This window comes from Polypterus senegalus, chromosome 6 (assembly GCF_016835505.1).
Source record: "Polypterus senegalus isolate Bchr_013 chromosome 6, ASM1683550v1, whole genome shotgun sequence".
NCBI lineage: Eukaryota > Metazoa > Chordata > Cladistia > Polypteriformes > Polypteridae > Polypterus > Polypterus senegalus.
This window is the reverse complement of record NC_053159.1, coordinates 1,977,743-2,266,100: the sequence shown is the minus strand read 5'-3', so window position 1 is coordinate 2,266,100 and position 288,358 is coordinate 1,977,743. Positions and strand designations below refer to the sequence as shown.

General features: G+C 44.5%; 5 protein-coding genes and 1 long non-coding RNA gene across 36 annotated transcripts in view; 3 read left to right on the top strand and 3 right to left on the bottom strand.

The window, feature by feature from the left end:
- Positions 1-77,947, bottom strand: part of clasp1a (cytoplasmic linker associated protein 1a) — a 317,477-nt gene extending 239,530 nt beyond the window's left edge. For 28 of the 29 annotated variants that reach the window (XM_039755243.1, XM_039755255.1, XM_039755246.1 and 25 more), the window contains exons 1-2: positions 77,871-77,947; positions 53,681-54,249 (exon numbers count right to left, since the gene is read on the bottom strand). In XM_039755243.1, the coding sequence (XP_039611177.1) occupies positions 53,681-53,875 (195 nt within the window). In that variant the 5' untranslated portion in view covers positions 53,876-54,249; positions 77,871-77,947. Of the gene's footprint in view, positions 1-53,680; positions 54,250-66,114; positions 66,228-77,870 lie in introns of those variants that run through there. The other variant, XM_039755244.1, reaches the window with a different exon arrangement.
- On the top strand, positions 66,321-69,511 carry LOC120530734. Of its 2 annotated transcripts, none has more exons than XR_005634008.1 (3): positions 66,321-66,492; positions 69,121-69,253; positions 69,353-69,511. It is a non-coding gene; the product is annotated as an uncharacterized LOC120530734 (long non-coding RNA). The 2 variants fall into 2 exon arrangements; XR_005634009.1 differs by having other exon boundaries at positions 69,325-69,511.
- Positions 77,948-86,229: 8,282 nt separating the features above from the next.
- On the bottom strand, positions 86,230-98,851 carry nifk (nucleolar protein interacting with the FHA domain of MKI67). Its single transcript, XM_039755241.1, has 6 exons — positions 98,671-98,851; positions 94,201-94,329; positions 93,334-93,442; positions 91,635-91,846; positions 89,980-90,042; positions 86,230-86,906 (listed from the first exon to the last, which is right to left on the bottom strand). Exons 1-6 carry the CDS (start codon positions 98,785-98,787, stop codon positions 86,760-86,762), a joined length of 777 nt encoding a protein of 258 aa, XP_039611175.1. The 5' UTR covers positions 98,788-98,851; the 3' UTR covers positions 86,230-86,759.
- A 4,316-nt stretch (positions 98,852-103,167) lies between these two features.
- LOC120530497 (high affinity cGMP-specific 3',5'-cyclic phosphodiesterase 9A) lies at positions 103,168-179,524 on the top strand. The gene is made up of 14 exons (XM_039754926.1): positions 103,168-103,343; positions 124,217-124,375; positions 132,021-132,072; positions 135,264-135,366; positions 137,030-137,172; positions 138,074-138,133; positions 146,702-146,879; positions 150,261-150,383; positions 156,671-156,763; positions 157,869-157,936; positions 159,034-159,136; positions 163,752-163,856; positions 169,279-169,425; positions 177,581-179,524. Exons 1-14 carry the CDS (start codon positions 103,256-103,258, stop codon positions 177,830-177,832), a joined length of 1,674 nt encoding a protein of 557 aa, XP_039610860.1. The 5' UTR covers positions 103,168-103,255; the 3' UTR covers positions 177,833-179,524.
- Positions 179,525-191,283: 11,759 nt separating this feature from the next.
- Positions 191,284-205,718, top strand: tsn (translin). The gene is made up of 6 exons (XM_039755240.1): positions 191,284-191,505; positions 194,767-194,860; positions 198,895-198,991; positions 200,820-200,935; positions 201,065-201,144; positions 203,124-205,718. The coding sequence occupies exons 1-6, from the start codon at positions 191,440-191,442 to the stop codon at positions 203,358-203,360; spliced, it is 690 nt and encodes a 229-aa protein (XP_039611174.1). The 5' UTR covers positions 191,284-191,439; the 3' UTR covers positions 203,361-205,718.
- A 5,926-nt stretch (positions 205,719-211,644) lies between these two features.
- si:dkey-91i10.2 (uncharacterized protein LOC555224 homolog) lies at positions 211,645-284,427 on the bottom strand. Of its 2 annotated transcripts, XM_039755238.1 has the most exons (9): positions 284,148-284,427; positions 249,785-249,851; positions 244,135-244,232; positions 234,697-236,396; positions 228,656-228,827; positions 227,840-228,041; positions 219,162-219,787; positions 217,460-217,605; positions 211,645-214,485 (listed from the first exon to the last, which is right to left on the bottom strand). In XM_039755238.1, exons 4-9 carry the CDS (start codon positions 236,337-236,339, stop codon positions 213,672-213,674), a joined length of 3,603 nt encoding a protein of 1,200 aa, XP_039611172.1. In that variant the 5' UTR covers positions 236,340-236,396; positions 244,135-244,232; positions 249,785-249,851; positions 284,148-284,427; the 3' UTR covers positions 211,645-213,671. The 2 variants fall into 2 exon arrangements, with proteins under 2 accessions (XP_039611172.1, XP_039611173.1); XM_039755239.1 differs by lacking the exon at positions 249,785-249,851.
- Positions 284,428-288,358: the final 3,931 nt, after the last annotated feature.

Below are 288,358 nucleotides of genomic sequence, written 5' to 3'. Positions count from 1 at the left end.
TTTCAGACAAGAGTCAAAACCAAAAGGAAACTTAAAAAGCGTCAAAACGACTTTTGGAATACACAAAGTCAAAACCAAAAAGAAATAAAAGAATCGCAAGTCTTTTCAATACCCACACAATTTGGACAGTCAACTGTACCAACTGAGAGCTCTTCACGCCGTCACGCGGCTTCTGGAGAACATGCCCCCTGGCAACCGCCGGGCTGTGCATAGCAACTGGGCCACAAAATGGCATCACAGTAAAATGTAAACAGTGCCATTTAAAAAACGCACACTTTTAACAGAGGCTTCCGACAGCTGGTTAAAGTTTACCAAATGATCCTCAATTTTAGAAAACCCCTAATTAGAGGTTTAAAATACGAGGGAAAAATGCGTTCTCTCAGAATACAATTAAAAATGAATCATGACACTGATAGCAAATGACAACTGACACTGAAATTTAACAAAGGGAAGTTTAAATCAGAAAAAAGAAAACATAAATAAAATAAGCTCCTTTCTGTCTGTCAGCAGTTATACTCTCGGACATATTTAGTGTTAACCTTTAGAAAAACAGGGTCCATATTATACTGAGCAATAATCCAATTAGGGCCTCATGTTCCTGCTGCATGGTAATACTGCATCCTAATGAGAGCCTCGCTGCTAAGTTAATGACCGCTTTACTGTGCTTTATGAAACACTGAGAGAGGACAGCGGGTCACTGTGGTCCTTAGAAAGATAGTCACCTCATTAATAATACTGAACCCCATGACATGATTCTTTAACACAGAAGAGCAGCACAAAAATGTCAAATAAGAACGCCAGAAAAAGAGAAAAAAATGTTAAAAGTTCTATATACTAGATGAATGGATAGATAGGAAAAGGCACTATATAATAAAAGGAATGATACAGTGTCTGACTGACAGATCAATACGAAAGGCAACACATGACAGACAGACAGACAGACAGACAGACAGACAGACAGACAGACAGACAGATAGATAGATAGATAGATAGATAGATAGATAGATAGATAGATAGATAGATAGATAGATAGATAGATAGATAGATAGATAGATAGAAAGGCACTATATAATAGATAGATAGATAGATAGATAGATAGATAGATGTGTGAGCGGGGCTGACTTTTGGGTATTTATGATGTAATTCAGCGTTAACAGCTTTGCACAAATGGCCGTTATTGAATGTGCTGCCATTCCGCCCCCGGGCACTCAGTATGAGCTCATGATTTACAAAGTTGGCATTGACTGTGTGGCACCCGGGGCTCCACCTATGGCCTAGTCCACGGGTGTCACGCTCCAGGCCTGGTGGGACTCAGTGGCTGCAGCTTTTCATTCTCACCCTTTTCCTAATCATGAATTCCTTTCCCCTTCATTTCAATAGCCCGCTGTTCTTAAGGATTCAGGCCTCTGAATTGATTCACTTCTTCATTAAATGGCAGCCAAACAGAAATGAGACGTGAAACGAGCCGACAAGCAGTTAAATTGGGGCTTCAAACTCCAACCAGTTCCTTAATGAGAAGCCGATTCTTGCTGTTAATTAACCTCGTTATTTAATTCCACGGATTGTTGGCGCTCTCATTCTGCCACAGCACACATTTCCAAAACTGTTGATTTTTCTGTTTTTTCTAAGAACGCCATCAAAACGTTTTGGTGACCTGAGAGATCAGCCTTAGCGAGACCGTCACCTTTCTTTATTTTCAGATATTGTGTGATGGACACAGGCGAGCTGCTCGTGTGGCGACTTGTTGGTCTCCTTATTGTTCAGCTGCTAATTAAGGAAACAGAGACAACTATGGGGCTCTGAGTCACGTTAATTAAAATTAAGGAAAAAGAAGTCAATTGGCAGCGAAAACTGGTCACTAATGAAGAAGATGGTTAGAATAAAAACCTGCAGCAGCCACTGTGGCCCTAGTCGGTATCATCTATGTTAGGTGTCTGTTGTTGATAGCCTTGTGGAGATGGCACTGCATTATGGGGGATACCTCCAGACTTATCATAAAGTCATTTTTCTTTATAGTTCAGCCGTCAATGTTCTTAGTTTTGCAGGGTGTAGGCGCAGGCACAAAGAGTACAGAAATCCATTAAGAGTTTTATTCGCATTGAATTGTTCAGCGAGGGCTCCTTGGAACATCTGTGCCTCTGCAGTACAGATGTCAGCATTCACGCTGCGCACATCAGCCCTCCGGGACGATCCGTGGGCGTCCAATTCACTAGACCACAAGAAAAAAAAAAAAAACTTCCTTGAAAGATGGAGACAAACAGCCGTCTCCAGCCTGCTCATGTGTTGAGCTCTGCTATGGCTGACTGGGCACGCCACTGACTCTTCATGCCTTTTGAGGGTACAGCTGTTAAAGTGGGAGTGACAGCAGAAAAGAGACGTCACACACGTGCCCCTTGGGGACAGCTTCAAGACCCTGGTGGTGGTAATTCTTCACCAGTCCACACGGTGGCGCTGTATTCTAACACCTCTTCGGACCAGATGATTGACAACCTCACCACTTCTGACATCACTTCCAGTGGCCATCCACCTGGACCCGCCTCATTTAACTGGAAGTGTCGCCATCTTGGATTGTCTGATCTGACACTCGCATCCTTACTGATGGTTTTTTTTTTATTATTTGTGCCTTATAGTATACTTGCCGTCCCCCGTGGCATTGCCCGCGTAGTAGTTAAACAGGACAGCAAGGAGGGCCCTGCCCGACTCCCCACTCCTGATGTCACGCTTCCCTCTCCCCTCGGCCTGCAACCTCTGCCTCAGATTAGCGCAAACATATCACTCCTGCAAGCGAGCTCTGATACTTAGTGTGATGAGAGAAGACAACCGAAATGTTCAAACAAATTCTAGAAAAAAAAAAAAACAATCAAAATCCATTAAGTCGTTCTCTCATGAAAAGCAGGCAGACTGACAGACAGACCGAAGTTGGATTTTATAGAGATATATACTAGCCGTCCCCCGTGGCTTTGCCCGCATAGAAGTGAAACAGGACAGCGAGGAGGGCCCTGCCCGGCTCCCCACTCCTGATGCCACACATGCCCTCCCGTCGGCCCGCAGCCTCTCTCTCGGATTAGCGCGAATAGATCACTCCTGCAAGCAAACTAGGACTCTTAGTGCGATGAGAAGTGTAGCAAAATCAACCGGAATGTTCAAGCAAATTCTAGGAAAAAAAAACAGATCTTAATCCGTCAAGTCGTTCTCTCATGACAGACAGACGTTGGATTTTATATAGTGTTTATATAGAGATGGGGGTCGCGGTGTCACCCCCAACTCTTTATCTTTGTCATCTTTTACAGGAGGAAATATTGTAGAAAGGGGCAGTATGGTGGCGCAGTGGGTAGCGCTGCTGCCTCGCAGTTAGGAGACCCAGGAAGCATGTGTGTGTGTGACATCGGGTTAGCCCGTCAATGCCCAACGATTTTTGCCCCCAGGCTCTACAGTCGTTTAAGGTAAAACTCACCCATCATATTCTCCGACACTCCCACACTGGATCACTCGGTGTATTGACTCGAATGGGTTGAGGTGGGGCGGCACGGTGGCGCAGTGGGTAGCGCTGCTGCCTCGCAGTTAGGAGACCCGGGTTTGGTTGCTGGGTACTCCCTGCGGTGGAGTTTGCATGTTCTCCCCGTGTCTGCGTGGGTTTCCTCCCACAGTCCAAAGACATGCAGGTCGGGTGCATTGGTGATTCTAGATTGTGCTTGGTATGTGTGTGTGCCCTGCGGTGGGCTGGCGCCCTGCCCAGGGTTTGTTTCCTGCCTTGCACTCTGTGTTGGCTGGCATTGGCTCCAGCAGACCCCCGTGACCCTGTAGTTAGGATATAGCGGGTTGGATGGATGGATGGATGTATATTTTAGAAAACATTAGCATCACTTTATGTTTAATTGTGAAGTGATAAAGTGATAGAGAAACAAACCATTTGATAACAACTGCTTGCAATGAACTAACGTGAATAAAACCATTGACACAGACGCCAGTAAAAGAACGACAACTGGATCTGGCCAACAACGCAAGAAAAATATCCCTGAAACACCAGCTGGCAGTTACGAGGCAATTTGAAAATGACGCCATAATGGCAGCGGATAGAAGCTGACGCAATACAACTCGCTCGTGATGCCTTATGGGTAATCTGAACACACACAGTGCACAGCTCCTCAGTTAAGCAGGTTAAGGGTTTACATTTTAGAAATCCTGCGATGGGCTGGCACCCTGCCCAGGGTTTGTTTCTTGCCTTGCGCCCTGTGTTGGCTGGGATTGGCTCCAGCAGACCCCATGACCCTGTAGTTAGGATATAGCGGGTTGGATGAATGGATGGATTTTAGAAATCGGGTTTCTGTGAGACACATGTAAATAAACGTGCCCGTTGACCCGACTTGCTGATTTATTTGACTTTGTCTTTAGCACGCATGTTGCCAAAGATGCAGATTAAGCCAAAAGAAAGAGCGCTCTGCAGCACAGATAAAGGGACAGTTCACACTAAAGGCGCTTTTCCACTGCATAGTACGGCACAGCACGGTTCAGTACCGCTCACCTTGGTTCGGCTCAGTTCGGCTCGGTTTGCATTTCAACTGCAGTTTAGTACCGCTTTAGAGTGGGCGGGATTATTCACGTGTCGTTACAGTTGCGCCGCCTCTACTGCCGTGACATCATCGTAAACGCACCACAAACAAACACACAACAATGGAGCATATCGACGGAATGGTGTTCTTCATTCTCGGCATGTGGATGTTTTTAACAGCAAGACTTCCACGAGCGCCTGTTTGAACCACTCCGGCTGTTGTGGTCCTTTATACTCCTGTAGTCGCTCTTCATTTTTTTTAACTTGTCCCTACACTGTTTGTAAGTCCGATGGTAGCCGTGTGCGCCCAAGAGCTTAGCGACCTCCTGAAAACGTTTTCATTCCGCGTCGCCCCATCCAGCTCTCGCTGGATCCGCCTCGGCTACCAACGAGAGGAACGTCTGTACTTCCTCAATAGACCACGAAACAGCCATTTTTGGTTAATGGTGCGTCCGAACCTTCGCTGGCTGTGCTAAAAAATCTAGCGGGTCTGTTGTGTCTCGTGTCGCAAGTTCAGTGACGCAGTAATGACGATTTTCTCCAGCCAATCAGTGACCAGCAGAGTTTACACGTCACGTTTTGGTAACGGTTCGGCGCGCTTGGAACCTCGGCTGAGGTGGTACTAAAAAAAAAGGACCAGGTACCAGGTACTGTCCCCAGCGGAAGACCCCCCAAAAGTGAGCTGAACTGAACCGTGTCGTGCCGTACTATGCAGTGGAAAAGCGCCATAAAGTCGTTCTTCAGTCTGCGCAGGATAAACAGCCTTTTCTGGAGTTTTCTAGCAGTTTCACTGGATCATTGTTGGTTATCCACCCCTAAGTAATTTTCAGATGTGACTCCTTTCACTGATCTGTCCTTCATCTCCATACGTGCTACCTCTTGTCTTTATTTTCCTAAAATCAATGATCTTCTCTTTAGTTCTCTTTGCATTTATTACAAGGACATTTTTAGCGCACCTCTTGCTAAATAAAGCCTTCTACGCCATTGCCAAAGCACTGACTGGATGGAGTGTCGGCCATGAAGATCCCCACCAGTGGGGCAGGTGCTGGCAGGTGACGGAGCCCCGCACTCGTTTGTATACGGGGGACGTTCAAAAAGTTTCTGCACTTTTATATTTTCATTGAAAACGGTGACGGTGGGAGGGAGGAGGAGTAGTTGGTCGTGTCTGGGAAAAATGCATCATAGAGGAAAGTGACAACGTAGAAAAGCGATGGCATTTGGTTTTGAAACTCTTAATAAATAGAGGTTAAAAAAAAAAGTGCTGAAACTTTTTGAACGTCCCTTGTTTAAAGTGTACAGTATGGGAGGACAACACACAGCCCGGAGGCACTCTGGTATTAACGACTCATACAGAGGAGAAGGTGCTGTTACATCTAAGAAGATTAAAAAGCCAGATAGCAACTTTACGGCGAGTCCTAATAATTGGCCTCCTAACAGACGTAGCCTCTTTTTAGAGATGTCCCGACCGCTGGCATTTAAACCAAGACTGAAGACTACTACTAGGGATGTGCACAGTCCGGTCAGCATGTCACACGTCACAGTACCTGGACAAATTCAACACGTGCACTGGGAGGACACTTGATGTGTCAAGCAGCCCATTCCTGCTCTGACGCATGTGGGACTTTAGTCACAGTAAAACAGTGAAGCCTGCCCAAGTAAAGTGTCGGGTGCATCTTAATTGCACTGTTAAAATCAATTCCGGTCAGCCCTTGCGATTTGCGTGTTTATTAATAATTCGCGGATCTACCTGGTCGTGGGTTTCTCATGAATAATTAGATGGAAAAGATTTTGTGAGTTTTACAGACTATTACGGAAAACTGCAGACGACGCTGTAGCCGTGAACTTAAATGGACTACAAATACCAGCAACCCCAGGAGTAGCGTGTCATTGGGTGGTTGCCACATGGGCTGCTGGGTGAAAGATGAGGGTGTGAAGTTTAAATGTGAGCCATAAAAAGCCCGAAGGATTACAACGGGTGGCGCCTTTTTTTTCCCCCCAATGCTTTTTACATTTACAATGACACCCGTCAGATTAGGATTTATGTTCTTGTCCTGTGCCCGCCTGTTCGTGTGAATTTGTCTGGAATGGAAAACGTCTCCGTCTGAAGAGCGCTCACGACTTCTACAAATCTTCACATACAGTATGTCGGCATTACAGGACCACAGAACGTTACGTGACTTTCAGCAGGCTGACCACGGAGGGGGGAATTCATCACCTCAATCTGCCAAACTGGACTGCGCTGTGACCGTTTATCGCTTTGTGCTTAGTATTTTGTTGGATTTCGTTTGTATCTGCAATATTAATCATTTTTGTCTTTTACTACCATAATTATACGTATAAATAAATTAGAATTTAAATTATATAAAAAAAAAAAATTACACTTCACTAAGAAACTACGCACTTTGCTTGGGAGAACAGCATGCGTCGTCGTCACATGATTTGCTTGCACGGTGATCATTTTATCTCACGTTTCTCGCAACCGTTGCCTCCTTTTTAGCGCAACAAACTTGTAACCATAGGCCCAAAACATATTCGCGCATTTTTGCATTCGGGGATGTCCTGCGCCCCTAAATCCCCACACACTGCAAGGGATTACCGTCAATACCATCTTAGCAAAGCTTTTTCTTTGGTGCTCATGGTCTCTTTCTTTATGTATCTCATTTATTCTCGTCAATAAAAATTTGTTCACAAAAAAAAAAAAACCTGGTGACGCAGTGCCAATGCTGTGCCAATGTCTTTCTGTGTATTTTAATGTGTGTCACAAAGGACATGTTCTCATAAACACTGAGCTGCTATTTAAGACCCCTGAAGTGAAGTGCGAGATGTGCCTCAACGTTGAAGTGGCTGACTGGGATTGACACATCCCAATGAGATGAAAAAAGGAAAAAATAAAAATAAAAAGCCTTAGGAGCAAATAATAAAGAAATGGCCATAGTGAAGACACTCCAGCACGGTCACCAATGATGACAATAAAACATTAGATGACAGTTCTTCAACGCACAGCACCTCAGCCCGTTTCATGGTTGCCAGTGGGCATAATCACGGGGACGTCAGTGCGCCTCTATGGCCATTCTGTTCTGTTCTTTTTAACGTATTAACTATTGATTTTTTTTTTTAAGCGGCACACACAGTGCTGTAATAAGACTTCATGTCCAAGGATTATTGCGAGAGGGAGAAAAATAAGCAGGAAGTATTTACGTGAGCTTAGAAACATTTAAAGAAAGAAAAAAAATAAGAAAGGAAAAGGGGCTAAAAAATCAAGCAAACAAAACACGAGGCAGAAAAGGGTTTAAAAAAAAAAACAAAATGACACCCGACTCTCTGGGACATTTGTGTGAAAGATGACTAACACTAGGATTGTTGAAATTGAATTTGATCTGACTGAGAGAAACCACCGGCATCCTATGACGGAACTGCCGAGACCAACGTAGTCAAATGACGGCCTGCTCCGAACACAGTGAATTAATGAGACATGAGATAGGAAATGTGCTCAGACTCTGCAGAGCACTCAGAAGGCCGCATCGGGAGTCCTGTGTGCAGTTCTGGTCACCACGGTACACGAACGGTACACGAACGGTACACGAACGGTACACGAATGACATAGCAGCACCTGAAGCTGTGCTGAGGAGAGCAACCAAGTGCATCATGGGACTGAAGGACACTGTCGTACTGTGACAGACTCAGAGAATAAAACCTGTTTAGTATGAGCAGAGGGGACGGCGTGGGGACCTCATCCAGGTATTTAAAATCGTCAAAAGCATCGATAAAGGAGATCCTGACAAATTCTATCAGCTGAATGGCGTACTCGGGGACGTCGGTGGAAATTAAGGGGAAGTGCATTTAGAACTGAAGCCAGGAAGCACTTCTTTATGCAAAGAGTTGTGGGACTTTGAGACAAACTACCAAGACAAGGAGTTGACAACCTTTAAGAAAAATCTGAAAGAGACATGGGGACAGCTTAGCTATTAGCTAAACAAACGGGGGACAGATGGACTGGATGGTCTCCTCTTGTTTGTCAAATGTCCTTCCATCCATCCATCCATTATCCAACCAATCCCAGCCAACACAGGGCACAAGGCAGGAACCAATCCCGGGCAGGGTGCCAACCCACCGCAGGGCACACACACACTAGGGACAATTTAGGATCGCCAATGCACCTAACCTGCATTTCTTTGGACTGTGGGATGACACCGGAGCACCCGGAGGAAACCCACACAGACACAGGGAGAACATGCAGACTCCGCGCAGCAAATCCAGGTCTCCTTACTGAGAGGCAGCAGTCCTACCACCGCGTCACCTTGTCAAATGCCTTCTGTTCCAAAATCAAACTTTCTCACAGCTGTAATTCACGACTCAGAAGGACCCAATTACAGACATCACGTGACCCAAAATGGGTTGCTATCCACGGTTTAAGAAAATCCACTGCAGGCAACTAGACAATAATAACTGAACAAAGTCCCCCGGTCGCTTCTACTCTTTCACTACACGGAAGCTTATTTTGATTTATTTCTTAAAGATGGTATCTCCTTCCACCGTATTGATAACACAGAGTGTGCCGTACCGACAATGAGGTCCGAAAGCTGGTTTCGATACTGAAATTTAAGGTTTTAGCACCCACCCAACACTGATGTGGAGTAAGATTGTCATTGTACTGCATGACTGTTTACTGCGCCTATGACAATAAATACTCCAATTCTTAATTCCCAAAGATTTCACTTCAAGGCATCACACACAGTAATGGGGTATTTTGCCCCCTTGATAGTCACTACTGGCATCCGGAGGTTTTCACCCTAACCAAATCTGGGGTTTCTCTGTCAGACTCCTTTTGGAACCTTTCTGTGCCCACTTGATGCCCAGGTGTTACCCAAGTGCCCCAGAAACCCTGGTAAGAGTCAAAGTTGTTCTCAATGAAGGACAGTACTGTAGTGTGAGGAAGTATTTCAATCAAGAGGCAGAAAACCACCATAAGATTGTAAAAAGATCTGTGATTTGTTTTTTTAAACATGTAAACAACACTATAAATCTGGAAACCGGAGAAACAAGAAAAACTGCTAATACAATCTCGGCCGTGTGACCGCGCTCGCTTCAAAAAGCACAGAGTACACCTTCATTTGGATGAGTCACTTTCGGTTATCATTTGGATTTCTTCTTAGCTGCTGCCTTGTGCCAAATTGCTGCCAAATATGCATCATATAACCACAAGGGGCACCACAGAGCACCAAGCCTCAGACACTATTCCACACAACGCAGTCCCGGGTTCAAATAAGGGAACTTCATTGATCACCAACACCTTTCCAAAGTAAACAGAGCAAAATACACACAATTAATGTCCTGATGCCCCTTCTCTGCGGTGAGCTTTGCCCGCTGCCTCCCAGCACCATGTGGTGAGGTGGAGAGGCTCCTTCACCTCAGATCCAGGAGTACTTCCAGTGGTAGGACATGGTCCATTGGAAACTTCAGGGTGACCGGGAAGTCCCACAAACCCTTGCGGCACCTCCTTGGTGGCACCCACAGAACCCAACAGGGTTGTACTCTGGGGCTCCAGTTCCCAGCATGCCCTGTGGGTATATGGGGGACAAAATATATTTACCAGTCGTCATCATCCCCAAACTTTCCATTGCTCTGGCCTCCTGGCTGAGTAAGGGTCCATGTTCAGTCCTGGCTGGGATGCAAGCCCACGTGTGCCATCCATTAGACTAGAAGATGGCTGGACCAGTGTGGGCTCTCGTAATGTGTGCTCTGCGGCTTCTAGCAAACAGCGTTGTGAAGAGAGGATTTGACCTGCCAGATTTTATGTGTTCTTGTACATCTTCATGGTGAATGTTCTCCAATGTTCAATATGAGGGATGCATGACCAAACAACAATGAAATGTAACAATGACTCTAGTTTTATTAATAGACGTTTGTTAGCAGACTCGTACATCAGTTATGTGGCTGTCACCTGTAAGGTCCCCACTCCAATACAAGTCAAGTGTACTTTAAAAAAGGTTTCATTTAAATGCAAAACCCGACATCTGAATGTAAAGGAATGGCTGTTTGTTTACCTCGCACTCATCTTGGCCTCACGTTACTCAGGACGCGCTAAATAGCGGATTAAGAACCTCTTCAGACCCCCTCACCTTCTGCACACCTTACTGTTTTATAGATTTAATTTCAAATGGATACCTTGGCCATTTTTGCTCATAGAGCTACTCTCAATATCCGGTGATGACAAAGTGAACCCATGTCTTCAGAAAAGTTTGTAAATTTATTAAACCTCAAAAATGGAAATCTGTCATTCCTACAAATGTTCAGACCCTTTCCTATGGCACAGGTGCCCCGTTTGCTTGAATTCTCCTTGTGATGTTTCTAGAACTTGACTGGAGTCCACCTGTGGCCAAATGAACTGATTGGGCGTCCTTTAGAAAGGCACACATGGACCTGCGTATAGAAAGTCCCACAATTCACATCACATGTCAGCACAAAAACCAAGTCATGAAGTCCAAGGAACTCTCCATAGACCTCCACGATCAAATTAAGTTGAGGCAGAGATCAGGACAAGGGGATCAAACCATTTGTAAAACTTTGTGTGTTCCCAGGAGCACAGTGGCCTCAAGAATTGTCAAATGACAGAAGTTTGGGACCACCAGGACTCTTGCTAGAGTTGGCCTGCCAGAGTAACCTGGAGAGAAGGTCCTTGGGTCAGGAAGGTGACAAAGAACCCAATGGCCACTCTAACAGAAGTTGAAGATTCCACAGTTAAGATCTCAGCAGCACTCCATCAATCAAGTGTTTATGGTAGAGCGGTTTCAGTAGGTGGACCAACCCTTGAGTAAAAAGACACACATGACAGTTAAGAGCTGAGGAGAAAGATTCTCTGGTCTGATGAGACAAAAACTGAACTCTTTGGCCAGAACTCCAAGCACTATGTCTGACAAAGTCCAGGCAGTGCTCATCACCTGCCTAATACCATCCCTACGGTGAACCATGGTGGTGGCAGCATTATCACATGGGGCTACAGGAACAGGGAGACTGGTCAGAATTGAGGGCATGATGAATGCAGCCAAACACGGAGAGGTGCTTGAAGAAAGCCTGCTCCAGAGTGCCACCTCAGACTGTGGTGACAGTTCAGTGACTCGAAGCACACAGCCAAGACAATGCTGAAGTGACTTCTGGAGAAGCCTCTAGCTGTTCCTGAGTGGCAAAGTCAAAGCCCAAACTTAAACCCCACGGAGCGTGTGTAGAGAGACTTAAAGATGGCAGTTTGCAGATGATTCACATCCAAGTTAATGGGGCGTAAGAAGATCTGCTAGAAGAACTGGATAAGCAGGGTTTGCCATCACTAATATGAAGTTGTCTCGTTCTTCAAAGATAAACAGCACGCCTGCCAGGTCAACTGGCATCTTAAAAACTGCCCAGATCTTTCTGTTTGGTGTGTCATGGAATGAGCTGGCAGCTCTTCCAGGCCAGGTCCCTGTCTTGTATTCATTGCTGATGGGTGACCCTCCAGTTTTCTGTGGCATCACTTAGAAAAGCACATGTCTACCTTTGTATAGGAGGTCCTACAGTTCACACTGCATGTCAGGACAAAAACAAGTCATGAAGTCCAAGGAATTCTTCATAGACCTCCACGATCAAATTAAGGTGGGGTGTAAATCAGGGCAAGGGGATCATCAAACCATTCTAAAGCATTCAGTGTTTCCAGGGCCTCAATAAATATTACATGGAAGAAGTTTGGAATCACTAGGACTGTCGTGCGGCCAAACTGAGTAACCAGCAAGAACCAAGAAGAAGGTGATCAAGAACCCAATGGTCACTCTAACAGCACTTCAGAAGTCCTCTGCTGGAATGGGAGAACCTGTTGGAAGGGCTGAGCTAGCAGGTGACTGTTGTCACACACGTGGCACGACTAAAGCGCCTGAGTAATAATAACTCTATGCCAGACCAGGGGGTGGCAGGGTACACTGACTGTCTTTCTCAGTTCTTTGCAGACCATTCTCGGGAAATCCCGCCCAGTTCCGGCGCTTTAGATGACGTCACTTGTGCTCTAAGGTGTCTATGGTGATGTCACTTCCAGTTCCGGCACCAATGACATCATTTCCTATACTGGCTAATAAAGACGCCATCTTTGATACCGTGCTCTCAGTTCTGTGAGCATCTCTGTTCAATGTAATCCAATTTTGCAGCCTTTGAACAATATATGGGTGGTTGACCCAAACCTTCATGATGTCTTTGACTCATTCTTGTGACAATATCTTGTATCCAACTGATGACCGGCTGGCCTTCAGTTCTCTGTGACCATGACTTGGAGAAGTCTGTCAAAAACAAGGACGGCTGATTACTTTAAAAACACTTAATTTCATATCAAACATATAAATCTGGCTTCAGATTGTGAACCAGTGGAGGGAATGGAGATGTTAAAACTCCTAACGTGGCAGTAGCCTAAAGGCATAAACGAGGGCTTTTAAGATTACACCTGACATGTAAAAGGCACGGCTTTTGTGACTTTAGTCATGCATGGACGCAGAGCTTAGTTGGTCTTATTAATCAGCTGTCATTCTCGGCTTGCAGCCAAACATTACGGGAATTGCACGGCAAATGATGAATCAGAGGGACACAGCAGAACGTTCTCACAGATGAGATATCCATCCCTCCTGACGTTACACTACGATATTGTAAAGCAGCTGTCCATTCAGTTCAGACAGTATGAAGCCCACCAGACTGATGTAATTCATCCTTTTCCACTCGACTAACAGCACTGTGAATTTCAACATCTTACATTTATGAAACTGCAACAAGCAGGCCAAGTGCAGGCAGGCGAACTGAAGGCCACATTCTTCCTCAGCCTGTGACACGTTCTCTTTCTTAATGTTTACATTCCAACTGATTGTAGCGCGGTGATGGCCTTACTGGCACCGATCCTTCAATTCTTGGGTCGAATTTCCTAAAACTCTAAATCTGGCATTAGATAAGAGTGTTTATGCATCTGAAAAGGAAGCTTGTTCACTCTAACTGAGGTCACAGATCACGTTTTTTTACTGCTAAAATACTGCCCTTCCTAGAGACGATGACGGCAACACAACACACACGTTATTAAACGATCCGATTACTACCAGGGTAGCAAGCCACGCTTCACTTTGACCACTGGATCTCAACCACTGAAAATTCAGAGATCAGGTATAGACATGGATGGCAGGATATTCTCCACCTCACACACATAGAAGGGAGCAGCCTACACGTCATGAGGTGAATCAGACTGGCAGATCTCATTTGAAAACAACGGCGACTAGAATTGAGAATAAAAAAAAAATAAATCAGTCAAACTCTACACTGTCAACTTGAATCAGATTATGGTATAAATGAGCCAAATCAAAATGTTCTTTCTGAATGAACAGCTGTATGAAGACGAGTCAAGCCGATGTCACATTTACACTGTAAAGGCCAGCCCTGACACAGACAGGCGTAGGACACACAAAGAACGATAGACACTTGGAATAAGCTACCAAGTGGTGTGGTGGACAGTAAGACGTTAGGGACTTTCAAAACTCGACTTGATGTTTTCTTGGAGGAAATAAGTGGACAGGACTGGCGAGCTTTGTTGGGCTGAATGGCCTGTTCTCGTCTCGAGTGTTCTAAAGTTCTAAACAAGTTCCAAAGCACTCGTGATTTTATTTATACAGTTCCAACAAGCACCAACATGCTTAACTTCTCTTCTTCTTTCTTTCTCTCTCTCTCTCTTTCTTTCCTTCTTCTCCACTCTCTCTCCATCAAGCTTCGTCCTCCTCCTCCTCCCGACTCTGGCTCCCAGAGTAGTGTCTACTGGCCCCTTATAAACGGCACCCAGAAGCGCTCCAGGTGTCTGATGATGCGTTTCCGGCGGCACTTCTAGGTATGGCGGAAGAGCTGCTCTCCAGGGCTCAGTAGTAATTTTAGCACCCCCTGGCAGCGCCCGTGGATCCCAACAGGGTTGTACCAAACTCTAACTCCCATGAAGTCCTGCAGGAGTCTGAGGCACCACTGCAACCCAGGGGGCTGCCATCTATTGTTCTGGAAGAGGTAATGGCCTGGCCACACTTGCTCCCCCGGTGCTCCAGGCATGAACATCCACCACAACATGGCTTTTAGGAGGAATGGACCTCAGACCTGATGAGTGCAGCTGCTGATCCTGTGGCCTGACTAAGTCAGAATACATGACTAAGAAATTGATAGGCATGTCGTATTAGACAACTCTGTGTCGACTTTCCAGCAGTTGTCAGGTTGCTATAATAATATCATTATGTTAAAAAGATACTTTAGAAACCAATTGTATTCATTATAGGTTAGAAATAGTAGAGATACACATCGCAGGAACTGAGTGGCCAGCTAGCCTGGGGGAATACAGGTGGCTAGGACATTACCAGGCTGGCAGATGGACTCTGGAACTTCTTGATCCGACTTCACAAGGTTGGAGCTCCACATATCAAACAACAGAGACACTTTATGATCTATGAGCCTTCCCTCCAGGTAGAAAGCCTGAACTAGAAGCAGGTTTGAGAAGGCACTTTAGCTGGTCTTTCTCTCTCTCTCTACCATCTTCTATCCTGAGGAGAGGCCATCTCTCTGTTTCATCCATGCAGGCGGCGTACTGGATCAAAAGGCCATAGCAGACCACATCGGACCAAAGACCAATCAACGTAGTAAGACAAGAGAGCCACCTGGCAGCCTATTATCAGGTTGTCTTATTTTACCAACACTCATTGTACAGTTCTCTGCTTTCAATCTATAATGCAAGAATAAATGTCTAACTTTCTCTCTTGTCTGTTCTGTTATTCTATCAAATTGTCTGAGGCTAAAGATGTACAAGAAAGGTGCTACAACTACAATAAGAGTTAATCCTGACAGTTTTGGGAAATGTTTGGGATTTGAGGGCAATCTGTTATAGTCGACATAATGAAGAGCATAATGGGAAAACGGGGCCATCTTAGGAGCCTACCATGGCAAAACACTGGCATGGCTTCACATTTCTAAAGTATCGTGCGCTCGCTCCCTTTTCTGACCACCAATAACAAGCTGCCTGGCAAAGCAAAGGGTTTACAGGTACGACAAGTCATCTCAGGGCCATCTCAGCCCTTTTTGTCTTTTTTACTTTCTTGTATATGAAGCATAGAGAAAGTATTGGAATCGTCCAAAAACACGATTTCAAAGATTTTGATAAATCTCGATGTTTTAGACCTCCCTGAGTCAGTCAGTCATTGTCCAACCCGATATATCCTAACACAGGGTCATGGGTGTCTGCTGGAGCCAATCCCAGCCAGCACAGGGTGCAAGGCAGGAACAAATCCCCGGGCAGGGCACCAGCCCACCGCAGCCTCCCTGAGTCAGAAAATTCAAATTTTTTGGAATTATGTCTTCGTGTCTGTGTGTGTGTGTGTAAACACAATAACTTGAGTACCCTTTCACTTAAGTCAGCCAAATTTTGCATTCAAGTTATTAGGTAGAAATCGTACAAGTGATACTTTACCTGAACACATAGTCGTTTATTCATGCACCTACAGAGTCTGATTTATTCAACTTTACTTTTATAATAATTGTTCAATATAGTGTTAATTTGATTTATTTTCTTGTTGATAGTTCTTTAATGTACATAATATAATAATATAATCATTTGTCTTGCAGTTTCCTCCTCAAATTTCCATCCCCATATCTGAGTATACGAGAAAGTCCAGCGGAGACCACTCCCGACTTTTCCACAAAACATGAGACGTCAGACCAACGAGCCTCTCTTCTCTTTTCAAGATCCGAAACACCCACAATTCTTCATTCCCTGTCTCGGCATTCTATGCATGGTGCTTCCAGTTAAGCTCTCACTGGTTGTAAACTCACTCACACACACACAGCGCACCACTACGATCTAAGAGACAATCACACTTGCTTGATTTTGTCAGGGTGAGCCTCAAATTAGTTGGAAGGGGTTGCTGGGTATGTCAGAATGCATGAGGGGCGGTCAGGGGAGCGTGTCATGACTGCCTCTGACTCCCTAAGATTAAGTAAATGACGACAACCGAAAAACGCTGGAAAAATCATAAAAGTAGGCCAAAATACCCCCAGGTCTGTGAGCAGCACTGATCAGGTGGTACAGGAAACATATAGCAGAAGACACAGGACCTGCTAAAGGAGCTTTAAACATTTAGTAGGGCGATGAAATTTTACAAAGGTAGAGAGGGAGGATCCAGGAGTGGCTGAAAGGAAGGACTGGAAGCGAATTAAAGCCTCACCCTGTTAGACAACGAAGGACTGGAAATGAAGGCAGCAAAACTGGACCAACGAAATGACTTCAACATGACGTCGAGACACAAAATAGGCTTTGCTAGAAGTTAATCCGATTACAACATTAGAAAATAATTGATGAGAACAGGCCACTCAGCTCAACAACGCTCACCAATCCTCGACTCCACTTTAGACCAATTTCTAACCTGCCTTTCTTTTAAGTAAAATTCTAGAAAATGCAGCCATTATTAAGCAGCCACACGATTACTTGATCTGACATTCTATTCTTGACAAGTTTCAGTCAGGTTTTAGTACAAATCCCGGTACAGAAACTGTGCTGGGTAGGCAATGATGTGTGGGTCAAAGCGGACAGAGGCCGTATATCTGTTCTTGTCCTCTTAAAACTTGAGTGCAGCCTCTGACACCATAGACCACCGTATTCTGATAAATCACCTTAGATTACGGGTGGCAGCGTCTTAAATTGGTTTGAGTCGTACCTAACAGGTAGAAAACTCTGTTCGTTTTTTTTTTGTTCTTTATTTTGCCTTATACGATTTCTTGTATTAGGAATTTGTTAGTTTTCGCATACCCCTTGGGGTCAGAGCGCAGGGTCAGCCATTGTACAGCGCCCCTGGAGCAATTATAGGTTAAGGGTCTTGCTCAAGGGCTCAGCAGAGTAAGATCTCTTTTGGCAGTGACAGGGATTCGAAATGGCAACCTTCTGGATACCAGCACAGATCCTTAGCCTCAGAGCCACCACTCTGGTCACTCTGGTGATTATCCCACATAGACCCACTATACTGTATATGGTGGACCAGTTCTGGGTCTGCTGCTCTTTTCAGTCTCCATGCCTCCATTAGGTCAGACAGTGAGCTACCACAGCTATGCAGATGACACACGGCTTTATTTATCTATTGTGCCTGATGACCCTGACGCTCTTGGCTCTCTCATCCAATGTCTTAGCAGTATTTCTGAATGGATGAGCAGTAACTTTCTCAAACTAAATAAGGAGAAAACAGAAATCTTAGTGATTGGCAACCATGGATATAGTGAGGGGATTATAAATAAACCTGATCCCTTAATGCACAGGTTCTCAACGTCGGTCCTGGGGATCCCCTGCGGCTGCAGGTTTTTGTTCCAACCAGATTCCTAATCAGTGACAACACCTGATAGCACTGATCTCATTTAATTAGCTGGGATTTTTTTTTTCTTTTATTCGACATTCAGAAAAGCAGAGCAGCGTGATTTTTACATTTATAAGAAATTTATAAATATTTCTGCTTTTGCTCTAGATTTAAATGCTTAACTCTCTTTTGTTGATTTCATTCTATTTTGCCCTTTCTCTGTGCAGTTTTTCCTCCTTCATTGTATCTTAATAATGACAATTTAAAACGAAAAAAATTTAAAACACTGAATAATCAAAGGCTGCAGCCCACTAATTAGTAAATAATGGATTCATTAAACAATTAGAACACCTAGAAAAGTAGAATGAAAATCAAGATGAAAATACTGTTAAAAAGAAAAAAAAATACATTATTCCTATATACGAGGTGTGGCAGAAAAGTAACGAGACTGATTTTTTATTTAGCAAAGTTTTTCTTTTTTTCAAACATCAATGTTATCCCCTTCAAAGTAGTTCCCTTGGGCAGCGACACACCGATGGAGACGTTGTTCCCACTGTTGGTAGCAGCGCTGGAAGTCTTCAACTGGTATGGTCTTCAGCATGTCCGTTACACTCTTTTGGATGTTTTCTAAAGTCCCGAAATGACGTCCTTTGAGGATATTTTTCAGTTTAGGAAAAAGGAAAAAGTCACACGGACTGAGGTCAGGTGAATAAGGGGGCTGAGGAACCACAGGAATGCGTTTTGAGGTCAAAAAGTCTGTTATGGAGAGGGCAGTGTGACATGGGGCGTTGTCATGATGGAGCATCCATTTGTCTGCAATGTCTGGTCTCACGCGAATGACCCTTTTTCTGAGCCTTTCAAGGACATCTTTATAAAAAACTTGGTTGACGGTTTGTCCTGGAGGAACAAATTCTTTGTCAAAAAAACAAATCAGCATTGATTTGACCTTCGATTTGCTCATTCGAGCTTTCTTTGGTCGAGGAGAGTTTGCAGTGTGCCACTCCTGACTTTGCCTCTTGGTCTCAGGATCGTACGATTCAAAAATCCATGATTCATCACCTGTGATCACACGACTAAAGAAATCTTGCTCATTAGCAATTCTGTCAAGAAGATCAAGACACTTGTATTTTTTCGATTGTCCTTCTGCTCAATTGTGAGGTTTTTCGGCACCATTTCGGCACAGACCTTTCGCATGTGCAAATGTTCAGTCAAAATTTGATGAACGGTAAATTTGTTCAAATTTAATTGTTCACTCAATATTCTTAATGTTAAACGACGGTCTGATCTCACAAGAGTGTTCACACGTTCGATGTTTTCATTGGTTTTCGAACGTGTTGAAGGCCTCCCTGAACGGTGTTCATCTTCAACGTGTTTTCTGCCTTCCAAAAATGATTTGTGCCAGCGAAAAACTTGAGCTCGGGATCAAGAATGTTCCCCATAGGCCTGTTTTAACTTTTCAAACGTCACACTTGCCGTTTAATCGCACAACGTTGCTCCAAATTCCGCTGTTCCATTTTGCGTGACGCACAACCAAAAACACGACTTCGCTAATAGCAGTCACAAAAATCACGTAGTTAACGGAAGGAGTTGAAACTCGCACTGAGCTATGGGAGGGGACTGATACACGGGCTCTATCAAGGACAACAGCGCAGCGTTGCCAGGTCGCTTGCAGTGTTGCCAGTCTCATTACTTTTCTGCCACACCTCGTAACTGCTTGGTACATTTTAATATTTTTTTTAGCAAACTTAGTTTTGTAATTAATATATTGCTCATTAAACACAGAACTTGGGAAATATCAGTTCACTTAATTAGCCCAGGAGTTCAATTAAAAACAGAAGCTGGTTGGCACAAAAACCCGCAGCGACAGGGGGTCCCCAGGACCGACGTTGAGAACCCCTGTCTTAGAAAGGTTCAAGCTTATATTAGTGTTTGCTTAATTTGAATAGAATGTCATGGACGACAGTATAGCCTTTACCCCTGTAAGTTAGTAAGAGATGAGACTTTCTTGCTATAACTAAGATACAGCTCGTTAATCGAGTCACTTGTTGTTTAGAACACGTTGCAGTGCTAGCAGGGGCCGAGAGACCCTTACAGCATAGAAATGGGACAGCACACAGTTAGTGACCATTTAGAAGCGGTTCAACTTAAACAGAACTTTTCTTATTTTTGCCATTTCAATTTCTCTTTTTGTGTAAAGTTTTACTTTGAATTTTTACCAAAGTTTTTCAAACAAAGTTATGTCCGTGGAATCATTTCAACGCATCAAGCCTTTGCTGAAACTCACTTGCAAACTAGTGCTGCTGAACATTGGTAATTCTGGGTAAACGCAGTTACAGTTTTTCGTCAGACAACTGTATGCTATCCTATTTCTATGCTGTAAATGGGTCTTTCAGTTTAAAAGTCAAGGCGGAGGTAAAGAATTTAGGAGTAACCATTGACTCTGGAGTCAGGACTCCATCCTGGGTATGATGTTAATCTGCATTTAGTTCTGCATGCAGGTCGAAAAACCTGGGGTTGGTGGCAGACCTGACACTCCAACCACCATAAAAAAAACCTCACACTGATCCAGTCCATTTGAACTGGTGTGGTGCTGAGGTGTCACCCGTTGCATAGCTGAACTTGGGTCCTAATCTGGGATGCTGAGGAGGTTTGTCATGTGGTGGGTGCGGCAATGTGCTGTATCAGTGCCCGCTCCTAACCTCTCATTGACTCTGATCTAAACTTTAAATCGCATATTAACCAGAAGACTACGAGAATATAGCAAAAGTTAAGACATCTTAGAACTTTACAAAATAATTCACAATTGTGATTACTGTAATGCACTCCTAACAGGACTACCTAAGACAGACATCCATCGGTTACAGTTAGTGCAGAATGCAGCTGCCAGAATCTTAACTAAAAAGAGAAAATCGGAGCACATCACACCACTCTTAGCGTCGTTACACTGGTTACCTGAGTCATTCAGAACTGAAATTAAAATACTGTACTACTAATGGTGTATGGAGCCTTCATTAATCTTTGCTCCATCCTATATTTTCTAGTGTCTGTCCCCCTACACTCCAAGTCGTAACCTTAGATGTTCGAATGGAGGTCTGCTTATAATTTCAGGAGCCAAGCTTAAAAGTAGTGCTGAGGCGGCGTTTTGCTGTTATGCACGTAAAATCTGAAATACTTTACCGATACAAATTTATTAGGCTAATCATGTGGAACATTTAAAAAAAAAAACAAACTGCTAAAAATCCATCCTTTTAATTTGCCTAATAGTCTGTATAGACACAGAATTATCATATTTTTCCACAGTCTTTACTAATCCCCACTATTCTCTGCTGCTTTTTCCTGTTCTTCTGTGGTGGTGATTTGTGCCACCGTCATCTGGTCAAGGCACCATGCAGCCCCCTGAGAGGATGTAATGAAGACGAGGGAGACCAACTTCATCAAATTCATGTATTCTATCATGTGAAGCGTGAAAGCTACGAGAGTTGATTTAGGAACACTTATTTTAGGTAGAATGCCCAGTGGAGGGCTGGGTGGTCTTTCTGGCCCACCTTTGAACCCCTGCAGATTTTGTTTTCTTATTTTCTTTAGCCTAACTGGAGTTTTATATTTTGGCCCCCCCTTTGAACCCCTGCAGATTTTGTTTTTTTTTTCTTTAGCCTAACTGGAGTTTTATATTTTTTTTTCAGTCCTCCTGGCCATCTGACCGTACCTTGTTTTGTTGTATTGTTACTTAATTCTTCTTGCCTAATCGTATTTGTGTTGCTTTTCTTGTAACTTCCTCTTGTCATCTTGTAAAGCACTTTGAGCTCCGTTGCTGTATGTTAATGTGCTCTAGAAATGCACGTTGCTGTTGCTGTCCTATCCACCCAAGTTCTCCAAAGTATCATGAACTTGAGATCTGAAAGTCCCTGACGTCCTGCTCTCCATTACTTGGTCACTTATTCCATGCCTTTGTGCTTTTCTCTGTGCACGGATGTCTGTTTTTATCTAATATCCAGATTTCAATGGACGCCATTGTATGCAGGCAGGAATGCAGATAATTCTAAAGTGGGTCACAGTAATTCTCTCGCTCTTCTTATGAAGCTGCAGCTGAATTTGGAAGGTTTGATGATTCATTTAGCACGTTTACACAAAGCTGTAACAGAACAGGTAGCACACGAACAGTGATTTCATTACTAAAAAAAATGAGAAGCTATTCTCAAATCTAAAACGCATCTGTCACCAACAAAACAGCAACCCTGAAAAGCCATCAATCTGAGCTTTTTAAAGATTTTTCATACAGTATGTGCAACTGGCCTCTGGCCTTGCTTTACATGTAGTCTCCACCTGTTGTGTTTCTGCCGGCCATTCCCACCCTGGCCAGGATTCAAATTCACGTGTTTTTTATTCATTTTTACTTCTATTATTTATGCTAATGTTCCTGTCCTTGGTTATTTGCCTTACTCTCTGATTCTGGCTGTGTCTTTGTATGTGAACTGCCTGGGTTATGTGACATGTGCTTTGTGGGTGGGGCCACCTGCCAATCACCGTCGGGGACTGCCCTATTCCCACAATTCCTGGCGGTTCATTTCCTATGCACAACTGAGTTGTGGTGAGTTCTGTGCTTCTGCTGTGCCTTGTGTTTATGGTGATTTCTTGGATATTTTTTTTTTATTTCGCACTTGGATTTGGTTTTTGGTTTTAGTTTGTTTGGACTGCCTTGTGATTTTAGGCAACTCCATTTTTCTATTGTGCTCCTCCGGGCTTCAGCATATTTTTTTTTGAAGAATACATTTTTTTTTTATTTGTATGAAGTTTTGGTGTTTGCCTGTTTATCTAACTGGGGTTTAGCGGTATAAAGTGGGCATTACTGGATGTGCTTTTGCAACGTTTTGGGATTTGCGTGCTTTGGAACTCCTAGTCACAACACCATCTACCTTTTTCTTGTATGTGTGGTGCACAGATGTACTGTAGATGTCTCTATCTCTCAATCACAGTCACTTAGCTGGTAACTGTTCATGGTTAAATGTCAGCCTCACTGTGTGTATATATATATATATATATATATATATATATATATATATATATATATATATATATATATATATATATATATATATAAAGAGGTCGCACAGCTGCTAATTTCATTTCCATTTCCATCACTAAAATGGAGAAGAAAACCCCAGAAAAAATATGTAATATTCAATCATTTTCCTCAATAAATAAATGACCAAGTATAATATTTTTGTCTCATTTGTTTAGCTGGTTTCTCTTTATCTACTTTTAGGACTTGAGTGAAAATCTGATGATGTTTTAGGTCATATTTATGCAGAAATCTAGAAAATTCTAAAGGGTTCACAAACTTTCAAGCACAACTGTATATTTCAAGTTTACTTTCCGACGATTTCAATAGTTTCTAGGACCCCGGGCTTTTTGCAGCATGGGCTTACACACATATATATGTACTAGCCGACCCATAGCGTAGCATACGCCGTATAATTATTCATTGATGGGTGAACACTTCCTGAAAGACACAGTTGTCCAAATGGGGTGAGTTTGAGGATACGACTGTGAGTGAATGAAAAGATGAAACTCTGGAGAGAGCAACATGCAATTGTCCGTGACTGAAAACTGGTTTTGGCAGATACAGGCATGTCTTTTTGAAAGTTTGGCCCTGTGCCTTATTGATTGTCATTGCAAATGCCAATCTAACAGGAAATTGTCTGCGTGTAAAAGTAAAAGGCAAATTTGAATCTGATGGGGTCAGGGAAATCCGGGGACTAAGGACAGTTTGTGAGGTAGGAGCTGCGATAGTTTTACACTCCAGTACATTGCGGTGAATGCTGGTAACAGTCAGTCTAGTGCCATTACAGAGACCTCTTGTTGGCATGAGCTTTCTGAGAAGCATGACGACTGAACCAATTTTAATTTTGAGTTTATGCGGAGGCATGCCAGTGGGAGTAAGACTGTTAAGAAATTCTTTGGGGAATGAAAGTTGATCTGCGGGATCGTCTGTGACGATGGAGTCAATGCTGGTGAGAGTTACCTCATTGGTAGGGATAAATTTCAGTACTTGTTCATTAAGGTGTAGCAAGTCTTCATTGGTGACGCTTAATATAGCTTGCGTACCGAGTTGTTCCGGAGAGACAGTTGAGAAGTCCATGTCGCCATATAGTTGTTGAATGGGATCAGAATTAAAAGGAAAACAATGTGAAGGTAATGTGACAGCTGTTCCGTTTTTCCCATCTCCAACATTGAGGAGCCATTTTGCGAAATGTTGTTTGTGAAGAAGAGCTCTCATATTTGTCGTCAGTGTAAGTACATGCATGTGATGCCACAAAGGCTGCTTGTTAATGCAACTGGCGATAGTAAGTGCTCGGGAGCCACACATAATGACGAGGAGTATTTGTCGGAAATCTCCACCCAGTAGTACTGTTTTCCCTCCAAATGGCTGCGTGTCACCTGTGAGGTCACATAATAACCTGTCAACTGCCTGGAATGCGTATGCATGTGTCGTTGGCGCCTCGTCCCATATTATCAATTTGGATTGCAGAAGATGCTGAGCGTGTGGCGAGGTAGGTTTGATGTTGCATGTGGAAGTAGTAGTCAGGTTCAACGTTATTTTAAAAACGGAATGTCCAGTACCCGGTAACAATGTTGCAGCTATTCCTGTAGATGCTACGGTTGTAGGAATGTCTCCCCTAGCTCTGATGGTATGAATCAGGGTTTTGTAGACAAAGGTTTTCCCTGTTCCTGCAGGACCATCTAAGAAGAAGCCTGTTTGCTGCAGATGGGAATCGCTGTATGCAGCGTTTAAATATGTGTTTGGTGAGGTGTTGGGGGCGGGCACATGAGCAGGCAGTGCGCATGCCTCGAGAGCGAGGGTGGGTGCGAGAGGAGGGTTAGAGTTGGAGGACGGGGCTCCGTCGTGCGTACCCCATGGTTGGGCGATTTGGTCGATTATACATATAGGTGTATGTGTGTGTGTGTTTTATAGATAGACAGATAGACAGATAGACAGATAGATAGACAGATAGACAGATAGATAGATAGATAGATAGATAGTGCCAAGAGGGCACTTTCAGGCAGGTGGCGCAAGTGCATTGAGGAGGCTGGAGACTCCATTGAGGAATCACATTATCAGTTTTGTGACGGTTTGTTTGTTCCACGCTTGAATCCCCCTCATATATTTGTTGCATATCCATTTTATGGTTGTGTCTCTTTTTTGTTGGCTCTTGTGTTTTTGTCCACTCTTCTGAGGGAGACATGTGAGTGTGAATTTCACATACTGACTGAGCGCACCTGACCATAAACTTAGATTTGAATTTGGTCTTCTTCTTGTTGAGCAAAATCAGTCTTCACACAAGTAATGGAGTATGGGATATTACGATTGACTTTTCATAGCACACTTTTATTTGGGGTTCACGTCCCGGGTCCTCCCTGCACGAAGTCTGCACCTTGTCCTCATGTCTGTGTGGGTTTCCTCCCACAGTCCAAAGACATGTAGGTTAGGTTAACCCAATGATGGACTGGCACCCTGTCCAGGTTTGTTCCTGCCTGGTGCCCCATGCTAGCTGGGATAGGCTCCAGCACCTCCTGCGACCCAGCCCTGGTCTGGATTAAGCGGGTCAGGCAGCAATGTGAATTTTAACCTATCCGGTACCCCGACAATTACTGCTGTTGAGGTGTTAGGGGTGATTTTTAAAACCAAGACTATCCAAGAGATATACAAACATTCTTTGCCAGAAATGATTCATATTATTTATTCTTTCAAAAGTAAATGTCTGCTTTGGAGAAGTGTCCTGCTCAAATGCTATCTGTCACACAATATGGCTCCACTCCTAATTCGGAAAAGGCAGGAAACTCCACCTACCGGTAACAGTGATCTTGTTTTTCTAAGATAAAAAAAATGTCAAGGTCACAAAGTCAAGAGATTGAAAAATATTTCAATAAACACAACAACATGTTCAAGTGACCCACGGAGAGCCGCTCACCCAGACACGCTACAGCTTTAGGAAGGTCACTGAGCACAGCTGGGAACATCTGCTCCCGGGGCTATTACTTCCAAAAATCGGGTGGTAAAAAACGAAGCAGCAGCTCAGCCATTCCAGGGGTACCCGGCACGTTTCAGATGTGAGGTGGGCTTCTCTCTAAACCAAATACATTTTCTTTGCCCAAATATACATGCACTGCTCAGATAAATCTTATAATTATTACTGCACGGTCGCATTTATGATTTAATTCATTGTGGCTGGGTGCAGTAACAACAGCTCCACAAAAGGGAACGCCAGCTGGGCCATCCCATTTAATGTTAACAAGTCCAACAAGAATAAATGCCCTCAGTTGTAAATAAATGTAAATAATAAATAAAATATAAATAAATAAATACATCTATATATCTCTCTATTATAATAAAAAATCCTGGGAAGAGAGACAAGATGTGATTTTCTCAGAGAGACACTTTCACGTCCCGCCAGACAAGACTTTGTGCCAAGAGATATAACCAGGCCCGGGGCCAGAAATAAAAGACAAAGAGTAGATGACAAAGTAGAACATCGTAAAGAATTCAAAAACATTTGTGCGGTACACATGCAGAGCATGTTAGAGATAATGAAAGTATGAAAATTCGAAAGTCTCAAAAAAATAATAGTAAAGATCACATTAGCGCAAACAAATGGAAATTATTACTCGGTGAAATAACGGAACAGCGAAAAGAGATCGAATATACTGTTCAGATTTAAACTTTAAGTTAGAGACTTGTAGATCGTCTAATTCATGTTGCCATCAGGGAAAAGTACTGCTGCTTCCCAATGAAGAGGCGCATCCACAAGAATTAAAAATGTAGCTTGGTGAAAGTGAAATCTTCATATGCGAGTGGCAGAGACGCGAAGTTGCTGGCGTGTAGCCCAGGCAGGGAGGCTGGCGAGCGAAGCCCCTAGTATATATATATATATATATATATATATATATATATATATATATATATACTGTATATATAAAAGTCAATGTATGTATGTTCCGGCATCACTTCCGAATGGCTGGATGTTTCTCATTGGTCGACTAAAAATACTGTAGGGTGAAATCACTCCTAACCCACCCCCAGAATTCTGGGTAGGTTAAGGGTGATCTTGTATGCATGTTATCATCCAGTTGACACTTGGAACGACCACCAGAGGGCAAAGTGGAGGTGACTGCCAGCATTTGTTATGTCTGAGTGCCACCACTGTGCCCACCTGGTGCTTTTGAAATGAAATCGTGTTTCGAGCGTCAACTGGATGATAACATACATACAAGACCGCAAGACAAGCACATTAGTGAGTCTTCGTTGTTAGTTAATTTATTTTTATTGTTGTTTTTTTTAATTAAATTTTTCTCAAACAATTAAAAAAAAAATGTTGGGTAGTTCAGCTAGTAAATAAATAAATGCCTCCAGATATCAGGTCAAAAATAAGCTAAATATTTTGTTTGGTTATCACTGACACTCGGTCCGGTTATCAGGAGCTCCATCTGGCAGGTACGTCTTGCCAAAAAAATGACACCTCCTTCAGGGAGGGCCGAGCTTTTATGGCGAGTGAACAGGAAGGGGCGGAGTCAGCTGCCCTCACTGGGCGGGTTCTCAGCACTGTGAAGAGAGAGAGATGACTTTGCTAGTGATGGTGCCCCCTCTTGTCCCGGAGTGTTATCATATACCTCCATAGAGCCTGTAAGGACATCCTCTGAGGCGCCTATGTGACATCACGCTAACACTGAAGTCAACCTGCATACGCAGACGTAAAAAAACACAACCCTACTTGTATCTTCAGTACAGGCCATGCACACCTTGGAGAACATCCACTCGTCCGTTTAGAAGGGGCTGCTCATGGATTCCTCAAAGTCCTGCATGAAGGCAACATGGCCCTCCTTAGAAATCCTGGCTTTGGTTTCTCTCCCGTTTTTACAGTTTCTGCATTTTCAGATGGCTTGTTCTGCTCGGCGCAGATAAAAACTTCAGTCTACAGTGCGATGTTTGACAGTTCTGCTATAAAATTGTCATGTGCTTTCTTGCTGCCATCAGAGACACAGGCACTTAGGAGAACTGCGGTGACCTTTTCTACAAATGACATTATGTAGCTTCAGATCAGCAGTGATTACGCACCCATAATAAGCCTAGGGCTCTGCTGGGGGGTCATTTGTCTTTTCTGAAAAGCTAACGACAGAAAAGCAGGGCTGGTAAACACCGCTGGTTGGTCGCTGGATGATTGTTTGTGCTATACAGGTTACAGTACTCGGTTTAAACTGCACATTGCTTTACTATTAACAGTAGCCAATAGAATATGCTGAAGGTATGTCTTTACATTTTAAGAAAGGGTGATTTTTGTTGTTATTTAAACAAATGATACACTGAATATAGTAGGCTACATATAAAAAGTAAATAAAAATGTCTAATCACCTTCTCAACAAGACAATAAATAATAATATATAAATGTAAAGAATTACCAGGCGTTTTTCTCACTACTCAAGGAGCTTTTACATAGTCAGTGGTGACACTTCAGCTACCAGTAATGTGTGGCACCCACCTGGATGATGTGACGGCAGCCATTTTTTTCATCAGTACACTCGCCTCACATGAGCTGTTAGCTGGTGAAGTGGTGGCAGGGATAGTTAGCCAATTAGAGACAGGGGATGATTAGGGGGCCGGAATGTCTAGGCCTTGGTGGGCAATTGTCGAGAGAGGGATCTTCTATGACCGCAGCGAGTCAAGTCCTCCGTTTTACGTCTCAAGACGGTGCCACTTTTACTGCACTGGGGCATTGGGATCCACATTCAGACCACAGGGTAAGCACCCCCTGCTGGCCTCACCAACACGTCTCCCAGCAGCAAGCCAGGTTTTTCCAAAATGGTGTCCCATCCAAGTACTGGATAAGTGGATGACGACGCTCCAGTTAAGACTGTTGTGACCATCACAGTGGAGCGGTGCTACACTATTAACGTCATCTTAAATGTATTGTGCCAAGTCCCGTCTCTCATAGCGTTGTCCTGTTTAGATGGTCTTTGTGTGTCTGTGTAAATATTGTCCCCTGGAAACAAAGGGGGACAGATAACGACATGGAAACGTGGCTCCTCGTGATAGTTCATCCTGTCAATCTCATCATTTGCATCCGGGTCAGTACTATTTAAAACGTAAGGAGGGAAGGAGAGAGGAGACCGGTTTTTGTTTTCACACCGACAACGATTCAAATCGCCGACACATTCTCCTGCTTGCTGCATTCAACTCCAGACTGGACAATTTCACCAATGCAATGGAAAAAAACCCCGGGATTTCCGGATCACTTCAACGATCATGAATGGTGAGACTATTCATTTTGTCCATTGGGAGAGGAGCAAGCCATCATTGTTGTCCGTATTTAATCGCCGTAGGACACTTTTAGAACTGAACCGGGTTCACTACCGTTACACATCCTCCGTATAAGCTTTGGACTTCGTGGGCATTTTGTGTTCCCTGTGTATCATTTTGTTTTGTGTCCAGTGTGGGGACAAGGGAGGGCCTGTGTTGTGTATATATATATATATATATATATATATATATATATATATATATATATATATATATATATATATATATATATATATACATATATATATATACAGTCAAAGTAAAAAGTATGTGAACGCCTAGGAATTCTCTCTATTTGTGTCTAATTCCCATATAAAACCTGGTCGTATCGTCATGTCAGCCCCAATAATGAACACACACCGTCGCCTAGAACTAAAGATACACAGATTTTCAGAGAATTTGTGACCATATTGAATAAATCATTCAAACTGTGAAACTGAAGGTTGGATAAAGTAAGTGGACCCTGAGCTAATGACCTTTTAAAAAGCTCATTGAAGTTCAAATTTAGCGCACATGGAGTCCATTTAATGAAACGAGTTCAGAGGTGCGGCCCAGAATGACTTGCATTGATAAAAAACATGATAAAGTTTGAGTCTGAGCTTTTGACAAGATGGGAATCACGCCTCGCACAAAAGAGCTGTCTGAAAAGCTACGATGGGGAATTGTTCATCTACATGAGGCTGGCAAGGGTTACAAAGTCATCTCAGAGATTTGAGATCTTCATCAGTCTACTGTTAGGCAAGTTGTCTATAAATGGAGACAATCTGGCATTGTGACTACTCTGCCTAGAAGTGGGCGCCCTGCCCAGATGACCCCAACGCAAAGTCAGCAATGAGGTAAAGAAGAACCCTACAGTGACAGCCACGGACTTGAAGAAGTCATCAGAACTGGCTGACATCTCTGTTTACGAGTCAACTATACGCAAAACATTGAACAAGAAAGTGGAATCTCAGTTTGCAAGCATAATTCGTTCCAGAAACATGCTCGCAGTCCAAAGCACTCGTATATCAAAGTGAATTTCCCCATTAGAAATAATAGAAACTCAGATGATTCGTTCCACAACCCAAAACTATTCATATAAAAATGATTAATACAAAATATAAAGTAAAAATACATAAACAAATTAACCTGCACTTTACCTTTGAAAAGAATCATGGCTGGTGTGAGTGAGTTTCTAAACTCTTGTGGGATTCCACCCAACGGGACGACATGCAGAAGAGCGTCCCAAAGCAATCGCAGTCTCCCAGCGCTGTAGCAGTTCGCCGTAAAAGCGAATCCGAAAAGATCGCTGACATGCTATACGCGCCTGCCGTCGATGGGTGATACAAGGAACATTATAAATGCTCAGGGCACAGTACTGCTTGCCCACGACCCTGCCTGACTGCTGTGTCTGTGTATAGAAGAATGGCAGATCTCGCTACAATAAATAACCGCGCTGTTGCTGTTTCAAGCTGAATAAAGCTGATGTTGTTAAAGTACTGAGACTCAGCTTTGTGTTTTGGGGCGCAAGACAGGGACTGACACGTCACAGCACACGCGCGCACACGTACACACACACACACAGTCACAACGCTGTAGTAAACAGTATACGCTCGTATGGAGGTTGACTATATGAGTGAGGCACGCCAACTAAGACAGAGAATAGGAGACGATTGCCCACAAGAGAGACAGACACACACACACACGAGCGCACGAGAGAGAGAGATAGAGAGAGAGACACACACACGAGTGCGAGAGAGAGAGACACAGACACACACACACACACGTGCACGAGGAACCATCAGCTCAGTTGTGATCACATGACGCTCAGCAGACAAAGCGTATCCATATTACTTGTATTGCAAGACCTCGCTCGTTTATCAAGTCAAAATTTATTACAAATTTTAGTTCGTCTTGCAAAACACTCGTAAACCAAGTTACTCGCAAACTGTGGTTCCAATGTGTATATATATATATATATATATATATATATATATATATATATATATATATATATATATATATATATATATATATATATATATATATATATACACACAGTACAGTGGAACCTTGAGATACAAGTTTAATTCGTTCCAGCACTGAGCTTGTATAGCAAATTTCTCGTGGAATAATTATTTTCACGTTAAATGCAAAAAAAACAATGAAATCACAAGCGCACAAACGCGTAGATCCTCACGCTACGGGAGAATAAGGAACACTGAGTGACCTGACGGGCGGGCAGCGTCAGCTTGGGTGAATCCCCGAGTCGAGGCAGATTGGAAAACGCGTCACGTATACCCACAGCCTGGCTCGTGGCTCGTTGCACGAGCCAATGCTCGTATATAGATTCAAATTTTTCGCTCATACTTTCCTCGTATCTTGAATTTCTCGTATACAGAGCTGTTCGTATCTTGAGCTTCCACTGTGTGTGTATATATATATATATATATATATATATATATATATATATATATATATATATATATACACACATACATACATTATTATATACATATATTATACATATATTATTATATTATTCTGCCGGGCACTTTTGGGATATAATGATATAATGAGGGAGCTTTAAAGGGAATGAATTATGGATTGTTTTGCTGTCTTGTTTCCTGTCACTATTAATATATACAGCCACTATGATTATTTTACCAACTGTTTACCTATTTAACCATCGACTGAGCACGTTTATTTGGAAAAAGTACGGCTTGTCGGGTCTGACGGTCCTCATCTTACCAGGCCACAGGTCTTGGTGGTGTAGCGGCCATTGTGGATGATTGGGTCCAAGTAGTGGCTCAGCCTTTTATGATCGACTGCTAACAGCTCTGATTCACTCCTACCCTCACCGGGCTCGTGTTCATCATTTAGCCCCGCTTATCCCCAGTACACTAAAGTATTCATCTTGCAGTACTTGCTGTTTAAGTATTAAATGGTCAGCTCTTGGGTTGAATTTGCAGGGCTGGCCAATCTTAAACAGATTTTGCCCCACTGCCTTCTCCTCTCTGCTGGCAAAAACATTTTTAAAAATATGAGATTTTTCTTCCAGGAACCCTAACTACCAGTTCCCCCAACTCACAGACGTTACCTTGGTCTCTGTAAATGTTTTCTCGTGGGTGGGAGTGGAGGCAGAGCTGGAAGTGGCGGAGTTGAAGACGCTACGATTTTCTCACTCGGAGGAATGAAGGTAGACAGGATTAGGAATGAGGATGTTAGAGAGGAAATACGGGTACAACAGTGTGGTGACCAAGTGACAGAGGCCAGATTGAGATGGCTTGGTCACATGCAGAGGAGAGACATCGGGAAAAGAATATGGAGTATAGACCAGCCAGGCGAGAGGAAAATGGGAAGGCCAAATAGGAGGGTTATGGGCTGGGAGGCCATGAAGGCAAAAATGGAGACGGATGATCTGCTATGGCGACCCCTAAATGGGAGCAGCTGAAAGAAGAAGGAGAATTTAGTTTTTGCTATCTAAGTAACATAGAGACAGATTAACTGGACTGACCCAAGGCTCACAAAGTCGTGATTACTGGCTCTCGTCAATCAGCTCAGCGTTTGTTTTTATCTGAACACACAAAGGAAAACAAAAAAAAAAAAAAAGAGTGCCTACGGGCATCACTGAACCGTCGACCTCGTGCTTGGCATTCTGGCACCTAGAGGAGTACACGTCTCACAAGCAGGTCTGTCTAGGATGACAGAAGGAGCACTGGTCTCATCTTTTACTCTGTTTTGAATCAAAGTCCTTGAAAACATAAGCGAGAGTGTCTATCATGCTTTTCCCACAATCCTGTTTTTTGTAATTAAAAGGCAGAAAGTTTAATGTACACATTTTTTCCCAACTGTTCCAGGAGCCCAAAAGCTCATGCCCTCGTGTGTCCCCTTACAAACAGATGGTGTGTGTGGGACCCACAGTTTGAGTCTGAGAACAAAAGACCTGCAAGTCATAAAGGGCAAGGCCTGCTGAGACCTGCCGAGCTCCTTAACGAAAGGTAAAGATGGTGTTCTAATCCCGAGGTCCTCCATGAAGAGAACAAGTCATGCTTCATAAATGATCACATCAGAGTTGAAAGACTTGAGCATCTCTGTTTGCTGTGTGAATCCAAAGACACACATCCATAAAAATATAATTTCATACACATTGTCAGAATCCTCTCTTCAGGATTAAAAAAACGTCAATGGTTTATGTTGACCATCAAGGGGTGCTTTTGTTTTTTATTGATACTCTCGTGTGAAAAAGTAAGTGCATCCCATGGAAATGGTTGACTTTCTCAACATATCTGAACAGGTAAACATGAGATCTTCATGAAAAGAGGCCTTGAGATAAAGACGACGGGCACATCATCTCATTGTCATCATCTAAATGGACCAAAATGCAGATTTGTCACATAGAAAAACAAGTCCACCCCTCCACTTATCCCCACTTCAGATTCATCAAATTAGAAATGAGGTGTTCCATGTGAGGTGCCAATGATCAGAACCTCCTTAAGGGAGTCTGCAGGTGGACCTGACCATCTTATTTAAAGAGCGGGTATCGAGGGTCTGCTGTTGTCTTTGCTATCGACCTGTCTGGTGTCATCATGCCAAGATCTAAAGAGCTCTCTAAGGCCATCAGATAAAAGATTGAGTCTGGCAAGTGATATCATAAGATCTCCAAATTAGCTGAAGTGAATCATTCCACTGTACAGAAAAGCAACTACAAGTGGCGCTGATTACAAACAACTGCCAGTTTGTCCAGCCCATAAAATTCAGCCCAAGAGCCGACCCACTTAATACTAAACAACATCTCCAAAAACCCCAAAATTTCATTGTGGGATCTGCAGGTAACTCTTGGAACAGCTGGCGTCAAAGTGCAAGCATCTACAGTATAATCAGAAGGAGACCACCATGTGAGGTGTGACTGGAAAAAGCCTTTGGTGTCCAAAAAGAACATCAGGGTAAGACAACAGTTTGCCATTGAATATCAAGGCAAAGGCCGGGCCTTCTGGAACAATATGCTCTGGACAGATGGATCAAAGATAAGAGTTATTTGGCCACAGTAACAATAGACATGTTTGCCAGCATTTCAGGGAATGAATCTCACGCCAACTGTCAAGCGTGTGTTCTGGTTGGGGCTGCTTTGCTGCCTCAGAGTCTGGGCAGATTGTAGTCACGGAGTCAACTAGGAATTCTGCATCATCTCAAATTGTGCTTGAGGAGAATGTGACGCCATCTGCCCAGAAGCTTGAACATCACATCTCTTCACAGAAATGACTGAAGCAGTCTAGCGAATCCATCAAGGAAAAGCTCAAAAAAGGAAGAAATGGAGGATTATGGTCTGGCCTAGTCAAAGCCTTGATTTGAATCCCACTGAAATGTTTGAAACGGGCAGGACATGCAAGAAAACCCACAGACACCTCACAACTGGAGGAATTTTGCATGGAGCCGTGGTCAAAAGTGTCACAAAGTCAACGTTACAGACTTCAAAACACCTATAAGAAGTCATCTCTACTAATGGGGGCAATACCAGCATCCGAGGCCAAAGAAGGACTTACATTTTCTCTCAGTAGACCCTTATATTTATTAATAACTAGCCGTAGTAGTGAAACAGGATAGCGAGGAGGGCCCTGCCCGGCTCCCCACTCCACTCGGCCCGCAGCCTCTGTCTCAGATTAGCGTGATTATCTCGCTCCTGCAAACGAACTAGGATTCTTAGCACAATGAGAGAGAAGTCGCAACATTAACCGGAATGTTCAAGCAAATTCTAGAAAACAATCCAATCTCAATTCGTGAAGTAGTTCTTTCATTCGCTAGCTGAGCGGACAGACAGACAGACGTTGGATTTGATTAACAGAGAGACATTAGGTTGAATAAATGATTGAGAACCTTGTGGTTTACTTCAAGAAGACCACCTTTATCTGTAGGCCCCGTTTGCAGGAAGTTCTACTGTTTGCCTGTTTAAAGAAGTTGAAATGGTCAACAGCTTCTACGGGGTGTATTTACTTTTTCACAGCAGGAAGGTATGGTGCTTATTAAATTTGTCCTTATCGTGTGTTAAGTGTCATGCCTGGCACTTGCTTACGCATTCCTGTTATTTTCCTTCTGGTTTTTAAGGTCACTGACACCCGTCTGACACAGTTGTGACTTTAAATGACATTTTTTGTTAAACGAGCATCAGCTGGCCAGTTAATAAGCAGTCATCCATCAACAGCATTTCACAATTCACACAGATACCACAATGTTTTCATTTTCTTGATTTTACTTTTTAGCATTTATTTATTTATCGTTTTCAAGCCTGCAATAGCCCAGCACATCATGCAGAGTTATTTCCTGCTAACAATGTTGCTCCCCGTGACCCTGAATTTATGCTTTTAAACATTTTAGCATCACAAAAAGCCGAGGTCCTTGCAGCAACATCTTATATTTTTTACTTGATCTGACGCCATCCATCGTTAGGGTACATGTGCCACATGCCCGCGTTCATGCGTATGGCGGCACCCACCCTGGGCCGAGACAGCCACATGATCAGAGACAGTCTGCACCTCGTCTTCCTGACAAGACAAAATGAGCTGCTCTTGCAATTTCTTTTCAAGGGCTATTTATTTATTTTTAAACTTTGGTTTCTGTCCAACGTTTATCCTGTCTTCAGGCCGATCAACTTCTTTTCATTCGGTTCCTGATGTTTTACTCCCCAGTGTTCCGACCTCACCTCTGTCCAGACAGCTCTTCCTGTTTTTGCTCTAAAATACTTCCGTCTCACTCCACACTGGCTTTAGGGAAAGAAGGAAACGGCACACTGCAACTCCGGGCATGCTGACGTTAGGATAACCGAGCATTTGTTCTAAAACTGTTCATTTGTGACACGCCATCTGTTGGAATGACAGATGCAATGTGTTTTATTACTAAAATGTTTGTGAGGCAGGTGGAGCAGTGGCTCACATCCCGGGTCCTTCCTGCGTGGAGTTGGAATGGTCACCCCGTGTCCCCACAGTCAAAGGCACGCAGGTTAGGTGAACTGGTGCCAACACACAACTGTATTTATCACTAGCGCCTGATGACCCTGACTTTCTTGATTCACTGACCCAATGCCTTACTTGTGTTTCTGAATGGATGAGTAGCAGTTTTCTCAAACTAAATAAAGAGAAATCGGAAATCTTAGTGATTGGCAAAAATAGATATAATGAGAGTATTAGAAATAAAATTGATCCACTAGGGCTGAAAATTAAGACGGAGGTAAAGGATTTAGGGATAATTATTGAGCAGAGGGAGAGAGAGGCGGTTATGAACACGTACTGATACAGCGCACTGCCCCACCCACCACATGGCAAACCAACTCAGGATCCCAGATTAGGACCCGAGTGCAGCCAAGCGACGGGTGACACCTCAGCACCACACTAGTTTAGAGGGAATGGAACCAGTTGGAGGTTTTTTTTTATGGTGGCTGGAGTGCCAATTCTGCCACCAACCACCAGGCCTTTCGGCCTACATGCAGTGCGGGATGCAAATTAACGTCATATCCAGCACGGAGCAATTGCAGGTTAAGGGCCTGGCTCCCTTAAAGATAGGGTGAGAAGCTCAGTCATCCGGGAGGGGCTCAGAGTAGAGCCGCTGCTCCTCCGCATCGAGAGGAGTCAGATGAGGTGGCTCGGCATCTGATCAGGATGCCCCCTGGACGACTCCCTGGTGAGGTGTTCGGGCACGCCCAACCGGGAGGAGGCCCGGGAAGACCCAGGACACGCTGGAGGGACTATGTCCCCGGCTGGCCTGGGAACGCCTTGGGATTCTCCCGGAAGAGCTGGAAGAAGTGGCCGGGGAGAGGGAAGTCTGGGCCTCTTTGCTTAAGCTGCTGCCCCCGCGACCCGACCTTGGATAAGCGGAAGAGGATGGATGGATGGATGGATGGGCCTGGCTCAAGGGCCCAACGAAGTACACTCACTTTTGGCGTTTACAGAATTCGAACCGGTAACCTTCGGATTGCCACTGCAGATCCCTAGCCTCACAGCCACCACTCCGTCCTCCGTAATTACTGACTCTGACCTAAATGTTAAATTACTGTTGTGTTGATGTGAGAGTTTGCATATAACTTGATAAATATGTGGTATGTCTTTATTTGTAATTTAGGCAAAGCAATGTAATTTAGTGTTACTTTGGTGAGAGGCATTCGTGTTTGCCCCCCCTTTACGACAAAGTCTCTTTGTAATTTTACGACAGGATCTGGGGGATGTGTCTTAAACCAGTTTGATGAGTATTTCTCTGCTAAAGTCTTTCAACACCCACAAGGAAGCCAGGATGTTTAACATATGGTTTGGGGGCTGCAGGTGTTAAGATGTTCCATTTCCCCCATTGGTCTGAGGTATGGCAGTTTGGAATTGGCTTGTCTCAGAGGCCTTTAAGTACCATGATGTCCTATTGGCTGTAGGGGTTGGACAGAAAACCCATAAATTTGCTTGCTTTATCTCACTCTCTCTCTCCCTTACTAACCAACATATGATGAAGAAGCATCTCTGTTACTAACCTGTGATGATGAAGACAACACAATGAAGAGCACAGCTCAGCAGACATATTGAATAGACATGTAGCTGAAAGCTGGGCACCAATGACGCCTTAACTAGAGACATTTTAAGTAACTACAAGTCTGTGTGCCACCTGAGCTACACATCACCATTTGATCAGGTTGTATGGTTGCCAATATTCAAATGTACATTGCATATTGTTATTATTTATATATCAATAATACATTACTTTATGTGTAACTTAACTCCTGCTTGTCTTTTTACTACATCTAATTTCCTGAGGTTATAGATATAGAAGGGAAGGTGGGGATACGTTATATACAATAATACCTTACAAAAAAAGTCTGCAAGATTAGGCATTCTAAGGCTACTTATTAATAATACAATAGGGGAAAGTATAGCAAAATATATATTACTCTACCAAGATAAAACAATCACATATCAATCAGATTACTAGGACAGCATTTTTTCACTTTAAGAAATATAGCAAAAGTTAGACCCCTTATAGCTTCGCAAGATGCTGAAAAAGTAGTTCACGCTTTTGTTTTTAGTCGATTCAATTACTGTAACGCACTCCTCTCAGGACCACCCAAAAAAGACATCAATCGACTGCAACGGGTGCAGAATGCAGCGGCCAGAATCTTAACTAGGAAAAGAAAATCTGAACACATCACATCAGTCTGAGCGTCACTACACTGGTTACCTGTGCCATTTAGAATTGACTTTAAAATACTGCTGATGGTGTACAAAGCCTTCATTAATCTGCTCCATCTTATATTTCAGAATGCGTCTCACCTTACACTCCAAATCGTAACCTTAGATCTTGAAATGAGTGTCTGCTTATTATTCCAAGAGGTAAACTTAAAAGAAGTGGTGAGGCGGCCTTCTGCTGTTATGCACCTCAAATCTGGAATAGGAGTTTACCGATAGAAATTCACCAGGCTAGTACAGTGGGGCCAGAAACCTGTTACTTTAACATGGCTTTCTCAGAGCTTCATCTAAGTTTAATCCTAATGCTCTGTATATTCAATTAATTATCATTATTATTCATGGTGGCTAGAAAATCTGTACTAACCCCTACTTTCTCTTCTGTTCTTTTTCTGGTCTTCTGTGGTGGCCATCTGCGCCCCCACCACCTGATCAGGGCACCGTGCAGTTCCTACATTGATGGATTGAAGACCAGAGGTCCACCATGACCATCATCATCATCGTCGTCGTTGTCTAATTCTTCCACGTGAAGCCTGAAAACCATGAGGACTGACTGAGAACATTGATGTTAGGTAGAATGCCTAGAGGGGGCCTGGCAGTCTCATGGCCTTGGAACCCCTGCAGATTTTGTTTTTTTCTCCAGCCATAGGACCTTGCTTTATTCTATGTTAATTAGCATTGCCAAATGTTTATATTTTTTCTTTCTTTAGCTTGTAAAGCACTTTCAGCTCCATCATTTGTATGAAAATGTGCTCTAGAAATAAATGTTGTTGTTGTTGACACAAAACTGGCCCCGATGTATGTTTGGTGTGTGTTTGCCATGTCCAGGGCTTGATCCTGCTTTGTGCCCTATGCCACCTGGGATTGGCTCCAGCCAGCATAACCCCGTTCAGGATGAAGCAGGTTGTAAAATGACTGAGGCGCCATCTGACACTTGCCCTTCCCTTGAGGTGGTTGCTCAGTACGTCTTCTTTTTTTACCCTCCGCCTCTGGAAAATCGTAAAACTACATTCTGCCTCTGCCACCCAGGTCTTCACTGGCATGTCTTTCATTTACTTTCAGTGCTGTCTTTTCCCTGACACATGTCCCTGGCAGCCAACACAGCACCATTTGCATTCTGGAAAACCTTGTAATTAATAAATAATCCTTATCATTTTGCTAAATTGCTTGCCCTACTACCGCGCTATCAAATGAACACGTCTTCTTTCGACACTCCTGAATATGCTGACAAAAAAGGGGCATCTCATTAAACTACAGACCATGAATTAAAAATGCAAATTGATCTTCAGCATTGTGCGCTGTTGAAACATACAGCTGCGCCTTCCTTTGACAATTGCCTTTCTTTTTTCCCTTTCTGGCTTCAGTCTCAACATCTTATTAAAGTGAAGGTTTTGCCACTTGACGCAGTTAATAAATTGATTTTTTTTTGTTTTATTTTATTTTGCTTTGCTAAATTGTTTGAATTTCTCTGTAAAATGATCCACATAACTCAAAGAAGTGATGTGCTGCAATGCAACAGAAACTTAAGCCAGGACATGTTAATGAACAAATACGAAACCCTGCAGTGGAAAACGGGGAAACGGCCAAGGCGCTGCTATTAGCCTGGAAGAACAAAAATAATACATGAAGACAAAAAATCATTTATGGGACAAGGTACAGCATACAAGTGCGACACGTTGGCGCTACACTGATGACGAGTGTCGAGTGTTCTTCCTCTACATTTTACATTTGATTTTTTTCATCCAATTTGGTGCTTACATACAGCAGTGTTTCCCAGGGGCCTTTCGCTTTATTCGTATTTGCCGTTCTGCTACACGCCTCAGTCGAGTAAAGGAGTCGGATCGGCACGCTTTCATAGCCATATTCCGATAAGGTGCTTGCTGTAACGTTTGATCATTAACACAGCGTGTCAGCAGATGCACAAAATCCTTCTATGTGCCATGCGTCAGTCAGGGTGTGTTCCTTGGCTTCAATTTATTTTCTTTTTCCGAGTCGACTTCTTTATATTAAAGTTCTAGCCGTCCCCCGCCGCTCCGCCAGCATAGTAGTGAAACAGGACAGTGAGGAAGACTCCGCCCGGCTCCCCACTCAGTCATCTCTGCTGAGGTGGGCAATACCAGCATCTGAGGCCAAAGAAGGACTTACATTTTCCCTCAGCAGACTCTTATATTTATTAATAACTAGTCGTAGCAGTGAAACAGGACAGTGAGGAAGACTCCGCCCGGCTCCCCACTCCTGACGTCCTGCTTCCTCCTCCCCTCGGCCTGCAGCCTCTGTCTCTCGGATTACCGCAAATAAATCGCTCCTGCAAGTGAACTATGATTCTTGGTGCAATGAGAGAAGTCGCAAAATGAACCGGAATGTTCAAGCAAAGCAAATCTAAATCCGTTAAGTAGTTCACTCGTTCACTAGCTAAGCGCCTTGAGCATGGGAAAGGCACTATATAAATAAAATGTATTATTATTATTTCACATAAAACATTAGTAAAAAGTAGTATTTTCTTTTAGTTCTACTTTTTAACTTGTAAACTTAGCGTACGGCAACTTTTTAGTGAAATTACTGTGAAGCGGCGGGTATCAGCGAGTGTCTACACAAGTCAAGAGAGACGCACAAACAGATTACGATTTTACTCATATAGTGTAACCACAGGGGGCGGGTGCCACCACTGAGCCCCAAACCACAGACACAATGTCACCCAATACAGTCCCAGGTTCAAATAAAGGATCTGCATGGCACCAAATACCTCTCCAAGGACCACAAGTACACAAGTCAATGCTCTTTCTCTCCTTCAGTTCTCCGATTTAGTGTCACCGGCCGCCTCCCGACTCCGACTCCACCAAGGAGATACAGCGGTGTTCTTTTAAACCAGACCTGGGAATGCTTCTGGTGTCACACCAGTGGTCATCTGGAGCACTGCTGGGTCACACAGAAACCAGGGCAGCACCCTCTTGTGGCATTCAAGGCCTCCAACAGGGCCGCTCTTCAGCACTTCGAATCCCCTTCTACCTTGTGGGGGTCCCAACTGGGACCAGCCTGGAGGAACACTGACACCTGTCGTGTGGAGGAATTCACTGCCTATGGCAGACATGTTTGCCAAGTTCATTCCATTATCTTTTTACCCTGGCTGGCATAAGGAACGCTAACTATCCCGGCCAGGTTGCAGCTCCTTCCACAGTGTCTTTCCATTATGGCCTCCCAGCCTGGTAAGGAATCGCTCTCTGTCCCAGTCAGCATGCCAGTCCATTCACCCGGACACCTACAATAGACTAAAATAAGCAACCACCTCCAATGAACTGACTGGCAGTTGTTTTCTCCCTTTTAAAGTTTTGTTTTGTCGTGACCTTAAAGCGTTTACTGCGTGAGACAATCTTCATGTGTCAGCATTGTCAGGTCTGGGCTCAAACAGCGCCATTCCCTTCAGAGACAGCTGCACCTTCGACATCACAGAATGTCAGTGGCGGGTGAATTTTGTGTTCAAATTTTATCTTTAATTTATGATTTAAGTTCACACGATTACATCTCCTTTCTATTTCCAATGCCAAGTAAATCAAAGGGTCAATCAATCAATCAATGACTCAGCATATACCAGATGACAGTTACGTCAGTTTAAGGGGCCGTCAGAGATGGCAAGTGTAACTCATTTGAGGCTGCCCAAAATGTTGTACTGCGCCTTGCCCCGAGATAACAGGGTTATAAAATGCACTGCTGATCCCCAGAGTGGCAAATTCTTGTTCTTCTTTCAGCTGCTCCTGTTACGGGTCACCACAGTGGATCATCTTCTTCCATATCTTTCTGTCCTCTACATCTTGTTCTGTCACACCATCACCTGCATGTTCTCTCTCACCACATCCATAAATCTTCTGTTAATCCTTCCTGCTCTTCCCTGGCAGCTCTATCCTTAGCACCCTTCTCCCAATATACCCCTCATCTCTCCTCTGCACATGTCCAAACCAAAGCAATGTCACCTCTCTGACTTTGTCTCCCTACCATCCCACCTGAGCAGACCCTCTAATGTCCTCATTTCTGATCCTGTCCATCCTCGTCACACCCAATGCACATCTTTAATTCTGCCACCTCCAGCTCTGTCTCCTGTGCCACCGTCTCCAGCTCATATAACATAGCTGGTCTCACTACCGTCCTGTAGACCTTCCCTGTCACTCTTGCTGATACCCGTCTGTCACCAATCACTCCTGACACTCTTCTCCACCCTGCCTGCACTCTCTTCTTCACTTCTCTTCCACAATCCCAATTACTCTGTACTGCTGATTCCAAGTATTTCAGCTCATCCACCTTCGCCAGCTCTACTCCCCTCATCCTCACCATTCCCTCTGATTCACACACGTTTTCTGTCTTGGTGGTCCTACTGACCTTCATTCCTCTCCTCTCCTCTCATATCTCCACTTCTCCAGGGTCTCCTCACTCTGCTCCCTACTCTTGCTACAGATCACAATGTCCCCAGAGTGACAACTGAAGGGAAAGTAACAAAATAATCCACAGCGCCACTTCCTAATAACCCCACAACAAGTACAGAGTACAAGGTGAAACTGGAATACAATTATTGTTGTAATTTTCATTTCTTATACAAACCCCAGGCTGCAGCACACCCGACACTGACGGATCACAAAATGAGACACTCCCCTGAAAAAACAGAAATATACAAACGGCGACAGATATAGTAACTGAAAGGAAAAGCTCACTGAAAGCCTGATGTTCGATATCGTAAAGGTTACGCAGAGCCACACCTCGAAAGAGGGAGCTTCCTGGTACAGGCTTCTCAGGCCCTCTCCTAAGTAAAACATGACGTGCAAAAAAAAATCCATTAGGCCTGTTCATCGTCGTCCATGAATGGATGGAGAGTGACGCCTTTCCTGACCGAGAGGCCATAACAGATGGACTACATAAGTGGAGCTGCAGTCTGGTCGGGATGGCTCCAGACTCCTATCCCAGTTGAGACAATCATATAATGGACGGACTGGGGAAGACTAGTTATCGAGGACAGTTTATACCCCAGGGCAAAAGGCACCAGTGCTACTCTGGCAAGGTCCCAGTTCAGACTCCTGCAGGGTTCCATGATACCCGAAGTTCAGAACGACAAACCCTATCAGGGTCACTGGCTGGTCTCCCAAGTTCGCCATGCAATGTCGTGATACTGGACGTACTTGCGAGTCCAACATAAGAGGAGACATCTCATGTCAGTAAATGTAAAGTATTACATATAGGAAGTAAAAATGTGAAGTTTGAATACACAATCGCCGGTCAGAAAATCAAGAGTCCAGCTTATGAGAAGGATTTAGGAGTTACAGTGGACTCTAAGTTATCGACTTCCAGACAGTGTTCAGAAGCCATTAAGAAGGCTAACAGAATGTCAGGTTATATAGCGCCTTGACGTGTGCAGTACAAGTCACAGGAGGTTCTGCTCAGGCTTTATAACACACTGGTGAGGCCTCATCTGGAGTACTGAGTGCAGTTTTGGTCTCCATAAAGACACAGCAGCACTGGAGGAGGTCCAGAGAAGAGCGACTAGGCTGACTCCAGGGCTACAGGAGAGGAGTTATGAGGGAAGATTAAAAGAGCTGAGCCTTTACAGTTTAAACAAAAGAAGATTAAGAGGAGACCTGACAGAAGTGTTTAACAGTATGAAGGGAATTAGTCCAGTGGATCAAGACGGTGACTTTAAAATGAGTTCATGAAGAACACGGAGACACAGCTGGAAACTTGGGAAGAGTAAATTTCGCACAAACATTAGCAAGTTTTTCTTTACACAAAGAACGATAGACACTTGGAATAAGCGACCAAGTAGTGTGGTGGACAGGAGGACGTTAGGGACTTTCAAAACTCGACTTGATGTTATTTTAGAAGAAATAAGTGGATAGGACAGGCGATCTCTGTTTGGGCTGAATGGCCTGTTCTCGTCTCGAGTGTCCTAATGCAAAGCCCACCTGGAGGAGTTTAAGGAGAGGAATGTGTAGAACTGTGCTTGTGTTACCTGGCCATTGTCCACCTGTCGAGGTTCTATTATTACATAAATGTCATTTACCTGAACCTGGGACTGCGTTTGGAAGAGCTGGGCCTGGTGTTTGGGGCTCTGGGACACCCCCATGTGGTTACAACAGCTTGTTAGTGAAAATGCAAGCTGACATAAATAAATTAAATTATTTTGGTAACTATATTAGTAATACCAAAAAAACAACAAGATTTGATAAACTATGTTGTAAACACTGCATGAGTACAAAATAGACATTCCAGAGGTTATTGCATTTATTGACTTCATTACCCACTGTGATGGAAAGCAGGGAGGATGGATGGGCTGGGGTGGGTGGTGTTCCCTTTCTTGGGTCAGGTGGGTATCATAGCAGAAGAACAGAGGGAGACTAGTGGGGCTGTGTGGTCCCCCAGTACCCTTGGTGGCAGCATCTCTTGTAGTGGGTCTACCATTTGTGGACCTGTAGGACAGCATGGGATCTTGGGAACTTGGGTCCTCCTGCCAGAAAGTGGCTCCCTTATCCTATGGAAGTTCTACCTGACTCAGAAGTAATATGTTGGTTGGCCGGGCAGTTGCACCAGAATTGCTCTCGGATCCTGGCTGAAAAGGAACTGCTTCACCTCACCCAGGCAAGTTGGGGTCGGGGAAAAGAGGAAGACAACACTCGTGTGGGAGGACTGGAGGGACAGGAAAGAAAGACTGGAAAAGAAAGGAAAGAGATATACTGTGGAAGAAGAAGAAGACTTGTGTGGGTGAAGTTGTGTCTGGAGTCCAGGGCTCTGTTACTCCCTCTAGAGGTCACACCACGCTACTTCTAATTTGCTCGTGACTTGATATGTGTAAACAAAACTAAAACGGTGAGTTACAAAACTAAAGTTACATACCGCAATGTGCAAAACACTAAAGTCTGCTGCCATAAAACAGGACGCCTCAGATCCTCGACATGAAATACAACTGTAAAGTGGCCCTTTTCTTGAAGACCGCGGCACTTGCAGCAACACACGGTGGCAGTCCTCACAGATGAAGTATCTGTGTGTGTTTTTACATTTCAGGGTGGTCAATGATTCAGCAGATTTTCTGAACCCGTAGGTATTTTTCATCCATCAATTTCCCAAAGCTCTTCTACATTGCAGGCTGCAGGAAGCCGAGATCTGTCACAGCTCTAATGGTGCGACGCTGGAAGTGAGACACTGCAGAGCAGACTGCGTCACACACTCACCCAGCACACGCCAGTAGTGCCTATCACTCTGTCTGGACTGGAAAAGGAAACCGAAGAACATGCTGTCGTGTGAAAAAGGAAGTACACCCCATGAAATGCTTTTTTGTCGTATGCAGGCATTCATTTAATGCGAACGGGATCTATGGATAAAGGCGACATCACAAACATCAGGATACACTGACGAGGGACGTTCAAAAAGTTTCCGCACTTTTATATTTTCGTTGGAAACGGTGAAGACAGGAGGAGTAGTAATTGGGTATTAAAAAGTTGGTATGACGCTGGGAAAATTGCATCGCAAACGAAGGTGACTGCCATATATACTCGCATGTATAAGAAGATGTAAAAAAAAATAAATAAATAACTAAGTGTTGTATTTTTGAACGGGCATATAAGTCGGGGTCTTGAAACTCGAAAAAATCAGTCATAAAATCAGACCCCGACTTATACGCCCGTTCAAAAATACAACACTTAGTTATTTATTTATTTTTTTTACATCTTCTTGCCTCCACCAATCACTCACCAGTTTCTCAGACGCATCGAATTTTGTTGCCAATTTCTTTCGCCACTTCAACGACGTTTAACTTAAAACCAGCTTCATATTTTCTTCTGATCGTAGATAAGGGATGCTCTTATGATAAAGGTGTATGAGGGTGTGAGATACAAAAAACACAAATCAGTGTGAACGTCGCTTCGGAATAGTTCAGGCATTAAATACCGTGTGGTCACATAGGCACAACACATAGAAAACAAGGCCGTGTGCCCCGTGGTTACTCGCTCAGGTCGGTGTTAGCATATCGTAATCTCTTGGACCAATAGTGTGAGTTTTCCACATTCGACTTATACGACCGACGTCATAAAATACCAGAAGTTCTACGATTAAATCCAGGTAGATAAAGTCGGTAGATAAATCCTTTGACTTGGACTCCTTAGTTTCCCGTACCTCTGATTCCGACTCCTCTGTATTTAATATGCTGATGTATTTTCCGTGTTGATTAAAGGAAAGCAACATCCACGTCATCATTTAACCACAGAACTACCGGCTAGGACGCTGACTCTCTACCGTACTGGCCAGTTTAAACCCCTGAACACACATCAGGCCGCAGCACACACCTCCGCCTCCACCATTACACTCGAATCAACTTGTTAGACACATTAGATCTGAAATAATAAAATGAAAACCCTTTTTGTATTGTACCATAATCCAGATTACAATAAGTGAATGTGTCAGATGAACTTCACACTAGTCGTAACACAACTGTGCACTCGGCTTTATTCTTACATCAGACAAGTACTTCATTAGCACTGTTGCTTGTGAAAAGGGACATTTGAACTTGCTGTATTTTATTTTCATTACGATTTACATTTATTAGGAGTCGGAGTTGGTACATTTTTGCCGATTCCAACTGCAGGTACCCAAAATTGTCTCCGACTCTGACTACTCGACTCTGGTAAAATCAAGCCCCAACTTAAACGCAAGTGTATATGATATGTAGAAAAGTGATGTCATTTGTTTTTGAAATTCTTAATAAATAAAGAGTTAAAAAAAAAAAAGTGCGGAAACTTTTTGAACGTCCCTCGTACATGTTGTAGTCCATTGTATCATTTTAATGAACATAAATGCAAAAACGTGTGTGCACCCCTCCTTTTATCACAACCTCAAATGACGTACAATCAGGTAGACATGAACAGAACATCACGAGAGATGACCTCGTCTGAACCTCTCCTCTCATTTCAACCTCAGACACTGACTTGAGTTTGCCCTTCACTGTTGAAGCATGTGTTATCATCTCTGAGAGATCTCCGAGACCTTCAGAAAGAAGGAGTCTGGGAAAGGATTTCAAAAGAACTGGAAATCAACCACCCCACTGCCGAGAAGATCATCCAGCAGCAGAGAAGACTTCAAACCACTGCCAAGTAACCAGTCCAGACCAGGCCACCTCAACACGTTCAGCCTTAGAGCACAGCACCCTAAAAAGCTCATCACGGGACCTCCAGGAAGCTCTTGCCACCGTTGATGCCAAAGTGCATGAGTCTAACGTTAGAAATGAGATGGTGTGCCAGGTAGAAACCAGAAATGACATCAGGGCAAGACTGAAGTTTGCCCGCCAACACCTAGGCAAAGACCAAGACTTCTGGACCAATGTGATCTTGAAAGACAAGACAAAGATTGAGATATCTGTGGACAGCATTAAACCAGAAGAGCCCAATTAAAACTGTAAAGCATGGCGGTGGGAATGTTCTGGTCTGGGGCTGCTTTGTGGCATCAGGGCCTGGGCAGCTCACTACAGCACAATCCACTAAGAAATCTTCATTGTACCAATGTGAGACCATCTGTCACAAGACCGTGAAGCTCAAATGAAGGTGGACCTAGTAGCATGGCAATGACCCTAAACATTTGGTGAAGCCAAATGGAGGGTCCTGGAATGGCCAAGTCAAACCCGCATCTGAATCCCTTCAAGATGCCGTGTGTGGAGGGTGGGGATTTGAAACGGGCCAAGAATGCAGGACACCCCTCAAACATTGGACAGGAACAATGGCTGTCCTTTAATTTCCTGCTTGAATGGCCGACCGGGTCCCAAGTGGATTTATGAGGAACGTGTAAGGTTTCATATCCTTTTATGAAAAATGAAAATGTCAACCCTCTGCATGAAGTTGAGGCCATTCGGCCACCTATTTGTGCGCCGACAGCTCTCACATTGACATCACCACATGGATAATGAACGGCTCTGGCAAGGTGCATTCACTTTGTCCTGGCATACCTTGGGTCAGGTTCTTTAATTATATTTTTAAATGCCCGGCTTTTGACAAAAGACGTTTTTTGTTTGGCTCTGTGCTTCACTCCGGTCATGTGCTCATGTTATAGAATACACAATACAAGGGCATATTTTGTAATGGCAGTGTTTTGTATTGTGACATTCGATACACTGAAATCTCGTCTCAGGCCTGATATCTGCATGGGAGCCACTGCTAAAAACAACACCAGCATACAACAAAACCCCCAAATGTTGACATCAAGGAAAAAACAATCCTTCATTCACAATGACGTCACAGGAGGCCTGTGGCCATAGCGATGGTGGCTAAAGCATCAGTCACTGTACTGAAGTGGACTAATATCTATTCATGGATAAATCAAATAAGGGTCAAAAATCTGGAGCTACCTCTTCAACGACGTTCCTTTTATCCAATAATAATGTTTGGAGGAAGATGCGGAGTGGAGGGAGTACAACTGCTGCCCCCCTAATCTAGCATGCTGGCTTCAGAGCTGAGGCTGGCGTGTGGAGTTTGTATGTCCTCCCCATGTTTGTCTGTGTTTTACTTTGTGTACTCCATTGTTCCTCTCACATCCCCAAAGCCGAGCAGGCTCCATTAACTGCTGACGCTATATTCTGCATATTCGTTCATAGAAAACACACTGCTGTTTTTATCTGCCATAAGCATACACTTTTAAAGTTTTTCTTTGTTTTATACAGGCGAGGTTACCTCTCATTGCGATACGCCTGCCTTATGTACTGCTGTCACGTATGCACTGGCTCGATCAAGGCATGTGATAACCGGCCAGGGCGAGAGGAGGCGCTGCCGTTAACGTTCTCATCTCCTTCTCTCCCCACAGCTCAAGAGAAACTGCCCAGTGATGGCACTTAGCTCCGCCCCTTTCCCGTGTACACGCTACAAAGAAGCCCAGCTGCCCAGAAGGAGTCGTCATTCTCTCCTGAGAGCGAACCGAAGAGAATGACCCTTGCATTACACTCAAAGCCGAGAGCTTATTTTGTGTTTTGTGCTCCAGTGCCTTAAGACGGATTTTGAGTTGGACTTGCAGTAATTAAATGGGATGTCCCGGTTGGTTTCATTCCTGCAAATGACCCACACTGTGAAATGAGTCCGTGTGGCACGTTCCAGACACAAAGATGAAATGACTGCATACTGGCAAACGAATTCTGAAGAACAATTGACATCAGCTTTGCCCTGCCCACCGAATACCTCGCTGAGAACCTTGCTGATCCGCACCACTAGCCCTGGACCTACTGGCTTTGAGAGCTTCATGCAATGTGCACAGTATAACAGTTGTAACATGAAATGAAATGCTTACGCCCTATCTGCTGCCATCAACCAATAATACAACAAAAATAATAATAAAAAAACACAATTATACCCGCATAGTTACGGGAAGTGGCAATGGACAAAAACCACACACAAGCCATATGGTCTGTACACAGTCTCTCATCCTGGATTTATACTCCTGTAATGTCTGCCCAATGGCAGAAGTAATGTCGTTTACGATATTGCCGGCCCTCCTAGTAAGACCCGCCGTAACAGATGATATCCGGAGCTGTTCCACAGACAGTTCTCACCACCCGCCATAAATCCAACACCGAGCAGAGGCCAAATCAGACTGTAATAGCACTGCAGTGTTACTAAAATTCTGACTTTGCTATCAATACCAGCTTTCAGATCTCCATACGCAGTACCAAAATTAGTTCAAAAGCAAATAACGGATTAACTCCAGAACCTCCATGGTCTCACTGCAGCCTCCCTGTTGCGCAGCGCCATTGCACCACACTACACACGGCTTCCTTTTTAAAGCAGTGAAGTCCCGATCACAACAAAGCAATGGCGGATGATACCCTGAGAAGTCCTGATCACGTCAAAACAGTATTCCCCATTGAAGTCGTAATTGTGTCAAAGCAACGGGAGTCTCCCGACAAGTCTCAGTCACATTGATGTGTGTACTTTTGTTTCATGAAAACTACAAAATTGATTTTTTTCTACAACTAGAGTTAGGGTACCACAAACCCAGAAATGCTGGTACCATACTGTTTTTCAGTACTTTACCATTACCAGTATACCGCACGACGGTATAGCACCGGCCCAAATGCTATCAATTGTGAGAACTGCTAAGGTTCCTAGCTAACATACTGAATTTCCTTAACCTTTTCAGGATATGTTAACCATCTGGGAGGGGTTAGGAGACCATGTAAGGTCCTCACAGATGCAAATGCCAAGAAACTTAAAGATGTTAACCCACTCTACATTTGTCTTCCTCATCCACAGGTCTACGATCATCTCCTTTGTCTAACTGACATGATGACCATCCTGCCAAACCCACCACCTCCTTCCTGTAGGCAGACTTATACCTCCCACAAATGACTATGGTACCATCAGCAAAGTTGACACTACTGGTGTTTTTCTGACAACCATAAGTAAAAGAGGATGGAGCAGAGGACTCGGTACACAGCCCTGCGGAATCCCAGCACCAGTCATTCAGATAATAGAGGTGGGACTTCCAACTCTAACTGAGGGATACACTAGTTCATGACTAAAATAATAAGACAGTAAAACCGCCAGGGGCCGGGACTGAGGCTGTGATGGATAATAGAAAAGATGAATAACAGAACAGCGACTTTAAAGATGATATACAGTAAATTAGTTTAGCGAATAGTCATATTTATTTACAAAAACAAAAAAAAAACATATTAACAAAATATAACATAGTATTAACAAAATGAATTAATTTATATAATACTAGCTGTGTAAGCCCACATTGTAAAAAGCCCAGGGTCCTAGAAACTATTGAAATTGTCAGAAAAGAAATTGAAATGTAGAGGTGAGAGGTAATTGAAAGGAACTCCTCTGGGTGTCTCTCTCCTAGGAGGATTCATTTTGCCTGCATCACTTCTGTATTAACGGCTAAGCGAGTTTGTCTTTCTTTGGAGGATTCGTTCTGCCGACGCGCTCACCTCGCTTGTGTATTAACGGCTAAGAGAGTTTGTCTTTCATCGGAGGATTTGTTTTGCCGACGCACTCACTTCGCTTGTGTATTAGCGGCTAAGCGAGTTTGTCTTTCTTCGGAGGATTCGTTTTGCCGATGCGCTCACCTCGTTAGTGTATTAACGGCTAAGCGAGTTTGTCTTTCATCTGAGGATTCGTTCTGCCGACGCGCTGACCTCGTTTGTGTATTAGCGGCTAAGAGAGTTTGTCTTTCTTCAGAGGTTTCGTTTTGCCGACGCACTCACCTCACCTGTGTATTAGCAGCTACACAAGTTGTCTTTCTTCAGAGGATTCGTTCTGCTGACCTGCTGGCCTCGCTTGCGTATCCTTGGAGACGGGGCCCTTAACCAGACTCCACCTCTCAGACACACACTTCCAAAGTAGATGTTTACATATAAGATTGTAACGACCAGTGTAATAAGAAAATACAACTCAGAGGTACTGGAAGGTACTGCAATTTTTCTATGTTTTACTTGGAGTCTTTGTTCCGTTACAAACAGTGCCTTGTCTTATACTCCGTTATCTGGGTTACAGAGCACAACTTCAAAACAATAAAAGAAACCTCTCTCTACCAATAATCATCTCGTGTCACTCACATTCTGTCTTTTTCTATACCACAAACACTCCTGCTTATTGTCTCCTGACTCCCTACTCTGGTCACTGATGTCTGCCCCTTACAGAACAGAAGCCCTTCACCCAGTCCCATAAGTTACACAACATTCCGCCATTTCTGCTCCTGCACAGCGCATCACAAGCTGCTTACACATCACAATATATTAACAAAACATAATATAACAGAATTTAAAAAGAAAATGACAATGCAGAAGAACATTAACATTAATACAGAATAACATTAACGTCGGTGGTTTCCATTTTCGACACGTTTCTCAATTTTACCAGCATTATGTTTTATATCATTCACTGTTGTTCTTCCTACTCCTTAAATTGAAGCAAAACCTGAAGTGCTTTTGACGTTTCGTAATTGTTTAACAATTTGCATTTGCTTACCGGCCATAACAATGTATCGTAGATTAATTATAACAAAAGGGAAAAGCTACGAAATACCATTAAAGCTGAAGGTACGTAACTGACACTGTGATTTGAAAATGGGGCATGTCACGTGGTGCTGGGGAAAAACACTCCGTGCTGGCAGAAGGAAGAGCTGTTCCAACGTGCCGAGCTCACAGCGTACCACACGGCAGAACCAATTGGGAGAAGCTGGCATGCGCAGCGTTTGTTTTTTTTGTTGCCCTGATAGTTAATGGAGACTGCCGGTTAATTGAGGTTTTACTATAATAATATTACATTTATATAGCGCTTTTCTCACTAGTGAGTGGGGAGCCACTTCAACCACCATTAATGTGTGGCACCCACCTAGGTGATGTGATGGCAGCCATTTTTGTTCACCACACATTTGCTGTCAGGTGATGAAGTCATGAGAGAGAGAGCCAGTAAGAGACAGAGGGTGATTAGGGGGCCAGAATGGCTAGGCCATGGTGGTCAATTTAGCCAGGACATCAGGATCCACCCTACTCTTTATGAAGGACAACCAGGGATTGTTTATGACCCCAGAGAAGTCAGGACCTCGGTTTTATGTCTCATCCAAAGGACAGCACAGTGACCCCCATCACTGCACTGGGGCATTATGGGTAAGCGCCCCCTGCTGGCCTCAACAACACCTCTTCCTAGATTGTGTACTAGTCAGGCGGATGACCTCTTCTGAAGTGCGTGTGCTACGGCTGCTGGCATTTGCTCAATGTGGGCTGCGTAGGAATGGGACTCTACAACACAGAGTGCCACTGAATGCAAGAGGTTATGATACTCTGATGTGAAGCACACAAACTGAAGAGACTCAAATTGCTGATTTATTTATATTTGTTTTATATTTGCATAGGAATTTTAAATGAAATCAGTGGCACAGTGTCAGACTTGCAAATGAACAACTGGGTTCCATTCACATTTTCAGTGCTGAGGAACTCCAGGGCTCTTCTCAAATGCATTTTCTTAAACAACAAGACAACTGTGCTCTCTCTGTGCAGAACATCCAGTAATTACACGTTAAGGATTAAAGTATGTCGGGAATTCTGTATTAACCAATTATTAGTGCACTTTTATAAAAAGATGGTTTAAAAAGGAGTGTAGTATTCTTTACTGACATTTCTAACTCTCTCGATTAATGAGAACTCAACATAAGGAAACAACACATTTTTTTCCCCAAATCAGGAATATGCTCGGATGGACTTTTCAATAGCAAATCTGAATAATTTTGTCCTCACCTTAAAGTTGCTGGAGTTAACCCAAGAGGTGGCAAGGCCATCGACCAACCTATCCAACATAGTCTGATCATGTTCCAAATCTGACGACTTCTGTCGGTCTGAGAAGTAGTCTATCAACTCCTGGCCCACTTGCAGCCTCCGCCCCACATCTTTCTGCATCACTTGTGCCAAGCAGTACTCCATATTGGGTTCCATAATGCAAAGTACTGTATACTAGGACCAAAAGTCAAAGCAGCAGCAGCAGCGACAACAAAAAAAGTTTCAGTTAGTTGTTCAGCATAAAAGAGACAGCTCTTTATTTTTATCCCAGAGGTTGACCCTGCATTCGCTGAAGGTTACTGAAAGGGTGAAATATGGGGATACAAGCTTGAGAATGACAACAATGCACCATGTGTGTGCGGGCAGAGCAGCTGCTGGGCTCTTTTTTTTTTTTTGAAGTGGTTCAAATCAGACTGTAAGCAGCAGTTCTTGTAATGGATATGGCGATAGTCCTAGCAGTAAGGAGAGAAGGAGGAGGGGCTGAAACCGGAGTCCTTCATAATTTAGTAGCCCATAATTCCGATGCCATCCTGTGAAGAACAAGCAAAAGAGAAAATGTTAACAAATGGAGAGTCGGCCTTCAGAAAAGTACTTGACATGGCATGCATACTGTAATTGTTGTTTGCCTTTGCTCTCTCAGTAACGGGTTAAAAAATGTTGACTATTTGGACAGAAGATAATACAAAAAATAATAACAACTAATGAAAATGAGTAAGTATTAAAAAGAGAAATATAAAAGAAGCTATGCACCACAAAATGTATCATTCACAGAAAGACAGCTAGATATGCGAAAGGCACTATATGATAGATAGATAGATAGATAGATAGATAGATAGATAGATAGATAGATAGATAGATAGATAGATAGATAGATAGATAGATAGATAAGATAGAAAAAAGGCACTATATAATAGACTAGCCATCCCCCACAGGTCCACCCGCGTAGTAGTGAAACAGGACAAACTTTAAAAATCAATAACCAAACAGGTATCGCTAGCTAATCGCAGGCAAGGTCCACTCTAAAACTTGATCAGAGGTAGAGCAATACAAACTGTGGATGGAGCACGAGTGAGGAGGGCCCGGCCCAGCTCCCCACTCCTTACATTACGCTGCATAACCCCCTTGGCCCGCAGCCTCTCTCTCAGATTAGCGCAAATAAATCGTTCCTGCAAGCAAACTATGAATTTCCCCTTGGGATTAATAAAGTATCCATCTATCTATCTATCTATCTCTATCTATCTCTGATACTTAAGGAGATGACAGAAGTCACAAAAATCAACTGGAATGTTCAAGAAAATTATTGAAAAAAACACAATCTAAATTTGTTAAGTAGTTCTCTTGTGAAAAGTGGACGGACAGACAGACAGACAGACAGACAGACACTGGATTTTTTAGATAGTATTAAAAAGAGAAACATAAAAGAAGCTATTCACCACAAAATGTATCATTCACAGAAAGACAGCTAGATATGTGAAAGATACTATATGATAGCTAGAAACAAAAGGCACTATAACACAGATAGATAGATAGATAAATAGATAGATAGATAGATACAAAAGGCACTATATAATGATAGATAGATAGATAGATAGATAGATAGATAGATAGATAGATAGATAGATAGATAGATATGAAAGGCACTAGATAGATAGATAGATAGATTCACTGGCCAGATTATTAGGCCCACCCGTACACCTGCTTATCCATACAATTTTCTAATCAGCCAATCACGTGGCAGCGGTGTAATGCATTAAGTCCTGCAGATGGCCGTCAGGGGCTTCAGTTCATGTGCACATCAAACACAGAATGTGATCTCAGGGATCTTGACTGTTGGTGCCAGACAGGCTGGTTTGAGTATTCCTGTAACTGCTGATTTCCTAGGATTTTCACTCACCACAGTCTCTACTGTTTACTCAGCCTGGTGTAAAAAAACAGAAAACACCCAGTGAGCATCAGTTCTGTTGATGAGAGGGGTCAGAGGGGAATGGCCAGAGTGGAGCGAGCTGACAGAAAGGCTACAGTAACTCAGATAACCACTCTGTACAACTGTGGTGAGCAGAAAACTATTTTGGATATGCCCAACACGTCATGGGCTACAGCAGTGGAAGTGCATGTTGGGCTCATCTCTTATCCGCCAAGACCTGAAAGCTGAGGCTACAGTTGAGAGCTGAAGACTGGAAAAGCGTCGCCTGGTCTGATGAATCTCGATTTCTGCTGAGGCACACAAATGGTTTGCACCAACAGTGTGAATCCACGCGCACTGCCTACCATGTATCAACAGCCCAGACTGGTGGTGGTGTTTGGAGTGTTTAGTTGTTACTCTCTGGGGCCTGTTAATACCAATCAGTCATGAATTGTGAGCCTTTGTGAGCACTGTTACTCACCATAACTTCATGGCCACAATTTGCACATCTTCTAATGGACACTTCCACCATGATAATGCACCATGTCACAAAGCAAAAGTCACCTCAATCTGGTTTCATGAACATAATAAAGATTTCAGTGTTGTTCAGTGGCCAGCCGAGTCACCAGATTTGAATCCAACAGAACACCTCTGGGATGTGGTAGGACAAGGGATTCGCAACATGAACAGGCAACGGAAAAATTGTGTATATCAACGTGGACCAGAATCTCAAAGGAATGTGTCCAACATATTGTGGAATCAATGCCATGAGAGCAAAAGAAGGCCCTGCCAGCGTTAGTGCAGTCGTCCAAAGAATGGGCTCAGTAAGTGTAAATACGGCCTACACCAGGGGTCCTGGAGGGCCGCAGTGGCTGCAGGTTGTTGTTCCAGCCACTTTGTTAATTGCCAGCCAATTACTACTGATACTGAAACACACTTTATTACCCTCATTTAATTTTGCTTGCTTTTTAAGAGATCCTTAATTTGGCAGTCAAACAATAATGAAATACCAAGTGAGCCAACACAACAAGATAACCTGATCTGATTTGCGCCTCTGTGTCCATCCCGTGAAAGTCTGAGAAATGTCAATCTGTTTTGATCCACGAGGCGCTCACGAGAAAACAGAAATCAACAGTTTTGAAAATGTCTGCTGTGGCAGAATACGACCAACAATCAGCCACTGAAGTAAATTAAGGTTTTACTAATAACAAGAATGAACAAGTCGGTTGGATTTTGTGACCCCCCTGTCATAGCTGGTCATACAGTGGCTTACTTTGCATTTCACTTTTCTTTAGCTGCTTGTTAATGGAAAAAAAAAAAGAAATAATCAAGGAGGTCCAAGTGTTAAGAAGTCAATTAAAATGAAGCACAACAAGTCTGATGAGCGGTAGTCACTGGTGACTAATGGAGAAAATAGCCACTGCGCCCCTTCAGGATCTGAGTGTGACACCCCTGGCATGGACAATTACTGGCACTCCTCATTAAGCCAATGAAAAGCTAGAATCCCAAAAAGCTGAATGATCCAAATGGGCACAACAATCAGAGTTGGCATGAACACACATTCACCATCTTTATCTTCCCATTTATCTACAGTGGGGGAAATGAATATTTGATCTCCTGCTGAATTTGTACGTTTGCTCACCAATATATAAAAATGAACAGTCTCTAATTTTTATGGTAGTTTCATTTTAATGGATGGAGACAGAATATCAACCAAAAACCCAGAAAAGACATTACATAAAAGTTACAAATTGATTTGAATGTCATTGAGTGCCCTGCAGTGGGCTGGTGCCCTGCCCAGGGTTTGTTTCCTGCCTTGTGCCCTGTGTTGGCTGCCGTGACCCTGTAGTTAGGATATAGCGGGTTGGATAATGGATGGATGTCATTGAGTGAAACAAGGATTTGATCCCCTACAGAATTCTGGCTCCCACAGATTGACGGTGCGCCCACGTGGGACACAGATTACAATCAATCGATCGATCAATTCCAGGTGCTCCTGATCTCAATTTGTGATGTGTATTGAGTTCACCTGTCCACAGAATCCATTTCTTCCAATTCCATCCTCTCCACCACCACGGGCAACGCCAAAGATCTGTAAATGGACGTCAAGGACAGGACTGAAATGGGCTACAAAACCATCAGCATAAAGCTTGGGGAGAAAGTGACGATTATTCGGAAATGGGAGAAATAGAAAATGCCCATCATTCGCCCTCGGTCTGGAGCTCCATGCAAGATCCTTTATGTAATGTGTTTCTTTCTGGATTTTTGGTTGACATTCTGTATCTCTCCATTAAAATGAAACTACCATAAAAAGTAGAGACTGTTTATATCTTTGTAAATTAACAAATTTACAAATTCAGCAGGGGATCAAATAATTATTTCCCCCACTGTATATAGATGGGAAGATAAAGATGGTGAATGTGTGTCTATGCCATCTATGATTATTGTGCTCATATTGTGAGTGAGTGTGGGTATTATTATTATTATTACGATTATTATTATTGGCTGATGCTTTTATCGGGATATGTTAACACTGGTGGCAGCCAGTCTGTGCTACAGGCCATGTGCCCTGTGACGGACTGGCATCTCATCCAGATTTGGTTCCTGCCTTGTACCCAGTGCTGCAGGGATTAGCTGCAGTTCCACGTGACCCAACAGTTAGTTCAGGCAGGACACATTTGTTCTCTTCTAAAGCTGCTGATATGCACTGCAACTAACATCATGTCCAAAAGGAGGCAGCCTCTGAAAAAGATTTAGGGGTTTATGTGGACACATTTCATCATCTGAGCAACGCGCAGAAGATATTTAAAAGGGCATTAGAATCTTCTTCTTCTTTCGGCTGCTCCTGTTAGGGGTTGCCACAGCGGATCATCTTCTTCCATATCTTTCTGTCCTCGTCATCTTGTTCTGTTACACTCATCACCTACCTGCACGTCCTCTCTCACCACATCCATGTTGAAGACAATTTAATGCACTGGGGAGACCACGTCTGGAGTACGGTGTGCAGTTCTGGTCAGCACACTACAAGAAAGACATAGCAGCACTTGACGCCGTACAGAGGAGAACAACTAAGGGTCCTTTATACGTCATGCTCGGAATGCGTACGCGCACGCATCATGACTGTCACGCGTTCCCAGCGTTCATTTGACGCGTCCTCTGAGCAAGTCCTCAGAAATGAACGCGACGCGTGCGCGACTTGCAGTACCAGCAAAAAGTGGGGCGCACTGTGATAAAAGTCGGAACGTGACGTCAGAGTCTCTGTTAACTATCTACATGTGACAGAAAGACGCTTTGAGGATCCTATGGGATCGATGTGAGCGCTTCGATGTCTGATGAATGGTTCGATGGTGTGAAGCAAAATGCCGACATACAGATGCGTTCGTGGTGCTTTTATATTCAAGCGTCGCAGATTCCCAATCGTAATGACACGATTCATTTTAAAAGTCTCACATACCATCTTTTGTGCCGTCTTTTTTTTTTCTGGAGCTTCCTCCTGACCTGACAGCAGCAATCGCCACACACAGAACATGTAACATGTCTGATATTCCAACTCTCTGCATATTTCCTTAGGAGGTTGGCGTCTTTCGACATCTGCAATAAGATGCTGCAGATGTTCTATCAGACGGTTGTGGCGAGCGCCCTCTTCTACACGGTGGTGTTCTGGGAAGGCAGCATAAAGAAGAGGGATGCTTCACGTCTGGACAAACTGGTGAGGAAGGCAGGCTCTATTGTAGGCACAGAGCTGGACAGTCTGACATCTGTGGCAGAGCGACGGGCGCTAAGCAGACTCCTGTCAATCATGGAGAATCCACTGAACAGGATCATCTCCAGACAGAGGAGCAGCTTCAGCGACAGACTGCTGTCACCATCCTGCTCCGCTGACAGACTGAGGAGACCCCACACTATGCGACTTGGGGGGTAAACGTTAACATTATACAAAGTTATTGTCTGTTACACCTGCATTGTTATCACTCTTTAATTTAATATTGTTCTTTATCAGTCTGCTGCTGCTGGAGTGTGTGAATTTCCCCTTGTGATTAATAAAGTATCTATCTATCAATTTAGAATCCTTAGATTTATACTTGATATCACTTTCATGATGAAATGCATTAAAGTATGGATGTTACATTTGACAGATAAATTGTTAACTTTGTTTAAATAATGAACACTGTTCATAATTACACACATGGGGGAGCCACGGTGGCAGAGCGTTTAGGGAGTCACGTCGCTGGTATTCCCTGCCTGGAGTTTATGTTTTCCTGGTGAGTTTCCACACTGCGCTCCGGTTTCCTTCCAAAGATATGCAGATTTGGTGACACTAAAATGACGCCAGTGTATGCGAGTGCTTGTATTCACCTTGCGATGAGCTGATGCCCCGTGCAGGGGTTGTTTCTCCCTCGTGCCCAATGCTAGCTGGAATGGACACATCCCTGGATTGATGGATTTAATCATTAAACATCCTTTTCAGAGATATTGCGGTAAGGTGTCATCGGAATTTAATGACTGTTCCAGACAATTCACAACACAGAGAAGCCGAACCTGTTCTCACCGTCATGACATCTCGCACTGCCACCTGCTGGATTCCTCCAGATTTACGTAAAGTATGCACGCGAGTATAAACAGTAAAACAGGAGGAGCGTCGCGTCGGGTGAAGTATAAACCCGGCCTAAGTGCATCATGGTACTGGAGGACATGTCCTACTGTGACAGACTCCAAGAATAAAACCTGCTTGGTCTGGAGCAGTGGAAACAGCATTGGGGACCTAATCCAGGTCCACAGACTTCTCAAGGGCATTGATAAAGGAGAGAACCACATACTCGAGGACATCAGTGAAAATTAAAGGCCAAGAGCATGTAGGACTGAAGCCAGGAAGAACTTCTTCTTACGTAAAGAGTTGTGGGAATTGGGAACAAACTACCGAGACTAGGAGTTGCAGAAGAAACCTTGCCAACCTTTAGAAGGTATCTTGAGGAGCAACTGGGGCGGCTGGGCTATTAGACCTGATGGACTGTGAGGTCTCCACTCGTCTGTCAGATTTGTTTCGTTTGTAAATGAGGTGAAGTGGTGAGCCTAAATGCAAGATATCTTTATTGTCAATGAACAATACAAAGAAATGTCGCCTGGAACAAGCTTATAAATGGCTTAGATAAAAGTACATAAGAGTAGACAATAAGCTAAGGAAACATTAAACATGGTTACTATGAACAGTTTCTGAAATACACAGAGAAACAGTAAAGGTAAACATGTAAGCATAAACAAGGTAATAATAAATGAAGATTACAGTCAATGTAACGGCATGGGTCGTGTCCAAGTGTGTGGCCATGTGTGATTGATGCAGAAGTTCAGTTCAATCAGTGGTGGTCTCTGTTTTAGGAAGGGGCAGTGATTGCGGTGCATTTAATAGGCCGAGTGCTTTGGGGTAAAAGCTGCTCTTCAGTCTGGTAGGGTGGGCATGTAGGGCTCTGAAGTGCCTGCCAGAGGGCAGAGGAGTAAAAATAGTATGGCCAGGGTGGGTGGGCTTCCTACAAATGTGCTTTGCTTTTCTGCTTTTCAGTGTGTGGCTGGGGTGTGAGTGTGTGTGTTCGCACTGTAATGGACTGGCACCCTGTCCAGGCCGTAGAAGTCGCATTCCAGCCGTCATGGGGGTTCAAATGGCAGAGGTTGTCATTGTCACCTCCCGGCTCCAGGATTCCCAGGTTCAGACATCTGCCTGGATGGACTCTCTCATTGTGGATCCCCAAGGAAGGGAAGAGAAGCAGGCCCAGTGTGACCGTGCGTTATGATTGAGGGATGGACTGGCACCCTGTCCAGGGTCTGTTCCTGCCTTACACCCTATGCTAGCTGGGATGGGCTTCAGCAGACCCCCACAGCCTTGTTCAGGACAAAACGGGTTAGAAAATGACTGACTGACTGACTATGATGTTTAAGGGAAAACGAAACTGTGGCCTTTACTTTATCAAAACCTTTAACCAAAAGGACGTTTTGAAAATTGGATGATTGAATTGTATTACTCGGTTACTGCAGGTGTCCATCTTTTCGTTCACATTCCACTATGGAATGCACTTGGTCAGCAGGAGCCAAAGCCTAGTCCTGCAGCAGGCCTCTCTATCCTAACGCACGGTCACGCTGGGCCTGCTTCACTTCCACAATGAGACAGACGTCTGAACCTGGGACACCTGGAGCCGGGAGGTGACAACGACAACTACCGCCATTCACACCGCCATTAAGGCGACTTCTACGCTGCACATTTAAACGTAAACTTAGTCGGAAGAGAAAAAAAATGAACAATAAATGATTTACATGCTTGCTAAATACGCCAGGCGATCAAGAGAGCGTGACAGATTACATTTTGTGATTAGCAAATTCCTAAGATTAGCCGCTCTGAAAACAAGTGGATAAAACTCTTTACACGACGAACGCGACATTTTACCCGGGAGGTCCACTGCCTTTTCTCTTCATCGCGGACATTAAAGTCACAAGTGAAACTGTGCACTACTTTAAATTGACGATAGAGGCGGACGGCTCCTGCTTCTGTAACGGCAGAGGAACGCCACAGTCTCAGAATATCTGCCGAATTTTGCAATGAAAAATAAAACATACTGTAAATTGAAAGCCCCCCAGTTTATTATTTTCTACTTTCCGAAGGGGTCTTCACCCCTGGCCCTCCAGGGAGGCCAACGCTACTACAGGCTTTCATTCCACTCCGCTTCTCAAGTTACTCGACTAGTCTAATTATTTGAACAAAGGGAGTAGCACGCCACACACGAGACCACTTTACAACAGATGCACTTTCAAAAGGATCACTTACTAAAAAAGGAAAGTAGATTTTAAATACGAGAACAAAATGCAGAACGTCATTTTATTTTAGGACCCTCGACAGCTGAGTGACGTGCTGCACACTAAAAAAAAAGTTGCCTACCGCTCAGCAGCTTCAGCCAACATTACGGTCGTCTTATCAGTGGGCAATCAGAGAGTCCGAGTGTATGAATATGATGACGGACCCCCTCCTCCAGGAGGCAGCCTGGCGACACAGTGGTTACCTCTGCTGTCTCACGGCTCCAGAGACATGGGATCGATGCCCTTTCCAAATCTGAAATGCCCATTTGACATTTTGCATATGTCTGCAAAGCCTTTCTCTGGGTACTGTCATCTCCTCCAACAATAAAGTCTCTAAACTGGCCTGTTGAGTGTGGGCACGTGCCCCACCATGCCCTCTTATAAAGAGAGACCAGTCACAGGAAGGGTCGCTTCTTACTTTGTACCCAATGCTGCCAGTTTTGTTTTTGATTGTTAATATCTCAATCATCTCTTCAGGGTGGCACCTATCAGTAAAACAAAATTCTAACCGAGGTGCGTGTATTGTCATATAAGGCAGACTAGTGTTCAAAAGCTCAAAATTGGCACGAAACGTTCATGATTTGGACAGAAACTGATACGTCTTTAATCAAGATACCATTAAACTGAAGTCAAAATGCAGCCAAGACATTAATACTGAATGACAAGGCGACTCCGTCAAACGCTTCTCCACTCATCTTCCATCCAAACTCGGCATTCTCTTGCCAGTTTCAGATATGGGTCTCGGGTGGCACAGTCAATGCGCAGCTGCCTCACAGGACCAGGGTTTGCGTCCCTGGGTTCTCCACGCGTGGAGTCTGCGTGTTCTCCCCGTGTCCAAAGACATGCAGGTTAGGGTGAAATGGTGATGCGACACTGGTGTGTGTTCATCCTGCGATGGGCTGGCGCCCCCCCGGGATCCCGTACAGCACCCTGCACTAGCTGTGACTGGCTCATACCCAAAGCTCACGCCCCTGGTCTGAGTTAAACAAGTTAGAAAAGGTCTACAAAACTATAAAAGCAAGCATCCTGGAGTCACATTTTCACTGTTGCAGGTGGTGTGTTTAAAGAAGGACCCGACGGAGGACCTCCAAGCGTTAAGCCGTTTGTTTCTCACACTCCACACTCTGATGCTCTCCTTCTCCTCATATGCAGTTGTCCATCTGGACCTTCCCTTTCCTTTTTCTAGCCTGCTCTGATCCACTTTGCTCTCTTCTCTGAAGACAATAACAGACACCTCTGGAGGACATCTTTACTTTCTTGGCAGTCTGTCACATGGAGTCACCTTCATTGTGCCCAAAACACAACACAACACAACACAACACAACACAACACAACGGACTGACATGTTTTGTGAGAAAGCTGTTTCATTTTGTCCGTTTTTGAACTTCAGGAATGCCGGCACCTTGCAACCCAAGGAGAGACAATTGACTTGCTCTGTTGGAGATAATAGCGGGTGTCCATGGTGCTAATGCAATTAAAAAAAAGGTTTCTCTAATAACCAATTAGCACTTAAACAGGACTGATTCACTGGAAAACTGAAGGAAAGGCTGCTGAAAATGGGCCTTTGCATTCATCCGTGAATAATAAATTAAACAATCGGACCTTTCAAGCAGTAACAGTCATTAGAAACCTTAGTAGAGTCTTGGCTGTTTTTTGCAAATCAATATAATGGTATCTTCATTAAAAAAGGAATCAATTTCTATCTAAAATAGGAACATTTCGGGATGATTCCAAACCTGTGAATGCTGCTGTAAGTCATTATGACTAAGCATATGCACCATGTGACATAACAAGACTTGTATAACAATTAAGCTCTGATTTATTGACAAACTTAACTATAAAATAATTGATATTGTAGGCTAGTAATAGATACACACTATGCTGTTTAGAAACAAAGCTGCTCTACGCCTCAGTGCCAGCTAGGCTTAGCATGACACACAAATCATACATTGGTGTGACCCGGAGGAGATAACTGGGACACATTTGTTAAAGACATGTGCATTCACACCTGTGGGCTGTCCTGCCCATGTACCACACAGGGCACCTCGGGCCTCAGCAACCCACATTTATGTAATGTAAAAAAAAAAAAAAAAAAAGAGAGAGATAAATGAAACTACTCGTAAAATCTGCTACAAATCACAGGACCCTCAACACCCCAACCAGTGCATTCAGAGACCGTGTCTATCTATACAGATCAGAAGATGACTGTATGCCTTGGTGTGTGTCTCTGTATCTACATGTATATACTGTAGTCATGTGCATGTGTTTTGGAGACACCTTGAAGGTTCCTAGAAATACCACCCTGATTAGCGATGGGGCGCCGCTCCTGACCACTTCTCCTTTCTCACCCGCCATTCCAAAGCTCACTCACCAGAGGACTACTGACCAACTTCTGCCATCACCCTGTAGCCCTTCCAGGACAATGACATTTAACCAATGACATTTAGTTTGGACCCAGCGATCAAGGCGTCGAGACCTCTCTGACACACCCTATGGCTCTTTTCTTGTATTGCACCCTCTTCTGCTGTTTATTTTATTTATTATTCTTTATGATACCAGCCCTATAATTAAATGGAGTTATCAGCTGGTACTGCAACCCTCATTTTGCATAACATTTCTTCTGTTCTATATTTACTAGATAGATAGATAGATAGATAGATAGATAGATAGATATGTGAAAGGCACTATATTATAATAATAGATAGACAGATATGAAAGGCATTATATTATAATGATAGATAGATAGATAGATAGATAGATAGATAGATAGATAGATAGATAGATAGATAAGAGATGTGAAAGGCACTATATAATAACAATACATGGATAGATGTGAAAGGCATTATATTATAATGATAGATAGATAGATAGATAGATAGATAGATAGATAGATAGATAGATAGATAGATAGATAGATAGATAGATACGTTGCATTTAGTTTATGATGTTGTATTAATTCCTTTGTTTGCTGCTAGCCAGTATATCTCACTTTTACTGGTGTTTGGAAGACATCGAGTAAACATTTCACTGCAGTTCTGTACACCTGACAATAAACTTGAACTGAACTGGAATGATTGAAGTCTTTCTGATTAAATCCCCATTTGCCATGCAGTACTTCGTAGCCACTTGGCATGAGACAGTCAATCAACCTGTGGTTTTATACAGCACCTTTCGTCACCGGAGCTGTTTACAGCCATTTATATGACTGTCAGCCAAAGGTAGCTCATAATTCACACCTCATCAATTACGTGAAGCACGTAACCCGAAAAAGTCCGTCTTTAATAACATTTGGCGACTTTCATAGGCATTACAATCACATGAGCTTCATACAGTATCCCGCATTACAGTCGGATCGATGAAGCCCCCTGTCCATGTCACAGGCGAATCATCCCAACCATTCGGCTTTACGCATTTCGGCAGCCGTGCCAAATAAAGGGCAGAGCTCGTATTTAACAATGACATGCAGCAGCCCACCCGGTAATCGCATCACACACGGCCGCAGACGAGCGCACACCCATTGCACACCCCAAAAACAAATGGCCATTAATGTAAAATACTGTTACATCTCGTCTTGGCCGAATTCCTATTGATTGCCTTTTCCAAAACAAGAAATCGAAGCCAAGCTGACTTTTATACAAAACACCGACTGGCCCACCTAATCAAGTGATCGGCCTCCGCGATCCGCATTAACTTCATGATGTCCGACTTGTGATTTCTTGAAGGCTCCGACGGTGCAGAGCGTATTCATTTGCCAGGTAATTCCGTCTTTCTCGCAGCACTCCGTACACATTAAAGCAGCTCTCCGCCCCAAAGCTTTACGGCTACTGGACAAGAATAGGCTGGCAGCGCGCGTGCGCGAGCGGACCGCTGCGCTCAGACACTGACGCACGCTTCCTGCCGGCGACGGAACACTGAGAAGCGCAGCTTTAGGGATGGCCAGCCTCCTGCTTAGCCCACGGCGTGGACAAATTACAGGAGGCAAGGACACCTAAGCATCTGAGCCAGCAGCAAATGGAGGTGGCAAACGTAACAGGTAAAAGTAACCCCTCTACAAACGCTTAAGGATGAAACCGAGGAAACTAGTTTGGCACACAGTGAAAAGTGCATTCTGCGTGTAAGTCAGTCGGCTTCCCTTCTTTGTGATTTTTATGACTTCAGCTCTAGACTGTGGCTGTGCTCTTTTCTAATAAACTCTGCTGCATTGTGTCTTTGCTTTGATCTGCACAGACTACACTCTCCATAGACTTTGTACTGGAAAAACAAGTTTAAAAAATGCATGGCTGGCAGGTTGGTTTACTAAAATTACTTGAGGGCTTCTCAATGCCCAGTTGTATAGCTTGACTAGGAATGAAACCCAAACAAGGGGCTGGCCATTGGTCTTTACGGAATATTAGGGTCTTACAATTTTTTTTGCTAGTAGGCAGGACTGTGGGTTCTCACCAACTCCAAACTCTTAAATCAGTGTTTCATCCATGTCTGCAATTTATCTTCTTGTTTAATGGGCTTTCTGCAGTCTATTTTGCTGGCTAAGAGCATCCATTATTAACACCTTGTATGTTTTAACGTCACAGAACTGTGCTCAGTCTTGCATTTGGAAGTGGCTTGTGTTATGTGTGATGATATTATTATTATGATGTTATTTGTGAAATAAATGATCTCAAGGGTGTGAATAGCAGGGGGTACTCTCCCTATTTTCACTTGCTATACACCAAGGGTCCTCAGTTACATTCCTGGAGGGCCACAGCGGCTGCAAGTTTTCGTTTCATGCAATTTCATAATTGGAAGCTATGCCTAGCAGATCATGAAGTGTGGTATTCAAGTCTATGGCTTGCTGGTGCTTTCATTCTATCAAGACCAATTTTTATCACATTGTAGATTTTTCATTTTCTGAGAACCACATCCATATGTTTGGTGGCCTGAAACTGATTTGGACCTCTTGGTCCTTCCTTTCTCTCTCTCTCTCTCTCTCTTTATTTTCAAAACACTTCATTAACACTGACACTTCATGATGTATGTACACAGGTTTACACAAAAGCATGTGAGCGGCCAGTTCCTTAGTCATTTGAACCTCATTATGAACTGATGTCTGGTTAAGAAAATGGGCAAAAATGAAAACCCAAGGTACCTGTCTAAAGCTAAAATGGGCAATTAAGGGTTCACTAAAACCAACTTACTTTAGTAGTAAAGAAATAGGACCTAATTAGGAAATTGGTTAAAGCAGGGGGTCCCCGGGCGTCCACTGTGGCTGCAGGTTTTTGTTCCAGCCAGATTCACAATCGGTGATCCCACCTGATAACGCTGATCTCATTTAATTAGCTGCCATTTTTTTTCCTCTTCTCTTATTCTACATTCAGAAAAGCACAGCAGCATGAGATTTACACTTAGAAATATTTCTGCTTTTGCTACAGATTTAAATGCTCAACTCTCTTATGTTGATTTCATTCTATGTTGCCCTTTCTCTGTGCAGTTTGCTCCCGTCCCTTCATTGTACCTTATTAATGACAAATAAAAACGAGCCGAGCAGACAACACTGAATCGTGAAAGGCTGCCACTACTTTAGCGTCCCACCCTCTAATTAGTAAATAATGGATTAATTAAACAATCAGAACACCTGGAAAAGCAGAATGACAATCAAGATGAAAAAAAAAGTTATTCCTATATAACCACTTAGTACATTTTTAATAATTTGTGTTTTTTTTTTTTTTTACCAAACTTAATTTTCAAATTTGTTCCCAAAAAGCAGAATCTTAATTAGCCCAGGAGTCCAATTAAAAACAGAAGCTGGTTGGAACAAAAATCTTCAACCACAGAGGGTCTGCAGGACCAAGATTGGGATCCCCTTGGTTAAAGCGAAAATGGCAGCCATTGCAGCCCCCCAGGATGTAACTCGGGGGCCATGCAGTACACGTGTAAAGTAACTTCATCTTAAATGGCTCCAAATAAGACTCAACACAAAACACAGCAACAGTGGATTCGTAAAGCATGCAGACCCCTCCATTCTCTGTAAACTTTGTCTTGTAGGTTTAATTTGAACAGATACACTTGCCCAGGGCTGGCACCACCATTAAGGTGAGTTAGGCACTGGCCTAGGGGGCATATCATAAGGGGGAACCCAGCCACATGAGTCAACTGCCGAACAGTCGGCTGTTACACTAATAAGCTTGGCATCAGGCGCAAAATAACTGAGCACCGGCACTGAGTCTGCCATTTTTGCCCATCAGTCTGCACTCAGTAACCCAAAATGACAAAGTGAAGACATCTATTAAGAGCAAGAATTGACTTCTAAGTAACAAATTGGATGAAAATTCTGCAATGTCCGACACGCGAGCGTAGGGCCTGGGCAAAAATACAGGGAAGAGTTTGAATGTAACACCTGCTCTGCCCTAGAGGGGAGGAGGAGGACGACGTATCTGAGGGACCCTGACGTCTCTTCTGTTCATCACCCCGCCTCCTCCGCCATTAAAAACCACCTGACCTGAGAGGAAGTTGTCATTTCTAACCCGGAGTTCATGAGGGACAGACGTCTGCAAAGAGATGAGCTGCCATAGTTTGTGTCAATTTGATGTTACTAATCCAGAGCTGCCTCTTTTTTTTTTTTTTCCCCCCCAGACGGTAAACGGGGTCACTTTGGTGGCTCAGCTTTTTTTTTCCTCTGTTTCAGTGTCACCTGCTTTACTCAAATGTTGAAGTCTTCAAATGAACATCTGGACAGGTCTGACCATCTCACTCCCACCTATAGCCAGCCTTCCTATTGATTGCAGCAGTTCTCCAGTATCCAAGCTAGATGTTCTCAGGTGTGTTTAAGGGGTTGTCGTTTGTTTTATTATTTTTATATTTCTCTCTCGAGCTTCTAATTTCCTTCTAGAGACAAAGTGTCTTCTCTATGTTTACAGCGCAATAAAACTGAAATCTGACACCCTGACATTTAACTGCCCTGCATTGTGTTCCTGATCTCGATTTGGTCTGTTCACACTCTTCCAGATGTTGTAAGCCACTTTAGTGGTACATCATTAAATGTGTCTACTTAAAGGAAAGCGTCATTTTGTGTGAATGTTACTTACCCTCCATGTGCTTTATAGTGATGACTAATAAAAATGTGTTTTCATGCAGTTTATCATATAATGGAGCTTAACAATTGCCACAATCAATTTTTACAATGATTAGATCAGAGAGAAATGTAGATGTATGATACTGTATTTCTCTGCTCACGTTTAGAAGATGAATGGAGATTTCTCTGTTTATATCTAAAGGTCTGATTCGGGGCCTAATGTTGCACGTCTTTTAGCCTCGTCCGGCGATGGAGGATTACTCCTGCCTTGCACCCTGTGGATGTTGGGACGGGCTCCAGCTGCTCAGCATAAGCGGGTTTGGAAAGTGGATGGAGGTCTTTTAGCCATCCTATGTTAGTAAGGTCTGTGTAGTGCACTGGGCTTTTATATGGAAGTGCGCTTAACTGAAAAACTGCTGCATTCTTATTAAATCTTGCTAAAGTCATCATAAGCATCTTCTGTAAATGCGAGTACCAAATTTGATCATTTTTCTCTTCACCACGTACTGCAGTCATCTCGGTGGAGGTGGGCCACCCTGTACTACTAATGAAAGGTCATATTAACTGAGAAATGTTTGACTGCCTGCAGTGGGTTGGCACCCTGCCCGGGGTTTGTTTCCTGCCTTGCGCCCTGTGTTGGCTGGGATTGGCTCCAGCAGACCCCCGTGACCCTGTAGTTAGGATATAGCGGGTTGGATAATGGATGGATGTTTGACTGTGGGTAGCGCTGCTGCCTCGCAGTTAGGAGACCCGGGTTTGCTTCCCAGGTCCTCCCTGCGTGGAGGTTGCATGTTCTCCCCGTGTCTGCGTGGGTTTCCTCCCACAGTCCAAAGACATGCAGGTGAGGTGCCTTGGCGATTCTAAATTGTCCCTAGTGTGTACTTGGTGTGTGTGCGCATGCACACGCCCGCCCTTTGGCAGGCTGGCGCCCTGCCCGGGGTTTGTTCCTGCCTTGTGCCCTGTGCAGCAGACCCCCGTGAGGATGTAGTGGGTTGGATGATGGATGGATGTTTGACTGCAGCATTTCCCAACCTGTGTCATGTCACAGCCCAGCATTTTACATGCCGTTGTGTTTACGGCCCATGCCGGTCTCCCTCCATGACTTTTCTGCCACATATGCCCCGATTACTGTCCAACCTTTTTTTATTCTTTTTCAGTTATGTTGCTTTTTTTTCTGTTAATAAGAAAGCCACAGATGTTTGCTCCAATCCATTACACTTTCTCTGAATCGCTGACACATTAAACCTGATTCTCAGAACAAAAGTGTCAAAGGCCAACACTCTGTTATCGAATGAAGACACTCTTTTGGCAAAACCTTAAGTAACGTTCACCGAGTTAGACACCATCTGCCGAGCTCCTTCACCCCTTTTTGCAAACCTCCTCGTTGACAAAACGCATTTCTCCTTCGTGTCTGCAGTCCTTTTGCCCTGCGATGCCAAATTGAAAACGTGGGTCACAAAAGGTACCCACAGCCAGCGCACAGTTGTCATCATTTAGACACACGGTGACTCAAAGTTGTTCACACGTTTCTAATCGCGTAGTGGACAGACACCTGAGGGCTTCAACGATTGGCAGCATTTTATTTATCTTTTCCTTCCACCGTACTTCCCGTTTCCTAAATCCCATATTTTTTTCAGCCTGGCAGAAATCCCGATGCCCAGAAAAATCTTTTTTTTTTTTTATTTATTAACTCTTTCATGGCGGACATCAACTTTTGTCAAAATTCAGAGGTAGAGGACGGTAATAAGCTGTAAACGGCGACAAACTTCACTGTTAGATTTCAGTTTGACTCTCTTTGCTAGAAGGAAAGTTCACTTTGTTGACTTGACCTCGACTTCCTGCGCGTGCATGAGCAGCGGAGAGCAAACGACCTCTAAAATGGCACTGACATCTGGTGAGACACCAAATACTCTGTGGACGTCGTTTTTGTGTATTATCGCTGAATCCAAACTCTGATTTTGATGCAAGTGATCTGGAGATGGAGATCGAAAACGAAAGTGAGGTTACCAGTATCAGCTGATCGTGGTGCTGAACACATTCATGTAGCTGAAGCGCCTATGGCAGCGTTCACCCAGGAGGCCCACCACTTATAATGACAGGAGGTACAAACCGGATTGTGCCACGCTTCGACTGCCACCCACATACCTTGTGAAGACAGCCAGGCAGCCGGCCCACCACACATTCCTGTTGGCCGTTGAGCCAACCCCTCGCAGAGCCGCCAGAGATGGCAAACAGGCGCCGACAGCAGCCACAGCACACAGCAACAGTTGTTTTATGTTGACGTATGCGTGAAACCATTGCTTTGTGTGCTTTTCAGAAAGCCGAGTTTTTTGGAAAAACGAATCACTTCTCAAAGAGTTAATATAAATCAAGGGGCGTTATGCTCAGACAATATATAATGCAGTAGTGAGACCACATCTGGGGTACGGTGTGCAGTTCTGGTTACCGTGCTGCAAGAAAAGACATAGCAGCACTTGAAGTGGTGCAGAGGAGAGCAACCAGGTGCATGATGGGAGACATCCAAGAGTGGCAGACTCGGAGGATTAAATCTGTGTAATCTCGAGCAGAGGAGACTGTGTGGGGTCCAAATCAGAGTTTTCAGTATTCTCAAAAGCTACTAAAGGCTTCTTTCCTTCTAGCAAGGAGAGTCGAACTAAAATGTAACAGGGAGGTTTGTCGCTGTTTACAGCTGATTACCGTCCTCTACCTCTGAATTTCGACAAAGGTCAACGTCCGCCCTGAAAGAGTTAAAAATAAATAAATTAATTAAAAAAACGAGATTTTTCTGGAAAAAAAATAAAAATAAAGGAGAATCGGCAGAATTCTTTCCGCTAAACAGTCAATCACGTACTTGAGGACACCAGTGGAAATCGAGGGAATGTGCATTTAGGATTAACACCAGGAAGCATTTTGTTATGCAAAAGAGTTGTAGGAATCGGGAAGAAACTACCAAGACATGGAGCTGAAGCAGAAACCTTGACAAAGTTTGAGAAGGCTCTAAAGGAGACATTGGGACAGCTCAGCTATTAGCTAAATAAATGAATGCACACAACGCTCTCCTCTCATTGGTCACATTTGTTACGTTTCTATGTGTGAAGTCATGTCAAGGTTGGATTTGGACTTGCAAAGGAAAACATAACCAGTGATGAAGATGCCAGGCATCATGCCATGTGGCAGCCTTTACAAAAGCTGTCTTCATTGTTACTCTTTTAATGAAATGTATTAATTAGTAATGTTAAGATTTGTCCTCTGCCTTGTTACCGTACATTATTTGAATACTGATGTCATTGCAGACCTGTGCACAGGACCACGTCAACTGCCTCTCGCACAGGCTGCCAAGCTGAGAAATGTCACACAATGTGCATAAAAAAATCTGGTAGCTGTCTACGTAACATCTGAGCATATAAGAGACTCTGAGGAATGTAAAGAGAGATCCGTTAAACAGTCCCATATTCAACTGCCCAGCCTAAAGAGCACCGTTACTGCATATCAGACGAGCTACTCGTCCAAAAATATAGAAAGGCCAAATATCCAAAGCAAGGATAAAAGTTACGAGCGCATCTGGAGATGAAAGAGGCGAAAATCCAAAATGAGGATAAAAGGACGGTGGAAAGGATTCAGACCTGGCTTGACCTCATATCATGAGCGATGTTCTGTTTCCCAACCTTCACGGTGTCATGACCCAGTGTGTTCGCAATCCACGTTGGTCCCCTTCCATGAATTTAGCCTGACCCACCAGGGATGGTGGGCTCTTCCTCTCTGAATTTAACGGAACTGTCTGAGCGGGAGAAGTGGGGTGGTCCCCCTCCTTGGAACAAGAACTACTGTCAGTGCTTCTCCTTGTTAGTGAATCAAGCATGAGCGTCAGAGCAGGGGTTGGGAAGGTCATCCACCTGCAATGCCGCCACTGTAAATCGAGCGTGATCATCGGGCCGGTGGCAGATTATCGTCTGGGGCTCAACTGCAATTCAGCTTGGGAATATGCTGCTGCAAGGATCTATGAGACTTTTCAGGTTAGCGTCTGAACAAATTACTTTGTGGGTAAGGAAGAATCCAGAGGTTTCATGTAAAGGTATGTGTCTGCTAGAACTACAGAGAGTGGTGGCATGTTGATTACGTCCCCTCCCTGTGCACAGATGTTCCTCACGATGAAGGACTCACTGCCCTCAAACAGGCATTCAGCAGATGCCCAGTCCAGGATCCTCCCATGAACGCCCTCATCAGACTGGCAGAACTTGTTCTTACTCTCAGTGCTTTCTATTTTCATAACAACTTTTTTCACCAGGTCAGCGGAATTGCGAGAAGTACTAGAATGGGGCCTAACTATGCCAACATCCTTGCCCGCTAGGTGAAAGAGCATTTCCTTTCTTCCGACCCTAAGCTTTGTATGGGACTTCTACAAACGAAATATCGACAATTGCATCGGTGTTGCCTCTTCCTCCAGAGGCCAGCTACAGAAATTCATTAGTGATCTCTCAGGTTTACAGTCAACGTTTCCAGCACAACTCTGCCATTTGTAGATCTGTCAGCTTTCCTGGACTTCAATCCTCTGTTACAGGCCAACCACCTCACAGCATTCCCTTCTCTACAGTTCCATCCATCCCTAGCATACTAAAAACTCTCAACTTTTTCACAGCTCCCTTGACGTCACCACCTCTGTAGTGATTAGGGTGACGCCTGTAGTGAAGCACTCAGAATGAGGGGTTGCTTCATAGATAGGAGATGTGCCTCTCATATTATGGAGAGCGCCATCAATCGCACCAGGAGTAGACCTCGTAACATCCACTCTGAGAGGAAGTCCAATAATGAAAGCCCTATATTTATTTATTTATAAAGCACTTTAAAAACAACATCAAGGCTGACCAACATATAAGACCCACAATGACCAATTAATCCTGATAGTCTTCCCATTCCACCCCAGCACTCCCACAGCTCCCAATTCTGCAGACCCTTCCACAGCAGCCTCTTTTTTATTTTCTAGCCCTCCCTCAATCATCGACCACCTTATTCAAGTAAAACTTCTCATCTGCAGCTCACTTCACACTCACAGAGGACTGCCACGTTCCTCACCCGGCACTTTGAGCTGTAACAGGACCTGCTGTGTCACTTGTGAATATGTCAGCAGCGATCTGGTCCTTCTGGTAAATTCAGTATTCAACAATGGGCCTCTTGCCAGTCTAAAATTCTTATTTACTGCACTTCTCGTAAGGAGGTACCCAGTCATTGATTAAACAGGTAGATGGCCAGCAGAACATTCACGCCATTAAGATCAAAGACCTCATAAAGCCGACTGTAGGACACTTCAAGTCCCTTCATCTCAGCCACACTGATCTCGCTGCCTGTGTTCTGTCACAGGGCTTCAAAGACACTTTATTTTTTCTAAGGAAACCAGAAAAAGCAACGCTCACTTTCCACCTGGGATCACATATTTCTCTTAACAGCCAACAAACATTTTAATCTTCATCTTCATTAACTCTAATGGCAGCTTTTTCACACGTACTCTCGTCTTTTCTGTTCATCTGCCTGGCGTTGTCCCCTTGCCTATGTCTGTTGTCTGCACACCTCATGAAGGCCATACAACCAAAACGCTGTGACTTTAACCTTCTTTCTATCTTATCATGGAAATAACCTTTCATTTCTTTTCTTTGAAATTGCACGCTGACGCGCCAGTACACCAAGTCCTGTTCATCAGACCTGCAAGTAAACTAAATGCAGATATTTAGTTGGCTTATCCCAAAGTAAGTGCTGATACTCTTTTTAAAGTTTATTTTGCAAATTCTGCAGAATATTATTTATTGATTGATTAATTGTTATGATTTTGCATCACAGAAACCATTGTAATATGTAGCAGTCGTATCCTTTATTAATGTATGTTTCTGCTGCTGTATTCATCTAAATTTCCCTTTGTATTTAATCTAATCTAATCATAAGCAGGAACCCTAAGCCTCATGGGAGTAATTTTTTGAATTGTATACTCAAAACGTTTTTTTTTTTGTTTTTGTTAAAATATTGTTAAATAGATACTTGTGGAATTGCCTTGCAGTAAGGAGTTCATGGATTCTTGTCCCAGGTCCTTCTAGTTGAAAAGTGCACTATAAATGTATATTATTATTATAATTACTAGGGGGCTTCGCTCACCCACCCCCTGGTTTGGTTAACCACATATACAATTTAAAAAACGATTGTTATTTCCATGGGAATTGTTACATATGCATTATTTTCACTTTTACTTTATTTGGAATTAACTTTTCTTCAAGATCTTATTGAATTTTGATTCCGTGTTTGGACTTGCATCGTGACAACACAACGTATAACTGCCTGTCAGTGAATGTCATTTCTTTCTCTCTGATAAATCAAACGACTTTTTTTGAATGTCTTTTCTTCATTTGTTTTTCTTCGCATAGTCGTTGATGTGAGATCTAGAATGTCTAAAATTATTGGCCTGATACACTTCCTGCGCTCTCAGCTCTTATAAAGCGTATCTGCCAAAAGCATTCACTCAACAGGTTAGATGACCGTGGTCTTGTTTGAAAATAGCTGTAATTAGGGCGTGACTTGAAAGAATGTCATGGCAAAAGTCGCTGTCTCACAGGACTTGCTTCCAAAGGTTTTAAGTATGGCGTGACTTGAAAGAATTGCATGTTAAAAGTCTCTGACTCGCGGGACTTCATACCGTGCCAACGTTTTTGGAATCTTTCAATTCTCGCTGGCAACACAAATTTGACGATCTACAAGTCTCCGACATAAAGTTTAAATCCAAACAATATATTCAATCTTTTTTCGCTGTTCCGCTATTTCACCGAGTAATTTCCATTTGCTTACGCCGATGCAATCTTTCCTATCCTTTTTTTTTGAGACTTTCGAATTTTTGTACTTCCATTATCTCTAACCTGCCCTGCATGTGTACTGCACCAACATTTTTTGAATTCTTTAAGATATTCTACTTTGTCATCTACTCTTTGTCTTTTATTTCCGACCCTGGGCCTGGTTAAATCTCTTGGCACAAAGTCTTGTCTGGCGGGACTTGAAAGTATCTTCCTGATACTTTATTACTTTTACTTCTATTTTACATAATAGAAAGATTATCATCAGTGCTCTACACATCATAAAGAGGAAACCTAAAGCATCATGGGAATAACTTCTGAAATGAAGGCCTGCCACCCCTCATTTCTTGATGAAGAGTTTATTTCACACTCCAAGTTATTTCTTCGGCAGTGATTTTACATTTTAACTACACCGCGGCTGCCATACTTGCTTGCAGTTTCCTAGCGCACTGAATAGAGATGGACTCTGTTACTACTCTGAATGGCTTCTTGCTTTTCTGACACTCCAATACACAAACTTCTGTCGATTAGACCCACAAGTAAGAATTTTGCTGTACTCCGTACATGTGATAGTAAATTTAAACTAAATTATGAGGCTGTATGCTCGCCAACAACTCACACTATTTAACTATACGTAGTTTAAAAAAAAAGGAAAGGAAAACCTGAGGTACTAAGAGGTTTTTGAGTTTCCCCAAAAGTAAAAACATACACTAGGCAGCTTAAAAAACACAACACGATGTTTAATTAAACCACATCATCCAATGCATGTCATAAATATTGGGTTGGATTAAAGCCTGCACTTCTGGTCCAGAACTGGCAGCCCAATGGTGTTTCATTTTCAGTTGTTTCCACTGGTTTGTCCACCCCAGTACCTGCCTTTTATTTCTGGTGTGTTCCTTGTGTCTCATAGTGGATCCCTGTCTCTGATTAAACTGTTATTTTGAATTTCATTACATTCACCAGGTGTGACGTTCTGGAAGTGTACAACTTATTTTGGTTTTCTCTGTACATCATGATGATGATGCATGCTGTTCATGGCGCTATATCCACCTTTCAAGCTGGTCATTGTGAAGTGCACTACATGACAGGAATTTAAAGGGACAAACTTCACGGCATGCAACAATCCGACAAAGCTTATTAAATCAGCGAGGGCAGCACTTGAATTTAGCCCGTACTGCTCCACGAATTCTGTTGAAGGCGTGAAGTCTTCTGCATTTGTAGGTCGCTATCATTTCTCTTTTGCCAAAGGTGCTGTACTGTATATGCCTTGCAGCCCCAAACCGAGCTGCCCTTTAAAAAAACCAGAATGAACAGCAGGGATAATGCGGATTTTTTTTTTTTTCCTCCTGAGCTGATCTCATCTTTTGGGGGAAAGCAGACCCCTGCACTGCACCTCACCGCACCGCGCGCCACTCTTACTGATTTACGATGGCTACAACACTTTTGGGTCATTCAAGAAACTGTTGACTATCTGAAGAGAAATGAACCCACGTCCATTCTAACGCCCCTTTTTTTCCCCCGCATTTAATTTGTACTCACCAACTGGTCTCTTCTACAGCGGCGGCCCTGCTTCGGTACTCAGCCGCCTCTCCAACCGCCGTCGCCGAAAAACGTCGTGACGCAACGAGCAGAGGGCGTGTCCTGAGGAGCCCGGGCGCCTGCGTGACGTCAAATTCGCTCGTCGACAACACTGAGTGCAGCCGCTCGTATCCGCTTGGCGGTTCGCGCGAATGTCTTCCCAAACTCGGTCCTCGGCGACCCCTGGCTGCGGGAATTTTTTCCAACTTGTTTGACAATCGGTGAGTCGATTCTCCACTACCGGATCTCTTTATGTAATTTCCGTTATCGTCACCTATTCTGCATTTATGAAATAGTTTTATGAGATTTACATTCCTATGAAATGTATAGTACGTGCATTTTGGCCGTTATTTTAATTTCTGTGCTATCCTTTTTTCCTACTAATTAACTTTTTTTTTCTGTGTGGTGTTCATTTCTTATTGTACGTAAATAATGACAACAGCAAACGGAGTAGATGCGGGGAAAATGACCGTGAATGATGGAAGGCTTGGCCGCAAAAATTGCACAACTGTGTTTGCTAAACTTTATTGGAATGTAGGACGCATTTTGTGAGTTACAGTACATTTTGACAATTTTGTGATCTTGCTTTTTTTTTAAATTGTCCATCCATTATCCAACCCGCTATATCCTAACTACAGGGTCACGGGGGTCTGCTGGAGCCAATCCCAGCCAACACAGGGCACAAGGCAGGAAACAAACCGCGGGCAGGGCGCACACACACACACACACACACACACCAAGGAAAATTTAGAATTGCCTGTGCACCTAATCTGCATGTCTTTGGACTGTGGAAGGAAACAGGAGCACACGGGGAGAACATGCAAACTCCATGCACTCCTTTTTAAAAACTATCATAATTTATTTTTTTTTTTTTAATTTCTCTTTTCCGGGACTTTTGGTTTGTTAATCTCATGGGGAAACAGGGACGTGCAGTCAGGGGAGGCAGGTGAGGTGTTATCATGAAAAGAATAAATGTGTCCATTGGTCTGTGCTATACATTTGTTTTCTGTATGATTCCAATATTTATCATTTTTATAGTCAAAATCGATGCATTTGCTCATTTCCTGTTCAAATACAGGGGAGAAACGCGAGGTGCAGCAGCGACAAGCCTAACCTCACACAACAACAACATTTACTTCTATAGCATATTTTCCTACAAAAAGTAGCTCAAAGTGCTTTACATAATGAGGAAAATAAAAATAAAAGACAAAATAAGAAATTAAAATAAGACAACATTAGTTAACATAGAAAAGGAGTAAGGTCCGATGTCCAAGGTGGACAGAAAAAACAGAAAAAAAAAAACTCCAGACGGCTGGAGAAAAAAAAAAAAATCTGCAGGGGTTCCAGGCCACCCTCTGGGCACTCTACCTAACATAAATGAATTAGTCCTCTTTGTAGTTAAGGTTCTCACGGAGTCACTTGATGTTGATGGTCATACAGACTTCTGGCTTTTAATCCATCCATCAACCAACAATGGGTTGATGCCTGCAATTGGCGCGTGCCTGTTGCGGTCTCTCAGTTTGTCGCCAATCTAATGTTTGCAGACACGTTTATTATACACCCTGACTTTCCACAGTCTGGCTAATATCTTTAATGAATGTCTGTGTCATATTTAGTCTTGCTGATCGGACATAAAACCGCAGTGAAAAGGCACAAGGTGAGGTGGACAGTACCGTGCCGTCCTGAAGGGGGCGCATGTGAGCCCAACAGCTGCTCGTTGCTGCTGTTCTTCTTCGCAGAGGCGCCGATAAGTTAGTGACATCAGAAAGTCACGTGCACTGCAGCGGTCCGTTTATTTATTTATTTTTTTGTTCCAACTGACTGCCAAAATGGAAGATTAAGATTTTTAAAACTAAATGAAAATAAGGAGGGACTTTTACAAGAAAGTGACGGAGATTTTAGTGGAGAAGGATAGGCGCGTGGACGCCATTTACAAATAAAGGTAAGACCATAAACGGTTTTCAACTTTATAAAAAATGGGATCAGATTAAGAAAAAAAAAAAACAACAATCCAATATTTAAAAACTAAAACCTGACCTTAAATAAAATATTCTTTTGCATTTCTTGTTATCCTTTTGTTGAAGTCTGTATTAAAATTGATTAAAGCATCAAAATGTAAAGCTTTTAAAAACTACTAAATATTTCAATTAAGATCAAAATTGAAATCCGTATTTTTTTTTTGTACACCACTCAATACTTTCATTTGTATTGAATGATTTTGAATTGTGGAATTGCAACAGCAAATTTAGAACACATGGAGCAAATGCGCTCTCCCCGCTGTCTCTCTCTCGCTGTTCTTTCTTGTAGTGTAGAGAATGCTGATGAGATATGAAACATAACCAGTAGTCAACGCGCATGCTGGCTGCCAGTTGAATAGTCAATAAGCTACTCTTTGGGGTTCATAGATTTGGAAATCTGACTCTGAAGGAGTCCGCGCCTCACCAGTCATGACACTCGCCACACGTCACTGGGGGGAAATTCAGGCAGCCAGTCGTGGCAGCGCCAAGTAAGTTGACCATGAAGGGGGTCTGACGCTTTGGCAGCTGCAGCCTCTCAGCATTGTGTGTCATTTGTCATCAGGTCTTCTCTGCTCATGCATAGTCCCTAATCCTGGTGTCAGAGAGTGGCATTGTATCGCATGCTGATTATCACATGCAAGTAGGAAATTCATAACACTCTGCATATGTGACAAAAGCGACCTAATAAACCAATAATGAGCCTATAGTCATTATGAGGATGTGTACAAGAAATGCCAATGACAAAGTGGCATCACAGAAGCCATTGGAATAGCTATGGACTTTAACTCTTTTTGTCTTTGCCGACTGTGCTTAAAAACATCCCACCGATGACACCAGTATAATGGGATTGTGCCCAAGTGACATGTTATACTGTTGGACTTAAAAGAATACTCCACTCCAGAAATATTTTTTGTGTTTTCTACACCATGTAGTTTGTAGTGATGGTGGAGAAAAAAGTTTCTGATATAACAGAAGCCAACAGTAACCAGTGATATACAACAGCAAACGATATAAAAGACGTCCAAAGAAATGAGAAAAAGAAATCTCATGTTACTCCTGTCGCATATTGCAGTTTAGTTATCCAGTTTAATGCACAACACTTTTTTTTTTTTTTTGCTAAAGTATTGTTAAACATATATTCTCTTGAATTGTCAGGCACATACTGCAGTCTGCTGGGGAAGAAACCTGAAGCTCAAAGACACACAATGCCTGAGCAAATGTATCAGGAAAGTCTGCTCCATCACAGGGCCAATGCTGGTCAAACTGGAGGCTGCTGGAGAAGAGAGGATCGCATGCCATCTACAAAAAACTTGGAGCACCTTTAGCCACAGGCTCATTGGGCACGCGGTGCTAAGAAATGTTTTACTTGTTGTTGTCAGCCCTGCCCGTGCACGGTGGGAAATGCAGGTCATCACAGAAAGGTGTGACTGTCACTTTAGAATCGGATGATTAAAAGAGTAAACGCACAATAGTTAGGGCTTCGGTGGAATCTGCCTTTGTGGGGTGTGGGCTTCTTGTCAGCCTCTTCCTTGGTGATCTCTGCTTATATTTTTTATTGGTAATTACGGTAGGTTGTCTAGCACCCAGTCACTTTGTAAAAATAATGAGATTGCACTTATTTTTAAATTACTGTTTAACACCACAAGTTATATTTCCTTAACAACAATTTTAGATTTTAACTACACAGCTGTGGCCAAACTTGCTTGCAAACTCCTAGAGTACTGAATAGAGCTGGACACTGTTACAACTCCTCATGTCTTCTTGCTTTTCTTTACCTGTGTGCTAACAGGACAAATAACATAAAGTATTGAAAATACAGAGTCTAGTGCGACAATAGCGACTCTGTAATGCTAAGCCAGTTAGATAAAAAGATTTAAAAAGAAAAAACTTAAAAATGAAATTTAAAAAGAAAACTTCAAAATAAAAACTTAACTGCAGTTTAGGGTTTGGCACCCCCGTGTGGTCACAAAAAATGGAGACTCAGACTTTTTTTTTTCCCTGTGGTAGTAGTCATAGTGGAAGGAGTGCAGTGAAGTTCTCACTTGCATGTCCGACCATCATGCAGCATCGCCTTTCATATTTACATATCTCCACTAAATAGTACTTGTCATATTTCCCTCACATTTCCACTATATAGCGCCTTTCATATTTCCCTCGCATTTCCACTATGTAGCGCCTGTCATATTTACATATCTCCACTACATAGCAGCTTTCATATTTACATATCTGCATTATATAGCGCCTTTCATATTTCCCTATCTCCACTATATAGCAGCTTTCATATTAACATATCTCAACTATATAGCGCCTTTCATATTTCCCTCGCATTTCCACTATATAGCGCCTTTCATATTTATATATCTGTATTATATAGCGGCTTTCATATTTACCTCGCATTTCCACTATATAGCGCCTGTCATATTTACATATCTCCACTATATAGCGCCTTTCATATTTCCCTCGCATTTCCACTATATAGCGCCTGTCATATTTACATATCTCCACTATATAGCGCCTTTCATATTTCCCTCGCATTTCCACTATATAGCGCCTTTCATATTTACATATCTGTATTATATAGCGGCTTTCATATTTACATATCTGCATTATATAGCACCTTTCATTTTTCCCTCACTGTCTCTTCTGCTAGTAGTAATATCAGAACAGTACAGTGAAATCTTTAGCTTGCATGCTGTGATGTGGGAGCTGCACACTAAATAAAAAAGGGTGTGAGGTCTTCAAATGAACTACCAGAGCAGGTCAGGGTCTGGGACTCTCTAATTAACCCCTTCTGGTCCACCTAAAAATCTAAATTATGGATGACAGGATTCCTGAAAAGAACTCGTGAGGACCCGCTGTAGGCAGTGTGGTGTAGTGTTGTAGCTCCAGTTCTAAAATCAAAAGAAACCAATTGTATCATAAATGTTGTAAGTCACCTTGAATAAAGGCGTTGGCCAAATAAGTCAATGTACATGTAGTTTACATACTGCAAAAACCCATCATTTACTCTCCTGCAACAAGACCTTAAGACAGGCTACATATCATATTTCTAAAAATCAATAGATGGGTTATCCTTCTTTGTGCAGTGCGGCCTACTGCCATGATGGTATAATGACTTGTTCATTTGAAGGACTCGCAGGTCTTAGACTAAATATTTAATAGTAAGAGAAATGTGCCCCAGTGAAGCCGCCTCAGATCACTCCAAAGTGGTGTTTTGTTTGTCAGTCCCATTGCAGAGATGAATAAACACCTCACTGATGCTTTGTAAGTATTATCACATAAGAGAAAATGAGTAGTAAATGCAGTTGTGCAGTACCCACAATAAATGGTTAAAGAAATTTTAAATACATGTTATGATGTGTTAAATGAATCAGCTGGAGAAGAAATAGTGCAGAGGCTGACAACATACAACGAAAGGAGGAAGGTCTGTGGGTACTTCATGGGCAAGGCGGGGCTAAATATTTGAGTGGCAGTTGTCAAGGCGGGGCTAGAAGGGAAGAACCTCTGGAAGATTTGAGAAACAGGACAGAAAGTGTTTAGAGATCAAATATAAATGGCAGCCCTACACTGCCACCAGTGCTTGCCTTTGTCTCAGTGATCCCTCAGTCACACCTCAGTGTGTGACATTGGACAGCAGAAAGTGATGGTGCACCCCTGATACCAGCTGTGTTTATATTGCAGGGGAGCACAGGTTTAACTCTGCTTCTGCCTGACCAACACTTTTCACGAATTACAGAGTTCCAGTGCGGGTCTGTGGCATGGTGGCAAGCTGGTTATCTTAAGGGGCACAGTCAAATAGCCATACAGCATCAAAACGCTCACGTCTTATGAAAAGTGGATGTTGTCATGCACAAATGTCATGGGTGCACCTGGAAGGCCCAGCCTGTAAGATAACATGGGTTACTGAGAAGGGTGGCACATCCCTACTGACCTCTCTCTTCCTCTTCCAGCCCAAGAGTGAAGGAGGGCCCCCTGCTAGTAATTTAAGCTTTTTTTCTTAACTTGCTGTTAAAGCAGGATTTCACTGGGACCCCAACACTTCACCCAAGACTGCATCTTCTGCCCTTACAAAGTACATGGCGGCCAGGCTTTTTATTGCAGGTATCCCATTTTTAGTGCTAGTCATCAATTTAAGATGCTCGTCTGTTAGCTTATCCCACTCTCCATAATTTGTCAACAACTCGGCTCCCTCTGGACCGGCTTTGCTGAAATTTAAGACACTTATTCACTAAGGAAGTTTGGTCAATATTTTAAAAATTGCAAGTCTCTTTGGAGCATTCTACAATGGGGTCGCCAAGTTTGGTCCTGGGAGACCACCATGGCTGCAGGTTTTCATTCTAACCCTTTTAAATGGAGTGCCCCGTTTGTGCTGCTAACTAACTCCTTTTCCTTTCATTTTAATTGAATTGCTTAAGATTTGTTCCCCTGAATTTTTTCATTCCTTTCCTTAAATGGCACCCAAATAGAAATGAAATGTGAAGTGAGTGAGCCAACAGGAGACCACCGAAGTCAGGGCCTCAAACTCCAGCCAGCTGCTTAATGAGGCACAGTCTCGTCATCGTCAATTAAACCTGCTCTTTAATTTCGTGGCTTGTTGCTGCTCTCATGGTGCTCAAGCAGACATGTCCAAAATTGTGGATTTTCTCTTTTCTAAGAGCACTGGGGACCCGAGCAGATCGACCTTCATCTTTCTTTATTTTCAGATATTGTATGATGTACACCAGTTGTTTTGGCTCATTTTGTACCTCGCTATTGTTTGGCTGCTAATTAAGGAAAAAAAAAGGTTAAGGGGTCCGAGTCTTCAAGAGCAAATCAATTAAAATTAATTCAGAAGACATTATCAGCAAAAACAGGTCACTCATTAAGAAAAGGGTTAGAATGAAAACCTGCAGCCCTCCAGGAGTGGAGTTGGTGACCCCCGTTCTACAAGACTTCAGTTACAGGTTGGTTGACTGTTTACCGGTTATTTTACTAACAGATTTTGTATGTTGTCATCCTTAACTCATCCAATGGCCAAACACACCCATGAAACACTAGGAGAGTCGCTCACGGGGCAGCAACTTGCCTCTGATGATGGCGTCATAAGCCACACAAGCGGTTCAATTGTCCCCTCATACCACGAGAGCAGGGGTCCTCAATCCCGGTCCTGGAGAGCCGCAGTGGCTGCAGGTTTTTGCTCCAACCCAGTTGCTTAATAAAAAGCACTTATTGCTAAAGTAACACTTCTGCTTCACTTTAGTGATTTTGAGCCCTTATTGCTTCATTTGGTCTTAAACAGCTATTTGAATTGCTCCTTATTCTCAATAACATGCAAATGACAAGAGAGAGCAGCATTTCTCCATTTAGCTTTTTTACATTTACACCTCTGTGTGTATTTATCTGCACTATTGGGTTTAATGAAATACTTGGAAGAAAAATGAAGAGAAAAAAGTGAAGGACTGAGAATTACTCGTCCATTTTAGCCTTCAAATCATTTGCATGATAGAAAGGGAAAGAAAATCTAGGATATGAGAATGAGCTGACAGAGCAGAGTTAATTTAATTTCATAGCTTGTTAGTGCTTTATTGGCAAGAATTGCTTTCTAATTAATCAACCAGGTCCAAACAAAAACCTGCAGCCACTGCGGCTCTCTAGGACTGGGATTGAGGACCCCTGCTAAGCCACTTACCTAGAAATGAACAGAAGAGGACAAGAGAGAAGTGTGAATAAACTCTCATTTACGTCACACCAAACGCACCCACACAGCTACATTATCTGTTAATTGTAAGTAATCAGGCACACTGACCGGCGATCCACCGTGGTCTGTTACAACCAACATCAATACTAACGGACTCTCCATCGACTATTTCTTTTCAAACTTTCATGTTTGAACAAATAAACTACCAAAGGCCTGCCACAAAAGGACCAAAATGTCCGTCTGACACTTGAGCCATAATGTGATGTCCACATGAAAGCCAATTCACCACCACAGGCCTAGTTGGGTCCCATTTTTAAGATGAAACTGTAAAAATTTGCGTTTAATAGCATGTTATGTATACTTCCATTCCATGGCCTGTTGTTTTTGAATAGGACTCATTCTTGCAGACACTTCATATGAAGAAAATGATACTTCAATGCTGAAGTTAAATATGGTGGAACTTTTCAAAACAGTTAACCAAGTCCCTGACCGCAGCTAAAAGAAAAGGCCCACCTGGCCTAACAAACTCGCTGTACTGTGTATTTATTTCTATTTTACCCCAAGACTGCTGTGTTCTCCAAACTCCACATTAAAGGGTAAATGAAAACCGCAATAGAAAGGCTAGTATTTAAAACATAAAGAGATTTACTAACATCGCCAAATAACCACGAGATCAATTAAAAGTAAGAATGAGATGGTGGGCGGATGGCAGATGAGAGGAAGCGTTCAGAAGTTTTAATCTTTATATTTTTACATTGGTTTTGTTGAAATGGCAGGGATGCCATTTGTTTCAGTTCTTCTCGTCGTTTGCAGTGGCACGTTGTTAAGGTGATTTATGATTCACGGGCCTCTTTTCAGTTTTTCTTTAGTCACCTGAAAGCGTTCCACCATCAATCCACGACAGTTCCTTAAACGGGACGTCCAAACGCCGATTTCTTTGGCACTTCTCAGTGTACTGGGCTTTGGGGGGTTGAAGGTCCATGGAGTAAATTGTTTTTTACTCTTTTACTGTACCTAAACCAAACTTCCAAACTGAATGGAAGTACTTTCAATTTTTTCTGGAAAGAGTTTTAAAGATCTTTTTTGAAAATGTGAACTACTTTGTGCCCCAATGTGCACAGCACACACCGTCCATAGTTCATTTATAGTCCACGTCTATGTGGCTTTTTTTGCTTCTCCTTTCAGCTTCTTCTTCACCGGGTAGTTAATGATGATCTCATCATCTTCATCACTGTCATTGTTTTCAATCACCATGGATTTTCTGCGTTCCAGTACAGATGGCGTGCATAAAGGAGTTGTGTCCTAGAAAAGGTAGAAAAACATTACAAACAGATTTAACATTCTGCATCTGTAAATTACTACTTCACAACCGTTAACAGCAGCTCCATAACTAAAAACGGACGACTGTGCATTAACCTCCTTAGCGTAACGTTTACAAAAGCCAAACACTAGCTAAGTTATTACAAGTAACGGAAAAAATGTAAAATACCAAAACATCAACATAAATACAATTGGAAAAAGCAGTCACAGGGCCACTGCTGCACATCCTTCATGTGACACATTTTGAATCGCAGCCCAGCATCACAATCCGGACAGCAGAAGAGCGTTTCTTTGCCCGAATCGCATGTCCATTGTGTTATCATGGGCTACCACAGCACTAGGCCTAGTGACTTCCACATTTGCCCTGACCGTTGCTGCATTATGACATTTCTTAGGGGGGCTCACGTCATTCTTGTCCCATTTAAGTGCTGTTTTCAGCCTTCTGACCAATTCTCTGTTCAGTTATTCTTCTTGCTTGGCTGGAGAAACTGGGGGATAACTGGTGCCCTCCCATCCCCAATCACCGATTCCACAGCTGCACCCTGGCATTTTAAATGCCTCTGAAATCTTTTTTTTTTTGTGTCTGTTCCTCAGTTTTCACGGACCTCATTCAGTCAGGTAGACTCAGAGTTCATCCATCTTTGTGAGGTTAAAGTGGCGAAGTGCGCACAGGTGAGTTCAGGTGGACTATTCAAATTCTAATGGTGACAGGTTGACGCTGGGATTTCTGATCATAGCAAACTACCATGCTTAAGAAATTTTGAAAATTAAAACATTCTGATCTGTCTGTGGGCGGCACAGTGGGTAGCGCTGCTGCCTCGCAGTTAGGAGACCCGTCTGGGTTCGCTTCCCGGGTCCTCCCTGCGTGGAGTTTGCATGTTCTCCCCGTGTCTGCGTGGGTTTCCTCCCACAGTCCAAAGACATGCAGGTTAGATGCATTGGCGATCCTAAATTGTCCCTAGTGTGTGCTTGATGTGTGTGTGTGTGTGTGTGTGTGCCCTGCAGTGGGCTGGCGCCCTGCCCAGGGTTTCATTTCCTGCCTTGTTGGCTGGGATTGGCTCCAGCAGAACCCTGTAGTTAGGCTATAGCGGGTTGGATAATGGATGGATAATGGATGACCTGTCTGTGCTTTTTAACGTGTTCATGTATTCCTCCCACTGTCTCTGGCTATTCAAGCCAGTGTACCTGTTGAACCAGAATGCCCGGGTAACACACAGGACAATTAAGGATCAACAGGCGGTGCCTGGAGTGTTTGAACAGGGGGGTTTAAAGCAAATTCAACGTGAAGGTTAAGGTGAAATCGCAGTTAACTTTCTTACTCTCTTTTTTTTTCTCTCTTTTCTTCATCATGTAAAGCACTTTGAGCTACATTACTTGTATGAAAATGTGCTAGAGAAATAAATGTTGTTGTTGTTCGTTAATTACTGGTTAAAATGAGTTTTTATTTAAACAATGAGTACGGTTTTAGTATTTAAATAATGCATTGTGTCAATCCTGCCAGTAGCGTGAAGAATATGCAGTGACAGAAGGTCTTTTTTTTAGAAATAAATAAAAAAATTTTAAACAAATACTTAAATGTAGCATCATAAACAACAAAAGGCTACAAGTAGTTAACTGCTTCTTAAAGTCAATCATAACAAAAGTGCAATCAGACATTTTAAAAGTCAAAAGTGTGAAGTCGGTGAGGTCAACAATGAAAAAGCAGAGGACATCAACAGAACAAAGCAACTGTGTTTTTAAGTGTTCTCTCAAACTGCTCATATGTGACAATTTGACTAATTTCTTTGAAGCAACGCTGGTAAATAAATTAAGTTTTCAAACTCTCCTTTAGTATTTGGTTTGAAGTTGAAATGAGTTCTAACTGCAGAAGACTATTCATGTTCAATGTCTCTATTATTTATTATTCCTATGCAAGGTCATTGAGGGAACAGCACCTTAAACCCGAACCAATGTACTGTGATTGATTAAAGGCAGAAACTGTCCAATCAGCACTCAGAAGAACATTAGCCAATGAAAGTGAATTTCAGAACTTTGACCTATCCAGACTGCACCAGTGATGCCTGCGAGTTTTTTAGCATTCAAATGACTTTTAAGCTCCATTTGGCCGCATGTCAGTCACAAAGCATACAGGACGTCACACCTGAAGCTCTGTGGGTCTGATGTGGGTCACCAGTACACAGACTGGAACTGCTGGTATGGTGTAGCACAAAGCAATATTCGAGTCTCAGCAGCCTATTTTTCCAGGGTGTCACATGGCAAACAGCCAATCAGCTGTCATCATGCCACTCACTCCTCCTGCTGTGCACCAGCTTGGTAGAGCCACACAGCTGTGCTCACAAAAGTCCACAGGGGAACAGTTGGTCAGTTTTGGTGCCTAGTTGTGATCAATCGCTATTTTTTGGGGGACAGACGACACTTTTTACAGGTTGGTGTTACAGCACTTGATACTTCACAGGTGAAAGGTCATAAGTTGGGACTGAGGAATACAGTTGTTATTCACACCCACTCATCACCAGTTGGTCTTTTCAGCACAACTCTATTCTTTAAATGTCGATTTAAAAATGAAACTGATGTAATCACTGCTGCTTGATTGTGTTTTATCAATGCAGGTTTTGCTCTTCTTAATTGTTAAAAATATGCCATCCAAAAAAAAAGTAAGAGGCCAGCATGTCAAATTTAACACAAGTGCACTGAGCAGGTTAACCATCTGCTGGCGCAGGCTGACCTGCAGATCAACTCTTTTTCTCATATCATGCACTTAAGCACATGTGCCATTTTAGTTTCAAAATGAAAATCTCTGGATTTTCCACCAAAGACCTCTACTGTCATTCATTTTACCATTTAGGCCAGCAGCAAGGTGGCCATTGTTTGCACTAAAACCCGATCTCATTCCACTACTGCACTGCATGACTTTCCCATTCTCAAGTTGTTGCGGTTGTAACGGAGAAGTCGAGCGTCAAAAACCGTCTGATGCACAAATTTTCTTTTACCAAGCTGCAGGCCTTAACTGCTTCAAGTGCGTATCCCGTGGGACATACGAAATTCACTTGCATACCTCACTATTTACAGATGTATTTTGTTCAGTCTCCGGTTTCTTTTTTTCTGGTATTTGTTCAGCCTTAAAAAGAAAATAAAAGACTAATTAAACTACCACACAACATGAAAACACCGAGTGCATTTACATGCTCAAACAAAGCCAGGATGAGGCAAGTACTTTGGTTAAAGTTTGTTAAATAAATAAAAATCTCTGGTTTCCATACACAAGTAACCTTTTGGAGTTCTCCTTTAACAAAATGCTCCAACATCATTAAACTGCACAAAAAAACCCATAAATGTCATCATTGGCCATCGTGAATCTGAATGAGAATTTTCTTGTGATTTAATAAGAAGTTGAGTCCTTCATGTGCTGTGAAGTAAATAACATCCACCCCATTTTTTACATCCCCAGCCCTTAAACACCAGCTGCTGCGTCACTTGATCACTCTTTCAGAACTAAACTGACTATTTATAGGTTTCTGGTACTGGACTGCACGCAGTGCCCTCTTTTCTGCTATGCTATGCAGCTAAGCCAGTCAAGGAGTGGCATACTGGCACGTGTGCTTCTTACCTTACACCCAATGGTCTCCCACAGTGACTGAGGATTTCTAAACCTCATAACACATTCTGTATGTCTGGTGTCTAAAGCCAGTGTCACATTACTAGTTTTCAGCTGTAGCCTAACTGAAAGGCGTTTTCACACTCGTAGTCCATTTCCTTTGCTCTGAATCAGAAGACACTAAAGTTACTTTGTTTCAGTCTCCAAGTACTTTGGCTGCATTTCACACAGCAAACTTTCAAATAAACCAGAAGTAATAATAAAAACACACCACAAGCATTCTGTGGGCTTCTTTCATTGGGCAGAGGTGACCTTTATTCTGGGAAGGGTCAACAAGAGCTACACCTGGGCACCACCACCACCTTTGCTGTGTTGCTTGTTTACCAAATCTGGCTTTATGAGCAGAATGCCCACATCTGATAACTGGCAGACAGATGAAAATTATATGTTACTTTGAACGCTACTGAAAGGAGACATTTTATCTAAGCGACTGTACAGAAGATGGCAAGCCGTGCTAAATGCATAGAGTGATGTACTTCACTTTTGATTTAGACTGTGAGCACATCAGGTGAATTAAACTTCACTGTATGATGCTGCGTATTTACTTTCCAGATTATTTGGAATCACACGTCTACTGGCTTAGCGTTAGTAATGTTCACTTTGGAATGTTTGACGTATGCTACATAATGTTAACGTACCTCCAGTGTCCGCACCAAGCCCACAGTATGAGGACACCCACCCAACATGCATCACTGCAACATGTCAAAAAATAAATAAATAAAAAATAAGGCCTGGATGCTTCCCGAAGAATGTGGTGTCAGGAAGTCTCCAGGATATCAAAGCCCATTTATATTCCCCTACATGTGTACTGTCCCAAGTATAGAAGGGGAGTGGGAGTTTAGTGGAAAGGTAACATTAACTTCCAGTACCGAAAGTCTTGAGATGCTGGTTCCATACCATTTAAAAAATGTTTCAGTACCATGCAAGCCTAGTTTTGATGCTACTTAAAACCTTCATGTTGTCAAGGTCTCAATGTGGTGACAGCACATTAAATCAATCACATGCATGTTGTGTAACCTTCAAAACACCAAGAAATAAAATGTAATCAGACTTACAAATCCTGGAAAATCATAATCTATCCCCTTCCCGGCCAGTCTCTTCCTCTTCTGATGTTCCTTCTGGAGAAGCTTTTTTGTCATTTTTGAATTCTGCTCAGCCGTGCGTACTTTGTTATAGCGTGAAACAGCAGGAAGTGATGGCTTCTTAAATATTGTATTGCATCCTTTAAAAAGGGTCGGGTGGACTTTCTCGGGTGGAATGACATTGCCTGGAGAGGAAGAAATCCTAAAGGTGAATCATTTTTGATCACTCCACACAAATGACTGTTTTGGGGTCCAAGTACAGCCAACAATGCTATGTAACTCCCTATTAGTTTTTGAATATCCCATAAATGACATGAACAAGGGGGAAAATCGCAATGCCAAGGCAGCCGTGGTCATTTCAAACACAGGGCTCTCCATAAGCACTGGGTATGTGATGTCAAAACTGTTAATTATGCCACATATTCAGGTCATTCACATTTAAGATAAAGAAGCTGGAAGCCAGTAATAAAACATCACTTTCATTCTGGCTATGCATTTAGACATTTGTTTAAACATCGTAAGGTAATGCCTCTTTTGTACTCTTATAACCTCAATTTCAAATTGCACCCACTTACTTCTGAGCCTTGTATATCAATAATAGCTACAGGTGACAGAACAGATAAAGGTAACATCTGACTAGTGTGGTGGGTCGGGTCGGGTCGGGACACCTCCATGTTGGAAGGACCGGGTAAGGAAGCGTATCCAGAGCACTAGATGGCAGCGCCCACCCCCCCCCACAGGCTGCAGCAGTGCCTCCGACTCCCGGAGGGCTCCATGGGAGCTGGAGTTTGATTCAACCCTTTTGGGATCTATGGGCGCCAGCAGGGGGAGCTGCAGCTGCTGACGAGCCCTTATAGGCAGCTCTTCCACCACACCCAGAACTGCTTCCAGAGGTGGAACAACAAGCACTTCGGGGTGCTTTATAAAAGGAGCCAGCAGCTACTACTCCGGGAGCCAGAGTCGGGTGGGAGAAGATGAAGCTTGCCAGGAGTAGTGGAGGAAAGATAAAGAAGAAGAGTTTTGTGCTGTGTTCGTGGGAAACGGGGGTTTAGTATGGGACTGGTCATTTCCACAAGGAAAAAGAAACAAAAATCCGGTGTGCTTGTACCTCTGCGTCTGTCTGTGTTGGATTCGGGTGGCAGGAGCGCCCTCTGCAGGCCACATTACATACAGTGCCTTCAGAAAGTATTCTGCCCCCTTCACTTTTTCAGTTTTTAATGTTGCATCCTTATCCTAAAATCATTTAATTTTTCACACATCAATCAACATTCAAAACCCCAGCATGACAAACTGAAAACAAGATTTTAGGATTTTTTTTGCAATTTATTTAAAAATAAACTGAAATATCACAGACACAAGTACTAAGACCCAGTGCTTTGGCTCAGGAGTTTCCACACCTTGTTTAGTGGTCTGGACTGGTTTGGAAAAGGCACACACCTGTCTATAGGAGGCGCCACAGCCACGAGGTCACTTAGAGACAGGACTGATCTGGAGAAGGTTCAAAGATGGGCAACTCAATTTAGTGATTTGTGCAAAAGGACCCATTTCAAGAAGGATGGTTATATGGACTTACAATTTTGATTAGGACAGATGTATCTGTTGCATATGAGCAATGTCTGCTCTACCACTCGCTTGGGAAAACTGCTTAGAAAGCAGACAATGGAAAACTTACACTTCAAAAGTCGTTCACCAATAAGGTAATTGTTCATTGTGTTTGCCACAATCTTTGCCACTTCATCACATTCAAACTCCAGAAAAGCATAGCCTTTGCTGCGTCCAGTCTAAAATAAAGAAGAAGAAAAAAAAATGTAGAGGTTTTATTTTTTAAAAGATATGAATAATTTACTGTGATTCCCGATATAATGGGGGTCTCTATAAAAGATACTGATCAATACCAGAGTGAAGATGGCTTTCTATCCTTACATTAAATTAATACTACAGTGTTGCACCGTATTAGCCATCATAATGAGAAGTCAAGCAAAATGACACCTATCACTAACTAAAAAGATTACAATATGCAAGCTTTCATGGCAACTCGGACCCCTTCTTCAGGTCGAGACTGAAGAATGTCAGGTCAGGTCAGGTGTGTACTGGAAGTGGCACAAAGGCACATCCCTGCATGCTGCTGGCACACAGCTAGATTTTGGGCACGCTGTGCAGGGATACAGACACAGTGCTTTGTACCCAAAGTCAGCAAGGAGAAAATTACATCAGACACAGAGGCAAACCCCCCTTAATATATGTCAATGCACTTAATAATGAAATGGACAAATGACACTCTGGTCAGAGCCACAAGCCACCATCAAGCGAGACACAACATATATAGAAGTAGCGTTCACATGCATAAAGCTCTTTTTAAACACCAGTGTCACCAGTTAATACCAGGAAATTCAAATGCTGGATGTTAACCTCCCGGTTACCTGATCTCAGTTCTATGGCCGTCACGCATACGTCACGGATATCTTAATTCTGGCCTTCACAATAGTAAAACTTAATACTAGATAATAATAATGTAATAGAAAACCCCCATTCACCATACCTTTTTACTTCTTGACAAACGAAGCCGTACAACTTTTCCAAACTGGCTGAAATATTCCCGGATTTCTTTCTCATAAAAGCCTTGTGGTATGTGTCTCAAGCAAATCACTCCAGGTGTCAGTTTTTCGTGCTACAATACAGAGAATGATATTCGGTTAGCTGTCACATGGACGTCATGGTTAAGATGTTCACCAGAGTCTCCGCTGCTTTCCATTCATGGCTTCTATTCCTAAGATGTACGCTTTGCCCGGCTTATCCATCTGCAAGCCTCTGCAGTCGCTTTACCTTGAGGACCCCCATCAGCTGGATATCTGGAGGATGACAGCAGCCTGCCTTTTTCAGTTTCACTGGAATGTCACCTGAAGGTCCTAAACTATCTCAATAACATCGAGGAGTGCGTCCCCAAGAGGCTGACCTGTACAAGTATATCAGTGGCTCGCTAGGGGAGATGAAGGAATGCAGTTGTGGCCAGAAATGTAGAGACTGACCCAAGAGTTGGTTTTCACAAAGGTTGCTGCTTCAGTGTTTTTAGATCTTTGTGTCAGATGTTTCTATGGGATACTGAAGTAGAATTACAAGCATTTCAGAAGTTTCAAAGGTTTTTATTGACAATGACATTATGTTTATGCAAAGAGCCAAGATTTGCAGTGTTGGCCCTTCTTTCTTTTTCAATTCGCCCTGGCATGCTGCCTGTCAATCAAGTTTTGGGCCCAATCCTGATTGATGCCAGCCCGTTCTTGCAGAATCAGAATTTGTGGGTTTTTGTTTGTCCACCCGCCTCTTGAGGATTGACCACAAGTTCTCAATGGGATTAAAGGTCTGTGGAGTTTCCTGACCATGGACCCCAAATTTTGATGTTTTGTTCCCCGATCCACTTAGTTCTCACTTTTGCCTTATGGCCCGGTGCTCCATCATGTTGGTCACCAAAGTGTTCTCGGATGGTAGGGAGAAGTTGCTCTCATAGGATGTTTTGGTGCCATTCTTTATTCATGGCTGTGTTCTTAGGCCAAATTGTGAGTGAGAAGCAACCCCAAGTGACATGAATGGTCTCAAGATGCTTTACTGTTGGCGTGACACAGGACTGATGGTAGCACTGCTCACCTTTTCTTTTTTCCGGATGCTCCAAGCAATCAAAAACGGGATTCATCAGAGAAAATGATGTCCCCCCCCAAAACAGTCCAATCCCAGAATATCAGTCTGTCCCTTTTCTTGGCTTCTTTGCTGCCCTTCCTGACACCCACCAGGCCATCCTCCAAAGGTCTTCACATCAATCCCACCTGCCTGCTGCCATTCCTGAGCAAGCTCTGACCTGGTGGTGCCCGCAGCTGAATCAACTTTAGGAGACGGTCCTGGCACTTGCTGGACTTTCTTGGGTGCCATGAAGCCCTCTTCACAACAGCAGGGGAAATGTATTTTTGGGATTAAGTTCATTTTCATTGCAAAGAGGAGCAGTGCAATTAATTACAATTCATCAGATCACTCGTCAGAACATTCTGGAGTAGATGCAAATTGCCATCATAAATACTGAGGTAGCAAACTTTGTGGAAATTAATATTTGAGTCATTCTCAAAACTTTTGGTCACATCTGTACATCAAGGCACAAAGTCTGGAGATGAAAAGGTACAGATTACAGGATTTTGGCGAGTCAGGAACCATCAACAACTACAGCCACTTCAGAGGTGGACTCTTCACTGGCCATATCAGCCGATCATCAATATGAACTGTTCATAACTGATGACTAAGTGAGGAGACAACTGAGAAGGCTACACAGTGGAAAAGCTGTGGGAGCAGATGGAGTCAGTCCTAAAGTTCTTAAGGCCTGGGCTGATCAGGAACTGGTTTTTGACTTTCACCACACCAAAGGGCCTCCATGCTTGGTCACTGCTCATGGAGTGGATGTGGTGCAGTGCTACAAGTACTTTAGGGAGGTGTTGGGACTGAAGAAGAAAGAGCAGTGCAGACTGTTCTCTTTGAGGTGGCTGCACGCCTTTGGGTTCGGTCATACAGTCCCATATGCATCAGTTTCACCTTCCATGTCAATGTCTGAAAATCAATTCCCACTATCAGTGGTTAACTTTATAGCCTCGTGTTTACACACCATTGTGTGTTGGTCAAAGGCTCTGCCCTACTCATAAATATTCATGAGTTACCTTAGAGTGGTAAAACACAGAAATTCAGGATTTTTTTTTTTTTTTTGTGGCATGATGCTATCTAAATTTAAAAATAGACATTGGGAAACGTTTGTATTTTTCCAACAGCCTTAATTAAATCCTTAACTCTATTTTGTTATTTTTCTATGAAAATTGCCATTTTCCTGTGTAGGTTGCTCTCTTAATTGTAGCTGAATAATGACAGTTAACAATGAGCAGCGCAGACACCTGGACAAATGACACTAAAGTGGGCACTTCAGTGTCAGAGCAACTAAAGTGCTCGAGAGTAAATAATGGATTAAATAATTACAACATCCTATAAAAGCAGAATGAAAATCACGAGGATGATGAAAATATTAAAACCCAGTTTAAAAAAAAAAAAAAAAACAGACTAGAGTATTCCCATGTAACATAACAATAAAAAGACAAAAAAACACACTTTTCTAACTTCTCTATGGACCCGCGAAACAAATAAACTGTGAAATAACAGCTAGGAGTCTAATTAAAAAATAAAAATAGTTGGTTGGAACAAAACCCTGAAGTGACGTTGGGTCTCCAGGACTGAGCAGAAAATGACACGCAGCAATCCAAGCAGCAGCCACCCACCTACCTTTATAGTGCCTCACCGCCAATGCTCTTTTTGTCTTTAGAGAAGTCAGACGTTTCTCTCTTATTAGTTTTCAGTTCCTTTAGTCATTCTGGTGTGTGGTGGGGGTATGTTTGGTTGTTTAATAATATTTATTAATAAAGAGACTACACTTCCCTTTGGGGACAAATAAAGGACAAACTGTATCTATGTGAATTTCCCTTTGGGATTAATAAAGTATCTCTCAGCAGCACGGACCACAAGATATAAAGTGAACCTTAAAAGATGGAGTCAACAGTTTTAAATTCTTGAGGGTTACCATCACCAATGATCTTGGGTGGACCAAAAAGGTCCGCCAGTGACTTTACTTTCTCAAACATCCGAGGGACTTTTACGAGTGCCCTGTTGACGGGCCACGTTCTGTGCGGATATGGCAGCAGTTCAGCAAGACATTGCGGCGGGGGGGGGGGGGGATTTGGTGAAAATGGTGCAGATCATCACTGGTACACACAGATGCCATGTCAGCAGGGCATATTTCACAAGACCTGTCTGGGAAAGCCAAAACAAATCTTAAAGGACATTCCCCATCCAAGTCAGACGGGGCTATAGAACTGTTAACGCCAGAACTGTGGGATTTAAGAAGAGTGTCTACCCGCAGTTAATAAGGCCGCTCAACTGCCATATGTGAATTAAGTGGCACGTCTTCTGCGATTCTTGTGCATATGATGTTATGCTTCGAGCTATTAGTATTAGATTTAGGTCTGATGTTTTATGTCGATTATTGTGCCTGCAAGGAACATAACACAAGTCAAGAATTTCACTGCATTGTATGTGTGGCAATAAAACAACAGATCTAGGACCCCAACCACCACCCCCTTATTCTGCTGCCACATAATACAACCTGCATGTTTTTGTGATGGAGGAAACTGAAATACCTGGTGAAAACGCAAACAGACAAAAGAGAATGGGCAAAGCCCATGTACAGGGCCTGGCAGTGCCAAGCGATTACCCATACCACTGGACCAGAGACCCAACAATGTTAAATACTGTGCCACTCTTTATAAGCCTCGTTAAAAAATATTAAAATACAAAAGTACAAAACGGGGCAATTCTGTGCCCCTGCATCCATTTGAAAAGTATGTTGTGCCAAGAAACTGCACTGGTAACTGGTACCAAACATGGCTTAGGTGTGCATTTAAAGTAAGAGAAAACAATTCGCAACTACACCTGCAACATGTTCAATGGCCAAATAATGGATGCGATGGGGTGTGTGGGTGTATGCCAAGCAACATACTGTCGTCCTGACCCCCGCGGACTCGTGCCCTGCGCCCGATGCTGCCCTTACTGGTGAAGCCAGGATATGACACTTCCTCGGCGATTCTACACACTTGCTTTTTCCAAGTTTCATTAAACTTATTTTTCCATTATCACGTGTCTATTGTGGACGCTAACTATATTTAAAACCCTATGCCTGCCCAAGTAACCCTCAAGCGAAGCTAAACAAGTCCCAAGCCTAACTGTAACCCTTTTTGTCTATTTGTTGTTTTGTTTTTTTTCTCCCTTATCAGTGGAAGACCGTACTTCAACCATCTAAGGCCAGTTTGTTCTGCAGTCACAAATGCCACCCACCCATGCCAATCCAGGCCAGGCGCATATTTCCTGGCGGCGGACACTCAACGCGCCGCTTTACAATCCTCGGCCCGATCGCGTGCTCCACCGTCTCCAGTCACGTTACCTTTTTAGACTGACTCTTAATATCCCGAACTTTCTGCTGAAATTCAAACTCCTCTTCTGGGTTCAACGAGAGCAGGTTTTTAGGCGCAGACACAGGACCTTCTTCTTTAACTGCCATCGCGGCGACACAACAACTCCGACTACACAGTCACGTTGCCTTCTCTCGTGGGCTGTCAAGAACTCGCGATTACCGCCGAGGCAAGAGAGGAGCTGAGCGGAGGTCCGTTTATTGTGTAGCGCCATCTGGCGTGCGGAGGTCTGACAGGATGATACGGCGGAAGAAAAGAAGTGCGGGCCCGCAGATCTCTTAAAAAGAGACTAAAACAGCCCTGGCTACAGCTGGATACTTCTCACATGTGCAAATGCCTGCCTCTTTAAGGGGGTTACGTCCACGCTAGGATGTTTTCATTTAAAAACGGACTTGGTAAACGAAACCGATCTAAATCCACATTGGATGTTTCGCATCGTTTAGTAAATGATCCCTGCTGTCCATGCTAAAACGCCCAAAAACACCCGTGAGAGGGACCTTCGCCCATACTGGGAGCATAACTCCTTGCTGGGACGATGGAGTACCGTGAAAATTAATGTCACGTGTGCTTTGTGCGATTTTAAAAACGAACCCTTTAATAAGCCGCAGGGAACTGTCACCATGTCACGTTAATGAGTCGATCACAATTGAAAGTGACAGCCTCCAGAACTGGCCACAGTTGTCTTATCATTAAATAAAAACAAATCACATGTTAAAGCGACACTCTAAGTGTTTAGCTCTGTCCTCATTCATGAAATGATTATTAGCAGTACGCCACAATCCAAGCGCCTCTTGTACCAAAGAACATTTGTAAAACAAATTCAGTAAATGAATAATACATAAATAAAATGTGTGCGTCAATACTTTCACCTTACTACGTTGTGTTTTCATTTCTCCCTGTCCTGTCATATTGTGAGCCTGGCTGAATTCTACGCCCGTCCTCCACTTCATTAAGCGCCTCGTTTTTCATTTTGCTGCAGAATGCCACGCGCTCTTCCTTACTGAGCAGGTTAAGCGTGAATAGTAAACGATGCGGAGGGGCTATCAACCGAGTTATTTATAGTCTCGTTTTCAATGGGCCGCAATGGTAACTCCTCCAGACACGAGATTTATAGCAAAACTTTAGCGACGGGTAAGTAATTTGCCTTTCATGCAAGTATGCGCATTCACACTTCACAAAAACGCAATTTAAGGGTACGTAGCTGGACAAGCGCCAGTGCCACCAGCAGCTCTGTATAAGCCGTAATTGTTGGAAAATGTTCGTCTTCCGTTAAGTGTGACCAGAGTATGATCCGTTAGAATAAGCAGGATCCAATCAATGAAGGGCTTCGAAATACGCACGAACCAATCAGAGAGCGATTAAGAGGATCTAAACGCGTTTACGTCCGTCTACGCGATTAGAGTGTCATTAATATAACTTTGGGTGGATTCGAGCGTGAAAATAAGCGCACGCCCAAAAAAATCACATTTGTAAAACCTGGTGTAGGCACATTTCAACACAACTTCCTCAGTATAAACCGCAATAACCTTATAAATGTAAGCGCGACAAACGCTGCCCTGAAACATCTGTGCATGGAGCATGCTAATCAACCTCGTACATATGCAATCACGATGCTGCAGAACCTCATTGGCTGGAAGAACAGCCTACCTCCTGACACGTCGAGACCCCGCCCCTACGTTCAAGAGCACTGCTGGAATAGCCCTGGAATGTGACGTTGGCTTAACCTGCAGGCAGAGAAAACCCACGCAGACACGAGGAGAACATGCAAACTCAAAGCACGGAGGACCCTGAACTTATTTCTTCATGTATTTCATTTTTCTGCATTTACTGATTTCAATGGCACAGCAAGCAACATGAAAGAAGTCCAGAAATGAACTCTGTCACTGTCACTTGTCCAAGTTGAGAGGGTGGGCTCAATCGAGTGCTGTGTTTTGATTGGTGACTTGTCCTCTGACACACTTTGACTAAAAACCTGACAGATGTAAAGCTGAATATACCCTAACTCATTTAACAACTGAAAGCCTCTCAAGATGTAGCTATACAGCCCACTCATTAGTGGGTTTGAAAAAAAAATTAAAAATTAATCGCATTTTAAGTTTGACTTTATTTAAAGGGGAAAAGACATATTATATGAGAAAAGTGAAATTAAATACTAAATATCTGAAAGAATAGCAACTGCCCTACACTCTTCCAAATGCCTGTTCTTAAATGGCACTTTACTGGGATGTGTGGCTCCCCACTAAGCCATTGTTTGACTAAGAACCATTCATTCTGCGAAGGGTCCTTTGGTTCTTGGAGCTTTGAAAAAGTATGTAATGTGTGCACAAAAGAGAAACCTTTAATGTCTACCTGCATACTAACAGGTGGAGAACACCTGAACTCAGCCTGGGTGACAGTATGCAGCAGGGGGCTTATTAAAATTAGGAGGCCATTGGGATTTTACAAAATTCTTATCTTTTCAAGGCTATTTATGGATCCTGATTTGGACCGAAAGAAAGGTTCTTTCTGAAACCTTCCTATGGAAGGTTCTTTAGGAACCCAACAATGGTTCCCCTATGGCTTTGCTGTGAAGGACCCCTGATTTTTAAGAATGTACTTCAAGGTATTTATAAGAAATGTGAAGATTTACTTCATGGCATAGAAGAGTTGTGTCACATATTTGAAATATTCAAATGTGGGCTTCAACGGCAATATGAAAAGTCTAAATATTCTCGATTGTCACAGAAATCTGTCATTTATCACCATCATAGAGGGCTCATAAAGGACAAAAGCTCAAAGAAACTTCATATTTGTAATCATTGACTTTGAAAACCATCTAAAAAGACACCCTACAAGTTGATGTTTGACGTTTGTCATTTTTAACTTTTTGAGCGTAACACTTAGGGGGATTGGACCACCGGTAAAGATTCAAATATCAAAAATATGTTCATATTCATGATCAGTAACTTCAAAGAAGCATAACAAAATACTCCACATGCCTATAGCAGTGGTCCCCATTTTTTTTTTTTTTACTTTTTTCCAAAAAGAGTAACTTTGACCCCTTGTGTCCCACTAAAGGGTGAACCTCTGGGGTCCATTGATGTGGCAGCACAACTTCAAGTCCATCCATCCATCCATTATCCAACCCGCTATATCCTAACTACAGGGTCACGGGGGTCTGCTGGAGCCAATCCCAGCCAACACAGGGCGCAAGGCAGGAAACAAACCCCGGGTGGTGCACCAGCCCAACAACTTCAAGTCCTTCTGTTCATTTTTCCTGAAGACATCTATTCTGCGGATGTCATTTCATGCACAAAACATGTTCCAAAAAATGATGGTTTAGAAGGACAAAAAACAGTGAGTTCATGTGCCCCTTGGTGGCCATAGCATGTCCTGGGGGTCGTTTCTGAAGTGCACCCACTTGAGTTTCATAAACTGTGCCCCGCCACGTTCAGAGCGCGTGCCCGTTAGGCTCCACAATCAGTCGCCTAATAGATTGACGGGCTCTGCTGCAGGGTCCAAACTGAAAAGGGACAAGTCCTCATGTTACTACAGACTGTTTGAGGTGACAGGAGCACCTGGAGGACTCGGCTATGCAAGGCATCTCCAAGAGCGGTGAAAGAGAAACGGGCGAAGGGGTCTGACACGGAGCACTGCGAACGCGTCTCCTGGCTGCTAAATCCCATCGGCTAAGAAGGCACGGCTGTCGGTGAGCCTCGATCTTAGGTTGGTTCATTTCTCAGTCAGGTGATAATGTGGCATATGGGTTGCCACCGACCCCGGGATGGCGTGTATGAGCAGAGAAAGGAGGAAAGCAGCTGGGAGCGGGAGGCGCCCACTTCCTTGTCGAACATCTGGGCTGCGTGGCAGAAGCGGCGCCCCTGAAGCTGAACGGTCCTTTAAAAGGCCACTCATCAGCAGTCGGTGTAAAGAGGCTGATTCCTTTCTTCCGTCTCATGCACCCCCTGGGTCGTTATAATTTCATTTTTGGGAAAACGACAAAACTGCAAGAACAAAACCAACAAATTACAAAGATATAAAAGTAACAGGAAACGCAGAATCCTTAATTATGGATTCGATATTAAGTCATTCATGATAAGTAAGATATCATGAGGTTCGCTCTCAGATCATCTGCTGGACTAAGCAGCTGCTGTAAGGGACGCATATACCCTGCCAGGTCTGACTTCACCACTGGGCAAAGTGAGATGAACGTCAGGCTAACGTTACCTTGGTGGCAAACTGCGAGGACCCGGAGATAAAAAAGAAGAAAATCAGCCAACGCAAACACCCAGTGTGGCACCTCGCGACACACCTGAACTGTGCTTTGGCGCTCCCGCGTTGCTAAGGAGGAGCTGCGCTTGCTTTACTGCACCTCTCTCTCTCGCGCGAGCGCGCGCTCACTTGAGCTTTCTCTCTGTGTCTCTCTCCCTCTCACTTGCGCGCGCGCGCCCTCTCTCTCTCTCGCTCTCTCTCTCTCTCTATGTCCGCCGTCCCCCGCACCGTTTCTCCACTTTATGGGTTTCTGACAGCGGCACTTGTTCTCCACATTTTCCCGTCTTTCCTTCCTGGTTGATCATAATGGCAGTTAAACTCATCTACTTCACTATCAACGGGAGGCCCGAACAAGCCGAGTTTCGAGAGGACTGTCCCGCTCAGGATGTCAAGGGTAGGTGTGTGTGTGTTTGTTCCTCGCCGTCGCACCTCTCCAGGTCAGACGCACGTCACTTCATTTTGCCCCTTGAAACCTTTTTTAGTGATGGAATAAGTGAAGGTGCACAATTCCAACAAGTCCGTTAAAAATAAATGTGTGCGGCGCTAACCTGTTGATTCCGGTGACGCGGTAGGCTGTTTTGTCCCGTCCGAGTGCCCGATGCCGCAATGGCACCTGGACTAGTGTGTCTTTGGGGTGACGGGATTTATTTAGTGATATTAAAACTGTAAAGAGAGGAGAGGAATGAAGGTCAGTAGGACCACCAAGACAGAATGCATGGCTGTGAATGAGAGGGAGGTCAGTGGAATGGTGAGGATGAGGGAGTAGAGTTGGTGAAGGTGGAGGAGTTTAAATACTTGGGATCAACAGTACAGAGTAATGGGGAGTGTGAAAGAGAGGTGAAGAAGAGAGTGCAGGCAGGGTGGGGTGGGTGGAGAAGAGTGTCAGGAGTGATTTGTGACAGACGGGTATCAGCAGGAGTGAAAGGGAAGGTCTACAGGACGGTAGTGAGACCAGCTATGGTATATGGGCTGGAGATGGTGGCACAGGAGACAGAGCTGGAGGTGGCAGAGTTAAAGATGCTAAGATTTGCATTGGATGTGACGAGAATGGACAGGATTAGAAATGAGGACATTAGAGGGTCAGCTCAGGTTGGGAGATAAAGTCAGAGAGGTGAGATTGTGTTGGTTTGGACAAGTGCAGAGAAGAGATGGGGGTATATTGGGAGAAGGGTACTAAGGACAGAGCTACCAGGGAAGAGGAAGGCCTAAGAGAAGGTTTATGGATGTGGTGAGAGAGGACATGCAGGTGATGGGTGTGACAGAACAAGATGACGAGGACAGGAAGATATGGAAGAAGATGATCCGCTGTGGCAACACCTAATAGAAGCAGCCGAAAGAAGAAGAAGAAGAAGAAGATTAAAACTGTAAAGTAAATCTTCCAACATGAAACGCATACTACTACTACTACTACTACTACTAATAATAATAATAATAATAATAGTACATTATTTATATAGCATCTTTCCCATTCATATAAATTTAATTCTGAGATATATCCAAGTTGACTGACTTTTTACTGATAAAAGAACATTTCATATAGCGCCTCGCACGTTGAGCTGCCTGTTAGATCACTTTACGAAAATGTCATAACGCGTACAGTGCGACTGAAGCCATATACACTCTGAGAGACAGGACGGGACTGACAAAGGACCACAGCTTAGCCATATTCAAATGGAAATGCAAGATGGACAATTTAATGACACATATGACCAGAGCCGTGCCTTCCAATTTGGGGCTTTCCAGGCTGATAGGAGGAATTAAGAGGGGCAGCGCTTGTGCTCTCAGTTCAGCCCCATTGCGCTACACTCTTAACAATCAATCTGCTAAAGCGGTTCTTCAGAGCGAGGCGGTAGGGGAAACCATCTTTGACTTCCAAAAGCAGCATCCATATGAAGTGTCCAGAAAGAACCTTCTGTTTATTTGGACCCATACATGACCATGAATAGACGGTAAGAGATTTGTGAAGTCCCAAAGGGTTCCTGATTGCATTCTGTCGTGTCTCGGTTCATGTCTGACATCTCTTTTGTTCATTTTCTCTCTTTTTGGCTTTGTCCGTGTACACACGCTGCCTGGGTTATGTTCCGTGTGTTTTGTGGGTGGTTCCCCAAGAGGCGGGGCCACCTGCCAATCACCCCCAGGATGTTCTCTCCACCCTGTCATGATTAGGGCTGCTGTGTGAGGGCTTGTAGGCTTTTCTTACTGTTGTCAGGGTCATGTTCTGCGTTTCTAGGGGTGTGGTCTCTGGGGTCATGACCCTGAATTAATCAGCAGACGAAATGAAAGGTCAGCATTTACATTGAGCTTTTTCCAATCTGCAGATAAAACCTTCTGACCCTTTCCTGAATTCTCTTTATGATTATTTTTGTTTCTTACCTAAATGTTGACTGTGATATTTGTCTCTCATATAGGTTTTGGTCACCTCGTTTTATTGTATTTTTGTTTTTCGACTTTGTTTTAAATAATTGTATTGAATTACTTGTTGGGAACTTCTTTATGGCTTTTGTGCTCTTTGGCGGCGCTTGTTCTTATTATTAGCTGGGGACTGACAGTGACATCCCCCTCTAATGGGCAGTTTTGGAAGTGCTCTTGGAACTTATTGAGACTTGTGTGCTTTGGGACTCCTCGTCTATGACACGTACAATAACTCAGGCTATCTTCAGGCTTTCCTGATCTGTTTTAAATTAGGGTCAGGCTCAGGTGGCCTACTACACATGACAGATTTCTGTTTTTGTCCTCAGATTAGTCAACAAAGGACCTATTTTATACACAAAAGTCCCTTCCTAGAATGAAATGGCTCTTTATCAAGAAATGGTGCTCTAAAGTAAAGTGCCATTTTAGACCCAGGATTTGAAGGTGTGGGCACACACAGAAGCTCTGTGGGAATTTTCAATGCTGATGCCATCCATCTTTCCTTGAGGATGTCCAAAATTCAGATGGGAACACTTGGAACTTCCATCATCAGAGCCCTGACGTCAATTGTGAAATCTAAACAAAAGAGTCAGTGGAAATGTTGGGGCTCCAGCCAGAAATGTCCCACTTCATGCACCATATTGAACAATTAAAAAAAAAGCAATCAATGTTAATACTGAAAAAAAAACTCCATTGAGGGAACTTAGGGGTCTTGCGCCCTCTGGTGGGTTAATACAGGAGTTCTGCTCGCGACAGGCTCAGGCTGTGAAGCACAAGATAGGGCGGGGACTGACGTAGGCAGGGTCAGATGTCAGACTCCTCCTGCATTTAGTAATCCTCCACTTATTGTGGAACATGGGATGGGGCAGAGTGTATGAGGTGGGCGGGGACTTGTGTGGACTGACCACACCCACATTCAGTATTCCCCCCCACGATGTCTGATGTCGGAATATAATGAAGGTATGACATTAAAATATGCATTTCCTAGTGAAACACGTGAGTCTTCAGTCGGAAACATTTCTTCGTCTTTGTCATTGTCGCATTCTGTATCCACACTTGACGCTCAGCAGATGTCGCTGCTTTTCTTTTTCTTCCTGCCATGTTACTTTGTTGACCGCTCACTTTGCCATAATAAACCTAGAAGCGCAGCTCAGTTTGCTGAGGTTATCGTTACATCCTACTACTGTTTGGATTTCCAGAATGTGCCAGGACAGAAGCTTTCAATTAAGACCAAGATGAAGGTTCTGGCCCCAGTAGTTTGCGAGTGATCACGTGACAGACAGACCTTAGCTTTTCCTATACGTATACAGTCAATTCTCTTTATGCACGGGGGTTACTTTCCTGATAAGCAGTGGAAACTGAAGCATGGATCCAGGGTTCTGGCAGGAGGACTGGTGAGGGGAGACAGGGTCAGCTGGACTGGCCAGCCCCTCACGGCTCAGTAATGATCTTCCTGCAAGTTCGCCTACCTAACCCTGGGTTCGACTTTTACTTCCTCTGTAGTCGAGACTGATCATCTTCTAGGCGTCCCACCAGAGGGACCATGGTGGTGCTGACCTCGCAAAACCGCCCAATCGGTAGAAGTGACGGCCGCAGTGTACAAAGGGCAGGGTGCAGGACTCAAACTTAACTGGGAATCCCTCATTTATAGGGACCAAGTGCCATTCCCCATCACAATTGGGGTGCAGCATCTTCCCCACACCTCTCGGCACAGCCCCGGACATCAAAGACCTCTCATTGTTGAATTTCGTGTTTTGCTGCTGCGCCCAAAGCCTTTTGGAGTTTTGTTGCTGCTGCACATGGCTGCAAATCAGCGTGGGGTGACTGCAGGTGACGCCCAATGGGTGGCACTTTTAGAGAGGTGGATAAGCAAATCCACGAGTACGGAATGTGCAGGTCCCGAGGATTTACTGGGTGCCGACTGAGCCGATTCACCAGTACTTACAGCATATCTTGATTTATTCCATTGTTTGGGTTAGCATTAGTGGCTTTGATGTGACTCCCGGTTTGAACCCTTGCTTGTTCATTGTCTGCGTCGTTTCTCCCAGTCCTTCTCATAAATTCTACTGAGTGGTCTTCTGGCCAGCACACCATCTTAAGGACACAACTGACCGTTCGAGAGAAATAACACAAAAATCAATTAGTCAACCAAAATGAACAAAAAATACTTTAGCACAAGAGGGCAAGGCCCGCCACATAACATCAACTTGGCAAGCGCACCAGGGGCTTCATGAGGACCCTCCACGTTAACTGCTTGCCTCTTGACCGTCTCCTTTTCAGAAGGCTGTCCAGGTGCTTTTGGCAGTTGAGCCTCGACATGAAAGGCGGAAGACGCGAATCGACATCTGGTGCCCACAGAGTGCGTACTTGAGGCCGGCGAAGGCAGCGGGTCCTGGAAAGACCACCTCATTGTGCACTCTGGAGTTTTTAAAAAGCTTTAAAGGCGCCATGTAAGGGGTTAGTCAGGAAAGTAAGAACGTGGGCGTTCAGTGCGCTGCGTGGAGGTGGGCAGCTGTGTGGGCTCAAATGAAAGGCTATGGTGAGGGGACCCTTCTGGGAATTGGGAGCTGTTATAAGTGGTGGCCAGCAGGGGTCGCTGCTCTGTTTTAATGTAAATAAAGCACCTGGATAGGAACACTGTATATAGCGCCTTCACAAAGTCCTCACACTCCTTCACCTTTCTTCACATGTTGTTCTGTCGCAGCCTTGTGCTAAAATCTTTAAATCCATTTTATACCCTCATCAAGCAAACCTCAGTGCCCCAATATGACCGAACCTAAACAGGAGTTTCTTAAAAATAAAAACCAATGAAATTTAACATGGACACAAGTATCCAGACCCTTTACTCAGCACTACATTGGAGCACCTTTGGCAGCCATTCCAGCCTGGGGGTCTCCTTGGGTTTGATGCCACAACCTTCACACCCCTGGATTTGGGGATTGCCTGTCATTCTCCTCTCTTCAGAGCCCCTCAAGCTCTGTCAGGTTGAATGGAGACCACCGGTGGATGGCTGTTTTCAGGCCTCTTCAGATTTGTTTGGCCGGGTTCAAGTCTGGGCTCTGGGTGGGCTACCTAAGCACATTCCCAGAGTTGTCCCTAAGCCACTCCTGTGTTGTCTATGGTTTGTGACCCTTCAGCCCAGTCTGAGATCCAAGGCGCTCTGAGCAGGTTTTCATTATGGACCTCTCTGGACTTTACTCTGCTTGGTTTTCCCGGACCCCATCTAATCTCCCAGTCCATGATTGTGCCACCACCACCCTTCATCGTTGGAGTGCTACTGTGGAGATCATGAGAGCATTTGAACAACCTGGACGAGATCAGGCCATTCAGACCAACAAAGCTTGCCAGTCCTGTCCACTCAAATCACCCCAAATGACATCAAGTTGAGTTTTAAAGGCCCCTAAAGTCCTCCTGTCTACCACCCTACTTGGTCACTTGTCCCATGCATCTGTGCTTCTTTGTGTGATGGAAAACTTCCTAATTCACCTTTAAGACGTTTCTGGCTGTGCCCCCGTGTTCTTGCTGAACTTATTTAAATATATAATATAATATAATATAATATAATATAACATAATAGAATCTATACTAATAAAAGGCAAAGCCCTCACTCACTCACTCACTCACTGACTCATCACTAATTCTCCAACTTCCCGTGTAGGTAGAAGGCTGAAATGTGGCAGGCTCATTCCTTACAGCTTACTTACAAAAGTTAAGTAGGTTTCATTTAGAAATTCTACACATAACGGTCAACAACATCCGCCATGTTGAACTTTCTTATTTATGGCCCCATCTTCACGAAATTTGGTAGGTGGCTTCCATGCACTAACCGAAAACGATGTACGTACTTATTTTGGTGGTATGATGCCACTGTCAGCCGCCATATTGAACTTTTCAACGGTCTTTGTTACTTATGGGCCCATCTTCAAGAAATTTGGTACACAGGTTCCCAACGCTAACTGAATCCTACTTACGTACATATATACGTCCATAGCCTGCAGCTCGGTCACCGTGTGAGGCGGCGTTGGGTCCGCCATCCCAACGCCTCCCATGTTGTTGGCTGCCTTCCTATATAAGTCCGTCCGTCGCTCCGGTCTCTACATTCCCTTCCTTGCTTCGCCACGGGATTCACGTCTCCCTACTGATAACTACAGCCTTTTTGTTTAATCCACGGCTTCTCCGCTGTTTAATTGCTCGTTTATTACGATTATAGTTATTGTGTAGGTATTTTAGACTTACTTTACATTGTTCAGGTCCCCATTTCCTTTATCATTCCAACCGTACCGCCATTAACATGTCTATCGAGGTGATCTCCATCGATCAAAGAACTGTCACTTACTGAGTGGTTTCCATGCCCAGAGATGCCGCCTGCCTTTTCCATTCTCTGTGTTACATATTGCACGGCCATATCAGGCTCACTCTTGATATCCATTGTGTCTTATGTATTGAATGACTGGACAGGTTCAAGGTGTGGACTGATGACGTACAGGAGATAATTAGACTACACAGGAGCACTAGAAGAGTCAAATGCTTAAGCCCTTCACCTATGGATCTGCATGTGAGTTGATGGCTGCCGCTGAATTGTTCGGTTGTCGCTTTCAAGTGTACTGAAATGGCCAAATATTTTACACCTTTCGACAACCGCCAATACCTCTTAAACATCTTAGACACACAGGTGACGATTTCAGTAGTGGACACTTTGATGTTTATGAATGTTTAAACTCTCAAAAGCTGGATGTGAAGTTATCGATGAAACCGGTTGTGTGCTTACAACGCTTGACAGATGCTCACTTCAACACAAGTCCTGCAAATACTGTCGTATTACTATTACTACTCATAATTGAAACAAACCATGAAACTCAAACCGATTACGACAGCAGCAATCCAAGCTGTGAGATTTGAGACAAGATTACTGTTCACATGGCCGACTGTACGTTACATGCTCAAGAGTAAGCTCAGCGCACAGCTTGGTCAGATTACAACCGGAGGGCCGAACTCACAATGTGGTATACAAAGAGATCCTTAACAAATAATTATTGGGATATTTTATCTCAATTTAAAAAGGTTTAATTTTCTTCTTAATAAAACTTTTAAGGCAGTACTTCGCTGCTGCGAAGTGCGGGTATTTTGCTAGTCTGCCATAATATAACATAACATAATATAATAAAATATAACATAATATAATATAAAATAATATAATTTAACATAACATAATATAATATAACATAACATAACATAACATATCATATCATATCATATCATATCATGGGCGGCACGGTGGCGCAGTGGTAGCGCTGCTGCTCGAGTTAGGAGACCTGGGTTCGCTTCCCAGGTCCTCCCTGCGTGGAGTTTGCATGTTCTCCCCGTGTCTGCGTGGGTTTCCTCCCACAATCCGAAGACATGCAGGTTAGGTGGATTGGCGATTCTACATTGGCCTTGGTGTTTGTGTGTGTCCTGTGGTGGGTTGGCACCCTGCCCAGGATTGGTTCCTGCCTTGTGCCCTGTGTTGGCTGGGATTGGCTCCAGCAGACCCCCGTGACCCTGTATTCGGATTCAGCGGGTTAGAAAATGGATGGATAACATATCATAACACCAGCAAAATACCTGCGCTTCGCAGCAGAGAAGTCGTGTGTTAAAGAAGTAATGAAAAAGAAAAGGAAACATCTTGAAAATAACGTAACATGATCGTCAATGTAATTGTTTTGTCACTGTTATGAGTGTTGCTGTCATATATACACACACACACACACACACTTATAAAAAATATATACATATACATATCTACATATACACACATCTACATATATATACATACACACACATACTGTACATACACACACACATATATAAACTGCTCAAAAAAATGAAAGGAACACTTTGAAAACACATCAGATCTCAATGGGAAAAAGAAATCTTCTTGGATATCTATACTGGTATAGACTGGGTAATGTGTTAGGAACGAAAGGATGCCACATCGTTTGATGGAAATGAAAATGATCAACCTACAGAGCCCTGAATTCAAAGACGAGTGAAAAAATGATGTGGCAGGCTAGTCCATTTTGCCCAAATTGTAGGCAGCACTTTGTATGGCCCCTGTGTTCTTGTATACATGCCTGACAACATCGGTGCATGCTTCTAATGAGATGACAGATGGTGTTGTGGGGGATCTCCTCCCAGATCTGGACCAGGGCATCACTGAGCTCCTGGACAGTCTGAGGTGCAACCTGGTGGCATTGGATGGACCAAAACATAATGTCCCAGAGGTGTTCTATTGGATTTAGGTCAGGAAAGTGTGGTGGCCAGTCAATGGTATCAATTCCTTCATCCTCCAGGAACTGCCTGCATACTCTCACCACATGAGGCCAGGAATTGTCGTGCACCAGGAGCCACTGTACCAGCATAGGGTCTGACAATGGGTCCAAGGATTTCATCCTGATACCTAATGGCAGCCAAGGTGCCTTTGTCAAGCCTGTAGCGGTCTGTGTGACCCTCCATGGATATGCCTCCCCAGACAATCATTAACCCACCACCAAACTGCTCATGCTGAATGATGTTACAGGCAGCATAATGTTCTCCATGGCTTCTCCAGACCCTTTCACTTCTGTCACGTGCTCAGGGTGAACCTGCTCTCATCTGTAAAAGCACAGGGCACCAGTGGTGCATCTGCCAATTCTGGTATTCTATGGCGAATGCCAATCGAGCTGCATGCTGCTGGGCAGTGAGCTCAGGGCCCATTAGAGGACATGGGGCCCTTGGGTCACCCTCATGAAGTCTTTCTGGTTGTTTGGTCAGAGACATTCACACCAGTGGCCTGCTGGAGGTCATTTTGTAGGGCTCTGGCAGTGCTCATCCTGTTCCTCCTTGCCCAAAGGAGCAGATACTGGTCCTGCTGATGGGTTATGGACCTTCTATGGCCCTCTCCAGCTCTCCTTGAGTAACTGTTTGTCTCCTAGAATCTCCTCCATGCCCTTGAGACTGTGCAGAGAGACACAGCAAACCTTCTGGCAATGACACGTATTGATGTGCCATCCTGGAGAAGTTGGACTACCTGTGCAACCTCTGTAGGGTCCAGGTATCGCCTCATGCTACCAGTAGTGACACTGACTGTAGCCAAATGCAAAACTAGTGAAGAAACAGTCAGAAAAGATGAGGAGGGAAAAATGTCAGTGGCCTCCACCTGTTAAACTTCATTCCTGTTTTGGGGTCACCTCATTGTTGCCCCTCTAGTGCATCTGTTGTTAATTTCATTAACACCACAGCAGCTGAAACTGATTAACAACCCCCCTGCTACTTAACTGACCAGATTAACATCCCATAAGTTTCATTGACTTGATGCTATACTCTGATTAAAAAGTGTTCCTTTAATTCTTTTGAGCAGTAAATATATACACACAGACACATATATACATATATATACAGATCTACATATATATACATATCCACATATATATATATATATATACACATACATACATACATATATATCTCCATATATATATATATATACTGTTTATAGCAAAATCCCCGAGCTTCACAGCGACAAAGAACTGCTTTTAAATTTTTATTAAGAAGAAAAGAAAACCTTTTTAAACTGAGGGAAAATATCCCAGTAACTCTGTTAAGGATCTTTGTGTACCACGTTGTCAGTTCAGCAGTCTGGTTGTAATCTGACCAAACTGTGCACTGAGATTACTTTTGAGAATACAACGTATAGTTTTGTCCAGGAGGAAAGCAATGTTGCCTCAAATCAATGGCATCGTTTTGTAGGGTCTGTCCCTGAGACTTATTAATTGTCATCGCGCAGCAGAGCCTTACTGGAAATTTGAGGCATTTGAATTGAAATGGGAGATCAGAGGGTATAACGGTGATGCCAGGAATACATTCAGAGTGTGGCGCTCTGCTGTTTTTTGTGTAGCTGCCTTCTCACAGCTTCTCCGCTGCTTTATAAATGAACGCCATATAAGGCCATCGTTTCTCCTTGCTTCGCGGTTCTGTACTGTTTTATTGTTCATTTATTATGATTCTTATAGTTATTGTGTAGCTATTCGCGACTTACTGTACTGTTCAGGTAACCATTTCCTTTGTTTAATCCGCGGCTTGTACGCTATTTTTTGTTCATTTACTACGATTATAGATATTTATTGATTCCCTTCTTTAGCTGACTGCCTGCTCATATAAGACGCTCCGCTGGTTTTTTGTGTAGCTGCCTTCACACGGCTTCTCCGCTGCTTTATAAACGAACGACATATAAGGCCATCGTTTTTCCGTGCTTCGCCAAGGAAGCTGCCTTTTTATTTAATCCACGGGTTCTCCACTGTTTTATTGTCTGTTTATTACGATTATTATAGTTCTCTTTATATATCACGGTGGTAATATGACGAAGCTGCACGAGCTCACTCTTGAGAATGCAACGTATAGTTTTGTCCAGGAGCCTGAAATCAATGGCATCGTTTTGTAGGGTCTGTCCCTGAGACTTATTACTTGTCATCGCGCAGCAGAGCCTTACTGGAAATTGGAGGCATCTGAATTGAAATGGGAGATCAGAGGGTATAACGGGGATGCGAGGAATACATTCAGAGTGTGGAGAAACTTTGGAGACAGGGTGTGTATTAACTTGTGGATTTTTCTGTGAGTATTTGGTGGCAGCGTGACGAAGTTGCGTTCGCTGTGGAGCTCAGCTCGGAGCATATTCTTTTCCCACCTTGTCAATTGTGTAATGCGTTTTTTGAGCAGGTTTGATGCATAGAAGTGATCACTCGTACTGCGTTCAGTCAGTTCACGTGCGCTGCTCTCTTGTGTGATGTTGCGATGTCCACGGCTTTATTTATTGTTAGCTAAGACTCGACACTTAAACGTTTCACACTACAGCAATTTTAACTCTGTTACAAAGTGATCCCAAAGTCTCGTTTATACCTCGTGTCTTCTCATTAAACTTGTATCTCGCCAATAAAGTATTCGTCAAAGGCATGACAAACGGCAGCGGGAACGTGTCTATAAACTTAATTTACACTTACGGTTTACACCGTGCTTTGTTTCCGCAGTAGCTGCGTTTATGAATAAGCTTGTATGCGTTTTTGTTCAGCGCTCCTTGGGAGCTCCTCCTTCTTTTCTACGTACTGCGGTCACAGTCAGTTCACGTGATTACGTGGGAGGCGTGATGATGTCACACGCAGCTCTGCCCCCCCACGGCCATCGAGCTGAAGTCCATTACAGTATATGGAGAAAAATAGGTTCCAGTTATGACCCTTACGCGTAGAATTTCGAAATGAAACCTGCCCAACTTTTGTAAGGAATGAACCTGCAAAATTTCAGCCTTCTACCTACACGGGAAGTTGGAGAATTAGTGACATTGGAAAGTTCAATATGGCGGCCAACAGTGGCGTCATACCATCGAAATAAGTACGTACATCGGTTTTGGTTAGCGCAGGGATGCCGCCTACCAAATTTCGTGAAGATGGGGCTATAAAAAAGAAAGTTCGACATGGCGGACGTTGTGGACCGTTATCGACCGTTATGACCGTTACGTGTAGAATTTCGAAATGAAACCTGCTTAACTTTTGTAAGGAAGCTGTAAGGAATGAGCTGCCAAATTTCAGCCTTCTACCTACACGGGAAGTTGGAGAATTAGTGACGAGTGAGTGAGTGAGGGCTTTGCCTTTTATTAGTATAGATAACATAATATAACAGTGCGTAAAACGCGAAGTTTATTCTTGCATTATTTTTTATTTATTTATTTATGTATTTGCTACACATGGCCTGTATCTTAACATGCTGAGTTTCACCACAATTACAGAGACAGCATGATGAAGATGATGATGATGATGACGACTTCTTCTTTGAGCTCCTCCACGCTATGCCGTAAACGTGCGCGAGTTTCTTGATGGACAATTACCCTGCTGAGGTAGGCAGGTTGACGAGGGCCAGTGGAATGACCACCATGATCACCAGACCTCACCCCAGTGGTCTTCTTCTTTTGGGGTGTTGTCAAAGATGAAGTCTTTTCATGAGCACCACATACTGTGGATGATACTAATGGCTTCATAAGAGAAGCATGTCCAGAAACAGGTGACCCTGAAGAACTGTGTGCCAAAGTGTGCTTGAGTGTAGTGAGGAGACTACAAGATCGTGTAAATAATGAAGACCAACAGCATGAGGTCCTACGAGATTGTGCCTAAGGCCACTGTGCTACTGTGCCATTCCTTTGAATTCATAAAGCTGTCATAATTCCCATAACCTGCGTGTCTTTTTCCATACAGACACCTGTAAACCTACTTTTGCCCACCCCTGTATAACACAATAGAACTGAATCAAAGTGAGTTTACTGAACAGGAGGCTTGCGTGAGTTGTCGCTGTTATCAGCGGGGTGTGTGTGCCCCTCTGTGTGATTTGTATTCCCATTTATTTCCATTCTAGTAATCCACATTGCCGTTGTGTACATTTGGCCACCATAAACCATGAAGGACCCACCGTTCAGCTGTGTGTTGTTACCGTTTATTACACAACCAAAGGTCGGCCTTATCAAACTCTGTTGACTTTCATAATAAAGATGGACTGCCGGCTTAGATTTGTTTAATTACAAACAGCAACTGCGCTCACTGCCACATCCACCGGCCCTCACAGTTCAGGATTCGATTGTTTTTTTCTTGCTATTTTTTTTTTTTTCCCCAATAGTTTGAAACAGGAATTTGGGGGTTAAACTTTAGCCAGTTGGATTTGAATGGGGACAAAATCATTTAAAACAATGTTTGGTATTCTTTGGACATTGTGGCACAATCTGCTTTGAATTCTGAGTGGGTCCCCATCTGTCCTCCTCGGCACTCCAGGGGTCTCATTTATAAAACGTTATGTGGATTTGAGTGTGAAAATATGTGCTCACCAAAACACAGGAAAGTGTCATGTCACGCTCTAACAAATTTAATCCAGACCAGGGCCACAGGGGTTTGATGGAACCCATCCCAGCTAGCACTGGGCACAAGGCAGGACTAAACCTTCAGCTCATAGCAGGACAAATGCACACACACCAATTTAGTGTCACCAGTTCACCTAAGCTGCATGTCAGTGGACAGTGGAAACCCACACAGACACCTGGAGAACATGCAGACTCCACACAGGCGGGACCCCGGACACGAACCCTGGTCTCTTTACTGTGAGGGAGCAGCGTTACCATGGCACCACTGTGCCAGCCATCCCATTGAAATGTCACGTCATGTTCTAATGCATCCAGACCAGGGTTAGTTTGGAGCTGCAGCCCATCACATCTAACATTGGGTGCAAGGCCAGAACAAACCCTGGATGGGCACCAGTCCATCAAAGGGTAACAGGAACATGTGTACAGCAAAAAAAAAAAAAAAAATCAAAATTATAAAGCCTGGCATACGCACGTTTCTACAAAATCTCCCCTTCATAAATCACAATCACTATCTATCTATCTATCTATCTATCTATCTATCTATCTATCTATCTATCTATCTATCTATCTATCTATCTATCTATCTATCTATCTATCTATCTATCTATCTATCTATCTTATTATAGAGTGCCTTTCCTATCTATCTATCTATCTATCTATCTATCTATCTATCTATCTATCTATCTATCTATCTATCTATCTTATTATAGAGTGCCTTTCTATCTATCTATCTATCTATCTATCTATCTATCTATCTATCTATCTATCTATCTATCTATCTATCTGTCTATCTTATTATAGAGTGCCTTTCAGAGCCATCTATCTATCTCATCACATCCACACCCAATGCCCTATGATTAAGGTTTTCCGACCTGAACTCCAATTGTTTGTCTGAATCATTCGATCTCGTGAGTCGGTCGTCTCCTCTGGATTTTCCATTTGTAAGCCTTGAGTAAATAAAGAGGGGACATTATTAGACGTTGAGAGGTCTGCGTAAACAGAATTTTTACAACGTCCTATAAAACTCAGTAATTCCTCTTCAGAATGGCAATTAGCAATTGGCACGTCATGACAGGCAGAATTAAGGCCTGACGAGGAGACCAAATGGGTGGTCCAAACAGCAAAGCAGCCCCCAGATGCCCGCTCTTCTGCAGAGCCTGTCCGATGTCGTGTTGCTGCTTTGACTTTAGGTGACAAGTCTGATTTTTTTTCTGCGTGTCTCACACTGAGCTGTGCTGTCCGGGGCTGCGCTCTCTGCCTCTTGGTCCAAGTTGCCATTTTTAATATCAAATGCTGTTCCATCCTTCTGGTTTTGGATCATTTTGTTAGAACTTGGGGCCACAGGGAGCAACTCTTCTTCCAATTCAGAATTCTTGAGGCCTCTGTGCTGCTGAGAACACTCCGAGCTTTATAAATGGTTCTGCCCCCTTTACCCTGATCTGTGCCAGACCCCAGTTTGATTGTGGAGGTCTTCAGAGAGCTCCTTGGACTTCAGGTCCTGCTTGTTGTCCTGACATGCAGTGTGAATTGTGGGACCCTCTTCTCTAGGTAGGTCCACATGTGCCTTTCTAAAGGACATCCAATCAGTTCATTTGGCCACCGGTTGACTTCACTGAGGTTCTAGAAACATCTCAAGGGGAATTCAAGTAAACAGGGGGCACCTGAGCACAACATGGAGGGCCACATGAAAGGGTCTGAGCACTTCTAGGAAGGAGAGATTGGCGTTTTGATTTTTAATACAGTTACCAAATCTTTCTGTAAACTTGTCTTCAGTCTGACGTGATGGCTTACTGAGTGTAGACTGGTGGACAAAAAAATAGCAAAATGACCCATTTAAAATGAAACCTACCACACAATAAGGTGTGCAGAAAGTGAGGGTCCCTGAAGAGTTTATGAATCTGCACAACGGGGGGCACAGCCAGAGAGGACTGACCCCTCAAGCTCTTCTCAGCAACTAAAATCCAATGGCCTGTATAAATGGCCACCGACAACCCTCTGGAAGGATCCTGGCTTGGATCGGCATATGGACTTGGTGAAGGTGGGCTCAGAAGGGGGTAACTCTGAACTGGCAGCACCCGCTGTTGTTTTGGTTACTTCATCCTCCTCCTCCACCTCCTCCTATACATGAGGTCTGTCCAAAAAGAAACAAAACTTCTTAAATAGGGCGCCATCGAGCAAACGTAGCAGATTCGGGATAGTGGTGGTGTGTAATTACCGTATCTACGCAGATAAGTTCTCCGTCAGATAAGTCAGGACTTGATTTTATCGTCTAATTTCCGGTATTTTATAATGCCAGTCATATAAGTCGAATGCGGAAAACTCACGCTATTGATTATGATTATGATGGGATTCTGATATGCTAATGCCCACCTGAGAGAGTAACCATGGGGCACACGGCCTTTCTGGTTTCTATGTATTGTGCCTACATGACCACACGGTAATACCCAAACTATTCTGAAGCGACGTTTGCACTGTTTTGTGTTTTTTGTATCTCACACCCTCATACAACTTTATCGTAAGAGCATCCTTATCTATGATGGAGCGTTCGATCAGAAGAAAATTTGAAGCTGGTTTTAAATGAAAAGTCGATGAAGTGGTGAAAGAAATTGGTGTCTGCGCTGCTGCATCAAAATTCAATGTGTCTGAGAAACTGGTGTGAGATTGGAGGAGGCAAGACGATGTAAAAAAAAAATTAACTCGTATTTTTGAACGAGCGTATAATACGAGGTCTAATTTTATGATTGATTTTTCGGGTTTCAAGACCCCACTTATACGTGAGTACATATGATAAATCCTAAGATGTCAGACAACTGTCTCGTGAAGCCTAAACAAGCCCCCATGCTTCCTGACGGACCAGCGCTGCGTGAAGAGTTAACAGCTTAACCGGAGTGTCGGCCCTTTTTTCCATTCTGATTCAACACGTAGAACAAGAGACATCAGACAGACGACTTCCTGATTTTTCACCGTTACTTCACTCATTGGTTGATTTGGTTGTCGGCTGTCCTGCATACAAAACCCGCCCCTCCGACTAACGAGGAAATCAAACCTGTCTGATTTGGTCCCAGCCAGTCGCAGGCTAGTTGGTCTCAGTCGTTAGGTACGGAGGTGGACAAGTTTGTGGGTCCCTTAGAGCTCGCTGAAGAAGTGCCGCATGCTGATTCTTCATTATCTGTCACATCACCAGCACATAACATCGCAACTTTCATAGCCTGTGTGGCGGACCATCGGGGGCCTGTAAAGGAAGGACCAGGGAAGAGGACACTTTCAGGGCAATACTTTCCCCGAAGCACGAGAGGGCAAAGGCTCACAGCGGGGCCACGGGATTGGAGCTTAGAAGTTCAACCCTGCTGGGGCCCGTGGCCACCACCAGGGGGCGCCTGGACAGTTTCTGAGCCCAGGGTTGCAGCCGGAGCAAGATCTGGGAGCACCTGGAGCACTTCCTGAGTTTCCTATAAAAGGGGCCGCTTCACTCCATTCGGGGAGCCAGAGTCGGGAGGAGGTGGACGAAGCCTGCTGGGAGAGGAGTGAAGGCAGCAGAGGAAGAGAAGAAGAAGAAGAAGAAGAAGAAGGTCCTGTGTTTGCTTATTGGTGCTGTGAGCGTGGGAAACAGGGGAAAGTGTTGCCCACGTGGAAAAGAAAATGAACATGTGTGCTGGGCAGTAATTGTGTCTGCCTCTCTGTGTCGGGTAGGGTGGCTGGTACGCCCCCTGGTGGTCCACATCTGTTATTTATACGGCGCCTTTATAAAGGCTTCACCCTCACATTTTGTTGTTCTGCACCATTGAATTGACGTGGATTAAAGATGACACAGAAGAGGACTCTTTAATGTCAAAGTGACAGAAGATCTCTGCAAAGTGGACTTAATGAATGACAAAATATACAACACCAAAAACTTCACGGCATGCAGTAAGTGTTCGCCCCCTTTATGTGACAACTCACTGGTTTTCGAATGTCACATGATTAGATCAATGGAGGTCCCCTGTCTGGATTAGATTTGAAAGTCCATCTCCTGTGGGTCATGAGGCGGCCTTGTGATGCCCCAGTGCCCACTGCTATGGCACTACTTCCGGTTGGGCATCTTGTACTGTAGTTTGTAACTGGGGATTGACAAAGGCGAGTAAAGAGGCAACCACTGGTTTGGTTTTTTTTGTGCAAAACGTTTTCAGTGCAAGTTGTCAGGGCAGCTGAAAATCTTATCAATAAATAAAAATGAAAATCCCACAAGCAGTCTATTCCCAGTTAAGATGGATAGATGACCGTCCTTCCCAGGATATCTGCCCCTTACAGCCCAGGACAAGAAGCCACCACAGAAGGATGCCCATCTGACAGGTCACGATGCCTGCTGCTCCCTGCCTACCAGACAGATGGACATGAGGAGTGGGAGGGGGGCTTCCACCCAGTACACCAGGCTCTGGTTTGGACAACCACAGGGCAGTATGGGAGTTGTAGTTCTGGAGGGCAGCTCTGTTGGGGTCCTTTGGTCAGCCTGACCCAGGAGTGCTTTCTGGGTGTAATGTCATACTCCCTGGTCCAGAATGAAAGAGGTAGAAGACAAGTGTGGTAGACTGTGACACTTCCATCAGAGCTCCATGAACTTTCTAGATCATTCTACTCAGTGATGGCTCCAATGTCTTCTGTGCACTTTCCAGCCCCCTAACTCTGATGTTTAGTTGTCTACCATGAAACTTGTAGGCCAAGGCAGGACACCTCTAAACCAGGGATGAAACACTGATGATTAGTTAGGAACTCTAGGACGTCCTGGGGCATTTTCAGGATTGCTGAGACTCTGCTTGGACAGCCATATCTCACCAGACCTCCTCCACAATTCTGACACACTCGCTGCATGCCACATGAATGTCTCAAATTATTATATCCAAGGAGACTTGCAACATTTGAGATACAATTGGTTGCATTTATTTTGCCTTTTCCAGTCCGAGCGCAGGCAGGTGAAGAGACTTGTTCAGAGTCACATGGTGTGAGCGGTGGGATTTGAATGTACAACCTGGGGGTTTGAGGTCCACAGCCTTAACCACTGCACCCCATTGCCTGCCAGATATGGCACCCTCGCCAAGGGAGATGCATGCCTCCACTCACCTGTCCATTCTCGGAACTGATTTTGCCCACTACTGGGTCCCAGGATGCTGGAGCCCATTCTGACGTCAAGAGGCACAAAGCAGGAGCGAAAACTGGCAGGGCTAAGCAGCTGATACTGACATCGGGGTTTGCTTAACAGGTGGCTTACCTGACTCAGCAGGAGTGAGCGTGTGCCACACAGTGGACTGGCATCCCATGCAGACTTGGCTCCTGCCTTGTGCCCAGTGCTGCTAGGAGAGGCTTCAGCCACACATAAAACTGAAATGTTAAAGCAATATTCAGCAAAAGGATGTGTGAGGATTAACATGAATGTGTGTAGCAGACGCCCACACTGCCACAATTTCTAATATTCATAATAAAAATCCAAACTCCCAGTTGCTCGAGCGCAGTGCGGAGGCAGGCAGGGGGCGGCTTGCTTCTTGTTGTTCACTCTTTTGTGTCATGTCCAGTGCTGGAGTGAGTGGGATGCAATTATTGTTATGAAACAACGATAAAAAAGATATGAGAATGTCAACCTGCTTCAGGGAAAAAATAAATAAATAAAAAAATGCCTGGCGTGCCAGCTGATGAGGTGACGAGCTTAAAGGACCCTCCTGGGCACATTAGAAACTACTTGTGGATGCTGATATGGAAGGGAAGGCTTACACGGCCAGACTTTCAGCTCCATTCGTTTAGACTGGGACCTGCAAAAAATGTTACAGCAGAGCCTGAAGACATCCCGGGGGGCATCCGAGTTGTTATGAAGAACATCACAAAAGATATCCAAAAAAAAAAGGGAAGACCAGGACCTCACCAGTCTGCTCCAAAGTAGGCCTCACCTCTCAGGAAGCCGGACCCCAAACTCTAGAGGCAGGCGTCCAGGCCCAAAATGGGGTACTGGCTTTAAAAGTGCAATAATCCATATAAAGGTTCTAAAGAAACAAAAATATACACTGAAAGGAGAGGATGAGCATAAACCCCTGGCCTAAGGAGACAAAGAGAAATGAAGAATCTTTATAAGTGAAGAGGATATTTACAGCGCCCTTTCACTTTGTACATATTTTGCTAAATTCATTTTTCCCTCCTCAAGCAACACTCAATACCTCAGAATACCAAGAATTTCTGTAAATTTATAAGTTGAAATATCCATCAACACAAATATTCCAACCCTTTACTCGGCACTTTGGCAGCCATTCCATCCTGGAGTCTTCTTTGGTTTGATGTCACAGGCTTTGCACTCCTGCATTTGGGGATTGTCTGCCATTCATCTCCGCAGATCCTCTCATGGCCTGTCAGGTTGGATGGAGACCATCGGTTGGCAGATATTGTCCGGTCTTACCAGTGATGTTTGACCGGGTTCAAGTCTGGGCACCAGCTGGGCAGGTCTAGAACATTCACTTTTGTTCTGCTGTGTTGTCTTTGCCTTATCCAGGTGGCAGAAGACCCTTCAGCCCAGTCTGAGGTTCACAAAGCTCTGAGCAGGTTTTCACTAAGGATATCTTTGCACTTTACTCCGTTCAGCTTTCCCTCAACCCGGACTCGTCTCCATTGTCACCGCCACAGGTGACGAAGCCACGGGTGATGAGCAGTCCCTGGTTTTCTCCTCAGATGTTCATTTCATCAACAACAACAATAATATTTATTTCTAGAGCACATTTTCATACAAATCATGGAGCACAAAGGGCTTTACAGGGTGAAGAAAGAGAAAAAAAAGACAACATATAAAAAATAAAATTAGGCAATACTAATTAACATAGAATAAAAGTAAGGTCCGATGGCCAGGGAGGACAGAAAAAATAAATAAAATCTGCAGGGGCCACAAGACCACCCAGCCCCACTAGGCATTCTACCCAACATCAACGACCTCCTTGTATTCAGGGTGCACATGGAAGAACTTGACGATGACGGTCATGTGGACCTCTGGCCTTAAATCCATCAATGGAGGGACAGCACGGTGCTTTGATCAGGCGGCGGTGGCACAGATTGGCACCACAGAAAACTGGTAAAAGAACAGCAGAGAAAGTAGGGGTTGGTACGGATTTCGGAGCCACCAGGAATGATATTGATAATTAGATGCACATACAGAGCATCAGGATTAAGCTAAAATGAAGCTATGAGAGAGCCATGTTCTAACAATGAGTTTTTAGCAGTTTTTTAAAGAGTTCCACTGTACTAGCCTGGTGAATTTCTATCGGTAACCTCGTATTCCAGATTTGAGGTGCATAACATTTGAAGGTCGCCTCACCACTTCTTTTAAGTTTAGCTCTTAGAATAATAAGCAGATACTTATTAGAAGATCTATCAAATTACAAATGTCATCAAAAACATTTCTATCACTGGGATGTGTCAGCTTTTTATTTTGCATTAATTTTCAAATTCCTGTTTTTGCTTTTGTCATTCTGGGGCGTTGAGTTTTTGTTTGATGATGGAAAAAATTAATTGAAATAATTTTAGATCAAGGCTGCAACAGAACAAAATGTGAATTTCCCCTTGGGATTAATAAAGTATCTATCTATCTATCTATCTATCTATCTATCTATCTATCTATCTATCTATCTATCTATCTATCTATCTATCTATCTATCTATCTATTATATAGTGCCTTTAATTCTATCTATCTATCTATCTATCTATCTATCTATCTATCTATCTATCATATAGTGCCTTTCACTCTATCTATCTATCTATCTATCTATCTATCTATCTATCTATCTATCTATCTATCTATCTATCTATCTATCTATCTATCTATCTATCTATCTATCTATCTAAGCTTTCCTAGGATTCATTTCAATTACAGGCAAGGAAACAGGCTGAAGAATAAACGGTTGGTTCATTTCTGTTAATGTAACCGCTCTCCACTCTTTGTTCTTTTCCAGACTTGTTTCGTGCAGCGGCAGAAGCAGGACCTCACGACATCCTCAAGTTGTACAACGCCCAAGGAAACATCATTAACATCTCCCCGAAGCTGGAGTGCAACAATCCACAGAACCTCTACAAGCTCGAAGTGGTTGCTGCGGACCACTGCGAGCCATTAGGTAGGCATCATGGGGGTCCAAACTCTCTCCTCGCTATGTTGAAATCACGGGTGTCGAACTCCGGGCCTGGAGGGCCTCAGTGGCTGCAGGTTTTCATTCTAACCATCTTCTTCATCAGTGAGCTGTTTTTGCTGCTGATTAACTCCTTTTGCTTTGGTTTTAATTAACGTGACTCGGAGCCCCTTAGTTGTTTCTTTTTCCTTAATTGGCAGCCAAACAATAAGGAGACACAAAACGAGCAGCTCGCCTCACACAATATCTGAAAATAAAGAAAGGTGGCAGACTCGGTGAGGTTGATCTCTCGGGGCACTGAAACACTTTGACGATGTTCTTAGAAAAAACAGAAAAATCAACAGTTTTGGAAATGTCTGCTGTGGCAGAATGAGAGCAGCGACAAGCCGTGGAGTTGAATAACGAGATTAATTAATGGCAAGAATCGGCTTCTCATTAAGAAACAGGTTGGAGTGAAATTGGAGTTTGAAACCCCAGTTTAGCTGCTCATCTGTCGGCTCGTTTCACGTCTTATTTCTATTTAATGATGAAACGAATCAATTCAGAGGATTGAATCCTTAAAAACAGGGGGCTATTGAAATGAAGGGAAAAGGAGCGAATTAGCAGTGAAAACTGATTAGGAGAAGGGTGAGAATGAAAAGCTGCAGCCACCAGGCCCACCAGGCCCGGAGATGGACACCCCTGCTCTAAATGAATAAGACGGGCAGCTGCTTATGGGAGACACCCCACTGACACCCCGCTCATTTTCTTCAGGTGATCTGGTGAAAACGTCTCCAGAGTCAGGGCTGTCTGTGTCTCCTGTAGTTAACCAGCAATAAAAATCTAAAATGGAGGAGAAGTTCTGAGGAGGTCCTATGGATGTGTTTCTGTTCCCTTGGAAACGTCATTAATAGTGTTGAGCGAAACGATTAGCATGATCCTGAATTGAGAGCAGAACTTAACAGTTTTGTGTCGCAGAAATAATTGTAAGCAAACGACGATTTATCACAAGTGGATTTCTGCCATTAGCTCGTATATTTTCCTCTCATCTGCAACCTTTTCTTACGCATAAAAAAGCATTAAGGGGGGGGATTATTCCAGTAGTGAGCAAAGTGGGGGGCGCGGCTAGAGAGTCCTTACTGGTTAGCACTTCTCTGCTGCTAAGATGTGTGGCTGCCGGCGAGTCTTCGGAAGGATCCTGGCTTGGATCAGCTTATAGAGGAGGAGACGGGAGAGCAGATTGGGTTACCATTGACCTCAAATGAGCTGCGGGCGGTGGAACTGGCAACGTGGATATGTTTGTAGGCAGAACACGAGGCACACGGGAGAGCATTGTATCGAGGTTGGGATTAGAAGACAGCCGAGGAAGGAGACAGCACTTTTGGTTACGGACTAACACTTAGGGAGCAAAACTCCTTGCTTTGCACCACAAATAAACTTTTTAAACCCACAATGAACTTCTTTTAATGAGTTTTGTGTTCAGCAACTTGGAAATCCCATACACAGAGAGTTTCAGGGCAATTTCACAAACATGTATGCACATGAAAGTTTACTAATTGCTAATAAGGAGGAAATGACTAATAACGGTCAGCTTGAACGTGGACTTTGAGCTTTATTACCAGGCAACATAGTGACTAGGAATTTCCATTCAAGAATTAAACAACGCAATACACAAAACGTGACACCATCACAGTAAACACACATCTATAAAACCAGATGGACGCTGAAGAAGAATATATATATTAGGGGAGTCTTGACTGCATGAGAGACGCGTGGTCCCAATACCAGAGAGCACTCAGAGGTGCAAGGAACCGTTTTTTCGCTGACATCATCTCAAAAAACTCTGGCAATCAACGTGTCTTATACAAAACACTAAATGCTGTCCTCTCTCCAGCCGTAACCGTTTTCTGCTCTTTGTAATCAGATCCTCACATTTTTTCTGGATAAGGTCACGAACATTAGATCCCAGATCTCCATTTCTTCTTCTGGCTCTGTTGATTTAGCCGCTCCTGCGCACGGTTCCCTCACCAGCTTTGAACCCATTTCGCTCCCCCATCTGGAAAAAATCGTCGCCACAATGAAGCCTTGGGGCTCTCCAGACGATGTGGTGCCGTCCAGACTGCTGAAAGATGTGTTTCCTGTGATTCGAGACGATGTTCTAAAGATCATAACTAGTAGTATATCCTCGGCTATAGTTCCTTGTGCTTTCAACCACGCAGTTGTACATCCAATCGTGAAAAAACCTGATCTTGACCCTGCCGTTCTCTCTAATCTTCGTCCAATCTCTAAACTACCTTTCTTGTCAAAAATACTCGAAAAAGTAGTTTATGAGCAATTAACTCAACACCTACAGGACCATCAGGTAATGGACCTTTTTCAGTCAGGCTTTAGGCCCCAACACAGCACAGAAACTGCGCATTTACGTGTCCTAAATGACGTCCTTTTGGCATTGGACTCGGGACTCCACGTGGTTATGGTTCTTCTCGACTTATCTGCCGCCTTCGACACAATCGATCACGATATCTTGATCTCCTGACTCGAATCCTGGGCTGGTGTATCTGGCTTAGCCCTCGACTGCTTCAGGTCATATTTCTGCAACAGGACTCTCAGAGTCATGCTAGACGATTTTTCATCTGAATCAGTCCCACTCCCATGTGGGGTCCTGTGGTATAGCGGGTCCACAGCTCACTGAGTAAAGGCCATTTTTAAATAAATAATCGACGCACTCGCGGCTTAGCGAGGAGTCGTTGGGCCATAGTGAGCCGTGGGGTGATCCGTAGGGTGTGGGCGTTTCTCACCGAGCGCACAGGTGAGGAACTGCCCACATTCGTGATTGTCCCATGGCTAATGCTGCAGCTGCTGTGGCCCGCGTCATTTTAAAAAGCGCGAGGCGGCTGAGATTGGGGGAATGAACGAGAGAGAGTAGAGAGAAGGAAATGGAGGTTGGAAGCAGGAAGGAGAGAAAGAGCGCGAGCAAATCGGTGCAGTAGGAAGGAGGCGAGCAAACGCTCGCAGGTAGCTGAAGGCTGCCTGGGTGTTTGGCCAACACCTGGGAGAAGTGGTTGTGGTCACACCTGCAGAAGTTTGTGGCAGGGCGGGAGTGACCGGGAAGGTGCAGGACTCTCCACAGTCGGTAGCGGGAGTCGGGACTTGGGATGCAGTGTCCCGAATGTGAGCGCCTTGGCCATTATGGGATTCCCAAGTCACTGTCAGGTGGGAGCCGACCGGAGCCAAGTATCGGGAAGGCGACTGGCAGTAGCAGTAGTAGGAAGAAGGTCAGCTGCAGAGAGCGTCTTGCCTGCTGCTAAGCCCTAACAGGATAAGCAGGTGAGACGCTAATAGAAACGAAGGCACCGGGTTTGTTATTTGTATTTAAAGACAGCTTCCTGATCGTTTTAAACCTCGTTGTTTTTAAGAAGACTTTTTCTAATGGTTTTAATCTCCACGTTTTCATCTTAAAGTATTTATTTATTGAAGAACTGCACTTTATGAACACTTATGTTTGGATGGACAGTTTTAAATAAAAGCACTGTTGCACTTTTGCACCACCCCTTGCTCAATTGTTTATTTGCCTCCACTGACTAGCTCACTCGGTTTCATTATCGACGGTGTTGGGTTCAAGGGTTCCCAAACAGCCATGGGAGCGTGGAGCCAGAACCCACATCGTCACAGGTCCCCCAGGGTTCCATTTTAGGGCCACTACTTTTTTCAATCTACATCCTGCCTTTAGGTGCAATTTTTAGAAAACATTCAATTTCATATCACCTATATGCTGACGACTGCCAAATTTATTTCTCCCTCAAGCCAACTGACTCCACCAAACCTCTCCTCGACTGCCTAGCTGACATTAAGGACTGGCTGGCTGTAAACTTCCTTCACCTGAACGATTCAAAAACTGAGGTCATTGTTTTTAGCCCCGACTGCAAACAGGACTCCACCCCTTGGCCTCGACTCTCTTCCCATTCCAGTAACTTCGTCTGTCTCCAATCTTGGAATCAAAATGGATACGGTCCTGAAAATGGATGCTCAAGTCAACAGCACAGTAAAATCCTGCTTTTTCCATCTCAGGCGAATCGCCAAACTCAAGCCTCTTCTGTCTAACCACCTCCTGGAATCAGTAATCCATGCATTCATTACGTCCCGGCTCGACTACTCAAATTCCTGCCTTTTTGGTATCAGTAAGGCCACTCTTTCTAGACTCCAACTGGCTCAGAATGCGGCTGCAAGGCTTCTAACTGGAAGCAGCAGAAGCCAACACATTTCACCGATTTTAAAAACCCTACACTGGCTGCCAGTTAGATTCAGAATCGATTTTAAGATTCTCCTCTTAACCTATAAGGCACTAAACGGTCTAGCCCCTGCCTATTTGAGTGTCTTGCTCCATCGTCACAATCCTCGTCATGTTCTTAGATCCGCAGATCAGCTGCTCCTAACCGTTCCCAAGCTCGTGGTGAAAGGCCTTTCTCCGTCTGTGCACCCAGGCCCTTAGTGGTTAGGCAAGCCGCCTCAGTCGCCACATTCAAATCTCGCCTAAAAACGCACTTCTTCACATTGGCTTTTAATTCTTAACCTGTCTCATTTCCACTTGCTTCTTCCTATTTCTCAATTTTATTGGGTCCTCTGACCTGTTTTTAGTATCTCTGTTTTAATTCTCTCTTAATGTTTGTTTTAATATTTTGTTTTAGTCCTGCTTCTTTTTAACTGTACAGCGCTTCGGTCAGTTGTAATGCTGTGCTTTTAAGCGCTCAACAAATAAAAATGGAGGAGGCCGAGATGAAGCAGAGGTCGTGTTTAAGCGGAGCGACTGCAGTAGGACACAAACCGCTTCTACAGTCCAGAGGTATACAGATTGGTTGGTCTGCTTGCCATTCATTGAAAAAGGGCCGTGTGCCTCCTGAAAAGTGACAAAATGCAAAGCAAATGTCCCCTGTGTGTATCTGTATGCCTTTGATATGTCATTGAGCGAAGCAAAGCAAGTGGGACAAGAAGTATGTAACGTCTGAAATGTCCTGAAAGCATTTATTGGGACCCTTAGAAAAGATTCTAAATCATTGGACTCGAGTGGCTTTTCAAATTTGTTATCACACACGTCTCCAATCGTGCAATCTGTCATTCAGTTGATTTAAATGGAGAAAAGTCGCCACTCTGCTGTTTGGTGTCATCGCATGTCCCCCACTGAAAATGGACCAGAGAAAACAAAGGAGAGAGTTGTCTTCAGAAGGAAAATGACAGACAAACACGTTAAAGGTTGTCACACACGTGCGAGTAGGAGGGAGCTGTATGGACCAAGTGAAGGTAATTCCACGTCAGGCCAGCGGGTGGCGGGGTGCGCTAAACCTTCTTCTGTTGCTTCTGCGGACAAAAATGGGAAAACTTGTCTGTTTGAACCCTGAAGACGTCACTTCTGGTTCCAGCGCCCAGAAGAGCGTCACTTCAGGGTCCACTATGTCACTTCCAGTTTTGGCATTTAAAGCCGCCATTTTTCCAAACAGTCTTCAGACATCAAGGAAACATCTGTCTTGAGTTTCAAACCCATTGCAGCCAGGGAAATTATACGGGTGGCTGGCCCAAACCTTTTTTCAATGTGTGTCGAGTCTGATCATTTCACAAGGTAAAAGCTAGAAGACCACCTCCAAGCAGCTTGAGGTCCCTGTGACAACAGTGACAATATTATGAAGAAGTTTAATGTCCATGGGACTGTAGCCAACCTTTCTGGACAAAGCCACAAGAGGAAAATCACCCCTGGATTTGGCAAAAAGGAGAGTAGACAAAAAACCAAGGACAACCTCCAAAGAGATACAAGCTGAACTCCAAGGTCAGGGTCCACCAGTGTCAACTTTTTGAGTGGCAGTGGGCTCAATGGAAGAAGACCAATGAGGACTCCACATCAAAAGCTGGAATTTGTTAAAATGCATACTGACAAGCCACAATTCTTCTGGGAGAATAGCCTTTGGACAGAGGAGACACATCTGGAGCTTTATGGCAAGTCACGTCAGCTCAATGTCCACTGATGAAAAAAATGAAGCTTTCAAAGACAAGAACTCCAGACGTACTGTGAAACATGAAGGAGGCCCGGGTATGTTTGGGGGCTGCTTTGCTGTGTCTGGCACAGGGGGGCCTTGAGTCTGCAGAAAACAATGAAATCACAAGACTATCAAGACGTTCTTAAGTGAAACGTACTGCTCAGTGTCAAGGCTCTCTGTCTCAGTCACAGGTCATGGATCCTCCAACAGGATGAGGAGCGAAAACACACAGCAAAGAACACCCAAGAATGGTGAAGAACAAAACATTGGTCATTGGTCTTCTGATTTGAACCCCATTGAACATCTATGGAAAGAAGTGAACCATGCCCTCTGGAGAAGCCCCCCTTCAAATCTGATACAGCTGGAGCCGTTTGCTCAGGATGAGTGGGCCGAACAAGCTGTGGACAGGCGCAGAAAGCTCATGGAGAGTGACGGGAATCGCTTGTGTGCCGTGACCGCAACCTTTAAAGGGTGAGGTGAAGGGTCCCATCATTTGTGTCCACGCCGTTTTTATGTGTCTTATTATTTGAAATATTCTGTTGAATCAAAACTCTACAGCAAAGTCAGATTTTTGTTAAATTTGGACTAAACAATGAGGGCTGCCAGTTGCTTTTTCAGTTTCAAGTGATTTCAGAGACAAGTGTGGGTTCTGCCTTTTTCATAGAGGGGTACCAACACATTTGTCCACATCTGGATGTCCAGTAGTTTTTCCTTTAGTGACCAGGAATGTTTCCTCGATGGTAATAACTGATAGAGATGGTTGCCCTGGGTGAGTGTCATCTGTGATTCTATTTCCAGTGAGACAAAGTGACGTGTCACCAAGTCAGGAACACGAGACAAGAATCAAAACCGTAAGAGAGAAAGTAAGTCAGAAAACTGAGACAGAAACTAATTTAGACGTACGCATTAAGACTTTTAGTGATATCCAAGCACGGAAACCAAAACGGTCCCTTTATAGGGTCACTCCGATGACGTCCTCCAAGCACGGGGACCTCTAGGAGGCCACAAAGTGGAACCATCCATCAATATGCAAAATGGCACACGATAAAAGTACAACCAATCAAGATAAAATGAAATAAATGTTGGAATCACATTCCTTAACCTCAAAACCTGCAGAATAGCCAGCAAGAATTCCTAGAAACTCCTCACGAAAGCCAAAACAAATGAATAAAAGACACTAATGACAGCAGATCAGCAAAGGTAATCAGGACGATGATCTCAGACGGCCTTTGTAACTGAAAATCCGGCTTCCTTGTGGTTTGTAGTCGCCTTTCTTCATACACCCGAATGCTGTTTAGAAATTTGGGAGAAGCTCGTATTGTTCAGAGCAGACAGCTTTGGTCGTAACTTGTCTCGAGTCAAACTTCAGCTCACAGAAGATGAACTTACCCCTGAGGTACGGCAGACTTGGCCCAGATAATTCAGTAGAAGTTTTACCAATGTGTTTAGCGTGGTTTTCCTGCTCGGTTTCCAAATCGTCTGATTGATCTGTCAAACGTTTACGGGTGAGCCGTTGTCTTCTCAGCTTTGAGGGTTTCCAGTCCATTTCAGACCTGAGAAGGCCGAGCTTGAATTATTTTTTTTTTTTGGACAGACTGAAGTTCTTCTTCTGACCGTTTTTATGTTTTCAGGTGCAGAACTAGCAGCAGCGTTGGGATTTGATTTGTCTTCCATGGAGAAAAGGTGAGTGAAAAGTTACAGCAGAAGCATCACCGTACGTAACTGGTGTCCAAAGGTTATTGCTGTGAAGATGAGTGAACTAGGGGAGCGTTCAGGACATTAAAGGAGCGCAAAACCAAACCGAATAACCAGAAACTCAAAGGACAAGACAAAGTCGTAAGTCAAAGGCAAAGGGAAGTCGTTTCCAAAAACACAAACCCAACCGCTAGGACCTACTTGGGATTAAAGGGAACTGTCGTTAGAGCTGAAGACAGGGACTTGTATCCACAGAAGAATGACGCAGCGTGCAGTCACTGCCGCCTTTCTATCTTAAATAGACAAAAACACACGTAAAAAATGACCAATTCTACAAGTGGGTACCCATCTTCAGAGAAGAAACACACACGTCATTTTAAAACAGCAGGTTTATATTTGATTCATTTAACCAACAAAACGTATTTGTCTTAGTTTGTAATATGGTGATGCACTGCAGTATTCCATTTTACAAACTGAGCGGCGAGGACAACAAGTACACCACGATCTGAAGGTTTGGGAAGATGCATGTGTTGCTGTGGACTCACGCCACTAAGCTCCTCACTTTGCAGATTTGCTGCAACCCACAATGTCTGGCTCAGAAGCGGCCATCTTGATAGGTCATTGAGACTATCACGCGCAGAGGGACAATTCTGGGAAATACCGTATGTTCTCGCGTGTAAGTCGGGTCTTGAAACCTGAAGAATCGGCCATGAAATCAGACCCCGACTTGTACGCCTGTTCAAAAACACGACGCTTATTTATTTGTTTCATTTTTTTTTTACATCTTCCTGCCTCCTCCAGTGTCGCCCCAGTTTCTCAGACACATCGAATTTTGTTGCAGCAGTGCAGTTACCAATTTCTTTCGCCACTTCAATGACTTTTAATTTAAAACCAGCTTCATATTTTCTTCTGATCGAACGCTCCATCGTAGATAAGGGATGCTGTTATGATAAAAGAGTGTGAAGGTGTGAGATACAAAAAGACAGAAATCAGTGCAAACGCCGCTTCGGAATAGTTTGGGTATTAATCACCGTGTGGTCACAACACATAGAAAAATAAAAGGCCGTGTGCTCCGTGGTTACTCTCTCAGGTGGGCGTTAGCATATCGTAATCACTTGGACCAATAGCGTGAGTTTTCCACATTTGACTTATACAACCGACATTATAAAATAACAGAAATTATACAGTAAAGTCAAGCACTGACTTATCTGCGGGAGAACTTGAGTAGTTTAGTTATAATAACACAACCCAACAACAACACAGTGTCCAATTCTGATCCCAGAACATCCATATACACCCTTACCCATATTACTCATCTGATTGGCCAGCAGACACATCGGTATCTCCACAGAGACCACTTGTGAACAGAGAACCCTAACCCTGGTGATGTCAGCTGGTCTCCCACCTTCTCTGCGAAGCGTCACCACTACACTCCACCCCTCCACAGTGTAAATCCCATCATCACCGCCAAGTGAACTGCCATGGACTCACACAGTAAAGCGTCTCAGTTCACAGATCTGCACCGCACTGAATGGCCAGTGGTCAGTCGCAAACCCACAATGCCCGTCTCCTCACGGCGTTATGTGATAGCTTATCCTTATGAATTAGGATTTATTAAACAAAAATAGAAAACTACAAGAAAACACTCAAAAGTGCAAAAGGAGAGGCAGAAAGGAGTTACCTAAAAGGCAATATGCAATCCACAAGTCACATCCCCTTTAAGAAGGCAGCAAAGCCAAAAGAATTCAAAGAGAAGACACCAAAACTCCAAATACAAAGTGAATAATGTCCTACTCCTGAGCCTTCTCTGTCATGGCTTAAATACCCAGAGGGCAGGCTCAACAGCAGTGATGTCAGAGTGGCCCGCCTCCTGGAGCTCCACCCACAAAGAACAAGGAACACAGGCAGACTTAGAGAGGCTGACATTTGCTATTATTTTTGCATCACTTCAACAACATTTGGTGCTTTAATAACATTCATTACATTACATTTATATCGCGCTTCTCTCACTACTCTGAGCCCTGTCCATGCAGGGTGGACCTGCGACACAGAATCATGGTCTCCTTACTGCGAGGCAGCAGCGCTACCACTGCGCCAACTGCATGGATTTGTTTGGCTTGGCCATGCTGCTAGGCAACCAACCCAGAATTCATGTGTTTCCACTTCTGGGGCCAAATGTATAAAGTTTACCTGCCATGTGCTCCCCCTGTTATCTGAGTCTGAGGAAATCGAAAAGAATTCAGGACGGCCTTTTTGTTATTTTCTTTCTGCGTTGTTCCTGACCCGTTTTCCTGATTTTTACACTTTGATTCTGGGTTAGCATTTTGGTACTTTTTGTTCTACTTAAAAAAACAGGATTTTTTTTTTGTAAAGTACTGGGAGAAAGTCGTAAAGCAGACACACGCAAGGATCAAAGCTAGGAATTATACTGGTATTTCATTAAAAGAAGTGTGAAAAAAAATCACAGTCAAGAGTTCACAAAAAATAAAATGTTAAACCCGAAAAAGACTAAAGAAACGATCACAAGTTCTTTTGAGAAGCTGATTCGGTCTTTTACATCGGTATTTTATGGATTCAACGATGATGTCACACGTAATGCAACCCCAGAGAATTCCAGGGTCCATCGCCCTGGCAACCATAAATGCCATTGCCACAAGATGCTGATGTTCACAAGAAAAGCAAAATGGCGTCGTAACATGATGGTAAAAATACATGGCGTTCTTGAGAAGACTTGGACCCCCAAATTCCTGTCAAAAATGAATTTTCAGGTATTAAAATCCTATAAAGTTTATGAAAATTGACCCAAACATGACAAGGAGGCATTAAATAAATGAAACAAAGGAATCAATGACAACACTTCTGAGGGACAGGACCGCCTTTTGGTTTTGATCTCTGCATGTTTTCTGATGTTTCTCTTCTGGCCGCCTCCATTATCGTTCTTAGTTTATCAACTATAGCAGACGGTGCACAATTAACCAATTATAAGCACAATCACCAGAAATTAGGGAACAAAAGTATTCAAAACTGACAACACTACGCCTAAATACAGACGTATACATAACAGCCATCTTGTGTTGCTTTATTTTGTATTCCTTGTGGCGCACCTCGTGTCATCGACATCGGTGAAATGAACTGCCCAGTATATAAAAATAATGATTTCTTTCTTTTGTTCATCACAGGCTTCAGAGTCTGGAAAAGAAGATTTTGGTAGAAGCTGGAGAAACACCTTCCATAGTGTATGAAATGAAAAGCAAAGTGGAATTATTTCGGGAAAAATTGGAGGTACGGTGAACACAATTAGTGGAATATCAAAGGAAAAGGGAGATAAAAGAAAAGCACATCAACAACCAACACAAGACACAGGGGGTCTGTTCATGCCGGCCAACCATCCACCATCAACAATGGTCATCTGTGGCCCCTCCATCATATCAGACGTCAGCTCCTCGTTCTGCTCGTGTTTTTTGTTCATTTACCCCTCAACAGTGCTGACATAAATGTGTCAAGCCGCACGCATTGCCGATTGGTCCAGAAGCTTCAAGAACTGAAAATAGCAAACAGGCATGTGACAGTGAAAGAAAGTCGCACAGTTGTGAAAAAGTAAATGCCCCTCTTTGAATTTTCTGGTTTTACAGGTTGGGACGTGACTACCAGGAATCTAGCCCTCTGCAAGTCAGACATTAGACCATCAGGAAAGCTGTGACGAGAGTAGGCCATTCAGTCCAATATGCTCATCCATCTTAATCATCTAATTAACATCAATCCCTAAAGTCTGCCCTCCACCACACCACTTGCTCACTTATTCCATGTGTCTATGGTTCTTTGTGTGAAGATAAACTTTCTAAGAACGTTTTTGCCCTTTGCACATTTCCAACTCTGTCCCGTGTTATTGTTGAATTTTCTATAAACTAATAGTTGGGATCTTCTATGCTAATCCCTTTCATAATTACCAGATTATGGAGGTGCTGGGATCCACCGTACTTATTCATTTTGTAATCTTAAACACTTCAATCGTGTCGCCTCTTAACCTCTGCTTGCTTAAGCTGAAGAGGTTCATCCGCAAACTCCCCTCATAGCTCAGCACTCTTGGTCCTCTAATCAGCCGTGTCGCTCTCCTCTGGACCTCCTCTGGTGTTTCTGTTTCTTTTTTTTTTGTAATATGGAAACCAAAACTGCCCACATTACTTCAGAGTTTTCCAGAGGCCTCTCTAGTGTGTTATATAACTTGAGGGTGACCTCCATGGAGTTGTACTCCACACCTCATAGTGCTATACGACCTAACATCTCACTGCTGTCCACTGTTGATGGTGACCCATCCAATTTGACTACCAGCTCCTTCTCATCAGGTGTACGTTCAAGTTTGAGACCCCCCATCGTGTATTCATATCTCACCCACTTTTATTAAATTTCATCTGACCTAAAGCAGGCCAATGTCACAATTTAGCTGATTCTCCATGATCTGCCCTTCCACCTAGTTTGGTCTCATCTGCAGACTTAACCACCTTATTGATTACATTCATGAACATTAAAGGCCAGCAGCAGCCCCAAAACTGACCACTGCTGGACTTCATTGTTGTTGTTGTTCTTCATCTTCTTTTGGGTGCTCCACTGTTATCATCATCTAATTGTGAAAAGGATCCCCTCACCAAAACCCTTTGCTTCCTCTGCTTGAGTCAATTTTGTGCCCACCTCCACCCCATGCCCTGAACTTCCAGTTCTTTTAGTTTGATGCACAACTTCATATGGGATACCTCACTAAAAGCCTCCGACAAATCAAGATAACTAACACCACATCCACCACTCAGACCATACTCTTTTATTGCTTCCTTTTAGAATGAAACATTTGGGGAATATCTGGGGAATCCAACGCAGTGTCCGCTGAAAGCCTAGAGAGGCATAAGTTATCTGTTTATGATCTTTGAGTGACACGCCTTTGATTTAACTACAGAACGTCGAGCATCTCAGCTGGCTAGGACTCTTCAAAGACCTCTCCGTGGGGACCCAAAAACCTTCACCGTTTTATCACAAAAGGACCCTGCGGAAGACAAAAGAAGAATGTGAGCACGTGCAAGAGAAGTTCCTCCAGATGAGGTAACGGCTTTGTGCCCCGCTGGCCAGATGGCTCTGTGTCTTGGATGTCTGTACTGAGACGACTTGTGCTCTCTGTCTGTGAATTTATCTGTTACTCGTGTTTTCTCACATAAACGTCTTGGGTTACATCCACCATCCTGCATTTACAGTTTAAAACATAGATATTAGCCTTTGTTTTTGCATTTCGTCCACAATACCATAGTGTTTTTAGTCCCAAAAATGGAGACTTCAGAAAACTGTACACTTCTGAAAATGCCAGATCTGCGTTCCAGTTTGGATGGGAGATGTCCTGAGAGCTTTGAAAATACAGACTCTAAACCACGCTCTGATTGGTTTGTGCTTATTACATCCCCTGCACTGATTGGGTCCTGCTCATTATAACGTCTTGTGTGGGTATCCTTCATGTGACAGATGATGCACCTTGGAGGGCTGTATAATGTCACTGTACGTGGACTGCCATGACTATTCTCAGCCGCTTTGCACTCTTTATTCTCAATAACAATTCCACCTCATTGTTAGTCCACACAAAACAGTCTGCGATTTTGTTTATCGTAATTGCCATTACAGTTGAGCTCTAGACAGATGAAGTGCCTTAGGACACAATAGCAAGGAGCTACGCATGTGGAAGTGGCTTGTTTGGTGTCCTGTCTTAAATACAGCAGATGGTTCATGGACTCTAAAGTGACACTATGACATAACAGGACAGGTGGCTCATAGGACCAGTCTGTCCACAAGCAAAGGCTGCATCTTCAAGGTAAACATAAAGCCGTATATGAAGCACACATAGGGCCTCGGGTTGGCAGTTAAACAGCGCATGATGGTATTTATCATGCAAAATGCAAGCTGTGGATCCAGCATTGGTCATTTATTCTTATTTTTGTCATATGCTTCATTCCAACAGTTCCCTTGATGTGACAGAAGAAGTCAGACAGTATCTGAAGACGCCCACCTTTGACAACTGGTAAGAATGTATGGTCGGAATGTTCTATGGATTTGTGTTCTTTTAAGAGAAATGCTAAGACAGGTTGATTTCCCATCATTCCTAAAGTCAGAAAAAATGTACATTAGGGTTAGGGTTAGTAAATATTACAGTTGGCTAAGGGAGTGCCAAGAGATTTCCAATGGCATCTGATCCTGGTGTGGAATCCATAAGGGACACACAGACCTGCTATGTGTTTAGAGGCTACCGTGTGAACACAGAAGGCTTGGGGATCAAGGAACAGGTGGTAGAACAGACTAACTGTCGGGAATTGACCGTGGACCTTCCCCAAGAATGTCCTTTTATGTGATATGTACCACTGGCCCCTCCCATCTATATCTGAAGTCCCACCCCTAGCCCTTCCTTTTGAGTGACATGTACCCCTGGCCACTCCCATCTATATCTTAAGCCCCACCCCTAGCCCTTTCTTTTGAGTGATATGTACCCCTGGCCCCTCCCATCTGTCTGTGTCCTTACCCCAGTGATTTATTTTGCCTGATGATCTGCCCCCCTTATCAGTTATTTATGGGACTCATCCCACTACCCCTTCCTTTTGCCTGTTCTTTACCTCTGGCCCCTCCCATCAATGTCAGAAGCCCCACCCCTTCCGTTTGTGTCATATGTACCCCTGGCCTCTCTCATCTATATCTGAAGCCCCACCCCTAGCCTTTCTGTTTGAGTGGTATGTACCCCTGGCCCCTCCCATCTATATCTGAAGCCCCACCCCTAGCCCTTCCTTTTGAATGACATGTACCCCTGGCCTCTCCCATCTATGTCTATGGCCTTACCCCAGTGATTTATTTTGCCTGATGATCTGCCCCCCTTATCAGTTACTTATGGGACTCATCCCACTTTCCCTTCCTTTTGTCTGCTCTCTACCTCTGGCCCCTCCCATCAATGTCAGAAGCTCCACCCCAGCCCTTCCGTTTGTGTCATATGTACCCCTGGCCTCTCCCATCTATATCTTAAGCCCCACCCCTAGCCTTTCTTTTGAGTGATATGCACCCCTGGCCCCTCCCATCTATTTCTGAAGCCCCACCCCTAGCCCTTTCTTTTGAGTGATATGTACCCCTGGCCCCTCCCATCTGTCTTGTCCTTACCCCAGTGATTTATTTTGCCTTATGATCTGCACCCCCTTATCAGTTATTTATGGGACCCCCACCCACTAGCCCTTCCTTTTGCCTGCTCTTTATCTCTGGTCCCTCCCATCAATGGTTGAGCCCCCATACCTTTAGCCTTTCGTTTTGCCTTGTGTTTCCTGCTGGCCTCTCCCATCTGTGTATGGCTGGGGTTCAAATGCTGTTTTTATTTCTGTTTTGTTCATTTTGCTTTGCACCCTCCCCCTCCCTAATCTATTGTCTGTGGTTAAAAACTTTAGATTCATCAAAACTTTTGATCTCCAGTTCTCAATGGATTTCGACATTTAAAGGTCCCCTGATACCGAAAACATTGATACCTCGATGATGGGTGTGTGTCTGCCTGTGTCTGTGTGTGTCACAGTTTCTTCAGGACAGTCTCCAGCTAAAATGGCTGGATGGAAGAATACCAAACTCGAAACCTAAGCCTGTTATGATATGACGATGTGCTGATTAGTTTTTGAGCCAAATCGTGCAAGAGAAAGAGGCACTTGAGAGGAGCCATAATTCTTTAATGAATTCTGGATTCTTCTTGTCAATTGCTATTGTAATGACCTCATTTATGATCAGAAAGATCAGCATCAGAGTGGTCAATAATTACTGAAATGTTAGAGAAGAGTTTGGGTAACTTGGTTCTGAGGGCACAAAGCCTACTGACGCTCACGTCCAAATTTTTTCATTTACATTAAGCTTGTTGGTCATTTAGTTTCACTGTATCTGCGTTTCTTGTCCTATATGCCATGTGTTTTTTGGGTGGTTCCCCAGGAAGCAGGACCACCTGTCCATTATTTCTTTAAATCACCTTTTATTTTGATGCGACTTTTTGCCCCACTAGAGAGGACACAAAGAAGGAAAATGACTGCGAGGAACACGTCGTCCGAAACAGGCAGAGATCAAAACAGCCAGAACAAGCCAACCAAATCGTCAAAATACAGAGCATAAAACACTGTGACAAGAAGAGACACGAGACATCATAAGGTTTGGGGCAGCCACCCACGTAATGTGTTCCTGGCTGCAAAAGTAAAAGGTTTGGTAGCGAGTAACGTTTACAAGACAGAGTCCAAAACAGAACTGAATTCCAGAGGAAGGGAGTGAGGCTTTATAGGAAGTCAGGGGGACGTGATGTCGTCCTCGGGCCCGGGGCCGGACGTGATGTCGTCCTCGGGCCCGGGGCCGGACGTGGCATGTCCCAAGTCGAGGTCGTGGCTCCTGGTAGGATTTCCCGGGAAAGGTCTGCAGGGAACTTAGAAGGAGCGTTAGTGCACCCCGCCACCCCCTGGGCAGATGTGTTACCATTATTCTCCAAGTGTGACAACATAGATTAGCAAACAAGAAGCTAGAGCATGAAGTCAGATATCGGGAGATCAAAAAGAATAAATCACAAGGATAAAGGCACAGAAAGAGTTGTAGGATCCTAAAGTTGGATGCCACAGCATCATATTGGACAAACTTTACACCCGTCACCAAATCAGATGTCATCAGTGCCGCGTCTCCTGGTAAATGCTGGGATATTCCCATTGATACGGAAGGCACAAATAACATAAAACAGCAGTGATCATCAGGATCCAAGATGGCAACTGTGATGTTGTGACACCTGAGAGTTCCCAATCACTGAAGTCCTGAAGAGTTCCAAAAATGACCACTAGAGGGGGAAATTCTGTCCAAAAAAAAAAAAACCCTGGCCAGTAACAAAAAGGGCCACAAAGAATCTTCGTAGAATGAAAGATTAGCAAAAGATCTGAAATAAGAACAGAGCACAAAAACATAAAAAGGCAATCCCAGGCAGAGAAGTTCAAAGCGCAAATCCATGGAACCGAGGGGTCAAAAATCCAGGAACACACAAGGCCCAAGAACTAATCGCAGATAAGCACTCACCAAACTCCCAAGCGCATTCGCAATGAACCCCTCGCATCTCCAGGGCTGAGGGCAGTGCCTGGTGGGGACGAGCAGGTTGTCCTGCCTCTTGGGGTCCCCCCACAAAACAACACGGCACATAAGAAAGGCAGTGATGCACAGGCAGACTCAAACGCAAAGAAACACGCAAATTAACAGAAATACAATCATTCCAAACTAAAGAATCAAAAATGATAAAAGGAGATTTGAACGTCAGCCAACAACCCACCACTTGTTTCTGTGGCTTCCTTTCGATTCCCGATTTGCTCTGCTGTTGTCCACCCCAATCAGCACATCGGGGACGTGGATTTTAATTTCAGGGTAGCTAGAAGAAGCTTGGGGAGAGGTTCAAGCCCAGTCTCGAGCAGCGCGATGCCACAGTGTGACGATGTGGGTTCTGGCTCCACACTCCCTTTGCTATTGGAAGCACTCGAACCCAACACCGTCGATAATGTTGCCGAGTGAGCTAGTCAATGGAGGCAAATAAACAATTGAGCAAGGGGTGGTATACAAAAAGTGCAATAGTGCTTTTATTAAAAGCAGTCAACAAAACAAAAACAGTGTTCATAAATAGTGCAGTTCTTCAAATTCATTAAATAAATAAATAATCCATAAAAAGAACACGTGGGGGTTAAAACCATTGGAAAAAAAACACATTCCTTTAAAACGTGAGGTTAAAATCTTCTCTTGGAAGCAGTCTTTAAACACTAACACAATCCGGTGCCTATTTTCTGTATGCGTCTCACCTGCTTATCCCGTTTGGGCATCGCAGCAGGCAAGACGCTCTCTGCAGCTGCCCTCCTACATCACACATTCGAGACTGGAGACCTCCCGATCCCTGGCTTCGGTCTGGCACTCATCCCAGTCCCCGAGACTTGATTACCCTCAACGGCCAGGTCGCCCACGTTGGGGATTCCATCACCAAGTCTCCCGACTTCCGCTGCCTTTTCCATGGCCTCTCTGCGGCCCGTCGCTTTCACCTTGTCACTCCCGCTACCAGATCACTCAGCGGGAGCGACATCTACACAAACACCTGGGTGTCGGCCTAACACCCAGCTTCCTCGCAGCTGCCCACGGCGCTCGATCGCGCGCTCACCACGCTCCGCGTGTCCGTCTCTCTCCTGCACCGCTTGCTTCCACGCTCCCTGTAACCTCCGTCCTCTCCTTTCCTTTCCTTTCTCTCCGATCGATTCTCTCTCCGAACGTTTCTTTCTTTTCTCCCCAACCGACTTGCGCTTCTTTTAAAAACGTGAGGGGCCATCACAGCTGTAGCATTAGCCACGGGAGCAATCACGAATGTGGGCAGTTCCTCACCTGTGCACACGGTGAGAAACGCCCACATCGACGACTGCCCCCCCGCTCGCTAACAACGCCCTCACGAAGCCGCCTCGGGTGCGGTGATTATTTATTTAAAATCAATGGCCTTTTCTCCACGAGCTGTGGACCCATAACACAGCTCCATCTGCAGTGCCCACCGGACCTCTTCACGTTAATGCCATGTGGTTGATTTGCGCCCTCAGCTGTCACCAGTCTACTTAATGATGCCACCCTGGACTTTACGAAGGTTTGTTCAGTCAAGCTGGCACCTGCCGCTTCTATATTCATGTGAAAACCAGGCAGGGTGCACTCAGTGCATTACCCATTGACAATAATGGATTCTTTTAATGTGAGGAGAGGCGCCCCATTCAACTGTGCCTCGCTGCTGCTTTTGAAGTTTAGACGAATAATTGAAATCCTTGCAGCGCTTGGCGTTTTATGGTAACACAAGAGAAAGCAAACCAGAGAAGAGCTGACACGATCAAAGAGGCCCTTCGGAGAGGAGCGCTACAATGAAGACACCAAGTGTCACTTTTGTGTGACAGCGAGCGTCCCTCCAAGCCGTCACTTATGGCTCTCATCGCTAGCCGACCTCGCGTGACTGACGTAGTTAATGACATTCATGGTGGATACGTGAAATTCAAATGAACACGGGACGAAGACGAGAGAAACTGCACCCACATTGACAGAAAGTCATCTCTGATGACATCCCAAGAAGAAGAAGGCTGCTACCCACCAGTTTACTGGAGATCCTGGAGAAAATCCCATGGGGACACTGGGAGAGCAGATCTTGAGCTCAGCACACTGGGTCCATATGGTAGCACCTTTGTTTCTGTTATCCTTTTCTTCTCCTCGTCTGTCTGTGAAGTTAAACTTAACGCTCTTGACTGACTACTCAGCATACAGTATGTAAACAGGGGCTCAAATAGGGGGGATGCAGAGGGGCCCATACTAGTGGGGACCCCTATAGACCCTTGCTCGTTTGTCTAGGGATCACTACTGTCCCCTGATCATGGTGAACAAAAGTATAGCACTCTGTCTTCTGGGGGACCCCTCAGTCATAGCAGCACTCTGTCTTTAGGGGGAGACCCCTCACTTGTATCAGATTAAAGTACAACACTCTCTCTTAGTGGGGGACCCCCTCAATCATGGCAGATTAAACTACAGTGCTATGTCTTCACAGGGTACCCCTAAATTGTGGAAGATTAAAACACAGTGCTGTCTCTTTCAGGGGACCCCCTCAATCATGGCAGCACTCTTTCTTTACGGGGGGCAGCCCCTGAATTGCAGGAGATTGAAGTACAACACTCTGTCTACAGATGGGACCCCTAAATTGTGGCAGATTAAAGAATGGTACTCTGTCTTTGGGAGGACCACTCAATTGCAGCAAATTAAAGAACAATGCTCTCACTTTGGGGGGGGCCCTCAATGATGGCAGCACTTTGTCTTTAGAGGGCAGCCCCTCCATTCCAGATGAAAGTACAACACTCTGTCTTTGAGGGGACCCCTCAATCAGAGCAGATGAAAGTACAGCACTCTGTCTTTGGGTGGTCTCCATCCCCCAGTAAGTACGTTGTTCTTCTTTCACCATAACTCCCCCCCAACTGAGATTCGTTGCCATGGCCTGACCAAACTTCTCTCCATACCGACTTCCTGTTGTGCCCCTCAGTGTAATTCCTGATCTTCTTACCACACGGAGATGTGCAGCTCAAGGCCCCCCTTGCTTGGCGCTCCTCCTTTAGCCGAGCACTGCTGAGGTCGTTCATTTAATTCCAATTCATTCTGATTATAAAGCCACGCTCGTGCCTTGCCACTCAATAACCGTCCGACAGTTCAAATCACGAAAGGCCATCCTGAGGCTCATCATGGCAGCAGTGGGCTATGAGGGCTCGACAGCAGGCTGACCCCCGAGGCCCGGCTCTGTTGTAAAACGAGGAGGACTCAACCTTGAACTCTGGGAAGACCTCAGCGCCCCCTAGGGGCCCAAGGCTTTATGTCTTTAAGAGTTGGTTGATTCAAATTTTGAATAAGCCTTTGTTTCCTGTTGCTTGGCAACAACATTGGCAAGATGCAAAAAATATTAGCAGGTGAATAATAAGAAAGGGAGATGTAAGACAAGAACAAAAAGAGACACTCGTCACGAGGAGCTGAATGGAGAATCGCTAGTCTCACAGTGTTTACGGCATCACTGTACAGAATAACAATATCGTCCAAGCATGGTCACTTTCTGTGAGGCGCTAGCGTGCTCCTCGTGTGTCTTCCTCAGGAGATCTGGTATCCCCCCACAGCTCTAACCTGGCCCTGTCGTGGGCTGTTGCCCTGTCCAAGTTTGGCCTTGTCAACCCAAGAGGGTGTTCAGCCCTACATGACCCAAAACTGGATTAAGTGACTTTAATGAAGGATGGGTCAACAGAACAAAATCCCATCTGCGGGCATGTGGGAATGAAAATGGTCTTTAGCACATTAGAACAATCTGGAAAGGAACAGGCCATTCAGCCCCACAAGGCTCGTCAGTCCTCTCCACTTAGTTCTTCCATAAAAACACCAAGTCAGGTTTTGAAAGTCTGACTGTCTAGCACACTATGTGGTCTCTTATTCCAAGTGTCTATTGTTCTTTCTTCTTCTTTTTCTTTCGGCTGCTCCCGTTCGGATCATCTTGTTACATAACTTCCTGTCCTCGTCATCTTGCTCTGTCACCCCCGTCACCTGCTAGTCCTCTCTCACCACATCCATAAACCTCCTCTTAGGCCTTCCTCTTCTCCTCTTCCCTGGCAGCTCTATGCTTATCACCCTTCGCCCAATATACCCAGCATCTCTCCTCCGCACAGGTCCAAACCAACATAATCTCTCCTTTCTGACTTTGTCTCCCAATTTTAAACACTTCTAAGTCTTGTAAGTCATTTCAAACTACAGTATATCTCTGTATTATGTAAAAAAAACTTTTTTTCCTGCGACGAGACGCAATCTTTTGAAGAGAGACAGAGAGACGCTTTCACGTCCCGTGAGACACACAAGTCACGTCATATTTACAACCATTTGGAAGCAAGCCCTGTGATACACCTGCAGTGCAGGTTGGCGATAATGGAAGTAGGAAAATTCGGAAGTCTCAAAAAAGGAGAGTAAAGATTGCATTAGGGAAATAACGGAACATCGGAAAGAGATCGTATAGTGTTTGAGGATGTCTGGGGGACAAGAGAGACAAGGCAGTGACTTTAAAACGTTCGAAGCGCAACACGAAATGCAGATCACGTGGCACAGGAGCAACAGCAATCCAGCAGCTGATCGAGCAAAGAGGAGGTAAAAAAAAGAAATTTGTTTCCCATTGTATCAGGGGAGCGGCCACATCTCCTTGGGGTGCGTTCAGCCCCCCTCTTTCACAACGGTGTGAAGCGCTATGTTGGTGAGCGAAACGAGCAAGGGGCAAAGCCCCCTAGTCATTATTAATATTGTAGTGCCCAGGGACCGGACACGTTCCTTAGATGGTCGGGCGCTGGCAGAGCAGGTATGGCTGTGAGCATGTGGGACCACAGACGACCTGAGGGGTGTGAAGATGGTAGCAGGTCACTACATTGGTGGCAGAAGTGGGATAAGACCTGACTAATGACCCCAAGACGAAGGACTACTTTAGCACCAACACTGGTGGATCCATTGACCCTGCTCATGTTCACTGTCACTTCACCCTGGGCAGACCTGATCACTTACAATTAAGTGTTTTTTTTACTATGGAGAATCTTTTGTCTTATAGGACGCCTTTGTCAAAACTCAGCAATGTTTAACGTCTTTGTTTTTATTTTTAGCGCAACACCTTTTTGATTTTCTGTTGGACGTCACCATTTCCAGGTGTGGTTGCTTTGTGCAACCTTTGGTTGTTAAGGGTCACCCGGATGTCACACTGAAACTCGTCCTTTGGCTACCTCTCTGTTCATCTTGGTGGATTCTAAAAGTCTTTATAATCGCGTGTGTTTGTTTTACAGTCTGGTGTGTTTTGCTGCTCCAGTGTTGACAAACTGATCTTTTGTTCCCGATATGTTTAGCGTGGGTACACGTGGTTGCTGTTCACGTCCTTCAGCCTCACCATTGTTATAGAGTTTAGACCAGGCATACGTCTTGGGTATCATTAGGTGTCTAAAACGAGGGCTTCTTGGACAAACATTTAAGAATGAGTGATGGACATGACAAGACTGACCATGCGTTCTTGTTGCAGGCAGTGGGAAGACGCCGAAATCATGGTCCTGCTACAGCTGATGTTTACAGACTTGGACTTTGTGACCAAGTTCAGCATCGAGCGCGAGGTGCTGCAGCAGTTCCTCTACGAGGTCTACCGACACTACAACAACATCCCCTTCCACAACTTCAAGCACTGCTTCTGCGTCACCCAGATGGTAGGTGATGATCTCCATGCTACGTTGTGTTTGATCTTCTGCAAGTCATCTTTCGGTAAAGGGCGCTGAGTAATGAAGGCAACATTAATTGAGAGGCTACTAAAGCTCGACATGTTAACATAAAAAGTGAGGGCTGCTATTTGGAAAAGTAAACGGTACCGGTCCTCTTCTAGCTCTTCACTGATGAGTGGCGCATAGGAAACGGCTGAACTAGAAGTGCAAACATACACTAAAAAATGAATGAACAACAGGTGGTCTTCATTTTAAATACAATACAATACAATACAGTTTACATTTGTGTAGCCCAAAATCACACAAGAAGTGCAGCAATGGGCTTTAACAGGCCCTGCATCTTGACAGCCCCCCAGCCTCGACTCTCTAAGAAAACTCCCCCCCCCAAAAAATGGAAGAAACCTCCGGAAAGGCAATTCAAAGATAGACCCCTTTACAGGTATGCTGGGCGTGCAGTGGGTGTCAAAAAGAAAAGGGGGTCAATACAACACAATACACAGAACAGAACAAATCCTCAATATAGTATACAAATAAAAATATTACAAGTACGGAGTATAATTTAACAGTAGATGATATCCCATAATATGATTTGGATTTGTTTAGAGTTCTGGAGACCTCATCTATCAAGCTGCCGCCCCCATTTGGCCATTCCACCTGAAATAGCGCTAATCCGATGACAGGACCCCTCTTTCCCACAATTCCTGCGATCCTCCATCAGGGATGACTTTACCATAGGCAGGCAAAACAACTTGGCAGGTGGGCCGTGGCACCGAGTGGCACATTTGAGTACTGAGAAGAGAAACAGAATAGGTGAGGGTTAGTATCAAATTAGAACTCTCATGTTACTTCTGTTTTAGTGCTAATGACTAACAACAGAGATGGAGTCTGTACAGTTCATCAGCAGCTCTAGTCAGGGTGTGCTAAACTGAAGTCGTGAGTCTTAAAAGCTGAGACCGAAGGGGCATCTCTTATAGTAGCAGGCAGACCACTCGTCAGTTTAGGGGGGTCCTGTGACTAAAAGCTCGACCTCCCATTGTTATTTTATTAATCCTTAGAATCCTAAGCAGACCTTCAAGCTCTGTCACTAAGCTGGACAGTTCAGGTTAGACATTCAGACACACGGCTATGGGGACACGTCATGATCGGCACATTTTATTCTTTTTTTGTGCCTTTCCCTTTGTATTTTTTGGAGATTTATATGGCTACACCTAGAGATTCTGATTTTGATGTTAGTTTCTCTCTGTGTGACTTCCTTTACAATTTTATCAGTTTTATCATCCTTCTGTGACGCCATTTTGGATTGTTCACCACTGCCACTGTGTTGTCGTAGAAGCACCAGCCGTTACTTAGACAACTTTGTGTTTGCACGTCATCATTATTAGGACCTATGAGGCACAGATGATCCTCATTTACTCACATTGGGATACAAAAATACTTTACATGTCATTCCCTGTTACTTTCTTGTCCCGGGATCCTCGGTATTCAGCAATTATTGATTCTTATCTTACATTTCTGGATTGGCTAAAGGTCTTTTTTTCTTTTTTATTTCGACCCCTGCTCACACTTTTTCGACCACATCTCATCTCCTGACCCTATAATTTGATATTTTTTGTGTTAACAACAACATTTACTTCTATAGCACATTTTCATACAAAAAGCTCAAAGTGCTTTACATACTGAAGAAAAGAAAAATAAAAGACAAAATAAGAAATTAAAATAAGACAACATTAGTTAACATAGAAAAAGAGTAAAGTCCGATGGCCAAGGTGGACAGAAAAAGCTGAAAAAAAACTCCAGACGGCTGGAGAAAAAAATAAAATCTGCAGGGGTTTAGAGGCGACAAGACCACCCAGTCCCCTCTACCTAACATAAATGAAATAGTCCTCTAAATTAATAGCGTATGCATTGTGTGTTTGTCTGTACTTGTGACTTAGATGAAGGTCAGATCACATTTCATGATGCATTAATCCAGAAAAAACGGTCATTCCAAAGGGTTCCTTGATTTTTCTTGCTACTGTACAGGAAAATTTGGGTATGGCACCCCAACAGTTTTTTAAGCCAAAGACTGCACTGATTTTTATGTGTGTGTGTGAAGAACTGCAGATTGTTGGGGATGGGGGCTTTGCTGCCACTGAGTCGTGGGTGGACAATGGCATTGCATGGCTCTGCCCACACTGTTGCCCGATCAGGGCTGCAAATTAGTCTGACTGGCACTTCTTTTGGGATCCATGAGGAAAAGCAGAGTAAGACCCACACAAACATGGGTAGAAGTTGACAAGGACACAGCATTTGAACCCATGAGGTTAGTGGCATTAACCCCTGCAGCACCGTGCTCATAGGCTGAATGTAAGTCCTTACAAAAGGCACAGATCACGTGTTTTTGTGGAGCACTTTTCAAAACAAGCTCTGGCACAAGGTGCCGTATTAAGCAAATGAGTGTGACATGACGTCAAGATATATTAAAACCAAACTGAAGGTAAGTGGCAGAGCCACCGGATGGGGTCTTCCAACGTCCTGACCTCAGACATGAATAGACAGCGTTAGCACAGAGTCCTCCACAGTGGCTAAGCATATGTCTTTATAGACGTTGTGACAGATAGGGGGCGCTGTTGTCCCCTTGAACCCTCAGATCAGACGCCAGACAACAGGTAAAAGTCCAATAATTGGTTTTATTATAATAATAATGTGCACAAAGCACCCAACATTCCACAATACTCATATAAATCAATACACAAATCAGTAATCACTACAATAACCAATCCTCCTCTCCCAGACACGTTGTCACCCTGCCACCCGACTCTTCAACCCAGAAGTACGCCGTTTCTTCTGTCCCCGTGACTGTGACGCACGTCCGGGCTGTAGGGAAAACAATCCTTGAGCCTCCCGGCAGCGTCGTCTGGTGGCCCCCACGTTATCCAGCAGGGCTGTGAAGGAAAACTCCATGATTCCCTGCTGGCATTCGGGGCACTTCCATGCTGCAGGGAGGGCTCCATCTGGCGGCCTGGGAGTATTGGCCGAGATGACTGGCTGGCCATATATGACAACGTATATGTGAAGAACAGACCTAAAAGGGCATTTGAATGTCTTGTATGGTGTCTTTCCTTTACAGCATGGACACAAAATGCTGGAGAGTATCTGGTGAATATCAAAATGTGGAAGAAAATGAGAAAAGGCAGAGAGGAAATAAAAATGGCAGCAAGTGCCCATGGTGTTTAACATGACAAGAAGGTTGTCCACTGACGTGGCAGTTAGTTGTAGCAAAGACAGGCAAAGCTCAGGAGAGTGAAACAAAACATCAATAGCATTCAAGACACACGCCATGCCTTTAGGAACTCATCTTCTAACCTTTGTGCCTGCCATGTCTCGTAGATGTATGGTCTGATTTGGCTAACAGAGCTTCAGAGCAAAATCGATGATATTGATCTTCTGATTATGCTGACGTCAGCCATCTGCCATGACTTGGATCACACGGGATACAACAATGCGTATCAGGTGAGCAAAGCCACGAGAAAAGGCCGTATGTTGGACAAGCTCAGAGGCTTATGGGACGAGGAAGCGGCATGCATGGTCAATTTTACATTTTTTAGGGCTGATTTATTTTTTCTTTTTCTCCCAGGGCTGAATATTTTTCCAATAAATTCAGTTTTTTGATTACATCTTCCCTGAAGAAGGGGCCCGAGTTGACTCGAAGCTTGCATATTGTAATCTTTTTTAGTTAGCCAATAAAAGGGGTCATTTTACTTGACTTCTCACTGAAAAGCACAGACAGCAATAGTTTCTCACATAAATCAACATAAAACATCTGTTGCTGCATGCAGTGCCCTGTCGCCGTGTGTTAGGGGTCTCTGGACTGCACAGGGGGCAAAGCCATCAGTGGGAGGGTGATCAGCTGATGTCGGTACCTCACTTTAGTTTTAGATCTCCATTCCTCAGATCACTTGCACCAAAACTGGAGTCCGACAAGTTCCCACCGCTGTCACCAAATTGTGACGATGCCGGTCCCCTACAGACTCCCTTGTCCCACATGAGAGTCTGCTGAACCAACACCGTTGATAGTTATGACCGAGATGAGCTGACAAATAAGGACAAATCTCATTGACGCCAGGGGATGGTGTAAAATGGGCAGGTGCTTTTATTATAATAAAGTAAAACCAAACGTGTCCATTGTGCAGTGTTAAAAAAAAACAAATCCATAAAATCACTGAAATGTGGAGATAAAATCCATAATAAATAATTCATTTAAAATAGAGGTCTCTCTTCACCCAATCGCAGCCCACCACCTTCTCTCTCCCCGCCTCACCCATCACAGGTGTTGCCGGCGGAGCCTCTGCAGCACAAACTCCTTTCTGCCAACTCCCATCTTGGATGCCCCCACACTGCGCTGCCAGACCCTCCGAGGTTGGCACACCTCCTGTGTTCCTTTGTGCTCAAGCAATCGCTCTTCGGATCCACTGGGAGGTCTTACGTCACGCTCTCCCAACTCTACACACCTAGTCAGTGGGGCGATCCAGCCCCTAGAGAGCTTCAGCATGCGCCCACTTTCAGACCCCCAGCTCGAGGTGCCTTCTCCAAACAGGTGTCTGGATCATCTCCTGCGACTGCCTTTTTCCGTCCTTTCACCTCCTTTGGTTCTTTTCTTTCCTTTACATCTTTCATGTCTCCCTTTGTGCCCACCTACATATATACACATCCATATCTGTGGGCGCAGCACCTTAATCACATGCCGCAGGAAGCCAATGAAGCAATTGAGAACGATCGTACCCGCCCATGCAGGTGTGACTCGCCCCGGCTACCTTATTAACTCACCGCAGCTGTGTCGCACCCGTGACACAAAAAGGAAAAATACTATTATTATTATTATTATTATATTATGTGAATTTCCCCTTGGGATTAATAAAGTATCTATCTATCTATCTATCTATCTATCTATCTATCTATCTATCTATTATATAGTGCCTTTCACATCTATCTATCTATCTATCTATCTATCTATCTATCTATCTATCTATCTATCTATCTATTATATAGTGCCTTTCATATCTATCTATCTATCTATCTATCTATCTATCTATCTATCTATCTATCTATCTATTATATAGTGCCTTCTATCTATCTATCTATCTATCTATCTATCTATCTATCTATCTATCTATCTATCTATTATATAGTGCCTTTCATATCTATCTATCTATCTATCTATCTATCTATCTATCTATCTATCTATCTATCTATCTATCTATCTATTATATAGTGCCTTCTATCTATCTATCTATCTATCTATCTATCTAGTATATAGTGCCTTCTATCTATCTATCTATCTATCTATCTATCTATCTATCTATCTATCTATCTATTATATAGTGCCTTTCACTCTATCTATCTATCTATCTATCTATCTATCTATCTATCTATCTATCTATCTATTATATAGTGCATTTCACTCTATCTATCTATCTATCTATCTATCTATCTATCTATCTATCTATCTATCTATCTATCTATCATATAGTGCCTTTCATCTATCTATCTATCTATCTATCTATCTATCTATCTATCTATCTGTCTATGTTACTAGAACAATTAGAACAATCTAGACGAGAACAGGCCATTCAGCCCAACAAAGCTCGCCAGTCCTATCCACTTGCTTCCTCCAAGAAAACATCAAGTCGAGTTTTGAAAGTCCCTAACGTCTTACTGTCTACCACACTACTTGGTAACTTATTCCAAGTGTCTATCGTTCTTTGTGTAAAGAAAAACTTCCTAATGTTTGTGCGAAATTTACCCTTAACAAGTTTCCAACTGTGTCCCCGTGTTCTTGATGAGCTCATTTTAAAATACAAGTCTCGATCCACTGTACTAATTCCCTTCATAATTTTAAACACTTCAATCATGTCACCTCTTAATCTTCTTTTGCTTAAACTGTAAAGGCCCAGCTCTTTTAATCTTTCCTCATAATTCAACCCCTGTAGACCTGGAATCAGCCTAGTCGCTCTTCTCTGGACCTTTTCTAGTGCTGCTATGTCCTTTTGTAGCCTGGAGACCAAAACTGCACACAGTACTCAAGATGAGGCCTCACCAGTGCATTATAAAGGTTGAGCATAACCTCCTTGGACTTGTACTCCACAGATCGGCTATATAACCTAACATTCTGTTAGCCTTCTTAATGGCTTCTGAACACTGTTTGAAGTTGATAGCTTGGAGTCCACTATGACTCCTAAATCCTTCTCATAAGGTGTACTCTCGATTTTTCGACCGCCCATTGTGTATTCAAACCTAATATTTTTACTTCCTATGTGTAATACTTTACATTTACTGACATTAAATTTCATCTGCCACAAATCTGCCCAAGCCTGTATGCTATCCAAGTCCTTCTGTAATGATATAACGGATTCCAAATTATCTGCTAATCCACCTATCTTGGTATCATCTGCAAACTTAACCAGCTTGTTACTTATATTCCTATCTAAATCATTTATATATATTAAAAATAGCAGCGGCCCTAGCACTGACCCCTGTGGAACACCACTCTTAACATCGCCAGTTCTGATGAGGTTCCTCACACCATCACCCTCTGCTTCCTGTGTCTGAGCCAATTCTGCACCCATCTAAAAACATCACCCTGAATTCCCACTTCTTTTAACTTGATGCCCAACCTCTCATGTGGCACCTTATCAAATGCTTTCTGAAAGTCCAGATAAATAATATCATAAGCTCCACTTTGATCGTATCCTTTTGTTGCCTCCTCATAGAATTCCAACATGTTAGTAAAACACGACCTCCCCTTCTGAACCCATGCTGACTGTTCAGAATAACTCCTGTCCTTGTCATGTGTTGCTCAATCTTATCCTTAATAATTCCTTCCATTAATTTTCCTGTGATGCTTGTTAAGCTTACTGGCCTATAGTTGCTTGGATCTGCCCTGTCACCCTTTTTATATAATGGGATGATATTTGCCATTTTCCAGTCCTTTGGAATCTCTCCAGTGCACAGTGACTTCCTAAAAATATGTGTCAAGGGTTTATATATGTACTCACTAGCCTCCTTAAGAACACGAGGATAAATATTATCTGGGCCTGGTGATTTGTTTGATTTCATCTTATTTAATCTGAGCAGCACTTCTCCCTCTACAATTTCCAAATCCCTCAGTACCTCCTTAGTAGTTGTGTTTACCTCTGGCAGGTTATCCACTTGCTCACTTGTAAACACCTCAGAAAAATGTAAGTTTAGGGCATCTGCTATTTCATTGTCTGTATCTTTTAATTCCCCTTTACTATTCCTGATGAACTTGACCTCCTCCTTAACTGTTCTTTTACTACTAAAATACTGAAAGAATCTCTTGGGGTCTTCTTTCGCCTTATCTGCTATATTCCTCTCCAACTGTCTTTTAGCCTCTCTGATATCCTTCTTAATGGTTGCCCTCATGTTCTCATACGCGCTACGGTTCTCTTTGCAGTCATTAGTATTATATGCCTTATACAGCAGTTTTTTCCTTTGCAACTTCTTTTTTAAATCTTTATTAATCCATCGTGGAGATTTTTTTAGTTTCCTATTACTTCCAAATTTAGGTATGTATCTGTCCTGCATTACATGTAAAACATTTTTAAACCTGTTCCACTGCTCCTCGACTGTCTCCACATTTAAAAGCTTATCCCAGTCTATCCTACTTAGACTTTGTCGCATCTGCTCAAAATTAGCCCTACTAAAGTTCAACTTAACAATTTTAGTCTTTGCATCTGCACTCTTACAAAATACTGAGAATTGTATTACATTATGGTCACTTGACCCTAGTGGTTCAATCACCTCTATATCTATCATATAGTGCCTTTCACTCTATCTATCTATCTATCTATCTATCTATCTATCTATCTATCTATCTATCTATCTATCTATCTATCTAGTATATAGTGCCTTCTATCTATCTATCTATCTATCTATCTATCTATCTATCTATCTATCTATCTATCTATCTATCTATCTATCTATCTATTATATAGTGCCTTTCATATCTATCTATCTATCTATCTATTATATAGTGCCTTTCACTCTATCTATCTATCTATCTATCTATCTATCTATCTATCATATAGTGCCTTTCACTCTATCTATCTATCTATCTAGGGTGGCACGGTGGCGCAGTGGTAGCGCTGCTGCCTCGCAGTTAGGAGACCTGGGTTCGCTTCCCGGGTCCTCCCTGCGTGGAGTTTGCATGTTCTCCCCGTGTCTGCGTGGGTTTCCTCCCACAATCCAAAGACATGCAGGTTAGGTGGATTGGCGATTCTAAATTGGCCTTGGTGTGTGGGTGTGTTTGTGTGTGTCCTGCGGTGGGTTGGCACCCTGCCCAGGATTGGTTCCTGCCTTGTGCCCTGTGTTGGCTGGGATTGGCTCCAGCAGACCCCCGTGACCCTGTATTCGGATTCAGCGGGTTAGAAAATGGATGGATGGATATCTATCTATCATATAGTGCCTTTCACTCTATCTATCTATCTATCTATCTATCATATAGTGCCTTTCATCTATCTATCTATCTATCTATCTATCATATAGTGCCTTTCACTCTATCTATCTATCTATCTACCTATCTATCTATCTATCTATCTATCGATCTATTATATAGTGCCTTTCACTCTATCTATCTATCTATCTATCTATCTATCTATCTATCTATCTATCTATCATATAGTGCCTTTCACTCTATCTATCTATCTATCTATCTATCTATCTATTATATAGTGCCTTTCACTCTATCTATCTATCTATCTATCTATCTATCTATCTATCTATCTATCTATCTATCTATCATATAGTGCCTTTCATCTATCTATCTATCTATCTATCTATCTATCTATCTATCTATCTATCTATCTATTATATAGTGCCTTTCACTCTATCTATCTATCTATCTATCTATCTATCTATCTATCTATCTATCTATCTATCTATCTATCTATCTATCTATCTATCTATCTATCTAAACACAATATATGGAGGATTAAAGTAAAGCAGATCAACACAAAACATCACTGCCTTCGACTGACTGACTATTAATCCGTTACTTGGTTTCCTCTTGTCTAGGGGCAAGATGTGTGCCCTTTCACACTCAGAGTCTAAAGTTTTAGATGAGTATAGATAGATGAGAAGAAGGGGTGGTCTTTGCCCCTGTGTGGACTACAGAGAACTAAATAAAATAACAACTAAAACAGTCATCTTCACTCTTCAATTATCAATCAGGTTTTGGCATCCATCGTTTTTACGAAATGAGGTCTCCGCAGTGCTTATAACTGAATACAAACTCGAAAGGGGCACAAGATGGCACTTAATACATCAGGACATTATGAATTCCTTGGCATGCCGTTTGGGTCAGCTAATGCACCGGCAGCGTTTCAAGACTTTCCAAATGACATTTTTAGACACATCCTAGGCGTCTACTGTAAGTGTTTGCAGATATTGATGATATATTTATAATTTCTAAGGATTTGACAGAATGTGAAAGAGGCGCTCAGTAGACTACAATGGAATAACCTCTCTGTAAAGTGAGAGAAATGTGGAAGCCTCCAGTGTCGTTAGTACGATTATGCTGAGGTGTGTATCGATATGTACATTCGGATATCTTAAAGCACCGATCGTCACCTTACTACGTGAGCTGTCACGTGAACGAGTCCCCCGAGCCTCTGGCGCAGTCTCCGCTTCTGGCTTTTTTGTTAAAGTGACGTCCATCGATTATGGCTGCTCTCCTTTCAGACTCTTATTAAATAGCCTTGTGTCGTGTCTTTGTACTGCAGATCAATGCCCGGACCGAACTGGCCCTCCGATACAATGACATCTCTCCGTTAGAAAACCATCACTGCGCTGTGGCCTTCGAGATTCTGGAAAAGGTACTGTGGCGCAGCGTCTGGCGTCTGGCCCCTTTAGGAGGTCTGCTGGAGTCTGGCTGGATATGCTGACATGTGCTAAAGCAGAATTCTGACGGCTTCAAAAGGGCAACGCCACATGTGCACGACCGCTGTGGGTACAGAATGTCATTTGTGATGTTCTGCTCACACGGAGATGGTGTTGTCTGTACATGAGTGACCCTTTCCATTTATCAGATCACTTGCTTGTCTGCATGACCTTAATATTTTAGTATTTACTTTGTTTTGTATCATCATTGTGAGTGTGGTGGTCCAGGTGTTAATACTGATATGTCACAAATCCAGAGATCTGCGTTCAGGTCCCAGTCTGGTCCTTGTGTGCTATCTGCATGTTCTCCTAGTGCCTACGTGACTCTGATTTTCTCCTTCATCCACAAAATATGCATGTCAGGTTAACAGGTGACTTTGACTTGCGTGCGTGTGTGTGAATGCACTTTGTGAGAGAATGGCATCCCATGCAGGATTGGTTCACACCTTGTTTCTAAAGCTGTTGTGATAGGCATTGGCTCCTTAGGAGTGTGTTAGGGGAAAAACTGGTGGAGGTTTCTGGAACGCAACACCTCTCCCCACCGTCTTCCTTTCTCTGTTGTCCTGGTATGAGGGTGTTGTGCCGTGTTAGCCAATATGGGTGTAGTGAGAAGTCAAGCAAAAGGACCCCTTTTATTGGCTAACTAAAAAGATTACAATATACAAGCTTTCAAGGCAACTTAGGCCCCTTCTTCAGGCCTTTTCTTCAGATAAAATGTAAGAAGGGGCCTGAGTTGCCTCAAAAGCTTGCATATTGTAATCTTTTTAGTTAGCCAATAAAAGGGGTCATTTCACTTGACTTCTGTTGTCCAATTATTTTAACATCAGCCTAAACAGATACATTTTTAATGTTTTTAATATTCTATGGAAACCGCTGCCATCTATTCATGTACTAAATTCACATAATCTAATTGTAGGGTCACGGGGAGCCGGAGCCTATCCCAATATCATGAAGTGCAAGGCAGGGACACACCCTGTATGGGATGTCAGTCAATCTGCTGCTAAAACAAAATGTAATTAGGACTTCACATGTAATTCACAGCCAGAAAACAATATTTTCCGAAATCTAACAAGTGAACAGTTCAAAAGGATCAGAGAAGGAATGATCAAGTAAGTTACCTTGGCTTTTTTTTTTTTAACTCCTTACATTTTTTTAGAAGGATGGGGTGCCCAGTCACTTTTACACACTCATCAAACATTTTCCTAACTTCTTAACTCTCTCTAACTCCCTCCACCCTTTCTAACAGTCTCCTCCTCTCCCTCTCCTTCTCTTTCTCTCTGTGACTCCACCTTTTCTGACAGTGTCTCTCAGGTGCCGCCCCTTCTGTTAACATCTCCTGGTCTCCACTCCTACTGGCAGACACTCTCTCGCTTCCTCTCAGACTCCACCCCTTTAGACAGTCTCTCTCTCTCTATCAGGCTCCACCCCTTTTGACAGTCTCTCAGGCTCCACCCCTTTTGACAGTCTCTCTCTCTCTATCAGGCTCCACCCCTTTTGACAGTCTCTCTCTCTCCCTTTCAGGCTCCACCCTTTTTGACAGTCTCTCTCTCTATCAGGCTCCACCCCTTTTGACAGTCTCTCTCTCTCTTTCAGGCTCCACCCCTTTTTGACAGTTTCTCTCGCTCTCCCTTTCAGGCTCCACCCCTTTTGAAAGTCTCTCTCTCTCCGTCTCCTTCTCAGGCTCCACGCCTTTTGACAGTCTCTCTCTCTATCAGGCCCCACCCCTTTTGACAGTCTCTCTCACTCTCAGGCTCCACCCCTTTTGACAGTCTCTCTCTCTCCCTTTCGCTCCCCCTCTCAAGGCTCTGCCATTTCTCTGGCTTTCCCAGCACTGTGTGGTCCCACTAGAATTTTCAAACAGGCCTCTGATGCTCACAGTTTTGATAATGCAGTCTGCACTTTTGGCTTAATGAGTTTCTATTGTCTTTAACTTGTGAAGTGCACCTGCAAAATTCACAAAAGAATTATTATTACAAAAAAACAATCATATGGTGGTCCAGTGATTCCAGCCCTGGTGTGAGTCTGATTGTGTGTGTGATTCGGGGGTCCATCCAGCACTGGCTCCTGCCCTTTGCCCTGCTCAGCCTCGCCTCCCAAAACCCTGAAGTGAGTTACGCACATGTCAGAATGTTCTCTACATGCTACATTATGGCACCTTTGCAGAGGTTATGGAGTCCACTCACATTTGTTTCTTCCATCTTTCCAGGTGCATCCTCGCTACAGACATGGCTCGACACAACGAAATTCTAAACCAGTTTAAGAGTCTCCTGCCTGCGTTTGACTTCAGCAACAAGGACCACAAAGATGTTGTGAGTGCTCGCAATGTGTCACCCTCACCACACATGACAACAAAACCCCAACATGGTGGCACGTCATCTTTCTCGTAATAACGGCATCCATTCATTTAAACAGTGGTACAGATTTACTGCCCTATGGTTACTTTGATTGATCAGATCTTCTTTTCATATAATTGAATGTTGGCAAGATCCCAGTCTTCTAAACCATTTTAATATCTCCTTAATAGTCTGCATACCAACTGGTATTATGATCGCTGAGATTTGTCATTTGTTTGCGGATGTTCTAGCGATTGTCCTGAACTATCATGCTGTATATCTGTTATGCCGTGTTGAAGCACAGAGGCCCGGCGTCCCACCAAAGCTGAATATTTGTTTCACTTTTACTGTGACGCCATTTTGTTTTCATCACTGGCATCACCACTTAAGAATTTGAATTTTCGATTTGTGTTTTGGGCTTTGACAAAAGATTCCTTGTTTTGACCTCGGTCCAGTTCCCGTCTATTACACCCTCCGCTCATTTCTGTCATTGGTCTCTCTCTGGGCGGCACGGTGGCGCAGTGGTAGCGCTGCTGCCTCGCAGTAAGGAGACCCATCTGAGTTTGCTTCCCAGGTCCTCCCCACGTGGAGTTTGCCTGTTCTCCCCGTGTCTGCGTGGCTTTCCTCCCACAGTCCAGAGACCTGCAGGTTAGGTGCATTAGCGATCCTAAATTGTCCCTGTGTGTGTGTGTGTGTGTGCCCTGCAGTGGGTTGGCACCCTGCCTGGGGTTTATTTCCTGCCTTGCGCCCTGTGTTGGCTGGGATTGGCTCCGGCTGACCCCCGTGACCCTGTAGTTATGGATAGATGGATGGTTGGCCTCTCTCTTTAGACAGAACACTGAGAGGCACTGAATCCAGCAGGGGGCGCTAGCTCCCTGGCTGGAATAAGTTCTTTTGTAATTGCGGCGTGTTACATAACCCGAAACTAAATAGATATAATATTAAAAGGCGATACTCCTCCCTTAGTGATACGGCGGTAAGAAATCACATAGGAGAAATAACTTCGCTTTCTTTAATGACGGTTTACGCAGCATAGCGGACGAGGAAGCCATGACATGACCTTATGTAGAGTCTGCCGTATTCGTTGCTGCGTTAGAAGGATTTTCCGGATCGGATGACGGCATCTCCCATCTGTCCGTCGGCTTCAAAGGTGTGTTCCAAGGTTTCATGTGCAGGTAAATCATGTTATTCCAAACACGGAAAAGAAGATCCAATGTTATGCTGACTCTGACACACACAAATAGTACAAGGCCCATTTCGCAGTTTGGCCCTGTCTCGTCTTCTGATGCTTGCCAAGCAGCCCTAAATGATGAGCCCCAGTGTGCTAAAGCTGGCCTTGTGTTAGCTGTACATGTGAGTGGATTTATAAAATAGATTTTGTACCGAGCACAGTGGCATATTAAACTTATATACTTATTGTAGACAGTCCACTCATTCATACGTGAAAAGGCCTTGAGAGCATTTGCTACTTCATTTTTCGTACATCCTATGTCTGCTGGCATAATAGCTAATAAAGTAAAATAACTAATATAAAATAAACCTTTATATTAGTACTAGCTGTGTAAGCCTGTGCTGTAAAAAGTACCAGGGTCCTAGAAACTATTGAAATTGTCAGACAAAAAAACTGAAATGTAGAGATAACTGAAAGGAACTCTCCTAGGAGGAGTCGTTCTGCCAACGCGCTCGCCACGCCTGTGCATTAGCGGCGGGAGGAAAAGTAAAAGGGATACCGTTTCTCCATTGTTGGCGGCTAAGCAACTTTGTCTTTCTTCTGAGGTTTCATTTTGCTGACATGTTGGCCTCGCTTGAGTTATTAGCAGCTAAGCCAGTTTTCTGTTTCCTCGGAGGAGGAGCTCTTACCCTGACTCCGCCTCTCACGTCCGGGCCGGACAGACAGACAGACAGACAGACAGACAGACAGACACACTTCCACACACAGACGTTTATGTATAAGATACCAATGTAGTAATTCAGACACACCAAACTCAAAAAAGTTCTTAATAATTCAAAAAAAAAGGCCAGAGGCCTAAACAACAAAAATGTATTAATTTAAATGAATAAAGAAGTCAAGAAAGAGAGAAAGAATGACAAAGTCCAAAAAAAAAAAGCTATTAATCAAAAAAACAAAACTAACTAAACAAATTACTGAAATAGATGAAGTACAAGGGTGTTGTACCGAGTTAGCCATTACAGCCCTTTGATTGGCTAACTACAAGGATTACAATACGCAGGCTTTCGAGGCAACTCAGGCCCCTTCTTCAGATGAGGTGGTACCATGTAATTGCTTTGGGTTTGTAATTGTTTGTAATTGATGCCACTGCTTTGTAATTGTAATTATCCATCCATCCAGCCATTATCCAACCCGCTATATCCTAACTACAGGGTCACAGGGGTCTGCTGAAGCCAATGCCAGCCAACACAGGGCACAAGGCAGGAAACAAACCCCGGGCAGGGTGCCAGCCCACCGCTGGGCACACACACACACACACACACAGGACAATTTAGGATTGTCGATACACCTAACCTGCATGTCTCTGGACTGTGGGAAGAAAGCCACGCAGACACGGGGAAAACGTGCAAAGTCCATGCAGGGAGGACCCAGGAAGCGAACCCAGACGGGTCTCCATACTGCGAGGCAACAGCGCTACCCACTGCTTTGTAATTATAATTATTTGGAATTGAAATTGGTTTGTAATTGTTTGTAATTGACCTAACTGATTCCATCTCGCCTGAAGAAGGGGCCTGTGTTGCCTCGAAAGCCTGCGTATTGTAATCCTTGTAGTTAGCCAATCAAAGGGCTCATTTTGCTTGACTTCTCACTCCATGAAATAAATGAAGCAAAAGTTAATCCTCCATTTCCAAAAGCAGCCCACAAAACCAAGAACGGAAACAAAAACAAGCGGCAAACATCAAAAATGAATAAAAGAGCCAATAAAATGAACCACAAAAGGAGGGTCCAGCTAAGGAGGGCAACGGGTGGAACAGAACTCGGGCTTGGAGGGTCACACAGATTAGTGAGGGGCAAAATTTCCCACAGTTTTGACATTGTCTTTTCTATTTAATCTTGGTGAGTTTTTTCAGGCTCATAATAAGTTTTGAATCATGTCTAATTTTATTTTAACAGCTTTATCATTTTTTTTTTTGCGCATTTCTTTTTCTGCTCCATTTTCTTTATCTCAGGCACAGCCATTGAGTGAGCCGTTGCTGCCGAGTTTCTAAGCAAATGCACCGGATACACTTCATCAGTGACATCATCAGCAAGCCGGTGTCCATGTCCCATGATGCACTTCTTCGTTATCTGTATTTCTAGAGTGAAAACAAAGAGGATGGCGTGTTATTCTTTAGATTGTGTTCTTGGCAAACAAAATATTGATTACGATTTAGAGTGCTCATTTTTGGCTTGATGGCTGTGTGTTTGACTTGCCGGTTTACAAATCTTTGCCTTGCCTCTGTTTGGCGTCTTATCTTTTGGTCACATTCGAAGTTATTTTCTGTCTCACTCATTCTGGCAGAACACAAACAATACAAAAAATGTAAGCACGAGACAAATAAGGGAGTGGGGGGGTAACATTACATTAAAATATAAAAGCTGAACCCAACCGGGGAAACTGCAGAAATTCAAAAATCTGCTCGCAGAAGAGTCACATTCAGTCCACCCTTCACAAGAGGAAATTCAGTCAGTCAGTCAGTCAGTCATCGTCCAACCCGCTATATCCTAACACAGGGTCACGGGGGTCTTCTGGAGCCAATCCCAGCCAGCACTGAGCGCAAGGCAGGAAACAAACCCCGGGCAGGGCGCCAGCCTACCGCAGGGCACACACACCAGGGACAATTTAAGATGGCTGATACACCTAACCTGCATGTCTTTGGACTATGGGAGGAAACCAACGCAGACACGGGGAGGACATGCAAACTCCACGCTGGATGGACCCGGAAAGTCCTAACTGCGAGGCAGCAGCACTACGCACTGTGCCACCATGCTGCCCCTTAAGATATGTTATTCCAGCCTAAAAATATTGAAAAATGAAGATATCCATCCATCCATTACCCAACCCGCTATATTCCAGCCCACCGCTGGGCACACACACACACACACACAGGACAATTTAGGATTGTCGATGCACCTGACCTGCATGTCTCTGGACTGTAGGAGGAAACCCACCCAGACACGGGGAGAAGATGCAAAGTCCATGCAGGGGGGACCCAGGAAGTGAACCCAGACGTGTCTCCTAACTGCGAGGCAACAGCGCTACCCACTGCTTTGTAATTATAATTATTTGGAATTGAAATTGGTGTGTAATTGTTTGTAATTGACGTAATTGATTCCATCTCGCCTGAAGAAGGGGCCTGTGTTGCCTCGAAAGCCTGCGTATTGTAATCTTTGTAGTTAGCCAATCAAAGGGCTCGTTTTGCTTGACTTCTCACTCCACAAAATAAATGAAACAGGTCTCCTAACTGCGGGGCCGCAGCGCTACCCACTGCACCACCATGCCGCCCACAAGAGGAAACTGTTTTGCTAAAATTTGTCAGATGTTGGTGGGCCATTATGGATGGTCTACCAACTGGGTATGTCCTGTGTTGAATTTCACAGCTGATGATGATAATGATAAAAGTGAGTGACATCTCCAATGAGGCCCGGCCGATGGACGTTGCTGAACCTTGGCTCGACTGTCTGCTCCAGGAGTTTTTTAACCAGGTGAGTGACGTCCCGTCTACAAATATCACATGTTGCCAGGGCTAAGGCAAGGTTGGATGGTCAGATTTGGGAGGGAAAGAGAAGGTGGGACAATCTGCTGTCCACTCTCTCGATCAGGTATCTGCATTTGAATGAAGGAGCAGGAAGAAATGCTGCCGAAAAACTAGAGGAGTGAAAGTTATGAGGGAAGACTGGGAGAAGCCTTGGCAGGTGCACTTGGTTCTTAACGCGGTAATGGCAGATCATTTTGTAATGTCAGGGCTGTCTTAACAGCATTATAGGCCCCTGGAGAAAGCAGTGCACTGGGGTCCCTACCTACACAACCAGTCAAAGGAATAAAAATGAAATCTGTACAGTACTTATTGTATTGGTACTTCCAACAAAATCAGTGTTTAAACATTATAAAACATGCTGTTCAGCAACGATGAGTCAACACAAACATTTAGAACAACATAATGTGAGCCTTGAAAAACACAAACATTTCAACATGTACAGTCAATGACACTCAACTGGTAAACTGCACAAATGAAGACGGCACAGCATGAAAGTACGATGAACTATTGATTATTAATCCAGTGCTCAACACAAACATTTGCAAAATTTCTGTGCAGAGAATTGAGTTGAAGTGACGTTCACATGTACGTCTTTACATGACGTCGCGCGTGAGATCCGCACACAGACAGGCACGTGAGGTGGCAGAGGTGACCGCGAGACTAAATCTGAGGTGAATGCCACCTGTAACACAATCACAAATATTCATAGTTTAGTAAAGTCTTATGAATATGTATTTACTGACGGCAAGTCACAACATACAGAGATTAGCATGGAGCCCCTGTGCCCGTGGGGCCCCCAAGCAACTGCCCAGCGTGCCCATGCGTTAAGATGGCATGTGGGCTAACTGGCTTGCTTCAAAATAGTTCTGGATGGGAGGCCGAAAAAAACCATAAGAGCTAATTTGTGTTCTCTCATAAAGTACTTGCAGTGTAGTAGCAGGTTCTTGATATCTGAAGATATTACGAGACGATATGCAAACAGCCCACAGGACCAGCTGACAGAAACATGGCATCCACTGTAAAGCTGGGACTACGATGGCAAGTCACCAACCTGCTGCCCTGCAGGACCCGTGACAATCACTGAGAGTCGGCGCTCGGGCCGCTCGGTGTGTTCGCCTTCTGTGTTCCTGACAACTTGTCATGTGGAGGTGCAATAACTCGTTATTATTTCTTTTGTTTTCTGTGCTCATTTGCAGCTTTTTATTGTGGAGAATCGATTCTTTGGGGGTTTGAATCCATTTTTCGGTGTTTTTGCAGAGTGTCATATTTTTTATTGTTTCAGCTGCCTTTTGTGTTTGCCATGTCACGTGACCACAACTAGCACTCTGTTGACGTCAGCGGAAGTCTGCTCTGAATTTGACATCGCCATCATGTTTCATTGTCCCTCAGCTGGATGACCTACAAAGAAAAACTCTTAACGTACAAGTGGGCCAAACGGCAGGCTACAATGACAGGAAAAGCCATCTGGAATCCACAGGTCACGCGAGGGAGTGACTCCTTGGGAGACCTGTTAGTCCAGGGGTGTCCAGCTCTGGTCCTGGTGGGCCGCAGTGGCTGCAGGCTTTCATTCTAACCATCTTCTTAATTAGCGAGCCGTTTTCATTTTAATTGACGTGACTCGGACCCCCTTAGTGGTTCCTTTTTCCTTAAATGAGCAGCTGAGACACAAAACAAGCCGCCACACGATCAGCTCATCTGAAAATGAAGAAAGGTGAGGGTCTCGGCCATGCTGGTCTGCTCAGGTCACCAAAACATCTTGACGGTGGTCTTAGAAAAACTGAAAATCAACAACTTGCTGTGGCGGAGCGAGAGCAGCAACAAGTCGTGGTTTTCAATAACGAGTTTAATTAACAGCAAGAATCGGCTTCTCATTAAGGAACTGGTTGGAGTGAAAGTGGCTGGAGTTTGCTGTCCCAGTTTAGCTGCTCGTCTGTCGGCTCGTTTCACGTCTCATTTCTGTTTGGCTGCCATTTAATGAAGAAACGAATCAATTCAGAGGACTGAATCCTTAAAAACAGGACCATTAAAATGAAGGGAAAAGGAGTCAATGATTAGGAGAAGGGTGAGAATGAAAAGCTGCAGCCACTGCGGCCCACCAGGCCTGGAGTTGGACACAACTGTGAGCCCCCTGCATTGTTATCAAAGTTCTCTAACACCCCTAACAATGGGAGCTCAGAATGCTGGTGATTGTAAAAACCTAAAATGGCAGACGAAATAGTCCATAAAATGATTAACTATCAAAATGAAAAGTTAAATTTAAATCCAGTGTGTGGAAGAAATACCACCAACAAAAAGGAATCTTCACAAGATAAAGGTTTGGGGACCGTCCTGCGGACAAATGAAAGCAGGAGATGCAAAAGGTTGATCAAAAGTACATGGACTGTAACAGATGACAGTGTGGCATTGACAAAATGGCGTTTTTATGGAATGGTGGATGATGGGAACAGGAAATGGTTGGCAGGAAATGGCGTAGAGGGGGAGGAACCGGAAGTGATGTCCAAGGTGAGAGCCGGAAGTGATGCCATATGGAGTCACCTGAAGTGATGTCACGGCGGCCATTTTGAAGCCTATAAATAGCGCAAATTATTTTTCTTCGGTTCTCCTGTTGAGAGAAGAGGTTCAGGTAAGCACCACGTGACAATCCTTCTTCTCGCGACATTTCACTCACCTTTGGGCTTTTTGACTGGCACCTAATCGCACGTGTGTGACAAGTGATACAAAAAAAAAACACCAAGGAAGGTTCAGATCACAGGAATTAATACATGGAAACTCAGGAACAAATCCTTACAAACGTATTGCAGTTCTGTCAGGCATTTCGCCTCCCGGTCATTCATCTTTTGCTCACAGTAATCCCTGGAGATGCTTCCTCTACAGGTTACTTGTATTTCTTATAATATAATAATCATATTAATCATATTTCAAAAATTTAAGCACCTATATTAGACATGGAATAGTTTAGTAAGAGAACACAGAAGTATTTTTTATAATCTCCCCCTCCCAGTCGTCAAAATATATATACAGTGGTGTGAAAAACTATTTGCCCCCTTCCTGATTTCTTATTCTTTTGCATGTTTGTCACACAAAATGTTTCTGATGATCAAACACATTTAACCATTAGTCAAATATAACACAAGTCAACACAAAATGCAGTTTTTAAATGATGGCTTTTATTATTTAGGGAGAAAAAAAATCCAAACCTCCATGGCCCTGTGTGAAAAAGTAATTGCCCCCTTGTTAAAAATCACCTAACTGTGGTGTATCACACCTGAGTTCAATTTCCTGATTACTGCCACACCTGTTTCAATCAAGACATCACTTCAATAGGAGCTGCCTGACACAGAGAAGTAGACCAAAAGCACCTCAAAAGCTAGACATCATGCCAAGATCCAAAGAAATTCAGGAACAAATGAGAACAGAAGTCATTGAGATCTATCAGTCTGGTAAAGGTTATAAAGCCATTTCTAAAGCTTTGGGACTCCAGCGAACCACAGTGAGAGCCATTATCCACAAATGGCAAAAACATGGAGCAGTGGTGAACCTTCCCAGGAGTGGCCGGCCGACCAAAATGACCCCAAGAGCGCAGAGACGACTCATCCGAGAGGTCACAAAAGACCCCAGGACAACGTCTACAGAACTGCAGGCCTCACTTGCCTCAATTAAGGTCAGTGTTCACGACTCCACCATAAGAAAGAGACTGGGCAAAAACGGCCTGCATGGCAGATTTCCAAGACGCAAACCACTGTTAAGCAAAAAGAACATTAGGGCTCGTCTCAATTTTGCTAAGAAACATCTCAATGATTGCCAAGACTTTGGGGAAAATACCTTGTGGGCTGATGAGACAAAAGTTGAACTTTTTGGAAGGCAAATGTCCCGTTACATCTGGCGTAAAAGGAACACAGCATTTCAGAAAAAGAACATCATACCAACAGTAAAATATGGTGGTGGTTTTGCTGCTTCAGGACCTGGAAGGCTTGCTGTGATAGATGGAACCATGAATTCTACTGTCTACCAAAAAATCCTGAAGGAGAATGTCCGGCCATCTGTTCGTCAACTCAAGCTGAAGCGATCTTGGGTGCTGCAACAGGACAATGACCCAAAACACACCAGCAAATCCACCTCTGAATGGCTGAAGAAAAACAAAATGAAGACTTTGGAGTGGCCTAGTCAAAGTCCTGACCTGAATCCAATTGAGATGCTATGGCATGACCTTAAAAAGGCGGTTCATGCTAGAAAACCCTCAAATAAAGCTGAATTACAACAATTCTGCAAAGATGAGTGGGCCAAAATTCCTCCAGAGCGCCGTAAAAGACTCATTGCAAGTTATCGCAAACGCTTGATTGCAGTTATTGCTGCTAAGGGTGGCCCAACCAGTTATTAGGTTCAGGGGCAATTACTTTTTCACACAGGGCCATGTAGGTTTGGATTTTTTTTTCTCCCTAAATAATAAAAACCATCATTTAAAAACTGCATTTTGTGTTTACTTGTGTTATATTTGACTAATGGTTAAATGTGTTTGATGATCAGAAACATTTTGTGTGACAAACATGCAAAAGAATAAGAAATCAGGAAGGGGGCAAATAGTTTTTCACACCACTGTATTTATTTTTTCCTCCCATCAAAAAAAAAGGGAAAAGGAGGAAAACCATATGAAGTTGACAACCGGTATAGACCGCCAACATAAAAGAGCACACAACAAAATTGAAAGAAGACAAGTTGGGAATTAGAGAAGAATGGAGGCATCGCTGACCAGCCCTTAATCGGCTCTCGACTAACTGGACAGCATGGAGCCACGTGTGCCCAGTGAGGCTTTATGATGTGGATAAATCAAGATGGACAAGGTTATAGAATGAAGACTTCCAGTTTGAAAAAGTAGAAAGCTTTGCTGGAATAGAAACATAAGAAGCTTCTGCTGGGGGAGAGCAAATGATAGTAAGGAAAGAGCAGAAAAAATGGAGGAGCAGGAAAAGAAATGGAGAAGAAAGGGGCTGTAGAGACAGAGAGGAGCGATTGTGGAGGAAGGGGGCAGAGGTGATGGGGGGCTAGGGTGTAAACTCACAAGAATAAGAATTGAATACACGTTTATGAACTGGTAAAATAAAAACATGTGCACTGCAAGATCATTCACCACCATCAGTCTAAAGTAGGAAATAAGTTCAAAGAAATCAATGGAGCAAATTGTAACATGGCTGTGCACTTGTAAAGGGCCGTGGGTGGGGGGGTCAGCGCAGAAACAGGCTAAATAAAAAGTGTATAGAAATGTGATTTCAACAGTAAACGATAAAAATAGAAGATTTGCACACTACCACGCAGGCATAAAGTGCTTATAAACGTCCCGCACTTTCAGACATGTCCAAACATTTCTTTTCCAGAGTGATCTGGAGAAACTGGAAGGCCTTCCTGTGTCCCCCTTCATGGACAGGGATAAAGTGACTAAGCCATCTTCTCAAACTGGATTCATCCGCTTCGTACTGCTGCCTCTGTTCATTGAGCTTGCCAGCCTTTTTCCAGATCTTGAGGTAAGAAGAGCGCCAATGTTGGGAGATGGAATTGGGTGGGGTGAAAAAATTGGGCCCTTTACAGGTGTTGATGGACCACTTAGGAGCCCTCAAAGCTTTATTAGTCTCCTTAGAAACAGTTAAGGTCTACAGACTAAGGGGGGGAAAGGACCAGAACGTGAAATGCACAGGCCGTACTACAAGAGCTCGGAAATAAAACAAAACCCAATATGTCAAAACCACAAGTGAGAACAACAACACCATTTATTCTATAGCATGTTTTCATACAAATGACGGAGCTCAAACTGCTTCACAGGATGAAAAATAAATATATAGTGACAGATTATGGGGCGCTGTCGTCCCCTTGAACCCTCAGACCAGTCGCCAGACGCCAGATAAAAGTCCAAAAGTTGACTTTATTATAATTAACTAGCCATGTGCGCCCAACTACGTTGTGTCTGTGAAGGGCTCCCTGTTTAAACGCGGCTGCCAGTCGTGAACTGGGGCCTTCGCACAGCAATATGATTTTTTATAAGGGAAACAAAATTACAAAAGAAAACCCTTGGACGTTGATTCGATAGGAACGGCCTACTCGTAATCACTGTCCGAATCGTAATTATGTGGTGGTGTAGGAGCATTTCTATTTCTGTCCGTTCACAGTCCGTCTCGTTTTCACGACGCTATCGTTTCCTCTTGTGATGTCTTCTCAGCCTTTCTCCAATCTCGCAGGTTGCTTTGTGGCAATCCAAAGAGTAAGGCAATATACACGGAGCGATGGTTATAACAGGGGGACACATACTGTAGGTATCCAGGCTCTTTAAAGTATAAATAGGGATCACTTCACTGACATGTGAGCAAGCCACGGTACAACTGTGAGACGCGCAGCACTCGCCGGCTACAACGTAACAATAAGAATTTCCAGAACGTGCTGTTACGTTGTCATTCATTGTACCCACTGTCTTTCTTTCATTCATATGTTACGTAGGCACGTACCTTTTATCTTCAGCAATCTCATTCTCTAACCAGGCCTCAGGAGTTAACCAGCGTAACGCTGTCCACCACCCCTTCGTTATTCAGGCATATTTTTGACATCCGTGAGTAACAACAGCGTACTAAACTTGAAGGTGGTCTACGCATACGTGGAATTAACAGACAAACAAAGATCAAGATCTAAATGAAGATCTCTTTAGTTAATTTAAAGCACAACAATTTGTTTAGTTTGAATGTCTGTGTTTTGAGGTGTGACTGGCGCACTGCAGTCTTCAGTAGTATAAGCCTGGAGGAGATTCTTAATGCAATGCCTATGTTTTAGCTGTCTCTCTACTGCCATCTAGTGCTGCTTCTTCTAATTCATTCGCGGACAAACAAAGATCAAGATCCAAATGAAGATTATATATAGAGATAAGTGCACAAAGCACCCTACTCTCCACAATACTCATAAACTATATTAATAATTAAATACAATAAACAATCCTCCAACTCCCAGACGCGTTGCCACCCTGCCACTCAGCTCAGCTCATCCGTCTGGGATTTCCCACAATCCTTTATAGTCCTTGACCCGGAAGTGCTTCTGAACCCTCAGTCCATGTGATTTCCTAGCACTTCCGGGTCAGATCAAAACCTCTTCTTTTTCATCCTGGAAGCGTGTCATTTCCTCTGTCCATGTGACTAGGACGTTCTTCCGGGTTATAGGGCAAATACAAGTCTCTGAGCCTCCCTGTAGCGTCTCCTTGTGGCCCCCATGGTAGGGGCTGTGAAGGAAAACTCAAATATCGATGATGCCTTGCTTAAATTCTGGGCACCTCCATGCTGCTGGAAGGGCTCCATCTAGTGGCATAGTGGTATTGGCCGGGATGAACGGCCGGCCAAAGTCCACAATATGTATATATATATATACATATATAAATAAAATTAGGCAATACTAATTAACATAGAATAAAAGTAAGGTCCGATGGCCAGGGAGGACAGAAAACACAAAAAACACACCCAGACAAAATCTGCAGGGGTTCTAGGCCACGAGCCTGCCCAGGCCCCAGTAGGCATTCTACCTCACATCAATGATCTCAATCAGCTAAAACGTAAGTCACTGCTCCAACCTAGCAGTTCTTTAGCAAAGAGTCTCAAAAATGGCCAATCGAGGGAGGAAAACTGTTAGACCCCAGCTGGTAATGAAAAGAGCAAACATGGAATCTTTATAAATGAAATTACTTAGACGCACAAGAGCACAAAAGACACAGAAGGCAATGCCTTCAAAACAGGCAATCCAAATAGCAATCACAGTCCCAATATGAGATTCGAAAGGGAAAATCAAGAAGAAGAGTTCAAATTCACCAAAATCCAGAAAATCAGCAATTAGGAAAAAAAAAAACAAACCAGTGGAGAACTCACCATCCACCTAACCCGTTTAATGAACAGCAAAGGACTGTGGGTTTTCCTCAGCCTTTACGGAACAAATGGCAGTCCCTTTGTGTGATGGGCCTCTTGGGTGACCACAACAAACGGGGACGTGCGGTCAGGGCAGGCAGGTGAGGCAGACTCTCACCTGTCATTATAAAAAACCTAATTCTGATAACATAAATGTGTCCACTGGTCTGTGCTATAAATTTGTTTTCTGTATGATTCCAATAATTTTGATAATTTTTATAGCCAAAATCGTTGAATTTGTGCATTTCCTGTTCAAACACGGGATAGAAACACGAGGTGTGGCAGTGACAAGCCTCACCTCCCCTCGGACTGCGCTCTACGTCACACACCGGCTTGTTGGCTGCAGTTGGCGCGTGCCTGTCGCTGTCTCTCTGCATGTCGTCAATATAATGTGCGCAGACACGTTTATTATACACCCTGACTTTCCACAGTCCGGCTGATATCTTTAATGAACGTCTCGCTGATCAGACATAAAACCGCAGTGAAAAGGCGCAAGGTGAGGCGGACAGTACCGTGCCGCCCTGAAGGGGGCGCATGTGAGCCCAGCAGCTGCTCGTTGCTGCTGTTCTTCTACGCAGAGACACCGATAAGTTAGCGACATCAGAAAGTCAAATGCACTGCAGCGGGCCGTTTATTTTTTATTTTTTGTTCCAACTGACTACCGAAATGGAAGATTAAGATTTTTAAAACTAAAGGAAAATAAGGAGGGACTTTTACAAGAAAGTGAAGGAGATTTTCGTGGAGAAGGATAGGCGCGTGGACGTCATTTACAAATAAAGGTAAGACCATAAACGGCTTTCAATTTTATAAAAAACTGGATCAGATTAAGAAAAAAAAAATCCAATATTTAAAACTAAATTTTGACCTTAAATAAAATATTCTTTTATATTTCTTGTTATCCTTTTGTTGTTCCTACTGTATTAAAATTGATTAAAGCATCAGAATTAAAAGCTTTAAAAAATAACTATTTCAATTAATGTCAAAATTGAAACCTGTTTTTTTTGTACACCACTCTATACTTTCATTTGTATTGAATGAGTATGAATTGTGGAATTCCATCCATCATCCAACCCACTATATCTTTGGCACCAGCATGTCTTTTATAGCAGACGTTACAACACTATTTAAAATATGCCAGTCAGTCAGCCATTTTCCAACCCATTATATCCTAACGACAGGGTCATGGGCGTCTGCTGGAGCCAATCCCAGCCACCACAGGGTGCAAGGCAGGAAACAAACCCCGGGCAGGGCGCCAGCCCACCGCAGGGCACACACTCACACACACCAAGTACACACTAGGGACAATTTAGAATCACCAGTCCACCTAACCTGCATGTCTTTGGACTGTGGGAGGAAACCCACGCAGACACGGGGAGAACATGCAAACCCCACGCAGGGAGAACCTGGGAAGTGAACCGAGATGGGTCTCCTTACTGGGAGGCAGCAGCGATACCCACTGCGCCACTCTGCCGCCCGATTGTGGAATTGCAACGGCAAATTTAGAACATGTGGAGGGTGAGGAGCAAATGCGCTCTCTCTGCTATAAATGTGCCGTTCTTTCATAGCCAGCCTACAGTAGATGTGTGTGTGAAGAATGCTGATGAGATATGAAACATAACCAGTAGTCAATGTGCAGGCTGCCAGTTGAATAGTCAATAAGCGACTCTTTTGGGGTTCATATATTTGATATACTCTGAAGGAGTCACCAGTCATGAACCTCGCTGCAAGTCACTGACCACAAACATAGCAAAAGGTACTTTGACAAAAAAACAATAAGCTAAATGAATAACAGCATTAATGTGAATGAACGAGGAAACATTCTTTTAAAGACTTTCACATATCCAACAAATACGACAATGAAGAATATCAAAATGGCCAATAATACCATCACGATGATGACGATTACAAGCGCTTAAGCCAACTTAACATTTTAGGGAGAAGCCATTTTGAACACAAGGCCTCAGCAAGGCTTCAGCTCATTTTGGCACATTGTGGCAGGAAACTCCCATCAGTCAGAGACCCTGCAGTAGTCAATCCTACTTGAAACAAATGGCATATAGACTGTACTGTCATTTCTCAGTGTCCTTTATATTTAGAAACTGTCTTCATTTTTCAATATTTTTAGGCTGGGATAACATATTTTAAAGGGCGACACGGTGGCACGGTGGTAGCACTGCTGCCTCGCAGTAAGGAGTCCTGGGACCTCTCTGTGTGGAGTTTGCATGTTCTCCCCGTGTCTGTGTGGATTTCCTCCCACAGTCCAAAGACATGCAGGTCAGGTGCATTGGCGGTCCTAAATTGTCCCATGTGTGTGTGTCCTGTGGTGGGCTGGCACCCTACCCGGGACTTGTTCTTGCCTTGCACCCTGTGTTGGCTGGGATTGCTCCAGCAGACCCCCATGACCTGGTGTTAGGATATAGCAGGTTGGACAATGGATGGATGGATGGATGTTTTAATTTTTCAATACATTTTTTAGGCTAGAATAACATATTTTAAGGGGCAGCACAGTAGCACAGTGGGTAGCGCTGCTGCCTCGCAGTTAGGAGACACCTGGGTTGGCTTCCCGGGTCCTCCCTGCGTGGAGTTTGCATGTCCTCTCCGTGTCTGTGTGGATTTCTTCCGTGTACTCCGGTTTCCTCCCACAGTCCAAAGACATGCAGGTTAGGTGCATTATTTTATTTTTTTTTTTTACCGTGTCCTGTTCGGCTGTGAAGCAATCAGAATTGACGTCTGAATGCCGGCGACTAGCCTTACAGTTTTTCTCTCAGGTGGAGCGTTACAGCTTCTGCTGACGTCACGCCTGATACCAAAACTTTATTAGAAATATTTTCAGATGTTTTTAAGATTCGTATCGGACACGGAGACAAAAGTGAAAGAAAAAGAAGAGAGAAAAGGAGGAGATGGAGGTAAAGGGGGACGGGGGGTTTTCGTATAGAATAAACAATAAATGAACCAGAATCCGCTTCTTGACCTGCAGAAAGAGAGGGGGGGACACAAAAAAAAAAAAAAAACACAAGACAAAAACATTGCTGCATCAGCTACATGAAGATACAGTGGTGTGAAAAACTATTTGCCCCCTTCCTGATTTCGTATTCTTTGGCATGTTTGTCACACAAAATGTTTCTGATCATCAAACACATTTAACCATTAGTCAAATATAACACAAGTAAACACAAAATGCAGTTTTTAAATGATGGTTTTTATTATTTAGGGAGAACAAAAATCCAAACCTCCATGGCCCTGTGTGAAAAAGTAATTGCCCCTTTGTTAAAAATCACCTACCTGTGGTGTATCACACCTGAGTTCAATTTCCTGATTACTGCCACACCTGTTTCAATCAAGAAATCACTTCAATAGGAGCTGCCTGACACAGAGAAGTAGACCAAAAGCACCTCAAAAGCTAGACATCATGCCAAGATCCAAAGAAATTCAGGAACAAATGAGAACAGAAGTCATTGAGATCTATCAGTCTGGTAAAGGTTATAAAGCCATTTCTAAAGCTTTGGGACTCCAGCGAACCACAGTGAGAGCCATTATCCACAAATGGCAAAAACATGGAACAGTGGTGAACCTTCCCAGGAGTGGCCGGCCGACCAAAATTACCCCAAGAGCGCAGAGACGACTCATCCGAGAGGTCACAAAGACCCCAGGACAACGTCTAAAGAACTGCAGGCCTCACTTGCCTCAATTAAGGTCAGTGTTCACGACTCCACCATAAGAAAGAGACTGGGCAAAAACGGCCTGCATGGCAAATTTCCAAGACACAAACCACTGTTAAGCAAAAAGAACATTAGGGCTCGTCTCAATTTTGCTAAGAAACATCTCAATGATTGCCAAGACTTTTGGGAAAATACCTTGTGGACTGATGAGACAAAAGTTGAACTTTTGGAAGGCAAATGTCCCGTTACATCTGGCGTAAAAGGAACACAGCATTTCAGAAAAAGAACATCATACCAACAGTAAAATATGGTGGTGGTTTTGCTGCTTCAGGACCTGGAAGGCTTGCTGTGATAGATGGAACCATGAATTCTACTGTCTACCAAAAAATCCTGAAGGAGAATGTCCGGCCATCTGTTCGTCAACTCAAGCTGAAGCGATCTTGGGTGCTGCAACAGGACAATGACCCAAAACACACCAGCAAATCCACCTCTGAATGGCTGAAGAAAAACAAAATGAAGACTTTGGAGTGGCCTAGTCAAAGTCCTGACCTGAATCCAATTGAGATGCTATGGCATGACCTTAAAAAGGCGGTTCATGCTAGAAAACCCTCAAATAAAGCTGAATTACAACAATTCTGCAAAGATGAGTGGGCCAAAATTCCTCCAGAGCGCTGTAAAAGACTCATTGCAAGTTATCGCAAACGCTTGTCTGCAGTTATTGCTGCTAAGGGTGGCCCAACCAGTTATTAGGTTCAGGGGGCAATTACTTTTTCACACAGGGCCATGTAGGTTTGTATTTTTGTTCTCCCTAAATAATAAAAACCATCATTTAAAAACTGCATTTTGTGTTTACTTGTGTTATATTTGACTAATGGTTAAATGTGTTTGATGATCAGAAACATTTTGTGTGACAAACATGCCAAAGAATACGAAATCAGGAAGGGGGCAAATAGTTTTTCACATCACTGTATATAAAAGTAAAAATGTTTGCTGACAATCACACAGTAATTATTACTAAGGCATTTAGGGCCAACCACAGCCTTAGGTCATGTGCTGAAGATGTCCAAGTCATACTTATGAAAGCACCATGTGAGCACCTGTGCGCGTACGCACGCTTGTATGTGTAACGTTTCTCTATAGGAGCGTCCAATAGTGAGTGTGAAGGGCCACAGACCTGCCCCAAAAACGTGTGGAAGATGGAGGGAGTTCCAAGCCCAGAGATCCAGAGGTCACCCCAGAGCGCGGAGACCCCAGGGAGACCGTCACCAGAGAAGCCTCAACCCCCCCTCGAGGGGTGCAGAGGATCACCCCGGGGGGCCACAACCAGCAGCCGGCAGAGTCCCGGGAGATATCAACGGCAAGCCCCCAGGCCCGCCCGCAGCCGCTCACCTCCGAGTCGGCCGTGCCCGGAACCCAGCAGCCCGGGACCCAAGGGCAACCCACCCCCCTGAGGACCCAACAGAGCCCAGGTTAGGTGCATTGGCGATCCTAAATTGTCCCCACTATGTGCTTGGTGTGTGTGTGTGTCCTGTGGTGGGCTGGCACCCTACCCAGGATTTGTTCCTGCCTTGTGCTGGCTGGGATTGACTCCAGCAGACCCCCGTGACCCTGTAGTTAGGATATAGTGGGTTGGACGATGACTGACTGACTAACATATTTTAAATTGTGTTGTAACGTCTGCTATAAAGGACATGCTGGTGCCAAAGATAACTCTTGAGTTGTTGGCCGATTTAGTAAAACTAACAAGACCAGCAGAGTTCAAAGGTGACAGGGTCTTACTTCCACCTGTATTATTCCCCCAATAAAGAACATTTCTCTTTTTCTGTATTCCATGACAAACTGGTACCAGATTGATCACTGACCGATATCACTATCTTGATAGGTTTGGCTCTTCTGCTAATCCTAACACATCCAGGTGAATATGATATTTTCTGAAAAGAGTTCCCAGCTTCGGCGTGTAACGGCTGGCGTACTGAGCTCTGCGGGTCACCATATTTAATTTCTAGATATAATCACCTCATACCATCAACACATTTCTGTCTTATGTGGCGTCACATTTCTTACCTTTCTTTATCCTTTTTATTGCCCTCCAGCAACATATCATCGATCCTGTTCGGAAAGCCTTGGATTATTACATGGCGATGGAAAAAGCTTTGGAGAAGGAAAAGCAAAACAGAGTCCAGTGTGATAAAGCAGCAAAAGCGAAGGAGAATGACTCGCTGAAATATAAGAATACGGCTGCACAGCAGCCAATCAGGTCTACCGGCGGACTCCCTATGAAGATGGGATCCTTGACCACTCCAAAGCTTGTGGGGCCTTCCTTGTGTGACCCGTTTAAGAAGTAAAGGGCGCCGATTTGGGAAGTGGATTCAGCTGACTGTTGCTACTGAATAATATCCGTCCATCTGTGTTCAGTGGGAAGGTCCAGGCTAAAATCGACAAGATAGCAGACAGACTGACGCAAAGCAAGGCCGACGGCCCTGGCCCTCCTCTGTAGCTGACCATGTACCACCATATGAGTGCAAATCAGAAATTGTACTGAAACACTGGCAAACATATTGGCAGAAACATTTCAAACGTATGAATGGCACGACAGTGAAGCAACATGAAGAGTCGGGAAGTGACCACACGTGAATCCCTTACACGTTTATCTTCGTGGGCAGTGTTTCTTTCCCAATCTTTGTGGTGTCACGACCCAGTTATCCACGTGCCTGTGTGTTTGCACTCCATTGGCAGAGCGGTGAGTCCCCCTCCATGACTTTAGCGTGACTGTCAGAGCGGGTGGCGTGGGGAGGTCCTCCACGGCGAATCGAGTGTGATTGTCAAAGTGTGGCACGAGCGGCCACCAGAGCATCACATCGTTAAATGAATCCAACGCGATCGACAAATCTTTTCCTCCTTGGTAATTCGAGGACAGTTGTCAGAGCGGAGGCCGGGGAGGTTGTCCAGGATCGGCCGCGGACCACCTGAGTGGTAGGGAGGTGGTGGTGTTTTCATCCGGGGGTCCATGTTCAATGCCCCGCCAGTGGGTTTAGGAGTTTTCTTTGTCCACTAATCCAAATTTGGTGTTAGAATGAGAAATATGGTATGGTTCAAGCTAGGAATATTTATTCTGAATCGTTTCAGACACCATTTTGATTTCTGTACGCATCGCTCTTTTGTCGGCCTAAAGTTAGGGGCATGGTTTGGAGGTCACAGTCTCAGTGTTCATCGTGCTTTGGGTTAAAAGGCCAGCCTTTTGCATAATTCCTCAGTTGAGCCTGCGGATACCAAAGCCCTTTTTATCGATCGTTTTGTTGTTTCTAAAACTCCCGCTTGTATTCAGACTTTGACTTTTCACTCTGGTTTTGGCTTTGGTCGTAGTGTGGTAGATCTCTCGGTTTTTGACTTTTCTCCAGCTTTGCTAGTCAGCTAGTGTAATAATTAGTGTACAATAAATCACAAAACACAAATAACTTAAACTAAGAGTTTGGATCACCGGTTAGTGTAGAACGTCGCCGATGGTGTTTGATAATGGCACAGGACCTCATGGCGTTGGGAAAGGCATAACGATGGCACGGAAACCTTGACTAACCGATACTTCTGAGATGTGTGTTGTCTCTGCTTGTTGCACCACTGCTAAGGTATTTAGTGACCAGCAGACAGACAGACAGACAAACGCTCCACGCCAGACAGCCAGTGCTACTTTCTCCTAGGCCTGAAATGTTGACCAAGATAATTAAACATAAAAAGCACTACTTGTGAGTCGTCACCCTAAAATAATCTTTTCCGATTCCACACACCTATGAACAGAGTTTTTGTTTTCTCTATCCGTAATCGTGGATGCATTCAGAGTCGCGATGACAACTAGTTGAAGCGTCGCACCTCTGACATCACATGCCACTCACTTAAGGCTACCCGGGTATTGTAGCGTTCGAACAGTGGTACTGTGATGTCCGTTAGCCAAAAAGTGGCGCACCGTAAGATGCAGTAGAGCAGGGGTGCCCAATGTGTTGATCGTGATCGACTGGTAGATCGCACGTAGATTGCGTTGCATTCAAAAAAAATTGTTTTAAACGTTAGTCTATCATATATCCTCCCTATGGCATTTCAATCAATCAATCGATCAACATTTATTTATATAGCACATATTCATACAAAAAAAATGTAGCTTTACAAAATGAATAGAGAAATAGAAGACACAATAAAAAATAAACATTAGTCAACATTAATTAACATAGAATAAGAGTAAGGTCCGATGGCCAGGGTGGACAGAAAAAACAAAAAAAAAAACTCCAAAAGCTGGAGAAAAAAATAAAATCTGTAGGGGTTCCAGACCACGAGACCACCCAGTCCCCTCTGGGCAATCTACCTAACATAAGTCAAACAGTCCTCTTTGTATTTAGGGTTTTCATGGAAGGACCTGATGATGATGGTCACGTAGACTTCTGGCTTTCAGTCCATCAATGTTGGTGCATCAGGATGCTTTGAGTAGGTGGTGGTGGCGCAGGACTGGAAAAAGAAACAGAAGAGAGAGTTGGGGTCAGTATGGATTTTAGAGCCACCATGAATAGTTATTATGATGAACTGAACATACAGAGTATCAGGATTAAGTTAAAGTGAAGTTAGGAGAAGGCCATGTTAAAGTAATGTGTTGTCAGCAGTGTTTTAAACTGCTCTACTGTATCAGCCTGGTGAATTCCTATTGGCAGGCTATTCCAGATTTTAGGTGCATAACAGCAGAAGGCCGCCCGCCTCACCACTTCTTTTAAGTTTAGCTTTTGGAATTCTAAGGAGACACTCATTTGAAGATCTAAGGTTACGATTTCGAATATAAGATGTCAGACATTCTGATATATAAGATGGAGCGAGATTATTTAAGGCTTTATAAACCATAAGCAGTATTTTAAAGTCAATTCTGAATGACACCGGTAACCAGTGTAGTGACATCAAAACTGGAGAAATGTGTTCGGATTTTCTTTTCCCAGTTAGGATTCTAGCAGCTCCATTTTGCACTCGTTGTCAATGATTTATGTCTTTTTTGGGTAGTCCTGAGAGGAGTGCGTTACAGTAATCTAGTCGACTGAAAACAAACGCGTGAACTAATTTCTCAGCATCTTTCAGTGATATAAGAGGTCTAACTTTTGCTATGTTTCTTAAGTGAAAAAATGCTGTCCTAGTGGTCTGATGAATATGCGATTTAAAATTCAGATTACAGTCAACGGTTACCCCTAAATTTTTTACTTCCGTCCTAACTTTTAATCCTAGTGCATTAAGTTTATTTCTGATAACCTCAGTGAATCCATTATTGCCAATTACTAAAATTTCAGTTTTCTCTTTATTTAACTTGAGAAAATTACTATTCATCCATTCAGAAATACTAGTCAGACATTGTGTTAGTGAATCAATAGAATCAGGGTCATCAGGTGCTATTGATAAGTACAGCTGTGTGTCATCAGCATAGCTGTGGTAGCTCACATTGTAACCTGAGATAATCTGACCTAACGGAAGCATGTAGATTGAGAATAACAGCGGACCCAGGATAGAGCCTTGTGGACCACCATATCGGATATCATGTGTCTTTGAGATTTGATTACCACAACTCACAAAGAATTTTCTATCTGCCAGGTAGGATTCAAACCAATTTAAGACCCTGCCAGAGAGGCCCACCCATTGACTAAGGCGATTTCTAAGAATATTATGATCAATGGTGTCAAATGCAGCACTCAGATCTAAGAGGATGAGAACAGATAAATGGCCTCTGTCTGCATTCACTCGCAAGTCATTGACTACTTTAACGAGTGCAGTTTCTGTGCTGTGATTTGTTCTGAAGCCTGACTGAAATTTATCAAGAATAGCAGGTTTATTGAGGTGGTCATTTAACTGCATAATGACTGCCTTCTCTAAAATTTTACTTAAGAAGGGTAGGTTAGAAATGGGTCTAAAATTTTCAAAGGCAGAGGGGTCAAGATTATGTTTCTTAAGTAGGGGTTTAACTACAGCAGTCTTAAGACAGTCTGGGAAGACCCCAGTATCTAGTGACGAATTAACTATGTCCAGAACATTATCAATTAGCACGCCTGATATTTCTTTGAAAAGCACATATAGCACATATTCATACAAAAAATGTAGCTCAAAGTGCTTTACAAAATGAATAGAGAAATAGAAGACACAATAAAAGATAAACATAAGTCACCATTAATTAACAGTAAGGTCCGATGGCCAGGGTGGACAGAAAAAATAAAAAAAAACTCCAAAGGCTGGAGAGAAAAAAATAAATTAAATCTGTAGGGGTTTCAGACCACGAGACCACCCAGTCCCCTGTGAGCAAACTACCTAAGATAAGTCAAACAGTTAATTGAAAAAACACTTGATTGACGTACAGGGCGGCCAGTCTGAGATCTCTTTTCTTGTAACACACTGGTCATCCCGCACGCACCATCAACTGCAAAACTCCGGCTGTGATCTTCCAATTTATATCGACTAAAGAAGGGATTTAAAAAAAAATGTTTTATTTATGGGCTGGATGTGGAACTGGAAGAGGATTTTATTCTCACAATGTCACAATCGAAGTGCGTTTGTCTGATCTGTCAATCTATCATTGCTATTCCAAAGAAGGAAAATGTGGAAAGGCACTTTGGAACTGTTCATGAAAACTACGAAACTGACTTCCTTCCCGAAAAGCGACCTGAGAAAGAGAAAGGAGAGGGAACTAAAATCGCAGTTAATCAGACAGCCGTCATTTTTCACTCGGCTGAATTCAAAAGCAGAGGCAGACACACCGAAGCATCGTCCAAAACCTCGCGTCAGAGCTGGAGACGCAATTTTCAATCTGCTCCGCAGCGTAGGCGTGTGCGCACCTTGACAGCATTGGCCACACTGAGCAGATTGAAATTGCCTGTCAGACTTTGACTTTGACAGACGGTTTCAAGACTCGGCTTTACTTGAGCCAATCGCTCCATTGAAGTGCTGTCCGTTTAGGGAAGATGTCGAGGGCGATTCACCCGCATCACTGTTTCACCTAAAACTCGTCTACAGTGCAGGAGGATGAGATTCTGACACAACAGGATGACATTCAGCTGAAGTCTGAGGCTCTTGGACAATTTAGGAACTCACAGAGGAAAAGGAGCCAAACATGAGGAAATGTGCGACCACCATGACTGCGTTATTCGGCTCGACTTACTTTTTTCTCACATGATTATTAAGTCCAAATACCACAGTGACCATAAATGTATTGAATTGTTATTGTGCCATAAGGTTATGAAGGGTACGACAACATATTTTATGTATAAAGTGTATCCTTCCTCTTGTGTTAGGGTCAGCACCGACCCGTTGTACTTTTTAAATGCATAAAACTACTACCTAATTTTGATTATCGCATCACGGCTTTTTGACTTTGTCAGGAATCTGTATTTAATTAAAATAAAACAAACAAACCCAATTGTACTGAATTCTAAAATGCTCTGGTGAAAATTATTACCGTTGAGTTGGTAGGGTCAGTTTTGACCCAGTTATAATTTAAGGTTATAAAACAGTAGTTTGGGTCAAAACAAAAATCCTAAACACACTTTGAGGGGCTTCTCTCTTTGCCGGTGTGTCTCCTTACCTGAACAAACCAAACAAACTAGAGAAAAATCCGACAAGCTCACTCCCATCAGGGATGTCTGGGAAAGGTGGGTGCAGCTCCTTCCACTGATGTTCAACCCAGGGCCAGAGGGAACGGTAGATGAACGTTTTGTCCCTTTCCGTGGAAAATGCCCTTTCCGGCAGTACGTGCCTAGTAGAAATACGGCACAAAAATTTGGGCAGCCTGTGATGCAAAAACCAGCTACGCATGGAATCTGCAGATTTACACTGGCAAACATGCAAGTGGCATTCCTGAGAAAAATCAAGGAAAACGTGTAGTCCTCGACATGACTACTGGACTGCGGGGTCACAATATCACATGTGACCATTTCTTTGACCTTGGACAAGAACTTCTCAGGTGGAAACTTACCATGGTGGGCACAGTAAAAAAAAAAATAAATAAACCTGAGCTGCCAGCCGAAATTGTGCAGGTGAAGGACAGGGCTCCACTTTCTTCAAAATGGGCTTTTACAGACACCACCACGGTGGTTTCATATTGTCCAAAAAAACACCGGAGTGTGATACTTATGTCCACTTTTCACAAAGACGCAGCTGTGTCATCAGCAAGTGACAAAAAGCCCATAATTATCTTGGACTATAATAAAAACAAAGGCGGAGTGGACAACCTGGACAAGCTGACTGCCACCTACACTTGCTAGAGAATGACCAGGAGATGGACGATGGTTGTGTCTTATACCATTCTAGATGTGTCTGCATACAATGCATTCACCCATAGGGTGGACCTCAACCAGAAAAAACAAGCGGAGAATGTTTCTTGAGGAGTTAGGAAGTTCCCTTGTCAAGGCACACATTGAGACCCAGCCGCTGCAGCCTTGGTCAGACGTCGCACTCCTTCCACACCATCCGCAACACAAAGAGCATCAGTGCCAGCATCCTCTTCGGCCAGCACTGCCTCAACATCAACCTCCACAGCCACAGCCACAGCCAAAACCACTGAGGCCACCTGATTCTAAAAGAAAGACGTGTCCGGTCTGCCCAGCAATAAAGACAGAAAGACAAACGTACTCTGCTTCTACTGCAAAAAACTGAATGGCAAAGAACACACTAAAAGTGTCACCTTTTGACACACGCATGCATGTTCTTGCACACAAAGACGTTTTTTGGAACTAGTGCCTCATTTCTGTTGGTTTGATTTCCTTGATTGTTCGTTGTTTGTTTGGCCTTGCAAATCCACATTTTGAGATTTACTTGTTTAGCTTTCCATTTATATTAAAGTTATTTTTGAAAATACCTTTTTGCCTTTTTCTTTGAAATCCTTCTATATAAAAGCGGTCGGGATTGTCCTTCCATCCTGTGAGTGCTACGCAGGCGCGGAGTTTCACACACGCCCCGCCCATTTTGCAATGCATGATGGGATTTGTAGTTTCCCTAACCCTAACCCTAATTTCCAGGTAAAAGATGATTTTCTACTCCAGACTGTGCGATGTCTTCTTCTTCTTTCTTACTATATAAAAGTGGTCGGGATTGTCCTTCTGTCCCGTGAGTGGAAAGCGTAGCGGTATTCCGCTTATCACAGACTTACTACTTGCAGCTTGCGGTACGAAGCGACATGATGTGAGCAGAGTTCTGGTGCTCCCATCGTTCCCTTGCTTTTGTGTGCGATGCGCTGGAAAAATAGACAAAATGATGTCTCTGGAAATAATTAATGGAGTACAAATGCCTCACCGTGTAGTAAATATCAGGGGGGTTCAGAAGGGCGACATCAATATAGAAAAAAAGTTACAAAAATAACAGAAACTACGAGTATTAAAGTAATAGCGCTCAAATGCAATAACACCAAATTAATGAGTTTGTATAAAATATCAAGTTGATCTGCAGTACATACTGAATTGCCTTAAGAAGTGGTCAACTTAAACGGCGGGTCAGCCTAGTAAATATATATGGATCAAATGTAGATGTTACTATAGTAATTAATATTATAATAAAAAATATATATAGCAATATAATTTATTTAGGAGATGTGTTCTAATACCCCTCAGTAATAGTCAGGTGACATAACAACCTTTTATTTATTTAAATAATTCTCTTGAGGTTCATTTAATCATTTTTTAAAATTGAAAACGAGACGTATGCTGTTAAAGTAAAAGCTCATGAGGTCACAGCAAAAATCTTAAAAACATTCTTTTAATGGACAAGGAAGCGTAACAAAGTAACCAAGAGGTAAGGAAAAAATTGGATGATAAATAATTGTTTTGAGGGTAATATGGCTGATTAAAGACGCGGGTCAAAACCGACCCGTTAACATGAGAGATAGTAACAGAAGGCTAACATAAGAGGAAGGGTATACGCTGTATATACACTATACATATATAGAGAATTTTTAAAGCAGGTAGATCATATCGACCCGGTCATTTTAACAGTAGCTCTCAAGCTGAAAAGTGTGGGCACCCCTGCAGTAGAGTTTCAGATATTTACTACTGCAAACTGAACATCCTTACAATATTACAGCCAAACAATTCTCTGTATCAACAAACCCATCAATAAATCTCAATTTGACAATAGAAATAGTTTTAAAAAAAGAAACAAAAATGAACCAGAGCAATGCTGAGCAATCCCACAAATGTCACTTCCACCTCCCTTAGATGGCACGGCTGGGATGCCTACTTAGGATGCTGGGAGTTGCTTTCCTAAATGGTCAGCTGCTGAACGGTGACAAAGCTTACTGGGCGGCTGTTCATGTTCGTCATTACATTTGGTGACTTGTGCCAACAAAAGCACAAAATGACTGAAAATGGTGACAAGGACTTGCCTGTATTGTATTATGTGACGGCTGCTACATATCAGCCTGCGTCGCTAGTTGAAAATGCATTGAAATTCAGTTGTCAACAAAGATGTTGGCATTTTATGTGGTTAGGAAATTGCCTAATGTATCTGTTCTTTTTTATTCTCTTATTGAATACTTTTATTTGTTAATTATTCTGTATTTCTACATGTTGCTGTTAGATTATGCACAGTGAAATAAATGGCTGGGCACACAATGAAGGTTTGAGGCAGCCACCTGTATACTGTGCCTGGCCTCAAAAGGGCTTTCAGTACAACGAGTCTGATCAAGTATGGAGGATGGTGGGTTTATAAGGCAGTTCAAGGGAAGTGATGTCATCGGGGTGGAACAGGAAGTGTCGTCCTCGGGGCCACAACAGGAAGTGACATCCTAGGGGCCGGGCCAGGAAGTGATGTCATCGGGGCCGGGCCAGGAAGTGATGTCATCGGGGTGGAACAGGAAGTGTCATCCTCGGGGCCGTGCCAGGAAGTAATGTCCTCAGGACAGGAAGTGATGTCATCAGGGTGGAATAGGAAGTGACGTCCTTGGGTCCAGGCCAGGAAGTGATGTCCTCAGGGCCGGGACAAGAAGTAATGTCCTTGGGACAGGAAGTGATGTCATCAGGGCGGAACAGGAAGTGATGTCCTCAGGACAGGAAGTGATGTCATCAGGGTGGAACAGGAAGTAACGTCCTTGGGTCCAGGCCAGGAAGTGAAATCCTAGGGGCTGGGCCAGGAAGTGATGTCCTTGGGGCTGAGACAGGAAGTTATGTCATCGGGGTGGAACAGGAAGTGTCATCCTCGGAGCCGCGCCAGGAAGTAATGTCCTCAGGACAGGAAGTGATGTCATCAGGGTGGAACAGGAAGTGACGTCCTTGGGTCCAGGCCAGGAAGTGATTTCATTGGGGTGGAAGAGGAAGTGAGGTCCTCGGGCCGTACTCGGAAACAGGCAGAATTTCTGGTGTCTGGTCTGCCGAGAGAAAAGAGAGAGATTTAGCGTAACCTGCTGCCCCCTGGCCTGGCGTGGAATTGCTGTTTTCTGGTCCCATTGGTTGACTCCCAAACGTGCGTGTGTGTGACAGTACCTTTCCTGAAGGGGCGGGGCCTCCTACTACTGCCCCAAGCCCATCTAAGCCTGTAAAAGCCATTGGGCTCACACTGTGGCATTAGCGTGATATACTGTTTGACTCTCTTTTCGATTTTGGACTTTTGATCTTGTCACTCTAAGTGCTTTTTCTTTTGATTCTTCTTTTAATAGACTTCATCTTTGTTATTCGAGTTTGATCACTGAATTAAGGATTGTGTTTGTTTGCTTTTGGGTTTGTCTTTCAGGCATACCTATTTGATTGCCTTTGCTTTTGTTCTTGTTCTTGTATTTTTTTTTTTTGTATATTTCTAATAAATTCATTAATAATTTAAAGGAACTTTGCTTTTGTTGTGTGGGTCAGGGGTTTTCACGGTTCCCCTCTTCCTGTAGGTTTTTGCCTCTTTTTTTTTACTGTGTGAGCCTCTTGACAGAAAATGATGTCCTGTTAGTACTGTATAGTATGTGACACAAAGTAAATGTATGCTAAAAAACTAAATGCTGTCAAGTGGACTCATTCCACATCACTGGATAGCCTGATGACCCCATCTGTCTGTCCACAGATTTTCGCCAACCTCATATAGGATACAAAATCTTCAAGCAGCCAAAACCATCCTCAATAAGCCTCTGCCGTGATGTCCTCAGTGCAGCAAGCAACAAAACTTGAACGTGAAGCTGATGAGTGTATGCTTTCCACCAACACGCAGTAAAGAATTCTTCTCTCAGGTTCAGGAATGGAGATTGTGGGGGCCAAGCACTCCGTCTGCATCTGTTGGTGTACAGCAAACCATTTCCCTTATGACATTTAACTGGTGGGTGCTGACATTACCCAACACAACAACATAATGTGGGAAGTCAGGCCTTACCAAAGCCCTCTCATTCTCAGCAATGATATCCCTGAAAAGGGGGTCCAAGAAGCTTTAGAAATGCTGGGTGCTGTGTGGCCCAATTACAGTACGGGCCACAGAGTTCTGTTCCCCCCACACTGGCCCTTCTCTGACTTTTGATATTTCAGTCATGCTGCCCGCATCTGAACACACTCGAGTCCAGCCTCATCCACGGAGACGAGAGTCTGAGGGATTTCATTTGCCTGACATTCGTACTCCTGATCTCCTTTACAAACAGGCCGTTGCTTCTGGTCAATATCCATCGGAGCAGGTTCCTCTATATTTACCATTTGCATTGGCCATGTATATACTGTACTGCATACGTGACAATTCTGGAGAGTTTCTCATGCAGAAGCACTTGACGGCAATGCGTTATTGGTTGTTCTAAGATGTTAGGTGCTCCTCTTTGTAAATTAATTTCGAGATTCAACCAGACAAGCAATTTTATAGTAAATGACCATTACAACACTACCATATCAAGACAATCTGTACGGACACATTAATACATGTGCTGAGTTACTCAATGAATAGACGCTGTAATGGTCGGCTGGGACCCTTGACTGGAGACTAGAAGGATCAGGGGCCTCGTGTATAACGCCGTGCGTAGAACTCGCACTATAATATGGCGTAAGCACAAAAGCCGAAATGTGTTTACGCACAGAAAAATCCAGATGCAGGAATCTGTGCGCACTTCAACTTCCACGTTCTTCCGCTACATAAATCCCGATCAGCGTGAAAAGTAACGCTTGTGCACGCGCATTATGTAACGCCCCACTCTTGGGTCTGCACCATCTTCACTACTACGCCTAATTTCTTGTCTTCATAATGACACACAAACCTGAACATCTGAGGAAGTTTCTGTGAATATAATTAGGCTCCAAATTACGGCTCCATTTGGGGCTGGCCATATGGCTGTATGTCACATTGGCCATGTTGCACGTCACTTCAACTGATGTGGGTCACCGGTATGAATATGTTAACTGTCACTATGAAGTAACACAAACCCAATCTTCATGTCGCGGTGACTGCATGGCAAGTCCACACAGTGTCTCTCAACCACAGGACTGCGCAGCTTCACGGGTTGCCATTGTTGGTTTGCAAGTGAGTACTGGTGGGTTGTGGTGGATCGCCTAAGCAATCGGCAGCGCTGCACGATGTTCACCATTTCTAAGTGTGCTTGTTTCACCCCTGGGGAGTGAGGGAGGACCCCCAATCGCACTCATTTCACCAAGGAGGCAGTTTATAATTGCTGCAATGAACTTAAAAAGTCAGAACTTGAGAAACACTGGTGTAAGAAAAGGCGGCGTGGGCTGAATGCATTAGCCACGTGGAGTGGCACGGATCAAAACAAACCATGAAGGGCCATCCAAGAGTCAGACAATACATGGGACCCTGTGAAATAAAATTGATAATAAAGAATGATTCATTACTGGGGCTGGTTTTTGGTAATTCCGTGAACATTATTACCCCATTGCTTTCCTGTGGTCCCCAGGCGCACTTCACCTCAACTCAGTCGGCCCTAAGTTGGTGAAGACTGGAGCCGAATGATCCACTGAAAAAAAAAAAAAACAACCAGTGGGTACAAATTCAAAATGTCCATGTGAACTGACGTTTGGAACTCCCCTCGTGTGTTACCTGCTCTTTCCTGTTTAGGGTTACCAGATACCTACAAACCCAAAGGAGGACATTGAAGGTCCTGAAGGAGGACAAAGGAGAACGCGTCCTGTTCTATTCACGAAACACTGTGTGTTACAATGAAAACTTTCAAAACAACTAATTTGACAGGTCACAAAACGAGTCATCAAAATTAAAAGTTAGAATTTAACTACCATATATACTCACCGATAAATTCTCCCGTGGGTAAGTCGGGACTTGATTTCATCATATAATTTCTGGTATTTTATAATGTCGGTCATACAAGTCGAATGCGGAAAACTCACACTATTGGTCCAAGAGATTACGATATGCTAACACCGACCTGAGAGAGTAACCACGGGGCACACGGCCTTTAATTTATTGTGCCTACGTGACCACACGGTAATATCTGAACTATTCTGAAGGGATGTTTGCACTGATTTGTGTTTTTTGTATCTCATACCCTCATACACCTTTATCGTAAGAGCATCCTTATCTGCGATGGAGCGTCCAATCAGAAGAAAATATGAAGCTGGTTTGAAATGAAACGTCGTTGAAGTAGTGAAAGAAATTGGTAACTGCGCTGCTGCAGCAAAGTTCGATGTGTCTGAGAAACTGGTGTGAGATTGGAGGAGGCAGGAAGATGTAAAAATAAAAACTTACCGTATCTACTTGAGTTTAAGTTCTCCCACGGATAAGTCGGGACTTGACTTCATCATATAATTTCTGGTATTTTATGTCGGTCGTACAAGTCGAATGCGGAAAACTCACACTGTTGGTCCAAGACATTACGATATGCTAACACCGACCTGAGAGAGTAACCACGGGGCACACGGCCTTTAATTTATTGTGCCTACGTGACCACACGGTAATATCTGAACTATTCTACCTCAGCCAATGGTAAAAACTATTCTTGGGAAAATTCACGATCAGCATTTATAATGTACAGTACTAGCTGTGTAAGCCTGTGCTGCGAAAAGCCCGGAGTCCCTGAAACTATTGAAATGGCCAGAAAAAATACATAAATGTAGAGACGTCAGGTAATTGAAAGGAACTCCTCTGGGTGTCTCTCTCCTAGGAGGATTCGTTTTGCCGAAGTGCATTTGCGGTGGGAGTTAAAGTAAAAGGTACAGTATACCGTCCTGCCGATGTTAGCAGCTAAGCGACTTTGTCTTTCTTCTGAGATTTCGTTTTGCTGACGTGCTGGCCTTACTTGTGTTATTATTGGCTAAGCGAGTTGTCTGTTTCCTCGGAGGCGGAGCCCTTACCCCAGCTCCACCTCTCACTTCCGGGCCGGACAGACAGACAGACACTTCCACACGTAGACGTTTATATATAAGATGCACTGAAAGTATGCCTTCAGCGCGGAGAATAACTGCAATTGGCGTGTTTCGTTTTCGATAAAACAGATGATTTATGTGAAACACGGAGGTGATAGCGTGCGATTTCAGCCAATAACCCAGTCAGGTCAGTGACTGATGGAAGCCAGACATTTTCACCTTTTTAGGCAATGCCTGCCGGACGGAGAACACAACGCGATACTCTTGCCGGACGTCTGGTAACCCTCCTGTTCAGCTGCACATCTGATGACTGCTGTGTCTTTAACCCTTCTTTCAGCCCTACAATCCAGTCTTTCAGTCCATCTTTTAGTAATCGTGCGTTCACGGAAAGCCAATGGAAATTGGTATGAAATAATTAAGATCAATGAGCAGACCTAAAGTTTGTACCACTTTCGTTCATTTTTGTGATTTCCTTCGCGCGGTTAACGTGGCACACGGGTGTGTCGCGAGCGTGTGACGTCACTAGAGTGCGCCTTGCGCCGCGGGATGTGAGGAGCACTCGAGCGAGCCATCTGTGTGTGGCGTGCTTGCCGTCGGAGTGAAGACGAGTGTGCGTGGGCCAGCGTGCTGTGTTCTGTAGCTGCGAGTTGCTTTGTGTGTTTCCAGTTTGTCGAGTGGAGATGTCCGTTAACGAAATGTTCAGCAGCATTCAGGAATTCCTCAGTGCCGACCACGACGTGAGAGAGGTACCGCTTGGTGTGTGCATGTTCGAGGCGGCGTAACGTGCTTGCTTTATTACAATTATTACGGCCATTCTTTCCCTTTCTTGGTTCGTCCGACGGCAACTTTTACGTTTTTGCACACCGTTTGACCTAAATCCACACAAAGCAATGTTTGCCTGGTCCCTTTATATACAATGAAATATGTATTGTTTAATGTTCGGTTTAATCTGCCTTTAAATAGCCATCGTATGCCGTGCAATTCTAATAACTGATTGGTTTCATTTTAACATATCCATCCTGGCCGAACCCAATTCGATCAAGAAACAAAGGGGGGGATTAAATGTCGGGGTTTATCGGGGTTGAATACGTCGTGTGAGGAAACCCCGTCCCTGAAACATTGGCAACATTGTGGTGGCGGTCGTTAGTAGGATGCGTTATCGAGCTCTTCACCCCCGCCGATCCCTTCAGAGGACCCCCGTTTGGCTCGTTGTAACATTCACCAGTCACAAGCTGTTCAAGCCGTCTAAAACGGGATGAAATCGAAGTAATCAACGCAGACCTCAGCGTTAACGTTTGCGGTGCATCATCTGACGTAATTTGTTTTGTAATAAAATGCGTTACTGCAAACGTTGATACCCCGTCTATTGGAATGAGAAAAATGTTAGTAATGCGCCATCTTTTGGAATGACGGTGACATAGCAACCTGACTGGTTACACAGCCAGCCAGACAGACACACGGACACTTAATTAAGGTGGGCTGTTAAATGTATGGCTACTATTGCTTTACACGACACACAATATTAGTAGAAGTACTGTAGAAACAGTTTTTTATTTATACACAGCATTATTTATGGTAAAAAAAAAATGAAATCGTGCAAGCTGCCCTCATAAGAAATGTAACCGTGTACTTCTTCATTTGAAATGTTTAAATCCAAATATTCTGAATTGTAATAGAAATTTGTCATTTCTCACCCTCTGAAAAGAGTTCCTTAGAGTTAGATAGATAGATAGATACTTTATTAATCCCAAGGGGAAATTCACATAATCCAGCAGCAGCATACTGATACAAAAAACAATATTAAATTAAAGAATAATAGAAATGCATGTAAAAGCAGACAATAACTTTGAATAATGTTAATGTTAACGTTTACCCCCCAGGGTGGAATTGAAGAGTCGCATAGTGTGGGCGAGGAACAATCTCCTAGTTAGAATTATTCATAATCACTGACCTTGAAACCATCTAAAATGATCCCTCACATGCTTATGTTTGAAATTTGCCATTTATAACCTTCTGATAGTGACTGTTAGCTAGGACCACCAGTAAAGAATTAAATATCAAACACATGACCCTGATTAACAACAACCTTGGAATAGCACAAGATGACACTCCACATACCTGTATGAGCCATTTCCATTTTATCGAAGTTTTGTGAAAAAGGAGTAACTTTGACCCCTCATTCCATTATGTGATGGACCCCTGGGGTGAGTTGATCTGGCATGCATAACTCATCAAGTCCATCTGGTCATTTTTGTTGAAGACACCTGTATGTTTACCATAAGAATGTCATTGTTTGTACAAAATATGGTCCTAAAATGGCCCACAGGGAGGATTTTTGTGTCTAGATGGTCAAAAAGAGAATGGAACCCCAAAAGCTAGATATCTTCCATAACTAGACATCAAGGCATATTGAACATCATATGTGGTTTTTTTTTTCCCCTCATATACTGGTGAGCCAGGAGGAGCTGGACAAAAAAAAAAAAAAGGAGCCCAAAGAAGTGATTGCAAAGCATTCATAATAACATTCCATCTCGCATGAAGAAGGGGCCCGAGTTGCCTCGAAGCTTGCGTATTGTACTCTTTTTAGTTAGCCAATAAAAGGGGTCATTTTGCTTGACTTTTCACTACAAAGCATTCCTAAGTCATTTTAATGAACACAATAACATTTATGTCGGAATTGGTTGCTGTAATAGATTTCCTAACAGTATAGTTGGGGAATAATGTTTAAATATCTCATAACACTGTCAGGCGCACTTACTCCAGTTCATGGCGTGGGCTTGATGCAGAGCCTATCTCTACAGCATTGGCCATACGGCAGTAAACAACTCTGGACAGGACACCAGTCAGGGCTGCTTATTTACTAGGCTGACCCGCCTTTTAAGGTGACCACTTCTTAAGGCAATTCAATATGTACTGTAGATCAATTTGATATTTTATACAAACTCATTAATTTGGTGTTATTGCATTTGAGCGGTATAACTTTAATACTCGTAGTTTCTGTTATTTTTGTGACATATATATAATATATATTTTTTTCTATATTGAGGTCGCCCTTCTGAACCCCCCTGATATTTACTACGCGGTGAGGCATTTGTACTCCATCAACATTAATTATTTCCAGAGACATCATTTTGTCTATTTTTCCAATGAATCGCACACAAAAGCAAGGGAACGATCGAAGCACCAGAACTCTGCTCACATCATGTCGCTTCATACCGCAAGTAGTAAGTCTGTGATAAGCGGAATACCGTTACGCGTTCTACTCACGGGACGGAAGGACAATCCCGACCGCTTTTATATAGTAAGAAAAGAGAAGAAGATATCGCACAGTCTGGAGTAGAAAATAATTTTTTACCTGGAAAAACGAAACTACAAATCCCATCGTGCATTGCAAAATGGGACGGGCGTGTGAAACTCCACACCTGCGTAGCACTCACGGGACGGAAGGACAATCCCAACCGCTTTTATATAGAAGGATGTTACAGTAATAGGTCCGAGGGAGCAGAGCTTATTTAATGATGTGTTGGTCTGAAATCAAACTCCCCACATATCAGTGGTTCTCACATTCAGTCCTGGGGGCCCACTGTGGCTGCAGGTTTTTGTCCCAACTCCAGAGCTGTCACTTTGTGCAGGCCCGACCCAGGGTCAGATTTGACGGTGACTGTTAACAGCAGTAGCACAGTGGGTAACAGTGCCACTTGGAACCCTCTGTGCGGAATTTGTGTGGCCTTCTTCCAGGAACTTTGCCTTTTTTTTTTCTTTTTTTTTTTTATAACCCCCCCTACAATATTATTGAGTATCCAATGCATGGCCCCTCTACTGCATGGTGTCCTTTTCAGGGTTGCTTAATAAGTTGTACTTTTTGCTACTCTGGTTCTCTCCACAACTCTTTCCTGATTCTGGTGGATCAAGTCTGATGTTGCAGCCATTTCTTTGAAAATATTAAGAAGTAATGGGTTTGTGAAATTTAGAATTTAATGTTTTTGGTTTTTTTTTTTCTCTCACAGGACATTAGAAAAGTTGTGCAAGTCCTTGAACAAACTGCAAGGGAAATACTAACTGTGCTTCAGAGCGTCCACCAAGCAACTGGCTTTAAAGACAGTAAGTGTGTGTGATGCATATTGTGGTGTAAATGCATAAAGAGCAAACTTGGGATTGTTCGTGATGAAAGTTCACCTGTTAGAATTAATGCCTTTTAATGACCACGTTTTTTTTTTTTTTATATTTAACTGCCCTGAAACAGCAGTAAGATGAATACATCAGTCTGTTTGGTGATAAAATCAGACATTGAAAGGGAGTTTTTCTTCTTGCCTTTGAAATAGACAGAACTTTTAGTCCAAGTCAAGTCAGGTTGGGGGGCCTGCACTGGTACAGAGCGTTGCTGCACCCACTACACGACGAAACAACTCGGGAAGCCGGTTGGTAAACCCCCCCCAGGCAGACACGCAATCCAGTCCCACCCTCCGGAAATGACCGTCTATCTGCCGCAGCCTGGTGTTACGTGGATGACCCCTTAGCCTGGTCCAGCCCCTCGGGTCCCCAACAAGGAGGATCTTATGAGCCGCATCACCCTCGGGGAAACGCGCCACATGGCCGTAGTGCTGTAACTGACGCTCCCTCATAATACAAGTAATGTGCCTCATTTGGGACTCCGAATTTTAGTCCCTGGGGGAAACTTGTCTCTTTACAGAAGTTCAATAAATAAATAGTTGGATAAATATATACAGTATATACACACACTATGGTCTGAATACCTCCCAGAATGTCTACAAAGAAAGTAAAAGTGTCTGACTTGGCAGTTACTGGCACAGTGAGTGAGGCATCAGGCAGGCGTGTTGCTCTTGGTATGGAGGAGCTCCAGCAGTGTTCCTTGACACACATTTACTGAACTTATTGGTTAAAAGTATTCTGACACATCTTCAGTAGCACAATAAGATCCCTCAAAGCTATCTATTAAATTAGTCAGATCAGTGAATGCCACACCACCAAAGTGAGTGTACACTGCAGACACTTGCAACATGAATTCAACCACACGAATTACATTAGAAACATCAAGGTACTTTAATTGTATGACATGCTGTGTTGTGATCGTGCAAATAAAAAAGTTTAAAGCGGCTAGATGTTTTGTAAAAGATCCCTCAAAGTGAGAACTGAATTTTGCAGTAAAATAAAATAAGTCGGCGGAGCTGCCTGTGTTTCACTAGAAGGAAGTGGCAGTTCTGAGGCCCATCTAGCGAGTTCCATTACTAAAGCATAACCTCCACATGACAACAGTGACCTTGTAATTCACATACTGAGCTATGGGACCTAACATCCTATTGGCTGAGTCGATCACTTGCTTACACTGCCTGGGTATGGACAGTTTGTACATTGAAGTTGCAAACCCACAATTGTACATTAAACCGTTCATAATTCCTACATGCGATTTATTAGATCTACAGTACAGCTGAAGTCATCAGTTTCCATGCACGTAGGGTGAATTCTTTTAAACTCACTCTAATCTCCTCCACAGATTTTATACTAACAAATTATAAATTTAGCGTATTGTTTAAGACATCTACCAGGTGTAGGGCAAAAGTAATTTTTTTCCAACAATGTTCACAGAGCTCAGGGTATCACAGTTCCAGTGAGTCACAAGTTTACATACACTTTGTGCCTTTAAACAGCTTGGAAAATTCCAGAAAATGATGTCAAGCCTGTAGGCAATTGGACAATTAGCTTCTGATAGCATTTTAGCCTAATTGGAGTCAACACGTGAATATGTTAAGGCCGACCATCAAACTCGCTGCCTCTTTCCTTTTGACATAATGGGAAAATCAAAAGACATCAGTCAAGACCTCAAAAAACTGGTGGACCTCCACAAATCTGGTTCATCTGTGGGAACAATTTCCAAACACCTGAAGGTTCCATGTTCATCTGTACAAACAATGATTCGCAAGTATAATCACCATGGGACTACACAGCCATCATACTGATTAGGAAGGAGAGGCGCATTCTGTCTCTTGGAGGAGAACATACTTTGTCACAAAAAGTGCAAATCAATCCAAGAACAGCAGCAAAAGACCTTGTGAAGATGCTGGAGGAAACGGGTAGACAAGTATCGATAGCAACAGTAAAACGAGTAGTAAAACTCAGTAAGGAAGAAGCCACTGCTTCAGAGCTTCTTTAAAAAAACAGACTTCAGTTTCCAATGGCACATTGGGACAAAGATGTTACCTTCTTGAGAAATGTCCTCTGGTCTGATGAATACAAGATTGAACTGTTTGTCCAAAAAGACCATTGTTATATTTGGAGGGAAAAGGGGGAGGGTTTCAAGCCATTGAACACCAGCCCAACCATCAAGCACTGGGGTGGGAGCATCACGTTGTGGGGGTGCTTGGCTGCAGGAGGCACTGGTACAGTCCACAAAATAGACGGCATCATGAGGAAGGAAAATGATGGAGTCATACTGCAGCAACATCTCAAGAGCTCAGCAAGGAAGATGAATGTCCGTTTCAAATCGGTCCTCCAAATGGACAAAGACGCCAAGTGTACCTCCAGAGTTGTGGCAAGATGGCTTAAGGACAACAAGGTCAAGGTATTGGAGTGGTCATCACAAAGCCCAGACCTGGATTTGAAAATTTGTGGGCAGAACTGAAAAAGCCTGTGTGAGTAAGGAGGCCTACGAACCTGTCCCAGTTACACCAGTTGTGTCAGGAGGAATGGGCCAAAATGACAGCAACTTAGTGCAAGACGCCTGTGGAAGGAAAACCAAAACATCTGGCTGAAGTGGAACAATTTAAAGGCGAAGCTACCAAATATTAACCAAGTATATGTAAACTTGTGTCCCGCTGGAATTGTGATATAGTCAAGAAAAAGTGAAATACTCAGAGTGGGCGTTCTTAGAAAAAAATACTGTTACTCTGCACAAAGTTAATGTATTAAGCGATATTCCAAATTTATAGTTTGTAAGTATAAAATCTGTATAGAGGTTATAAAGCGAGTTTTAAAGAATTCCTCCTAAGTTGACTCCAGCTGTACTTTACATTTAGTCTGCTGTAAATTTGCCCAAGTCTGAATTCTGTCTGGGTCCCCTGATAATATTCCAAGAGATACTCTACTAGTATATAATGGTGAGCAGGGTGATCTGTTCAAATTCAGGAGGTTGACCACTGTCCACTGCAGGCTTTGGCATGTGTGTGTTGGCCCTGTGGAATTGTATTTCATTTGCTGCTTATTACACCAGGTAGACATCTTTCAGATTAGGAAGAAATGGGATTATACCACTGGGGACCTGTAAGGTGAAACAAGAAAATGACGTTCAGAGTCCCATAGCCCCTAAAATTAACAAAAAACAAAGTGTGATGTCAGTCGCATGTTAAAGCTGTAAGTTGATTGTTTCTGATGTTTTAAACCGAAAACCGTGTACAGTCAGTTCAGTTCCCATTCTCTGGAGAAGGGTTTGACCGCAGACCACTCTGTAGCTGCCTCCGCTGCAGCACCCTGTGAGGTCATTCATGGCCTTTGGCTGGAGACTCTTGGCACAGGGCTGGCTGTCTTAAAGATGTGCCATTCAATGGGTTATGACATTGGTTTAGTGGATACACGTATGTGTGTGTGTGTGTGTGGAAAGACAGATAATGGATGCTACAAGATGTTTAGGATAGGAATGAAAAGATTGTGGAAAATAGAAATTCTAGTGTAGCGTGTACTGCCACCCCCTACTTACAGACATAGCTACGAGTTTGGTTTTAATGAGTCCAACTAGCTGTGGTGGGCTGGCGCCCTGCCCAGGGGTTTGTTCCTGCCTTGCGCCCTGTGTTGGCTGGGATTGGCTCCTGCAGACCCTCGTGACCCTGTGTTGGGATATAGTGGGTTGGATAATGACTGACTGAATCCAACTAGTTGTCCACAACCTCCATATGTCACGTTGAAATTTGGTATTAATGAGGCTCTCTAGCCATCCATGAAAGCCATATTTGATTTTGAAATGATCAGTTATGATAAAATGCAATACTCCATATTTCAAGCACTTTAAATTTAACCCTAAACCCCAGAAAGGATTAAATTGAGTAACTGTGACTTTTTCACGTAGCATACGCCATCCTTAGCCATGAAATTGGCTCAAATGAAGGATTTTTGAATTTGTTTTTCAGTACCAAGTAAATGTTTGAGAGCCCGAGAGCTGTTTCTCACAGTAAGGAATCATCTGGGAGATCTGAAGACAAAGTTTCCAGCTGAGCAGTATTACAGGTTGTAAAGAGAGAATTTTGAAAATCCCTTTTCTGTTTTTCATTATACAAGTGTAAAACATTTTTTTAACTATATATCGTGTCTTAAGAATGGAATATTCTATTGCTTTTGTGTTTTTTTTTCTCAATGTGTTTTTATGTCTTTTGTATTATTTCTAGTTGCTTTTAGAGGTTCACAATAATGCAGTTAAGTAATTTCCTATATGGTGAACCAGTCTGTAAACTTAATGTACTGTATTATAGGTAACTATTCAAGTGCATACTTAAACAAATGTGTAAACAGTTCATGTCATATCAGTTTCAAACCTACTTCATCCAGATCAGGGACATTGGGGGGCTGGAGCCCATCCCAGTTGGCACAGAGCGAGCACAAGGCAGGCAGAAACCCTAGACATGGTGCCAATCCATTGCAGGGCAAGCACACACACAGTAGGGACAGTTTAGTGTCACCAGTTCACCTAAGCTGCATGTCTTTGGACAATGGGAGAAACCTGAAAGAAACCAATACAGACACGGGGAGAACAGGCAAACTCCCAGGAGGTGAACCTTATTCTCTTTACTGCAAGGCAGCAGCGCTACCACAGTGGCACCGCAATAGTTCATGCAACATTCTAACATTTACTTACACTGAACACTGTTTATAGGTTTATGCACAATTCTCAGTCCTGTTAAACTGTCCATCAGTAAATGGGCCTGAGGCTCAGCGAGTTCAGCATTACACTCGCTAATTAGGGTGCCGGCGACTGGTGACATTGCATGTTGATTCACACATACAGGTACTCTGTACATATCACGATAAGGACCCTATAAAACTGTAGTATCGGCTTTATTCACATGTGGGGTCCATTGGAGGACTCATTGATATGATGTTACACTCTGGTGGTCCATAAAATCACACTTTGAATTGAATGTCGAATCTGCAGAAACGAGCCACTTAGCGAAATAGACATGTAATGTTTTATATTCTGGTCAAAACAGACAGCAAAGGCAATGCTGTTTTTATTAATTACTCGGTTGCTGTTAACTGAAATGTGATGTCATGTTTAAACATGGCCTCTTCATAATCACACCACAAACTGTCTGAAATGTTCCTTTAACAGAATGTTGTTCAAACAAATCACTAAGAGAGGAAGACAGCGTCTACTGTAACAATGAAGCGCTAGAGGATGTTTGTGCCAAGCAGAGCCAAGACAGTTTGTTTTTAGCATCTCGGCCACTCGTACACAGAGAACAAGCATTCTGCTGTCTTGTATTGTCTTGTATAGTGGTCTCATCGGGAAAGGCGCTATCTAAGTAAAATGTATTACTAGTAGTATTATGGGGGTTTTAGGCAGTCAGTCATTATCCAACCCGCCTTATCCTAACACAGGATCACAGGGGTCTGCTGGAGCCAATCCCAGCCAGCAGAGGGCGCAAGGCAGGAACAAATCCCGGGCAGGGCGCCAGCCCACCGCAGGACACACCCACACACCAAGCACAATTTAGGATGGCCAATGCACCTAACCTGCGTGTCTTTGGACTGTGGGAGGAAACCCACGCAGACACGGGGAGAACATGCAAACTCCACACAGACCCGAGAAGTGATCTGAGGCCTCCTTACTGCGAGGCAGCAGTGCCACCCTGGGTGTTTTAGGTATCAGTTGTAATTACAGTTGCTGTTATGTCTTTTTCGAGTGCCGTGTGCATTTCAGTGAATGATGCACATGTAGCTGCTGTGTAAGTTCGGATCTGGGAAGGTCTTTAACTTAAGATTATGCAAGTCTACGATTTGTGCTATAATTTACGATTGTCGATGTTGCTTTTTATTTTTTTTCTGTTCTGTTATTAAGGTTTCATGAACACTGGAGGTTTGTGCTGCAGCGTCTCGCTTTTCTGGCAGCTTTTGTTGTTTATCTGGAAAGTGAAACTTTGGTGACTCGTGAAGAAGTTGCACAAATATTAGGCAGTAAGTTTGGTATCCGTTCATTTACTAAGTAGAAAATTCAAAGAAAATGCATTGTGTCTGCATAAAAACTGATCGCAGATTGTGAGTGTGATGAAGAAAATGACAAGTCTTTGTTTTTATCCTGTGCAGTTGAAGTTGAAAGAGAAAAGGGCTTTCATCTTGATATTGAAGATTATCTGTCTGGGGTGCTGACTTTGGCAAGCGAGCTGGTAAGACATTTGGGGTTCAACATCAGTGCTGCTCAGAATATGCTGATCGTCGGGCCATCACAGACTCACTAACGCTGATAAGCAGTCTGGTTAAGATGGGTTACACAGCGTAGCACACTGTAAAATATCCCAAAGTAATCCCCTACTGTATAGGAGAGTCTGGAAGTGTCCACCTCTTGATTCGGAGGTGTCCCAGCTTCCTGTGGTGATGGTTTCTTTTTCCTGCTACCACATCATCTAAGGTGACACAGACCGAGCGCTCAGTGATGCGATCAATTTATCTACAGAAATATTAAGTTGCTGCTTTTAGTCTTCAGATGCCAAACTAATGAAGCATTGATGGGAAATCCTTGAGTGATTTCTAGAAGAAGGACATTTGACTTTTACCTGAAGAGTGCAATATACAATATGTTTTGCTAATCCTCAGATTCTGTACCACCATTATCTTGAGGCTTTTCTGAAGGCTCACAGTCTTGTTAATTGAGTTCATATTGGTTTTATTTCCATCATTTTGACAGCTACTTGTCTATAGAAAGAAGACTAAAACAAAATGACCTTTTTATTTAAGTATTCCCACAGATTGAACATTTAATTACATTTTTAAACATTAATTAATTAATTAAATAACGTTGGTCCTGGAGGGCCTTGGCGGCTGCAGGTTTCTGATCCAACCCAATTAATAGTAAAGGGCTGTGAGGTTCTGGATCCTACCCTGATGAGTTTTTAATGGGACACCACATCCTCACAGAACATAGTAACACATATGGGCTCGATTTAGATTTGTTCATTTTCCTAATGTATGCCTTTAGGTTTTAAAGTAGACATGAGGGGTTTGTGTGTGCATGAAGAGTGACTGTTTATGGTAACACTTCAGTTTAGGTACTACCTATAATGCATCTGTTGGTCACCTACTGTTATGTAACCCGACATCATTAACAAAGTCTTCTTTTGGTTTCAGTAACACTTACAGAGTTTTAATAAAGTAGTTCTGCATCTCTGCAGTGTGACATATTAAGAGCTTATCATTCGCTGGTAAAATATAAGAGCTTCATTTGATCTAATTAAGCATTCATTGAGGATTCTCAAGCCTTACATTGAGGATTGCAGTGTTGAGCGACATGTTATCAACCCGCTCATCAACTCATTCTACGTGCGCTGCTTCAGGCTCAAATGGGAATCACTTCATGGGTTCCCAACACAACCGTACTGGAGAGGACCTGCACCACCTCAACGTTTACACTGTTCAAGCAGAGACATCACTGTAGGTTTGGACATATCAGCCACATGTCAGGTAGGCCAATACCAAGAGATGTCCTTGGTGAGCTGGTATCGTATTGGGATGGGCATGTGGTGATTGTAAGGCCAACTGGAAGACCCAAGCTGTGTTTTACAGATGTCTGCAAGCAGGATCTAAAGGCGCTTGCCATCAAGACTAGCATTTGGCAGTTACTTGCATCTGACAGAAATGCCTGGAATCGGAGAGCTAATGAAGGATCTTTCCAGGTATGAGATCATCCTGGCTCAGTGAACGGAGGAGAAGAGAGCCAAAAGACAAGGCTGCCCCGAGTCAGAAATGGCACCTGGTATTTTGTTGCATTGTCACCCTTACATTGGACTGCATAGCCACAAGAGACAATGTGCAAACGGCTCCGTGAACACGCCGATTCGTCAGGATTAAAGAAGCCAAAGAGATTACCAACCACTTATGACACCTCAGACCAGTCTAAATTTTAGTAGGCCACATTGCAGAGAGACACATGACTGCTTTACTAATACATTGCATGAGTTACTAAGACAAAAAAAGAAGCCTTGTAGCAGTATGTGACTAATGCATTCTGGGTGTAACTAATCTACAGTGTTATCAGATTTACACCACCTGTTATGCAGTCCCAATTAAATCAATTGTGTCCTCCTCTACTAGTCCAGAACGTTGTAAGACATTTTGTACATTCATTGCTTTTCTTTCCTGTCTCCTGTAGTCTAGACTGGCTGTGAACAGCGTCACTGCTGGAGACTACACCCGGCCACTTCGGATTTCAAATTTCATAAACGAACTTGACTCAGGATTCCGACTTCTTAATCTGAAGAACGATCCCTTGAGAAAGCGCTATGATGGCCTCAAGTATGATGTGAAGAAGATTGAAGAGGTGGTCTATGACCTGTCTATCAGAGGACTTAGTAAGGTGCAAGAATCTGAGACTGCGTATGAAAAATAGTAAATGTAGAATGCCGGGCCGTAGTAGCTGAGATTTCACTGGGTCTTTAACGATAAGAACGACGGATTCCATCAGCATTTGAACTAGGAAGGCAGTCTTAATTTGGGGTGGGAAATTGTTTCTGAAAGCATAGCACAAGGCTGGCAGCTGCTAGTGGGCACTGAAGCAGCTCTCTCATCACTCACTCACTCACTCACTTTGACTTGTCCAGTAGTTTGTTCATTCAGGGTCGCATCTTGTGGCTTAAGGAGATGTGGAGATTTCAGCGGCGACAAAAGCAAAGAGAAAATGCCGAGCGAGCATTGATTGATCGATCGATCGTTACCTCTTCAAGAGGAAGATGCCATTTCAACACAGTCCTTCTGCAATGATACAATACCAAAGTAGGCGTATGTTTTATATTTGCTGCAATCTGCTTTAACAGTCCGGTGTATCTGTAGGAAATAGTTTTTACTCCAGACGGTTTTGATAAGAAATTTCAAAATTGCTTTAAAATGTTTACAATGTTTTGTGTATTTAATGCACTTAATGCAGCAATACATTTGGGACTACCGGGCAGATCTTCGCCATTATTTGATTTATCCTTAGATCTCTGGGGAAGTAAACGCAGACATTTCTTTATTAGGTAGGCAGGCAGGCAGGCAGGCAGGCAGTGGCCGTGTTCTTTAGTTAGATTTCTTTTGGAGAGGCCGAGGCAGGTGATGGTGAGACAGACAACTTGTCCAGTTTTTGTGAACATTCCATGGCCATCACATTGAACCTGCAGTCAGAGCTCGTGTTAGTCCAGTCCAGTGGTTACTCTTCATCCTCGTACCTCACACGCTCCGACGCTGGTTACATGAATGATATTCTTCATCATTTGGTGTTTTCTCTCTTTGAAAGTGCAATACCCCCCCGAGTTCCATGCCATGTTGTTGAAATTCTCAAATCTGGCAGCTGTTTAATTAATGTGATTTGTTGGCACTGAATTTATCTTTAAAAACATGGAATGCGCAGGTCATTTGTGGCCTTTGTCTTTTGCACTTAATGTGTGCACACTTTCTGTGGGTCTGAAGTTCATTTCCTATTCTTTTGATTCAGGTTTTCAAGGAACTTTGTGTATTGTACTTCCTTATTGTATAGGACCTCTAGGTGATTTCATTTAAACACAGTTTTCTTTTTTTTTTCTTTTTTAATAGGATAAGTAGATCAGTTTTCAAAATATGGGTAAATAAATGAGCAGTGGAAACAGGATATAGAAATTGTTACGAGCCGCAGTGTGCTTTCAGATGTCGTATTACAAAACGGGTGAATTGTAGAGAGTGGATACCTGAATGCAGGCGACTGTCCTCGGGTGGGCCTTTGACTCGCCGCCCCGCTGATCTGAGGGCAGTGAGGCTTCACATTGCGACAAGTGAGACTCTGGGCTCATCAGTGGTGAGGAGCAAATATCAGTTTGTATGTTAGCATTGACTCCTCTGTGGCTGCTGTTTTATTTGGTATTTTTCTGGCACCTCGTTGGTTTTGTTGTGCCCTCCTGCTTTCCATGTTATTGTCAATTGATGCAGTCCAAGGGCTGTTTAATGGTCTTGTACCTTTCAGTTCTGTTCACGTTCTTCTGGGATGTCTTTCTGCTCTGCTTTTTATTGTTCTATGACCCCTTAAAACGCGTCTCTTACATGTTTGAATTGTCTGGTTAAAGTGAACATAATGTTCAAATCCTGCGTGTTCTGCCACTGCTGCACGACACGACCGTCTGTCTGCCTCATTTTTACCACCAGAATGTCCAAAGGTCAATTCTGTCACGTTGACCCTCCAGCCCCTGTGTTGACACCATTTTAGCACTCTAGGAAGAGAGTTCAGTGTTCGAAGGAAGTAAATACGTCCAGTTTTCATTTTTGTGATTGTTGCTCAAGGCTTACGAGTAAACTGTGACCCCTCCGGCTTGCATGGTGCGATGCGCCGTGTGTTCTGTGCACGCGTCCCGTCGAGCTTCATGGCTGCGGCTCTGTACAGGCAGACCTCCTTTACACGTACAGTGGGCCGCCCTCCTCTATCTGCTCTACGTTTCATTTTTTGGTGTAAAACTTAAAATACAAATATTGTACTCACCGCTGTGACATCTCTGTTGCTGTCGTGACTTACAGCAAGTCTCTGAAAAAACGAACCTCTGACAGGATCGAGTCATTTTGAACGAGAAGCACTTCTCTCTCTTTGAAAGCGCATTTTACAACTGGGTAGAATTTGTGCCACTTTCAAGATTTTTGTACCTTTTATTTGTTTCCGTGTTTTCAGAGCAATATTATATTGGCTGCATTTTGTTTTGTAAAATGAAAATGTCAAGAAAAATACTTAAATAAATGGGGGGAAAAAAAGGCACGTTTATGTGGGTATCTCTTTATGCCAGTTTTACTGGGCAGGCAAGTGTGTGTGTGTGTGTGTGTGTGTGTGTGTGTGTCTGGCATTGTACTGGTGATGGCCGAAGTGTCTCCCCACTGTCTGTGTAAAGAAAGCACTTTGAGTTGGTTAGAGTGATACGTGAATGTGAAAACGTCCCACTTTAACATATGTGGGCATATTGAGATGAGATCCTGTGACCGCCCGTCTCACATTTGTGCTTGGATTCTCATTTTGACTTCGCCATTCCTTGGTGGATTTACTGGTGTGTGTTGAGTCATTGTCATGTTGCAAAGTCCACTCTGTCAGATGGTTTTGTGTCCCCCTCACGTGCCCTCATGTACAAGGAAGAATTCCTAGCAGTTCCCAATGAGAACATTCCCAACTCCTGGCTTAGCAGTTGCTCTCGGGGTCTTCTGCTCAAATGCTGTCCTTTGGTTCGGACACTGTGGCTGAATATCTCATCTTTTTCTTGAGTGGCCATCTCACATTCTTACGAAAGTCTTAGGCTGTCACATGTAAACCTTTGCTTAGATTCCATACTATAAACCTTTGCTTACACTTGAAAGGCAAGAATGGCATATGTAATAAAAAAAAAAACTGGATTAATTAAACGGTATGTACGGCCCCTGCCACACCCAGTTCCTGTATAAAATCTCGCATCACCTCAGACCGGTGCAGACGTGTGTTCACATTCAGTCACCATATACGACGTGTAAATGCCTTTATTTGAATATTCGCCATATAAATTTGCCCACATTCCCGAGCAGCCTCTTTGCCACACTTGACATGGAAGAACAGGGAAGAGGAGACAGAAAATGACACCAATATTCTCGCTGTGGGAGTCACAAATCCAAGACAAATAAAACAAAAGTTGGAGCAGCTGAGACAACGTGAGCACTGTACCGTCATGGAGGGCCCGGGCCGCCATCAGGCTACTACAGAATATGAAGAAGATTCTCATTGAACTTGAACAACACTATTCCCAAGGCTGTCCATATTTGGGGGCCATCATTGAGGGGTGACCGCCATCCACCTTCTAACAAGCCTGTGGTCCATTCCATCCCCGGTCGTGTACGCGACTGCCGTTCATCGTCTCTCCTCCCTTGTGGTGCGCCCACTCCCACCTGACAGATCAGACAGGCTAGCCGTGTCAGGAACGCACCACACTTACCGAGAAGCCAACCATGAGCGGCACGTCTGCTTCCCATCTCCGGCGTCCTCGTGATCCTTCTAGCAGCACTGCGGAGTCTTTATGTTAACTGGTCATACGAAACCCAGAAATAAGGAGCAAAGCAAAGAGAAGCCAAGGTAGGCACATTCTTTACAGATCTATATTTATATGCGTCATGGTATTTTACAGAAAGGCAATGTTAACAAGGTCTTCTTAAATAAAATCAAAAGATTGAAATACAGTTTTAAGAACATTCAGCAGCTCTGTACTCTTGAGTGAGCTTAAGAAGTCCACGTAAGTCTTTATATACAGTGCAGGTCACGCTTTCCTAAGTAAAAGAAGAGCTGGAAGAGAAGGCCGAGACGTCTCGCGGTCCATCGAGTGGCCGTGTGCCTCAAAGTGCTGTCAACGACACAGAAATGTCTGCTCCTCTAATTTCAGTGAGCTACTGGTGGATTGGATCCTGATGATTGCACTTGACAGAGGTGACCTACGGTTTACACGTTTTGGTGATTCTATCACAATTTTAACATTGTTTGACAACTCTGGTAATTTATTAAGCAGTTAAGCTATTTAGAAATAATGATGAACACACCTTACGACGGCAGCTCCTCCATTTTGTTAGCTCTGACAACCTGCCTGCGTCCTCGATTTACTGGACAGGCCACGGCCGTAATAAAAAGCTTTGCCGTTCAGCTAAAACGCGGCGTTGCTAGCAATATGAAGTCCTCTGTGTCCTCTTTCAGGACATTTTGGCGTTACCAGTTCACACAGTGAAGTGTCACATCTAACAGTGATGGCCATAACATTTATGGAATGGACAAAATGGGGGGGGGATTAAGCAGTAAAATACTGCAGCGCAAGATCAGCTGGAGCGAGTGGTCAAAATGAGACAATCGTCAAGAATTTAACATTTGGCCGTGATAAAGGGGAGATTGGTTTTTAAGCTGTCACGTGTCCTCTCACACACACACACACACACACTGACTGACCGACATCGGGATGCTAAAATCCTGTCCCTCCATTGAAGACTCACTGAATGTTTGACTTTGCAACAGACAAGATTATTCAAAAAGGACGACTCCATTTTAAATTCATTTGCTGTGTATGGAGTCAACAACAACTGGTCAGATTTCTCGTTATGTGGGTAGAAAACTCATTTCTGCTAGCATGCAATGCGGTGAATGAAAACGGTTGATGCCGTAGGGACGTTCTTTCTGAATGCCACGGTATCCCAGTGCTACCTCCACATTAAAATGTCCCCCCTTTATTTTTACAGACTTTTTTTGTAATTATTCCTTTACTGTGACTTAACATTCACCATGAAAGTCTCCCAAGGCTCAGGTTACGGTCTGCAACCTTTTCAGTTCTAGCCAATCGTGGACCCCCGTGACCGTCCCCATTCTCCATGTCGTGTCTGATTTGGCGTTAAGTTGTATCGCCGGTCTCTAGTGTCTGAGAGAGAACTGACAACCAGTGAAATGTCTACAATACGGCTGTAAGGAATGCATGAACACAAGACGAGAGGCTCGTCTGTCTGATGTCTCGTGTTGGTCACACCAGAACAGAACAGAAACAGGAGAAAGACGAGCCGAGAGTGCAGCAGAACTCGCTGTACTGGAGAGACCGCTGTACAGCCACTGGTGGCACATTCATTGGCTGTCAAAATGCTTTACTGAGAAGTCATCATTACCTGCAATTCCTAGTCGTGTATCCTGACATCCTCAAATCAACGAGATCCAGCAACTGCAGTCAATGAGGAGGGCAGCGAGCTCTCTAACTCAAAGCCGCATAGTGTGGCACCAGGCTAATCCATCATACCCTGCAACTGGGCATTGTGTAAAGCTGCCATCATGCCGGGGTGACTTGTCTGTCCAGCCTTGTCTTTCATCGAGGTGCAGTGTTTGTGTGTGTGTCACGTGACCTCTTCAATGATTCGTCATCGTGGTCTACGGTGTGCCATGACAAAGTCGGACTCGCTAATGTGTACAAAACAAACACTCAGCCGGAAGTGCAATGCATACAAATGTGACCGCAGGAAAAGAACAAAGATGGAGGATTTGGGGAGAGGCTCATCCATCTGATGTCTCAGGTTTACCGCAACGCAACAGAATGGGAAAAAAAAAAATATGAGCCGAGGCCACAGCAGAACTCGTCATAAAGAAAAAAAAAAACCTTCATGCAGCCACCAGTGCCGTCCAGCGGCACATTAATTGGCTGTCACAACGTGGTGGGCCTGCGACTGTGCCAAGAAGTCACAAGGGTCGTGCAGTCCGTCATACCCTGCAGCTCCTCGTGGTGTAAAGCTGGCATCGCACTGCATGAGTTTTCTAGCCTTGGCTTTCATCGAGTTGCAGTGTGTGTGACTCGGCCGTCGTGGCCACTGACTTGCCATGTCTTTTATTGATGAGCACTCGGCTGGAAGTACAGTGCATATTCAATATGGCCACAAGGAGTGAACCAAAGCGGGTGTTTTAGGATGTCACACCATGACAGAATGAATTAAAAAAGAAAAACGACGAGTCATGAAGAATAACATTCAAACGGCTGCCAGTCCCATCCAGCAGCACATTAATTTGCTGTCGAAATTCGGTGGGCTTGAGATGCTTTACCGAGAAGTCATGAGGGAGTCACTGAATTTATCATTCCCTGTGATTCCTAGTCATGTAATCGAACCTCCTGAGATCAGCAAGATCCAGCGACTGCGGTCACCAAGTGCAGCAAACTCTCCGACTCAAAGTTTCGTAGGGTGGCGCTGGCCTAACCCATCATTCATACCCTGCAATTTCTAGTCACATCAATCAGGCACCGCACTGCATGACTTTGTCCACCCTTGGCTTTCATTTACGTATTGTCAGTGATTTTAAGTATGCAGTACGACATCCCCAAGGACTCGGTCATCGTGGGCCACAACTTACCACAATGAAATTAAACTGATGTGTGTTTTAAGGCGTAGGGCTGTGTGTGAGGGAGTCGACCACCAAGTGCAAAGCATACGTTGTGACCACAAGGGAAGGAGGAAAGCAGGCCTTTTGTTTTTAAGCTGTTTGATGCGTCGTGTTTGTTGTACGACGACAGGATGGGCAAAAAACCGTGCAGAGATTGCAGCTGAACACACCACCACATGTAGAAGACACTGGTAAAAACTCTAGTGGTTAAGCGTATTTTGACTTCAACTTCAAACTCCTGTGTTGATGTTCACCGCTTGACATTCATCTCCTTTTTAATCGCCCGAACCTTGTGGTCTGCCACTCTGCCATCATTTAGCGGTGCAGCTCCTCGAACACCTCACTGAAGGGAGTCGGCAGCACACAGAAGACGACGGGGAGGCTGAAGTCGGTTTAAGAGGTGACAGGGCGGCAGGCCACATCCAACCGTTAAGCATTGGAACAATTTGGATGGGAGCAGGCCATCCAGGCCAGTAGGCTTGCCAAGCCTATTATGTCAATTTGTCAAAAATAACATCAAGCAAGCCATCAAACTTGTTATTCTATGTTGATTCCTCAGATCAACGAGGTCATGAGCTCCCTGACTGTGAGTTGTCTAGCTGGCGCCAGCCTTAAACCCGTTATTCAAAAATGTGACAGAGTATTGCGCCATGAAGCTTTTAGTGGTAAGGCTGAAAGCTTGTTGTTCCAAAAAGGATCAAGTAAATAATTACTAAAGGTAGAGGATTCAGAGCAGCCCCTGTCAAGCAGTGATATATCGATCGGTGGAGACAACTAAATAGTGCAATAGCCTCAGCAGAGCTCGGGTGTGGGCAGCGGACGTGGTCAGGCTGGGCAAAGGATCTGTTAAAGCGGGTAGCACACTGCCCACAGCTATGGCTTTGCTCTGTTCAACACAGTAGTTTGGTCATACGAGTGGAAGGTAAAAAGGCAGAGATGAACCCGGAGCATCCATCTTCTATTAATACGGACAAAAGAGTCGAGGAGGATACAGGTTTTGCGAGTCGACTGCTGCTTATTTTTTTTTTAGGCAAACATTTGTGTTTGAAGAAATATGAAGGTGTGCCATTGCTTGCTGAAGGGTGCTGTGTTTCAGTTTTGAGTAACATTAAGATGGCACCTATGACTGCCACTATAGCCTAATAAAGATTTGAAATCGGACATAAAAAGGGCCAATGGTGTAAGTGTGAATCCCACTGGAGTCTGCCAATTGCCGCACAGCAGCTGGTGGTCAAGTGTGCCCTCCTTAAAGCTGCAATTTATTTACACGACTTCTTCCTGCTCTCACCTTAAAGAGGGTAGACCACCAGAATGTTTCATGGATGACATTAACACTTCCTCTTTTTATTTCCTTTTTCTTCTATTTAATGTTTCTCTTATTAAGTCATAGTGTCAGTTTGTCTCGTGCCTCAACTATACGGCACTTGCTACAGGATTCTCAACAGCAGTGAGGCACCATCTGTTGGAATGAAAAATGTGCTGCATTTTATTACTACACGTATTACAAATACATTTCAACAGCTGGCACTTTGCAAACATTAACGCTGAATACGCCCAACAGAGTGCTACTACTGTAGAGACAGAAACTGGTTTATATTTATAAAGATTCACTTGTGTTCTGCTTTTCAATAAATTATTTTGTTTTTTGCCATGTTTCTGAAAAGACCACAACGCCATTTTGGATTCCTTAGTCCTCTTGCCTTTATAGGTGCTGGTTTGCTGGGGGGGGACACAGCTCTGTGTGGTTGGGGGAAACTTATGCTGTGGTGCTATCACCTGGGTGATGGTATTTAAGCCAGCACTTCAGAACACAAGTTGTCCAAGATTACGGATATCTTGAGAGCGGTAAGGCTTACTATTACAAGAGGAGGAGGAAAAGGAGGAAGAGGTTAGTCCTGTCCGAATTGTTAGGTTGGTGACTTTTTACAGATTGTGTGTTCACATCTTCGTAAAAATTAACAAGATTTTACCTTCTATAAAAAGTCTGTAAAAAAAAAAAAAAATAAACCCAAGTTAAACTAAAACTGTGCGAATCAAACTCTTTAATCAATTCGGAAGCGACAGAAAGTCCAGAGGTAATTACTGGTAATAAATACTTTATCCAGTGCCTGAAGTGGGAGAAAGGTTGTGTGGTCTGAATAACAGGGAGGGGGGAGATGGGTATCCCCTCTAAGGTCCAAATGCGCACTCGTATGTACAGTTTATTTAGAAATGGGGGGATTTGTACAGACAGACATATTGTTATAAATGAGGGTTGCTGATGTGGTCTGAGCTGTTGGTACACACACATACATTCACCACCAGTCGTCATAAGGTGTACTTCTAGCACGGACTTCATTCTCGTCCAGATACGGCTTCAGTGGCAGTTTCTTTGATTGCTCAGTTTCTGGCTAAGTTTACTTTGACTTCAAATTTGAACACCAGCGTTATTGTTCATCGTCATCACTTTTTTATCCTCTGCCATCGTTCAGCGGTACAGCTCCTCGAGTACCTCACTGACGGGAGCCAAGAGCACGCAGAACATGAGTGAGAGGCTAAAGTCCGTTCAAGAGATGACAGGGCGGCAGCCCACATACAACCTTTAAATATTTGAACGGGAGCAGGCCATCCAGGCCAATAAGCTTGCCAATCCTATTACGTCAGTTTCTCAAAAATAACATTGAGCTGAGATTTGAAAGGTCCCAAAAGCAGCAATGACTGTCAAAAGGTGGTGGGCCTCAGATACCGTGGAAAACTGAAAGAGGGCGAGGATGACATGTAATGGAGTCCAGTCCCGTCGGCTATTTGTGCATGTGGATGCTTTTGTATTGCTAATCACAAGCTTTTTATATTTAGCATCTCCTAACAAATTTAGACTCCCCTGCCTATCCCCACCCGCCTCCTCCCGAAGGTTTCAGCTTTACACGTTTTATAAAACAAATCGATTTTGGTCTGTGGATTTCTTTTACGTGCTACCTTGATATCTGCTCATGTGATTATAGGAATGATAACGAAGGGAGACGGCTAATACGGATAAGGATTAACGTGAAACATAAATGTTCATAAAAGCTATGACAAAAAAATCTTTGGTAAATTTTCTGACAAAAGTGAATCACTGCAAACAAGGCAGCTAATTAAAGATGGAGTTCGGTGAAAGGAAGGAATTGGCTAACCGTCGTTTACCACAGAACCCCTCTGCCAGAGTGGAGAAATACTGACGTGACGTGCTGGCGTGCGCCTGTCGCTCTTATGAAACGCGCCTCGTTTACTACTGCAAAATAAAGGAAAAGGCGGCGCAAAGAAGAAAGGAAAAAAAAAAGAAAAGAAACACAACCTGCACGTCACACGCAACACTGTCTGGGCTGCAACGGCTTGCGCACGACACACTCTTCATTTTATTGCTTTGTTTTTGGATGTTGCTCTCGCACACACAGTGATAAATGCCACCAGAGACATTCACGGGATGTATCCAGGGAATGTGTCGTGATGCATGATGGGATTGCGGTTTTCACCGAGTTAACAGTGTGAAGGCTACCACAGTGTGTATCTGCATAATGGCCAGTTATGTGAGTGAGATCAGTGATTGTTAGTTCTGAACCAAAGAGAAAACTTCCGCCGATCCGTCACTTCCGACAGCCCGGCCACACAGAACATGAGGTGGTTTATCAGCTGGTTCTTACTGTTTTTCTTCATCCTGATTCACTTACGCCACCTGAACATTCCCAGCTGTGGGCTTCCAGTGCAAAGATGGCTGCCGCTCAATCTGCACATGTGCTAAACATCAAAGCGGGTCCGAGTCGCACAGAAGAGTAGAAAAGCTTTGATGGCCTGCACCTAAGACCGACTCTGAGTTGTGCTGATCATAATGTTGGGCAGAGCGTTGCGCCGTTTCTTCCATGAGCCCAGCTCTCGGGAGTATCTCTTAACTTGTCGAAACCACTGGTTAGTCCGAGATTTCTCTGCGGCGCGAAAGACAAAGGCCTCCCGCCTGATATCCAACAACTCGAACGTGTCGTCACAGTCCGGATCAGCCGAAACCACACAGTTACTCAGGTGGATGGGTTCCCGGAGAACCGCAAACTTTCCGTTGCTTTTGTCCTTAAAGAGGACCAGCACGGCGTCCCTCACCAGTTCTTGCTGGACCAAGTTCTCCAGGGCGGCCCCATCGAGGCTCACCTCAAAAGTCCTTTTCATGTTGACCATCAGTAGGACATGCATGTTTTGGAATTTTAAGGCTTTGCTCCCCTTTTTCACCCACTGGCCGTCAGCAGGCTGAGACAACTGCAGCAGGCCTTCCATGACAAAGCGGGTGTTCTCCCGAGGCCAGCCTACAGTCTTCATGGAGATTTCCCTCATCTCAATATTGATCACCTCCCGATTCTTGCGACTGTCCCGGCGAAAAGAGCGCAGTGACCACGAGTTGCCTTCTTGTTTGGTCTTCATGTTGATGTGCTCCAAGTGGGACTCGACGCGGCTCTTTGCCTCCCTTAGACTGCTGTGTTCTGGGTGGTACTCCGAGGTGGCGTTACTGATCCTGCTCAGCAGCAGAGGGTACTTGGTCACTCTCTGTAGAGGGGCCATCAGGAAAGACCTCAGGTTCATACGCCGCAGAGCCGTGTTGTCATTCTGGGAGACGTCCAGAAATATTCTGTAACAGAGAAGGCAAAGACTGTGACTGAACATGACTTCACAACTGACGTCGATTAAACAGCCGCCGTCTGGGGCCGAACTAAATGCAACAAAGTAAAGGCCGCAAAAGTGCAGCCAGGCTGTCGATCTGCCACTACCAGCCAGAGGATCTGTGCAAGCTGGTCTGACGTGGGGCAGAAGGCGGCATTTGACTGGACCAGAATACACTGCTGGGATCTTGTTGTATGGCTTGGTTAACCCTTGAAAACATGCAAGGGGTGCCAGAATCCTCTGCAACGCCAACCACCACCAGCTCCAAAGTGCCATACAAAGCTTACAAGGACCGTAAGCGTCCCAAACAGAACAGAAGATACACTTCATATTGGAATGAGAAGCTAAAAAGGTTGTTGTCATTGTCAGGAGGGCCAGAGACAATCCCAGTAGCACTGGGATTACTGGATCAGTTTTGACCAAAACAGGCCATGCTGCCCAACAAGCTCGCCAGTCCTGTTCACCTAATTTCCCTAAAATAACCCTGAAATCCAACTGTCCTCCACACTGCTTGGGTGGGTGCCTGTGGTTCTGGTGAGAAACAACACTTTCCAATATTTGTCCTAATGTCTGCGTCCACACTACCAGGCTGTTGTGTAAAAATGGAGTTTTGATACGATTTTATAAGATCTCCATCCACATTGGAGTTTTCTCATCGTTTACAAACGGATCCCTGCTGTCTGTACTAAAACGCCCAAAGTGATGGTGACCTTCGTGTACAATGGACATGTGGACAGGGAGGTCAGAGGCCTGCGCATTGCCGAACCCACCACATGACAAACCACCTTAAGATCCCAGATTAGGACCCGAGTGATGCCATGTGACAGGTGACACCTCAGCACCACACCAGTTCAGATGGAATGACACACTGGGAGGTTTTTTATGGTGGCTGAAGTGCCAATTGTGCCACCAACCCCCAAGTTTTCTTTAGAGGCCCTACTTGTGTGGCTGGATGCAGGCTGACGTCATACCTGGGACGGAGCAACTGCAGGTTAAGGGCCTTTTCTCACGGGTCTAGAATGACTGCTGGCATTTGTGGGATTCAAACCTCAGAGCCACCACCCTGCCCATAAAGGTCCATTAGGACAGCGGAGAGCAAAATTCAGAGCCCCGTGCAACTCAAATTCCCAACGTTCAGCACAGTCCGGACTCTGATAGCCGATTAGAAAAGGAAGAAACCCTTTAAGGAGCTGCAAAGACCTGAGCGTGTGTCCAATGAGCGCGCCGATTACAGCTGAACAGTCTTCACAACTGCCGACGGCCGTCTTATTAAATAAAAACAAAGCACGTGTTCAAGCGACACTTTACGGGTTTAGCTCTGTGTTCGTCTGCGAGATGACGGATTATTAGCAGTGCACAGCAAGTGGAGCGCATCTTGTACCAAAGAGCATTTGTAAAAATAATTTAATCAATAAATAAATACATTTGTGTCCGCGTCTGCATCTCCACTTTACTGCGCTGTGCTTTCGTGTCTGTCTGTCCAGTCATACTGCGAGTTCAGTCAGCGGCTGTCTACGCCCGTCCTCTTCATTAAGCGCTCCTTCTTACTGAACAGAAGTAATAAAGGCTGTCGAGTTATTTACAATCTGATTTTCTTGGGGCTCTGAATTTTTTCTCACTACAACGGTAACAACGCCAGTCATGGGATTTCTCACAAAACTGTAGCGACTGGTAAGTGACGCATGTGTGCAGCATTCAGACTTAACAAAATGTAATTAAGATGCACAGAGGTAAGCAGCACTCTTTTAGATATTTAGATTTTATTTTATAATATTAGGCGGCTCCACCCGCTAAGGAGATGCCGTCGGATCATCTGCTAGCTTGTTGCTGCTGGCGAGCTGCCCGATCATTTCAAAGGCTGTACAGCTGCCACTTCATGTCTTTGCCACTCGTGTTGTGGTGTGGGGGGGTGGTGTGTGGTATGGGTGACTGAACGAGCGCAAGAAGAAGCGATCATCTGCTGGCTTTCTACTGCTGACGAGCTGCGTGTTTTGCTTGTCGTTATTTTAAGAGCTGGGAGCAAGTTAAAGTGTCTCATAATCACGTCTCATCTTCCTAGTCTGTCTCCCCAAGACAGAGATAACTCTTTTATATTTTTTTATATTCTGCTGTGTTGGAAAATGTGCAGGATCAAATCAGGGAATCGCGGTGAAATAATCATGAACCGATTAAAGCGCAATTTGAGTATCGTTTTTGGGAAAAACGTGTTGACGTCCATCCACGACAGAACACTGACGCTACGTTTTCAGACGTATTGGACTCCGGGGAGCGTTGTTAAAAATCTTTGTTTTCTCGGGTTGAAAGCGCCAGGGTAGTGTGCAAGCAAGGCCCACATTGGCTACACGTCACACACAAGCACTCCTTGGTGTACTGGAGTACCCTGGTAATGGGCAGACCACCTCAAAACGGCTGGAGGAGAGGAAACGGGTGCAGACGACTGAAGGACGAGTCAGAGAATTAAAACTGCTTAGTCTCAGCCTCATCCAGGTTTTCAAAATCCTCAAATGCATCGATAAAGTCGATTCGGCACAATTCTTTCAACTGAACGGTGCGTCACGTATTCAGTGACACCGATGGACATTAAGGGGTTTAGGACTGAAGCCACAAAGCACTTCTTTATGTAAAGAGCTGTGGGAGTCTGGAGGAAACTACAGAGGTGAAGCAGAAACCTTGGGACGACATATGGGGACAGTTTAGCTACTAACTAAACCAACGACAAATAAACTGAACTTCTTCTGTCCTTATGGACAACATTACTGTCCCACCTAGATGGTCGGATTTCACAGCGGTGGGCCGTACCACTGGCTTACACTTGACCTGCACTGGGACGTAATGGAGGCCTCCCTAGTATGGCACCCCCCTGGACTTCTCGTCACGGTTCTGGTAAAGGTGGACGCACCCTAAGGCTGGGCCTGCGCCGTCGTCATCTCACACCTACGTACCTTAACAGCTCTTTCTCCTTCTCCAGAGTGTTCAGCATGTTGATGGAGGCAGACTGTTGAAGGCAGTACGTCTGAAATGCGGGAAGCATGTTAACAAACCCCAGAAAGATTTCACCGATGCACACCGTCAGAAGGTCTTCGTCCCCCTAAAAGTAAAGGAATGACATTACATTTATACGCCAGCACAGGTGGGTTCACGTCATGACGCATATTTGAGACGTCACTATCCTGGACAGGTTTTCACACTGGGAATTCACGCAATGATTTTCTTACCGGTGAGCTGCTGGGGCCTCATTTATGAAAGTTGCATATGCAGTAAACGAGGCTCAAAAAACGTGTGGACCAAACTTCTCACACAAATCTAGGGATTTATAAAAAGAAATGTTGACGCAGAAGCTTGAGCATATTTACGGCAACTCTGAGCCACGCGTACGCAACATTTCAAAAGCAGGTGACTCACAGGTCTGGTAATTCACGTTATTAGAATGTGTGCATTTGTGACAAACATACGACACCTCAAAAACAATCAGCACGATGTCCGGACCGTATCTTAGTTCACTTTTAAGAGGACCAATGCTGCGTTTTCACACTGAAGAACTTTTTTTTTTGACCGTGTCAGAGCGCTGGCCGACAGGTCAGGAATATCTCAGCCAAGTTTCACTTCATCAGGCCGACTGCACTGAAGACCTTAACCAAGCAGCGAGGCGCGACACCCAGAGTACGTGTGAATGTGGGCGGACATACATAAAGCGTAACATAAAAAGGCAGCTTGCAGCCACATCTGGTGGTCCTAACGTAGTCAGTCACATTACTTTACTGCACTCATGTTGCAATACGGGCACCGTGCGAGGACAAAGCTGCTTTTGTTAACCCGAACCTGTGACATTCCATTAAAGCACAAGCCACATAAGAGACTAACAAACATCGTGGCTCGGTGGCCCTGGCTCAACCCTCACTTATCTTGAGGCATACGAGCTTTGACAGACGCAGCGGTGCTCCACGTGATTGCTGGCTTGTTGGAAAGGTAACGGGCTGAACCCTCCGTCTTTCGCATGGCCTGCACTATTCACTGTAAATGACATCATTACTGTACATGTGCCAGGTGATGCTGGCCACCCGCTCACATGCTGGCACCTTTCCCAGAACTCCAGAGCGCAGAGGAGAGGCGCTATATTCTTGTGTGTGCTCGGTGGTGGAGCGCAGCCAGGCAGAAGCTCTTCAATTCAGACGCGTCAGGTGGGAGGCTGGCTGCTCTACTAGCCACTGAAGTTCTGTAGCACGATCAGTGCATGTGTGGAGTATGTCAGCCAGGACCAAAATGTCCCATTGACTGGGTGCAGAGCTGAAATCTACAGTCGGTGGCCCCCTAAAACCTAAAGCAAAGGCTGATGACCCATCTAGGGAATTTGGGCCGTGAGCCACAGGTTGAGAAGCGCCGCTCTAAAGACTGTGAATCCCAGTAGCTCAGCTCTTTCCGAGTTGTAAGGTAGGACGGCCATGTCTGGCACTAACAATCCGAACGCAGTGAGAGTTACTTAGACGGCACGTCTTCTTCTTGCTCCTGTTCTCATGTTAATTATTTTCGCATTTTCTAAAATACAGCTGTGTGATTGGCTGTCTGAGGGAGCTGACTGCCTATGACCAGGTGTATCTAATAAAGCGGCCACTCCATGTACATAGCTGACAGCACCCCAGTGCTTACCTGATCAAAGGCTCGATCGATGGCATCCTGAAGAACCTCTGTGAACTTCTCATTCACCTCTATGAGCTCCTGCACGTTGCTGAACACCACGGAGAGCTGGTCAGACGTCAGGAGTCCGGCGGTCTGCATTGGTAAGTAAAACTCCTCTCTTATGATCCTCAGGTCCTCCCCGTAGCTCGACTCAGTATTAAGGAACTCTAAGATGGCTTCCTTGCGCTCAGTCCTCAGCTTTGCACACTTTTCACACAAGTGGTCCCTCCTACCCAGCCGTGGCTCACACTGCATATCCTGCGCCCCGCAGTCTGAACACGGCCTTCGCGAGTCCCAGTCCTTGATGGAAGCGACGGCGTCCACGGCTTTGTTCCTCCAGTTTTTTGCGATTGCTGGACCAATTCCACTGTCCACACGGTCCACATCTGCTGATCTCCCTTCCTGGAAAATCTGCGACTCTTCGTCCTCGTCCTTCTCGTTGGTCATCCCCACGACACCGCTGTCAGTGCTGAGGCAGCTTAAATTGCTCCAGCGTTGCTTCGCTTTCTGCGGGCAGCCTGAAGTGCCTGTGCTTTTTCCTGGCTTTGGCTCGGAACCACCGCGCTGGAGGCTCTTGGACTTGGCGATCGTTGGGCCTGCAAACATAAACAGTGAAGGTGAACTTTGACTAAATCATCTGCCACGGTCCTTCAGTCCATTTAGTCTATGAGCCGGGGTCTGTCCCAGACATCAAGGCAGGAACCAACCACGGGAACAGTGCCCTCGCCACTGGCATCAAAACAGGGAAATGGAGAGTCTGGTAAACATCAAAGCGCACAGCCCAAGTCGGAGGCAGGATTTGTGATTTGCACTCTCAAGTTAACCAAATCAGGCACATCCCAAGTTATCTGTCCTAAACTCTGTCGCCAATGTAATGCACGAGCGTGTGGCACATTTCATTTTGGCACGGCTTTATCGTTTCATAACTAAGAAAACGTCAACCAAATGACCGATGGCTTTTCACTACGCCATGTCGTTTAAAATGCAACACAAAACGTACTGCACGGTGTCCACAGATCACGTGTCATGAGAATAAGTTGAGCAAACGTATTGCATCTCGCTTAGCGGCGGCTTGCATTCTGATTCACAACATGGCCAACGTGCCCAAACTGGGTGTAATCAAATGAGCAATCAGTGTCAAAAGGTGGGGTACGTCTAAACAGTTCTGTGTGCTGGTGGCAAACACAACTTCGGACAATGTGCAGCAATTAACCGAAGCGGTGAGGTGGAGGCTTTACGACTCTCGTGTTGTCTAAGTTGCGTGTTCTACTTGTCTCATATCCTAGTCCTGGTTAGTCCTGACCAGCATGTCATCCCCACCTGCAGGTGTTTACAAACTACAGACGCCCCAGTTGATGACCTACATAATCGTGCGCTGCAGCTCTCGAACACGATCTGAAGACGTTAGTGTAGCTGCTGGAACTTCTTCTTGTGCTCCTCCTACACACAAACCAGTCGATACGAACTGCGAACGAAACCATCAAATTTACATCACCACTTCAACGAGATCTTGCATCCCCTGCCGTATCAATTCGTCGCTCAGCATCTTTACCGCTGGATGAAGACACTCGTGAATGAAACGCCTCTCGCAGTCCCTCGCAGGCCTCTGACCTAAACATCGAGAGCAGTGCAGGCAAGACGGCCCAAGAATCTTAGCGAATGAGAAGCCTTTGGCGAGGGTGAAAATACCTCAGGTGAGAATTGAAAAAGCTGTGACACTCGACAAAGGGGGTCTTACTAAATACGGACCATGACAGGGCACCAAACCTCTGCTTCAGGCCCTTTTCATTTTTTGGGTATTTTGTACCCGAGGAGAGAGAGAGAGGTTGGGAGCGTGTGCTGATAGTGCGCACCCACCGCATGCCGGGCCACCTGGTTTGGGACCCCAAATGCTCCTGTGAAGGATGGAAATCCGAATGTAATCTTGCATAAAATGCTGAAAATGAAACGTGTCGTCTTTAACTCGGTGCCTTTTGGTGATCGGCTCGCCTTCTGCGCACTTCACTGTTCACAGCAACAGACATGTTAAGCAAGGGGGTCTTTTACTTTTACATGCTGCTGTACGTTCAGTTTCGGTGCGATTAGCGCAGGGTCTTCAATCGGAACACAACCTGCTCGGAGCAGCCATTAGGCAAAATGCAACACGCTGGCTTTGCTTTTAGTTGTGAAACACGATCTACGGACAGGAATTAAAACACAATACGCTTTTCTGTTGAATTTTAAGCCATCACAAAAATTGTGTGCTGTGGTGAAAAGCAATCAGTCCTTGTGTTGATGTGTTTGTAATCGCAGCACGATAAAAAAACGGCGTCAAAATGAAATGCCCCACGTCAGTGTGCGTTACACCGCTGGACTGCATGTCATTTTGGCACAAACAATCATCTAAACCCAAAGAGTTGGACACGTCCCCTATTAGGATTCCCTCGTCACTCCGGCTTTGAGTCCTGGTAAGAGTGGAGCTCGGAAATGAACGAGTGTGTCTTGTCTCGCATGCAAGTGCACAGTGACCCGATCGCACTAGGATATGACGAGGCCTGCAAGGCTGGAAGATCAGATCCCACCGCTGACTCCTCAGGATGACACCATGAGTCATGCAACATTAGGGCACGAAGAGTAACACTTGTCACACCCAAACAAACGTACTGGCCTTGTTAACTTGTTACAGCATAAAGTGATGTGTTCAGAAGCCATTAAGGAGGCTCACAGAATGTCAGGTTATATAGCGCCTTGATGTGTGGAGCACAAGTCACAGGAGGTTCTGCTCAGGCTTTATAACACACTGGTGAGGCCTCATCTGGAGTCCTGGGTGCTACAAAAAGGACACAGCAGCACAAGAGAAGGTCCAGAGCAGAACGACTAGGCTGATTATGGGGGGCTACAGGGGAGGAGGTACAGTATGAGGGAAGATTAAAAGAGTTGAGCCTTTAAAGGAGATGAAGAGGAGACCTGACTGACTGACGTGTTTAAAATGATGAAGGGCATCAGTCCAGTGGATCGAGACGGTGACCTTAAAATGAGTTCATCAAGAACACGGGGACACAGTTGGAAACTTGTGAAGGGTGAAGTTCATCAGGAAGTTTTTCTTTACACAAACAGACACTTGGAATAAGCGAGCAAGTCGTGTGGTGGACAGTAAGACGTTAGGGACTTTCAAAACTCGACTTGATGTTATTTTGGAAGAAATAAGTGGAGAGGACTGGTGGGCTTTGTGGTGCTGAATGGCCTGTCCTCGTCCAGATTGTTCTAATGTTCTGATGATGGAATACTGCACCCTCCATGTTCAAAGTTTATATGACAGCAAGTCAATATTATCCGCACATTCGTTGCAGGTGTTAACACGGCGTGTCTGCGGTCACAGCTGTAAATTTTCGACCTTCTTCAGTCAGTTTCTCTTGCTGTTTTCATGGCCGCTCTGCTCTCAAATTTGCACCAAAGAAGAGCAGCAATCTGCCTTTTATGGGCTGTAGACGTACCAGCGATTGAAAGCCTTGTCGGTTTGTCAGGATCATCGTACAGCAGTGGATATGAATGAGCGGCCTGCCCGTTCTTCATGCCTAACGCCTGTCAGCCCATTTCTGATCTTCTCACTCGGCTGTGGTAAAACCAGGGCTGTGGAGTCGGTAGATAAATCCTTCAACTTGGACTCCTTAGTTTCCGGTATCTCTGACTCCGACTCCTCTGTATTTAATACGCTGATGTATTTTTCCATGTTGATTAAAGGAAGGCAACATCCACGTCGTCATTTAACCACAGAACTACCGGCTAGGACGCGGACTCTCTACCGTACTGGCCAGTTTAAACCCCTGAACACACATCAGGCCGCAGCACACACCTCCGCCTCCACCATTACACTCGAATCAACTTGTTAGACACATTAGATCTGAAATAATAAAATGAAAACCCTTTTTGTATTGTACCATAATCCAGATTACAATATGTGAATGTGTCAGATGAACTTCACACTAGTAGTAACACAACTGTGCACTCGGCTTTATTCTTACATCAGACAAGTACTTCATTAGCACTGTTGCTTGTGAAAAGGGACATTTGAACTTGCTGTATTTTATTTTCATTACGATTTAAATTTATTAGGAGTCAGAACATTTTTGCCGACTCCAACCCCGACTTCAATTTTCGCAAAGCGTTCCACTCAGTTGATCGAGCTGCCCAGTGGGACATCCTGAGGGTTCACGGGATCCCCTCGAGGTTGCTGGATATCATGGCCGGCCTGTCCACTGGTGCTGGGAGTGCTTGTGCAGAGTGGAGGCAGACCCTCTGTGTTTTTCCCAGTTCATTCTGGGGGTCGTCAGCGGTGTGTTCTGCTCCTACTCTGGTCAATGTTTGTATGGGCTGGGTGTTGGGCAAGGTCATGGGGTCCAGAGGCTGTGGGGCATCTGTTGGTGCAGTGAGATTCACGGATCTTGACTTTGCTGACGATGCTGTGATCTTCACGGAGTCAATGGAGACTCTGATTGGGGCGCTTGACAGACTGAGTGAGGGGTCTGAGTGTCTGGGCCTGCGAGGGTCCTGATAAAAACCAAAGCTCAGGGCCTTTAATGACCTCTTGGGCATGGCCATCAGCAGTGTGTCTGTCTGAGTGTCGACCTCATCGAGAGGTTTGCTTACCTCAGCAGTGACATTCATGACTCTGGTGACTCTTCTGTGAAGTCAGTAGACGGATTGGGAGAGCATGGGGGGTCATGAGGTCATCACAAAGGGGTGTGTGGCGCTCACGTCCAAGTCTTTAGAGTCCTGGTGCTTCCTGTCTTGCTATACGGTTGTGAGACATGGACACTATCCAGTGACCTGAGATGAGGACTGGACTCCTTCATGTGTGTCTCTCCAGAAAATCCTTGGGTACCGTTAGTTTGACTTTGTGTTGCTCATGGAGTCCCGTATGAGGCACATGACCTGCATTGTGAGGGAGCGTCAGTTACTGCTCTGCGGCCATGTGGTGTGTTTACCCGAGGGTGATCCGGCTCAATGGACCCTCATTGTTGGGGACCCAATTGGCTGGACCAGGTCAAGGGGTCGTCCACTTAACACATGGCTGTGGCAGATGGAAGGTCATTTCCGTAGGGTAGGACTGGACTGCGTGTCTGCCAGGGGGGTTGCCAACCGGGATCCCGAGTTGTTTCGCCGTGTAGTGGGTGCGGCAACGAGCTGTACCAGTGCATGCCCCCCAACTTGACTTGACTTGGACCCCGACTCCATGTACCTAAAATTGTCTCCGACTCTGACTCCACAGCCCTGGTAAAACGCGTCTCCATATTGTGGATTTCGGGCCCTGGTGAACCTTCAGCCAATAAAAAGCTGATCGCTGCAGTTCTCAGGCACAAACGCAGAGTGGAGCGGCCATGAAAAACAACAAGAGAAACTGAGCATCCAGGGTCGACACTTTACCCCTTTGGCCACAGACATAGCCAACCCAAACAGAATGATCCGAAACGGGCCGATAACTATTGACTTACACTTGTGTGTTCATAGGGTCAGCATTGTGACTTGTAAGAGGAGCTGCAAATTGAGATGTCAAAAAACAAAACAGCAAGCAAGAGGCCAAAACCTGAAAGATCAGGCAAGCGAGCTCAGGGTGTAAAACAAGAATGGCGGTCAGGGGAACGGCACAGGAAAAGAACCACAGCCAGCTCATTAAACGTTAATCGTAGTCAAAAAGCAGATCAAGAACTTCCAAACCAGGGACTGAGGAACAAAAATAAATGCAAGCAAAGATGTTTGGCAGAATCCAACCGTGACAAGCAGGGAGAGTGAGACGCTTCAGTACGGCCCAATCACGTCACGCGTTACACACTTTGGCACTGCAACCAATCATCACAAATGCTGAAAATGGCAGTGCCCATGCGAGACACAAAATGGCACTGTGGGGGAGACACGTTGATCATTTTCAACGTCATGAAAAAGGCAGCAGGCATTAAGACAAAGGTGACCACGAGATTCCCTCGCCTTTAAAATCCCCAAAAAAGGTCAAAGCAAAATTATTAAAACAAAAAAGATTTAGGCTACAAAATCATAATCAGCACGTCAGCACACTCCGGCACCCCCACCATTAGTGAGCACAACTACCTTCAGTCTCCGAGCACATCTGTCGTATCCTGTCAGCCACAATTCTGGAATGTAACGAGGATAACAGGAGTCGAAACTTCAGTCAAATTTACGGCTCCTGCTTGGGATGCGCCATCGTTTGCAGCAGGGCCTGCCATCCTCTGCTATTCTCGAAGGAGATGATCCTCCACCCGGACCACCTTGTAGCCACTTACTGCTTTATATAGTGCCTTCCAAACCAACCCAACGTCGTGTGGCCCCTAATGTAGAGTGTTGGGCTGCGTTCTGAGACCTTACAGGTAAGGAAGACAGAAATCTCAAGGTACGACTGTTCTCCGCACTCATCATGTTGATTAGAACGTCACTGGACTCTGAACACGTGACAATAAGAAAGCCCATCTATCGTACGGTGTCTTCCATATCTAAATAAGGCCAAGTATGACAGACAGAGTGGAGACGTGTTTCAGGTTGATTAGCACATGCTAGTAGGTATGAGCCCCGGACTGCATACACGTGCCAATGAGGACTTGTGCATGTCATCTTCTTCTGGCTGCTCCCGTTAGTGGTCACCACAGCGGATCATCTTGTTCCATATCTTCCTGTCCTCGTCATCTTGCTCTGTCACCCCCATCACCTGCATGTCCTCTCTCCCCACATCCATAAACCTCCTCTTAGGCCTTCCTCTTCTCCTCTGACCTGGCAGCTCTATGCCTATCACCCTTCTCTCATTATACACAGCATCTCTCCAAACCAACGCCATCTCGCCTCTCTGACTTTGTCTCCCACCTGAGCTGACCCTCTAATGTCCTCATTTCTAATCCTGTCCATCCTCGTCACACCCAATGCAAATCTTAGCACTTAGGACTTAAGCATATCTACTATATAATAAAACACCACTGCCTCTGTGTGTGTGTGTGTCCAGTCCCTCGGAGCAATCTGATTGGTCAAAGGAGTTAAAATGCAGAATTTTAACGACAACAAAGCAAATAACATGGAGCGACTTTGGGTCACTAAATGCTAACACGGTGCCACCCTTCTCAGACGGGAAGTGTACACGAGAATACGAGTAAAACGTTCACGGCGGAAATGACGGCCCGTCCACCATTACCGCCACTCAAAAAATAGGCAGGAGGCAAGCAACACGAGTCAAAATGACAAGAGTCTGAGAAGCGGGCTTTATGGGGGCTCAACCGAGTGATGTCGAGACACACGAGGGAACTGAGGACAGGCATAGGTGGGACACTGAGGGTACACATGAGATATTTCAGACCTTTGTTAGTATTTTGCCCATAAGCCCAGAATGTCACACGGTGCTTTTCTTACCCATCTGTCTCTGGTATCTCCTTGCATGTATTTTTGGGTTTGAAAGTCACTTTTCATCACCATCTTGATCCTCCTTATTTACACGATGGATCACTAAACGGCGATGGCTGCGCTTGTGAAGTCACAGGACGTTACGTACGAATATGGCGACATTCGCACTGTCAGTTATCCTCACTGGATGTAAAATGTTTTGTTCTCTTTACTGCTAGTCGGCCTCAGCGTTAGGTTTGGTACTTCAGTTGTGACTCCTTCAGCCTTTGAGTGACGATTTCGTTTGGCCCTCTGGTTCTGGGTGCGCAGTCTCGTGTTGTCTTCTGGTATTTTGACCCTCGCTATCCCCTTTCAACTACGACTCTTATCACTCTGTGTGTCCATAGCACTAACACTAATCGTGGTGCCGGAGAGTTTAGACGGGTTGGAAGTGAGATACACGTGACAATGAGGACCCTATAGACCTGTGGGGAGTCTCGCACCCCCAAACTCGGACGCACCTGACCGTGACAAAGCTTCATCTTAAGAAGGACCTTCAGACCTGAGCACATGATCACAAGCACAATTCCTTCCGCTCCTCCGGTAACAACAAGCTTTGTCCTTCCTCATCCTCATCGTCTCCCAACTTGGACTCACCCGGGTGAGACAGAGCAGCTTCTTGTATGTCAGACCTGGGGGTCTTACTGGTGCCACCACACTGTACCCAGCAAGCACTTCTCTGTCAAGCCAAACCTCCATAAAACAGGGAAGCCCTCTCCAGGCAGCTGCCCAAAGACCCCAGCAGGGATGCCCCCTCCAGGTCTACATTTCCCATGCAGCTGAGGGGGCAGAGGCGGCCCACCCCCACCACCGGGTCTGCCATCACAACAGGAAATGAAACAGCAGCCATCCCAGGAAGAACGCTCATCCATCCCTGGTGGCCTCCTGGCCAGGAAAGCACACGCCATCCACCTCAGTCAGGATGTCCTTCAATCCCTGCTGCCCACTACAGCCCATTAAACCAGTAAGATTACAGGCTACTGGGAAGCAGAAACCTGTCCCAGCAGCAAAGGGAAGAAAACAGCCCTGCGCAGGACAGCAGTCTACCACATGACACCCGTGGCCATTTAACTTCAAAAGGAGGTCACGGCCCTTGGGGTGAAGTGTCACGTCATCTCCACATCGAGGTGGACGCGGCCTGGCAGCAGTGCCAATGGTCTACACTCCCAAACTCTGCAAGGTGGTGTGAGGCCGCTGGCTCACTGTGCAAGGCGCTATATAAAGTGGGTACAAACCTGCCTCCTTGTCATGGTGTTGCCTCTGGCTGTGTAGACGGGCCGCGGCCGCAATTTTCATCTCCAGCTGCTTCCTCTTGCTGGCATCGGCTGGCATGGGATCACTGAAATGGGGCCTCAGTCGACATTCCCTCTGCGCCTTCATCGACTCACTCGTGTCGTAGGCAGCATCTGAGCTCGACCGCCTGCAACCTGAGTGGGGCTGTCACCGAAAAACAAATCAAAAACAAAAGAAATAAAAAGCAACACAAAGACAAGAAAAAGAAAGGATGCAAATCCAGCAGTTCAAGTCATTCAGGCTGATGCAGTCCTCGTCCCTTCTGCCGTTAAGCGCGTCGCATGATGCGAGTCGAGCAGACGGTCCTAACAGCAGCACTGGCACAGTCTGCCGATGCTCAAGTTTCAAGGGGCTCACCTGGAGAGCACTGTGATGACTCAAATCCAAGCCGTCCGCTGGCGTATTAACGCATCAGTGGGACAGCGAGCCGCTCAAGCCACGCCGTCTCACCACAAAGGTCATTTGTGAAAGAATTCAAATGAGCGGCACGCTGGTCTCGGCTCAGAATTTCAAAGAATCAAAATGCAGACGGCACTCACGTTATGGTGCGCACTGTGGACTGCGTAGCACCTGCTCGACTAGCGCATCACAATCCTCTTCGTCTCATTCCTTGACTTTCACATCATGCATCGTGCCGTGCCGATCCTCGTCACATCACATGCACACACAAGAGGGACGCCAGGCTGGCCCGCCGCCTCCCTCGGCAAAGAAAACACATTTAACAGGCGAGGAGCCGACGACTTGGAAAATACCCTTACATAGACGGCAGGTTGAGCTCCCGGAGATTTGGTCTCAGTCGCGGTGCTGCAGGCCGGCATTGTCATGGAAACCGCAGTGGATTGATTGCTTTCCTCTTGAGCGGTGATGTCAGCTTTGTCAATGTCACGTGAGACTGTGACGGGGGACACAGCAGCAATTTCTGCACTGCAGCTGGTGAAAAGAAGAAGACACCACACTTATCATTCCTGGCACCGCGTCTCTACCAGTCGTGCCCTTCAGTGATCCCCACCAACACCAGACCCCCACCTCCCAAGTGACAGCCAGACAAAAAGGCTGCCCTAAAAAAATCTAATTGGTCACATCAATGCACAGGAACACAGGAGCCGGAGGATTCAAGGACATCTGATCCTGCTTAGGTGTGCGTCTGCTTCACCCTACAACTGCACCACTTTTTACAAGATGGCTGATCCAAGGTGTCTAATCACAGTCGTCTGAAAAGCCCCGGTGTGATAATGAAGTGGATTAGGATTCAAAGAGGCTGCAGTGGGAAAGCTGAGGCGGGCGGCCGAGTTTGAAAGGTTAAAGGAATCGAATGACTGAACAGGTAAACAGGAGAGCAAAAAAGGAAAAAAGACAAAGAGGCCAGAAAATGAAAAGTGAGGAGTAACAGGATTAGTGAACCTGCACTATTCAGGTGACACCTTGTCCATGACTGAGCTGTGGGGGGCGCTGTGGGTACAAAACAGGACATCAGGAGAACACGTAGTGCTGGCCGAGAGTCAGACCCGGTGTGATGGCTGGGACGGTTGGTGTATCAGAAGTTAGACAGACGAGGGGACGCCGGTGAGTCCATCAAGCTCAGCTCGCCTGTTTGTTTGGTATTCCCTTTCCGGGTAGGGAGGCCAGTATAATGGATGGAAGGCGGAGAAAATGACATTCAGGGCCGTGTGGGAGCCGAGTTCTGACAGGCAGCCCCATGGGGTCCCCAGGACATTCTAGCTGCAGACCCCCAACAGCCCTGTGGCTCAGGAGCTGTGCTGAACACCCAATCAGATTGCAGGGTCACAATCATATGTCACATGATTTACATAGCACACTCCTTCTCGAGAAGGGCCTGGGTGTGGCCTACAGTGCTACACAACACTCCTGCTACAGGACACGCCCACTCGACCATCATCATTACTCCTCCCACAACTGTAACAGTAACCACGACGTAAGGATCTCTTAGGAGAACAACATGTGAGATACGCCTTGAAATGGGAGGAGTGAGGAAGACGCGTCGAGTAACGAGACTTGCAAAGGACGCTAACCGTCATCAGATGTCTGCACTCCGATTGGCTTGTCAATGGAGCAGAGCTGTGGAGGTCTGTAGCGACTCGATTGATTTGGATTTGTTTCATATACTTTCTATTGCCTTTTCACATGACCCTTTGGGGGTCAGTCATTGTACAGCGCCCCTGCTGGCCATCTGCGAGTTCCACTCGGACTCCCCACAGCACTCAAGTACACCTTGGCCAGGACAGTCGGGGTCAGTAGGTCCAAACTCACATGCAAGGAGGAAAGCCTGACGTTTGTAAGGAGTTTCCAGGCAGCAGCAGCATCTCCAGGGTGTGTTTTGGACTCCAATGCAGAGGTGCTGAGCCAACGAAGTGTCCAGTAGTCACGTGTCCTGATTTGGGAGTGCAAGGCACCCCCTGCAGCCCACAACAGGTATAACAACTGCTCACATTGCCACTGTGGTGCCCGGCTTAACCGTCCTTCTCAAAAATGAAGCCCTGGTAGCCTGAACTTGACATCTCGTGTGGAACACAGGCAAGGTGCTTTAAAAGATACCAATCGCGCGAGCAATTTGGGAAATTTTAAAAACGTGAGTAAGGAGCGTCACGGCTACGGGGTTTTCTTTTCTTTACACAATTAAGTGGACGCTACACCCACAAGTGATCTGTTGTGTGTAAGAATTCCAGGAAATCGAGATCACGACATTTCTGATGCCAGGGGCTTTACCCTCCTCTGCCATGGTGTGGTTAGCGTGACAACAAGACGACCACGACGATATCAAAGTCTCCGGTTACTCGTGTTACATAAAATCCAACAGTTGGGAATTCATCGCAGGGTCACAACATCCCAAACACAGAGGGATTTTTTGTTTAACTAATTTTAGTCGAGCCACTTCCTGAAAATCGTCTCGTGCAGGAGAGCGGAGCGAGCACAAAAACGACTGAGCGTTCCATGGGAAGACCAATGAGAGAGGAGGGGGAGGCGGTATTTAAGTTCACAAAACTCCGCCTCTGGAGGACAACGAATGATGGGGGGATTGAGGCGGGTCTTGAAGTCCAAACCTCCTTCCCAGGAGTCTTTGGGTTTCCTGTTAATAATTCGGGTAGGAATGTTTTAACAACATTTAAACAAAGAAGAATTCGTTTTGCAAGTTTTGAGCTGGCAATGGTAAAAAAAAAGACGCGTGGAGTGCGCGACACACGAGGAACGTGAATTTTTCTTCTCGCTTTTCCATGGATGATTTTCATGTTGTTGTCACCCATCAATCCCATTCATGTGAATCTCTCTTACGTTCCTTTCTCAGTTCGTAACTCATAAAAAGAAACTCATCCTGGGGTGGGCTATTCTTCTTTTTTTTTTTTTTTAAATTGTGTTAATCCACTTAATTAGCATATTTAAATACCACCCTGATTTCATGTTGGCACACCAGTCGTTACCAGTCGGGCCGCCATGTATAAAAGTTAAGGAGCACATGCTGTGGACACGGAGTGGGCGCCGTTACCTGTGGGGGCCTAAAAGTGAGGAGACTCCTTAAGCCAAGGGACACGCGCACCTGAAATACACGGGGGGAACTTGAACAATACTGACCACCTGTCCTCCAAACGGGCTTCACCCAGCGCTGGCCTGGCGCCCTCGTCCTGTCCAGGTGTTGTCCCTGCTTTGGACTAGTGGGTTCACAAAATGGCTGCTTTATTTAATAACATTTTAGAAATGATAGATTTTCATTGGCTCATCATTTTGTTCTGCTGAAACGTTCAAATGCCCGCCCAGCCCGCTCCTGCCAAGGCCGTAGGTCCGTTTTCAGATCTTCTTTCCACGTTCGGCCGATTCCAAAGAAAAACAAACGGCTGTGCTCAGGACCCTCGGAAATGACATTTGCAGGTGGCTTTAGCACTAATTACATGACTATCACATCAGCCGTCTCGGGTTACCCGAGGAATCGCATCCCACCTTTGTTAATTTGCTTCTTTTTAAAAAAACTATGGAGACATTGACGACATTCTTTCCAAATACTAATCTGTCACCCATTAATGGCCTCAATGATTGTTTGCCTAATTTGGCAAATACAGAAAAGAGGAAAAATTCTAATCAAATGGGTGGTCTACTGCCCAGTGCTGCTTCCTGCCTTGTGCCCGTTTCTGGAGGGCACAGCTGCAAATGACGTGGATAATCGGGCGGAGAAAATGGGACAGATGAGGAAGAGCCGAACTTCTAGGCTCAGATCTGGACATGTGAGGGAAGCGGCTGTCACTGCCGTGAAGTCCGTCCCCATGCTATAAATCTAACAGAGCTGTGAAGAGTCGCTTACAGTCTGCTCGCTGGCCTAGTGGTGGTCTCGTCGACACAAAACGTGTCGCAGTGGCCTAGGGGGCCCCGGCTCAATCCCCACTTGACTGTGTACTGTCAGCCCCACATCCCAAAAATGTGCTTGCATTGGACTGGCGTCCCATCCAGGTTTGTGTCTTGGCCTAAACACACATGGAGGCTGGGATAGGATCAGGTCCAGGAGGATGGACGGATGACACGGACTCTCATCACCGAGGTGCCCATGTTGTTTTATTATCTGTGCACCAGCAGATCATGCCGGCAAGTCGGTCGTGTGGCGCCTTTCCATCCTGTGGCACTTTAAGTGACCCTTCTGTGGCTACTTCTTGGTCCCTAGGGGGCGCCATTCCCTGCCTTCCTTCAGATCCTTTTCTTTCAGCATTAACATGAATTATTAAAGTCTGCACGAGTCGAGCCGAACGCACAAACTTGAACTCCTGCGTCTCATTCATCAGTGGCACAATATCATGAATAATCCATCCTCTTAAATAAGCAGACTTTCAACTCTGGACGGCCACTCTGTCTTCTCGCCTGCACGTTACGTCCGCTGGGAATGTCGCTTGGTGTTCACCAGGGCTGCAAACGGAACGGTCACGTATGAAAACATGCTACGGAAATAAACGTTGTGCCATCCCGCCCTCCCATGTTAGTCGGAGGAAGTCGTGGGGGGATTCTGTCACTGGCAGTCGTGTAGTTCAACATCCCCAGTGACAAAATCAAACTGGTGGAATTAAAACCCAAAGCTGCTGTAGCCCCCCAGGATCTCAGCTTGACAGTCCAGGCTTGTGGCATCACTAGAGTCCTGCTGTGTGATAAGCAACATGCAACACATCACCATGAATGGCAGGTGTAATAACTACTGGACCTTCAGACTTGTGAAACACCCCAAATCCACTGCCCAGAACGAGTCGAACAGCTGGAATCCACTGCCCAAATCCCCTTCACAAGCTCAGACATTTCAGCTTCCTGTCTTCACCTGCCCAAAGCAAAAAGCTTCAACTTAACCATCCATCCACTCATTCCCCCACTCGCTCCCCATCGGACCCCCCCTAGCGCTGCCAACATGGGGACCAAAAATGAGCACAGCACCTCAGACACCAGAAAGCACAACTCCTTTGAGCTGCAGTTCTAGCAGAGTACATAGCCAGGGAGCAGGCGCCCCCTACTGGACACAGAATCTGGACAGGCAAAAGACACACGGTGCACTACTAATTCAGACAGTCCCTTGAAATCATCTCAGATGTTGAAGAGGGTAAGTAGATATGAAAGGCACTATATAATATAAACACAGAGATGGCCTCTCATCCTCCCATCAGTTGAGCCCCGGTCTCCTCCAGATCTCCTGAGCCCAGGATTAGCTTCATACTGGACAGCAGAGGCTTAGAAGTCTGGGCAATGACAGCAAAATCCCAGTGACAGGGCCAGCCACTAGAAACCCTACAGAGATGCACCTTGAGCTCCCTCTTGTGGCCGTAGCTATTCCTGCTGTCCTGAGTCCAACTTCCTGATTAAAGGCCAGACAACCCCGGTGTCATACATCCATTATAACGGGTAGCTGGGAGTCATTATACTTCACCCTGTAAGTCTTTCTGGACCACCTTCCAATGACAGAAGGCATAGCATCCATCGAAAAATCTATGTTGAAATATCACTGGCAAGGCCAGTCAGTGCACTGCCCAATAGGGCTCCTTACGGAGGATTTCTGTTCTGCACTCGGGAGAAACAACTGCAGCTCTGCTCCTGACTGGGCCCTTTGTCACAAAAGATAAGATAGATAGTGTGAGTGCCACAGAGGGGACAATGGCATGACCTTGGGACAAAATGGAAGGTGCCATGGAATGGACAAACAGACGTTGGAGGCCAGCAGCAGTTCCATCGCCCATAAGTTAGATGGCAGTGGTCTGCTGGAGGCATCCCAGCTTGGACACCCGCGGTGGTTTATGAGAGCTGGAGTCCAGAACTGCAGCCCTGTCGGGGTCCCTGAGTGCAGCATGGGGATGCTGTGTCAGGCGGGACTACCCTGGTTCTTAAACAACACAGACGTACTCCCCAAAACCCATGCCAGGTCACCAGGAGCTGTCCCAGGTCCAGTATAAAAAAGGGTGACAGGAGGAAGAAATCGGATTGTTTGCAAGGGTTATGGCTGGCTGTGTTTCATTGTCTTTGGTGCTTGCTGGGTTAAAAAATTCATTATCTGAATGTGTTGGGTATTACTGGGTCTGGTGTTTGGAGCTCAGTGGCGCCTCCTACTGGTTACAATAGATATATATGAAAGGCACTATATGATAGATAGATAGATAGATAGAATGAAAGGTGCTATATAATAGATAGATATTAATTTTTGTATAGATAGACAGGCAACGTGTCCACGTGATCGGCTACAGGGTCAAACATCCCATGGACATCTCGCCCTCCTGAAAGCGGCGGTCCCAATCTGTGTAAAGTGATCGCGGTGGGTGCCATAGTGTGGCCTTACCTTTTCTTAATCAGATCCAGGGCCGAGTCAATAAATCCGTCTTTCATTCGCGAGATTTTCGCGCCGTAGCTTGAAAGGTCCGTCGCTTCCATCAACAAAGACGAGCAGCAAGACAACTGTGCCTCAGTGAGGTGGGGCTGATCGGGGACAGCCAAGCTGGTGCCACACTTCTTTGGGGTTGTGTTCAGGCTCTGAGCCGTGTCCCCTGCCTGGGGTATGACGAGAGTCTGCAGGGGTGACCTGGGGACCGGACTTGTGCATATTGGGGTGCATAAATGTGGTGCCAGGCTACTAGTGTCCACAAAGCAATGGCCCAAATCTGAATTGCTGCTGTCAGGAGCCACCGCACTGACCTCCTCTGGACTCGGCGGAGTCTGAGACCCTCGGTGTTCACACTCAACGCCTGGCGTGTCTTTTGTCGTCGCCCCTCCGTCCTCCTTTAGCAGGTCGCTGTCCTTGGCTGTAGAGCCCCGTGACGGAGTCTCGTCCTCAGCAGGTGCCATCGGCCAGCTCTCTCTCTTTCTCATTCTTTTGAATTCCTCAAAGGACGGGATATGCAGTTTGCCCTTTGACTGGCGCTTTTTGTCGGTGGTCCCCTCCGATGCTTTGCTCTGAAATTTGTTCCTCTCTCGCACAAACGATTCAGACGTCTGAGATTTCGGGACCTCGTTCAAGTCCTCCAGAGAGGGCTGATGGAGATTGGGGGTGCTGGACTGACGCCTGAGCTGCAGCCTCCTCATCACTTCCTGCTTGATTTCCTCAGGGCTCGTTATTCTGTGCATAATCGAGGCCCTCATCCGGCTGAATGGCGCCATGGACTGTTCAGAACCATGTGGCGCCTGGTGGGCATCACTGCAACGGAGAGAGCAGCCGCTCCCGGTAGGCCCGTGTTCACAGCGATCCTTTGAAGAAGCCAGACCGCTTACCAAAGCCTGAGGCCGCAGGGGTTTATTTGGCTCGGCCACCCTGGAGCCCTGAAGTTTTAACTTCTCCTTCAGCTCTTTTTTGGCGTTACCATTCATGAACTTCTCGTTGACGGAGGGAAAGAGCCACTGTGGTACTCTGGCAAACACTGGCAGCTCTCTCTTCACTGGAAGTCTCCAGGGGTAGAACGGCATCCCCTCAGAGGCAGACATAAAACCCTCCACTGGAGAGGCCTCTGTCGGAGGACTGTACCAGTGACTGGTCGCCGTGCAGTGAAAAATAAATTCACTTTCCATGCTTTTGTATGGCGGACTGAAAGAGTACAACCTGGAGTCGTGTAAAGGAGGCCAGTGAAGGTTCTCCATACTCCGATACATCCTACTGCTGCCACACACGTCTGGGGTTGGCGTGAAAGAGCCGTCCTCATTCTGGGCCGGAGGAGCCGCGTAACTCCCTGTATACATGCTGCTGGTGGAGCAGTACCTCAGACCAAAACTGGTCAGCAAGGAGCCATGGTGGCAGCTGGGCTCACCACTGCCCGCTTCCAGCCCATCACCCAGGCTAGCGCAAGTCATGCTGGTACAGGTGGAGAAGACTGGCAAAGGAGGTCCGATGGCGGAAACAGACGCAGGCCGGTCGCTCAGGCATCGTTCAATACTGCAGCTGGCAGGAGGCCCCGCTGCCGAGTGGTCACATGGCGCAGCTTTCACATCTGGCATTGAGGCTGCATGAGACCCTGACTCCAAACTGGCAAAACAGTGGCGTGGGTGAATAACCTACAAGGAGAACATTAAAGACAAGGTCAACATTTTGTGTCATGTACCACACAAATAGGCACTGAGGGAACAGAGCATTTTCCAGGGGTCATTAAAAGCAGTGACATCTTTGAAATGCCAGGGTCCTGGCCAGTAATTGGAAAAGTTTGGGTTGTTGCAGGGAGAGGTGTTGGCAAGGCCAGCAGTGGGTGCCTACCCTGTGGTCTGTGTGTGGATCCCAATGCCCCAGTGCAGTGACAGAGACACTGGGCCATCCTTTTGGGTAAACTCTCTATGGGTATCCTTCGTAAAGAGTAGATTGTACCCCGACAGCCTGGTCATTCAAGCCCCCTGATCATCCCCCGTCTCCAAGTGGCTCTCTCTCAACCCCTCATTACCTAACAGCGAATGTGTGGTGAGAATAAGGATGCAAAATGGCTGCCATCGCAGATGGATGCTGCACGTTAGTTGTAGCTGAAGTGCTAAAGCGCTCTGAGTAGTGTGAAAGGCGCTATATAAATGTGAAGAATTATTATTATGAGGTAGCAGCACTCAGTTCATCCCGTCACTTATTACAATCTGTAATGCTGCATTCTCAAACCCACTGAAGGGAGTCTGAGCCCATCCTGACACCACTGGACACGAGGCAGGAACTAACACTACACAGAGTGCCATGCAGAGCTCACCCACACTCGGCCAACTCAGGGTATATCCACATTTCTATGCTTACATTTAAAAATGGACCTTTTTTTAAACAAACATGATCTGGTGTTTTCATTTTGTTTCTAAACACGTCTCCACCCACACTAAATCAACCGAACACGCACAAGACGCTGACGTTCGCCTACGCTGGGCACACCCTGGTTTTTTGAGCAGCGACAGTCCAGACATTCTAGACTTTTCTCACCATTCTTCAGGAACCACGACTTCCTTTGCAAAATTGTCACACCAAGCACAGGTCCTTCCTGGTGTTTCCCACAACCGGCAACCCTTGAAGGGGCGCTGATGGCGTCAGCCGCAGAATTTTGGCCGGTAAACGATTGGCCTTTGTGCACAATATGCAGCGTTCAAACTGCACAAAGCACAACTTAAGATGCACACAGGCTGGGCACCATGGAAAGCAATTCCTGTACGTCTGCTACACTGGAGTTCTGTGAAGGGTGACCGACCAGTAAATGAGACCTCATTAATTGAGCAGGATCCAAGCAGGGAAGGGCCACGCAATATGGACGAACCAATCAGAGCTCGATTAGTCTACATTTTCACCCAATCACACCACTGCGTTCTTTGCATTTTTGTGTGTGGCCTCCACAAGAGGCGGGGCCACCAATACCTCCCCACAAGGCTCCACCCCCAGCCTTTACAGGCAAACTGAAGGTCCAGACGTAGAAGATTTCTTATTATTTTTACTCCTAGTGGTCCACTGAATGCCTGTTGCAGGAGACTTAAGCGAGTTTTGAGGTTCCTTTGCATGGATCTTTCTGCTCTCGTATCTGGATTACGATTTTCAGATTTAAGACTGGACTAGGTTAGTTTGGATTGCCATCTTGGCCACTGTTTTTGAGCCTTGTGTTATTTTCTCGTCAAGAAATATTTTCATTTATGAAGATTCTTGGAGGACTATTCTTTGCTCAAGCCAAAGGTTTTTCCAACATTTATTTAATTTTCCCTTTAGATACATTTTGAAATATTGGAATGTTTAAGTTGTTGATGTTGAGCGAGCAAAAAAAAAAAAAACGATTGTGCAAGGGAAAGAAATAAATGTTGGGGTGCCAACCCGGTTTAATCTGATTGCCATTTTGAACTGCTGAGGTTCACTCCGATCAACAAGTGATGCCCTCTTCCTGCGCACTCTGGATTTATAGGGCGCCAGCCGGAAGGGGAGGAGTCAGTCTCCTTCACTAGACATCCTCTCATTATTATGGAGGGGTTAGTGATAGCTCCGCCTCTCGCCCTCGGGAGGAACTACATACCTCGGATGAGCCCCCAGCGTGACCCTCCGGCTCTCATGTGTGACAGGGTATTTAAACTCAAAGCGCCACCTGGCCAGCTGTAGGCCGAAGCCCGCCTTTTCAGCAGTTAGTGGGCCCTTTCTGGGCAGGCCTTGTTAGAAACTACTGACCTGTTCTCGGCTCTCGTTTGGAAGCCTTTGTCACTTCCGAGTTCTTTGAATCATAACAGGCAGGTATAAACCCTGGATGGCATGTCATTCACTCACAGCTGATGAAATCACAGGCACCCATCAACTAAACCTAAATGTCTTTGGATAGGTGAGGAAAAGTGAAGTACTGGACGCAGGGAAAGCATGCAAACTCCACACAGGAGATAGGCAGTGTGGCGGACTGCCGGCTGCTCCACATGACCGGGACCTCCAAAAGAAGAGAAGGATGGGGGGAAGGCAGCTACTGTGAAACACGGCCTCCCCCAGCACACCAGATGGCGAGTTCCCTGCAGCACAGTGGTGCCCCGTTTTCCCGCAGGGCATCATGGAATCTGTAGTTCGGCATCACAGCCCTGCTGGATACCATGGGTGCTGCCAGGAGATGCCACAGGAAGATCTGGGGATTTGTATTTCCCATATAGCCTGGAAGTACTCCCAAGACACAGGGTTGGAAGCCCCACAGTACTTCCAGGCTGAAGAAAACTCGAAGTCCTCCATCTGACGCGGAAGAATGGATGCACTTCCAGGTCAAGGACTATATAAAGGACTACTGAAGTTGGGAGGCATTAAGACAGAGCTTGCTAGGTGGAGTGGAGGAGATTATTGTGTTTATTGTGGTTGTGGTGATTTGGAGGCAAAAGTACAGAAGAAGAAAAGATGAAAAGTCTTCTTAGTGCGTTTAACCTGTGTCCTGCGTCTGTCTGTTGGGGAAAAGATGGCTGACAGCGCCACCTAGCATCCACTTATTTACAGCGGATAAAATGTTAATACAAGACCTGCTGCTGTAACTGAAATGCGTTTTGCACAATAGGTAGGTCAGCAGTAATCAGTCATTACAGAAAAACAAAACGTGAGCTGTCCGGCGCCACAGGATTTTCCAGTTTCTGACCCTGCTGCTGCTCTTCATTGTTTTGTGCTCCACTTGACCCCTTGAATTGTCTTCAATGACACGCAGTCCCTCGTTGTTCTGTAGGTCTGTGGCCATATCAGGATCACCTGACTTGGGGGCCGTTGATTAAGAAGGGGCTCATCTGGACACCCTGTGTGAAGAACTGGCATCTTCTTCTCCATGTTTCCCTGGCTTTAACCAGAGACACCGTTTTCTTTTTACAGTCCCAGAACTTAATTATTTACTTACTTAACTACTTATATATTTATTTATCTATCATCTGAACAATTTTGGTGAGGACAGGCCATTTCAGCCCAACAAGCTCGCCAGTCCTATTCACCCGATTTGAGTTGAGTTTTGAAGGTCCCAGAAGTCTCAATCTCTGACCACACTACTTGGCCATGTTTTCCGTGCGTGTGATTTGTGAAACATCTGCTCTTCACACGTTTGCATATCCCTGTGCTCTTGTTGTAGGACTGAATGTAAAGGGTGAAGGATCGGGGATGGCAGTGTGGTCTGCAGTGCCTGACCTTCCTCAACCGTTTCAGCCTGGTACACATCAGATGGTCTCATGCCCACCAACATTCGGCAGGCCTTGCTGCTGCTTCTCAAGCCTACTGCCTTGTTCTGTCACCTCTAATGGCCAATAAGGTTAACTTGCATCACAAGTAAATTGATGGAAAGAAATACTAAAGAGAAGAATAGCAGCTCATGGCAAGAACGGGAGTTTTAGGGAACAGCCAGCGTGGCCTCAGAAGATGGAGGTCGTGTTTTACTAACCTGCTGGAATTCTATGAGGAAGCTGTGGTATAGCGGGTCCGCCGCTTCAAAAAAAAAACAAGGCCAGATTTAAATCCATAAAGCCGTGTCACTCTCCGTGAGGTAGTTGGGGCGATCGTTCCCAATTGCTTAATTGGCTTCCTGCGGCGTGTGATTAAGGCGCTGCGCCCACGGAGACCAAGGGTGTATATATACTGGCTGGCACAAAAGGAGAGGAGGTGAATCAAAGAAAAGGAAAAAGATGGAAAGAAAAGAAGTTTAAAGACGTGAAAGGCAGTCTTGGAAGGACGATCTGGCCACATGGAAGGAGGAAGCAGTGCGAGCTGGGGCCCTGCGAAGGAGCGTTGGCTGTGGCGCTCTAGGGGCTACTTCGCCCCACTGAATATTCATTCGGGTGGAGTGTGGCAAGCAAGGCAGATGATGCCCTCCCTAGGCTTGCGAGGGGCGCCCACGTGAGCGCGAAGGACGAAGTGAGGAGAACCGACCTCGGATGGTCTGGCTGCGATGTCTGGAGGCAGCCAAGACAGGGGTCGGCTGAAAGGAGTTCATGGCTGCCGAGTCTACGCAAGCAACGGGTGAGCCAGGAAGAGTGAGAGAATGAGAAGGAGGTGGAAAGATCGGGAGGGCCGAGTCTGCTTTTTAACAGATTTATTTATTGATTTTTATCCCCACCTTTCACAATGATTTTATCGATTTATTTATGTACCGTTTATAGAACACGGCACAATGGACACTTTTTTGGTTTTACTTTTGTTTTTGACTGTTTTTGAATAAAAGCACTTGGTCACTTTGTCCACCATCCTCTGGCATCATCAGATAATTGTCAGCTCATCTCGACGGTGTTGGTTTAGCAGACTCTCACGTGTGAGGAGGGAGTCTGTAGGTCACTGGCATCATCACAGAAGCAACAAAAGGATACGACCAGAGTGGAGCACATGAAGGCATTTGATAAGGGGCCACACGAGAGGATGGGCATCAAACTAAGAGAAGTGGGAGTTCAAGGTGAGGGGTGTAGTTGGGAGAAAAACTGGACACGGGAAGCAGAAGGCAATGGTGTGAGGAACGTCATCAGAATCGGCTGCAGTTGAGAGTGGTGTCCAGCAGGGGTCACTGCTGCGGCCACTGCTCTTTTTTATGCCGGGCTATTCAAAATGAAAGAGCAGGTTTCAAAAATGTATTTCAAACAAACTGTATAAGACAGAAACACATTCCGCACATCACTGATTATTGAATGTAAATTTCTTTTATTTCATTTCCTACCGGGGAGGCGTCTCCGTGCAGCAGAGGCTATCCGTTTCCAGCCTCACTTTATCTTAGTCACGCACTTCTCACCGATGAAAATTTTACAATCAGATTATCATGAAGTTCCATCTGAGGACTGAACGTCTAGCAGGTCTGGTGGCAGAGTGTTCACATCAGGGTCTTTCTCGACACGCACAGGCACTAGCAGCGGCAACGGGAGACTCCTAACGTGTCCCCGCATCACTGAATGTGACCGTGCCCTGAATATACCAGCTGGCACTTCTTCTGGTTTGGCTCCTGCTTTGAGCCTTTTGCTTTCAGGACGTCTCCCAACTTTGTTCGGGTGGGAAAAAAAACAGGCTGAGGGAATTGATGGATTGAGTATTCCATATCAGTGGCTCACCTATTGTGTGACGGACTGAGGTGCGTATCTGATGTACAAAGAAAGAGAAAGGCAAGTCTTGTCACCCGATATGAAACCCCAGTGCCCTCTGGCTACACAGGAGGCTAATATCCCCTTACTGAGAAGCTCACCGTATCACAGCAGTCTTTCATTTCAAAAAAGAAAAAGCAGCGGCCTCCACATTCAGATTCTAACGTGTCGCACTGCGGTCAAAGCTGGAATTTGCACAAACCACATCAGGGTTCTGCTGAGCAGACTCATGTGAGCACATCATGGCGAGTACTTGTGAACGGGTCTGTTGGACGTCAGAAACTGAGACAAACCTGTGGGGAAACTACCTGAGGAGGATGATGGTGGACACCGTCCCGTTCTCTACAGCTCTGTGTCCAGCAGTTTCTTCATTCTGTAGGTTACATATTGGTGTTGGTGCTGCAGATTTTGGTTAATTTGTTTTTTAATTTAATTTCATTTTGGAAATGTTACTGTTGTTTTGTATATGGGGTGCTGTTATTTTGGACAGTACTTTGCTGACCATACCTACAGGACAACTGCACAGTCACATTCCTCCCTTTAGAATCGAGTGGGTAGGACTGGTGAGTGTTGTTTGGCTGAATGGCCCGTTCTCATCAACGTCTTTCTAAAGTTCTAATGGTGTTAACTTTAAAATGACTTCAACAAGAACACGGGGACACCATTAGAAACTTGTGAAGGGTAAGTTTCACACAGACATTAGGAAGTTTTTCTTCACACAGACATTAGGAAGTTTTTCTTCACACAGACACCCACAAACAAAAGGAATAAGTGACCAAGAAGTTTGGTAGTCAGGAGGACTTTAGGATCCTTAAAAACTTGACTTGATGGTATTTGGAGGAATTGAGTGGATAGGACTGGTGAGCTTTGTTCGGCTCAATTTGACAAATGACCATTCAGTCCGCAAGTCACTTGTCTGTTTAGCTATTGGCTGAGCTGTCCCAACATCTCCTCCAGATTCTTCTTAACTCTTTCAAGGCGGGTGTCGACCATCGAGGTAGAGGACGGTAATCAGCTGTAAACTGCGACAAAACTCGACCGTTATGCTTTAGTTCTCTTTGCTAGAAGGAAAGTTAGCTTTGTCGATGTGATGGCGATTCCCTGCACATGTACGAGCAATGAAGAGCAAACAACCTCTAAAATGGCATCAAAATCTGGCAAGAGACCAAAGCAAATGCGCAAAACAAAAACGCCCCATGGACGACGTTTTGCGTTTTATCGCTGAATCGAGCTCTGACTTGTCGGACTCCGATTTTGAGAGCAAGTGATCTGGAGATGGGGACTGCAAATGAAAATGAGGTACCAGCATCACCCGATTGGTCACCAGCTGATCGCGGTGCTGAACACGTCTGTGTAGCTGAAGCGCCGGCAGCAACGTTCGTGTCTCATGACGACTGGCACCACTGCCCACCCGCCGTGTGAAAACAGCTGGCCCTCAAACCGCCAAACAGACGCCAACAGCAGCCACAGTACACAGGAACAGATATCTTGTGTTGATTTATGTGTGAAAAACCATCGCCGTGTGTGCTTGTCAGAAATCTGAGTGTTTGGGGAAAAAATATTGATGTTGTTAAGGTTCCTGCTTTAACTCCAGGTCTCGGTAGTTTGTTTCAGAGTCCCGCAACTCTCTGCGTAAAGAAGTTCATCCTGGCTTCAGTCTTAAACGCACGTCCCCTCCGTTTCCATCGCTGCCCTCGAGTACCTGATTCACCCCTAAGCCGATCAACGACGCTGCACATCTGCAGATGATAGTGGAGTTTCTTAAACTCATTTTCCATCATTACCAGGAGGTTACTGTGTATCTGTAACTTACAATTGGTAAATGTTACGTATTGGTGGGAATTGCTGTGTGTTTTATGTTCTATTTGTTGTTTATGTGTGTCTTTGTGTTGTTATTTTTAGTATTTATATGTTACTTCTGTCAATTTTGTTCAGTCTTGTATTGTGTCTTAATTCCTCGTGGGTGGAGCCCCAGGAGGCGGGGCCACCCTGACATCACCAATCCTGAGCCCTCCCCTCCGGTTCAGGCTCCCAGCCCCGGTGTCGTCTCTGTGGAGTTCCATTTTGTGTCCACATGGAGTTTTCAGGGATGACACTCGAGAGACGCCACCCCCCGCGAGCCTGAATTTAATAATATCAAGTTGGATTTGCAGTTTAGGATTTAGTTGATGGGTGACGCTTTTAAAATGTTGTTTAATTCAAGGATGTAATAACATATTAAGTTTAAAATCTGATTTAGAAGTTTAAAACTTACCCCATTTTGTCAAAGGCTATTTTGCAACACTGACGAGGATTTCCTCCTGGGGTCCAGGCATCCGCTATCTGAAGTGCTTCAGGGAAACTTTGCAGACGCTAAAGGAGAGAAGACCAACAAGCACTAATTAACGAGTCTGCACCATTGTGTGCGGCACCTTCATACATTTTTGTGTATTGTTAACCACAAATGAACAAAAGGTTTGTGTCAAGGCCACTGAAGGGAAAAAAAAAAAAAAAAAACAAGCAAAAAAGAAAAAAATTATAAAAAGAAAAACCAAACACCACATAGGATCAAAGGCAGAAACCGAGTCAAAGTGTTCCTTGTGCTAAAAGGCCATTAACGGCAGGGCCAACGTGTGCTCTGCGTGGAGCGCTTCCGCCGACACCAGGCCTCCTTAATTACGGACCAAAGCAATCTGTCATCGCGGAGGTCAGCGGCGCAATGAAAGCTCCACTCGTAAATGGAGAGCGATACAGGATGTCATCTGGGATCAGATTATTCTGCTGATATGAACGCCGTCTACTGGGACTGCATTAAGAGCCTCCTTATTCATGAGCGGCGTGCAGTAAATTAGTTAAGGGCACCGACATCTTTAACGCTTTAATGGCCGTCTGTGTGTCTGCCGCCGACTCCCTTTTAAAATATTACTTTGTGAAATCCGCCAAGTCGTCGAGTGCCGTTCATAAACGTCAAGTTTGCTTTTATTGTCACGTGTGCACTGTAATTCGGATGAGCATTCAACACGCTGCCACGCTGGGGTCCTATGATCAGCAGCTATTAGTTAATCAGGAGACCTCAGAGTTCTCAAAAATCGTCATATTGGCCACATTGGACCCTAACAGACCGACTCCGCTCATTTGGGAGGTCAGCCTAACCAGGGCCAAGTCAAACACAAACACTCTTTATTCCAGAAGAGCATCTCACGACCCTGGGTACCATGAGTGGCATTTTACTTTGGTGGCAACAGAGGGCCCTTCTTCAGGCAGATTGATTACAGTGTTGAGATCATTCTGGGGGGCAACCAGAAAATGCCTTTTAACTGGTGACGATGGTTAAAATGGACTCTGTAGATTCAGATAATCAGCCAGTATGTATTTACTTCATACAGTAATGGGGACAGCAACATACACAAGGGGAGAACTCGCCAGTCTGATACAAGGACAAGACGCCTTAAAGCTGACAGTCAGTCAGCCTGCTGGGGTGTGTTGGATGACATTCTGTCCACACTTTGAAGTCAATCGAGTGACCTGATGGCTTTTACACGGCACCACCACATACTTCACAGCTACTCAGAGGTTAGTTACAAACTTGGAGGATCAAATCGATTCTTAATAAAGTAAAGACATGCGGAGCGCAGCTCATCTGATGCTAAAAGTTGGCTTTTCCGCTGATGAAACACAAACAAGTCGCTGATGAGATTTTTTTTTCTTTCGGTAATTTAATGACCCACAGATGTTTCCACAAGCTGCATTAGAACCGATGGAGATTTCAGGGGAAAAGGCATCTAATTGCACTCCCACGGGGATTCATTTCAATCAATATGCATAAAGTGTAATGGAAAAGCGACATAAATTTGTGTTTGTTACGGGGAGGAGGAGGAAGTAATGGCACCTGCTAGAGAAAGACACACACTTTCCTGTTCAAAACGAGTTCCATTTCCATTTACCTGCTCAGCAGACGCGCTTATCCAAAGCGACTTATAAATGTGGTCAACATAATCGAGCAAACATCAGTCTGGGTGGACTGTCTGGGTATATGTGTGAAAGGACGAGGTGACGAAATCGATCACCGCAAGTGAAGAGCTTAGAAGAAAATACCAGCAAGTTACAAAGCAGTTAAGACAGAAATTCACTGAACAAGAGAGTTTTAAACGTTTTCTTGAAACACATGGAGGGAGCCACCAGTTTGAATAAACCAGTGGGCAGCTCGTTGCACCAGCCAGGAGCTACACGTGAAGAAAGTCTGGACTGAGACTTGATGCCACGCAGAGGTGGCAACACCAGACGCCATTCATCAGTAGACCCGAGTGGTTGAGAAGGAGCACAGGACCCTCACAAGTGTCTCCATACACACAGAGGCTGACCCGTGGACTACTCTGTAGACGAGCATCAAGGATTCGACCTTAACATGTGCCACCACAGGGAGCTGATGTAGTGATCTGAAAGGAGAAGTGACACGTGCCCACCTGGGCTGATGAGCGTCATTTTAAATCATCTGCTGTGGCTCGGTGACACATGCCACTGTGTCACTGAATAATTGAGTGAATGTACTTAATCGTGTCTAATGAATCCGCCACCATGTGAAGTCCCTCCACTCCTCCTGCCGAGGGTCACGTTGGCAACATGCAGAGTCGTACTGACCATCAGCATCCTCCTGTGTCTCCTAGGCATCTCCCAGACACTGCCAGGTCTGTCAAAAGATAGAAGGCCTCCGGTGTGTCCTGGACCTTCTTCCAGAGGAACTACGGCTATTAAATCTCTGGCGGGAAGTCACGATGATCTGCACTTTGTTGGTTTTTCTGTTTTCATTCATTTATTTTTTTTACAGTCTGTTACTTGGCCTCTAAAGAAAATGGACGCCGCATTTTGGAGGTTTTAGAGGTCAAGTAATTTAAGGGTCAGGCCTGTTTGATTCAGCTAATAGCTAAGCTGTCCCAGTCCCTCACCCAAATCTTTCTTAGAGGTTCTTGAGGTTTCTGTTTCCGCTCCTTGACTCAGTAGTTTGCACCAGGATCTCACAACTCTTCTTGGCTTCAGTTCTAAACGCACTTTCTCTTAATTTCCACTGAAGTCCTCGAGTGCGAGATTCACCCTTAAATGAAAGGAATTCACCTGGATCTACTGAGGATCAGGAAGACCTGGATGAGGTCCCCACACAGTGTCCTCTGCTCCGAGTCTGTCACTGTTGGACCTGTCCTTCAGTCCCATGATGCTCCTGGTTGTTCTGCTCTGCACAGCTTCAAGTGCTGCTATGTCTTTCTTGTAGTGTGGTAACCAGAAGTGCACACAGCACTCCAGATGTGACGTCTCTCAAATGAAAAGAGTTCAAATATTTTTGTGTCGTCTGCAGCAGTTTGCTTGTTCTGACACCGCCATTCTGTGGGTCATGGCTGGAATTCTGTTGTCCCTTTATGAGCGGGAGTGTGGGCCAGGTGACGTCACCAGTGAGACGATATGAAGGTCAGCATTTGTTTGGTGGAGGTGTCACCGTGTTCCTCATCCTTCCTCTGAATTTCCTCTGTTGACTTCTAGTTTTGGACTCGTGGAAGTGAACTTCGCCCCGGTACTCCAGTTAGGTCTTATAATCAAACCCTGCCTCAACTTTTTTCGTGGAAGAATTAAACTCAAACTTTACGGTCGTCACTTCTCGTTCTCTTTTGGTTTATAATTGTTAAATGTGATGTGTCAGCACATACCAGGCTATTCAAAATGAAAGAGCAGATTTCAGAAATGTATTTCAAACCAACTGTGCAAGACAGAAACACATTCCGCACATCACTGGAGAGAGGAAAGTTCAAAGTTTAAAAGCCCATCTATAACTACCAGTGAATGCCACCGAGCGCCGTTTCTCATTTATAGTAAAATGGCGATGACACCACAAGAGAAATCATTTTGTGTGCTGCGATTTGCGAAGCGGGAGTCCGTTGTTCAAGTGTTCAACAAACAGCCGCCTCGTCATAAGCGAATTTATGAGTGGCATAAAAAATTTCCCAAACTTCAAGAAGATTCGAATAACTTCATTTTCATGAAAGATGGCGCCCGCCTCATTTCCACTTGGAGGTCCGGCATTACCTGAACGACACCATTCCAGGATGATGGACTGGAGGAGGTGGACACCAAGATCTTGCTCATCATCTATGGCTTCCCAGGTCTCCAGACCTTATGTCCCTCTGCGATTTTTATCTATGGGGGTACATTAAAGAAAGAGTGTTTGGTCCACCTATGCCGCTAATCTTCAAGATCTGTGACATCGAATTGAGGAAGCTGTGAATTCAGTAACTGGGGGCCAGTGGACTCGTGTGTGAGAAGATGTTTGTCGCGCTACACGTGGTGCTCATGTTGGGGGCATGAAATCTCAAGGACCGTAGGACCAAACTGTGAACTTTCCTCTCTCCAGTGATGTGCAGAATGCGTTTCTGTCTTATAAGTTTGTTTGAAATACATTTTGGAAATCTGCTCTTTAATTCTGAATAGCCCGGTATATTCTGCAAAGTTTATTCATTTGAAACCTTCAAACATGAGATCCCTGGATATTTAATAAAACAACACTCAAGATTTTTAATGTTATGTCTCCTAACAGCCCTACTGGTAGCCCACAAGGATGTTCTTCCCTTCTTATCATCTCATAAGGTGGCTCCCACAGGTCACATCAATCCAAATTGAACAAAAACTGCTGTGGAGCCCACTGAGGGGCACCTGTCACATACCTCGCCTAGCTGGCCACACATGCCATCCCAGTCCGGGTGACATCTACGTCTACACTACAACGGCGTTTTTAAATGACGACCATCTCCACCCACGCCAGCACTTTCCACTCACGCTAAACCGTGTATCACGCAGACATTGGGGGTGCACAAAATGGCGGAAAACAGTTGGTGGAAACAGAAGGTTGGCCCGCTGGCCACGGAATTTATTGCAAAACTGTAGTATTCAAAAAGTACAAGACACAATTTAGATAATGGTGGACACAACTGACACCACAAAAAGCAACCCCTCTGCGTCTGCCATGTTGGATTTCTTCTGTGAACAACAACATTTATTTCTAGAGCACACTTTCATACAAATGATGGAGATCAAAGTGCTTTACAAGATGAAGAAAGAAAAAATAAAATATAAAAATAAGATTAGGCAAAGCCAAGTAACAAAGAATAAAGTCTGATAAACGAGAGGACAGGGAAAAAAAAAGGGGGCTGGAGACAAAAAACTAAATCTGCAGCGGTCCCGAAGCCACAAGACCACCCAGCCTGCCCTCCCCGGGTATTCTACCCAACATCAATGATCTCAATCAGTCGTCACGGTTTTCAGGCTTCACGTAGAAGAATTCGACGTTGATGTGGACCTCTGGCCTTCAGTCCATCAATGGCACAGACTAAGGCGACTAATCAGGGGACAAGACGTTGTAATGAGCAGGATCCAATCAGAAAAAGACCAGGTAATAAGCAGGAACCAATCAGAGCGTCATTAGAGTCTGCATTTTCAAAACTCATCCACACTCAGAAATATTCAGTTCTAGGGAGGGTCTCTCCGTTTTCATTGGGAAAGGTGGACAAAAAGGTGCAAACGGAGACCATTGTCTGTGTTTTTTAAACGAGCACGTGGTCGTGTGCACACCATAGGTGGCGTCAGAGAGTAGCAGGTGAGATGAGAGGTGAGCGTGTGTCTCAACACCGAGGACACCCGTGCTGGCCGGTCAGCGACTCCATGGAGCCGCGGCTCAGCCGAGCGCACGACACCCCGCCCGAGGCCCTGTGCGCCATTCATTCTAAAGCAGGCATTCAAAGTGTGATTAGAACTCGCTGTGCGAGCGCCGACACCCATGAATAATGCAGGAGCCTCTTCACAAAAGAAGCGCGCACAGGGACATCGCGTATCAAACGATGAAAATGAAGTTCAGCTTACACGGCCACCTGAAGAGCGAGCGCACCTACCTGGCAGGCTTTCCCTGAGCAGTCTGTGAAGCTGAGCAGTTTGTCCTCCTTGCATGAAGTGTATTACCTGAAAAAAATAATAAGTTACACGTCACTTAATGATCCTTAATCCAAGTCTGACTAAACTCTGTTGTAATATTCTATAAAAATGAAGCCCTCCAACCGTGACGTTTATAAGAAATAAGTGGGACGTGGAATGGCTCAGAACCGAAGAGCGTCAGATTAAAGACACGCTGAAATACAGGATTACTAGTGGGACAGGCCAGTTTAAACCCCATCAGTGCCCACGTGGAGTCCGCACTTTCTCAAAAAGATGTGCTGTTAGGTTAAGTGACCCCACACGTGGCCATGTCAGGTTAGTGAGTGGGCCACGACATGGGCCGTCTCCTTAATGGGGTTAGTTGTCACCACACACCTGGTATTTCCAGCTTAGGCAGCAGCACCACATGACCCTGAACTGGATAAGCAGGTTACAAAACACAAGGGTCTCACTCTTTGTCAAAATGCTTCTCTTAATGCAAGTGGCACAAAGTCTTAAAGGCCTGGCGGCCATTGTGGTGCAGCGTAGTGGCTAAGGCCCTGAGCTTCAAACCCCAAGGCTGTTGTTTCAATTCCTGCCTTTGACTTGCCGTGGGACCCTCAGCAAGTGGCATTAGCTGCCTGTTAAAAAAAAAAAAAAAATTCGGATTACAACAGTTGTGACGCATTCTGAACTCGTGTGCCATCTTGGATAAAAGCATCCAACAGAAACAGACCGGTAGGTGTCCACTTCTGACAAGAACAGGCCAGTCAGTCAGTCAGTCTCGCCTCATTTCTCCAAAATAACATCAAGTGTTACAGTCGCCCACACCACTTGGTCACTTAGCCCAGGTGTCAGGGTCTCTCAGTGTGAAGACAAGACTTCCCAGCACTTGGGTGACATCTGCCCTCAACAAGTCTTACACCGTGTCCCCCCCGTTCTTGTTGCAGAACTTCCCAAAGTTCTGGACAGCTCCAGTACCCTATAATAAAACGTGAAGATCTGTGTGGGCGTGTCCAGCTCCTGCGAGCTGTCTGATTGGTCGGTTTGACATTGATATGATAGGTCAGTTTGGCTTTGGTGATGCGATTGATCGAAAGAGGAAGGCGAGTGTGAGACACATGAGGAGGAGAAACGACACGAAAGGCCTGCTGAGAGAGTCACCTTCAAAGACAGGAAGCATGAAAGCAGACAGGAGGAGAGAAAGGCGCCTCGAAAATAATGACAGGGAGTAGGAGAAACAGGCTTTATGGGAATGTGCTCGAGAGAAGGTGATTTTCAAACAAAGGTAGATACTGAGAAAAGGCGCTAAGAGGTACACATTGGACAAAAGACAATAAAAATATTCGCTGTTATCTGTCTTCAACAAGTAGCGTGACTAGGATCACAACAGCGGGGTCTTCATTCTCATCATCACGACCACCAGTGAGGCGCCTGTGATCACGTATTTCAACTGACTCCCTCCCAGCGCGGTCCGCTCTTTCCTTTCCTACTCATCTCTTCTGTGCCCAGCTCTCTCTGTTTCTTCACACAGATACTGACACTGCTGTCCAGTCCATCGGCTCCTGCGTACGTTCAGCTCGGTGGTTTTGTTATTTTTTTCATGTCAAGTGACCTGCAGCCTCTTCCTCAAGTCTCATCACTTCCTGGTCACTTATCTCAGCTCTGAGACACGTCGTTACTATCACCTCATCTTGTGTTGCCAGGAATTGTACATTTGTTTACTTCACTATGGCAGGCCAGGTGTGATACGTGAGCTGAAGGGACCGGGAACGCAGTAAGAGTCCTCAGAGGACTTCACCCGGGCTCTCTCTATCAATCTATCTATCTAACTGTCCAATCAAATCCACATATCTATTATATAGTGCCTTTCACATATATTTAATTATATAGTGCTTTTCACGTCTATTTATCTAGCTGTCCTACACTGTCAATCAAATATACATATCTATTATATAGTGCCTTTCATATGTAGGTAGCTATGTGTGGTATCTATGTATACATTTCCTTTTGTTATACTGTGTCTTCAGAAAGCTCTCACATTAGTAGGCCTGCTTGGTGTTCTGTCAGGTAACTCCACGCAGCTCCAAAGGTCAGATGGAGCTGAGCGAGACAAGCACATCGAGAATGACATGTATGGCACACAGACGACTCAAGGACAGCAAGAACAACAGAAAGAGGCAGGAGGATAGCAGAAAGGCCAAGAGAAAAGCGGAAAAATATGGTAACAGAGGAGGCAAGAGAAAGAGGAGCAGGAGGAAGAGACCTGCAGGAAGTGACACAGGACAGAGAGAAGTGGAGAGAAGAGACGAGGATACAGGGCCAAAAATGACAGAAGAGCAGTTAACTGACCACCAGAGAGACAGACCTGAGAGGATAGAATAGAAAAATTCTAAACATATCTACGTACACATGAAAAACAGAGAAGTCGGAAGAAAAAGACAATTTTCTGTGTAAAAAAAATCCTAGATTATACAACAAACTTTAAGTAATTAATCATGACTAATGAATTCCATATATACATAAACACTCTTAAACTCGGATAATCCAATTCAGGGTCACACTGTTGGCAGGAGAAACTTTGTGCACAAGGCAAGAGCTCAATGTGAAAGGCACTATATAACAGAAAGATAAACAAGAAAGGCACTATATAATACATAGACAGACATATAGATAGATATGAAAGGCGCTATATAATAGAGTGAAACATACTGTATAATACATAGCTAGATAGTATATGAAGGCACTATATAATAGATAGATAGATAGATAGATAGATAGATAGATAGATAGATAGATAGATAGATAGGATATGAAAGGCACTATATGATAGACATCAGATCAGACGGGGCTATACAATAGATACATAGCATATGAAAGGCACTATATAATAGATAGATAGATAGATAGGATATGAAAGCACTATATGATAAGATAGATGTGAAAGGCACTATATAATATATAATAGATAGATAGATAGATAGATAGATAGATAGGATATGAAAGGCACTATATGATAGACATCAGATCAGACGGGGCTATACAATAGATACATAGCATATGAAAGGCACTATATAACTGATGGATCACTTCACTGTTTTAACGTTTTCTTTCCCCCCCCCACATCACGCTGTCTCCCCCTACATAAAGCCCTCCGCCCTCTATTCCCCGTGTTAATCTGTGTGGTGTCACTGGCCACCAGGCAGCCATTACTCACATTATTCCCGTCACCTGCTCCCACAGTCCCTCAGTCCAGCAGAATGACTCCAGCGTGTAGAACTCGCCGGCACTTTGTATTCAGAGACATGCGGCTCCACACCAACAGCACAGGAGGCGCAGCCATTAAAATTAATGGGATGCACGCGGCTCATAAATTATTTATTGCTGTGCAGGCAGAATCGTGAACCTGAGGGAATCTTTTCCAATTCGTCAGAGGCCTCCACTACTGACATGACAGCAGACGGCACCTGAGCACATAGGAGTCACTGCATGTGTCTTTATGATTTCTGTCCACCAAGTTCTATTTTCCAAGCACAGAATTCCAGGCTGAGGAATTGCCAGTTTTACCAGTCAGACCTGCACCCGTCACACAGGATTTGGTGATTTAAATGTGAGATGCTGTGTGTTTATGAGGGTCAGCACTGTAGGCCGTGTGTTTTTCTTTGCTCTAAGACTCCAACCCTCGACTCGGTGCAGTGCACTATGGGTAGATCGGTTCACTTTAGTATTCTTTTTTGTAGATCATTCAAAACTGGACAGTGTGACTTTGGGCACCTAACAGCAGTGCCTGGTGATGGCGAGTGCCCAGATGGCACTGGGTGTTTTCTTCCCCAGCTGGGCTCATAGCTGTGCCCTTCAGTTTCACTTCTATGGGTGTCCACTTGACACAAGCAAAAGCTCCATTACGCTGTTGTTTTCCCCCCCGGTTGTCAGGATTGTCTTTTAACTCCTAACAGCTTTTCCTCCTTCCGTCCGTTAATTTGGGCAGCTACGTTCGCAGAAGATGAACACTTGAACCCCCAGTGGTTGGTACTCGACGTTTATTCCGGCTCCATATTTTAAAATGCTACATTAAGTGGTTAGCTTTGACTTTTATTCCCTTGTGGTTTGCATTACAAAGAAGCGTTTCAAATCTCACAAACCCACCACAGGCTTATGACACCCCTCTGAAGTGCAGAGCGGCACGCTGACAGCCCCTCCAGCAGAATGCCTTTAGATGTCAGTCCTCGGCCTCCACACAAGCGTAACGAGAAACAAATCATTGGTGCCAGACATTATTGAGTGCGCTAACTCATGGGCTCTGACCTCACCAGAAATGACCAATGGCCGATCTCCATTCATCAGTTAAAACCTTCACATCGGCAAAGCAGAACAGCAAATGCTATCCCTGTGAGTGCTCGGAAAATCATTGAAAGCCGAGTGTCAATAGTTTATAGGCGACGATCTCTGGGAGCACAGGGCGGAATCGATGCAGTTTGTTTTCGGTGGAAATTTCAATTGAGCGGCCCTGGATCTGCACAGTCAATAAATCTGAAAAAGAAGACGTCATAACAATCCATCCCGTTTTCGACACCGTGGCTTGAGCGATAGCACATTAAAGGGCTCGCCTGGGCCACTCTGATAGCTGGCACTTCATTTTTAGCCCAGTAAAAGCGCTCTAATGTCACAGGTACATGCACACCCATCAGCCCCAGCATTCAGACCACTGACAGGTGACATGAGTGACAAGCATGATCTCATTCCAGTGGCACCTGTCAAGGGGTGGCATCAATTAGGCAGCAAGTGAGCAGTCTGTTCTTGAAGGTGACATGTTGGGCAAGCGCAAGGATCTGAGCGACTCTGACAAGGGACAGACAGTGAGGGCTCGGCGACTGGGTCAGAGCAGCTCCAAAATGGCGGGTCTCGGGCAGTGCTAACCCTAATTTTAATGTTCTTTTAAAGTTCACATTTTGCAGTATTTTAATTCATTATTTATTTCACTTTTTAAGCAGTTTACACTTTGACCAGCAAGGGGTGTCTTTTTTGAACCCTCTATTTTAGTCGCTAATTTTACTGCGAAAATGATGGGATTTTATTGAAATATTTAAAAACTGACTAGTGAACAATTTTAATGGTTTTGGTGTGTAACAGTAGAGGGTGCATATAGCGTTAAAGTAAAAATTGATATATGGAATCAGTGTACCAGAGCATTCTGCCTTCAGGCTCTCATCCCCTACCCTAACCCTACCAAAAGTAAACCAGCGAACAGGGTCATGGGCGCCCCAGGCTCATCGATGTGCGCGAGGAGAGCAAGCTAGCCCACCAGAGCCAAAGCCAGAGACGAGCCAGTGGAGCACAAACTGCGGACCATGAGAGAAGGCTGTCCGAACACTCACAGCTAGCTGCCCATGCTGACTCCGTCCACTGCCAAAACCGGCCACAATGGGCAGGTGAGCATCAGACCTGGACCATGGAGCAATGGAAGAAGGTGTCCTGGTCGGATGAGTCACAGTTTCTTTTAGATCATGCGGATGTCTGTGCCTGTGTGTGTGTGCGTGTGTGTGTTATTTACCTGAGAAAGAGATGGCAGCAGGATGGACTATGGGAAGAAGTCAAGCCGGCTGAGGTAATGTGATGCTCTGGGCAATGTTCTGGAATACATGTGGAAGTTACCTTGGCACATACCACCTACCTAAGGATTGTTGCAAACCACATACACCCCAGCGTGTGAATGGGTGAATGACTGTTGTGTTGTGAAGCGCCTAGGGGGGTTCTTGAACTCTAGTAGGCGCTATATCAAATACAGGCCATTTACCATTTACCATCATTGCAACAATACTCCCTGACGGCTGTGGCCTCTTTCTGATGGATCACACACCCTGCCACAACACAAAACGCGGTCTGAGGAACATGACAAAGAGTTCAAAGTGTTAACTTGACCTCCAAATACCCCAGAGCTCAATCCAATCGAGCAACTGTGCTGGAAAAGCAAGTCCGATCCATGGAGGCCCCACCTCGCCACTCTCAGATCTGGGTGATAAGACACCTCAGGACACCTTCGGGGGAGTCCATACCTCGACAGGTTGGCATGTTGAGCTTGAGCTACACAAGGTTAGGCAGGAGATCTTAATGGAGTGGCGGATTGGTCTAAACATTTGTGCAATAACGACGTTAATGATGTCCGTGCCCATGTGAAGAATACGGTTAACTTTTATAACACCAAACGTTACAACTTCGCAGACAGCTAAAGATGTGCGGTCCTGCATCCTGCCAATTCAAAACTTCAACCTTTCCAGCCATTCTTCATCTTCACCTGCACAGGGATGCAGACAGGCAGGGGACACGTTAGGCCCTGCTGGTCACAAGTTGATCCTTTAGCATTTACTCTTATTCCAGTTATGGTCATTGTCTGAGTGAACATACTGTTCTTACTCCTGGAGTGAGCAAGAAGCAAATGTATGGAGGAAAATTCTGGGCAAATTAAATAAATATGCAAATAAATAAAAGCAACGCAAAATCAATTCAAATTATATTTATCACAAACAAATGATACATCCAGTACAACATGTAGTGAAATGCTCAGTTCCTCAACTCCAATGACTGCCCCTTTCAGACAAACGAAGATAAAACGACAATAACATAATACATCTCTCTATCATAAGAAAAAAATCCTGCGACGAGATGAGACTATTTGGAAGAATTTTTCAAGTCCCACAAGACAAGACTTTGGCCAAGAGATTTGTTCAAGTCCCGCCGTCCTCTCACCTCTCATTGGTGTGAATACTTTTGTCAGACTCACTTCCTGCTCTCTCAGCTCTTATAAATTTTGATGTTTTCCTCACATTAAGTTCCCAATTAAACAAGATTTACGACGTTCAAATCTTATTGAAGAATTTCATCCCAAAGAAATGAGTGCACGGGCAATCCCAGCACCGAGAAACAATGAAGTCAAACGAATTAACGTGAAAAATGTCGATCGGTTACACAACAAATTGGTCAAATGCATATCAATAGACTCTGCTGAAACAGTTGGTGGTAAACGTACGGAAGATTAAAACATCAACTTACAATATCATGAAGAATATCTACAACCGTTAACACCGTCTGGTCTTTCACCGCATGAATTACTGTTGAAAGGAGGACGTATCGTAATGTTATTGCGTAATTTATGTCTGAGTGATGGGCTAAGCAATAGGACAAGATTAGTTGTATTCAAAATTGGTCGAACAATTCTGACATGTAAAATTTTAACAGGCGACAAGAAAGGTAATGTAGTCCATCTTCACTAATGACATGAGACATCAAACGAGATCTTGATATGCCATTCGTATTAAAATGTTTACGGTTTCCCATTAGAATAGCTTTTGCGACAATACATGATTTTTCTCGGAAGACATTTAAAAGACCGTAAACATGAGACTTGGTGCCAAGTCGCGGGCAAATGGAACATGAGATTCTTGCAAGACACGCCCTACTCACAAATGATATCATACAAGAGCACATGCATCAAAAAACAGGCAGTCGTGTAAAAGCATGTAGTGCACACACATCCTGTGCTCTCAACACATATAAAGCGTATAAGGACAATACAGAGAATAGACCCTAACCCAAAGGCGTTGGAGAGAAAAAAAGGCAGACAAGAGATTATGAAACCAGTAAAATTAGAAGGTATTGCAGCATCCCAGCCAGGTTGCGGCCTTTTTGGTTTTAAGTGACTGTTCGGTCCGATTGACGGAGGGCGGAGTACAACACGGAAGACTGATAGCGGGGTATTGATTGATGCAGTGGGTGAGAAGCGAGACGCGGGGGATGAGGGGTTGGAGAGGGTGCTAGAAAGTTGTGTTTGGGGTTACTAAATCAGCAATTGTTCAAGTAAAACTTTTGTGACACTTTATCATGTCAGTCACTACAGAATCAAAGAAAAGATAGAAAAGATTGCATTACTGCAAAACAAAAGGTGATTAACCATCAGAACCAGGTGTAACTGAAAAAAGAGCAGGACAAATCGAGGTCAGAAATAAAAGGCAAAGACTAGAGTCTTTTCGTATTCGCATCATTCTTGTGCACAAAAACGTAGATTTACACAATAATAGACCATACGCTATGAGAATCTGTGGTTCCGCAACAGTTAAAGCAACAACAAGTTTAATTTCGAACAAACAACAATTTGGGCAGGTGTATATTTATGATCACGGAGAAGCAATACAACGTAGAATCGAAAGAGCTAAATGATCAGACGCATTAGAAATTACACAGCCAATAATGGATACAAATCCATACGTCCAAAAGTATCGCACTTAATCGCACTCTAATAATTCACCACATTCTGATCCAATACTCTTTCCCTTGCTTTTCCAAGATGGAGAAACAGGATGGTCATACAATATGAAACACGCGAATTCAGAAAAACGAATAACACCAACACAATAGTTCGGGGCAAAATTATTGATATGTTCCAATGTATTTAACTCACTTCTCTCATCTCAACGTCTTTCACAGCACTACATTATTAATGCGTATCTAAAAGTCGAAGCTAATCATCTTTTCTTTATTAAATCGAATCAAGCAAAACTTAGAACGGAACATACGCAAGGACTAATTGATCACGTTCAAAATTCAACTATCAATAGTTCAGACAAATTCAAAATAGGTAAAGCAGTAATATTACCATCCTCATATCAAGGTAGTCCAACAGCATTGCAACAGTTATATCATGATGCAATGTCAATATCCAGAACTATCGGTCAGCCCGATTTATTTATTACAATGACGTGCAGTCCACAATGGCCAGAAATACGGAGATTCTTGAAAACAATGCCACCAGCTACATCGGCGCTGGATATTCCGATTTTCGTGAGCAGATTGTTTTATCAGAAAATCTTAATTTTATTGAAAGAACTCGAAAAGGTGTTCGGGAAAATGCAAGCATACATTTACACGATCAAACTTCAAAAATGAGGTTTACCTCACATGCATTTATTGGTTACTTTACAAAAAAAATGATTAACTGCTGATGATGTAGATTGTTTTGTCTGTGCTGAAATTCCAAAAAGAGAAAACAATCCTAATTTATGGTACAAAGTCATTAAACACAAGCCTCACAGACCTCATTTAAAAGATTCAGCATATTGGGACAGGAAAGATTCCAAATATTGGTTTCACAAAAGTTCTGAAATAAAAGTGAAACTAATGAAATGGCAACAATTCAAAGAAAAAAACATCTTACACGTGTGTATCTGGAAAACCAAACACAGGGGTTGGCAAGCGAAGGGGGCGAAGCCCGCTAGTTGACAAAAAGTTAAAATTCCAAATATTGTTTTTACTGAAGTTTTACAGTAAAAGCGTAAGTTTAAAAAGTATTTGTGTGTTAATTTCAAAGCCAAACAGAACGAAAGTGTTTAACTCAACGAATACCTCTAACGCACGAGTGTCGAACTCCAGTCCTGGAGGGCCGCAGTGGCTGCAGGTTTTCATTCTGACCATATTTTTTATTAGTGACCAGTTTTGGCTCGAATTAACTTCTTTATCTTTAGTTGGAATTAACTTGCTCAGGCCCCATAGTTGTCTCTTTTTTCCTTAATTAACAGCCAAACAATAATGAGACACAAAATGAGCCACCACATGACCAGCTCACCTGTGCCTATCACACAATATCTAAAAATAAAGAAAGGTGAAGGTCTCTGTAAGGTTGATCTCTCAGGTCACCAAAACATCGTGACGATGTTCTTAGAAAAAACAGAAAAATCAACCGTTTTGGAAATGTCTGCAGTGGTAGAATGAGAGCAGCGACAAGCCGTGGAATTAAATAACAGGGTTAATTAACGCAAGAATCACTTCTCATTAAGACATTGGTTGGAGTTTGAAATCCCAGTTTAGCTGGTCATCTGTTGGCTCATTTCACATCTCATTTATGTATGGCTGTCATTTAATGAAGAAAGAAGTCAATTCAGAGGACTGAATCCTCCAAAACAGGGCTATTAAAATTAAGGAGTGAATTAGCAGTGAAAACTGCTCGCTGATTAGGAAAAGGGTTAGAATGAAAACCTGCACCCACTGCGGCCCTCCAGGCCTGGGGTTCCACACCCCTGCATAACGTAACATGAAATATAAATTTCTTTCAATTTATTACATTTTACTGTCTTTTAATATGGTTAATTACTCACTGTAATGTAAAATAGTCAGTTCTATTATGCATATGTAACAATTCCAATGAAAAGAACAATTGCTTTAAATTGTACATCCGCTTCCCCATACCACGGGGTTGGCGAGTGAAGCGAGCAGGGGGCAGAGCCCCCTGGTATTATAAAAGTTAATGTTAACCACATATGCTTCAGACCATGTAATCCTTCTGAAGCTAAGCATGTTTAGGCCCGCGCCATCACCTGGATGGGTGGCCTTCTAAGAAAAGTTTGATTTACTGCCAGAAGAGGTGCTGCTGGGGCCAGCAGCTTACCCTGGTGGATCCCAAAGCCCCAGTGCAGTGACAGGGACATTGGGCAGTAAAAATGGTGTCGTCTTTCGGATGACACAGAAAGCCGAGGTCCTGACTCTCTGTGGTCATTAAAGATCCAAAAGGGCATCCTTCGTGAAGAGTAGGGAGTATCCCAACGTCCTGGCTAAATTGCCCACCATGGCCCCGTCATTCTGTCCCCCTATTCAACCGCCGTCTCTAATTGGCTCTCTCTCCCACCCCTTCATCACCTAACAGCTCCTGTGTGCCGAGTGTCCTTGTACGATAATAGCAGCCATTGCATCGACCAGGTGAAATGCTGCACATTAGGGGTGGTTGAAGTGGCTCCCCTCAGTCAAAGCGCTTTGAGCAGAGAGAAATGCGCTAAATAAATGTAAACACTTATTACTTAACTTGTATATTATTGCACAGCACAATCAGTTGTATTGTATTGTAAAATCTCCCATTCAGCCTTTTCCTGTGGCATCACAGAAGTGAATTTTACATGGGAGGTGCGTGATGGACCAGTCCAAGGTGATCTTTAAGGGACAGAAGCCAAGAGAGGACATGTAATATCATTGCATTTTTTGTGTTCTCAAGATAAGGGAGTAACTTATTTGAGATCTTGAGAAAACAAAACTTACCCTTTGCTCCCGGTGAGCCTGCTAACACAAGACAACAACTGATAACAACAATAGCAACCGGTGAAAACTTGTGAGGGACATCCAGAAATGTGAGCCGACTGGCATCATGTGCTTCCGCTAGCGGTGTCATCACGGCAGGCGATTTGTTGCACGTTTGCTTTGCTAAGAGAGACTTCATCTGATAAAGTTGCTCGCTAACACCTAGAGGCAGCGTTAGGGTATTTTGCACTCTGTGCCAACCGACTGTTCGGTAGTGTGACTGGGCTCCCCCCTTATGATCTGTGCCCTAGACGAATGGCTAATTTGCCTTAATGGTGGCGCTGGCCCTGCCAACACCACTAAAGTAGTGACCAGATGGCAGTATGTGTGTGTGTCGTATTGGTGTATGGCATAAAAATAAAAATGCCACGTTAAGATTTTAATATTCAGACTCACAAGAATGAAGCAGGCAGTTGACCATCCAAAACTGAACCTGCAGAAGGTGAGGAGGTGGAATGTCATGAAGCGAACATCGATGAACCTGCCAGCTACGAGGACACCTCAGCCAGCCATTACAACACCGGCACCTTCTGACTTTATTTAAGCCGAGTCTCCTTAAACTTTTAAACTCCCGACTCTAAATCCCATGCTCAACACGCTCTTTTTTAAATGACTGCTATAGACGGATGTTAAATTCTGAGCCTTGTATCTTTCAGATCAGCGTTTCCCAACCGGTTTACTTTCTAGTATTGGAACTGTCCAAAACTTCGACCTTGAGATTTTGATGAATCTCGACATTTTAGACATCCCGAGTCAAAAATACCATTTTTGGGATTATGTCCGTCTGTGTGTGTCCGTGTGCGTATTTAAATACGATAACTTCAGTCACTTTCACTTTGGGCAACCAAATTTTGCATACAAGTATTAGGTACAAAACGTAGGTTTCTATCAACTTTTGAGTGATTTCCGCTAACCGGAATTGGTACTTGACCTGAAACATCTCCGCAAAAGTATTAAAAATTTGATAATTACACATTATGGTAAAGCACCACATTTTAAACATTTTTTCTAAAAACAACCGGTTTTTGAGATAAATCGTAATTTTCCGTTTGACGTTCACATGGTAATACATGCATATTTCAGAACGTTTTTGCTTTAAGTAAATGAACTTTACATTACACACGTTACTAAAGTCTCTTGCAACTTTTGACCCAATTTCGCTTACTAATTTACCCGAATTGTTTGCCAAAATATAATTATCATGGCACATTTTTTTTATTCGTGCAGTTGCAGAGTCCGATTTATTCAACTTTACTTTTATAATAATAAGAAGCAGCACCACCGTGAGCGGGCACCTGCTTTTCTGATTGGCACAGGTGTAGCGCAGGCCTCAAGACAACCATTTTGGTGTTGGTAAGTCAGTATGCTTGAGGCAGCTGTCCACGGGCAGACAAGGCTGCACACGTAGGGCACTATAAAGCAAATATCTCACACTCATATAAGCAACATGGGTAGCAGTAACTATAGAGTAGGCAAACCAAAATAATGAACATACTGTAGGAATCTCCATGATAATACATGTACACCAATGTCCCCGGGCTTCCAAACGCCCCAGAACTCAAACAACTTGGAATCCAAACAACAAATTCGAGCAAATTTTGCCCCGAAATCCGAACGCCCAGCACGTTGTTCGTGTGTGTTTGTGCGTACGTCTCCAAAGCGCTCAGGCACCCATACGCTTTGTCATGCAGTTCAATATCTGAAGCTGTAGTGAAAGCATCTCGTGTGATTTTCGCTGCTATTTTCGCTGCTATTTTTATGCTTTTGTGCCCGTTTTGGGTTATTTTTTTTTTAATATAATAACAACTTAGTGTATTCACCATGAGTCCTAAAAAGTGTAGTGAGGAAAAAAGGAAAGCTGTTAGAGCTACGATTTTTAATTTTATTAATTTACATTTTTATTTAATTATTTGTTAATATTTTACCCTAAAATCCAGTGTATTTACTGTTAGAATCATTTTGAAAATTCGAGTTCGTGGGACCCAGGAACGGATTAATCCAATTTCTATTATTTTAAAGGGGAAAAACTGTCTTAGAACTCAAACGATTAGGAATTTGAACGGGTTCTGGAACGGATTAAGTTTGGATTCCAAGGTATCACCGTATATTCAGGGTATAGTGACAGGAGGACCTGGTGTGGGTGACCACCGTATTCCAGCAGGGTGTAGTAGCTGAGAAGAGATGGCTGCAAAAGAGAGCAGCGTAGTGAGCGGGCACCTGCTGTGGTGATTGGCGCAGGTGTGTAACTTAACAGTTTGGTCTGCTTGTCTCTTTGCCTGAGGCAGCTGTCCACATGCAGGTAAGGCTCGTGGATAAAGTAAAAAACACAGCACACTCATATAATCAAAAGAGCTAGCAGTAACTATGGTGTAGGCAAACACAAGACTCTCCATGATAATATATTTGTAGCAATGCTACTAGTAGTTAGAACTGCAGCTCCCAGCAGTCCTTGCATGGACTGTTGGGGTCAAAGGTGGCCAGAGGGGTTTAAAAGGGGGGCAGGTGTCAGGAATGGAAAAGGTTCTTTTTGTTGTTGTACGTTGCATTTATCTGCTGGACTGCCTGCCGTTAATTCAGCCATATTTAATCATTGTGTTCCTGGATTGTATTCGTTTGTTGGGGTCGAGATCGTCTGTCTACCTGTGTACGGAGGACTGTGTTTGGACTCATTGGGCGCTCCTGAACCATCCATCCGTCTTCATCCTTTTAGCGACTACCGCTAGGACTGTGTTTTCCCTTCCTTTTCAACACACAGATCTCTGGACTTAATCTCGTCACCTCCCATTTCATCCGGTTTGGTTTTTCCATGGACTCTGCTGTGTGGTGTTTGTGTTTATGTGTTCAATGTAATATCGCCAAAGAGGTCAGGGGTGGTATTATTGTTTGCATTTAGCTAATTTAATTTCATTATATTCTTTATTGTTTAATGTTCCCAGCGTGCTTTATTTGGTCTTTGTAGCGAGTGTCGGTGGGTCGATCCAAGGCTGGGGTTGTCCCTGGGATTTCCTCCACTAAAATAAATAAATCACCGCCACATTGACGGTGTGAATCTTAGCGGCACTTGACCGCTACATATTGAAGGTGACAACTGTCATATTCCCACAAGGGTTAAGAGCTGACAGCCTGGTGAATGGGCACCCGCTCTGGTGTAGTTTACCCGTTTGGTCTGCTTGTGCTGAGCTCGTCGGTCTCTTGTCTTAAAGCAGCTGCAGATGAGCCTGTACCTATGGGGCGCTATAAAGCAGCTATTATAATGCAAAAACTCCACAAGAATACAACTGGGGGGCAGACCTTGGGTGGGGTGGAGGGTCACCATGGAAAATGTCCACCAAGCCCTGCTCTGGAGTCTCCATAGAATCGGTTGATTTTTTTTCATTTTGTCAGCTCTGTTGATGACAAGACTCTTGGTGTTATGCTCGTGTCACTCGTCTTTGGTAAACATGCCAGTGACGTGACGTTGGCCGTGTGCTGTGGACAGACGACAGTAAACCCCATGACTGGGGTGGCTGCTCTTCCTTCAACACCATTCCCCAGCTCTCCACTTTTCCACAGAAATCAACGCCACACTGCCGATGTGCCTGTGGTGTGCTACACGCGGACAGTAAAATGAATTTGGCTCAGATGTACAGTCTGGCCTGAAGGTTGTCGATGGCGTGCCACAGCTTCCTGTCACAAATTAATAAGTAAATGACTGGCACCTCTTCTCCATTGTCTGCATCTAGGTCACAAGATTCACTAAGCTGACACAGCCACACGCCGCTTTGCTGTTCGGGGACCACTTGACAGGCACCATGACATACCACAACTCACGCTCCTCAGTTACGGACAGGACTGACCGGCCGCTACGGCTACTCGTTACTTGTCTAAATCAATCAGAGTGTGGTACCTGCTGTGGCACCCTGGAGGTTAATCTCGTCAAAGGAGCTGCCGCAGGGGCCGTGTTCTTCAAATTGCTGGATTATATATCCATTAGGGAGAAGCAGCTTCCCAGTTACGCAGGACACGTGCAGTCATGGAGTGGAACAGTGAGGTGGGCCAAGAAAAATGAAAGCCCACCTGCTGGGGAAAACACCGAGTGGCTTGGAGAGAATTGTCATCTCTTCAATGCCGCCATCCTTATTTTTTTCCGCCTCAAGGCAAAAAAGAAGTGAAAATTTAAAAGAAAAAAATAATTCCCCTAGTACTTGAGCAATTATCAACAATGGCTGACCCTGAAGAAACAGCCAGGGGGGCTCCTGTAATGACAATCACGTCAATGCATGTGCCAAATGATAGCAGCTACCCATGCAGGAACACTGGCGCCTTTTCCTGACCCTCAGAACGCAGAGGAGATGAGCCACCAGAATAGGCGGCGCGTGACCGGGCACACTCAGTGGTGGAGCACAGCCAGGCACTCGTGAATACAGGATCGGGGGTCTCGGTACATCAGGATGGGGTCTACGGCATGTGTATGAGGCGGATTAGCGAGCTCCGTGTCTGGATGTTTCAGGGTGGCGTTCCCAGACGCACATTTAAATAGATAGATAGATAGATAGATAGATAGATAGATAGATAGATACTTTATTAATCCCAAGGGGAAATTCACATACAGGACTACTGTGATTTATTAAGGGGACATTGCACAGAACTTTATAAAGCTTTTTTTTTTTGGAGAACCCATTTTTCTCTTTTATTGGCGTGTGCACATTGGCACGTTCGAAGCCATGCAAAATTTTGTGAACAAAGTCCTAGGAGAGCCGAGAAATCAGAGGCGGCCTTCCCGCTTTCAGTGTCAAGGCTGTCGGCGTCTCCTGTTCACAACCTGACAACCACAGAATGGCAGACCATGCGCACGTCGTGGGACTCGAGCCGCTCAGCAAGCGTCACAAAATGGGACGATCTGAGGAATCTCACTTCAGTTATTTACATTTTAATTTTGATACGATTACTTGCATTGATCATTTAGAGCAGGGGTTTAGTTCTCAATGTCGGTCCAGGGAGCCCACTGCTGCTTCAGGATTGACAACGCTCATCTCAATTAATTAGCTGGGATTTTATTTTCTCTTCTCTTATTCTACATTAAGAAAGCACCGCAGCAGGACTTTTACATTTATAAGACATTTAGGAACACTTCCATTTTTCCTAGAGATTTCAATGCTTTACTCCTTTTTGCTGATTTCCCTTCTATTTTGCCCTTCTCTGTGCAGTTTGCTCCCTTTATCGTATCTTAATAATGACAACCAGCAGAGCAGACACCCAGGCAAACACGGCTACAACTACTTTAGCGTCACACCCACTAATTAGAGCACCCGGCAAAAAACAGAATGAAAGTCAAGATGAAAATATCTCTTTATTATATGAAAAAACCTTTCATGGCATTGTTCAGAAAGCGGACGCCACTTAGACTGGCTTACCCCTACTACAAACCCTGAACTTGAGGTTCGTGGTGGTAAGGCCGGGTACACCAGGGTCTCTAATCTGAAATTTTAGATGAGGTGCCTAATCTTAAAATAGTGTAAGAGGCCTAAAGTTAACCCTGGTGTATACCTTTGCTGAACAAGAGGCGAGAGACGCTTCAGAGAGACACTTTCACGTCAAGTCACGTCATACTGACGTCCACATCAGACAGATTTGAAGTGAGACAGAGAGACACTTTCATGTCACACGACACAGAACAAAGAGCAGTTTAAAAAAAATGCTAAGTTAAAGATGACACGTCCATGACTAAGCAAAGCAGAAAGAGCAGCACAACTTAAAAAAAGCACAAAAGCGCAAGAGAGAAAAGAATGTAAATTCTGAAAAAAAGAAAGGTAAGCAAAGACTTAGTGAAGATGAAAGATCTGTGGGTCGACATGCTGAAACAGTTGGTGGCGATGTTGCGGAAGATGAAGACATCCATTTACAATATCACAAAGAATATCTACAACCGTTAACTCTGTCCGGTCTTCCACTGGGACATATCGTAATGTTATCACATAATTCATGTCTGAGTGATGGGCTATGCAATGGGACAAGATTAGTTGTATTCAAAATTGGTCGAACAATTCTGACGTGTAAAATTTTAACAGGCAACGAGGAAGGTAATGTAGCCCATCTAACATGAGATACCACATGTCTTGATATGTCATTCGTATTAAAACGTTTACAGTTTCCAGTGAGAATAGCTTTTGCAAAGACAATTAACAAATCACAGGGACAAACATTCAAAAAAGTCAATTTATTTAGAAGAGAGAAAGAAATGAAATTCACTCACAGGCAGTTATACGTGGCATTATCACGATGTAAGACCAAACAATGAATCAAAATTCAATGCAATCTTGAAGAAAAGTTCATTCCAAATATTGTTTTTACTGAAGTTTTAAAGTAAAAGTGAACATAATGCATATGTAACAATTAATAAGATAAAAATTAAATTGTATTTCAGGATAACGGAAACCGGGGGTTAGCAAGTGAAACAAGCAGGGGGCGGAGCCTCCTAGTTGTTATAAAGAAAAAACAAATACATTATTCCCATATAACCGCTTGGAACATTTAAATATCTATATGTACAGCATATATATTTATTTTTTTTACCAAACTTAGTTTTCTAATTTCTACATTTTTCCCAAAACACAGAGAATCTGGCAAATAAGAGCTCACTTAATTAGCCGAGGAGTCCAATTAAAAACAGAAGCTGGTTGGAACAAAAACCTGCAGCCATGGTGGGCCCCCAGGACGGTCGTTGAGAACCCCTGATTTAGAGTATTGTTTTTATAGTCATATACACATTTATTCAGACTCCTGACAAAGACAAGGCCAGACACCTCATCAGAGGCACAACACGGCCATCTGTGTCACCAACAGAAGAGAACAAGTCTGTCTGCCATTCCTCGGTCATTTGGGCAGCTATTCACATCCCAGGAGAGACTGGCAAAACAACCAGTCATTTGTCAGAGCTTCTACATATGAGGTGACGGCACTTCACTCCCTGGGATGGTGACAAAAATGACACACACTGTATCAGTCAGACAACAAGGTTTGACTGGCATCCTGGCCAGGAGGCCTTTATAATGGTATCCCGAGTGGCACCATCCTGTTTCGACACCCGCAGTTGTACAGGGAGATCCACTCAAAAGAGGCCCCCAATATTCTGATGTAACTCCCATTAGGATGAAGCAATCTGAACCAAAACAATCCGCTTTATAGCTTGACGTCTGGGTAATCGACTGCATGACATGCAATGATGGAAGTGGTTTCTGTTTTCTGCCAGACACATTTCGACACAGCGCTCCATATTCCTGAACGTATCTACAAGCGTCTCAGTGGCTGGAATAGCAGCATGTTGGATGTTTCCCTTCCAATCTTCCACAGTGTTTTTCAAATAGACTTTTCCTTTGAGTAAGTCCGGTGGTGTCAGATCTGGCAATTGTGGTGGCCAAAGCCCCTTTGAAATGACCCTGTTGGCGAAGAAGGACTCCATTTCTTCCAGGCTCCTTGGCGGTGTGTTGCTCCACTTTCCGTTAACTCACGATCATCCAGTTGATTCAGTTATCGCTTAAACAAATTGGTGACCCAATAGGTTGGCACCATGAAGATGCGCTGCTCAGTACTGTACACCACCGTCCTGACTGAGTGAAGGGGTACAGGTGGTGTGCACCCAGAAGTTGCAAATGGAAGTTAAACGTCACGATGGCTGTCATCGCTCCGGTGCAGGGGCATCCCGGTTTATTCAAAGCTCCATTTACCGAGGAGCACATTTCACGTTGTTTCGTTCAGATTGCTTCTTCCTAGCGTGAGTTACTACAGAATATTCGGGGTCTCTTTCGAGTTGATCTCCCTGTAGTTTTGGTGGGTAGCCCTGTTGGGGTCTTTGGGTACCAGTAGCAGGACTGACAGGACGCAGACACTCTTATCACAGGGAGGTTTTTTTTGATGTCTGCAGTGTGATAGCGCCACAAGTACTCGCAGGTCTGGTATGAAGGAAGCTGTGCTGCGCTTCACCCGGAGAGTCAGAGTCGGGAGAGGAGTCAGATGAAGCTCAGCTGCGTGGCGTGGAGAAGGGCAGAGTCATATTGCTGGAGCTGGAGAGCGTATCAGGGTATTGATGGCAATACATTTACTGTATTAATTGGCATCTTGAACTGTGCTCTGGATTTTTGGGGTGCAGTAAAGCCCCCTAGTAGTTCACACGACATACCTACACATTAGCAAATTAGCTCAGTGTACCAAAAGCGTATTGAACCGTGGCAGCCCGGTATCGTATCAAATCGAGCTGTGAGTCATTGTTACACCGCTAATGACTTCACACCTGGGCCCCCTGAACGTCCCCTAGCAGGATGGGGACAGAAGAGAGAGAATCTTTGCTTTACCTAAAATCGTAATAAAGGCTCCACAAAACACACCCAAACATAACAGAATGTCAGACCGGAGCGCTCCGTCAGAGGATGACAGGCTGACTGAAGTCAATGCCCAGCCGGAGAGAATTTTATAATCTATTCAGTGAAAATTGAACAACATACCACCCTCTGCCGGCTGAAATTGCCTGAATCTCACCTAATCCTTTACGTTAAGAATCAAATTATTTACTCTACGAGTTTATGACACCTTTTTTTTTTATTTTTATTTTATCTCCCTTCAAGCATATGACCACGGATCTATCTGGGGACGAATTTCAAGAGGCGACTTGACAGCTCAACAAGCAGAATGGGATTTCTGTTCTTGCTAAGCTAGCAGGAACGCTCGATCAATACAGGAAAACCAGTAACGCTAACCTCCCATGATGATTTATTGCATCGGTCTGCCTTGGACGGTGTACGCTGGTTTAATTTTCTTTTCTTAAATTTGATTTTTCTGCCCTGGCTTAGAACCCGAGTGTGGAGGAGGGCAGTGGCTGCAGGTATTCACTGTTGAACGACTCTCAATGAGCCCACAGCACCTTTCAGAGTGCTCAGTGCTGCTTTTGAATTTCCACTTTCATCTCCAAGTGCCCACAAGTGTGCGTTTTGTTGTTTCGTTTTCTCCCAGGTACTCCAGTTTTACCTTCCACATCTCAAAGCTGTTCAAACGAGGTTAATTAGCAACTCTAGCCTGGAGCAATGCGACCGTGTAAATGAGAAGGCCTTGCAATGGACTGGCATCCTGCCTGTAATGTGGTACTGCCTTGCATTGGACGTTGCTGGGACAGGCTCCAGCCTACCAGGACCTTAACTGGATAACTGGGTCTGACAATGGATACATGGGATTGGACCTTCCACTGTCAGCGTCAAACTACATAACTGAGCATCATTAGACACTTTCCCACCGCAGGAACTAATAAGAGTTCCTGTAAATGTGGGCCATGGGCCACTTGTGATTCTTGCCCACTTTTAAGTGTTACATTCTCACCCCACAACAGGAACTTCAACCTTCACGTCAAATATCTGATGTGCAAAGAAGAATGATGTGGGGCGACGTGAGGCACGTCCAGGAGTTCATGGTAGAGACTATGGCTTCAGTGCGGTTACAGGACCCTGCACACCAGGCAGGCGGCTATGAAGAGTAATGTGGTGGGAAGTGTGGAGCCATCAGGAGGGCACAGGGGAGATCATCTTCACTGATGTCTCTCCAAAGTTGAAACTACTGACAGTTCTCTTAGATGGCGCCAGTGCTTGTGGTCAACCAATCAGCAAAATCTGTCGCCTGAGCTCCACCCACAACGGCTCTTGGTTGAACAAAAATGACGCACCATGGAGAAGGAGTTCTAGGAAATAAATACCAGCAACTACAAGTGGCCCAAGTCCCTGCAGTGGAAATGCTACAAATGTGCAGGACTTTCGAAAATGTCATCGGTAACTGAAAAAGGTTCTGTGGTGTGGAAAGCATCTGATAAATGACTAGAATTCTGAGTCTGTCATTAATGTAGAATATCCAGGGGTCCGCACACATGGCACAGTCCACATCAGTAGAACAGGAAAAAAAGGCATTTAATAAAAATTACAAAACGCAGAAGGGAGAAGATGTGGGGCTTCAGAAGCCTGGCAGATGTGAGCTGAATCAGGCCAACATGCTGGACATGGAGTTCAACAAAAGGCAGACACTTCCATCCATCCATCCATCCATCCAGCTACAGTGAATTCTGAAAGTATTCAGACCCCGGTCACTTTTTTCACACGTGGTTATGTTGCAGTCCTAAAATTAAAAATGAAATTCAATTTTCCTCACATCAAGCAACACGCGATACTCCAGAATGGCAAAACAAAAGCAGGATTTTAGAATTTTTGGCAAATATCGAAATATCACATTGGCACAACAAGTATTCAGAACCTTTGCTATGATGCTAGAAATCTGGCTCAAGTGCAGCCCATTCTGTTGATCATCGTGGAGATGTTTCTACACCTCGTTTCAAGTCACTTTACTGGACCGATTGGGACACACAGCTGTCTGTAGAGCAGGGGGGCGCCAAGTCCGTTCCTGGAGGACCTCCGTGGCTGCAGGTTTTCATTCTAACCCCTTTTTTTTTTTTTTTTTTTTTTGTTAATGAGTGCCCTGTTTGTGCTGCTAATTAACTTCTTGTGAATTCATTTTAATTGATTTGCTTTTTTAAGATTTGTTCCCCTGAATTGCTTCATTTCTTTCCTTAAAATGGCACCCAAACAGAAATGAAATGTGAAGTGAGGGAGCCAACAGAAGACCAACTAAGTCAGGGCCTCAAACTCTAACCAATTTCACTCCAACCAGCTGCTTAATGCGGTGCCAATTCTAGTCGTTAATTAAACCCGTTCTTTAATTCTGTGGATTGTTGCTGCTCTCATTGTGTATTAGCAGACATTCCCGAAATTGTTGATTTTCTCTTTTCTAAGAGCACTGGGGACCTGAGCAGATCGACGTTCCTGAGACCTTCACCAATCTTGATTTTTCAGATATTTTATGATGGTCACCATTTGCTGCTCATGTTTTGGCTCATTTTGTATCTCATTTTTGTTTGGCTGCTAATTAAGGAAAAAGAAACAAATAAGGGGTCTGAGTGTTCATTAAAATTAGTTCAAAAGAAATTAATTAGCAGTAAAACCAGGTCAACTCATTAAGAAAAGGGTTAGAATGAAAACCTGCAGCCACGGTGGTCCTCCAGTTAGTGGAATTGGTGACCCCTGCTGTAGAAGGTCTCATGGGTGAAAAAAACCGAGCCATGAGGTCAAAGGACTTGCCTCCAGAGCTTAGAGAGAGGATTATGTTGAGGCTCAGATCTGCGGAAAGCTACAAAAAAAATTCCCAAGAGCACAGTGACCTCCATAATTCTTCAACGAAAGATGTCTGGAACAACAAGTGAACAATAAGGGGAGAAGACCCTTAGTAAGAGATGTGACCAAGAACACAATGGTCACTCTGGGTGAGCTTCAGAGAAACCTCCAGAAGAAAAGCCATCACTGCAACACTCCATCAATCTGGGCTTTATGACAGGGTGACCAGATGGAAGTCTCTCTCAGTAAAAGACACATGGAAGCCCACTTGGATTTTGCAAAAAGTCACCTAAAGGACTCTCAGACTGTGAGGAGACAAGACTCTCTGGTCTGATGAAACCAAGACTAGCATCCTGAATGGAGAAAACCATACGCCGCTCATCACCTGCTCAATGGCATTCCAACGGCAAAGCACGGTGGCGAGAGCATCAGGGACTGGGAGAGGTGACGGAGTTGAGGGGAAGCTGAACGGAGCAAACAGAGATCTCCTGAATGAAAACCTGCTCAGAGCACTCTGGACCCCAGACTGGGCCAAAGGATCTCAAAGCAAAGACAACACAGGAGTGGCTTAGGGACAACTACGAGAATGACCTCGAGTGGCCCAGCCAGAGCCCGGGACTTGAAGAGCTTGAGAGGAGTTTCAGATAAGAACGGCAGAAGATCCCCAAATTCTTGTATGTGAAGCCTGTCATGTCAGACCCAAGAAGACTCCAAACGTGAATGGCTGCCAAAGGGGGTTCAGGCCCTTTACTCAACAATTACTTAAAACACTTGTGTCAATGTGATAGTTTCATTTGTGACTTTTAATAAATGTGCACAAATTTCTAAACTCCTGATTCCACTTTGTCATTCAGTGGTATTGAGTGTTGAATATAAAACACAGGGCGAGTCAAAATGATGTTAATATTTGAATGGCGGAAATAATTTACTCACAAAACATACTTCACATGTGCAAGATGGTTTACAGGAACGTCTCCACCTGTTTGCCATCAAGTTCAACATATGGACCATAGGTGGCACATAAATTGTCCACAAAAATTGTATTTGAGTACTAGGGGGCTCTGCCCCCTGCTCGCTTCGCTCGCCCACCCCTGGGTTTGGTTACCCGGTGTGGCAGCCGACCCGGACACAGACAGGCGGACACGTTCATGTCACCCACAACACGTTTAATCACCATTATTTACAAAGTGCACAAACCCCAAAGTCCCCAGAGTCCTGGCCACAACACAACAATGCCTTCTCTCTCTTCAGGCCACCTCCTGGTCTCCTCCCAGACCTCGTCCATCTTCCAGTCGACTCCAGCCATCATATGAAGGGAGGTGGCCGCTTTTATAATCACCCAGACGTGCTCCAGGCGTGTCCCGGCAATCTTCCACCGACACGCCCCAGTGTGGCAGAAGTGCCGGCTGCACTCCGGGTGTCCCTGCTCCTCTGCCCCCCATCACTTCTGGGTGTGGCGGAAGTGCTGAGGTCCAGGGCTCCAAAGGCATAGGGGTGCCCCCTGGCGGTGACCACGGGCCCCTACAGGGTTGAGCTTCAAAGCTCTGTACCCGTGGCCCCCAAAGATACCAGGGCAGTGGCCCCCACAGGGTCTGGGGAAGGTGCAAGCCCTCCTCCGGTCCTTCTGGGCATCTCAGCCAGGTCGCCCCCCCCAGACACCTCCGACACCAGATATGTAATTTAAAGAGATTGTTATTTTCATGGGAGTTGTTACCTACTCTTTCGATTCTATGTTGCATCGCCTCTCTGTGATCATAAATATACACCTGACTGAATTGTGGTTTCTTTGAAATTAAACTTGTCGTTGCTTTAATTGTTGCAGGACCTCAGATTCTCATGGCGTATGGTCCATTATTGTGTAAATGTACGTTTTGAGGACTGAATGATGAGAGCGCGAAAAGATTATTGTAGACTCGGATATTTTACCTGTTGTATTTGTGGATTTCACTTTCACCAAACAACAAATCTTTTAATCCTAGTGGATACGCCTCTTCATTGGGAAAAAAAACACTGCTTTTCCTTGATGGCAACACGAATTAGACGATTTACAAGTCTGTGACTTAAACTTTAAAGCCGAACAATATCTACATACTTCTGTCATGTCACCCCTGTCCGTATATTCGATCTCTTTTTGCCGTTCCGTTATTTCACCGAGTAATAATTTCCATTTGTTTGTGCTAATGCGATCTTTACTTTCTTTTTTTCGTTACTTTCGAATTTTACTACTTTCATAATCTGTAACTTCCTCTGCATGTGTATTGCGCCAACGTTTTTTTGGAGCCTTTCGAATTTTACTACTTTGATAATCTCTAACCTGCTCTGTGTATCACGCCAACATTTTTAAACGTCTTTATGAAGTCTTTCATTTCTGACCCCAATTGGACCTACAAGGTTTTCAATCCCACTTGGTCCAGGATGATGATTACTTTCCTTATTTTCAGAATTTGCACATAGCTGCCCTTTCTCCTTCGCTCAGCCATTGACGTGCCATATAGAACGTATAACATTTTTAAGAGCTGGGAGCACATGAAGTGTGTCTGCCAAAAGCATTCCAACAACTGAGAGGTTAGATGTCCGTGATCTTCTTTTAAATTGTTTGTAAGTTGTGCATGACGTGAAATAGTGACCGTCTCATGGGTCTGGCTTCAAAAGGTTGTAAAGTCTAGTCTTGCGGGACATCAAAGTGTCATTCCGAGAAGATTACGTCACGACCCAGGATTTTTTTTACTATAATAGAGATATACATAGCAGTACCATTAGCGTTAACAGAATTTGGACTCACTCTGTAACATCAGCACAATGCTGCCACATAACAAAATGTCTAAATGGTGAAGGAGTCTGAAGACTTCCTGAATCCACTGTGTACCTCATCTATTGCTTAAGCTTCCATTAAGAAGGTGCAGCATTGCGACCCAGCAGTTAGTGCCGGCACCTCACAGACACAGCATTCTCTCAGGTCTACTCCCACATCCTCAAAGTGAGCAGGGCAGGTGACATGACCACTCTGAGTGCGGCCAGTGCAAGTGTCTGAGGGGGGTTTACCTGGGTGGACCTTGCGATGCGCTGGTGCCCTCTTACCCACAGTTTGTAACAGTTGTTGTGTGTTACTGTCTGGTTGTATCTTTTCATCATTGATGTGAACAGTAAAATGGAAGCCAACAGCCTTCCCGGGGAGGAGCACCTGACTCGGAGGGCCAATGAAAGCTAAAGGGGAGGGGCTGACCACATCTAATAGGGGGAAAGTGCAGTAGCGGGAAAAACAGAAGAAAGTGACAAACACCGAGTAGCATTAAACATAAGACACTGCTTACAAAGTAAAAAAGAGGCTGCATTTTTAACAAAGGGCTAGAAGAAAAAATAGTTTAAACAAACTAGTATTTGTGAAATTTACATTTAGCTGGAGTCGATACACTTTATCCGACTCCAACGCCAGAAAACCAGATAACTGCATTCAACTCCGACTCGAACTGTACAACTAGTAGGACAACAGTGTCGGTCACTCGCGCTCCTGGTCATTTGTTATTATTTCGTCTTTCTTTTTGCTGCCACCCTAATGATCAGTAGCCCATATTACAATTGTGACAGCTCAGGACGGGAAAATTGTCTTGAAGAGCAGTACACGTTGATTCCTTCCCTGCATCCATTGCTTCTTGGAACAGCTCTGCTTCCCTCCCAGGTCCCTGCATCGGATTAAGTGGGTCTAAGGATATTCTATACCAATGGAAGCCTGCCAGCCACGGGCACAGAAATGCAAATCTGTAAACCTGAGCTGAAACACGTGATGGACCTTACTGCTTGATAAAAGATAAACAGAGACACAATAAAGTGGTCATCTGTAAAGTCACTTGTTTTGATTAATATTTCAAATTAGTTATGTTCATTTCTGTCATGGCGAAAATTACATGAACATGTAATCCTAAAGTTTGTCATAATATACTTTTTGCTAACACACTTGACTCTCGCCTTCAGTTTATTAGCTCTCTGTCACCAGTGCTGCAGACTTCTCCCTTGAATTTGTCCACATTGTGTCGGTGACCAAAATACAACACCCGAGGCAGTGACAAAAGGCAGCACGAGCACACAATTCATACATGTGGTATGAGGAAGGTGGCAGCGGAAATCAATTGTGTCACATTCCCCCAAGGGACAAACAAAGGGCTATCTTGTCCGTCTATCTATCGAGTGTCCTACATGCACGTCTGAGGGGCACCCCACTGGGGCTAGAGGGGGCGCTGCCACTAACAGACTTGTCTCTTTTTTCAACTTCAGCCCAGAGGAGTCGCCCATTGAGGCCAACTGACCTCACCCCTTCTGGCAGGGCTGATATAAAAGGGGGGTGGCAGCTGAAAGTTGGGGTCTCATGTGGACCCGAACCTCAGGGAAGGAAGGAGCTCCCCAGACCTCTGAAAGAATCCGTATTACTTTTAGCCACTGAGGTGGTTTACGTTTATTTCATTGTCATTGACTGCTTGTTTACTTTGTTTTACATGTAGAAGAGAGGAGGCGACCAGGGTGGCACTCCTACACTTTGTGACATCAATCAGTGCTCCCTGCACCCTTCCACACCAGCTAGCCGTCTCTCAGTTCAGATATTAATATTTTTTTTTTTTTTGCATTTAGTTTATATTTAAATTGCAAACAACCTTCTGCATAAAATGAATGCCTTGAGCATGGGAAAGGTGCTATATAACTAAAATGTATTCTTATTATTAGTAATGACATAAATATGCACAGAAGAATCAAACCATGTAAGCATCCTTATATATTTGCTCCTTTAATCAATCAGCTTTGGTTTTAAATTGAATTGAAAGTACCACACAGATTGCCTCTTTTTATTCAACTAATTGTTCATTTTTTAAATGGACGCCCCACCAATCACGGTGATGGATTTTGCTTTCAGGCTCCCTTGATTGAATGTCTTCAGTTTCTCAGATAAACAACTCAGCTGACAAAGGAGCAGCGGGCTGCGGTGCCAGCAGTGCAGGTTTTTCCTCTTTAGCCTTCATGCCGTTGGCGTGCTTGTCCAAGTGGTGCCCTTCAAAATGGGCTTTACCACCTTACTCTGGGCAAACACAACCAACACATGTCCCATGGCGTTTGCACTGGCACTCATGGCGAACACAGAGCTGACATTTCACTCAGCAAACCGCCGCTCTTGCGTCTGTGGCGTGTACTTAATGCGTTATGAAAGTACTGGTGAAGAATGTGGATGTTAGACCCTCAGCTGGGTGGCACCGTGGTAGCACATGGTTCACGTCCCGGGTCCTGCCTGTGTCTGCGTGGGTTTCCTCCCCCTGATGTGTGTGTTTGCCCTGCGATGGTCTGGCACCCTGTCTAGGATTTGTTCCTGCCTTGCGCCCTATGCTGGCTGGTATGGGCTCCGGGCGCCCACGGACCCTTGTCTGGATTAAGCAGCAATGACATTTTTTTTTTTTTAACTTCATTACTTGTCCAGGCTGACATGATGCCCATGTACAACACTCCCCCTCACATCTTGTTTGTCTTATTGTTGTTATTTCTGCTTTATTCCTCACACCAATTGTTTCGATCACTTCATTAATGAGTCATTCCTCACAGGGTATCGTTAACAGCCTCTCTCTGTCGTTTTCTGTTTAATGTTACATGTTTTGTTTTTTTTTCCCTTCTTCTCTTAGGTAAAGTAAGGGTACCCCGCGCTGCCCAGGGTGGATACACCAGCTACATTTCAGAAGGAGTCATAGCCTGCTCTCATCCCCTGTACAAATGGTGGAATCCACGCACAAATTCGGGCAAGTCAGGTTCAACGATGAAGATCTGCACACCGACAGACATACAAACGGGGCTTCGGCTTTATATTTTAGACTAGCTGTACCCTGTGGCTGTGCCCACATAGTAATGAAACATGACAAACTTTACAAATCAATAGACGTTGGCACTGTATCTGATCGCGTTCGGCTCTGACGGGACAGCAACCCCGTGTGGCCGTGACATCTCTGGAAATCTGCAGCTCCCCTCTAAAACACACGGGGCTCTGATCTCTCTCTCTCAAAAATGTCAAACGTTACTCCTTAACAATCTGGAGATAATAATGTCTAACAGGTACCAACCACTAGCTAAGCGGAGGTGAGGTGCACTCCAACACATGGCGCAAGTGAATGAGGAAGGCCCCCCGCTCTCAGCCCACAGCCCTCTCATTGCATAAATACATCGGTACCGCAAGCGAACTACGGTACTTAGCACGATGAGAGAATTCGCAAACTCAACTGGAAAGTTCAAGCAAAGTATAGAAAAGAACAAAGCGATCTAAATCCGTTCTTGTGAAAAGCGGATAGACATACAGACAGAACGCGCTTGGACCACGACATTTTCAAAACCGTTTCTTAGCGATCACCGATGGGCCGAGGGTAACCTCCATTCCAAATTTCAAGTCCCAAGTCCTCACGGTTCAGGAGATTTTGTGTTGAGTGAGTCGGTGGGATTTGGCTTTTATATTTGAGATCAGCGAGGTCTTCCGGCGTATTCCACTGCTTCATGTCTACTGCTGTGGGAGACTCGGTTTCCTCTTTTTATTATTCACTCTCGCGTGTTAACGGTTTTCAAGGCATCTTTCCTGATTGCTGTGCTTCTTGTGATATTCCTACTTGTGTTTTTGGATACTTGGACTGCTTTCCCTAAAGCAGCCACCATCTGCCAGCGTGCCCCCTCACACACACACACACACACACACACCTACCTGCCTTTCAGTGAAGATGCATATTGATGGTGGCAGATCTAAGAGGAGTCGAGACAAAGAGAACACCTGGACCACAGAACAGCATCATCCATATTCAGCCATCCATGTCGTTATTGTGCCACAGACGCTGCACACCTCTCCACGTCCACCATGACGCACACCCTGCTGCCACAAGTCAAGCCCAATGAATGAGTGTCGGCTAGCGCCCATTACATGGGCACCGTTCTGTAGCATCAAAGCAAATATTGGCAAGAGTAAGCCAGTCCGTCTAAAAAAAGCAGCACCTGGCTGGCCAAACTAAAACGCCTCAGCTGGCGGACTAACAAGCCACTCATCCCGATGAACGTCAGCTGAAAAGGCTGCAATGTCTGATGGCCAGTGAAGGGTTAAGCTCTTAAGCCTGGCGGCTATCAAACTTCATTACACGCCATCAGCGCCCAGTGCTCTACCCTCTCAAGTGTCTGCGAGATTCCTTTTAAGGGCAATGGATTTTAGAGCAAGAAGTCCTACTTTGGCAAATTATTCTCAAGCAACGATAGGCTGAAATCACAAAGATGAGTCAGGCAAGTGCACCACAGTATTGTCAGTCAGTCATTATCCTAACACAGGGTCACGGGGGTCTGCTGGAGCCAATCCCAGCCAACACAGGGCACAAGGCAGGAAACAAACCCCGGGCAGGGCGCCAGCCCACCGCAAGGCACACACACACACACACCAAGCACATATTGCCAGTGCACCTAACCAGCATGTCTTGGGACTGTGGAAGGAAACCCACGCAGACACGGGGAGAACATGCAAACTCCACGCAGGGAGGACCCGGGAGGCAAACCCGGGAACCTCGGACGTCAGAGGCGAAGCCTCTTTACGTTGTGCCACGGCGTGTGGTTCATTTATTTGACAGCATGTAGATTGGGGTAATTACATTCATGGCATCCGTAGTCTGAATCACAGTCTGAGTGTATGGGTGGTTACCTACCAGGTAACGCTTGTGGTTGATCTCACAACTGAAGAGGGCACTGTGGCGGATGTTTGCCCATTTGCAACGTAAAGATAGACTAACATTTAAAAATGTATTTTTGAATGCAACGCAATCTACCTGCACTACCTTTCTGATCTACCAGACGATCGCGATCGACGCACTGGGCACACCTGGTGTATTGTATTGTATTGCCCCCCCCTTTTTTTAATGGACACCCAACCTACCTGGAAAAGGGGTCTCTCTTTGATCTGCCTTTCCCGAGGTTTCTTCCATTTTTTTTTTTTTCCCTTCAAGTGTTATTTTGGGAGTTTTTCCTTGAGAGAAGGCTGGGGGGGGGCCTGTTAAAGCCCATTGTGGCACTTCTTTATACACAAAATAAATTGTATTGTATTGTATTGTATTGTATTGTATTGTATTGTATTGTACTGCATGGCCCGCTACCTGTTCTGACTGTTCTGTGCTGCGGGGCAGGCCTTGGTCCCCGTGACCCTGCACTGGATGAGGCACAATGAGGGTAATGATTATTAGGTCGAGTACAAACGTCGTACACCTTTTCGTTAAGTATTTAATTTCTCCTTCCTTTCACAACATTGACTCTTCAATTCCACCCGGGGGAGTAAATGCTAACATTACTCAAAGTTATTGTCTGTTTTTTTTTTTTTTCATTTTTATTACTATTTAATTTAATATTGTTTCTTTGTATCAGTATACTGCTGCTGGATTATGTGAATTTCCCCTTAGATAGATAGATACTTTATTAATCCCATCTATCTATCTATCTATCTGTCTGTCTATGTAGTTCCATGTTACATGACGCCGTCGCGGTTCTTATTACTTGCTTCTCACACAATTCTCCATCTCCATATTCCATCTCAAACAGGTGCACACGCCAGCAGCTTTCGCTAACCTTTAAAACACATTTTCCCTCAAATGAGCAGGCGCTACGCGGCCCCATTTTAATCAGCTGGCTGGCTTTGACACGTGCGCTCGCTTCATTACAGCAATTCAAATTAACATTTAAACGAGTCGAAGGTATCCAGTGACATTTGGAGACCTCTGAAATCAGTGCTGAGTGGCACAGTGGGTGGCAGCGTGCCAGGTTCAAATCCACCATGTATGGAGTTAGCAGATTCTAATTGATCGGCCACCAATCTAAATTGGCTGATTTTCACCCCAAAGGACTCAACTGGCAATCAGTATACATTAGCTGATCAAGTAAGTTTCGTTTCTCCCACAGCCTTTTTTGTCTTAAAGGTAACTTGGCTGTTGTGACCCTTTATGTAAAGAATTGCACGTGTTAGGGAAGCGCGTGGGCCACTGTGTTGCTGTAAACAGAGAGCAGACAGTGAGGGCAGGAATATCGGGGTTTACATTCAGGAAAGTGGAGTAATAAACGGAGGGAACCGTTGGGCTCGTGTTGTTCGAGGAACGGCAGACGTGGAGGAGGTTCAGCTGAACTTGGGGTGAAAGGAAAGAGGGGCTGAAATTAGGAAAAGCTCCTGCAACGAGTTCAGACCTGTTCTCTTTAATTAAATCTGAAACCTCTTGTCAGGAGTGTGGCCGAGATCAAGTGTGTGTGTAGTACAGTGGCTCACATCTTGAATTACAACAACAGACAAAAGAAGAATTTCCCCTCGCTGCTTATTAAATAACAGGCTTGTTAGCTTAAAGGCCAAATGTGTATATTTTACACGTAAACTTGATAAGCGTGTTGGCCTCGTATCCGCTTGACAAACATCTAAACGGACATCCGTCCAGCGTCCTAACCCGCTTATCCAGGGCAGGGTCACAGGGAAGACTGCAGCCTATCCCAGCAAGCATCGGGCGCAAGGCAGGAGCAAGCCGAGGACGGCAAGCCGGTCCAGCGCAACTCCACACGAACACACGGACACAGACGAGTTAGCAACAGCGATTCATTCACCTGACCTGCAGGTCTTTGGACATTTCATTTCAACTCTGTCTTGTATTTATGACATGCGCTTTATATGCTCTTATGATGTGTGTATTATGGATAAATAGTGTGTACCTGTTTTATTAGTTTTAAACAAAAGTATTTTATTTTAGAATTTTTTATTGAAAAATAAACCTACAGATTTTCATTTTCTAAAAAAAAAAAAAACCAAATGAACAGATAACACCTGGGGTCTACATTATAAGAAGACTCCTTTAATACAGAATGTAAGGCTTATACCTGGCTGGTTTTGAAATAAATATATAAATAAACAAATTAATGAATTAAAATAAAGGGCAGCACGGTGGTGCAGTGGGTAGCGTTACTGCAAAATAGAGGGTGGCACGGTGGCGCAGTAGGTAGCGCTGCTGCGTCGCAGTTAGGAGACCCGTCTGGGTTCACCTCCCAGGTCCTCCCTGCGTGGAGTTTGCATGTTCTCCCCGTGTTTCCTCCCAAAGTCCAAAGACATGCAGGTCAGGTGGACTGGTGATCCTAAACTGTCCCGGGTGTATGTGTGCCCTGCGGTGGGCTGGCGCCCTGCCTGGGGTTTGTTTCCTGCCTTGCGCCCTGTGTTGGCTGGGATTGGTCCCAGCAGACCCCCCCGTGACCCTGTAGTTAGGATATAGCGGACTGGATAATGGATGGATGGAAAATATAATCTATTAAAAGGACAAAGAAATCAAATCAGAATAAATATTGAAATCAGCCCATTCCAGCAACATGAAAACTGAATCAGCTACCCGGAAAAAACAAAAAACCGCGATGAGAGCAGCCCTGTTCAGATACCATGCCCAGTTGCTGTCCATCCAGAACATCACTCTGACTTCACGGGTAACACACCGCTGACTGGGGTGCATCACTACCACTTCAGAACAGCTTCTTGTCACCCGGGTTCTCCATATGGCGTCAGCATGTTCTCCCTTTGTTCACAGGAGGACAAACTGGTGGGATGCGGAGGATGCGTCACACGAGGGCCCACAGTGAGCCTTCTTCATTATTTAAAGACTGTGGTTATTCCCCCAGTTGTGGAGGACTAAGGTACATCATTTCTTCATCTTCAAGGACAACGGCCACAAGTGGTACATTCCAAAAATAACCAACCTTGCACGCCCACTTCAGATCAGCTTGTTGCACCCCTGGCTGTCTGTATGGAGTTAGCGTGTTCTCCCTGTGTTTGTAAATCCAGCACACTCAGTTCATTAATCACACTAGGTTGCTATTTGCAGGGGCATAAATAGGAAGGTTGCGATGGCATGACGGCCCATAGTGCGCCTCGTTTATTAGCTAATGACTGTGGCTGTTGACGGGGCGCTGAAGACTAAAGGACACCTCTGTCTTCATGCGGGATGGCCTTTAAGTACATCAACCAAAACCAAACCTTACATGTCCACTTTAAAACACCTTCTGCATGGAGTCAGCATGTTCTCCCTGTGTTTTAAAATCCAGCATGCTGGCTTCCACTACCACATCCGGACGTTGTCTGTATAAAGTTCACGCGGTGTCCCTGTGGATTTTCCTTCACACATTTCCCCCAAAATAAAGAGTGTGGGGGGCTTCACAGGTCTATAATCTTATCAAACGGGTTAAGCAAAGCGAAGGATGGAGAGATATGTCACCAAGCTGCCCTAAGTTCACCTTTTAATCTGTCTGATGGGTTATTTTCTTTCAAATTAATAAACGTTAAGTACCACCTAAGAGTTGAGACGTCCGCTTTCCTGTTCTCGCGAGTTACTCGTCCCCATACACGACACTTCCAGAATGCCAGCCAAGCGTGCGACACGCCGCTGCTCCTAGCGCACAACAACAATCGGTTTACGTCGCGATTTTTGTTTTGTTTTTTTAGGCACAGTCTACGATTCCCGCAACTTTTCTTACCTTTCGCACAGGTACCGCCACTCGTCTGCCTCCTGCCTCACCCGAGTCTCACCTCGGCCTGTCCTCCCGTCCACTACCTGCAGTGACCGCTTATAGCCCGGCTGCTCCGCGCGTCTTTTGTGTTCGCGGTCAGCGAAGTGACAGCCACGTGCCTTGCCGTCCGGTGTCTCCTAGTTCGTTCGACGGACTGGCTGGCAAACAAACAAAAAGGGAGCGAGGCAGCAGCAGCTTGGTGTCGAGCGTCGTCCCTCGCCCCGTTTGGTTTGCCTCCGACACCGACCCCGTGCTCCGCCCGGCCGGATGCGGCTGTCACTCGACACTTTCATTCTTTTTTTATTTCTTCCCTGACGTTCAGCTGCGGCAGCAGCCCCGTCGCGGTCCGCGCGCGATGTAAAATTAATGAGCGCCTTTCGTGCAGCGGCGGGTCTCGAGCGAGCAGGTGAGCGCCCGGCAGTGGCGACGACGACAGCAACACGCCAAATGGAGACAAAAACACACTCGCTTTTTTTCTTTTCCTTTTTTTTTCCGCCGGTACACTTACTGGTTAGTGGAGTGGTCGCCCTCTGCTCCGCTCCGCGGGACAAGGCAGGTGGGAACTGTGTATCCAAAGCACCCCGCTTTCGCCAGACCGCTCCGCAAGTGTCCAGAGACGAAAGGAGTGCGCGAGTGGCCCGGAGGCGCCTTCTGACAGGACACACGCTAAGTGCACCTCCACCTCCACTTCGTCCTCCTCGTCGTCGTCGTCATCCTCATCATCCTGGCCGATGCCTGCCTTTGTTGTGCTGCGACCCCCCCCCCGCCACAAACTGCCTGGCAGCCAGCAAGTGCCTCAAGTCGCGCAGAGAATAAGCGAGCCGCCCCGCCTCCTCACCGCGTCTCCTAGACAACCGTGGAGGACAAACGGCACCCGCGCCGCTCATTGGCCAGAGCCAGCTCTACTAGATAGTTAGGCAGGGGGCGGGCCTACTCAGGGAAAAGCATACAGGGGCAATCCGGCCGAGATGCGGGCTGTCACCGCTGACGCTGCCTCTGTGCTGCTCCCGGACGGGCCAGCCGGCCGGTCGGATCGCTTTACAATCGAGAAGACAAAAAAAAAAAAACAAGAACGCATGCTGCTCATGGAAGAGTGCACCACCGCTTGGGGAAGACGGACCGTTATTTATTAATAAACACAAGAATACAGCGGCTCACGTGAATGAGTCATCCCTGGAAGAGCTACAGTACGTTAGCGTGCAGCTTTGAGGGATTTCAGGAGAACCGTTTACTTCAACAGAAATCGAATGTTTTGAGGAAAAAAGAAAAATTGTAAATGTCGTGAGAAGAGCCACTTGTGACGTTAGACCGGGTCTGCGATCGCTGAGTGTCATCCAGAACGCGACAAAAAAATAATCGCGCAATTGACGGGAGTCCAAATGAACATTTTGGGGCGTCTCAGCATACATTCAAGAGCAAAAACACTGGCCGGGACAATAAGAAAATGAGGCCCATTTCGGTAATGTATTCATGTTGCCTTCTTGTTACACGCTCTTCTGTCAAACTGCGTAGTTATGCGGAGGACACAACTGTCACTGGACTCATGAGGACTGGTGACGAAAATGCGTCATGAATTTGAGCAGCTGGCTCAAAACTGTGGAGATGGCAGTGGACCTCAGGAGGGGCCCCCAATATTACCTCCCCTCACCATACTTAACCATAACGTGTCAATTGTGGAAACCTGAGCGTGTCTCTAATCACCCGGGACTTGACATGGAAGACACTATCCCACCATAGGAACTTTTTCAAGAACCAATGTGCCCCTGTATGATGAAGGACTCTGCCACCTGTGGTCCCTGGTCACTTTTGTGTGTTGCATTCACACCGGTAACTATAAGCTTTATGCAAAATATGTGACAAAAGAAAAGTAATGTGCTGCAAAGTGAGGCACGTTTGGGAGTCCATGGGGGACCCCGACCACCCCTACCTTAAAAATGTGTTTTTCATGGCGCACCATGGAGGTGGTAATAAAGGGTGATGTGGTGTTAAGCGCAATGCTCAATCTTCCAAAGTTTAAACTACTAACAGATTTGTAAGATGGCACAGATACTTGTGGTCAACCAATCAGCACAATTCATTGCCCAAGCCCCCAAAGAGAGTTCCTGGTTGAATGAAAAGTACACACTCTGGGGTAGGAGCTAAAAGGAGTACCAGCAACTACAAATGGCTCAACTTCTTGCACTTGGAATCTTACAAAAGTTCCTGAGTTTCTAAAAAGTCCTGCGGTGGGAAAGCACCAAGAGATTCCATCATAAAAAAGGCACAGCAGCAGATGGACTTCCTGCAACAGCTCAGGGAGATTCATCTCCCACAAGATCTGCTGATTCAGTTCAACACAGCAATCATCAAGACTGCTCTCAGCTCATCCATCACGGTGTGGTTTGGATCAGCAACTAAACATCAGAGGAACAGCTGGCAACGAATAGTCAGGCCTGCCGAAAAGCTCTCTGGCTTTCTGAACTTCTCCCATCTGCCAGACGTTACTGACTGGACTATATCAAAGCAGGCAGATACAAGAACAGATTTTCTCTGCAGGTCACCATGCTCACAAATGGTAAATCTGGCCGTCCATGCTCAGTATGGGCACTCAGCTCCCCCTTATCCTGTATTAGTCTGACATTGGGTTCATGTAATTCACAGTTCAGTTCAGTATTTCCTGCACTGCCTTGCACTTTGTATGTACGTCGTTTACACTTGTCTTGTTTTTTCTCAGGTGTTTATTCAGCAATTGTGCCTCTGTCTGCCATCTCATCGTACAAAACGGGCAACAACCCCCCAAACGCACGTCAGAACTTCAGGCTTGAACACAAGAAGTGCGGCTGCGGCTGCGATCAATCCATGGCTTGTAGGTGGCAGTAAGATGAGGTCCGCTCTGCCCAGTTGTGCCACAGGGCTACATTTCATGACACTGACATTCAAATACCGGAAGAGGGGGTCCAGCTCGTTGTGTCCACAAATCCAAAATGCTAATTGAAGTTTGTTCATTCCAATGTCCCCCTAGTTAAGTCGATGGCATTCTAGGGTCAGAATGATTCAGTCATTAGAATATTAGTACAGGTGAGTGAATCATTTCTGTTCCTTTATATATATTCCTGTTTTTCCATGAGCTTCTGTAAAATCCCCATATCCCCTTGGGGACAAATAAAGTTGAATCTATTATATAGTGCCTTTCATGTCTACCTATTATACAGTTTCTACAAATAAAGTTTAATCTATTATATTGAGCCTTTCACATATCTAAGATTCTGTCATTGGAATGTGGACCAGAAACACTTGCAGGATGAAGTATAATGGCTTCCAGCTACCCGTTATAATGGATGTATGACATCGGGGTTGTCTGGCCTTTAATCAGGAAGTTGGACTCAGGACAGCAGGAATAGCTATGGCCACAAGAGGGAGCTCAAGGTGGAGCTCTGTAGGGTTTCTAGTGGCTGGCCCCGTCCCTGGTAGTAATCCCTGGGATTTTGCTGCCATTGCCCAGACTTAAAAGCCTCTGCCGTCCAGTTTGTTGCTACACCTGGGCTCAGGAGATCTGGAGCTGACCAGGGCTCAACTGATGGGAGAATGAGAGGCCATCTCTGTGTTTATATCATATAGTGCCTTTCACATCCATCTATCTATTATATAGTGCCTTTCACATTTATCTCTGTTATATAGTGCCTTTCATATCTATCAATCTGTACTTAGAAGGCCATCAACAAACTGGAGTCAAATTCGTTGTTAGCAAGCAGACTTGGCCAGTACCACAGATGTACTTTCCTGTTCTGATTCTGAGTGGTCCCAGTCTGTGATTTCTGAATGTCATATCGAACTCCACAATCAATCCTGCAATCGACAGGAATCCAAATGAAGATTTTTGGGGTATCTCAACATACAGAGAAAAGCTGGAATGCTGGCCGGACAATGAGATAATAAGGCTTATTGCTGTCATATATTTATAACGTGTATTCCTGGTGAAAAGATGAGTATGCGATTGAAGTGTAGAATGTCACCCTTGACAAACACTATATAGTCAAAAACTTGTGGTGGGAGGAGGACGACGGGCGTCCCAGATGTGACGGGGAAGAAGCCATTACCTGGAAGGGATGCCAGTGCGATGACACAAGCAAACCATGTGGAGGGACAAGAAAATAATTTTGTACCCGGCCAGTATACCACAGTATAGCAGACGGACTGAAAAAAAGTCAGGGATTTGGAGTGGCTCCATCCCCCATAGGCCATGGTGGCAGGGGTCTCGTATGGGAAACCAGTCAGGACACCCGCAGGAGTGCTAGAGAGACGGAGTCTGGAAGGGCAGCCCTGTCGGGGTCCCTGGGGATCGAGAGCGGGTGTTTTCGGAGGGAGGACCTTTTGCCCAGAGGCGTTTCCTACAGGAGATGACGTGACACTGGAAACACCGGCGTAGAAGAGAGCCTGATGCCTCATATCAGAGAGTCAGCAGGTAACACTCGGTGGAGGAGGAATTGTGTTTTATTGTTCATTTATTGTATTTTGTGGCTTATCTCTGGAGAGGTGAGCATTGTAAAGGTGCTTGCTGCGTATTTCACTTGAACGACGAGTGCTGCTTTACTATGGCTGTGGTTTGGGGCTCTCTGGCACCCCCTTGTGATTACAATGGGCACAGCAATGTAAAATAACCCATCCTGCCAGGCTTCACCTGAAGTTAAAACAGAAAAGTCCCAAATTCTCCGTGTGGTCTTTAGGAGACAGTCGGGCTCT

What these genes read in the sequence shown, in the direction of transcription:
- nifk (XM_039755241.1), bottom strand. Translation starts at nt 98,787, where the DNA reads ATGGCAGTTAAAGAAGAAGGTCCTGTGTCTGCGCCTAAAAACCTGCTC. An exon ending in GTTTGTCAAGAAGTAAAAAG is followed by an intron (nt 93,443 to 94,200) that starts GTATGGTGAATG and finishes TCTTTATTTTAG; the next exon opens with ACTGGACGCAGCAAAGGCTA. An exon ending in TGGTGAACGACTTTTGAAGT is followed by an intron (nt 91,847 to 93,333) that starts GTAAGTTTTCCA and finishes CTTCCTCTCCAG; the next exon opens with GCAATGTCATTCCACCCGAG.
- LOC120530497 (XM_039754926.1), top strand. Translation starts at nt 103,256, where the DNA reads ATGGCAGTTAAACTCATCTACTTCACTATCAACGGGAGGCCCGAACAA. An exon ending in TCCCGCTCAGGATGTCAAGG is followed by an intron (nt 103,344 to 124,216) that starts GTAGGTGTGTGT and finishes GTTCTTTTCCAG; the next exon opens with ACTTGTTTCGTGCAGCGGCA. An exon ending in ATCAGAGAAGGAATGATCAA is followed by an intron (nt 157,937 to 159,033) that starts GTAAGTTACCTT and finishes CCATCTTTCCAG; the next exon opens with GTGCATCCTCGCTACAGACA.
- tsn (XM_039755240.1), top strand. Translation starts at nt 191,440, where the DNA reads ATGTCCGTTAACGAAATGTTCAGCAGCATTCAGGAATTCCTCAGTGCC. An exon ending in AGTTGCACAAATATTAGGCA is followed by an intron (nt 200,936 to 201,064) that starts GTAAGTTTGGTA and finishes TATCCTGTGCAG; the next exon opens with TTGAAGTTGAAAGAGAAAAG. An exon ending in TGACTTTGGCAAGCGAGCTG is followed by an intron (nt 201,145 to 203,123) that starts GTAAGACATTTG and finishes TGTCTCCTGTAG; the next exon opens with TCTAGACTGGCTGTGAACAG.
- si:dkey-91i10.2 (XM_039755238.1), bottom strand. Translation starts at nt 236,339, where the DNA reads ATGCCAGATGTGAAAGCTGCGCCATGTGACCACTCGGCAGCGGGGCCT. An exon ending in CTGGATCTGATTAAGAAAAG is followed by an intron (nt 228,828 to 234,696) that starts GTAAGGCCACAC and finishes TCTTTTCACCAG; the next exon opens with CTGCAGTGCAGAAATTGCTG. An exon ending in TCGATCGAGCCTTTGATCAG is followed by an intron (nt 217,606 to 219,161) that starts GTAAGCACTGGG and finishes CTTTACTTTTAG; the next exon opens with GGGGACGAAGACCTTCTGAC.